General features: G+C 41.1%; 9 protein-coding genes, 1 long non-coding RNA gene and 4 other non-coding genes across 27 annotated transcripts in view; 9 read left to right on the forward strand and 5 right to left on the reverse strand.

Moving 5' to 3' along the window:
* Positions 1 to 28876: 28876 nt before the first annotated feature.
* Positions 28877 to 39192, reverse strand: znf346 (zinc finger protein 346). Its single transcript, XM_030747253.1, has 7 exons — positions 39102 to 39192; positions 36992 to 37095; positions 35759 to 35854; positions 34706 to 34853; positions 34381 to 34611; positions 34172 to 34271; positions 28877 to 30644 (listed from the first exon to the last, which is right to left on the reverse strand). Exons 1-7 carry the CDS (start codon positions 39157 to 39159, stop codon positions 30440 to 30442), a joined length of 942 nt encoding a protein of 313 aa, XP_030603113.1. The 5' UTR covers positions 39160 to 39192; the 3' UTR covers positions 28877 to 30439.
* A 16683-nt stretch (positions 39193 to 55875) lies between these two features.
* On the forward strand, positions 55876 to 55948 carry trnav-aac (transfer RNA valine (anticodon AAC)). Its single transcript has one exon. It is a non-coding gene; the product is annotated as a tRNA-Val (tRNA).
* Positions 55949 to 61030: 5082 nt separating this feature from the next.
* LOC115792392 (uncharacterized) lies at positions 61031 to 65191 on the forward strand. Its single transcript, XM_030746909.1, has 8 exons — positions 61031 to 61100; positions 61559 to 62250; positions 62363 to 62434; positions 62535 to 62597; positions 62847 to 62879; positions 63365 to 63442; positions 63523 to 63591; positions 63877 to 65191. The coding sequence occupies exons 2-8, from the start codon at positions 61563 to 61565 to the stop codon at positions 64596 to 64598; spliced, it is 1725 nt and encodes a 574-aa protein (XP_030602769.1). The 5' UTR covers positions 61031 to 61100; positions 61559 to 61562; the 3' UTR covers positions 64599 to 65191.
* Positions 65192 to 65828: 637 nt separating this feature from the next.
* Positions 65829 to 65901, reverse strand: trnav-cac (transfer RNA valine (anticodon CAC)). The gene has a single exon. It is a non-coding gene; the product is annotated as a tRNA-Val (tRNA).
* Positions 65902 to 68859: 2958 nt separating this feature from the next.
* ncf1 (neutrophil cytosolic factor 1) lies at positions 68860 to 81412 on the forward strand. Its single transcript, XM_030746379.1, has 11 exons — positions 68860 to 68961; positions 69165 to 69245; positions 69364 to 69439; positions 72726 to 72894; positions 72978 to 73036; positions 74191 to 74313; positions 76922 to 77029; positions 77126 to 77243; positions 77903 to 78001; positions 78667 to 78842; positions 80102 to 81412. The coding sequence occupies exons 1-11, from the start codon at positions 68890 to 68892 to the stop codon at positions 80263 to 80265; spliced, it is 1245 nt and encodes a 414-aa protein (XP_030602239.1). The 5' UTR covers positions 68860 to 68889; the 3' UTR covers positions 80266 to 81412.
* Positions 81413 to 81760: 348 nt separating this feature from the next.
* trnaw-cca (transfer RNA tryptophan (anticodon CCA)) lies at positions 81761 to 81832 on the reverse strand. The gene has a single exon. It is a non-coding gene; the product is annotated as a tRNA-Trp (tRNA).
* Positions 81833 to 82224: 392 nt separating this feature from the next.
* On the forward strand, positions 82225 to 82296 carry trnae-cuc (transfer RNA glutamic acid (anticodon CUC)). The gene has a single exon. It is a non-coding gene; the product is annotated as a tRNA-Glu (tRNA).
* A 2170-nt stretch (positions 82297 to 84466) lies between these two features.
* st6gal1 (ST6 beta-galactosamide alpha-2,6-sialyltranferase 1) lies at positions 84467 to 111725 on the forward strand. Of its 2 annotated transcripts, XM_030746183.1 has the most exons (10): positions 84467 to 84698; positions 85212 to 85296; positions 94847 to 95053; positions 95372 to 95734; positions 100040 to 100304; positions 101475 to 101572; positions 103169 to 103270; positions 105541 to 105715; positions 107738 to 108021; positions 109155 to 111725. In XM_030746183.1, exons 2-9 carry the CDS (start codon positions 85285 to 85287, stop codon positions 108001 to 108003), a joined length of 1488 nt encoding a protein of 495 aa, XP_030602043.1. In that variant the 5' UTR covers positions 84467 to 84698; positions 85212 to 85284; the 3' UTR covers positions 108004 to 108021; positions 109155 to 111725. The 2 variants fall into 2 exon arrangements, with proteins under 2 accessions (XP_030602043.1, XP_030602042.1); XM_030746182.1 differs by having other exon boundaries at positions 107738 to 111725.
* A 7486-nt stretch (positions 111726 to 119211) lies between these two features.
* LOC115792557 (uncharacterized) lies at positions 119212 to 122477 on the reverse strand. The gene is made up of 5 exons (XM_030747141.1): positions 121932 to 122477; positions 121026 to 121240; positions 120161 to 120278; positions 119858 to 120017; positions 119212 to 119493 (listed from the first exon to the last, which is right to left on the reverse strand). Exons 1-5 carry the CDS (start codon positions 122412 to 122414, stop codon positions 119480 to 119482), a joined length of 990 nt encoding a protein of 329 aa, XP_030603001.1. The 5' UTR covers positions 122415 to 122477; the 3' UTR covers positions 119212 to 119479.
* A 259-nt stretch (positions 122478 to 122736) lies between these two features.
* On the forward strand, positions 122737 to 144786 carry uimc1 (ubiquitin interaction motif containing 1). Of its 8 annotated transcripts, XM_030745651.1 has the most exons (24): positions 122737 to 122820; positions 123100 to 123211; positions 124633 to 124745; positions 124892 to 124976; positions 125285 to 125403; positions 126634 to 126790; positions 126882 to 127039; positions 127130 to 127750; positions 128367 to 128409; positions 128506 to 128609; positions 128855 to 128970; positions 129898 to 130138; positions 133429 to 133533; positions 133791 to 133846; positions 134007 to 134191; positions 134345 to 134409; positions 135044 to 135140; positions 135223 to 135522; positions 138562 to 138637; positions 138717 to 138819; positions 139866 to 139908; positions 140056 to 140104; positions 144133 to 144166; positions 144366 to 144519. In XM_030745651.1, the coding sequence occupies exons 2-24, from the start codon at positions 123136 to 123138 to the stop codon at positions 144375 to 144377; spliced, it is 2958 nt and encodes a 985-aa protein (XP_030601511.1). In that variant the 5' UTR covers positions 122737 to 122820; positions 123100 to 123135; the 3' UTR covers positions 144378 to 144519. The 8 variants fall into 8 exon arrangements, with proteins under 8 accessions (XP_030601511.1, XP_030601504.1, XP_030601507.1 ...); XM_030745644.1 differs by lacking the exon at positions 144133 to 144166 and having other exon boundaries at positions 144366 to 144786; XM_030745647.1 differs by lacking the exon at positions 139866 to 139908 and having other exon boundaries at positions 144366 to 144786.
* A 6605-nt stretch (positions 144787 to 151391) lies between these two features.
* On the forward strand, positions 151392 to 177735 carry LOC115792293 (hexokinase-2-like). Of its 2 annotated transcripts, XM_030746759.1 has the most exons (12): positions 151392 to 151436; positions 151593 to 151638; positions 161424 to 161540; positions 169369 to 169531; positions 170789 to 170937; positions 171018 to 171137; positions 171806 to 171901; positions 172984 to 173083; positions 174190 to 174373; positions 174592 to 174747; positions 174828 to 175061; positions 176443 to 177735. In XM_030746759.1, the coding sequence occupies exons 3-12, from the start codon at positions 161424 to 161426 to the stop codon at positions 176642 to 176644; spliced, it is 1521 nt and encodes a 506-aa protein (XP_030602619.1). In that variant the 5' UTR covers positions 151392 to 151436; positions 151593 to 151638; the 3' UTR covers positions 176645 to 177735. The 2 variants fall into 2 exon arrangements, with proteins under 2 accessions (XP_030602619.1, XP_030602620.1); XM_030746760.1 differs by lacking the exons at positions 151392 to 151436; positions 151593 to 151638 and adding an exon at positions 161062 to 161204.
* A 9742-nt stretch (positions 177736 to 187477) lies between these two features.
* On the forward strand, positions 187478 to 239203 carry LOC115792498 (AT-rich interactive domain-containing protein 5B). Of its 3 annotated transcripts, none has more exons than XM_030747055.1 (12): positions 187478 to 187600; positions 208353 to 208505; positions 214814 to 214921; positions 221877 to 222081; positions 223712 to 223945; positions 226071 to 226177; positions 227274 to 227421; positions 228292 to 228344; positions 232046 to 232143; positions 232700 to 232880; positions 233937 to 234134; positions 234340 to 239203. In XM_030747055.1, the coding sequence occupies exons 1-12, from the start codon at positions 187580 to 187582 to the stop codon at positions 235483 to 235485; spliced, it is 2652 nt and encodes an 883-aa protein (XP_030602915.1). In that variant the 5' UTR covers positions 187478 to 187579; the 3' UTR covers positions 235486 to 239203. The 3 variants fall into 3 exon arrangements, with proteins under 3 accessions (XP_030602915.1, XP_030602917.1, XP_030602916.1); XM_030747057.1 differs by having other exon boundaries at positions 232700 to 232850; XM_030747056.1 differs by having other exon boundaries at positions 221877 to 222054.
* An 18589-nt stretch (positions 239204 to 257792) lies between these two features.
* dbn1 (drebrin 1) overlaps positions 257793 to 288358 on the forward strand; it is a 164254-nt gene continuing 133688 nt past the window's right edge. For 2 of the 3 annotated variants that reach the window (XM_030745720.1, XM_030745721.1), the window contains exon 1: positions 257793 to 258002. In XM_030745720.1, the coding sequence (XP_030601580.1) occupies positions 257920 to 258002 (83 nt within the window). In that variant the 5' untranslated portion in view covers positions 257793 to 257919. The remainder of the gene's footprint in view (positions 258003 to 288358) is intronic. The other variant, XM_030745722.1, reaches the window with a different exon arrangement.
* LOC115791593 (uncharacterized) lies at positions 262865 to 266268 on the reverse strand. The gene is made up of 3 exons (XR_004020965.1): positions 266063 to 266268; positions 265562 to 265663; positions 262865 to 263414 (listed from the first exon to the last, which is right to left on the reverse strand). It is a non-coding gene; the product is annotated as an uncharacterized LOC115791593 (long non-coding RNA).

Raw genomic sequence — 288358 nt, forward strand, 5'->3', positions numbered from 1 at the left:
CCTTAACACTCTCGATGCGATCCTGTCTTGGATTCAGTTCAGTTCAATTTCATTTATATAGCGCCAAATCATAACGATCAGTCGCCTCAAGGTGCTTTGTATTGTGGGTAAAGACCCTACAATAATACAGAGAAAACCCAACAGTCAAAACGACCCCCTATGAGCAGCACTTGGTGACAGTGGGAAGGAAAAACTCCCTTTTAACAGGAAGAAACCTCCAGCAGAACCAGGATCGGGGGGGCAGTCATCTGCTGGGACCGGTTGGGGGTGAGAGGATGGAGACAGGACAAAAGACACACTTTGGAAGAGAACAAGTATAGATTAAAGTCTGAGCTGAAATGATGACAAACTCATTCTGTCAGCTAAAGGGAGTTAATCCTTGACCTTTAACCTCTATTGTAGCATAGTCATATGCCTTCATATGCTTCATAGGTCTGCTGACAAACATTTCTATGTCTGGAGATGTAAGCATTTGGAATAACACAAAAAAAAAATCTCAACTATAACTGTGAAGAGGGCAAACACAAGACAAAACGAATTTTCTCACATTATTTCAAGAAGAAATCAGAGCCAATAAAACATGCCAATCAAAGGTGTGGGTGGTCCTATAACCACCAATAGGAAGTGACGAGCAGCTGCCGACAATGTTCAATTAAAGCAGTTAAGTCAAGCCACGGGGCTCAAAGTGAACAATGAACAAAAAGAAATCCCTCACAGATCCCCATAATGTTTTGGTTCTGTCATGCAACTACTTTCCCCCAACAGCCTTTGGATCAGGATATGGCCAAGTCAAGCAGCAAAGCCATGCCACTGTGCTCAGTGACTTAAGTCTAAGCCCCATTCAGAGACTCTCAGGCTGTGGTCATAATAGTGAGGGTTTCACAGTCGTGTGTTGGAGGCTTCCTCTTTCTTTGCATCTGTGTAATGGCAGAGTTGAAGGGGGGCCAGTATGCTCATTTCCAGCTTCATATTTTCATTCATGGGCTCCACTAGGGTGGCTATTAGTCATATACCGTTCCTTGGTGCAGTCCCTCAGTTCATCCTCCAAGGCCACACTCTCTTTAGGTCAACTTTCTTCTGATTGGCTGCCCCTTGTAAACAGAAGGTCTAAAAAGCAGGGGGGTGGGGTTTATGTTAATATAAGCTGACTTAATTTTATATTTTATATATATATATATATATATATATATATATATATATATATGGGTGGTTGGGTTAATTAGTGAATCTAAATTCACTGATGTGAATGTGAACATGAATGGTTGTCTGTCTCTCTGTGTTAGCCCTTTGATGGACTCGCAACCTGTGACAGCCATGACTTCCATGACTGATGTCATGGAAGTCATGGCTGTGTTACTGATGTCCCACTCGCAGTCTCTATTGCACAGACTTGCAAATGGCGTCACCACGTCTGAAATATTTTGGCTTCCTTTTTACAGTAGGGGGAAGTTGTCCTTCTTTATATACAGTCTATACAAGCAACACTCGGACAACTATTAACTGTTGTACAGACATCGACACCTCCGCTGCGTTAGCTGCTGCAACTAAATAAAAACTTTTAATATTTATGTGTTCTTCCCATTTTCTCTTCGGTTCGATCCAGACTGAAACACATCTGCAGAAATTTCATTTAATTTTGATTTCATGGGTTTTTTTATTGTATTGCCTCTTAAATCAATCTGGATATCTGAAAAACTATTTAGGCCAGCCATCTGAAAAAAAAAAGCCTTAGATATAAGCACAGCAGACCTCTGTAGCCTCGGTGGCTACATACAGTGCTAGTCATATAATAGCTTTAATTCTAATTTGAATTCCTGCAGAAGGAATTCTGGGGGGAAAAAAACCCCACTGTGGCTTCTTTTATGAAGCAATTTTTATTAAAATCTCTTACTCACGAACCACTATAGAAATATGACTCGTGCCACTGAACTCTTTAATTTTAGATTTTACTTTGACTGCCTTAGATAAAAACTAATATGGTATAACTCCAGTTTTCTCAGTGTGGTGTAATATCTTCACAATGAATTTAACGTGTCTAGAGTTGAGTAACGGATCGTTCTGGTTTTTATTAAAGACGTTGGGATCGTCCAAGACTGTATAAACACTGTGACGCGTGATGCCAAGAGACCATCAGTTTCTTCCTGATGACCATGAAACAGTGTAGATGCTGTGGCTCGTAGTGAAACTTGAGGCTGACATCCTGCTGTGAATAATGTGCTAATTACATTTGGGCTCTAGTTGTTGCAGTAATCAAATCTATCCGGTGCTGTGGGCCGAGAGGCTGAAACCTGATCTGAAATACAAAATATGCACTCGGACTGTTTTTTCATTCTGTTTCCAGATTCTGGGGCGCTGCACCAAATGCCCAAAAAAGTGTGTTTGTGCAAGAATACTAAACATGCGTACCCGTTATTGTGAGCGTGGGGGGACTTGAGCACCAGCTGTGTTTAGTTAATTTTTTTGTGTTTTTGGTTGATTAGTACAGAGTTTTATTCTACTCTATTGTGAAAGCTACTACTGTACTGTACTCTGTTAGCCATGAATCGGGTGGCCAGCACTATACCAATGCTGAGAGGTGGACTAAAACTTTGTTCTTATGATCGGTTCACACGTGTGGTTTTACTCATTTATTGCAATAGTTTTAATAATTTCCTACCAAAACCTTTAGTCTCTTAGGATTTTGTGGTGACTTTGAATCGTCCCTGTTGTCCTTAATTCATTGGCAGCTGTAGACAGTGACAGGTTACCCTGTGCTTTCCCCTTCATAGTCATGTGATAAGAGGCAGACTTGTCTGTCAGAGAGGTGTGCAGTGACAGTTCAATAAGGAACAATAATTTGGAAGAATTAAACACGATTTATGGTGATACAGAAATTAATTAATCTATTTGGTGATTAGACTCCGATGACCCACCATGGCAGAACAAAATCTCAGCGGTGATAGGATTTAGAACTGGAGGCCCCCAGAGTTGGTGACACTGGTGGTGGTGAAGATGGAGATGGAGGCTTGGATGAATTATGAGCAGCCAGGGTGAAGCAGCAATTTAAAGCACACAATTTGGAGGCTGATTGGCTCACTGAAGGTGAGGAAGAGAACAATTGGACGAGGGTAATGATGTCAGTAATGACTTTGGCAGTGTGGAAAGTGGAAGTGATGTAACAAACAGGGAAGCAGGCAGATGAGTGAGTATTTCCTTATTGAACTTGCACATAAGCTTCACTTTTCCTCTTTGTACTGCATTATTATCCAGATCTTGGGACCCTGAGTGAAGAGTGGGGAACAGCAGTATGGAGCAAAGTCAGAAAAACAAAGAAGAAGAGTATAACTGAGTAAAGTTGGTTAGAGACAAGTAGACCAGAGCAGAAAAACTAAGAAGTCATTGGAGTAAAGAATAAATCATCTATGGAGGTCTTCTCATGCCTTCCACCTGTTCCTCGTGCACAGACCCACTTCCTGATCCGGATGTGGGAACGTGAGAATATGGATGACTCTGCAAGGAAAAACAAGGGTTTTTTTAAATGTGTGGAGTCTCTCTTATTATTCTCCGGATGGGTTTTGTGGTGGAATGCAGCAGAGCTGAAATTATGAAAAGACTTGCTATGTCTCTGATATCCCAGAACAAAGGGCGCGCTCACTTTTTGTGTTTTTGTTGGCCTGTATTTTCTCATGTGTTTTGCTGTCAGATGCAGCTTTTATGCTTCCTGCTTAGTGGCATGCAAACTCAACCTCTGTTGTCTTGAATCAGCTCTCATACAGCAGCAGATCTCACTGTCCCATTGACCACCTCATTCAGTTTTTAACAGCAAAAATACAAATAGTCTGTTTCTGAGGAACAATAGGTCAACAACACAAAGATCAGTTTCTAAGTGATCACTAACCACGGCACTACTGTGCCAAGGTATTTTTTATGCATTTTTATCTAATATTAAGACTTGTTGTTTCCAGTCCACCAAAGTAAAGATTGTATCAGTTATTTGGTCCTATCGCCTGAAAGGACCCATGTAACCATTTCCAAATTTACCAGTATAGGCATTAAAGACAGGACAGTTTAATCAAGAGGAAGAAGTCCATGCTAAAAGTGGTGAAAATGGATCCAGTCAAAGAGACTGAAGTTCAGCTCTCATCCGTGACCATTTTAAGTTTCATTTTCAGTAGCTGTTTGCTTTTCTGTTCATCCACTCTTGGTTAGCTTTAAGGCGCAACTAAGAAAAGATCATTGTTTTGGTTTAAGTACCAGCTTTTACGGTGCTTAGCAGGTTATCTGGAGTGTCAGGGTGTCAATTTCGACTGATTTACATACACTTGCAAGACCATTAGATGTGTAATGTGTAACCTTAAAACACAACTATAGACTGTGATTACATCTTGCATAAAGGACCTATAGGGTCATTTTCTGGGGACAGTTGATGATTGGGGCTAATTCAACATCCATCCATCCATCCGCGGGGACAGCAGCCTTAGCAAAGAAGCCCAGACTTCCCTCTCTCCAGCCACCTCATTCGAGGGGACCCCAAGGCATTCCCAGACCAGCTGATATAATCCCTCCAGCGTGTCCTGGGTCTGCCCCGGGGTCTCCTCCCAGTAGGACATGCCCGGAACACCTCACCCAATAGGCACCCAGGAGGCATCCTAGTCAGATGCCCGAACCACCTCAACTGGCTCCTTTTGATGTGGAGGAGCAGCAGCTCTACTCTGAGCCCCTCCCGAATGGCTGCACCCCTCACCCTATCTGTAAGGGAGAGGCCAGCCACCCTTCGGAGGAAGCTCATTTCTGCCGCTTGTATTCGTGATCTTGTTCTTTTGGTCACTACCCAAAGCTCATGACCATAGTTGAGGGTAGGGACGTAGATGGACGCTTTCATGCTCAGCTCCCTCTTTACCACAACAGACCGGTGCAACATCCGCATCACTGCAGACGCAGTCCCAATCCGTTGTCAATCTCCCGTTACCTTCTCCCATTACTCGTGAACAAGACCCTGAGATACTTGAAATCCTCCACCTGGGGTAGCAACTTGTCCCTGAGCTGGGGTGGGCACTCCACCCTTTTCTGGCTGAGGACCATGGCCTCAGACTTAGAGGTGCCAATTCTCATGCCAGCTGTTTCACACTCAAGTGTCTTCTCCAAGTCCACAAAACACATGCAGCCTGGATGGGCAAACTCCCAGGCACACTCAAATATCCTTGAGAGGACGAAGAGCTGGTGTCATGGTCCTGGGCTGCGCCCAGTGTTTTTGTGTTTGAGGTTTGTCAAGTTCTCGCGTCTTAGTCTTGGTGTCCACTTCCTGTTTTATTTTGGTAAAGTCTTGTTTCTTGTGTAGTGTATTTAGTTTTGCTTCCCTTTGTCTCGTCAGGGTCACTGTGTTCAGCTGTGTTACCTGCTGTTTCCACTTTCCCTTGTTATCCCCTGGTGTATTTAAGTCCTGTGTTTTCTCTGCTTGTGGTCGCGTCTTTGTTTTTGTTATGTTGGAGTGTTCGTGCGTTTGCCTGGCTGGTTTTTGACTTTTGCTCTTCATCTGGCTCCCACGAGGATTTTTGTATTCTGGTTTTTGTTTTACAATAAACATCTTTAAGTTATATTAGTTTCCGGAGTCCTGCATATGGATCCATCTCCGCCTCTCACACTGCCCGACATGACAGCTGGTCCTGTGTTCTGTGGCCAGGATGAAAACTGCATTGTTCTTCTTGAATCCGAGGTTCAGCTTACAAATGAACCCTGGCATAGACCTTACTGGGGAGGCTGAGGAGTGTGATAGCTGAAGCACACCCTCTGGTCTCCCTTCTTAAAGATGGGGACCACCACCCCGGTCTGCCAATCCAGTGGCACCGCCCTAGATCTCCACGCAATGTTGCAGAGGCATGTCAACCAAGACAGCCCTACAACATCCAGAGCCACACCTGAATTTTTTTTTTTTTTTTTTTTTTTTTTGCATTTTCAGCCACAGCAGCTTTCATTGATAGTAGAGGGAGACAGGAACAAACTGGTGACAGGCCGCCCGCACCGCAACATGGCATATACCGTATTTTCCGGACTATAAGTCACAATTTTTTTCATAGTTTGGTCGGGGGTGTGACTTATACCCCGGAGCGACTTACATGTGAAATTATTAACACATTAACCAAAATACTCCAGCCACTTGACATCTGTCAAGGTGGCGATTCAGGGAAGACAGCTAATTGAACAATTATGCAATAATTGTTGAATATATAATAATAATTATATATAACAATTACTTATGTGTAGGAAGACTTCTATAGTGAGTGAAATGTCATCATAGCTGCAGTTGCATGCAAAAATACCAGTATTACAGTATTACAGTTATATAAATTGTATTTTTACAAGAAAGTTTATACGTAAAGACTGATAGCACAGGGCCTTCAGACAAAGAGGGATATGTAATGAGGGCGCTCCAGACAGAGAGTGGAGGGATTGCTGTTAACATTTTCTTTACTGGTATTGGGGACTGTGAAGGGTTGAAGGTGATGATGGTGGTGGTAGGAGGACCAGATTATGCAGAAAACCACTTCCAGAGGAAGTGTGTTTTAATGCTGACAGGGTTCCTGTGGAGGCTGTTATGCTAATCTGCCCCCCCTTATTAAATGCTGCAGAATGTCTGCTGTGGAAGAGGGGAAATGCACTATGAAAACCTATAGCTCTGAGCCGCAGAGGGAGAGAGAGAGGATACAGAGCACTGGAAGCACACAGGAAGCAAACACAGCGTGTTTTTATCCCTCCATGCTTCTGCACTCTTACCCACTGTGACCCATCAAAGGGGGGAGTTACATCTTGTTTTCAGAGTGGATTGCATCCGCCTCCATAACACCCACACCACTTCCACCCACTCACACATACACACACACACATACTTAACCACCACACCAGATTTTACAGCTGGATGAAGAGTGTCAATGGGTGCAGTGAGAGAGTGGCCAGACAATGGACACCGCGTCCAGGCCAGCACGCCAACCCAGGATTTCCTGGCTTAAACCACAAAAAAAATCAGACTTTTCCGGCTGCAGAAAAAAAAAGAATGAAACTCTTGTATGTACCAGAAAAACGAGCATGTTGGGTAATCCCCCCAATCCAGAGAAGTGGAGTTGGTATCTGCGTGGGGGTTTAAATGCACAGTTAGGGGGCAGATATCAGGTGGCTTGTTTTTGACTGTCACTGCGAGTTACTGGAACGATTTGTCTGCCCCAGCGCTGGCCAGTGAGGGCAGTCTAACACAACAGGGCTTAAAAAAAGCAAACAGAGCTGAAATGACCGGCGACTTCAAACTGAAGCGCCACCCCAACATCAAACGCTCCGAGTCTGACCCGATCCTCCCTTTCACTGTCGCATGAGCCTGCATGGAAGCTGTCAAGCCTCGTTAACGGAAGGACACCCACCGCCAGTCTGTCTGCCGTCTCAGCCATCTGACTGTCTGCTGGTCTGTGCAGCTTTCTGTCTGACATCTCAAACCTCCATCTGACTGCCTGTTACCGGCTTTCTCTGCACACATGCCTTCAGTTTCAGAAGGGCAAATGTAGGGGAGAGCGGATGAGGGGAAGAGACCAAGTGCAGATTATCAGTTTGTTCCACAACAGATTAGAAATGGCTGGAAGCTGTTTAGTTTAGAACTCAGCACTTAAAATCTTAAAACCATGTTAAGACATCTGTATGACTGGGTTAGGCACACAAAAAAATTTGCTATGAGGTCATTTGCATTCGCTTCATTGCACTAGTAAGATTACAAGCTTATTTTGAGCATTTGATCAAGACTTAAGCTGTGCAGACTCTTTGCCGATTAAGCCCCAGATGGGCCACCCCCCACTAATTTCACAATCCGGTCAGTCTGTAAGATTAGTTGATGTTTGACTTGCACATTGAGGATGACGTGATTGTAAGATTCAACTTCTTTCACGGCTGCTGCCAAAAAGACACGTTACAGCACAATCTGATGCCCGCATCTTCAGGCATTTCCAACTGCATACTCTCCTCTGATGAAACATATACTCGCCGCTGCAGTCACCTTTGTTTTCCCGTAAACCCACTTCAAGTCTTGCGAGCTCCTGATAAGCATGACATTGGGATTCCCTCATCCTTCCGGCCATCTCATTCTCTTTCTCCATCCCCTTATCCTTTACTTCCTCCTTGTCCTTGCAGGGAAAGATAAGCCTCTTACTGAGAGGGTTTAGAGAATTTGAGTCACCCACAAACTGTTTACAACAAACTTATTTTCTCTGAAGTTAGAAAGCTTCTTTTGGTTCCATAAACAGGGCTGATTTCCCCGTTTCTGTGTGTAAACTATGAAATCCAAAGTTCTCTTCCACAAAACCTGACATTTTTTTTTTTATTCTGTTGCAGAGAAAGAAAGGAATGAGTAAGAACTGCTGAACCACATGACAGCTGACCAGCAGAGCAGCTTCTTCCTCCCAGAGTATAAATCCAGGCTTACAGGTGGCTCAGTCTCACTCCAGGGAGGTGAAAACTCTCCTCTGAGAATAAGGAGGCAGACAGGGGAGGTTTTTGTGCTGAAGGGAAACGAGAGAAGCCGCCGATTACCAGCACCAAAGGCAAAAAGATCCCTTCACTCCTAAAACCCTCAAACAAGGCTCTGAAGTCTACCATGCTCTTTTATCCCTCCTGATTTGAAACACAAAAGCTCCTCATGAGTGTGACTCGGAGGGAGAGCTGGAGATGTGGAGTATACTGTGGAAAAAAAAAGCGTAATCTCTCTCTTAATTTCTCAAAGTACAGTTAAGTGTTCTTTTTTCCTGCCTTCATGGAGACTCAGTGTTGAGGGATAGCAGGAACTTTCATGTTAAAGATGGACGCAGGAATGCAAGATGACTTGCTTGTTATTCTGGGATGTGAAAATGTTCAGATTCAGTTTAATTGTTGAGTCCGCACGTGATCAAACTCAATCCAGGGGTGAAAGTAGTAGCAACCGTGAGTGTGAAGCACAGCTGTGTAAAAGCAGCTGGTTAAACGGAGAACGAACTTTTTCTCCTTTTTGTGGTTTAATTTTAAGTCTTTAATTCAAAATAAGCTGTTAAAACAAGCATAACACATTTCAACATCAAGGAATACAGCTGAGCTAATGATTAATTTCCAACTATATTAAGTGAGACATTAATGTTGAATAAAACTATCCAGTTATGATGCTGAACTTTAATTTTAGGTGTTTGCTCATCACAGGAGCACTTCCACCCTTCGTTGGTCTGTGTAGTAGACTGGTGGGAAAATAAACAAGATTTTGAAGTTTAAGCTTATGTATATTGATTCATTCATCAACTAAACTTAAATTAATATTTATCATGTTAAATACTGAAATGTGATTAAAATGCGATTAATTTCGATTAATTAATTACAAAGCTTGTAATTAGTTAGATTAATTTTTTAATCGAGTCCCACCCCTAATATATATATATATAAACTTTACTGTTGCCTACCTGTATAAGGCAGAAATTACAAACACTTGACAGTGTGGAATATATTTTTTCAATTGTTAAGGAACTAAGATGTTTGCACACACTGTACACTAACACAACTGATGACCACCTCCACACATTCTGCCTCTGTCCACCAATACAAAACGTCTGGAAAGAAATAATCACCAAACATTCTCAAACCTCCATCCTCTTGGCATCCACTCGTGTAGCGTAAATGAAACCTCTGATCATAAGCAGTGTTTTCGAGCTGTGCTGTGTTGTTGAAATTGAGCGGAATAACATGAAACACAATTAGTTAATCTCTCGTTGCTTTTAATTGGGATATTTTGCATCACAGACAGACATTAACCTGTTAACTCGCTGCACCAAAATCACCTGAAAAAGCTACGTGACACCGTGTGGTTATTATTGGCTCTGGAAAACCCATGTCGTAGCCCGTTAACTGGCCATGTCCTGTCAGTGGGACGTATGTAGTGGGTTTTATATGGCAGGCTAGACCCTCCCACTTTGATTGACGCCTCATTTGGCCTATCATGTTAAGAAATGGGTTTTCCAGAGCCAATTATAACCAGAGGGGGTCACGTAGCTTTTTCAGGTGATTTTGGTACGGCCAGTTACATGATTGGCCGAATGAGGTGTCAATCAAAATGGGAGGGTCTAGCCTGCAATATAAAAAGCACTACATAACATGGCCAGTAAACAGGCTAAAGGTATGGGTGAATGTTTTGAAGGCTGGCCATTGACGAAAGCCTAGCTCCGAGGGGAGAGAAGCTAGAGAACTGAGGCTCCAGCATAGCACAAACAGTTCAGAAACTATTTGAAATGACAAAAAAAAAGCAATTTATTAACTGATTAATTCATGTTTTAGACTGCTTATTGCTAGCGGATCTATTCTGACCCAAAGTGCAGCTGTGACTGGTTCTGAATGAGGCTTTACAGCAGACAGCCGCTCCCCCTCTTCTGGGTACTGCGTACCGGCACAGAATCTTTTAGCGGTACACAGTGGTACCAGCTTAGTTTCACCCCCGACTAAATCTGACTGGTTTTCATTCCCTGAACTTTCTGTTTCTGTTTGATGTTGTGTATTGCTGATTTCATTTCCATATCATTCTACTGTGACTTTGTTTCCTTGTTACATTACTGAGTCTCTGGTTTCTGTTTAGTTCTTTGTCTTTTCTGGTGTTTTGATTCATGCTTTAGTCGTCGTTTTCCCCTCTGCCCCATCTTTCTGTGTTTCCCTATGTGAGTTCATTCGTGTTTCAGGACTTTGTTATATTTTGGACCTGGAGATCAGGGAAGGGAAGGTTTACAGGATGGTAGTGAGACCTGCTATGACGTAAGGTTTGGAGAAAGTGGCACTAGCAAAAAGAGAGGAGGCCAAGCTGGAGATTTTTATTGCGAATGACAGACAGGATTAGAAATGAGTCCATCAGAGGGACAGCTCAGGTTGAGAGTGGATCTATTGGACAAAGGATGTTGAATATGGAGCTGAAATATGGATATGGAGTAGGCAGGAGGAAAAGTGGAAGACCACAGAGAAGATTCATGGATGTAGTGAAAGAGGACATGCAGAGGTCCCAGGTTTTACACAGCTGGACAAGTTCCAGCCTCCAGGTCTGAAAAGTGAGGCTGGCGCCCGAAACATATTTTCTGTCAACTACTAACTATTAATGGGTTAACGAGCATAAAGTCACAGTTTTCAGTGTCACAGCATCATGAAGGTGGCTCTTATTTTACCTGGCTAGTTCACCATGGTAACTTATGCTGAAGACATAACATCATATCCAACCATCTCTAATATGGGACATGGGGGGAAGGGGGGGGGGGGGGGGGGGGGGGGGGGGGGGGGCTCTGCCTCTCTAAAGGTTTTCACTGTCATTTGAGGATAATCAGCCAGGAAAACAGATGCTGATCATTAAAAATGACATGAGCTCTATTTAACTGTATTACAAATGACCCTTCTTTAAAGAGGAGTGTCTCTTTCAAGTTTAATCTGTAAAAACAAAAACAATGTCCTGAATTGTGGAAATGCGTAAGGAAAATATAATTAACTTATTACTTCATTTAAGTAAAGTGCCTGAGACTCCTTACCTAACTGTTACAGAAAAGCCATCTTAAAGTATTTCTAGTTTTTATGTACAAATATCTGCATGCTGTAGGAAAACATCCTTTGGTTCTTCTGGTGAATGCATGTCTCTCTTCATGCACTCACTCACAGGAGTGGACATATACTTTCGCATATTTATCCTCTGAGCCTCGCTGGTCATATTAACTGCCGTTCAGCCTCGCCTGGGATCTGCTTCACATTGAGAAGATCAAAGCGCGCAGTCGGGGGGAGAGCTGTAAGGCAGTAATATGTTTCCACAGGGGAGTCCTCTCTCTGGGAAAGTGCAATAGGTTAGAATATCAATGAGACGTGCCTGAGAGCGTAACCGCTCACCTGTTGTCTGCCTGTGGCTTTGGCACCGTTTCTCTGCGGTCAGGAGGCCGCCTCAGCTTCCTCTTGACTTTGTCTGTCCCGTGCTTCCCGGCAAACATTTTTGACACTGAATAAATCCTGAAAACGGGCAGCAGCACTGAAGGACTGAACTCAGCAAGTGGAGCAAAGTCTAGCAAAGACAGATCATGTTATTAATGTCCACGGGCAGGAAACAGAAGCTGATAATTAAAAACCTGCCAAACTATACATAATGAATAGTGTATAGACAGGCTTCAGTTAATTAACAATTTACTCAAAAATTAACAATAATACACACTGTGAATAAAGGCAATTACAGTTAAAAGCTAATATTTTTGAACACGCTTTTGACATTATTTGACATGATTACTACAAATAAAAGCCATAGACTGTATAAAAAAGATGGATAAGTCACCGTGGCTTATTCCCATGGGTTATACTTTGCATTTTGAAGCCTTAATATGAGCGTTTTGGTTGTTGCCAAGTACTTGTGGCCCAAAAGTGGCAATAAATAGACCAGAGGATGGCGTGCTAAGATATCCACTAATGCTAACTAGCTTTGGTTAGCAGGAGGCATCCATAAATTGCACAGTTGTACACACATATCTGCTAATTACTGCTGAGTAACTAAAGGTTTATAAGTAGAATTTTACCCACTAAACATGAAATACAAGCTTTGTGAACCACACGCCAATTTTATTTATTATTTGTCAGATATTTCCATTAAAAGTCCTTCAAAACTCACCAAAAGCACAAATGTGATCAAAAGGTTCGGTTTAGCTTCAGGTTCAGGTTCACCTGCTGCCTTTGTCAGCACACCTGTCAATCAATGTGGCCACATCCCTAACCTCTAAATTTTAACAAAATCCAAATCAGTGAGTTATTATATGATGTAGAGTTGCTATGACAGTTTCCTCCTTCACCATAATGGGCCAAAACATGTTTAAATGTGTTTAGGAAAAAAAAATCACTTATTTAACCAAACATATGCAATTCAAATCAAGAGATGTTTACTTTTAAAACCCGCCAAAACAGTATCACCTAGAAACCCTTCAGTGACACACAGGTTCTATTCTGCAGGCTAAAACTTTCAAACACACAATTTTGCATTTGATTTCAGAATTTACACCTCTCATCTCGTGTACATATTTATCAGATAACTTCAATTTTGGCTCTAAAAAGCTCTCAGTCTAAGTCACAAACCTCAACATCTGGTAAAATGTAGCAGTCACAGCGTGTCAGTGTTAATCATCAACCATCCCGCGGTGGACAGAAGTTAGTAAAACTCTTCTCTCTCTGCTACAAACAGTCCTCACAAATCTGAGACAGGAAACAGAAAACGGAAACATTCAGTTGATCCAGCTGTTTTCACCCTAGCTCCCCTTCCTCCTCTATCTACATCTGTCTTACCCCCCCCCCCCCCCCCCCCCCCCCCCCCCACATATCAAGTGTCCGGGGGGAGAAGAGGGTGAAGAGGAGGAGGCGGCGCAGGGGGTTGGGGTTCAAACAGGTGTCTGCTGACAGCCCCAGCAGCCTGTTGGATGCAGGTTTTACCTCGTGCTCCCAGCTGCTCTCTCATGCACACACCAGTACCACCACCATTTGTCCATCTGTCAGAAGAATTAGATCTAATCCACAGGAATTTTCAGATGTCATGAACGGAGAGAGAGGGTGTGTGTGTGTGTGTGTGTGTGTGTGTGTATGTGTGTGTGAGCGCAAATATGTGTATGGACAAAAAAGCGTGTCCCCGTAATATTAATCCCTGATATTTAAGGAATATTTGAGGAAAGGAGGAAAAGCTTCTCTCTCGCTCCCTCTGTATGTTTGTATGTGTGTGTTTTTTTTTTTTTTAAGCCTGTCATGTCTGGTAGATCTTGCAAGCAGAACTCTGATCTGAATGCGTTGTTGTGCCAAACATATTTGCTATTTCAAGATGAGCTCTATAGGTTCTCAATAGGCTCTTCTTGTTGATGTTTTAACCCTTTATTTTATTTATCTGAGTTATTTTTCCACATACTATGTAACAGCCAGAGCTGACAGGCTGAAGAAGAGGAAAATAAAGAGAAGAAAAAGGGAGAGAGAAAGGGAGCAAAAAAAAAGGGGAAAGAGCACAAGTCTATTAATCAGATACTTCATCACTTTAACATATAAAAAAATACTATCAATACTTGCAAAAATAAATTGGTGTGTGAAAAACAAAACTAACAAAGCATGTTACGCACACCAACAATTTTGTTGAGTTGTGATTGAGTGGGTGTTTGTGTCTGTGTCATGTTTGTGTCTGTGTCATGGAACGTACTTACCAATGAGGGCAAAACGCTGCAGCTCCACCCATCAGAAGCCAGAGGCAGGTACGGAAAGCCCCCGGAACCCCAGGCCACCAGCAGCCCACCAAGAGCCAGGAAGACCCCCGGCCACTCAGTCCAAAGACAACCGCACACCTACCCCAGCAGACGGGAGAGGGTGGTCTCAGACGGAGCCCCCCCAGTCGAGGAGCGAGGGCTCCAGGGAACCCAAGGCGATGAGAAGCCAGCCCCCCCCCAGCGGCCAGCCCCCTGCACCGGCTGGCGGCAGGGCCCCCGGGCCCACGGCACCCAAGGACCGCCCGACCCTCCACAGAGCCCCCCCCCACGCCGAAGAAGCCAACGCAGCCCCGCACCGCACCCCCAAGGGGGGCAGGCCAGCACCCACGCCAGAACACCCAGCCCCACCCAGGAACCCCGAGGCACCCCCATCCCAGGGGGGTAGGGGGGAGGAGGCAACCAGCAAGGAGCGGCCAGGAGGCAAGGCACAAGGCCCAGACCCAGGTCCAGCCATACATACAAACACACCCAGACACCCGTGTACACATTTATACACAGATACTCATACATGCCCATACATACTTACCCACACACAGATATGCCATACATACACATTCACTCACCCACCCATACTCACGGAGACGGTGACAAATACACAAAGACACACATTCATCCATAGCTACCCACCCTCTGAAGGCGGGGCAAGTGGAAACCACCCCAGGGCCAACAGCGACCCCAGGACGCCACCAGCCCAGTCCCCAAGGACCCACCCGACCCCTACCCCGGGCGAGACGCAAGAAATCGGGGTGTAAGATGACCCATCCACCCCTCCTCCTCCCCAACTTGTAGGTCTATGTGTTAATGTTTGTGAGTGAATGAGGTGTATAGGGTGCAGTTAAAATTGAGGGGACCGTTATGCCACAAGCGCCAACTGTTGGTCGTCAGTGCTTGCCCACACTGCCCCCCCAAAACCCTCCATGTCTAAAGTGCAAATAAAATTTGGGGACAGACAGTGACGAGGATCCGAGTGGGGCCACCTCAGCGGCCCACCTCATCAACCTCTGAGTAACATGCCTGCCCCAAAGGTCCTATGTGTATCAGGTTGTAAGTGTGTATGTGTTGTGAGTTATAATGACTAAAGTGCAATTAAAACGGAGAGGCAAGTGTGTGTGTTTGAGAGAGAGAGAGAGTGTGTGTGTGTGTTTTCGGAGGGGGGGGGGGCTATCACTGGCTATCACTTGGTGAAATCAGTGGCAAAGAGGGTGTTGTAGCAGAAACCTTCTTATGATTGCTTTGGTCGCTAGCACATTGCCTCAGTTACCTGTAGTTTGCATGGAAGACACCAACTTGTCTGCAAATACTCACCAACTAGCAGCTGAGCGGTAGTAAAACCTGAAAAAGTGCAATGCAAACTGGAAACAGGGAGCATTTGCCTTCAAAATAAAAGCTGTCACTGAACCATCCGTAGGCCTGCGTGAACGAGGCTTTAGGAATTGATTTCCCAGCAACAACCATCAGCCTAAAGCAACCACTGGCCAACTAGTTGGAGAATGCACATTTTTCCCCTTGTGACCGGTGGCTGGCAGGAGGTTACTGACCAGTCTTTGGGCCTGTGTGACTGGGACCTTATTCACCTGACCCTATATTGTCACCATGATGACAGACAAGTTTATGTCACATGGTTCACAGTCACATGTCTACAAAACTTCCATAGTCAGTATAGAGTCAGCGTGGGTAATTTGGATGAACTGGCCCTTTAAATAGAGCAGAAGAAGAGATAACACTGTGTATTCAAGAGTAAACATAATTTCTATGAAGCCTAAAGTCTAACGCCACAATAATAAAACCCCTACTAAAACTACGTTTCCTCAGATACTAATGGTAAGAGAGGTTCCACATCCATGAGTGCAATAATGATACCATAATCACTACTGCAGACTCTGACTTTGAGCTTCAGAGGGGAAACTGGACAACCTATAAAAATGACAAGTAAATTTCTGACTTTAGCAAATGGAGGTGCTACAATCCAATCCACTGCTACACCAGATACACCATGGACACAAATCTCCCCATGGAAAGACTTTTAACTGTTTTTTAAGTGACATGTACAGAATATGGGTCACATAAAGCTTTATAACACGGTTCCAGAAATCAGCAGCTTCGTTTTTGGCATGCTGAAGAAACGAACTCACGCTGGGATCACACTGAGGGCAGAACAACTGCAGCTAAGCACTAAGCTGGCAACAGGAGTAACAGCAGCAGCACTGATGCCAACATTATCTATTAATATTAACTTTTAAAATGAAAACAATAATTAAATGAACATACAGCCCTTTCTCAGCAGCCAAAACCCCTCTTCTTCTTCACATGTGCCCTTCCTACTTCATTTTGGCTCATGAAACACGTGGTACAAGTACAGCTGCTCTGTCACAGCCTGAGCATGAGAAGGCTCTGCTCACTGCATGTGCAGCTGTTTTTATTTTGCTCACTTTGGGGCTGACACAGTGTTGGATTTTACTGCACATTCATGGCCTTACATAGAATTAACAATAACTGTATTATTGGTATATACATATAGAAAATATTTACTTGTGTGTGTTTTGGTAAATTAATTACACTCATACACAAAACTTAAATTTGTGTGGCAGACACATTGCTACTTTCCCACCGCCGAGGAGCCGGTGCTCGTGCCAGTGCTGGTTTCAATGAACCGGCGAAACGCTTAAGAACGGGCCCGCGTTCCCACCGCGTTTCTGTGAACTGCTCCTTTCTGGACACGGAAACCGAAGCGCACAAACGTGGGAGAACACGCTCTCCTTTCTGTGCTGCAAACACGTTTTACGATCCAAACCAAACTACTGCAGCATCTGTGTGCAGCACAGAGGGAAACACAGACAGCGATTAGAGCAAGACGACAAGTTCGCACTTTGTGTCCTTTGATCTGTGATGTGAACTGATACCAAGCAGCAAGTTCAGCCTTAGAGCCCAACCTAATTCACAGCCGTGAAAATCGCTTCGCTTTTCTCATGTAATACACATGTAATATGGTAGAAAACTTGATGTTGAGACGGCAGAGTCACGCCCTTCTGCCGCTTTCGTCACGCGTTCTTGGTTCCAGACCAGCTAGCTTGCGGGGCCGGACTTGAACCTGTTTTTCGGCCGAGCACCGAGTGCTTCTGCAGTGGAAAAACTGTTGAACGGTTCAAATTAAGGCACCGGTTCCGGAACCCTGTTGGTGGAAAAGATGCTATTGTAGTCAGAGCCGGCCCAAGCCTTGAAGGGGCCTTAAGCAAAATTTGATTTGGGAGCCCCCCCCTCATTCTACTTCATTGTCCCCTGAGCCTAACCGTTGGAAAGTTGAAGTTGAATATTAATTTTTTGGGATGCATCGCTGTTTCAGTCTCAGCCCATTGAAAAACAATGTATTTCAATATGATATACATTGTAAATCTATGTCCATGACATAGTTGAATGCATTCCATATCTGATCTCGAGGGCATAGACTTTTTAGGAAATATGTGATTTAAGGTGTTTGACATGCTTTTGGACATGTTGGACATGCTCTTTTCATCCAAAAGATGTATATTTTTGCATAACTGTGCAAATGCACCTAATTACAGACTAGTAAATAATTTGTAATATATAAATAATAATTGCCGAGCATCAATAGAATAATATCAAACACAAGTGGTCAACAATTGGGCCCAGTACTGTAAATATTATTACGCTGCTGTACCACAAAATGGCACGGTGGCACTCCAAGAGCACAAATGGGACATAAAAGTGAGGTCCACTAGTCTATCCATGCAACCTGACCACAGTGTGAAAACAACAAAACGCTGTCACCACAGGAACAGTGACTGAAGCAGGATAAACCACCACAGCTCACAAATGCAGTTATGTCTGAACATGCATGAATAAAACCAAGATATGCAAAGCTATCACGTCCCATCCACTGAACCCTGTAAATACTGAAGAACTCTGACGTATAAGAGTCATGATTCTGCAGTGTGGCAGGCAGGATAAGGACCCAAACACAGGACTCAGGAGAAAAAAGCGTGAACTCAGAAATACACAACTTTATCGCTGGATGCACATCAGGTACAAGGAAACCAGAAAGCTCCCCTGGAGCTAACAGGTCAACAACTAGGAATACTCAGGGACACTCTGAACCAGGAAACACACCTGAGTGAGACGTGACAAAGAACAGGACACAGACGACACACACACGAGGTGATCAGGGAGAGAGGACACACCAGGGAGCACAGCAGAACAAGACAAGGGGAGTAAAACTGAATAGGATACAAAGTAAAACAGGAAGTAGACATGGAAACAAATACTGCCTTGAGGACACGGGGAAGCAGACACACTGAGGGACTACAACACCTACACTAGAGCACAAGATCATAACTAGACACAAGCGGAGGACTTAAATATAGCACAAGGATCAGGGACCAGGACTAAAATCCACTTAACAGGAGAACAAACCAGAAACAATGAAACACCAAACAGAGCTGAGAACACAGGAAGGCTGAGAACTGAAACAGGACTAAATAGAAAGTGAACAACAGCCAAGAACAGAACTCAGAAAACTAAGAAGCCTGAGGACAGAAACAATGAAACCAACCAGGCATTAGCAGAATAAGACAAAAATTCAAAACTGCAACAACACAATAAACTAGGAATCAAACATTAACACTATAAACTGGAAAATGAATGCCCTAAAATTATAAACGCTGGGTCATAAACCCACGACCACGATGATAAGATCCAAGCAAAACGTATCTTAAGTAGCAACACACTGAGGACGCTGACACAGGCTGACAGAGACAGCGACATGATAAATACTTAGCCGGCTAGCGATAGCTAAGTACGTTTGGAGCTGGTTACAAACTAAACTATTGTAACTGCTCATGGAAACATACCTTTGTCTTTTTTCTTCCTCTAGTATTCTCATTTCCCTCCTTTCTGTCACATTTCTGTTTCGTAGCTTCATCCACAAATGACCGAAACCGACGGACCATCAGGTCACCTGGAGCACTGCTGATGCGCATGCGTGCCCAAACTACCTGACATGTGAATTCTCGCTGACACACGCAGTCAGTCAGCAAGTGGCCTACTCATTAAATTAGTGTTGTTACAAATATACAACCACCTCTTCATTGTACAAATGTGAAAAGGTGGTTTCTTCTTTCTTTAGGACACTGGGATGTTAAAAAAAGAACAGTTTCATCACAAATGTAGGAGATCTTGGGGGCCCCCTGGTGGTCAGGGGCCCTATGCAGCCGCATGTGTCGCCTATGCCTCGGGCCGGCTCTGATTGTGTGATTATTCATGAGGTCATCGTGTTTATTCTTAATATAATAATAATATAATAATACTTTCTATAATATTTATTGTCAATGGCATATTTCACACCTTGCTTCTCTTCACTTTTTTAGTCATAAAATAATGAAAACTGTCCACTGGTGTTACACCAGCAGCTGTCTGAGTTGTCTGTGAGTGGCCCAAACACTCAGTTAGTGCAGGTTTAAATCTGGACAATAAACAGTTTGAAAATCAAAAAAAAAAAAATATGATTATTATGGATTAAAAAATAACTATAGTTTGGCTCCTTCACACAAAGAGAGATGGAAACACACACCTCGACATGGCTGATGAGACCAAGTGTTGAAATCACTACTGAGCAGACAAAACTTCGCACACTACACCTGCGCCCTACTTCTTCTTCTGCTAGCCCAAGCTGCAGATGTGGGTGCTTCTTACCTGTCAGTAACAGAGTGGCTCACTGACTGATGGCTGAAGGGAAATATGCTTTGTGCATGCTGGGGAATGAACTGATGACACCCTGAGCCACCCACCTGCTTTGATTGGCTGTTTCCTTTCTGCAGTCAGCACCAACAATAGTGCAGCAATAGAGGCGGAAAAACTGTCAAAATTAAACCTTTTGCCAATTTTAGATAAAATAACGCTTTATTTGTGGAATGATAAATTAAAAAATGACTCATTCTGGCTTTTCTGGCATTTCCAGGGTGGCAGATAGAGTTGTACACTCTTAGATAATAACGGTGGTCAAACAGCTGCAAACACCAACAGCACTTCAGGATGGTGAGAGCACCTGGAGTTAGTCGATGCTCAGTTTCACTCCAGGGTACCAAAACACGCTGCAACTCATCTACTTAACTAAAAGGCAAAAATTAACTATGTACACCTGCTTTAAGACAAAAAAACTTCTTTTTTTTGGAAAAATATGAACAATTATCTGTCAAACTTATTAGAGAATAGTAATGTTTAGTTTGTGTGTAAAACACTAGCATTCTCCTAAGATATGCTGATTGTTTGGTTGAGAATTTGAATGAATGAAGAAACAATTATGGATGGCTGGGTGTGTGTGTGCATCACTTACCTGGGGAGCACCTGGCACCAGGATGCACTATGGGAAGAAGGCAAGCCGGTGGAGGCAGTGTGATGCTCTGGGCAATGTTCTGCTGGGAAACTTTGGGTCCTGCCATCCATGTGGATGTGACATTCACAGGCATCACCTACCTAAGCACTGTTGCAGACCATGTACATCCTTTCATGGGAACGTTATTCCCTGATGACTGTGATAGTTTGAGGAGCACAACAATGAGTCTGAGGTGTTGACTTGGCCTCTAAATTCCCAGATCTCAGTCCAGTCACACATTTGTGGGATGTGCTGGACAAACAAGTCTGATCCATGGAGGCCCACCTCACAGCTTACAGGACTTAAAAGGACCTGTTGGTAACATCGTGGTGCAGATACCACAGCACACCTTCAGGGCTCTAGTGGAGTCCGTGCCTCTATGGGTCAGGGGTATTTGGCAGCAAGAGGGGGACCAACACACTATTACACAGGTGGTCATAATGTGAGACCTGATTGGTGTTTATAGCACTCTTCTTACTACAAACCTTATTCACCCACTGACAAACACATTCATACAAGCACTTTTTTCTGTGCCTGAGCACTTTACCTAACATTCACATACAGATTCACACTCTAATAGATGCATCGGAGGTTCTGTATTTTGCCCAAGAGTACTTTGGCATGCAGACCGGGCGAGGCAGGGATCAAACCACCCGTGATCTTCTGGCCCGCTCTACCTCCTGAGCCACAGCTGCACGGCTGAGATAATTTAATCAGTTTCCTTAATGGATATCAAGACTGGGCTGAAAGCCTCGTGATTGGATTGATTAGGAAGTTAAATAACAACAAAATTATTCTGCAGAGTTAATGATTTTATAGCCTCAGCAGTAATAGAGCAAAAGTGCAATCGATCATCTTATTTAATAAGAATTCATCACCCTAATGTAATCCCTTTATTTGCAGTGCAGCTCCTGCACCTGTGCCTCAATAAGAGGAGGATTTAGGTTTTCTTTTTTTTTGTTCTTTGAGACACTGTGATCCATTCGGCCTGCGGACGGCTCCATTCCAAGAATCCCCTGAAAGCTGTTACAGACTGCAGGCCTCTGCAAAGCATCACAGTCTGCCTTATTCTGTCTCTTTGTGTCGGACACTTTTTGGTCTTTTTATGCTTCTTTACAACATTTTCTCCATTTCTCCCCGAGAGCTTTAGTGACAAATTGTTTAAAATAAGAAAAATCTATTTCACAGCAGCACATTGCAAACAACAGAGAACGTCCAAAATACGTACAGCAGTTAAATATCATGTTTCTGTCAAAGAGGATGAAATTTACAACGTGGAAGACATACACAACAAACTGACTTTTGAGTTTAATGCAGGAAATAATGAAAAATAAATAATAATAAAACCAAAGCTTTTTTTTTTATTATGGCGTCTGGTGTGTGAATAAAATCCTTATTAAACATGCCGAGCAGCTCCTGCTTCACAATGTCAGGGGGGGGGGGGAGGTCTGTTTTAAATATCTAGAGTTACATCAGGATTTTGGAGGTTTATACTCTTCCTTCCTGAGTGTGTAGTTCTGTGTGATTAAATAAAACAGAGTCAGACACTGATGTTTTCTTTTATATCTGAGATGTAAATCAGAAACCCCGTTCCTGCAAACAGAGGAGGCAAAGATCCGACAGCATAAAACCTTCAGCAACTTTGCTGGATTGATTTTTCCTTTGATCCTTTCAGCGCGCGGCTTACACAGTTCAGGAAATGGAACAAGACACCAGATTAAAACAGAAAAAAAAAAGCCACGTACTGCACTGCACTCCCTCTTTCTGACCCGGAGCTACAGTCACAGTCTGTCAGAGCTATACGCTGCTTCTCGTGTGGCTCGTTCTGGAGAAATTATCTGCAAAAACGTCACTTTATAACTGCACCAATGTGCAGAAAGTCCACAAAGAGAAACATTAAAAATCACAAGAATGGAAGTAAACTGGCATTTTCACGTAACACCTGCGTACATTATTTATGCACCTTTCAAAACTGTGGCTAAACAATTAATCTGTTCAGTGATGTCACATTCACTTGTTTAGAGCCGTGTCATGGTTTGGGTTAAAGGAGTAATTACATCATTAAGGTTAGGGACCTTCGCTGTAATCAGAGAGTAAAAACAGATCTTTTTATACTCATAGGAAATGTACCTGCCACCTATCACAGCAGACGGGCATCATCACAGACGTCAGTGCATAAGTGACTTAAAATCTGCATTCCTTCCAAAAGCCAGCAGGGGTCGCTTTACTGCCTAGTTTCCTTTAAAATAAGATGATAAGATAGTGTTTATTTGTCACATGCACAGTTATACACAGTACAATGCACAGTGAAATGTATTTTGTACCTGCAACCATATATACACACACATATAAATAAGAAGAATAAAAATTAAAAAAAGTAATTCACACTATACACTATATACTATACACTATACACACTTTTACATGGAATTATAGAATATTATAATATTTACATTGTGCAATGATAGTCCAGTTAGGGCTCAGAGTTGAGCAGACGGATGGCTTGTGGGTAAAAACTCTTCTTCAACCTTTCAGTCTTAGTCCTCAGGCAGCGGTAACGCCGGCCTGATGGGAGCAGGGAGAAGAGAGAGTGTCCGGGGTGGCTGGGCTGTTTTAGGATCTTCATGGCCCTCAGCCTGCACTGCTTGGTGTAAATGTCCTGCAGGTTGGGGAGGGTGGTTCTGATGGTCCGTTCAGCTGAACGAACCACCCTTTTTAGGGCCATGAAGTCCTGCTTGGTGCAGTTTCCCATCCAGGTGGTGATGCTCCCACGCATGATGCTCTCGATGGTGCAGGTGTAAAAGTTCCTGAGCACCTTGAGTGGGAGCTTGAAGTCTCTCAGCCGCCTGAGGAGGTAGAGACGCTGTCTGGCCTTCTTCACAGTGATGTTTATGTGATGAGTCCAGGACAGGTCCTGTGAGATGGTCACTCCCAGGTATTTGAAAGTGTCCACTCTTTCCACCTCAGCACCACTGATGACAAGTGGATGGTAGTCCCTCTGCTGCTTCCTGCTGAAGTCCACGATCAGTTCCTTCGTTTTGCTGACGTTGAGCAGGAGGTGGTTCTCCTGGCACCAGTTCTCCAGGCGGGAGACCTCTCTCCTGTAGGCTGTCTCCTCATTGTGAGAGATTAGTCCCACAACAGCAGTGTCGTCAGCAAACTTGATGATGACGTTGGACTCTGACGTGGCCTCGCAGTCATGGGTGTACAGTGAGTACAGCAGAGGGCTGAGCACACAACCTTGGGGGGATCCGGTGTTGAGGGTGAGGGAGGATGAGGTGAGGTGACCCACTCGTACCACCTGTGGTCTGGTGGTCAGGAAGCTGTGAACCCACCTGCACAGAGATGGGCCCAGGCCCAGGTCCAGCAGCTTAGAGACCAGCCTGGAGGGAACTATGGTGTTGAATGCTGAGCTGTAATCTACAAACAGCACTCTCACATAGTTCCCCTTACCAGTGTCTATGTGTGAAAGGGTCTTGTGGAGGAGGAAGGATATGGCGTCATCTGTGGATCTGTCTGGCCGGTATGCAAACTGTAGTGGGTCGAGGGTGGTGGGCAGTGAGGAGGTGATGAATGTCTTGATGAGTCTCTCAAAACACTTCATCACCACTGAGGTGAGCGCTATGGGCCTGAAGTCATTGGGGCTGCTGGGGTGTGGTTTCTTTGGGACAGGGACTATGATGGACTTTTTAAAGCAGGTGGGAATCACACACAGTTTCAGTGAGAGGTTGAATATCAGTGTAAACACAGGTGCCAGCTGGTCAGCGCAAAATGCTTTGCTGCTGTGGAACGGGACCAAAGGGAACACTATGCAGTGCAATTTTAAATTTAACTTGCTACCTTTTTATAAGGTTTTGAGCCTATGAATAATGTGGGATAATAAAGACGGAGCTGAGAGGAACTGCTGATGCAGCAGGTTTTAAAATATCACTAACAAGCTAAGCTAACTTGTAGGTGTAAGTAAATAACTTCCAGGTAAATATTTTGGTACGATGAATAAAGAACTTGCAGAAATCCAGCTGAAAATGTTTTGAATGATCCTCCAGGGTCAGTTTTCTGTACCGCATTATTAACATGGTTAACGGGACCGAATAATCAGGCTGCTTCTGTATTATTGCACTCAGCCAAAAGTATGAAATTATTGTATATCTTGGGACTCTAAGGATTAGTGATCATATAAAATTATCAAACAATCGTGATAATTATTGAATACTTCCAGCTTGGTGCTGTATTGTGCTCTGATTACATGATTCACCTCTGATACTCCATAACTGCAGGGATCAGAAAAATCAACACACAGGGAATTTGTGTTGTCTCGTGACTGAACAGAAGACAGTTTCATGACCCAATGAGGACTCTATCTGAAGCGTACTGACGCTGAACTGCTAATCCAATGCATCTGTTTGTCCCTGAAGCAGAAGCAACATCTGGATGCAACATTTGCTGCATTCAGAATGCACATCAGCAGACAGACACGCAGACAGTGAGAAATTTAGAGCTCAGAGAAAAGCTGAATTGCCTCTCAAACGCACTCTGGCAACCAGAGCGTTTTTAGGGCGCGTAGACAAATTTAACTGACAATAAAATACAATTTATTCAGCATCGTCCGTTAGTGGATACTGTATAAAGATACAGTTGCCATATACAAATCAGACTGGGAGCGTTTTAAACTGACATTCCCCTTTTAATTGAATTACAATGACAGTGAAAGCCATTCAGCCTGCAGAGGACCAAGACAAATCATCTTGTCTGGCAGCTCTTAGACATTATCCCGACGTCACCCTGTGTGCTCCACATACTGTACGCGAGACACCCACACATACTGTACAAACAGCTGCAGTGCTGAGCTGAGAACGTCTTTCTGAGCGTCGCATTTATGCTGGTGCACAAAAAGGGAGATGTTATACCGGCGTTCCAGATCCAGGAAACCCTCCGATCTGAGGCATAAACAAAAAAGATTGGAGGCGATTGGAGGGAAGAAATTCACAGTGATGGACAGTCGTCCACTGAAAAACACTCATGGCAGGTTCTGGTCTTCTTTGTGTTTTTTCCACTGGGTTAAAGTGTGAAAAATCAGGATTTAGCAACATTTAATTCCTAATATGAAAGTTTGTTTGGTAATTTTTGTCAAACTATGTGCAAATTCACAGTGTGCGTGAAATATTTAGAATTTAATATACTGCAATAAAATCCACAGATGAACTTGAATGTGGGAAAAATTTGTAGTGCATTAAGGGAAATATCAGTGTTTAAATTTTAATTTTCCAAGATTTTCCTGAAAATTTTTTTTTTTTAATAGACAAACATCCATCATCAAGGGTTTCTGTATGTCCCGGGACCAAAGGACCCTCATTCTGACCCAGCACTAACAAAGAGCCAGTGCGCCACCGTGTGGATAAAACTATAATCTTGCATGAAGCTCATGAAGGTTGTTGAGACCCAGTTTCCACAACTGAGGTTTGAACATTTGATAAACTTTCTCTTCTCTGCTTGAAGTGTTTGTTTGGCTGTTTCACTTTGGTCTGCAGCCTGATAATTGTCTCAGTTTTATTCTCGTTTTTCAGCATAAACTTCCACCCATGTGTGACAGCTCCTGAAACAATCTACTGTCATCCACTGAGAGGTCAAACTCTTCTGGCTCACAGTTACTGTGCAGATCAATCAAGTTCCTTCACATCAAGCTGGGAAACCATTTCTGCCATCACTCCCTGCTGTCAGCTGTCACTCAGTCTGGTGATCTTAACTTTTGGAAACGTCGATGATAAGGCTCATGCAGAGGAGTTTTCATCTTTCCTGAGTAGTTTTTAATTCTGTTTTTATTTCTGTGGGGCTACACTCGCTCTTGTATATTATCACTTCACAACAGCAGCCCTCAGATTTAGTGAAACCTTTTGAAAAAACATTGTTCTCTTGAAAAGTTCATTTAAATGAGGAGTTTTGCAAAATCAAAGCAGCAGTTAGCAATCTTTTTTTAATGTTTCTACACCAACGTGCATTTTCCTAGTTCAGCTGAACGGCTGCCTCCACCTCCCGCTGCATGAACGTAAATAAACGACTGGCAGTGAGGTGTGACCCCTCGCTCGTTTCTTTCCTTTCTGCATGGATTTGCTCAGAGATTAAAGGGCAGCGGGCGTCCCGCCTTCATTTCAGCTTTTCCTAACACTGACAGAAAAGCACAAAGAACATCTGACATCCAGCACAGCAGAGACATTCGCTGGATAGAAAAGAAATAAAATTACTGACAGAAAAATTCTTTGAGGGACCCCGAAACCGTCAGAGTCCAGGACAGAAAGCACAGAACTCAGTGAATCATGAGGAACACGGAGGTGCTGCCAGTCGTGAACCTCTTATTCAATTCAATTAAATTTATATAGCACCAAATCACAACAGTGGCCTCAAGGCACTTTATACTGCAGGTAAAGACCCTACAATAAGGGTCAACAAGACTTAAAGGATCAGATTTGAATCAGCCAAAAGAGACAAAGGAAACCCAAAAAAACTGTGAAGCAAGGTTTTCTGGCTACATAAAAATAACAGACTAATCTTTACTGAGTGATGGAAAGCTATGCATGGAGAAAGGCAGGAGATGCTCATCATCCAGTCCATTCCAGCTCCTCACTTAAACATGAAGGATGGCACGTCAGCCTCCTGAAAGCGGCTCGCTCGTCCACATCGAACAGACGATGGTGCCAGAAGGCCTTCAAAGGTGACAAGACAAATTAAATGTTTCCTGGCTGTAAATATACAAGCACCTCCGTTCTCACTGGCTTCATCAGACCCAAGACAAAGTCCCCATGAAACTGCCAGCCTGCTAAAAACGGGACTGAAGATTGAGATCAACCCCCCCCCCCCCCCCCCAACAAACCTCACCTAAAACATGTTAATGGAATCATATTATCCCAATGACTGCAGGCTTACTTGTGCTAAGTTTTCAAAGTAGAATGAGAGGAAGATCCTCAGCTCTCAGGCACCTCTGCTATGAACCAGCTCCTAGTCTGGTTCAGGAGGAACCCCCTCTGCACTCCTTTATGGCAGCTTATACTTGAGGCTGGTTCAGGTATGACCCAGAGCCATCACCCAGTTACGATAGGCTCGAGCTGTCAGAGGACTTCCCCTGATAGACTGATCATTTCTTCACTCTTTGTCACCCCCGTGTGTTTACATGCCACTGCTGCATGTCATTAACTTTAACGTATCCTGTCCTGTAGTTTCATTTTCCCCCCTCGTCCCCAAGCTGGTCACAGCAGACGGCTGCTCCTCCCTGATCCTGGATCTGTTGGAGATCACATCCCAGGGTTCATCTGATGGCTGGGGTTCTCTAATATTATGGTGTCTTTACCTTATAATATAAAGCACTTCAACATTACTGCTGTTGTGACCTGGTGCTCTCTAACTGCAAATGAACTGAGTTCCTGGAAAAGAAGATAGCAGCTGTTTAGTTATGTTAGTGGATTAAAGGCTACTACAGTCTTCGTCAGTGGGTCCCGGCTCACGGCTGAGCAGATCCTGCCACCTGCTGGTTCCTGATGGGAAATTTCAACCCTGTTGTAAAAAGATCTTAGGATCTGGATGGACAGCAACCTAAATTTTTAAAGAAATTTCAGGTTCTCTCAAAATTTGCACTTAAACTCAAACTGAGAAACTAACTTGAAATTTTGGCAGTTTTTTTTTTCCCCAGTGGCAGAAATGAGCTTCCACACACTTCCTGTAATAAAAATACACCTTAATACTGCGTTCATGAGAAGGAAGCTCGACTCTGAGCTTCGAAGCGACTTTTATTTCTTACATTTGTTTCTTGTTTTATTCTGATCTCCTCCACTTTGTACCATGGAATTTGTAAATAGCGGCATAAATAAAGTTATTATTCATCTGTTAACTTACTCGGTGCGGGCGCATTAAAACATCGCCCCACTTTTTCTTATTGCTGTGTATTTACCTCAAGTAGCAAAATCAAGCTTCCCTTTAATGTTCCTGCTTCAGATATAAATATTCAAAATTCAGTGAAAGGTTAACTGTGACCAAGAGTTAATCTCCTCTCCTCTCACAAACTAGGCTGCACGTCACACCTCTGCCGCCGGTTTGTCTCCATAGCCGACCGGTTCGGTCTGCTCGCCTCGCTCTCTCTGCTGCTTTGGGATTATTGATTATTAAACCACATGAGACTCATGAACATGTGAGCTAAAATTCCTCCAAATGCATTTAAAGAGTTAAAGAAAAAAAAAAAAAAACAAGCTCTTAAAACATTTCTCTACTTTATGCACACTCGGCAGCATTCTCCCCCTCAGCGATACATAACTCATATCAAAAGCAAATATTAATCACAAAACACCAAACACACAAATGATGAGGGTCAAAACAAAAAAACCCACGTGTGTGTGTGGGTTTTTTTTTTTTTTTTTTTTTTTATACATGATGTACTGTACAGTATGCATGAGCCCTCTTGGTATAAATTACAACCAAACAAAATCTTTTTTTTTCCTTTAGTCAGAAAGCTGAAGACATTCACTAATAAAATATTCAACCAATTGTCTTTTATGAGGAATAAAATGTTACTGTTATTTTTATATTGACATCACTTCCTAATCTGACATCACTCTTCTCTTCTTTGTGGTAAATATTGTGATCTCTGCTACTGGCAGCAGTTACAGAGCTCAGAAAGCATCTATCAGTCTCTACAGAGTTTATACATATGGGAGAGTAATTAATAACCTTTCACTCTTTAACAAAAGGAGAATTCAACTCAACAGTGAAAAAAAAAATTAAATGTTTATGCTTCTTGTTTCAAATGTGAGCATGGTGTTCATACTTTTCATGACATCTGATCATTTTTTTTGGCCAAACTCAAGAAAGATGAGATGTTAAAAATATATCCACCTCTACAGTGCAGTGGTGATCGTTGACAAATTAGGATACCTTTTAAAATACTGAAAGGACCTAATTTAGGCTCACCTACGCCTTTGTTCCTCTACCCGCAGACACTACAGAAATATCTCGTCTTTTTACAGTAAGAACTGCAGCTACAGAGACAAGGGGAGTAATAAAACTCGGGGCCACTTTAACAGTAACATCAGCTTTGTCCAGGACATTAAAAAGATAATATAGTTAACTGACCATTTGTGACTGTGGGATTGACAAAGAGCAGAAAAACACCTAAAAAAAAAAGAAGAGCTTTAAGTAACATCAGCCACAAAGAAAAGACAATTTTTTAAATGAATTATAATCGAGACAAACCTGCAGGAGGCTGAGAAAACAGGACGTCTCAATAAACGCATTCACTGGAGACGCCAACCGACTTCACTCATTTAAACTGAAGGAACGAGGTGGGAAGCGTGATGCTGCTTTGTAGAGTTCACTCTGGTACGAGGTGTTAATACTGGTTAGATGTTAGTGGGGGGGTAAATGATGACAGACTGCCACCCAAGATTTGGACAAAATTTCAATGCTGACTGTCTCCTGTTAGTGTTTGACGTTTGTACACTAAGCCTGGACGCTGGACTACGCCACCTTTATCACATACTGAAGGGTTAAACACCTGTGAAAAGCTGCTTTTTTTCCTCATTAAAAGAAAAATAAATAAGATTAAAAAAAAAAAACTCACATTCTTTAACCGTTTCAGCCAGAAACTCAAAATGTTGGGTCCAAAGCTACATTACTCTGTTCCAGGGAAACACCTACTCAGAGGAGACTGACAGGAGCTGCAGGTTCATGAGGGTTGATGGTTTGTTAATATGTTAAAGGGGCTGGTTGTTGTGTTTCATTCCAAGTCCTGACTGAAATTTCTGCAGTCCATCCCAGTCCAGCCTCAAGTGTACTGGTACTCCTCTGTGTACTCCGTGTCCTCTGGAGCATACTGGTTATTTCCGGCTGCGTAGTCGTCGTCTCTGGTGCTGAACTGCTCCTCCCCAGGGGCGTACTGGTCATCAGTGGCAGCGTACTGGTTGTCGCCCCCGTACGATTGTTCTGTTGGATGTTTGTTCTCTGTGGTCTTCAGGCCCGATTTCTTCACTCTTAGAAAAAAAGAAAATTATTTTTTGGACAGTTCTCTCAGAGGATGTGATGTCACTTTGAGGCAGTCTCAAAAATATGTGGAACAACCCGTAATGTGGGCTACACTTGTTCATGTGGGTCCTATGATGGCAGGATGTGCTGTACAGCAGCTTTTACACAGGATACAAGGCTATATGAGCATTTGTGTCATTCTGCATGCAAGCAAATCTGCATGGAAGAGCACTAAAAGGGCTTCTTTCCACACTGCACTTAAGTGCAGGACAGTTAAAGTGGACCTTCTTGAGCATTAAAGTCTAAAAACATCAGTCCTGGATTTATATATTTCGCAGGTGCGTGAAGATTCCCTCTCGTCAGCTTTAGGGGAGGCCTATAGCTCGGGGTCTGGTGGCCACCTAGGCTGAGGCTGACTACTCACTTCAGTAACAAGCTCCTCCCCTTCCTCATTTACATTTTTACGCTCCGACAGCTGATCGTGTTTCCACCTTCCAGGTCAAAAACACATTGAGCCTGACGGTATTCCTTATTGTGGGCTCCATTTTAATTTAAATTGAACTTTCACTGTGATCGCTGATGTCGGACTGTCCAGTGCCAAAGACTTTCCGATAGGCCACCGGTGATTGGTTCAAGCGGAAAACGCGCATCACCTTACAAAGCACGCTACTACGCTAGAGCACGTGGCCAAAGCTTTCAATATGTTATTAAAAATCCGTATTTTATCATTTTTAACTTGAGGTAATTCAAAAACTTTGCATTATACAAAACATTAAACCGCTCTGATCCTCCTGTCATCCTGGTGACACGCCTTTGAAACGGCTGACCGTCGCAGCACCGGCCACTTCTGGATCTCAGCGTTGTGCCACAGAGAAGGCAGAAGGCAAAATACATGAAGAACGTCTTTGTGGTGAATAAACAACAATAAAACTGTCCACTGTTTTGTATTTATTTTATACAGAGAGAGAAGTTAATGGAACCCTGTTAGCCTACGGAGCCTATCTATTTACAAAGATACTGCTGCACAAGAACTAACACCTGATGGTGATGGAGTTTTTTTTTTTTTGAGGCAACTACCGAGATCCTTCAAGGAGATACTCTTACACCATTTTTATTTATAGTTGCACTAGACTGCGTAAGAGCAACGTATGTGTGCATGCTGAGAGCTTCAGTGTTACTTGGAAGGACCACAAAGGCAACAAAGAGCTGTTTGGTAAACGTAGCAACATAACACCTGTACTACAGGAAGGGCAGCTGAAGTTCAAAGGGCACTTGTGGAGGAGGAGGAGGAAGATGGAAATAGAAAGTCAAGCACGTCTTTAGGAGCCAAAGCAAGGAGTAAGAAAGAGGGGAGCCCAGCATTTACATATGTGGACCAGCTGCCTACAGGCTCTGGACCGTCCTCTGAGGAACTGAAAACCATCATGGGTTACTGTGAAGAATGGGGGGGAACTGGTTTGTGGTGTCCAGGTGTGCCCAAGCTGAAATTAAAAGATTCTTTTTTTTTTCACTTTATTTTAAGTTAATTCCTGGGGTGAGTTTGCTTTTTTTCAGTTTAGTTTTTATTAGTGTTAGCTTTATCCAACCATTCATTTCCCCAACTTCTTATCCAAGATCAAGTAGGGACTGCAGCCTGTCCCAGCTATTATTAGGCAGGAGGCAGGATACGCCCTGGACGGGTCATTAGTCTGTAGCAGGTCTTACACGGGCAAGCAGGCAACCAGTCACAGCTCAGAGCCAGGGGGTTCGAGCCACACACCTCCTAGCTGTGATGCAGCAGTGCTGACCACCACACTGTTAAATTATTAAAAAACAAAAACTAATATATGAATTAGTATCTGTCAGGGGCAAGATCTGAGAAGTTCAAAATAGATACAACATGAACACAACACTTTCTGAAGGCAGTAAATAAATTAAAGGTGCCGTATCCTACCACTTTAAGACACCTTAGTCTCACATGCACTCTGAATGGATATTTGAAGTTTAAAATACTACACTTATTGTTGGTTTGTAATATGTTTCTATATCCCTGGTTTGAAGCTCAGTTTCTAACAGTCTGTTACTGAGTCTGTAACTTTAAATGGAACTGGAACGGCTGCTGCTTTCAGGTGTGTGAGTGACAGTGAGCTGTAGCCAATAGGAAGAGCTCATACTGTGAGACTACAGGTCCAAATGAGGCGCTTCATGGCTTCTAACTTTCTCGCTGAGCAGTGACTTTATTTTTAAATGCAGCCAAATGCTCAGCACAGTCTTTGTGAATGTAGCATCTGTCCAACAGCACAGTTACAAAAAATCCAAATCTCAGCACAGTAAAGTGACCTAGTTAGCATTATCGGCATTAGTGATTTTTCCCAGTAGTTTGTGGTCCATTTTAAAATCAACATTTCATTCTCGTTCTGGGAGCAGGAGAGAAGCAAACATGTAAACAGGCAACAGAAAAGCAGCGGAGTTTAACTGCACTGAAGTAGGGCTGGGCAACAGATCGAGTTTTTAAGAAATATTCATATATTTTCATACATGATATAAGATGAGACAATATTGTTTATATCGATGCAGTCTATGTCGTGTTACAATCATACTTGCTGATGTACCAGTTCACCTTTCTCTTCTGCCAGTTTGTCTCTTCACACCGCCCCGCCTCTCTCCCTCACCGCTTCACCCGTAAATCACGGAGGAAGCGACACCATGGCAGTGTTGCCAACTTAGAGACTCTGTCGCTTGATTTAGCGGCTTTTCAGACCCCGCTGGTGACTTTTCCCCCCCAAAAAGCGACTAGCGAGAAATTTAGCAGCGAGAAATTTTTCCGGTGACGTCTGCAACTTTTGGAAACCTGAAATCCTCCACTGTCGCTCTGTTTGTGTACATACAGCCTTCATACTGCGTCCATTCGTACGCTTTGGCATCGCCCGGACCCCGAAGAGTACCTGGCTGCAGGCAAGAGGACACCACCATCCTGCAACTCCATCGCAGAAGTTGTTTCGTACATAATTCACATGACCTTAGTAGCAGAAGTGGGTCTTTTTCGTGTGCTTGTGATGCAACCGGCGTAGATGCTGCACTGAGCGGGGGGGGTCCAGTTGCTGTGATACGTCTGCGCATATGTATATGCGCAGACGTATATACATATGCGCATATGTATATGCGCAGACGTATATACATATGCGCATATACATATGCGCAGACGTATATACATATGCGCATATACATATGCGCAGACGTATCACAGCAACTGCGCATATGTATATGGATTTACTCAGCTGGCTAGAACCCTGCTGACTGAAGGATGGAAGTTTGTTCATTCGGTCTGTTTCCTTCACACACAGTTCTTCCTCTTTAAGACCTTTTAAAAATCAGCTGTCTGTCGACACAATCGCCACCAAGTTATGTTCTGTTTCTGGAGGATCTTTGTGTACAAAACACTGACCCAACATGGGGCCATTTACAATTAACATGAACACAACGCTGGGCTAAATGATGACAAAGTGGTGGTTTATTTCCTTTCTAAAACAGTAAAAGAGGTGCATGTTGCACTTACTGATTCTTATGCTTGGCTCCACTGATATGAGACTGGTACTGCTCCACAGAGTTCAGTTCAATGTTGCAGATGGTGCATGGGTAGCCATTTAGTGTGGAAGCTATAGATCCATAAAAAGAATCATTTTAAATTAAACTGGCTCTTAGTGCATAATGACATAACTTTTTTTACAAACATAACTGCATGAAATCATGTTTCTGTAGACGGACCTGGTGCTGTGGAGGGCCCATACGTCTCCATCAGTTTAAGCTTGGTCATCTGTTTTCTATGCTTCTTGCCCACGTAGTGCTGCTGGGCCATGAGCGGGTTGTTGAAGGAGGCCTGGCATATGGAGCAGAAACGGTCTGGGTTGTTGTTGTTGTTGCCTGTCACTGGAGCACCGCTTGAATCATCTGCAGGTTTTTTCTTCAGCTGAGGGGTTGGCGCTGTTTGGGAGTTTACTGAGGAAAAGGACACAAAATAAGAACTGTTATATAAAAATATGATGATTAAAAAAACTGCATGCAGGAGATAAAGGCACAAAAAGATAAATACCTAGGGCTTGAGGTCCAACTGTCTTCAACCTCAGGTTCTTGGCATGAACTTTGCCCTGATAGTGAGACTCAGCCACTACTGGAGCAGAGAAGGTCATGTTACATACATGACACACCTTCAACCGGTCTGTGTCTCCATTGTTACAGTCCTGCACAGGAACATAAATAATTTATTGCTAAGTGAGACATAGTTTGCCCTCTTAGCAAAGGATAAACTGCATGTTATCATTCTATTCTTTGTATTTCTGAATGCAGCATGCAGGGAGAGCATGAAAGTCTCAACCTTCAGCAGTTTCTCAACATTGTAACTGCACTAATCTCAGACAGGATTCCACACAATGAAATTCACACAGCTTTTTAGCAAATGTTTGCATAATGTGTTTCCATTCCCCAAAATGAAGCAACAGTCCTCCTGCTTATTCTTTATAACAATGCACAAAATATATGATTTAAATCTAAACGGACTCTGAAGCGTTCACCTATCCATCCATCGGCCCCTTATCCACAATCGGGTTGTGGGGGCAGCAGTCTCAGTAGAGACGCCCTGACCTCCCTCTACCCACTCATCGAGAGACATAATCTCATGCATGTATGTTCTCCAGGGCCTCCTCCCCCTAGGACATGCCTGAAACATGTCACCTAGGAGGCGTTCAGAGGGCATCCTAATCTAGTCCTAGGCATCTGATGGTGAATCAAGCAATAAGGAAATAATTCTCAGGCTGTTTCTCAACTGCTGGTGAGCATTTCAGGAAAAACTATTTGGAATGCGCTGAATTCATCTGAAAGATTTCTGATGATTTTTGAACATCTGACTTCCCCATCTGGCTGATGTGAGCAGGTTTTCTATGAACTGAGGACAAGGCAGAGCTGACTGGAACATTCAATGATACACAAACGTCCTGCTGAAAATGTGCAAGACACACTGGGAGAACCAACTGCTCAAGATCAAAGATCTCTCTGGAAGTACTTTGTTTCAAATGTATGGTTGGCGAGGTAACAGTGAGTCATAAAAAGCTTTCTTGCTGCTGGTTTAGGTTCAGCACTTTTTACTCACGCTGTCAGACGTTAAGGGCTTCAGCTTTTTGAGGGCTGGCTCTTGTTCGTTTTGGATGGAAAGATAGCGCCGCACTTTGTTGGCATGTTTCTTGCTCTGAAAGGACAAGCACAAGTGCTTATTCTTAAGTGGACACAAACACTCAGCGCACATTTCCAAAAAAAAAAAAAGCTTTTTTATTCTGATGACTAACACCATCAGGATTAAAGCACAGTATTTATGGCTCCACACTTTAATATATTGATATTTCAGGTAAAACGTTAGATCAACTGGATTAAATATGATAATATCACTGTTGTATTTATGGTTGGACATCTATCTACTGCCAATTTACTACACAATAAATGCCAAATACAGCAACAACACACATTTTCAGATACAAGTATACGCTACTTTCCTATTGGTTCGTATTTTTATAAAGAGACACATTTGTGTTTTTTCATTAAACACAATATTTTCAATCATAAACATACAAAAGTAACAATTTGGGCATCAGCAATGAGAGCCTGCAATCATATCTGAACATATAAACAGGGCTTTCAAATTGTTTTGGAGTAGCAGGGGGGGCATGCCAATGTAGCAGGCGCCTTATGACCGAGACAGAAGCCGAGACGGCAGCAGACGATATGAATAGTCACATGGCAGTCGTGAACCAATCAAATGGCTCAGATTGAAAGAACGTAAATATTGCCACGTGCGTCCTCATGGTGCTGGAAATGGAGACGGCGGACGGCGCAAAGAAATTTTTTTTAGGAAAATTAAAAAGTAGCCGGCGCAGAGCAGTGGAAAACGCGCCTGCTGCCAGCATAATTTGAAAGCCCTGATAAATCAAACAATGTCCAGCCACTTTGCTTAAACTAAATACTAATATTTAAAATGCTGTTTACATTTGCAGGTTAAAATAAGTTTGTCTCCTCTTCATCATCCACTTAAAAACAAATGCATCACAGCCAACATCTGATCAGCAGTGTGGCCAGAGGTCCACTTACTCTCAGCTGCATAAACATCTGTTCTAGCCTTTTTTGCTATATTTGTGATTTCCTGGACAGCCTAATGATGATGTGCGTTCACAGCAATAATGAACTATTAATGTAATGCCAAGTACACTCAATAATAAACACCTTACTGTTGATAATTGTGCACTTTTTGTCTCACCACTGAAAATTGTAGCACCATCTAATGAAAGTTAAGTCCCCTGACACCAACACAGCAGCAGGCTGTGTGCTCACTGACCTGATAATGAGTCAACTTCTGAGATTCAGAAATTAGGACAGCACTGCAGACTTTACACTGGGAGTCAGAAAACAGGTCACCATGCTCCTTTATCATCTTATTTACTGCAAAGGAGGGAAAAAGAGAGAGAGAGACTTCAAATCAGGTTACATCAGCTGGGAAAATGCAATTATAACTCAACGTGAAGAAACTATTTGCGGCAACAGTTCAAATATCTGCTCAAGCTACGCCTTTCACTTACCAATGATGTGAGAGCTCAAAAGCACTATTCTGTTTTTTAGTTTAAAGAGTGATGGGAAGAAAAAAAAAATTTTCTTGATTAGCCATATCCTGCCTTTTTGCCTGCGCAAACATCTGTGAGTAACAAGAAACAAGACACAGAAGCATGTTTTTTTTTTTTAGGCCTAACTCTGAGGCTTAGTCATAATTATTGGCTCATACCAAGCATGTCGTTTATTCACATGTCAAATGTTTTAAAAACAAAAAACAGGTGGTGTATTATCCAGCGATGGCAGAGGATTTGGTTGGTTACAGCTCTGTAGGAGGACTGCATGTCATGATGTCTTTATACATGTAGGAACACAGTGTATTTTAAGCATTTACAGTTTTAATGTGTCACATTACAGGGTTCAGAATCCTGTTAAAGTTGTAACATTTTTGTCTGTTATGCATACACTCCTTACAGCTTTAAACGTGACAGGAGCTCAACAGAAGATGCTGCAATGCTCATATGGAATTTACAAGATGCTATTTCATTTACAGATGTAAATGAATATGGTCTTAAATGTATTGTTCTTTTTACTTAGAGTTATGCATAGCCAAACTGGAGGAAGTTTTTAGGAATTACAATGTTTTACTATGTACCCCAGTCTTTTTCAAGGGACCAAACGTAAATAGACATCTGAATCTGTGGTTGGACCGCAGTCACTGCTTCCATTTAGCCTGCAAAAAGAAAGCTAGCACGGATATAAGAAGTCGCAAACCAATTGTTTGCTGTATTCTGAGGAAATAAAATATACACCTGTGAACTTGGCAACAAAAAAAGCCTGGATGTCTATAGAAACATGTTGGATGATCGTGGGATCCTTCCCACGTTAGAGGAAAAACCCCTCAAAGCACACAGACTGTGTATACAGAAAAAACTTCAGAACATAAAAAAGAAGGTTCAACTCCAGCTGCAGCAGAATGGCCAGATAAGAATTTCACAAAAAAAGAGAAAATGCCAGAACAGCTCCGGAGCAGCATTCTTTGGACCAAATAAAACCAGGACTGACCTGCACAAGAAATAATGGAGGCTGGAAAGACTTATGATCTAAAGCATACAAAATAGTTCTAAGACACTCACGGTCCAAATATTACCTAACAGTATGATAACCAGGTAGTGAATATCAACTAAATGAACTGCAAAACAACAGCATGTTAAACATCCAGACTGGATGGGAAAAGCACCACGAATCTGTTATTAACCACAGTCCAGAATGATCTCTCTCCATCGTAATTTCAGCAGAAACTTTAGCCGGTATCTCTGTCACAAACATTATACTCCTGCTGAATTGGACTTAAACCAAAGTCTACATACTAGACAGACCAACTGCGAAATTAGTCAATTAATCATCAATCAATTAGTCATACGTACGTTTTAACAACAATACTTTAAGATAATTCATACCAAGTGTGGCAATGATGTTGTAAAAGGTTGAAATAGTAGCATGTGTCTTGCTTTGCTCAGCTAAAAACACAAGCAAGACTAGCAGAACATCACAGAAGTGCCACCCGGATACCCTGAGAGACGCATTTCAGCTGATGCCAAGCTAAAGCTGCCTCCCTCTGTTTGTGCTGGGAAGCATTCAGGCGAAATTATTCACAGTCACTAAGAAGCAACATCGGATGCAGACGTGCTCTCGGCGACCTTGGAACCGAAACGGCTGCAGCTAGCATAGCATATTTTAGCAACCCCCCGCACTTATTACCGAAGTACCGGCTAACGTTAGCTTTGCGAAGCTAACAGGAGCGCCGGTATCTTAAGCTGTATCTGCACTGGTCATTACACGGTGGAATAGCGACGTGCTCTTACAAAACAAACGTAAATTATTAGAGAAACAGGACATACTCTCCGCTGGTCCCGAAGGTAAGTAAGGAAAATCGTCGGTCTGCATCGCGACGGCCATAGTCTACTCACAGTCCTAATACGCATGCGCAACTCCCAGGTAGCGGAGAAGCTGGAAAAATTAAGACTTCCCACTCTGGTCTGCTCGTTAACGCGCGGCCGGTGTTGTGCCAAACAGTGATCGTCTGCCAGAAAGTGATTTTTGATGTTTCTATGTGCTTTTATGTGTAATGTATATGCTCATATTGGTGAATAGAGTGTAGTCAATAGGATTTATGAAGGGCTTAGATATAAAATGAAGAAATGACCTGTTATTCAAGTATGTTTATGACTCTGCATTATTGCACTTACGTATAATAAATCCAGTCCTTTTTGGTCACTGAAAATATTTTTATAGAGTGTAATGTCATATTTGTTCTGATTTCTGCTGCCGTCTTGGCCACATATCTCTTTAAAAATCTGGCCAATCGCAGTTTTTACCCTGATAAATAAAGAATATATAAAAGTCTCTGCCAAAAACTGATTGCAGCTTCTACCTTGTGACAGAAATGTTGTTTGTTACTCAAAATGACTTGATATCATTCACGAGAGATATGTTTGACATGTTTTTCACAGATTATAGATCAGCAAGTCATTTACAACAGTTTAAATATGGGCAATCATTTTCTGGCAATCACTTTCTGGCAGACGATCACTTTTTGGCACAACACCGGCACAGGCAGTTTCGGTGCATTTGATCCTGCGGGTATAAGATGGGTCTGTTTTAGGGTTTAATATTTTCCCCGAAAATGACATGAATCAAATCCCGGGAAATGACGAGCCATTTCCCGGGAATCCCGGGAAAAAGTTTCTTTATTTTTTTATTTTAATTAGGCCTTCTGTAGCCTGTGTCGGCCTTAACCTATTGTGATATTGTAGAGGTAGCTTTCCAGCTATGTCCTGTTATGCCCAGTAGGGGGTAACGTCGGCTTGATTAACACAATAAAACCTACATCTCGACATTCGAGTGCTCGAGCTATGCGGTGTTGTATCGTTCCTCAACACTCCCTTAACAAATATAATTCGAATATTCCTCCATTGTACATGGAATTATACCAAGCTATTTTACAACTGCTGGTGCAAAACAATACGGTTCATCTCCACAGCATTGATAAAGGCTCAGCCACGCTGTCGTGGCGACATCTGTTGCGCTATATCTCCACCAGTGGAACGCTGTAATAGTCATTGAAAAGTTAACTACCGTACTACACTATAATATGGCATAACACAGGGCCTTGAGTAATGCACTACGACTTGGTCATTGCCATTCTGGCAACAGCAAATTTATAACACCGTGTCTGAGGGTTAATGTAGGTTCGCTGTGAATCGTCTATTGAAAAACTGGCCAATCCTTATAGCCTAAAAAATATACATTTTACTCAACTCCATTTTAAAAGTGAAATATGTTAAAGCAATCATTTCATGATAATTTCTTCACACATTAGGCCCGTATCCTAATTCATGATTGTTAGTAAGCGGCTGCAAACGAGGAAAAGAAACACTCGAAGTTACACAGATATGTCTTTATTGTTCAGGGCAGGCATATTTTATAGGCTATATAATGCAATATAACAATATATAATAATATAAAATTATATAATACAAAATACCTTAGGGTAAACACATTGCCTACGATTTCAACAAATTAAAGAGGAAAAAAGTACAACTGTGTAATACCTCTATTAAAACGCTTGAGATGAAGGCTGAAGCCAGTCTTAAACGGAGGCTGAACGTGCCTGAAATGAAGAGTAATGCTTTTCGCATTAAACGAACCCTTCTCTCAATATTTCCTTAAATTTAACATTCTGAAGCTTTCTTTTCTTTCTGAAAGTCAAATCGACGCGCGCGACTTTTTTCCCGGTTTCCCGTCTAACGTTTCCCGGGAAACGGGAAATGGTTCTGAGAATCCCGGATCCCGGGATTAAACCCTAGTCTGTTTTCGTCTTGCAGTGCTTTTTAATAACTACGATGCATTTTAACCACCCAAAAACTTCTGTTCAGTTAAGCTTGCCATTCATGCGTTTTTGACGGGTAACTAGGGTTGCCACCTTTCACAAACGAGCCACGGCTTCTCAGGACCATGACCAACATGGCCCAAGTCGCCTGATTCACATTTTCTGTTGTGTTTTGTAAATCAAGAAAGCAATTAGTCTTACATAAAATTAAATATTTTTTTTAGCAATTTAGACATTGTGAAAGATTATTGCATATAAAGTGCTGTTAAATAAGGCTACATAACATGCAAATATAGAACAAAGTGCAATGAAACACAGCTTGCGCACGTTATTGCACAGTTAACCTAGTAAATGATATACTGTATGATCTACCACATGACAGTAGCACTAGCACCTAACTTGATCTGTTTGTGTAGAGTGTGCACTAATGAACTAAATAGGTTGAGAACTTAATGTAACTCTTAAAGCTGCAGTATGTAACTTTTATAAAATTAAATTTGCTTTTTACATATTTGTTAAAATTGTCACCATGTCGTGACATGGTGACAATTTGGTGGGTCATGATTTTGCCAAAGTCTCAAGAATCACCACGATTCTTTTGGCATGATTTGTTCTTTCAATGGCCATATATATGTATACTAATACTATTACAATTAATGATCATTCAGACTCAACATCCTAAACAATCAATCAAATCACAATAGTCTGCTAAAGCACAATAGGAAACTGAGTCAATAACATAATGTTCTGTACCATATCAGTCTCCGGAGATGACTGTGGTATGAAGAACTGCGACACTGATGCCTGGCCTTTATGACCTATAATGTTTCTTATGTAATTTACGTAGCAACCATTAACAAAAACTTTGAAATTCAGATCCCAGCTAGAGAAATGAAGAAAAACAACAAATTCATGCCTTCAGCAGTCAAAACCCTGCAGAATACAAGCTCCGGGAGCGATCACGACTACACCGCGCCGATGGAGACAGCTACAACTAATAAACGTGAGAGAGGTCGGCACTCCGACTGGCACTCCTGAGAAAAGAACACACATGGAAAAAAGAACAAAAGGTACGTCCCAGGAAGAAATGAACACTGAGGCTATAACCTCGCTAGGACAGAAAGCAGATGACCGCATGGAAGAAGTGGGCATTCAAATGAAGCAACACAGTGCTATGTTAGCGGCTATCGCTAAGTCAGTGCAGGTCAACTCAGAGGAGCTTAAAGACTGCAATAAAAAAAATAACAGACATGGAGAAACAAGCAGATACCCTCACCAAAGAAAATATGCTTCTGAAAGAAAGAGTCCTAAATAGTGAAAGATACAAAAGACGGTGGTGCCTACACATAAAAGGAAAAAAGGAAAAACCTACTGAGAACATCCGAGCAGAAGTTGTGGAGCTCCTGTGCAAAATTGCACCTGACTTAGCAACAAAGATGAATGTGATGAGGTCCACAGAGTTGGTCATAAAATGCAAGGCAGAAACCGACAAATCATCGTTCTGTTTGTGAGACAAGCATTGAGAGATGACATGTGGAGGAGAACTAAAACTTCTCCAGTGTGCAAAGAAGAAGGAATTCGCTTCTCTGAAGATTTGACCCCAGATGACTGGAAAGCGAGACAAGCACTGTGGCCAAGAATCGAAAAAGCGAGAAAAGAAGGCAGAGCGGCAGGCTTCAGGGGCCCTTATGGCTTCATCGAAGGCAGACACATTATGGAGAACCCTCCTAGCTGGGGACTGAGATGCAGCATAAATAGAAAGGATGTGGACAGTTCTGTTACGGGGGCCTCTACCTCAAGACTTTTTCCCACTATCCTAATCTTCTTTAACGAGTTCATGTGTTCTATTTTGCAGTTAAAAACTAATCTTTCTTTTATTTCTTTTAACACAAGGGGACTTAAAGACTCACTTAAAAGAAAAACTGCTTTTCTGTTTTGTAAAGGACAACAAGCTCATTGCACCTTTTTACAAGAAACCCATTCTGATGCATCTGACGTGAAGTTTTGGTCACAACAATGGGGAGACAAAATTCTTTTTAGTCGTGGTACAAATCGTTCAGCTGGAGTTGCCATCTGTTTTTACAGATGATGATGATAAAGTAACTATAAACACATTACAGTCTAAACTTGACAAGATATACATGAATAGGGCAAAAGGTGCCTACATAAGGTCCAGAGCCAGGTGGATCGAAGAAGGTGAAAAGTGAACAGTGCTTTCGAAAAACGTAGACAAGAATATATGCAATTAATAGTCTTATGATTGATGGAGTAGAATGTTCAGAGCCGAAACGAATAACAGATAATAATACTTTTTTTTTTTTATTTCATTTATGGGCGCCTTTCAGGCCACTCAAGGTCGCCTTACAGGTAAAAAACAATCAAAGAGAAAACAGCAAAAGAGAAAGCACAATTACACAATAAACAAAAATTGAAAAAAAAAAAAAAAAAAAAGCAAAAACAGATTAGTTAAGACCAAGGTAAAATCCTAGGTGCCGTTTACACGAGACCATTTTCACTTTGAAACGGTGTCTTTTTGATGCGTTTTCGTCCTTCTGTTTACACGACAATGGAGTGAAAACGATGTGTTTCGGAAACGGGGTCCAGAGTGGAGCGTTTCAGAAACGCACAGGCTTGCGTTCTCGTGTAAACACTTGAAACCGGGGTGATTTGAAAATGCTCGACTCGCACATGCGCACTATGGTTGCGACGGCCACAGTTTTTCGCGCACGTGCAAATTGATAAACAGTACTCGCGGATTCACGAGTGCTTCTTATGCTTTTCTTGTGTTTTTACCGTTTTGTAATTCAGCGTTGTGTGCAGCAGCGATCCAACCTCATCGTCAGTCCACACAAAACCTCTCACATTGGCTGTTTTGTAAGTAAAGAACAATTTGCCGCACTACCTACTGTGTCACTCCACGCATGTGCGTCTTGCATAAACAAACTTTGCAAAGAGAAAACCACCGCCAAGGGGGGGGGATACAGGGGAAGACATGCGGGTAAATTGTCGACAGGCCAGGATTCGACCTGCACCGCCCGCACCGCAACACGGCATGTGTATGTGGTTGCCGGCCAAAACGCCAAAACGCGTTCACCCCGGTAGCACAAAAGTGGAAAAGATCAAGTATTTAATTTCTACAGCAAACTTTACAAATCGTCACATACAGAACAAAAGACTTAAGTCTTTTTTGACAAAGTAAGGAATCTGATTCCTATTATTGATGAAAATTTGTGATGAAAAGCTAAGAATCTCTGAATTTGTGTAATAAATAAGATGGCGTCTGATCGTGCCCCTGGGCCAGATGGATTAACAGCTAATTTCTATAAACATTTCTGGGAGGATTTAAAGCTCTTGTTGTTTCAGGCTATAGAAGAATGTGTCCCCAGGAAGGAACTTATGGAAACAATGAAACAAGGTATAATTAAATTAATCCCAAAACCTGGAAAAGATAAGAAAAATTTAAACAACTTAAGACCTATTACACTTTTGAATACAGATTACAAGATCCTCACAACAGTTTTGGCAACAAGATTAAAAACTGGTTTACCTGATCTAATTAGTCAAACACAATCGGGCTTTCTACACTGTTAGCCCCACTAACTTGAGTTTACTTAAAAAATTTGAGGAAACTGGTTGCCTTAAAAAAAATTAAGTAATGTAAACTAAAAACTTGAGTGACTTTAACTTAAATGCTAAAGTATAACTCACTAAATGTCAAGTTGATTTAACTTAAAATCTTATGCTGTATCAACTGTTATGTATGACCATTTAACATATTATTTTAAGTTCATTACAATGAACATCAAGTCGATTTTACTTAAAAACTTAAGTTCCCTGCATTCATTTTTTTTATGTAAGCCCTGCCAAGTTGAGTTTACTTACAAAATTTGAGGAAACTGGTTGCCTTAAAAAAAATTAAGTAATGTAAACTGAAAACTTACGTGAATTTAACTTAAAGTTAACTTAAATGCTTAACTTAATTATCTGGGATTCCAACTGCATTAGCAAATAAGAAAATTCCAAAATTACATTCTTTTTCTATTTTATTTCTTTAAAGGTTTTAACTTCAAACACGTTAAGGCCCCTGCCTTGTGGGCGTGATCAACTTAAAAGTGACCAATCATGTGAGGGCTTGTGAATCCTTTGGGCTCCTCCTCGGATGGTCAAAAGTCTGTTTCTTCACTCGCGTAGAAATTTGTTCCTCGCGTAGAATTTTATTCTGCGTGCAGAGTCACCTGCGGGCTTGTGAAACTGCTGCAGCGCACACACAGCAGACAGTGTCGCCTGTGCACTGGCTTCTTTTTTTAGCGTGGCTACAAAGCTCTACGCACGCGGAAATTCATTGAGTGAATGTGAATGCATTCCTGCGCCCGTGAAATAAAATTATTTGCGCGGATTGTGTTTTTGCTCGCGCCTGACTTTTGACCTAAATATAATTCCATACAGCTCCCCCCAGTCCCCACAGCCAGCGCCTCAGCTTTGCTCTCTTCAGTGGCTTCACTTTCTTTAACCCCCTTGGTCACTTCAGCCTCAGTCCCCTCATCTTTGGTCCCAGAGCCCCCGGTCCTGCTCCCTCTGTAGTTTTGGTCCCCTTTGTTTCCCCGCAGTTAGCCCCCGCAGTCAGCTTCCCTCTCACTCTAAGGGTCTCACTCTAAGGTGCCGTTTACACGAAGCCGTTTTCACTGGAAACGGTGTCGTTTTGATGCGTTTCAGCCTTTCGTTTACACGATGGCGTTTCAGAAACGATCCGCGTTTACACGATGACATGTGAAACGCTGGAAACGATGTAGTTCCCATGCCAGGCCACAAGTTGGCGTTGGTTTTCTCTTTGCAAAGTTTGTTTATGCAAGACACGCATGCGTGGAGTGACACAGTAGGTAGTGCGGCAAATTGTTCATTACTTAAAAAACGGCCAATGTGAGAGGTTTTGTGTGGACTGATGATGAGGTTGGATCGCTGCTGCACACAACGCTGAATTACAGAACGGTAAAAACACAAGAAAAGCATAAGAAGCACTCGTGAATCCGCGAGTACTGTTTATCAATTTGCGCGTGCGCGAAAAACTGTGGCCGTCGCAACCATAGTGCGCATGTGCGAGTCGAGCGTTTTCAAATCACCCCAGTTTCAAGTGTTTACACAAGAACGCAAGCCGGTGTGTTTCTGAAACGCTCCACTCTGGACCCCGTTTCCGAAACACATCTTTTTCACCGTAAACGACACCGTTGTCGTGTAAACACAAGGCCGAAACGCATCAAAACGACGCCGTTTCAAAATGAAAACGGTCTCGTGTAAACGGCACCAAAGAGTCCCATTCATCCCAAGGGTCCAGCTCAGTCTGAACCACGTCTGAGGCCCAAGGGCAAGGGCTTAACTTTGGGTCCAACATTGGAGGGGTTAAGCTCTCTGCCTATTTATTTATTTATTAAATCATTTACTTTTCTAAAAGGATTCAGGAGATTTTGGGTTAATTAGAAATGTTTTAAAAATATATTGTAATGCTTTTACTATGTATTTATTTAACTTTCTTTGTATTTCAACAATTAAGAAAAGGTTTACATTTTTCACATTTCTTCCAACAGTAACAAATATCTTTCATGAACCTGTTTTATTTTACTACTAATTTTGCAGCCCCTCATTCCACTTTTAAAGAAACTGTTTTAATTTGGCCAGCCAAATATAATAAATACAATATTTTACAGCAGTCTGTTCTCCACTGAGCATGTGAGAGTTTAATGCAATCTTTACTATCAAACACGTTCTGTAGAGAAAAAGGTTTGAACTTGATGTGTTTAAAATTTAACGAGTCTCATCTTGGACCTTTCTGGGACTCTCATCTTCAGTCCTGTTATCAGTACTAATATTAGTTATTACTAACTAAATACATAAAATGTTATGTGTGTATTCACTTGAGTAAAACTATATACTTGTTTAATGAGTTTAGTTTATTACATATTACAGATATTGTACTGTGCTCAAATAACCACTTTTAGCAGGTGTAACGGAGCTAAAATACCTGAACCGGTATTCATAGTGTGTCTGTTATACACAGCAGCATAGTTATTAAATCATCAGCTAACGATACACATTGATTTACCTCATTTGGATTTTTTACAAGGGGGTGTCGTCGACCAACAACGAAAAATTGTTGGTTGTCCGCTTTTTGGGACTCTTCATTTTTTTCGAACTACACCCCCTCCACAAGCAACCGGTGAACACCGCTGCTTGGTAGAGAAAGACGGTTGGGCAATACCAAGTTTATGTGGGGAGAGGGGGGGTTACATTACCAAATGATTAAACATGCTAGTATTTTACCCAAAATTGATAATGAATAAAGAAAAATAACATGTTATTCATGTAAGATGTTTTTTGTAAATCCAAATGATGTGACTTATTGGGGGGGTTATAGTGATTAGATCAGATTATTGGGGGGGGTCACAACCCCCCTATCCCCCCCGCAAATTACGCGCATGCCCAAGGGTCACGCTCGGTCGGAGCGTCTGTCTCAGTCCGATTCTCTCTCTCTCTCAGTCTCGCTGCCGCCGCTTGGAGCACAATTGCTCCATCATGTCTCCTTGTCACCGCCGCCGCTGGGAGCGCGGTCGGCCTTCAGTCTCGTCTCCTCGTCGCCGCCACCGCTGGGAGTACGGTCGGCCTTTAGTCTCAACTCCTGGTCGCTGCTGCCGCTGGAGTTGCAGTTGGCCTCCTGCCTAGTCGCTGCCGCCGCTGGAGCTGTGGTCAACCTCCAGATCAGTCTCGTCGCTGCCGCTGGTACTGCCGTCGGCCCCCCGACTGGTTTGGACTCTGCCTTTTGTCCCCTTGGCCTGGGTGGCCCCCCGAACTGTTGAACTGTTTCCCCTGCCATTTGCTATTTTTGTTTCTGTCTTAGCCCCTTAGCTCCTGTTCTGTTCCTCATTTCGACCCTCTGTTTTGGACTTGGAGCTCCCAGCCCTGTGCCATCGCTTTTGGTTTTGTTCTGTTGCTTTTGTTTCTCGTCCCCGTGTTTTGTTCCTGTTTTTGGACTGTTTTACAGCCTAGTGCCGTTGCTTTTTGTTCTGGCCTTGTGTTTTTTGTTTTTTGTTCCTTGCCTTGGCCCCCAGGACTGCTTCCTTATTCCCCGTGTTTTTGTTTTTTCTTTTTGGACTGTTCTTTTTTTTGGCTATTTTTTTTTTTCCTGTTTTGTTTTGTTCCTGGGCTTTCTCCTGTGTTGCTCCCTGCCTGGTTTTGTTTTGTTAAATTCAGCCTGTGAGTCCTGCAATTTGGGGTCTCCCTGCTCCTGCCGCACAGCACAATATGACAATAACATTGCCATATTAAAAAAAGAATAAAAATAAAGTCAACAGAAAGCCTGGTTAAACAGAAAAGTTTTCAAATGTTTTTTAAAAGTTGCCACAGAGTCAGCTAAATGGAGATGGAGTGGTAAACAGTTCCAGAGCTTTGGTGCCACTGCCTGAAAAGCTCTTCCCCCCTAGTCCTTAGTCTTGTATGTGGGACAACTAAAAGATTTCAATTTTGTTGTGTGAGAGACTGTTGACTCCTGTAAAATTGATCCAGGCATTTAAAAACAATTTTTTAAAAAAATAATACAAAAAAGATCGGATTTATATCGGTATCGGCAGATATCCAAATGTAAAATATTGGTATCGGTCATAAAAAAGTGGTATCATGCCATCCCTACTGTTAACCTGTTTGTACTAGGATCTGTCAGTACTGTAGTGGCGGAAACAAGCTTCCATAGGCAGGACATTTTTCAGTAAAAGAGAGAAAGACAACCAGTTTTAGGAATGCAGAAAGCATTTTAATCAGTTTTTCTAATGACTGTGGATAACTGGATTCTGTCTGAGCTCCTCGGGTTTTGGTACAGCCCAGCCACCAAAGAGACAGACACCCACTCGCTCTCATATCCTCACATAAGACCAATTTAGAAGCGCCAGTTAAACTTAATTAGCATATGTTACATTCATGAGTTCACAATAACTTGAACATGTGCCATGAAACAGAATGTTCACTGCTGAAATCAAATATAAAACAAATTTGTAGCATAACCAAAGGAAATAAACTATAATGAATCTCTGAAATGACATTTTAGAAGCTCAAACTTCTATAAGAATGAAACTGAAGGAGGTTCAGTACTTAGATGTAATAAACAGCATCCATAAATAAAATAATCAAATGTAAGGACAATGCCAGGACAACATGTTTAAGAAATATTAATTAAAAAAAGTTACAGGTGAGACTCAGAGTATTTACAGCCTTAAAAACTATACAAGAACCAACCACAACAAGAACCAACCACAACAGTTTCAGCATGTAACATGTCTATGAATGAAACACATTTATAACCAAAAGGACATTAAGGCCAGCATCTGAGAGCAGTCATTTCTGATTTTCTGCTGCCCACCTCTTTTTTTCAGTCTCATAAAAAGAAGACTCACGAGTCCTCCAATTCTTCTGATACAGGAAAAATAATTTAGCAGTACAACAGATATATCTCATCCCATTAAAATATAAGATTCTATCTGATATTTTTGACAAAATTGACTTGTCATATTCTTATTTGTTGACCGCTAATCAACAATATGTAATTTTTTTTTTCAATTTTATACAACCTTGGCCATTTTAGTCACAAAACAAAAAGCTTCTATCTGCAAAATCAAGCTTTAATTTGATATTATAAGTTTCTGTTATTTAATATCTCAAAACTGGTCAAAATGCATATAGAAGTTTATAATTCTAAGGGGACGAGTTCCCGGCCACACCAGTAAATCCAGTATGAATATGGGGACTGTCTGGACCTTGTTTTAATGGCAAAACTCTTTCCCCCCCTTGACTCTTGACTTGATAAAAGGTGACTTGACTCTGCTCTGCAGCTTCAAGTTCTCTGCTAAAAAAAAAAAATAGGTGTCACAGAAAATTCAGCAAATACCATTCGAGGATTGGTGAGACCATCTTCTGCATAAGTCTGGTGAACCTTTGTGGAGCAGTAGAAATATTTCACCTTTCCAGACTGATAAATGAAGCGAATGGAAGAACCATCACCAAGGTAGTGCAAGCAAGACAACCCCTCATCCTCTTTTTCACTGGTTGCTGAAGTTGTTGCTGCTGTGTCTCCATGACCTCCTTCACCATTTGTTCTATTTCTTCCTTAGTTAGAGGAGGCGTCTGGGGCTTAATGCTGGGTGGATTTACTGGAGTAGATGGGAGGGTCACCACTGGAACATGTACAGTCTCATTGTCTTCTGTAAGGTGATGCCACAGTTTCTGGGTTTCCTGGAGTTTCTCTGGACTGGTGTTCAGGGATGAACTGGTGTTAATCTTCTTGGCCAGGTGCTTCACATAGCGGGAGATGTGACGTAAAAGGCTATTGGGATGCAGCCTGTACACATGCAGCATATTCAGCAACCACATGCACAAGGAAGTCCTTCTGCCCATGGTGCTTTATAAACAAGCTATCAATGGCATCTCTCATGGGCTGCGTCCACCGAGAATGGTCCAGGACATACAGCAGACCTCCTGCTTTGATGGGACCTGTACGTGCAGCTCGTGGAGAGACGCTAAGGGGCAGTGGTGACTGTGCTGTTTGTTGTTTTGTTTGCTTGTTTTTTTGTTTTTTTTAACACTCCCTCTTCTTAAGATGTTTGAATGACAGCACAACCACCAATGCCCCTTAGTGTCTCTCCAAGAGCTGCACGTACTATGGCAGGCCATTTTAACATAAAATCCGATTCACCACACTTACATTCCAGATATCTGAAATTGATTTATGACTAGACGTATTAGTAAATTAAGATATCTAATTACATTCTGACTAGTCAAAATACTTATCTGAGATATCTGTAATTACATTCTGACTAGTCGAAATGACGCCAGATTTACCATTGAGTTGAATGGAGGCTTCAATTCAAGATATCTTCAATGAATTACTGACTATCTGAAACACCTATTTCAGATATCTACAACTGAATTATGACTGGTCATAAAGTGAATTCGAGATATCTTGTTTTTTATTCTGACTAGTCATAATTCTACTTAAAGATATCTGAATTGACACCCTAATTTAAGATATCTTAAATGTATTTTCAGATAGGCGATAAATAGTTTTGACTAGTGCAAATTAAATTCTAGATATCTTGAAAGCAAATAATGACTAGGCAAAACTAAATTAGAGATATCTAGAACTGTAATTTTGACTAGTCAAAAAGCCTTTTAAGATTTCTCCAAATGAATTACAGATATCTTGAATTAGACGGCTTTTCTATTTAAGATATCTTAAATTAACATTCTGACTAATCAGAATGACGTTTGAGATTCTTGAATTACGGAGCATTTTGGCCAAATGTTTATAAGGCAGTTTGTTAAAACTGCCATATAAACTTACTTATCTCACTTACACACACTGAGAAAGGTTTGGACTGCAGTAATTGGAGCCAGGCTGTCACCCCATCGCCCTGAACTGGGACAAGCAAAAGTCCCTGAAGGTTCCTGCAGTAGAGCAGTAGGCTCACTCCTCTGAGCCGTCTTGCTTCTTCGTCTGAGGAGGAGAGGAAGGAACAGCTTGCTCAGGTAAGCTTGACCATTGTACTTTGAAACATCCTCGCTTAAACAAACAAAAAAAAAACAGGAAACCAGCAACTGTGGCATCATCTTACAGAGGACAGTGAAACTGCACATGTTCCAGTGGTGACCCTCCCATCTGCTCCAGTAAATCCAGCCAGCATTAAGCCCCAGGAGCCTCCTCTAACTAATACAGCAAATGGTGAAGGAGATCACAAGGGAACAGCAGCAACAACTTAAGCAACCAGTGAAAAAGAGGATGAGGAGTTGTCTTGCTTGTAGCCAGTTGAAGTCGCGCTACCTTGGTGATGGTTCCTCCATTCACTTCTTTTATCAGAAGAAGAGGTGAAATATTTCTACTGCTCCACAAAGGTTCACCAGACTTATGCAGCAGAAGGTCTCAGCGATCTTCAAATGCCACTGCAAAGCTTTGTTCTGCAGAGAGGAGGCAGATAACAGAGGAGCAGGGAAAGAAAAATTAGAACACACTTCAAATTACATAAAAATGCTTGTTGTTCTTACAGAGCTGGCCTGGATCTGTGGGATCTGTGGGTATTCTTGGCAGTGGCGCAGTGGGTAGGCGCTTGCCTTGCAGCCGGAAGGTTGCAGGTTCAAGCCTCTGTCCCTGTGCTGTGGTGTGCCCTTGGGCAAGACACTTAAACCACATTGCCTAACAGTAGTGCCGGTCTCCGGCTGCATGACTGCAAATGCTCGTCTCTGGATGAGTGATGTGGAACCATCATTTCATTGTGTTCCTTGTGCGCGCAATGACAATGAGTTGAATCTAACATCCAATCATCATCCAATTCTTCATCTTCTACAACTTCTAATGAAAAAGAGCAATTATGACTGTTCAGTAAAAACTTCCTCTTCACAAAAATGAGCCAGACTTGCATCAGAGAGGTCAAAATGTCTTTGTTGGTAACGGTTATGAATAATTTCGTCCAGGAGGTGGCGCTATTGACATGCTGTCAGTCAAACGGCAAACTGTTCAGTCACGTGACAGTTATGGCCACACAGTAGTGTGATTTCTATGGTTATCACGTTCGCCTCGACACCGGGCGGACACAGGTCGGCTGGTTGAATATCACACACAAATCATTTAACGATGCACAGCACGCGATGGTGCATTTAATCACAGCAACTTCCACCTGAATACAACTCCAAACCTGACATCAACTCTGAACACACCAGTAATTTACTGCAGCTTTAAAAACACTGCTGCGTTTGTGTCAAACTCCGCGTTTCGGCAACAACTCACAGCAATTATATTTTAATACAACAGAGCTCACAGTGATGTTGTTCTCATTTGTCTGCTTTCCTTTGTTGCACACTAAGAAATAGAGGGACGAGAATGGACCTAAAAAGGTAAGAAGGCTTTGTCGCTCCAGCTGTACCCTAGTGGAGTACAACATTGTACCTCTAAATCTAGGAACAATTTTGCACCTTATTGTCTGTACCTTTAGAAGAACATTTCTGTACCTCTGGTGACAAATAAGTGCCTTTATGTACAGGTACAATACTGTACCCATTACAAAGGTACAAATTATGTACCCAATGAGGTACAGCTGGAGCGACATGGCTAATGGTACCTTTGAGAGACAAAAACAAACCCTTAGATTCACAAAAATATTCTTTATTTATCAAAATGTATAATTTAACATCAGTTCATTCAGTTTAAAACAAGAAGTGAACAGAAGACAGAAGAATGTAATGTTGAAAACAAAATATATACTGAAGGCTGTTATAAAGGCTTCACTTAGGCTCGTGCAGTGACATAACATCTACTCTACTTTCACCAGACTGGGCCCGGCACTGGTCATCACCGTCTTCCACTTATTATCCACCAGTTGAATGGTTGGATAGGGTGTAGCAGCATCTTTCTATATAAATTAAGAAAAAAATAAAAAATAAATAAATAACCAAGCAGCAAAAGACATTTTTCCAATTAATTTATGTAAAATAATTTAAAAACCTTAGTGTTAAGTTACAAGTTTAAAATATTAAGTAATACAACTTTAAATATGTTAAATGGTGATCAAAATATCAATATAGTAAAAATAATTCCTTACTCGAGTCATTTTTCTTTCCTCTTCACTTATTTGAACAAGATCTTACTACAGTTCAGATGCCTACCTTTCCCAAAGTGATGTAGTGTTCAATCTTTTCTCTGAAGATGGATGGCAGGAGGATGAGTCCAGCCCTTAAGTCGATTCCTCAAATGCAAAAAAAGAAAAAAAAATCATACAGAGCGTAACTACAGCAGATCTACTTTCACATTTATTAGCAAGATGATTGTGACTACCTGGTAGATCTTCAGCCAGGGCATCTTTTCTTGCGTCATAGTGCTGTTTTGCCAGCACAGACTTTCCCTGTGCAAGCTTAAGTACATTTGGCAAGACACCAGCAAAGCCGTCTTGACAGATGGCAGATGTTGAAGGGTGAATTCTGTCAACCTCATCAATACACTGTAGAATACACAAACACGTTGTCAATTATTATTGTTAAAGGCAGCTAGTAATTCAAATCTAACCAAAATAACAAAAGCTAGAAATGCAGCTTCTAGTTCAAGTAAATTTCGCTGAGTTTTTTTTTTTAGGATAGATGGTGTAGCTGAGCTGAAGGGAGCTTTAAAGGAGACCCCACAGCTAATACTGTACAAGCCCCAAACAAAGTAGTTAAACAAAAAAAGATGGAATTACTTAGCTCTTGTGATAGTACTTCACTAAAATACTAATATTCTGAAATTGCAGAGAAGTTGGGTAACGCCCTGTGCACACAACATGCTAGGTACTGTTAGTCTGAAATTTTAAATGAATGGAGACTGAGTTAGACCATGAACATGAATAGGTCAGATTACTTACCACTGAATCTTCTTGCCTCGTCTTCATTCATTTTTATTCCAGCTTTAGATATTTTTTGAATAAGTTCTTCGGTGGACAGGCTGCATAAAACCGGAGAGTCCGCCATTTTACATTTCTGGCGCCTTTTTTGTCGTCTGGGAGGAAACACCCCACCCAACACTGACTTCTACTGGTACACTTTTGTACCATTTGCTCTGACCAGTGATTTTGTACCTCTGATGGTCCACAGTAAATCACCCCAAGGGTCCATCTCTGTACTTAGAGGGAACTTTCCTGATAAAAGTACCTTTTGGGTACAAAAATTTACCTTTATTTTTTTGTGTGTGCACTGACATGAAACTGGAAAACAAATGCCATTAAACTAATGCCAGCCTTTATTTTCAAGCCATTTTCAGACATCAAAGCACACAAATCTCCTTTTTTATTTATCAGGTACTGCAAAATAAAATCACCAGTCTGCAAGTTTTAAAGTTAGAACCGAAAATACATAAAATAAAATAAATGTTAACAGCTCAGAACAACAGGTCACGGTCTTCTCAAGAGCTTGATAAAAAGGTGACAAGCAGAGTAAAAGCAGCCACTGGACACAGGTGGAGGCTTAGGACACCAGCTGTCAGACACCTACAGTGCAGTCTTTGAGATGCCTTCCCAGGCACCTTTCTGCAGGTGATATCAACAGGCCACACACACAGGCTCATGTGATGACGCACATGATTAATAGTGGGTCAATGACCACCTCCAAGGGGGACAACCCCCACTAGGCTTTAAATAACTGGGACTCTCCACCTTTTGGTTTTAGCAGCTCTTGGATGAGAGGTGACGTCTCCAAAAACATGTAAAGTCCAGTCGCCTTCTTGCAAGAACAAATCGAGTTCCTGCCTGTTAGTACGTGATTAACGGGTGTGATGAAATGTAATAAATGTTCGTTCGCCTTTTGAAAACATGAAGTCCGCACCACCAGAGGAAGCTTCGACAATGTGGAAACAGCGCTCCCAGAAACCGGTGTTCGCGTCGCGTTTCCCCATCAGATACTGTTTCCCCACCGTCTCCTCTCCGCTCCGCGCCGCCCAAGCGCCGCCCACGCGGCAAAAAGCGGTATCTGATGGCTGTCATTCGCTTATCAGTTACCGTTCCCCCAGTTTATTATAGGGGGAACGGTATCTGATGGCTGACATAAAGCCATGACCCAATGACCGCCATCAGATACCGCTTTATGGCGCATGGGCGGCGCTTGGGCGGCGCGGATATGGTAGGGAAACAGTATCTGATGGGGAAACGCGACTCGACAGAACACCTGGTCGTGGCCGGTTTCTGGGAGGGTGCAGGTCGGGGCTGTAGGCAGTATTATCACAGACGTGTCTTTATGTGGTTTCCGTAGTGTAGTGGTTATCACGTTCGCCTAACACGCGAAAGGTCCCCGGTTCGAAACCGGGCGGAAACATTTCTTGCTCTTCGAAAAGAATATTTTTCTTTTCTCTTTTGCATAACTAATGAATGATGATATAGCAAATTTAAAAGTTATTTATAAGCTAATATGAAGGGAACGGAAGGATGGGAAGGGAAGAGAAGGAACCCATGACATCCGGGCTAAAGTACTTTAGGCCCCGTTTACACGAGAACAATCCGGTGGAAATGGTGTCGTTTTCAGTTAGTTTTCGAAAAGTAACGCGTTCGGACGGAAATATTTTTAAACGATCGCCGCAGAGACGCTGAAAGCCTAATGTGAGGAAATTATTTTTCTAGTCGGCATTTTCTGTATTTAACAGCCTAAAAATGTGTCCGCATACACCTCAGAAAGTATATATACGCTTCTGGCTCGCTACAGCGCTCCGTGTTCATTTATTAACGGTAAGAAGGGCTGTTTGAAATAAGAGTAAATCTACAGGATGAATATGCAGGTCCAGTATCACAAGTGTTCGTTGTGAATGTATTTACTGGTGGAGTCAGTAAACTAGCGTCCATCGCTTGGTTAAGATGATCAGAGTTTATCAGCTGTGGTGAAATGACATGCTAAATATGAACGAACATGGTGTTTTATTTATTCATGTGTGTTATTGACAAGTTGTACTGTTCAATAAGCTCAGTGGGTTTCTGACAATGTTATGTCAGTGCCAACACTCAAGCCGCTGTGACGCAGACGCTATAGTGTAGTATAATTAAACAGTGTATTAATGGCTCGTAGTGAGATGACACGCTAAATTATGAATGAACCTGCTGCTATTTTTAATTCATGTGTACAGTGTTTGTGTTGTAATGGCAAGGATTCAGTGCGCGATATCTCACGTTAGTGAGACATCAAGACAGACTGTCTTGATGTCTCACTAACGTGAACGAGGCTCACTAATACATGAATAAGCATGACAGACATATGTTGAGAATCTGCCAGCAATAGACCCTTTTACTGTTTGTAAACAGTGATGACGTAGATGCGCGCACATTTTGGAAACGGAAATACGGCGGAGTTCAATAGCGTTTCAATCTAGGAGAAGGGATTATCAATGAAAGATCGTGAAAATTACCTGCAAAAAGTAATTTTGACCACTGGCAGCCGACTCTTTAAAACACTTCTTCTGTCTCCTCACCTTGCTCCTGGAGCTTGCTGTCTAAACCCAACCACAATGTGCAGCAATATTTTTAATAGATTTCTTTTGATTTGTTCTTTTTGAGTCAATTTATCAAAGGTGATGTGATTATGACCTGAAATCTCTGTATTTGTGTCAAAATTATATTTTTAAAATAAAATTATGTTTATTTATTACTTTACTTTCTATGCCAAGATGCCCAAGAAAGTTGTATTCTACTCAGCTAAAATCTGTGTAGTGTTCTGCAAGGGGCCCCTGAGATACCTCCTCCAGGACCCGTCAGATGAAGCTAGGCGGATTAAAAATGAACATAAACTGCAGAACAAATCTGCACCAATGAGGGAGGACCTGGTACATCAGAATGCTCTGACTGTGGTCCGTCACAGAGGAGGGGATGCCTCCGCCATGAGCGAGGTTCAGGGAGAGTGCATCCTGCAGTTTGGAAAATATAAAGGAAAATCTTTCAGGTGGCTTCTGGAAAATGATGTTGGGTACACCATGTATCTGATCAAAACTCTCCAGAAGGAAGAGGCTGCAGGGATCGCCATGGCTGAAAGGCATAGCAAGGATTGCCTGCAGTCATTTGTACAGTATGCCCTCAGTTTTACGGAGATAAAGTCTCTTCAGCGTGAGTGCTGCACCAGAAGTCTCCTCTGAAGATGATCAGCTTGTTGGCTTTGGCTCACGATCTAAGAGCATGTGCAAGGAAATTTGGGATGGCAGAGGTGATCCTATGCAGCCTTTATCGTGGAAAAGAGCTGCATTCAAGGAACACGGATATATAAGCTGCAGCAGTACTTGCACAAAAAGCATCGGTCTGCCTTTTAATAATGTTTTTATGTGAAATGAAGTTAAGTATTTATTTAATTCTTGCCTGAATCACAGGAATGGATGATGATATAAGCCCAGTTTCCCGTACAGGGATTATGTTTAATCCTGGACTAAATACTTTTTCCTGTTGTGGTCTTCATTGACTTTTTCCTTTTAGTCTAGGACCATGCTTAATCCATGACTGGGAAACCGGCTGAAAGAGTTGGAGGAGGCAATGCTGAGTGTCTCACCTGAAAAACTTGAAGCAAAGAGCTGTAAGTAAACCATCATCACCTTAACTAAAGGTCAGAACTGATCGTGGCTATTTTCTGTCTGATATATGTGCCAGCAGCAGCAGCAGAAGCACCCACACTGCCTTCAGGAGCAAAGACAGGTTTTTAATGAAAGGTTTTAGAACTGGAGTACAATTCTTTTACATGATGACTTGCTCTCCAAAACTGAACCTTAACTGTTATATTTTGTTGTTCTTGTGTTTGTGTGTTCTGGCCACATTCCTCTAATAGTTTAGTTGTATGTTGGCATTATATTAACTGCCGTAAAGACTATGAACTGATACCTGCCATCATGAATTGACACCAACCACAAGGGGTGAGTATGCATTTTTGTTCTTTACGGATGTTGTATTAAAAGCGATTAAGTAGCACTCGGTACCAACACCTGAATGAATGGTTGTTCATTGACTCATGTTGCTCCTATTGCTTCAACAAGTAGAGGTTAGAAGAATAAATTTGTTTAGTTTCTGTTGCGATTAGATATTTTACATTTGCTTAACAATGAGAAAAAGGAGAAGTAAGAGTATGAATGTTTGAGTTCCTACTAACACCAACACTCACATACATTGTAAATTATATTATAATCAATAAGCTCTGTGGAAACCTCAGTGCCGGCGACCCATTTCTCCCGGTGGAAACCCTCCTGCTGAGAGGTGCCTCTCACAGGGATTCATAGAGGTACAGCTGCCCCCCCCCCCTCCTTGATGTGAGTTAGTTGGACCTTTCCAACATATCTGTAAACAAAAAAACAATTGATTTCAAATGCCTGGATACATTTTACATAAGTCAACAGTCAACTGTTTACCACTCCGGCTCCATTTAGCTGACTCTGTGGAGTCTTAAGAAAAACAGCTGAAAACCTTTTTGTTTAACCAGACTTCCTGTTGACTTTATTTTTATTCCTTTTCTTTTAATATGGTTTTGTTAATATGTTTTTAGCATGGTGTTTTGTCTGGATTTTTTTTTTTTTGATATTGTGTTTTAATTATTGTACAGTGCTTTGTGACTTTTTGTCTGTGAAAAGCACTAAATAAATAAACTTTACTTACAACAATGGCTCTATCACCTGAATCCTTTTGCTCCTATCTGAGAAGGTGATCCATTGGCTTATGGTATGTTGCAAATTTCAGTAGGGCTGCAACTATCGCTTAATTTAGTAATCGAGTATTCTATCAATTATACCATCAATTACCCGAGTAACTGGATAAGAAATACTTTTTTCACATTAACAGTTCATCTGCATATTTTAACTTCCGTACTGCAGTTTTTCCCTGTGTGAAACAAACAGGGTGGATGGAGCAGCTACAAAGTTCTCTTTTCTTCACTTACTGATCAGGTGGTTGATGAAGGACCTCCAGCTGTTTCCCAGTAAAGGTTTAATGGAGGTTACAGGGAGAAAACTTTCTTCCGCTCCATCTGAGCTCACCGGCTCCGCCTCTTTGCGCTTGTGCAGACTGACTGCAGGTAAATCAGCTGACTGCTGCTGTTGCGTCATCAGTGTTTATGTTGAAAAACTGGGGGCTGTGTGAGCGTAATCTTGTAATGCTTTATATTCACAAGCATTCTCCTAAATATGTTTCTACTGCAGGTCTACATTTAGTCACTAATCAGGGATTAAAGTATCAAAAGTATTTTGACGGGGAAGGGGTCCTTCCGGTACCGGACGCGGCGCTCGCTAGCAGTATGTCCGGGAGCTGAAGTAGAGAAAGAAATAACAGCTGATTCTCAGCACAGCGAGCACAACACACGCACACGCAGAGAGCGGTGGAGGCGGAAAAACATGTCAGCGATGATCCACTCAGTGTCAAAGGGAATCCGTGGCAGTGACGGAGGAACTGAGGGGGTTATTTCCTGATCCCCACTCCATTCCGGTATCGATATCCGATCCAGTATAGACCGGGATCGGACCGATACTGAATATCGGCTCGGCGCAGCTCTAGTGTTAAGCGAACGAGATAACCACTACACTACAGAAACGCCCCATCTATGAGTTGTTGTGGCCGCAGCCAGGGGAGCTGTGTCCACATTTTCAAAGCTTCCTTTAACTGAATTTTAACAAAGCTCAAAACTTCTATCGTGCAAGTGTACTTTATGTTTAAAAAAAGCAAATTAGAGTTTATTACATTTTATAATGCCCATTTATGCCTGATTAAAAAAAAAAAAAAAAAAAAGGTTTGCCTGCTTTGATGTTGGAAAATTGCTTGAAAATAAAGGCTGGCTGTTTCGTTTCAGTTCAACAAGGAAAGCGTGCAAAAGAGAACAACTTCATTTAGAGTTCTTGTGTCTTAAAATATAATTGCTGTGAGAGTGGTTGAAAGACGGGGCTTGACACACCGGGACGGCTGGTGTCAAACGCGAGAGTGCTGGCAGCGGTACACGAGATTACTGATAAAATTACTGGGACTAGTGGGATGCGAATGACCTGGGAGAACAGAACAAGGACATGTACGTTAGCACAGCGACTGCCGAAGCTGTCCACCGTTACCGTCTGCTGGGTACATAGAGCCATCGTGCCGCCACTTCGCATGTAGCTTGAAAAGATGTGATACGGTGAAGTGGGGCATGACGGGAAAAGGTGAAGGACTGTTCTATCTTTTATTTATTTAAAAAAAATTTAAAAAAAAAATATGTTTCCGCCCGGTTTCGAACCGGGGACCTTTCGCGCGGGAGCCGAAAATAGTTAAGCTTAACCTTCTTAACTTTTCCCATTCGTTCTCTATGGTAGTTCTTATCACTACGGATGTAATATATTTTTGGCCACAAGCGTGTTTTGGGGGGCGCTGTTTCCCCCTTTTCGATAAAAGTAAGGACATTTATTTTTTCTTTGTTTCACTGAGAGCGTCGCGGTGATCGTGCCATCCCCCGAAACTATAATTGTTGTCAACAAAGAAATTTTGACCTCTCTAACGTAAGTCTGGCTCATATTTTGAAGAGGAAAACATTTATTTCCCCCCTAATACGACCGATCTTTCACATATAACTTTTTCATTGACAGGCTTCTTATCAACTTACTTTAGCTAATGTTAGCGCATTAAAGTGTCCATCAGTTCATTGTAAATATGTTGCTGCTGTCTGATGGAGGCCAGATTGGTGTATAAATATTGTACTATATTAGATTAATCTGACACGAAACCAGAAGATAGGACAGTGGGTAATATTAACCATGATATAAGTGGGATAACCCCAGCCTAGACATTGTAATTTATTTCCATCCATGTCAGCTACTGCCAGCCACCTGTTAGGTAAGCACAGGTATGCCAGAGATGAGACTGCTGAAGAAATCAAGTGACTTATACCAGGACTGAAGAACTCTTAATGCCACTGTAACAAACCATAAACACTAATCAACTCTTTGTGTACAAATAGTAGGATGAAGGTGAAAGTGATCTTCCCAGGAAAAGTCAAAGTGTGCTTCAGGAAAGGACCAACTGGTTATCTAAGACAAGATCCCTCAGATGAAGCCAAGAGAATTAAAGACAACCCTGATCTCCAGGTCAAGTTGGCCCCACAGAGCGAAGACAGCATTAAGGAAAATGCTCGCTCTGTTGTGTTCATGAGAGGGGGAGATGTGGCTGACAGACAGGAAGTGCTGGGAGAGTATGTGCTTCAGTTTGGAAAGTACAAGGGCAAGACTTTCAGGTGGCTGCTCGAGAACGATGTCGGCTATGTGATATACTTGATGAAGAAGGTTGAGCAGGAGGAGCTAGCTGGGCAATTTAAACCCGAGGGTCCCAAGAAGGACAGCCTCCTCTCACTTATTGAATATTGTAGAAGCTTCCAGGAAATAGAGGACCTCCTGAAGTATCTAGCTGAGAGGCCAGTGGAAGCTCCTGTAAGCAATGAAGATGACAACTTAGTAGGATTTGGGATTCATGCTAACAAGTCCTGGAGGGATGTTTGGGACAGCAGGGCAGATGGATACGCTGCATTCATCCTCCGGAGGCGGTGTGTACCAGGCAGCAAAATGTATCGGCTACAGCAGTACCTGACTCATAAAGAGAGGCAGGACCAGCACCTTACTCCATCCAGCCTTGCAGAATCTGCATCCAGATATCCAGGTTTGCTGATATTGCCTTTTGTGTATATTAAACCACATTAAAATGTGTAACTCTGGGAAGACACACAATGACATGTTACATGATTGGTTTTGTGGGTTTTTTCTTTTCACAGAAATGGAGGATGATGAAGATTTGGAGAGAATGATGCTTTCCATATCCCCCTCCAAACTTCAAGGCCAGCTTAGTAAGAAAACAACCCTGACATACAGTAGGTACACACACACACACACACAAACACCCACACACACACACGCTGTTCATTCATAATTGTTCTTTTTCATTAGAAGTTGTGGAAGATGAAGAAATGGAGAGGAGGATGATGATGCCCACAGATCCAGGCCATCTGAGTGAGAGCAGCAAACATACACACTCACACATACAGACACACACTTCTCCCCTCTGTCAGGACACATTCAATTCATCAATACATCATTAAATTTCCTTATCATGTTTTTGTACAGTCTGATGTGGCCTGTTCCAATGCCATATTCATTTTCATCTATATTCTGTATATCTATTGTTTTATCTCTCCCACTCTCTTGGTTTAAGTAATAAATGTTGAAAAGGTTAAACATGTATTTTTACTTTGCCTTCAGGTTCAGAAGTTGTCGGAGTCCAGTTGGTCAAAGGTGTTTTTCACGCTGAATATTAATGATGATTCTGACATGAGTCAGGATCCGCCGTTCTGTAGCGGTTTAGTAGTTTGTTTATTTGGCCACGTTCAGGCTTGTTCTAATGCATGTGTTCAACTGTTTTCATATCACTGGAGGCATTTAGGGTAAGTACAGAGTTTTTTTTCTTGCATGTTTTTGTGGCTTTGCTTTAAGGGTTTGGTTTGTAAATGATTTAGAAGTTTGCTGTAGTTGCAGGAAGCAGAAGTACATCAACAATACATATTAAAAATACATTTAAAGGAGGATAACATGTCACATTTGATGCACAAAGCTGCTGATTACTTCAATTAACCTGTTTCTCATAACATACCAAACCCTTAAAGTTATTTTTGGTGTGAAATTTGAAGTGTGTTCTATTTATGCATGTTTATAAATACTTTCTAAAACTAAGGGACAATATTACCGGGGAATCAAATGATTGACTAATTTTTCTGCTTCAGGGAAGCGCAGACCAACAGCAACTCTCTCTAAACCAGACCAGCTTCATCAGGGTAGCATCCCTGCATCTCCACAGCCTGGTTGGTATATACACGCAAGATAGATTCACTCCACTCTAAGAACCCACCTGTTTCTGATTACTGTCATCCCTTTTCACCAGTTTCCTCTGCTCCAGTGAGGGCTCCACTCGCAGTGCCGCCAGAGTTACTGTCTTTGGACTTAACTACATGTAAGACTTTGAGATTAGTGCACAAAACTGTTTCTGTTTGATGTAAAAAAAAAAAAAAAAAAAAATATATATATATATATATATATATATATATATATATATATATATATATATATATATATATATATATATATATATATATATATATATATATATATATATATATATATATATATATATATATATGTTTAGTCAAAAACAAATTGAATGTGTTTCATCTGTGCAGTTCAAATATCAAACGTTTCATGTAAAATTATTTGAATGTTATCTATGAACTTTGTCCAGCAAAAATCCACCCAGAGACAGCGTCTGCTCCACCCACAGCTCCACCTGCAGCCTCTGCTGGGTGTCCTTCGGCTCCACTGGAAGAAAAGCCTGCCATTCCACAACTCCCCACATACGAGCAGGACGTGAGCCGATGGAGCTGCTCTCACCAGCAGAGGATCTGGATGAAAACAGAGATGGAGGCTTTGGGACTGTGGCCGGGCTCTCGACCAGTGAGACATTTAATGAACATGATTTCCTTGTGGCGTTATCCACCTCAGCCTGAGCTCATCGATGCTGTCTGTGAGCTGCCATCCCCGAAATACTTTCATCTCCATCCATTTTTCATTTGGAAACCTGAACACGCTATTATGGAAAGAGTCCGGAACAACTACCCTCTGCCATGTCTGTACGGGTGTAGAACTCCACATGTGGTCTCATCAGGTGTTGGACGGCCCCGTGTCATTATTGGCACAGTTGGCCAGTACTACATATTAGCATCTCGGCTCACCTGTAAAGCCTGCAAAAAGTACTGGTTTGCAGATAAACCTCAGTGGTTGGGCATGCTGCCGAGCCGGTTCCAGAACATTTTGCCAGCTTTTCTGACACACAAGAAGGCCATATGTAAAACTGTGTTGGATGAGCTGCGGCGCACCGGAAAGTCATTGTCCTTACTTTTTCCTAATTTATGGATATTGCTTATCACATCTATGTGTAAAAGTACTGAACCTGCTTCAGTTTAATTCTTATAGAAGTTTGATGTTTAAATTGTCATTTGAGGGATTCATTATAGTTTATTTATTATTAGTTATGCTGTAAATTTGTTTTATATTTTATTTCATCAGTCATCAGTCTGCTTCGTGGCATTTCTTATTGTGGATTTATAAATGTAAACATATAGCGCATGGTCCCTATTTCAAACATCATCGTGCTTTGGTGCTTATAAGCTCATAGGTGAGGATCTGGGAGCGAGCGGGTGTCTGTCTCACCCCGTCATAGCTCGGGTGTACCTCAACCCAGGGTGCTCTGATAGCTTGTCACTGTAATGAAGTGTGATGTTTGACAAAACCAGGAGATGGAGTTAAGTATTTCAAAAGGAATGCAACACTTCTCTCTCATCAGCATCTCGGGGAGTGTTATTTCAAAGGAAGTTAAAAATTGTCACACAATGATGCAGTCTTTATTTGTTTATTTGTTGTTTATTTGTGGTTTACTGTTCACTGTTCATATTTGTGTACCAATGGCCTCTTATACCATAAAAAACAAAACTGTTTGTCTTTCAACCCTGAGAAGGATAAGTGGAAGACAATGGATGGATGTCTTTCTTTTAATTAAAACACGATTTAACTGAAAAAAGGCCTGCCTGTCTGTTACTTCACACAAAAACTAACATATTTTTCCTCTTCATTTGTGTCCTTTATGAAAGAGGTTTATCTTAGAAAACAAAGGTAAATTCTTTTATTAGACTACATTAAACTTTATTACTGATGGGTACTGATTTATAATACATTAAACTAGTACATTTAAAGAAAAACGACTTCAAATGAAATAATATCTTCATTTCCACATAAAATAAATTATTGGGGAAGTAGTTTCAGGGACTTGCTCCAATTCTTCTCCTATTTAAGACTTGTCACTGTTCTACAGGTATATGCGGCTGGCCTTCGCGTGTGAGGCGAACGTGATAACCACTACACTACGGAAACTGGATTTAATCAGCGCCATCGTCACTTGGGACACCCAGACCTCGTATTATGATAGTTTTCGTTATTACTCGTTCAATATATGTTTGATCACAAGCGTGTTTGTAGGGGGGCTGTTTCCTCCTGCGAGATAAAATTGAATCTAATACTTGGACAATAGGCTGATGTGCTTCTTTTGGGAAACACTTCGTCCTGTCCTATAATATATTACCTATTGTAGTATTGCCTAGTGTAGTATGAAGAAAATGGAAAAAATATTAAAAAGAAATATGTTTCCGCCCGGTTTCGAACCGGGGACCTTTCGCGTGTGAGGCGAACGTGATAACCACTACACTACGGAAACTTCTATGACACACAGTATTCACGTAACAGAAAAATATGTGTTAACAACAGCTTCTACCAGACGCAGCGCTGACCCTGAGCAGAAATACGATGTGAGGATGTAATCAAACTGTTTATCAGAAGGAAAGCGTGATTCTTAGGACACTCAAGCCTAATATTAGTTGTCATTATGTTAGCTTATAGCTTATAAACAACAGCTTATAAACGGCTGTTGTTCATAATCTTGACAGATTGACATCTTGACATATTGATCAAAATATTTGCTTTGATTACCACTAAAATATCACAGGCACAACAAATACTTTCAAGTGCTCTTGGGGGCCCCCTGCTGGCGCGTTGGGGCCCGATGCGGCTGCTTAGTCTGCTTATGTCTCACTGTAAAGACACACAGGGACAGTTTTGACTTTCCTGCACTACAAAGCAGGACTTCATCTTATCCAGGCAACTTCAGGGTTAACTTCCTCGATAAACATCAGTATTGTATATAGATTCATATACACAACTTCATTCCTGGATTTCTTCAACCTGCTGGCTTATAAAATATAATTTTAAAACAGTCTAATTGTTCTAGCATAACTATATGATCCTAAAACAGAGCAGCTGAAAAAACTGCATTTTAAACACAAATTTAATGAAATACTTGAATATAATCCACCAAATTCTCCTGTGTCTTAATGATATTGCTATTAGCTCACACAGTCTGCATTTTTACTTACTTCAAATAGGCTAAACTTTATTAATATAGCAAAAAAATGCTTAAAGCGAGCACTTTTAATGCAACGTTACTCTACAGTGCTTTTCCTCTCTCTCACACCCACTGCTTTCAGCCTGCATTATGTGATTAACCTCTTTATATTTTTCTCACAGCATAGATTCATTTTCCACTGAAAAATGAGTCACTCTGCTGCTAGTACAGTTATCAATAACTGTGATCGGTTAGATCAACCCAGGGAATGCAACACAAACCGCGGGTTAATTTAACCAACTTTGTGTGACCGCTTATCCTGATTGCCAGTGTTTCGGGTAAGTGAATTCAGATAAGAGAAAGACACCCTGGGTCCACAGAACATGATTCATACTACACACATAAGATGTTATCACTGCCTAATCTGAGCTACAAGTAACAGTAACATGACTGAGGGTGTGTCACATGGAGCAAATGATCTAATTTATCCAGATTTATCTCATAGTCACTTGTTACTATTAAATAAAAATCTCAGCACTGGTAACTCACATAAACAGAAATCTGAGTGGACAGAGGAAGTTCACCCATGTGGCTTTGTTTGTGTTTCTTTCTTGTTAGTTCCCCATGTCCTGTTGCAAGAGTTTTTGGATATCACAAGTTCAGCTGAAAGCCCCTGTGAAAGCCCACACGAGTGACACAACAAAAAGCAGCTAGAGGAATAAAAACGCTGCTTAGTTTGTGTTTCCCCTTCTGAGTGGTTGTGAAACTCTATGGAGGGAAACTCTGAACTTCCAGCAATTCGTCACATAAAAATTGGAGTGTGACTCCCTTGCCTTTTACAGTAATTCATCCAGGGTCACACTGTCTGAAAATGAAATCATGAAGTTTGTCATCACTGTGATTCATTCACATTTTTCAGTTTTTGTATCGAGGAATGTTCAGCCCAAATATGGCTGACAGCTGCACACCTGATACCAGATGTGTTCTGACTTGTGGACCACATCCATCCCAGAGAACAAAGTCAAAGTAACCGTCTGGGCCAGAACATCATACAAAGACAGAAATATTTACATCTGTGAAAGCTTTCATTTCCATCAGTTTTCTTCAGCTTCAAAACCTCTAATTTTATTTTGCATACAAAGAATACCTCAAGCAGTTTATTCCAGCAAAAATGATCGTGCCAAATATCAGATTTACCAAGTGGGGCAAATTAGTGTTAAACCACAACCACAAAACTGCACAATGATCATTGCTGCCTCCCCTGGGATGTGGGTGGGCATGGTTGTTGCCACACACATACTTTACAAAATAACATAGCAGGATTGTGTGTGTGTGTGTGTGTGTGTGTGTGTGTGTGTGTGTGTGTGTGAATATGTATCTGTTCTCTGCCCTATTATTTCTTCTGTTTTCTCCCCTCTACCTTTTTTTTCTCTTCTTCTTTCTCTTTTTTTCCAGCCTGTCAGACCGGGCAGTCATATTGTGGACAGTAATAGAAATGAATGAATACATAAATCTTATGGTCCTGGGCCGGTGGCCCAGTGTTTTTTCTTTTGTTTTTGGTCTGTGGTTCATTTCTAGTTATGTTTGGTGTCAAGTCTCCGTCTCTGTGCCCTTGTCCCGCTTCCTGTTTTATTTTGGTAAGTCTTGTTTCTTGTGTAGTGTATTTGGTTTGGCTTCCCCTTGTCTGGTCAGTGTCGTGTTCAGCTGTGTTACCTGCTGTTTCCACTTTCCCTCGTTATCCCGTGATGTATTTTAGTCCTGTGTTTTCTCTGCTTGTTGTTGTGTTGTTGATGTTGCGGTGTCTGTGTGTTTCTGTCTTCCTTGTGTTCAGCACTTTGTCTGACTCCCAGAAGGATTTTGTTTCTTATCTCTCCCAATAAACACTTTTTAATTTATGTCAGTATTCGGAGTCCTGCATCTGGGTCCATCTCTGCAAACATTAACAAGAGGAGCCTATAGAGAACTTCTAGAGCTCTTCATGTAAAAGCAGATATGTTTGGCACAACAGTACACTCAGGTCATTCTGACTGTGAAATCTGCCAGACACGACAGGCTAAAAAAAAAAGAAGCATCATTATTATTATTATTATTATTATTATTATTATTACAATCAAGAAGTGAAAACAGCAGCATTTCCTTCTTTCTTTTTCTCTCTGTTGAAGTTCTCTGACTTCCAAAGGCATAAAGAGGAACTAAGCTCTTGTGGTGAGACACACACACACACACACACACACACACAGTATAAAAGCCTTGTGTCTATTGGTTTTAGCTCACTTGGACGCCATTAGTGTTCTGCATCTCAGCATGGAGGATATCTACGTCAGGCATGTGGAGCTGCTGGGCTACGAGAAACGCTTCTTCCCGAGTCAGCACTACGTAAGGCTGAACCTTCTTATTCTGCTGTCATAAAATTCAGATAACGTCCTCTTAAAACTTAAGAGTGTAACAGCATTTTTGAATATTTTTAACATTAACCGACAGCCCAGAGTCAAAGTTCAGTTCTGAGAGTTGAGAGTCTTAAAATGGGTGTCTGAAAATAGCCCCTCTGTTTGTGCTCTAACGTGTTCAAATATGTGCAGGTGTACATGCTGATGGTGAAATGGAGTGACCTCTCCGAGAAGCTGATCTACAGGACGTATCCTGAAATCTACACTTTCCACGTAAGTCCCTCTGCAAATACAACTCGGCCAACGTTTGCAGACAAGTGTGTTTGGTTTTATTTAAGGACAAAATAAAGTCAAGTTTTGCATCTCAGTTCATATTTTGTTTTCATCACAGAAATCTTTGAAGGACATGTTTCCCATCGAGTCGGGTCAAATAGAAACCAGAGACAGGATCATCCCCTCGCTGCCAGGTAAGAAAGAGGTAGTTAAACAGTTTGTAAGTAAATGAATTAAAGAGTGCAGCGGTCAAAATGAATATCATAGCGAGTATTAGAAATCAAACCACAGAGAAGTATTAAATGTGTTGTCTTTTCAGTGTGAAACCCCTTTGCACTGGTGTAATATTGTTTCAGGAAGCACCTGTGATTATCAAACACATGGAGCTGAACACACTTCTCCTTTTCCCCCCAAATGCAACACAGCTGAGATCAGCCAGTGTCAAAATGCGTCTCTTGAGCAGTACTTCAAGTGAAATTTACAGACAGGAGAAAAGAGATGCTGCAAAAAAGAAGAAGTGGAAAATCTGATTAATTAGAAGTCCAGTTGCCTTTTTTCAAGCTCCAGAGACTACCATGACGTGGATGACTGAGAATCTACGCGGACATATCTGATTAATTCTCCAAAGAAAATACGACAGTAAAAGTCACAGTACAGTGTTGGACTGGTAACAACATACTATGATTTTTATTGCTCTTAGTGTGAAAAAAAAAAGAAGAACTTCACTCTTCTCCTGAACATGACAGTAACTGTGGCCTAAGCCACAACATCTGGGCTAAAAAAAAAAGTGCCTCAACTTTGAGTTCTTCTCATATCAACTTGAGTGTGGAGCATTTTTAATACAGTTATCTGAAACAGAATATGTCTTGTGCTGTTAATTGTACTGACAGTCCCAGGAAATCTAATATTACTCTGCTACTTAGCCGGCATCTGTGTGATGCACTCACACAGTCTGTTTTGCCAGTAAAGCTAGTATCCTCTCATTGACTTCTGGCTTGGTATTAGCCTAATGCTAATACCGAGGCTTTTGTAGCACTGCCTAAATGTATCAGTCAGTATTATGATCTAGAAGTGTAAAACTGATGGTCACCACCCAAGCAGTGTGGACACATCATACCGGAGGCAAAATGAAGGTATTTGTATTTATTCATTTGAGTAGTATAAGTATTAACTACAGCTGATTTGTTACCTTCAAACTGTATGACAGCAATGACCCAGCTAAAGCCTGAGGATTTTTTTTTTTTTTTTTAAATTTCATAATGAACGAGTGAATGATTTAAAACACAACCTGCAGCAGAGCCTTGCTGCCAAAGTTTCCCGGTGGCCACTTACAGTATTATGGTTGGATTTCACTCTATTCTGAATTTGAATTACATTAAGGGATCAGGTTTCCAGAAAAAAAGGGATAAAGAAAGATGACTGAGTCTTTTCCAGGGACAGATTTTTCAGCTGTTCCAGATGTGCATAAAGACTAATATCATCTGTAGTCTCAGCAGTCTCTGTTTGTGTTGTACTTTGGAGTTTGATTCATCTATTCTTTATAATGTTTGTGAGTTTACTTTAAATCTGGCCAGTAGCTGTTGGGATAACGGCATCAGTCAGCCCAAAAAAGCTGCGAGGAACTCTGACTGAATTTCACATGCCGTCTTCGTTGTTCACTGGTGGAGCCAAAGTGAAACAACAGTGACTGAGAGATGGGCAGACTTTGGACATTCAGAGATTTTAGGGCATTTCCCATTGACTTGTAGAAGTGCTGATCCTTTAATTTTAATTTAAAAAGAGAAACGTGCACATCCTCGTTTATACCACTGATTTCGGTCCCTGTCAAATAAAAACAGAACTACGAGCTTACACTGTCCCCTTGTGAAACTTTAATTACAAAACACGTGTTGCAATATGGAGCGCATGAAGCAAAAAGGAAACCTCAGTCCTGATGCAACGGCTGCACGAACACAGCTGCAAGAAAAAGTCTGAGGACCCTTCAGAAGATGTTTCTGCATAAATATGACCTAAAATGGTATCACACTTCCAAACAATTTTTAAAATAGATGAAGAAAACCCTTTACTTTCCTGTGCAAAACTCTTGAGCCACCCTTTGTGTTTTCACTCCTGTTTGTCTGTCTGTCTGTTAGCAATATACCTCAAAAACCTTTGAACCAAAATTGATGAAACTGCGTGGCAATATTCCTTAGGTGCCCAAGAACATCCGTAAATCCATCCATTTTCTTCTTCTTATGTTTGTGATCTAGTAATTTATGATGGAGTATGACAATATTGGGTGGTATCTATTGCAGCATAATATCGGCACATAGAAAATTTGGGGTGGGCGAGCTATGTGCTCTCCTGAATGCCCTTCCAGACTTTCTTTTAATGTTTAAAGTGGTCTCGAGCAGTAAGTAGATCTCCGGGTCTTTAAGGATCTTTTAAAGTTTTTCTTTGGATATTGGCTGCTTTTTCACTCAATTTTAGTCCAGTTCATTCAAGCATAAAAAAATGCTCCTGGGATGAACCAGTTTTGAAACTACACATAACAGACAAACTCTTTTTAGGCATTTTATTACTAGCAGCCTGTCATTAAAAAAAAAAAAAAAAAAAAAAATTTTTTCCTGTTTATTTAGTTGAATCTATGAAAAATGCCAAAGATAACACAGTTTGATGAACATAAACTTGTATTTTTGCAGCAACAAGGTGATTCCAAAAGAGCTATTAGCCAAAAACCTGGCATATCTCAACATGGTGTGAAGTGTTGTGTACAGGAAACTGGAAAAGTGAAGGACAGGCCCATCTGTCTATTTTCTTCCACTTACCTATAACTGGAGCCTATCCCAGCTGTCATGGGGCGAAAGGCGGGGTACACCTTGGACAGGTCGCTATGCACACATGGAGAGAACTCCACACAGAAAGGCCCCAGCCAGCTGGTGGACTCAAAGCCAGGACCTTCTTGCTGTGAGCTAGAACACTGATCTACAACAGATGTGCAGTATCTAAAATTCATGTCCCTAAGAGACTGAAGAAAATTCAGCAAAGACTTGCCACAGGACCTGAGAGATGAAACTGGACCTTCAGTTGATCCATCTACTGTTCGCGTGGGATGGCACTCTAGTTTTCTGCATGGATGGATCCAAAATGAGTTACTGAGCCCATAAATATTACATCAAGAAATTATTCACTGAGCTCAGGGCTGAGGACTTTTTTCCCATAAGCGGTTATAACACTGGAGGTCTTTTTGCAGCTATAGGTATTGCGTTTTTTATACTGACTATGGATCATCCAGTCAACAGTCAAAGAGTAGTCACCATCAGTTATTGCAGGTACATAAGTGTCATCAGCGTAGTACTGATACTGAAAAGTTGGCAACACAAAAGAGGCTCTAAAATGGATCCCTGAGTGATGGTGCAACAGTTTTCTGTTGTTATACAAAACATTACACTTCTCAAAAATGTTAAAACAAAAGACACAGACTTGTGTTTCTGTCCTCAGCTCCCCGGTGGTTGTGGGACAGCGAGAAGTCAAGAGAAACCAGGAAGAGCACCCTGGCTGAGTACTGCCAAACACTCATCAACCTGCCGCCTCACATCTCCCGCTGCAAACACCTCTCCAGTTTCTTAAAGGTCCGACCAGAGGATGAAAACCCACCAGCTCCAAACACGTTAGTCTTTCACACGTGCCTCTCTTTCCATTACAGCTGAATTAAATGTAAAACAAATGTGAAAATGATCATTTTCTCCTCAGGCTGAAGAGAGCTGAGACATTTGTGGTGTCCAGAGATCAAGCAAGAGGTGTCGCTTCTGGTAAGAGTCATTTTAACTTACAGCCTCCAGGGATCCTGTTCTTCATGTGTTTACATCCTATAATTCACTACATTCAGAAGTAGGAGTTTATATTTGGTGTGATGGCCTCCACATCCTTCTAAAGGCAGGTAGAACAGCAGCAAGACAGAGCAAACATTGGTGACAACAGATGTGTCATGGATTAAATCAGAGACAGCCTGAAAGGAAGGAGCTGAGGAGGAGGTGGGTTGCAAAGCGGCTTGAAGAGGATGAGGCAAACACATATTTCCTGATCCCTCCTCAGTTTTTTCCTTTTTATCCCAGTTAAAATTTCTAAAGAAATTAAAGGTGCTTCTTGTAAAATTCAACAAAATGTATTAGTTTTTAAAATGCTAGTCTGAGCTCCTTTATCTACCAAAATAAGTCAGCTAAGTATGATAGTAACACAAATTCTGTACAGGTGCTGAGTTAATGCTGGCTTGAATAATGCTGGTATGAATTCTGTTCTGCTCACTGACTTCATTCACTTCGCCACCTAGTGGTTCAAAGTGGCATTATGTAAGAGAACAGTCTTCATTTGATATCTGCAACATAACACACAGAAGTCTTGACTGTACGGCAATTTTAGTTTTAAATTGTCATTGAACAAAGCATTTGTATAAAAAATATTTTTAAAGATTTAGGGCAGGTCTGCATAATAAAATCTGTGTGTAAAATAATACTGACTTACTAACAATTGTTTGGAAATTAAAATTAATACTTATAACAATAATTAATCGAATTAATATTGAAAAATATTGTATAAATTTCCCTGGCATGTTAACTTCCACAGGACTTGACTTTAACCACCAGAAACCAATCTAGAGTGGGGTTTATTTTAGCCACGTGATTAGTGGGCACAGAAACTGGAAGATGTTCCCTTCCAAATGAAGTCTCAAACATGAATTATGGCATTAGAAGATTTCCACTTGGTTGTTCTAAAACTGCCAAAAAAAACCAAAAGAGGGTTGAATGGTGATCTAACAATTAACCCTAAGTGGGCCGCAGATGACCCTCTGGGTGCTATGAGGTTAATTCCAGCTACTTTAAAAGTTAAACCATCAGGACCTAAATCATCCAGATGTTGCAGGTGTTTTTAATGAGACTAAAAGAGGCTCTTGTGTTTGACCTCTCAGAGATTTCCGCCCCCATCATCTTGGACACCTACAGAGTGATCGCAGACTTCGAAAAGACATCCAAACACGAGATCACTCTGCACACTGATGACCTGGTGGAAATCGTGGAGAAAAATGAGAACGGTGAGAAAATAACTGAATCGTTTAGGGTTTGGTTACTGTTTTGATTTGGTGTTTTTTGCAGTTTTTCCTCCTTCAGCATTTCTTAATTTCTACCCTTCCAAGTGTCTTCCGAGTGTTCCTCATTCATGCCTCTGTTTTACCCACTTCCTGTTTTATTTGACTTTTCACTCACTTTCACTGTGTGTTTCGGGGGTTTTATGCCCTGTCTTTGTCTTTTCCTTCTTGTTGTCATGGTCCTGAGTTTCTTTTGTGTAGCTTTCTTTTGTTATATTTTTCAGGTTGTGTTTCTTATAGTTTAGTTTCTCAGTTTGTTGTTTGAGTGTGCTGTTTTCCTCGTTGTTTGTTTGTGTAATGTTCCGTTTGTCAAGTTTTCTGTGTTTAGTCTGCGTGTGTTATGTTGGTCACTTCCTGTTTTATTTTGTAGTCTCATGCTCCTTGTGTTCAGTTTACTTCCCCTGTGTTATTAGGTTCATTTGTTTCACCTGTTGTTCCCAGTTGTTTCCACTCTCCCTGATTTCCTCGTGTGTATTTAAGTCCTTAGTTTTCTTCTGTACTTTGTTCGAGTCCTCGTCTTGTCTGTGGCAACAGCTGTGTGATTTGGTCCATGTTTTCGAGTCTTTTGTTTGTTTGTTTGTTTGTTTGTTTTGTGTGTGTGTGTGTGTGTGTGTGTTGTGGGCGTTGTGGGCGTTGTGGGCTCCCCATCTGCCTATTTTGTGTTTGAACCTTTTTCTAAATAAATCTGCACGCCGAATCAGCTCTCGCCTGCGTCCTGTTTAGAGGTCCTTCCTGCCTCGCCTGCACCAGCTGTGACACTTGTTACATTAGTTGCACTCTTATTTGAGCCTTGTGTATTTATAGTCTTTGTTCCCTTGTTAACGTTCACCTTCCTGTATTCCTCTTCGGTTTTCAGTGCCACATCACTCAGTAATTCTCAGCTGAGGGATTTTATTCTGTAAGTCTGGATCTTACAGCCTTCATCTTTTCCTGCATTTTTTCTGTAAGCCAGACTGTTGCTTTTCTTTTTCTTGTTCAGCTCTCATCGGCCTAAAATTAGCACTTGTTTTTTTTTTTTTGTTTGTTAGTTAGTCCCTTCTCTTGAGTGTTTAATTATATTTTATACACATACAAGCCGGTTGTTATACATGTTTTGAGTTCTAGCCTACAGAAATATTGTTTGCTTTCTTCTGGTCAGCATTATGGAAGCTTGCAAATGGCACCACCCAGTTCTTGTGAACAGCAGTGACATCATTTCCTGGGCGTGCTGTGTCTGTAGCAAATGACCATATAAAGAAGTCACTGTGCAGGGCTGATTATCTCACTGCAAAATTAGAGAAAAGCTTTTGACTCTCAGGGATTACTCATCCGTATGCTGACCTCATGATTTATTAATATCAGCAAAAAGAACATAAACAATAAAATAGGTCTACTTCTACAAAAACTTAAAACAGCATAGTACAGAGTTTATAACAAATGTATAGATTTCCTGTAAGATATTAAATTATAATGTTCATTTAGGAGAAATGAAAGGACACAGATACACGAGCTGTTTGTTTGTTTTTTACTCTTCAGTGATGATAAATTAATTCTCCGAGAACAGGAAGTTGGTGTCACAGTGTGAAACACTGTTAGTCAAGTTTTATGGTGACAGAGATGATGCTGATTAGTCTGAAAAAAAGGAGCTGGGGGATGGAGGAGGGGTTGCAAAGCAGCTTGCAGAGGCAGAAGTAATGGCAGACAAAGAAAATCAAATGTGAGCTGCTTTTATTTTACTCAAGAGACTCTGAAATTGTTTTGTGTGCTGGCACTTCTTCCTGGTTTCAAGCGAGTTAAACAAAATTGTGATGTTAACTGTTTTCAACTGAAGCTGTTCACAGGACTTTAATATTGATCAGTGTTGACTTAATCATAAGTATTTAAATAAAGTAAAGAAAAAAAATTACTAAATTAATGATTTAACCAAACTGTCCCAAAGACATTCTCTCCTCAACCCCTCTTTGCAGTGATATGTTTTAAGTTATGCTGAATTGACATTAAACTGGCTCTTTATGTAAATGTTTTTCATGCCAAACTTTTTATTGTCCTCAAAGTAAGAAAATGAAGAAATGAAACGAACTGGTAGTCATAGTACTTAAACAGCAATTACAGATCAGTAGGAAAGTTCCTTTTCTTCATTATACATGCATACATTTACTTTTCAATGTAGTACTTTTACTTTCAGCAGCATATTTCTACAGCAGTTATATTAGTACTTCAGCAAGGCATCTAAATACTACCTTTACCACTTTACTTCAACTCTTTCATCCTTAAACGTTTCTAAATAATTTTAAAGTTACGTCACTTTGGCCCAGAATGACCAGTATTTACCACACACCGTGTTGAAAAGGTCTGAAAAGGGAAGCTGGTGTGGAAGTGCCTTAAATGTGCATTTTTTCTAATGGCCAGCAGGGGGCAACTAATGAACTGTGTATAGAAGTCTACAAAAAAATGACCCCAGTCCTCACTTCATCTATGACCTCAGTAAACACTTAGCTGAATACTTTATGGTCTCCTTGACTAGTTTCAAGCCTTACTGAGTGAAACACATTATTCCTGCCATTGTTGTGTTCAGGTTGGTGGTTCTGTCAGTGTGAATCAAAGCGAGGCTGGATTCCTGCGTCCTACCTGGAACCTCTGGATGGACCGGATGAGGTTGAGGATGCTGACCCCAACTATGAAGGCAAAGAGTGATGTTTTTAATTTACAGATGTGAGTAATGTGTGCATCCTTTCTTTAAGATATTTGTGTTTATATAAAGCGCTGTGTGTTCTCGCAGGAGAGGAGTACATCACCATTCAGGCCTACAAGGCAGAGCAGGAGGATGAGATTTCTCTGGTGGTCGGTGAAACTGTTGAAGTCATTCACAAACTTCTGGATGGCTGGTGGGTTGTCAGGTGTGTCCATCACTTCAGTGAATGTTCAATACATTTAACAGAGACTTCTTGATGTGCTCATTTCCAGCTCCATATTTTTAGTCTTCAGCTCTAAGTAAAGCAGCTTTGCATAAGTCACAGTTCACAGTAATCCTTCTTTCTCTCTTCCTGGGCCTTGGTGCAGCCCCTCAGTTTATCATCTGTCTGAAATAAACTGCTATAGAGCCTCCTTCTTGAAGCCTACTTCTGATTGGCTGCCCCTCCTAAAAGGACAGCTTAAAGCCACAGCTATGTGCCTGACATGACCACATTACGGATATAAAAGAATAGAGAAAGCTTCCTGAAGCTGACCTCATCATTTGAAATTTTGGTCATTTTTAATATGAACTAGCTGTGGGGTTTTTTTTAATACCAGCTTTGGGGGTATTCATGTTGGCTTTACTTATTTTTAAGCTGACTTTAGTTTTTTTTAAATTTTTTTATGTATTACTTTTCTAATGTGAGGAGCTGAACTCACAAACCATGTTATTTATGTGTAATTATAATATTTCTCTAAATATTATAATGCTGTAGTGGTGTAAAGTAAGAAAAAACTGGGATTAAATCTTGCTCCACACTGAGGCCACATTTCTAAAGTTCATTAAAGCTTTTTCATCTTCTTAAACTGGTATTTTGTACAGGAAAGGAGATGAGAATGGATACTTCCCCTCCATGTTCCTGTCAAAGGCCGGAAAGAGACAGAGCTCAAACCTGGGTCAGCAGAAACCGCCACCTCGCAGGTCTGTTCATACTTGACTTTGAAGCATGTAATTGAGCTGGTTTCTGTGTGCCGGGTATCCATTTGCTTCTCTGTTCTCACTGGTGTTTTATTCTGAAATGTCAGATTAAAGGGAAGTGAGCTGTGTGAAACCTCAGGTCATAATTTCATTTCTCTTTCTCACTTTACAAACCCTTTATGATGCTCTTAAATTTAGAAATTCCTGGAATGTCTCTTGCCTTTGTGAGGCAAGAGAAGTTTTGTGTGTTTACAGTTTACAAGATGCACAGATTCCTGTCACTGATGGGCTTTGGTCACCCCCAGATGCCCATAATGAGCAGAATGAAAACTCTGCCAATAAGTTTCCAAAGGGGATTAAAGGATTCAGTGTTGGATTAAGGTTGGATAAAGTGCTAAAATAAGGGATGAATTAATCCAGGGGTTCTTGAACATTTTGAGGCCAGGGACCACTTACTGGTCAACAGATTTTCCAAGGATCCCAGATTTGACACTTTACTAACATTTTTCTAACCAAGAGTTTCTGTTGACCCAAAGCTAACAGGAGGAATTAAGCACTGAGACTATCACCTCGACTTTTTGGATTTAGATTGAAGCTCTTCCAAAAATTTTGCAAACCCACCATCTCTACTTACCAGAACCCCTCTGCGTGTCCTTTATCTCCCTCAGGTCCACCATCAGAAATGCCAAGAGCATCCATAACAAGTCTCGCCAGCGACTCAGCCAGGACACCTACCGCCGGAACAGCCGCCGGTACCTCCAGCAGAAAGGCAACCGCCTCAGCGAACCGAGGAAGAACTCCATGAACGCAGAAAAGTCACCACTGAAGGAGAGGAAGAACCAGGGTAATGACCACATCTCTACCAGGGTCTTAGAAAGTCTTAAAAGCAATTAGTTGAATCAAAAATAAAGATTGTTTTGGAATAAAAACATTTTACATTTGTCTTTTCAAAAATGCTAAGACATCATAAGTCTTTTTTTCACTGCAATTTAAAATCAAATTAAAAATAAAAATGAACATCTTTTTTTCTTCAGTTTTTTTAAATACATAATTTACCAGTGCCCTCATTGGGGGGATGCTCAAAACAAATGTGCTGCCTGAAAGTGAAAGCTTTTGTGACATGGCTGAAACTAATGTGGGGCAATGGAAATCAATGAGGTGAAAAAGTATAAAAATGTTCCCAGACCCTGAAATTTTCCACACATTATGTGCTTTCCTTACAGGACAATCTCCACTAGCCCCCTTTGCTGTTAAGGCAGGAGCTCCCTGAATGCATCACCTTCAGGCAGTCCGTGTATAAAAATAGACTAAAGCCAAACTGAGAGAGTTATTCCACTTCCTGGTAATCCCCATGTGCAGAAATATGCCAGATTCCAGAAGCCCAGATAAATGATTATGTCAGGAAGGGCATCAGGCATAAAATCAGAATGAATACAGATCAAAAGTAGATCAAATGATTCCATACTGGATCGGTTAAGACCCCGAAGGGGGCAGATGATCCACTGTGGTGACCACTAATGGGAGAAGAAGAATAAATTCAAACATGTACAGCGTTCTTTGTCAGAACCAGTTTGAATGTTGGACCATTAAAGTAAACATTAGAACTTTCTGGTCCCTTCAAAGACCTGTTTGGGGGTTAGGTTAGGAGGCTTGTTTTAGGGTTGAATTACATTCAGCATAAAGGTTTGGTATTTAGTTGTGGTGGTTAAAACTTGGGTCAGGTGGCTTTAATATGCATTAATCTGAATTAATGATCTCACAAAGATAGCCATTCAAACCTGCCCCTCCCCCTGCACAGAGTTTGACTTCAGATTTACCACTTCATTTACTCAGAGCTCCAGAAACACACCTGCCAAGCTCCAAGTGGATCAGGTGAACTGTTCTTGAGATACAAAGATTTCTCACTTTTATTGGGCATCTCAACCAAACCACGAAAACCAAACAACTGGTGACCTCACATCCTCAGTTTTGGTTGTTGTGAACTTTTTTTTGACTGCAGTTCCTTAAAACGTTTTAAATCTAACTTTGCTTTGGGTTTATGAACCTTGGTTTACGCTCTCCACCATGGTCTGAACAGCTCGTGTTGTCATTTCTGACCCACAGATAATATTCCCGAGATGTCCGACTCCAGCTCAGAGAGCGAGCTGAAGAAGGAGGTTCCAGTCATCCCTCCTCGACCCAGCCCGGAGCTCATCCTGGAACGCTGCACCGACAACACCCGCAAGAAAGTCAGCATTCACAAGTCACATTCCAGCTCCTCAAGCTAGTGCAAAAAAAGTCACAGCGAAGCAGTCCTTAGAGAGCCTTTTTCTTTTATTCTTTGATTTGATGGATTTTTTTGATCTTTGCAGGGGTCAAAGGTGGTCAGTTTTTGAAGATGTTAATGTTTCAGCCTTTAAAATATACTATAAGGTGCAGATATAAGGTGCTAGACATGTTCTGTAGTTTTCTGATTGTCACCAAATGCATGAAAAGACCAAAACCAACACATGTGTCAGCAATGCTTTATCCAATGCTTTGTGAAGACCTAACTTATTCAGGGTTACAAACTTCTCCTCACCTTATTTCATTTTAAGAGGAAACAGGTGCATTTGTTGGGAACTATTTTCAGTGGTGTAGTAATGCATATTTATTTACTGATCTCTTGGGGATTTCTAGCAGCTGGATGGTCAAAATGAATGGAATGATGGAAAACTTACCCAGAGAGGTGTTTTTAGTTTAGGCAGCAGTACATTTTGCTTTGACCTTTATTTTTTAAAGGGTTCTATTCTGTTCATTTCCAGCAACATATTTTATATCTTTGGCCTCTCAGTTTTGCATAATTCAAGGTCCAAAATAGTCCTTATTTGTCTTATACTGGGCTTGGGTGCAGCTCCCAAGTTCCTCTGTCTGAGTCAAGCTGTTTTAGCTCCTTCCCCTTTAAGCCAGTGTTTTTCTGATTGGCTGTCTCTAACAGGTCTGAATAACAGGTGAGTAGGACTACATTGGGGATATCTTCTGTCTGTGACATCATACAGATCCAAGAGTAGAAAAACTGTTTAGAGCAGCGTGAAGCCTGCTCATCCCCACATACTTGTTTAAAGGAGGTCTATTATGGTTCTCCAAAATAAATAAATATTTTGATGCCATGAGTTAGTCATATCAAGAAAAACAGCTTGTTGATTGTGATCCACCTATGCTATAAATGTTTGGATTTGGAAATTCAGTGAGAAAGACAGAACCATCTCTCTGCAGGGCATATTTTTAATATTTGACCAGGGGAAAAAAAGGGACCTTAAGGGCAATTTTTTGTTTTTGTTAACTTATGGTAATTATCATATCCATGAAAGAAAGCTGTCACAGCAAAACTCCACATTTAATGTTTCCTTCCTTTATTTGCTTCCTGTCCTTTTTAGACTGTCTGCGCTAAATGAATTTGACTGTCATATTTCTTTTTTGTAAATTGTTTAAATAAAGTTCAAAAAGACACTTCTCAATGGGCTTGTTTTTGCTTTACAAGAAAAGTTTAAATCATTTTAAGGCTTCTATTTATGTCCCAATACATACTAACAGTTAGTCATTAACTTTAATTTATGCAAACATTTTCCTGTTTTGTACATATTTTGTAATTGAGCCAGTTTGTCTTCTGTAGTGGTTTTTTTTTTTTTTGAGTTATAGACAAAAGCGTTCCTGCCATATTTAGGTATTTGGATCATTATTAATTATCTGACGGTTAATTGGTTCAGAAAAGGTCGAATCTAATAGGATAAAAATACATAAATTTGACCCCGACGTGATTTGAACACGCAACCTTCTGATCTGGAGTCAGACGCGCTACCGTTGCGCCACGAGGTCCTGTGCGCGGTGGTCTAACGCGCACGTATATGAATGCAGTTCCTCTCAAGAGCACGATTTTTCTGATTTTTGTATAATTTTATTACATCTCTACCATCATTTGTAACGTTACAAAAGAAAAAACGATATAAAGCCTGGATGACCGAGGCTTAATGGTGTGCTGGGTTGGCCAGCAGACTACGGCTGACCAACATAAAAGGAGAGACTCTAAAACAGCTTATCGAAAGATAGAAAAAGGTAGTTTTGCTACTGCCGACATAACAGACAATGAAGTAACATTGTCCGTTATAAACAAAGCGAAGCGGACTTCTGTTGTTCATACGCGCCTAACCGCTGTGAAGAGTTGCGTGAGCTTACCGATATGTAAGTTGTAAACACACGCTCAAACCGGCTCCCTGGTGGTCTAGTGGTTAGGATTCGGCGCTCTCACCGCCGCGGCCCGGGTTCGATTCCCGGTCAGGGAACTAGGATTTTTATTTTTTTCTCAACAAAAATACATGAGGGGGTTTAAATATATAAAATGAAATGTATTCATTTGTCATTATTTACATTTCAGCATGTATTGAACAAGTGATGAAGGAATGACATAAGAGCGCAGAGATGCTGTCGCTGTTTCTCATGTGCATCTTAATCTCCCCTTCTTTCCTGCAGAGAGACTGCGTGTTCTGGCTGCTGCAGAGAAGAACGACAAGTTATTCAGACTGAATAAGGCGAGAAGAGGAAGTCAGGTGATTAAACTCTCCCTTCAAAATAAAATTGCAGTTTTACATTACAAATATGGCCAAGAAGCCCCAACAAAACCACATCCTTGTGGAAACTATATCACCTACAGGTTCCTGGACTCAAAACACCAAGACCCCAGAGAAGAAGGCTCAGCAGCGGCTTCACTTCCTCCGTGTCCATCCAAGAAGTTGCTGCGGGCCTTCTATCGCTCCTTGCCTGGGCGTGTGGTACGTAAGCTCCACAGAGCAGGAAGGCAGCGCAGAGGGTAGTCCAAAGATCATCGGCTGCCCTCTGTCCTCCCTGGAGGACATATCCAGAGCCCCCAACACATCCTCCCCATTAGGGGAGAGTGGGGTGAGTTGTGCCAGTTTTTACTTAAAGTTACTTTAAAGCAAGACCATGATAGTAATGCTTCCAACTAAAATATATATATATATATATATTTCAGAATGTGGTGCATCCCTGGGAACAATCACTTTGGATCTGAAATATGGTATTTAAGAAATACAGCTTTCTGAAAAAAAGTGGTCTTGTGGCACAACTTGCCCCCGGTGCGGGGTAAGTTGTGCATTTGGAGATAATGCATTGGGGTAAATTGTGCCATTGATTATTCAAGTAAAACAGAATATTTTGATCTCAGAAACTGTAATGATTTATAAAAGCTAGACAAATACAATACAAAATGACTCATTTAAGGTTTATTTAAAGTTATTTTACAACATCAAAGGCTACTTTTCTACAAGCCTATTGCACCACATGAGCACATCAAAGGTCAGTTTTCTTAAACAAGGTCTAGCGCTTTATGAACACACCAGAACAAAGTTGAGTTCAAAATGAAAAAATGAAGAAAAAAATCAGCATCCATCACCTGCGCATCCATCCATTGTACTGTTGTAGTAGGTTTTCATTGAGTAATAGTAATAGTTTTGTCTAAAAGTTGAAAGCTGTGTGTGATGGCAGGGTGAGCATAACACCATTGTCTTTAGGAGTTGTCACCGCCTTCAGTGAGATGTGAGATTCGTGGTTGTCCAAAATGAGCAGAACTGGGTAATTGGTGGAGCAGTTGGTTGAACCCCTGCCTGTCTTCCTCTTATAATTCTGTGGCATTATGATCTATTTCTATTTTTGGTCTAAAATGAAGAATGTCACATAGTTTTAGTGATTAAAAAAATAATAAAACTGTGTACAATTACAATAAATAATAGTGAAGGTGAGTTGTGCCACTGGCACAACTTAACCCAGGCCCTCTGGCACAAATCACCCCAACCCGAACTTTTTGGAAAAAATGCATCATCCAGCATTTTTTAGCTAACATAATGCTAGCTGTATAGACTTATAGCGTAGCATACCAAAGCAGTAAAACATTTGTAGAATGTTTTCGAACTTGTCTATAACTGTTCAGACACAACAATCAAAACACCTTGATCATAGAAATTTTACTTTGTAGGGCAAAAAACATTTTTTTTTAAGTTAAATGTGCTTACTTTTCATGCAATGGGGCTCTCATCTTTACAGGATGAGTAAAATGGCTGACTCTTTAAAAATGTGTGGTCACATGACAAATTTCTTTTATGGTTCCCTAGAAACAGGGGGTGGCACAACTTCCCCACTGGCACAAATCACCCCACTTTCCCCTACTTGTTTAACCTGTTACCTTATTACAGCAGTTTCGTCCCCTTGACCATACGGACTGTAAACACAAGCTCGGTGTGTTTATATGTGTTTATATATATATATATATATATATATATATATATATATATATATATATATATATATATATATATATATAAAGCATTTTGTCTTTTACGTGTATTTATTTAGTTATATTTTAATTTTGAAAATCTCACCGGAAACGCGTCTGTTGTGTCGCTGCTAGCTTGTGGCGGTGCAGCAGCAGCGGCCTGTGCGGAGCTTCAGACAGAAAGACAGCGGGACGGAGAGCAAGAGAGGCGGACTCAACGCTCCGGGCTCTATTCCTCCAGATGCTAGCGGACACCGGCAGCGGCCTCGGACCGGACGGACGGACAGCGGGACCGCGACTTACCGGGAACATGGCGGCGGGAACAACAACCTGATCGGAGCCGTAGCCTCAAAAAATCAGAGGAAGGAGGGCTGGAAACGAGGAGCATCACCTCTGCAGGTCAGCGAAATGCACCTCAGATTTCTATCTTTCGATTATGTTTATATGCTGATAATTTATCTAATTACTATTTTATCTAATTACTTTAATTTATTGCTGGTAATCAGTAATAATCATATGCACTGTATAAACTGTGCAACACCATTCTTTAAAGGTATTATTTCTTATTTTAAGCATTTCTGTATTGTCACTGGCATGACAATACAGAAGGCAACACAGCAGACATTAAAAGGGCCCATCAAAACCTTTCAGCCCACAGAGCAATAATGCAGTAAAAGCCCATCAGTGATAAAGAGCAAAGACAATGGTATGAAGGGAAATGAGGGAAACTTAGCAGGCAGCTGCCTAAAAGTTCAGGTTTATGCTGGGTTTGTTTACAAAAAACTAAATGTGGACAAATTAACTTCTGCTAAAATAACAGCTTTATAGCAACAGATAGTGCACACGAGAGGTGAAGAAGAGGTGGAGTGGATGGAGATGAGACCCTGTATTTTTCTGTATATGTTTCCATAGAGGCAATGAGGTGAGAGCTGAAGGCTGCATCCTGTTTCAAACTATCAACACGACCAACGCACCAAGACACACCATGGCCTACAAGGTAACATCCTCACCTTTTACGTTTCTGGTGATCAGTAGTTTTGCTCTGAATCCTCCACACCAGCGAGGGAAGTAAAAACCTTCATCTCTCAGCCTGTACTTGAAAACTCTCTGCTCAGAAATGTGCTTTGTGATGAAGCTGTTGGGATGACACATCTTCAGCAGTAGTAGTAGCAGCAGCTGCTGTGGACGTCAAAGCTTCAGTCGCACAGGTACAGCTGCACTGGCCCTCCAATAGAAACATGAGTATCAGTGGCAAAAATCATGAAGGTGCAGCAGGAGCTGTTACAGTAAACAGGAAGCCACACAACAGTGTTTGTTAACACTGCATAACCGTGTCTGCATCTGTCATCCAAATGTGTTCCATGGAAAATCAATCAAACCAGACAAAAGTTCCCACCTGACCCGCTCACAGTCAGCTGTATTGTTTTGTATAATAAATCCATCCATCCATTTTCTTTTGCTTATCCGGGGCCGGGTCGCGGGGGCAGCAGCCTAAGCAGAACAGCCAAGACCTCCCTCTCCTCAGCCACCTCCTCCAGCACGTCCGGAGGGACCCAAAGGCGTTCCCAGGTCAGCTGAGAGTTATAATCTCTCCAGGGTGTCCTAGGTCTGCCCCAGGGCCTCCTCTGGCGGGACATGCCCCAGGGTCTCACCCAAGAGCTGCCTAGCAGCCATCCTAGTCAGATGCCCGAACTACCTCAATTGGCTCCTATTGATGTCTAAACTATAGCATATTTAATGAAGGCATGCAGAATCCTACCTTCAGACTATTTTGATGCTTTTCAGTTGTGTTTAATCTGTGATCCAGGCACTTGCAAAGTACTTTTGCAGTACTTACAAAAGGGCCAAATTTCACCCCAACCCGTGTTCTTCCAGGTACTGTGACCTGGATCAAATTCTTAGTTTGATCATTCAGTGTAAAACCAGTGAGTGCTGCTTTGTGATGATTTAAGAAGATCTGATGCTGGCAGCTCTCCAGTGATCCGAGGCATAAATGTCTCGCTGCAGCCGACCAATCAGCCGCTGTGTGGTGTGATGCTGTAATGTACTCAGCCATAAAACTCCCACAGTAGACAGATTAAAACACACACACACACACACGCCTGGCTTTTTAGTCATGGGTAGTTTATGGCTTTATAATTCCTTGCATAACAGACACACACACACACACACACACCTCTACTCTCTGCGTGAGTACCAGCTTGATATTTTGACCTTGTGAAGAAGCCATTTTGTGTGATTCTTGACTTTCTGACACTTTTAAAGGACAGGTTGAGCTGCAGGTTTAGACCAAAGTGAATCTCTTTTCAGAGATGCAAGCGTGTGAGAGTGTGTGTGTGTGTGTGTGTTATTTAGCTTGACGTCTTTAAGCAGATGCCTGGTGACAACATCTGTCTGCAGTCTGCAGCACTAAACTGATGCAGCTGCTGCCTCCATTCTTTAATTCATTCATTCATTCCATCATGTTGGAAGTCAGTAAGCTGGCATTTTGTAGGTACGTCACACTTACAAAGATCTGATAATGATTCGCAACCAACAAACAATAAAAGCGATGGACGTAGCCTCAGTGATGTGAAGTCCTGTTAAACCTCGAGCTAAGCTCCTCTTTTTCTGACTCAGATACTGAAGAAATGAACTTTTTGTTTAATACGACCTAAAACTAGCAAATGAGAGCATGAAATCATCGGGAAAGTGTTTACAGAGGTGCGAGGGCTGTTTTATCATTGACTCCTAAATCTTTTTACAGCCCCTTGTTAGTCTTTAGAAAAAAAATGCAGGTTTATGGTTTCAGTTTTACGATCCAGGTTAAGGTGCATAATGCACTCTCTGTGTGTGTGTGTGTGTGTGTGTGTGTGTGTGTAGCTATGTGGACAAGAGCAAACAGAGAGAAGGTGTTTGAGCCTGCTGGTTTTATTTTAAATGAATGTCACCTCTAATATCAGCATCTCAGCTTTTTGGATCACCGGGCGTGTGCGTTTGTTTGTGAGAGCCACAAAAACCAAACTGGGCAAGTCAGTAGAACTAAAGCCTGAACAGACAGATGTTACGACTTAAAACTGATAGTTTTTCAGTTGTTGTCTCGTTTTGAGGTGATGATGGAAACTCCACGCACATTTATTTAATGGCCAGGTCACACTATAGGACGGCAATGTTCTCATGACCAAAAACAATCAGTGTTGCCTGGTGATTAGGACTGCTTGATTATGGAAAAAAATCAATATTGAAATCATGATTATTTTACATGATTAATCACCGACTTTGTAAACACTGCATTTATTGCACTTAAAGAACAGTGAATACCTTGAAATCTAGTGCAATTCTACAATCCTCGAATTGACCAATAAATGTCCTGGTTCAGTTAGAGCTGGTGTTTAAACAGTCGTCCTCATCATGAACCAGGACATTTATTGGTCAATTCGAGGATTAAACACCTGTTGTGAATTTTGCCGTTAAGCTCCTCGTTAGAGAACAGCAACTTGTGCAAAAAGTTCTGAAACATTTAACAGTTGGACATGTGCATTCAAAAGCTTAGAGAAGGTCACATTGAGGAGCATTATAGCCCAAAGCAGAAAACAGAAAACATGCTCAGCTTCAGACTATATCAGAATTATTTAGGCCGACACAGCAAATAGTGGCAGCAAATACTGGTTATACTGGTAACGCTGTAGTGTTTGTGTTGCGGATGGTGCAGATATCACTGTCCAGCAAATTTGTGTTAATTACTTTGCTGTTGTTTCCCAGTGTTTTACATGCAGTGCAGCCGACTTTTTTCCCTGTGTCCTCGCTCTTTGTGGTCATATTTCTCCCTGTAGTTTTTTCCACTTGTTCATTCCCTCATGTCCATTCTGATAGTTTAGGCAATTTGCTGGCATTGTGAGTCCTTATATTGATACTATGATTATTATTCCTTATCTTGAGATGCTGATAGTTATTCTCTCACTGATAAATTAAAAAACTGTGCCATATAAATAGCCGGAAATGCACAACAGGAACCAATGGTGCTGAACAGGCCAATCACAATCATTGCAGGCTGCGTTGCCCTGACGCGTAGTTACATTTCTCAGAAGGTGCAGGTCTTTGAAGGTGGGCCTTATTCTACTTTGCCAACAGCCCGGGGTTGTATGGTGTCTGTGTTTATATATAATATGCAACTCAATTGAACTGGCAGACAAGGTCAAGTTAAGCACGTGTTCCTCATCCATTGCTTATATGTTGGGCATATGCATGTTCATTGCACTGTAGCAAATCTGAGAAATAAAGCCCCAGTTCACTGTTGCCAACTCCTCAGCAAGGAAAGTAGCTATTGGCTGTCCTAAAAGTCGCTATATGATGTCATCACCTAATTTGCATAATTGGTTATTTGCATGTAGTTGCAATCAAGGCTGTAGGAGAGAGGAATAACATCTTTGGAGAGATAAAAAGTGAAGAAAAAAACACCCTGAATATGTTTAGAACTACTAATGCTGGGGAATATGGACCAAAATTATATCTCGATATTTTTTACCTGAATGGTGATATACAAAATATATCTTGATATTTTTTTCTTCCCAAAGGTATAAACAAAAAGGCACCTCTGAGTCAAAGCTACATGTCCCAAATGTCACACAGACACTTTTATTAACATTCAGCTGTAGATGTACATGAGAAATTGCTCAAAAATAAACCACTGGCATATTTAAATAATAATGCTCCTCAAATAAATGAATGCTTTTTTTCTCCATAACAAAAGACTCACAGCTGTGCTATTAAAATGTAAACAGAAAAGATACAGAGCAAAAACAGCTAAAGGCTGACTGATTCTTTAAAAAGCCAGTCTGCAGTGAAGTAGACTTCACCACAGTGCTTCCTGCTGTGTAAGATAATAAACATGTAAACAGACTGAATGAACAAACTTCCATTCTTCAGTCAGCAGGATTTGTGAATCCATAGACATATATGCTGACGTATCATAGCAACGGCCCCACCCGCTCAATGCGGAGTCGTATCCACCGGCTGCATCACTAGGACACGAACAAACCCACTTTCGCTAGGGTAGTCTTGGGGGTCCGGGCGATGCCAAAGCATCTGAACGGATGCAGTATGAAGGCTGTATGTACACAAAACATGGCGATAGCGGAGGATTTCAGGTTAACAAAAAACTCTCCAAAAGTCACCGATGTCACCGGGAAAACTCATTAAATTTGTTGCTAGTCACTTTTTGGAAAAAAACTCGCCAGGGGGGTCTGAAAAGCCGCTAAATCTAGCGACAAAGTCGCCAAGTTGGCAACACTGCCCCAATTGCCAAAGTGAGACTGTTTTTGTTTATTGTATTTTTGGAGTAATTGATTCCACTGTTACCACTAATTATTCAAATTAATTTGTAAAGACTAATACTTTGTTCTTTTTTTCCCACTAAAGCTGATTAAAATTTGACTTAAACATTTTTGTTGACTAAAACTGGACTAAAACTAAGAATCATTTTCATCCAAAAGACTAAGACTAAAACTAAAATGTTTGCCAAAAACGGCAATGGTCTATTAGATAAATATGATTCAAACCACTGCAGTGCAGTACCTTTAATACCTATAGTATGCTCTAATCTCTGTAATAAAATGTTATGGTCAACAGTATCAAAGCTGCACTGAGGTCCAACAGGACAAGAACAGAGATGAGTCCACTGTCAGAGGCTGTAAGATCATTTGTAACCTTCACTAATGCTGTTTCTGTACTGTGATGAATTCTGAAACCTGACTGAAACTCTTCAAATAAACCGTTCCTCTGCAGATGATCAGTTAGCTGTTTTACAACTACTCTTTCAAGAATCTTTGAGAGAAAAGGAAGGTTGGAGATTGGCCTATAATTAGCTAAGACAGCTGGGTCAAGTGATGGCTTTTTAAGCAGAGGTTTAATTACAGCCACCTTGAAGGTCTGTGGTACATAGCCAACTAATAAAGACTGATTGATCATTTTTAAGATTGAAGAATCAATAATTGGAAAGACTTCTTTGAACAGTCTAGTAGGAATGGGATCTAATAACCATGTTGCTGGTTTGGAGGAAGTAACTATTGAAGTTATCTCTGAAAGATCAACTGGAGCGAAAGAGTCTAAACAAATACCAGCAGTGCTGAAAGCAGCCGAACATGAAGATAAATCTTGGAGATGGTTATGAATAATTTTTTTTTCCTAATGTCTAAAATTTTATTCCTGAAGTCACTACTAGTTAAAGTGAAAGGAATACTTGGCTCTACAGAGCTCTGACTCTTTGTCAGCCTGGCTACAGTGCTGAAAACAAACCTGGAGTTGTTCTTATTTTCTTCAATTAATGATGAATAAGTAAGATGTCCTAGCTTTACGGAGGGCTTTTTTATAGAGCAACAAACTCTTTTTCCAGGCTAAATGAGCATCTTCTAATTTAGTGAGACGCCATTCCTTCTCCAGCTTTCGGGTTATCTGCTTTAAGCTGTGCGTTTGTGAATTATACCACGGAGTCAGGCACTTCTGATTTGAAGCTTTCCTTTTCAGAGGAGCCACAGTATCCAAAGTCGTACATAGTGAGGATATAAAACTATTGACGAGATAATCGACCTCACTGGGAGCAGAGTTTAGGTAGCTGCTCTGCACTGTGTTGGCGCTGAAGAGCATAATAATGAAGGAATTAGATCCTTTAAACTTAGTTACAGCACTTTCAGAAAGACTTCTACTGTAATAAAACTTATTCCCCACTGCTGTGTAATCCATTAAAGTAAATGTAAATGTTACTAAGAAATGATCAGACAGGAGGGGGCTTTCAAGGAATACTGTTAAGTCTTCAGTTTCTATGCCATATGTTAGGACAAGATCCAGAGTATGATTAAAGTGGTGGGTGGGCTCCTTTGCATTTTGAGAGAAGCCAATTGAATCTAATAATAGATTAAATGCAGTGTTATTTTTATGTTGTTATTATTTTATCTGAACTGAGCACTAAATCAGATAAAAAGTCTGAGAAATCTGTCATGGTCCTGGGCCGGTGGCCCAGTGTTTTGTGTTCTTTTGGTTCTGTTTAAGCTATATCTCTGATTATGTTTATTAGTTCTCTTTATAGGTCCTCAGTTTGTTATTTCTAGTTCCTTGTGTTTCCCTGTGTCAAGTCTGCGTCCTTGTTCCCCCGTCTGACTTCCTGTTTTATTTTGATAGTTGTCCAGTCAATGTCTGTTGCGTTCAGTTTTGCTTCCCCTGGTCTCGTCAAATTAATTAGTGTCACTTGTGTTCCCAGCTGTTTTCTCTTCCCTCATTATCCTCTTGTGTATTTAAGTCCTGTGTTTTCTATGCCTTTTGTTCTTGCTGCTCCCTCTGCTGTGTGTCACTCTACCTGTTACCATTTTGTTCTGGCACCTGGCCAGCCCTGTTAGCTCTATTCACGGTTTCATTTATCAATAAACCACCTTACCATACATTTGCCTGTGTGTCCTGTGTTTTGGGGCTCTGCTTCCGTCTGCCACACAGCACATCATGACAAAATCAGACAGAAACTCTGAGTAAAGACCAGGTGGATGATAGATAATAACAAATAAAACAGGTCAAGGTACCACTGTATTTTCATACGCAATATAAGATGAGACAATATTGTTTATATAGCTATATGTTGCGTTACAATCATATTTGTAGCTCCACCAGTTCACCTTTCTTTTCTCCCAGTTTGTCTCTGCACAACTTCGCACTGCCCCGCTTCTCTCCGCTTAACCTGTAAATCATGCAGGAAGCGACCGCATGGCAGTGTTCCAAACTTAGTGACTTTGTCGCTAGATTTAGTGGTTTTTCAGACCCCGCTGGTGACTTTTTTCCCAAAAGCGACTAGCGACAAATTTAGCAACTTTTTCTGGTGAGGTCAGAGAGTTTTGGAAACCTGAAATCCTCAGCTGTCGCCATGTTTTGTGTACATACAGCCTTCATACTGCATCTGTTTGTATGCTTTGGCATTGCCCGGACCCCCAAGAGTCCCTGGCTGCAGTTAAGAGGGCCCAGCCATACGCAGCAGAAGTTGGTTTGTACCACAAGTCACGTGACCTTAATAGTGGAAGTGGGTCTTTTTGTGTGCTTGCAGACGCTGCATTGAGAGGGTGGGCCCATTGCTGTGATATGTCAGCGCATATACCTTTGGATTTACTGAGATGGCTAAAATCCTGCAGATAGAATTTTGTTCATTCGGTCTGTCACAGTGCTGGATGTACAGGAGTGCACACAGGAAGAAGCACTTTCCAGTAAGGTAGACTTCACCAGACTGGCTTTTTAAAAAATAAGTCAGCCTTTTGGTATTTTGGTTTTGTATCTTTTCTATTTATATATGTATATTCCTATTTAATAGCACAGCTGTGAGTCTTTTTATAGAGGAAAAAAAGCATTAATTTATTTGAGGAGCATTATTATTTAAATATGCCAATAGTTGATTTTTGAGTAAGTTCTCATGTACATCTACAGCTGAATGTTAATAAAAATGTCTGTGTGACAATTGACTCTGAAGGGCCTTTTTGTTTATACCTTTTGGGAAGAAAACGTATCAAGATATATATCATATATCGCCATTCAGCTAAAAAATATAGAGATATTACTTTTGGTCCATATCGCCCAGCACTAAAAAGTACCATTACTGCTAAAGGAAGCTGAGGAGTCACTAAACATGTGACACACAGAGCAGGAAAGTGCAGGAGGGACAGAAGCCATGCTGCTAGTGAGTCGGCTAAGAGCTAAGCTACTAGCTGCGCTAAGCTAGTGAATTTCTAAAAACAAACAAAATGAATAATGTAAATACAGGTGATTCAGCAAAGAGTATGCTCTAGATAAAGCAGGTGAAGATTACACTGAAATATGTCGTTGTCCAGATAAATCAAGCTAAACAGATATAACAGCTAACAGACAGCAAAACACCACTGTGCTCTGAAACAGGAACAGGAAGTGATACAATACCGCAGTGAGAGCCAAGAGGAGAAGAGGCCAGAGCACTGAACAACAACCCCCGAGGAAGAGGGCCAACAGCCACACCAGAACATCCGGCAATGCCCTGGAACCCTGAAGCATCCACACCCTCGGGGGGCAGTAGTGACCAGTAGGGAGGTGTAGCTGACGCCCCCACCCCCCCACCCCCAATGTCTAAGGTGCAAATAAAATTGAGGGGCAAACAAGAGTGAAAAGATGAGTGGGGCCACATCAGCACATCTTCAACCTCCCCCCCCAAGGTCCTGGATGTATGATTTATTGTGAATCATAATGACTATAATGTAATTAAAAAGGAGAAGCACCGCACGTGGCCTCTCTAGCCCCTTTTCCACTGCCGGGGTTCCGATGCCGGTGTCGGTGCCCGTGCTGTTCCCAAAAGAACCGGCGCTTGCGAACCGTTCCTTTACAAATTAGTGTGGGCGGGTCCTCATCTGGACACGGAAGCCAAAGTTCGCAGCACAAGAAAGGAGAACACGCTCCCCTTTCTTGTGCAAGTTCAGCCTTAGAGCCCAACCTAATTTACAGCCGTGAAAATCGCTTCGCTTTTCTCATGTAATACACATGTAATATGGTAGAAAACTTGATGTTCAGATGGCAGAGTCACGCCCTTCTGCTGCTTTCGTCACGTGTTCTTGGTTCCAGACCAGCTAGCTTGCGGGGCCCGAGTTGAACCCGTTTTTCGGCCGAGCACCGAGTGCTTTCATGGTGGAGAAACTGCTGAACGGTTCAAATAGTGGCACCAGCACCGGAACCCCGTCGGTGGAAAAGCGGCTTGTGAGACCCTACATGTGTGAGTGATGCGTAGTCTGTGTGTGTGTGTGTGTGTGTGTCTGTGTGTGTGTTTGTACACACACCAAATCTTCCTCATCTGGGAGACACAATACTGTCAGAACTGTTTTTGCTTGCTCTTATTGTAATAAAGCTTTACAAGACAGAATAAAGGCTATTTTATTTTATGCCTTAGTTTAGGTTGCTTGTATATGTTATTTTGACATTGCTGTTCTTGTAATTATTTATGTATTTTTGCATTTAAGTTCTTTTAAAATATGATTTCAATATGTCATGTAAATACAATGAAAGGGTTTAGTTTTTTCTGACAAATGTATACTAAAAACTGCAATTGCAATTTTTAAATGGAAACAAAGAGCAGTTCATTTTAAGAGACGTGTGTTTTTTTCCTTTGCAGTATTTATTATTGCTCATTTAAAAGACACACTTATTTATCCAATTAATTAATCGATGGAATAATTGATAGAATGCTTGATTAACAAAATAAACAATAGCTGCAGCTCGATGGATGGATGAAGGATGAAAAAATTAAGTTGGTCTCTGAAACGTCACTGTGTGTAGGTTCTTGTGGCTCCCACATTTTTATCATGTGCCTGTGCCTCTATGCTTCCTTACCTAACCTTGTCTTTTATGGGAGGATAGAAGATGCTGCTGACCCACTAGTTCAAACAAAATACACTCAATTCAGATGAGAGCTGCAGACAAGTCCACAGCAGCTCTGATATTTAATACAAACCTTTTTATTCTCTGATACTGTCCCTGTATCTACTGCTGGCCTGAATGGCTGCAATCATGCCTTTGCTTTGCAGATACCCGGGGCAGCGATGGACAGAGTCAGCCTGCTGTGGCGTCTGAGGCGTCGGGCCCGTCGTGGAGCACTCTGCATAGTCTTCTTCTGCATCTCCATGGCTCTGCTCTACGCCATCTGTGCTGAAAACAGCGTGCCCGTCACCGACGCCATCTTTGGTGTCCGGGCACGAACCCGGGCTCAGCCTCATGCACACAATGTCATCAAGGTGTAGTAACTATAATCAGACCCAAAAACACAAGTGCAGTAATGTATGAAATGAATTAATTAGGGTGTTTTAATTTAACTATGTTTCATTAGGTAGTTTAAATATTTATATATACACCACAGAGGTATTGATTAATTTAAACTAGCTTATTGATCCTGCTGTAACCAGGTTTCTCTAAGGCAGAATAAATCTGTGTATTGATCAATTATTAAATCATTTACTAACAGGGACTTAGAAGAGAGACCTAATGTTTAATAATCCACATTTAACTGTTTGAAGTAAAAGGTCTAATGTTTATTATCCCACTGATTCCCACAGGTGCTGCGAGGTGGAGCCAAGCCCATGTACACAGACCCTCAGAAGCTCCCGGGTGTCGTCCCAGGTGACCCTCATCGTCCAATCCCTGTCCTCTCCTCTTCAAACCACAGTCACGAAGCCAGGGACTTGCCTACAAAGCGGAAAGAGCACGAGTCCTCCAGGTTTTTCACTCGGTTGCTGCCACGCCCCTTCACGCGAGCACTGGAGACCCTATTTGGAGGCCGGCGGAAGGGCGAGCTGAGTGGCAGAGGCAGCAACGCTGAGTTCTTCGGGCCTCACGGGCTTTTGGGAGAGGTGTGGAATGATGAGATGTCCAGCAGCATGCTGGGAAGCAGGCTGAGGAAGGTGGTGCAGAACTACCAGGTCAGTCATTACGAGGTCATAGAAAAAAAAATTACATTTCTGCTGTAAATGGATGCCAGCAATTTACTTACATAGAAGTTCAGTTCCCCAGATTGTTTAAAGTGTATAAGCTACAAATGTCGAGAATTAGATTTTTTTTTTCAGTTTATAATAGTTTAGCACCATGTGCAAAGTAAGGACCATGTACGGGCAGTTACAGCTCTTTGAACACTTTATTTCACCACCAAAGAAATTTCATCGCAGTAAGAAAAAAAAAAACCAGACTATATGCCGATAAAGTTTAATTTGCTAACATATATTACATTTTTAATCTCAAAATCTAGAAATTTACTTAAATTGAGTACGTGGTGATACCCCATAGTATATCTGACTTCTATATTTATTTTTTATTTTCATTCATTGTGGGAGGAGATCCCCATCAGTGATGGCTCTTGTTTAATCGGTATAAAATATAGATTTCTGTTATTTTCCCTGCCAGCTGCAAACTTAAAACTATTTTATCTTTCTATGAGCCTTTATGTATGGTCATAAAACAAGTGTGTATATATATATATATATATATATATATATACACACACACACACACATATATATATATACTGCTCAAAAAAGTTAAAGGAGCACTTTGAAAACACATCATATCTGAATGAGAAAAAATCATGCTGATAGCTATACTATGGATGGACGGATGGTGTCCTGGGGGATCTTCGCCCACATCTATGCCAGGGCATCACTGAGCCCCTGGACTCTCTGAGGTGCAACCTCGTCAGTTGGATGGAAATAATAATATACTAATAATGTCCCAGAGATGTTCTATTGGATTTAGGTCAGGACAGTGTGGGGGACAGTCAATGGTATGAATTCCTTCATCCTCCAGGAATTGCTTGCATACTCTCACCACATGAGGCCTGGCATTGTCGAGCACCAGGAGGAACCCAGGACCCACTGTACCAGCGCAGGATCTGGCAGTGGGTTCAAGGCAGGGGCGGAGCTTCTGGGGGGGCTGGGAGGGTGGCACACTCCCGGCCCGGGCCTAGAGGGGGCCCAGATGAGAGAGAGGATAGGATTTCAGGTAGCCAGGCCTCTGACACGTCTGAGGAGTGCTGGAGAAGGTGGGCCCGCTCCTGAGTGTATCCAGATAAGCACGGTATACGGCCAGAGGAATAGCCTATTTTATATCACCCATCATTCATGTTTTACACGGGGGTTTTAAAGGTTGCCACAGTCAGGACTGAGTCATATTGCTAAAAACTTTACAAGACCGACTGACTTTAGCGATGGCAGTAGGTGTAAAATATTGAATAAAATGTTGTGCTGCATGACTGGCTTTATTTTCACTCTTAAATTTAACTTTATGACATGCAATTTTTCGAGTGGATTGCCTGTATTTTCTCCAAGTGTATTGCGGGTAAAACTCGTCACCAACCGTCCACCAATGTCATCATCAGTCACTTGGCAACAGATTGTAAACTAAGTGGAGCATTTTTACGGCCTAAGCTAACACTAACCACCGTTGCTGGCATGTGTATGTTGTAAAATGATTATGATAAACTTTACTATTTGGGTATAAAGGGCCCGGTCATTTGCCCCGCCCCCGGCCCGGCTCTGATTTGTTCCGCTAGTGGTTCAAGGATTTTGTCCCGATGTAAGGGTGCCATTGCCTAGCCTGTAGAGATCTGTGTGTCCCTCCATGGATGTTCCTCTCCAGACCATCACTGACCCACCATCAAACTGGTCATGATGAACAATGTTACAGGCAGCATAAGGTTCTCCATGGCTTCTCTAGACCCTTTCATGTCTGTCACATTTGCTTAGGATCATCCTGACCTGCTCTCATCTCTCAGCAAACCTTCTGGCATTGACATATATTGATGTGCCATCCTGGAGGAGTTGGACTACCTATTCAACCTCTGTAGGGTCCAGGTACTGCCTCATGCAACCAGCAGTGACACTGACCCTAACCAAATGCAAAACTAGTGAAAAAACAGTCAGAAAAGATGAGGAGGGAAACATGTCAGTGTCCACCACCTATAAAACCATTCCTGTTTTGGGGGTTGTCTCATAGTTGCCCCTCTAGTGCACCTGTTGTTAATTTCATTAACACCAAAGCAGCTGAAACTGATTAACAACCCCCTCTGCTCCTACTTAACTGACCAGATCAATATCCCAGAATTTTAACTGACTCGATGCTTTACTCTGATTAAAAAGCATTCCTTTAATTTTTATTTTGAGCAGTGTGCTTGTAAAACACAGATAACATTTACATGCAGGCTAAGTTCAGTTTTACATTTAATCTTTACTTTGTCTCAGATATCACTGGGCCTGCAGCTGAAAGAATAAACACTAAAACTGTCTCGCACTCATCTAAAGAACATCAATTTAATGGAACATGCAGCTGCAAATGCAGTCTGATCCTCCCATATTTGAATAATATATCTGTGATAATGATAAGTGTGTTATTTTACAGTCTACATTTATATGTGTTTTTCTGGTCAAAGTGCATAACGTGTTCATTATGTTTGTTTTTTATATTTTTCAAATGTTACAGCTGACAGTCTAGCCACAAACTCCACCTCTTTGACGTCAGCGTGCGTGTAGCTAGACTGATAAAACCTGTATCTCTTTATCAAGATGATGACCACATTCATGTGACTGGCAACATTATCCTGGCTGTGTTGGACTTCCTTTGTAAACCATTAGCCAGAAGCTCACACACCAAAACGTAATCTTTTATTATACAGATTTTCAATATGGGTTAAGTCACTTAAAGGCCCACACAGCATGATCTGTTTATTTTCATTCACCTTCGTTTCACTTATATTTTTCACCCCACAGTTTAATAACTAATTGCCTTACACTTAAAAATGATTCCTAGACTGTCTACAGCTTATTTATTTGACACTGGTATCAGAAAATAGCCCAAGCTAAGGTATCTGAGTCCCGTCAGACCTGGAAACAGTTGGATCTGTGCACATTTGTCCCACTCTGCTGACTGTATTCAAAACCTGTTGTGAGTTTTAACAATTTTGTATCTGCAAACCACCTGATGTTTGTCAGTGAACCATGGGGCGTGTGCAAATCCTGTTTGGTTTCCTTGTTATGCTCCTGGTAGAAAGTTTCTCCATAAAAACAGTGGAGGTCCTTTTGGAGTGTGTGTGTGTGTGTGTGTGTGTGTGTGTGTGTGTGTGTGTGTGTGTGTGTGTGTGTGTGTGTGTGTGTGTGTGTGTGTGTGTGTGTGTGCGCGCGTTAGGGCTGCAACTAAGTATTATTTTGGTAGTCATATTGATCACATGACAGTTTGGACCCAGAAATGGAATTCTACATCACCACTTAACAACCGGGTTAAAATAATGACCCATAAAAACACAAGGTTGAAACTAATCAAATGTATTTTTAACATTAATGTGACCATCACAATAAATATCTAATAAATATTCCATACAATATGCATATTAAAGTGAGTGCAATTTTTATTTTTAAATGAGAATATAATGTGCAAATAAGTAAATAAAAATGGCCTCTGTCCAAAAGTTCAAATAAGGCTTCAAATTAAATCACAAAATTTTTCCATGCAAAACAGCTTAAAAGTTTACAGACAATTCAGTTAATGAAGGTTTACTATTCAGAATGAACGCTAATATCAATGCAATAAAAAAAAAAAAAAAAATATATATATATATATATATAGTAGCCAATGTAGCTGCTCCTGTTGTCCTTCACTCGTTAGCTAACATCACTGAAACGGCGGTGCTTAGCAAACATCATCCATGAGAGCTTGTTTCCGACAGGTAAACTAACAGAAACATTACTGTACAAACATTAACAGGTTATCAGCGACGCACTAACGTACCCATCCAGAGCTGATGTAACAGCTCCAGGGTGCCGGCGTTTTAAACGCTCAGCACTGCAGCGATGCTGCCGTGCAAGGAAAGCTCTGCTCTGCACCGTCTGCATTCAGCTTTATTTTAGTTTCTGTCAAATGCTCCCACACCTTTGACAGGTGTCATATCTTCCTGTAGTGTATAGCAATTACAAAATCACACAACAAGCGGAAGAAAATAGAGGGATGGGTTTAAAAATACGCTTCAACGTTAAAATGCCATGTTGACTAATTTTTGTAGTCGATTACGTCAATGAATTGTTGCAGCCCTTGTGTGTGTGTGTGTGTGTGTGTGTGTGTGTGTGTGTGTGTGTGTGTGTGTGTGTGTGTGTGTGTGTGTGCGTTTATCTGAACTCTGAACTCAAGACTGTTCCTTCATTCACTCTGATCCTCCTGTCTTTCTGTTTTCTTGTGTTTCTTTTCAGGCGATGAACAAATATGGAGTCAAGCTGTCGGGCCCCGGCGGCATCTCTAGCACGCCAAAGCTGAGCGGTTCTGAGCTTCTCTGCCAACTGAAGGACAAAGTAGAGGTCACATCTCTGACCCCTGACCTTCAGCCTTTTTCTTTGCTGCCTTGGGCCACCCAGCTGCCTCCAAAGCAGCTGACCTCTGACCTTGGGCCCTACAAGAGCTGCGCTGTGGTGTCATCGGCAGGGTCGCTGCGCTACTCTGGACTGGGCAAAGAGATAGGTGATATATTTTAATCCAGATGTTTGAATAATTTGTATCCCAGCATGTATATCATGCTTTTTATTACCAATGTCTGAATGGACTCTTTGTGCTGTGTTTCTAGATTGGATTTACCCAAATAGTTAATCTGCTCATGTCTGCACAAGTCGACATGTGCCTTTAGACTTGGAGAAGGTATTTGGGTGTCCTGTGGGGGGGTTGCTTCTCTTGGTTTCCTCCGTGTCTGAGGCTGTGGTCCTTAGCCAGAAAAGGGTGGTGTGTTGCTGCCTCAGCTGGAGGAATTCAAGTATCTCAGGGTCTTGTTCACAAGTGAGGAAAAGAGGGAGCATGAGAGTGACTGACAGCTTTGTGCGGCCTCTGCAGTGATGAAGAGCTGAGCGTGAAAGCTGTTAATCAACTGGTCAATCACGTATAGCCACAAGCTCTAGGTAGCGATTCAAGTGAGATCATGGATACAAGTGGTGGAAATGAGCTTCCCCTGAAGGATGTCCTGAAGCTCAGTCTTAGCGGTAGGATGAGGAGCTCAGAGTAGAGCTGCTACTGCTCTGCACTGAAAGGAGCCGGTTGAGGTGGTTCAGGCATCTAGGCAGGATGCCTTCTGAATGCCTTCAAGCAGTGGTGTTTCACATGAGTTTAAGTGGGAGGAGGCCCCAGCGCAGACTCACAAGAGAGATAACATACCTCAGCTGGCTTGGGACATCTCGGTGACCCCCCCCTCCGAAGAGCCGGAGGAGGCAGGAAGAGGAATGTCTGGGTATTGGCACTTAAACTGCTGCCCCTGCGACCTGGGCAGAAAATGAGTGAACAGATGGACTGTCTCACCATGACTAAACCCCCCACCACTCTGGCATATAATAAGACCGTTGTTTATTGTTGTACTGGAGTCACCTTTGTTTTCCCTGCTGTTTATTTCAGTAATCACAGAGGAGGCACAAAGAAAGTATGAAACAAGCTGAAAAGAAGCAAATTTAACAGTTTAAGTGAGCAGCGAGACTTTGGACTCCTTTAAATCCATCCTCTGTTTCTCCTGCACTCAGCTCTTTTTTACTATCCTTTAACATAACCTGCTGAAGTTAGAGCTTGTGTGTGTTCCTGTTTTTGGCTGATGGTAACCGCATATGTCACTTTAGCGCATCACAAAGTTTCACTTATTCTATTTTTAAACTGCAGACTCTCATGACGCTGTGCTGCGCTTCAACGCTGCGCCCACCACCGGATATGAGAACGATGTCGGGTCCAAAACCACCATTCGCCTCATCAACTCACAGGTAAACACAAAAATAGCAACCAAGTGGCAACAACTCAGCTGTCAGACCAACTTGAATGTATTTATACCAAACGCAAAGTACTTTGAAAACAAAGAGACACAACATTAAAAATGAGGAAAAAAATGATGATAATGTTAAACACAGCAGTCCAAAGATCATCTGAGCTTTGATTTTTAATCTGTGGCCAATTTTATTTTCTTCTCTATTAACTTAATTAAATTAATTATCTACTGATTGGCTGCCCTTTACAAGCAAAAGGTGCTTCTGCCTTAGAGCATCTCCCTCAATGACATCATACAGATCCGAGAGGAGAGAAACTGTATGAAATGAGGCATTTAGTCTGACTTTCGGCTCACATTATTAGACACTTTGGCCATGTTTAATATGAACATGCACTAATGGAACAGGACATATATGACAGAAATAGGTCTGCTACATGTTTAAATTTTAACCTAAATATGTCAAATAGACATATTAGTATAGAATGCGCACAGTATTCACTTTGTCCTCACGTTGTTTAGTATCTGTGTAAGCTTTTAGCTCTCCACCAGAGTTTGGAGTAATGATGTGTGGGCACAGCTTTGAGTTTGTAAAGACGCTGCAGGCGATGGTCGTTTTTCAGATGGACCGTGGGTGTTTTAGTGGAGAGCGCAGCAGAGAAGAGCTGACTGTGGGTGTTTTTAGATGTTTTTACAGTGAGAACAACTCACTACAAGAATACTTCTTGAGGTTGAATCATTGCCACTCATCATCATCATCATCATCGTCATCATGACAAACCAAAGTCAAGCCTCCAATTAGTGAATGTGCATTTATAGTAGAACCAGAGAATTCTGCATCTGTTTTCACAGCTTGTCACCTTTAAAGATTTTGATGAGTTTTAAAAGTCAACAAAGACTTCTCCTTTTTTATTTTTCTTCCCTTCTGGATGTTAAATTTTTAAACTTTGTCTAAACTGTGAGAATATAGCAAATAACACAACTTCGCTGTTACTATGGTTTCATCTGAATAAACTTGGGAAAATCAGAAAAGTCTCAAATAAATGTTTTCTCGATCCTTGAACCTTCACCCACTGGCTCTCGCAAAAGCGACTCACGATCTTGCAAAAGTACATCTTATTTTTCTCTCCAGTGCCTCGTGTGGGGCTCTGTAGTTAAAGTCCATTCAGGCATTGGCACAAAAAAATAATAATCTACATGAAAAAGGCTTCAGAGTAAACCAACGTCAGAAAGGTAAAATCAGTTAACGAGCATTTTCCTATAAAAAAGGTCAACTTTGAGCATCATTTAAGCTGCATGTAGGCAGAGGAAAGTTTCATGACTTTTTACAGCGGTGTCTAAATGTGTTTAACAAGGAGGTTTTTGTGTCACCTGCCGAGAAGCAGGGAGACACTTGTCTTTCTGTCTGTCCATCACTTTCAGTCTCTCCGTAACATATTGACCTCAAACTTGGAGGATCGATATTTATCGAAGAGTACACAAGAACCATAACACTACCTCCTCTTATACTGGAGTTATTGCCCTTTGTTTACTTTTTCAGCTTTCCGTCACACTTTCAGTCTGTCACTTTAAGCGTCTCATCTTACCTGCCTTACAGGTGATGGCGTCTGATGACCACCGCTTCCTGTCCAGTTCTCTGTACAGTTCAGGTGTTCTGGTGGCCTGGGACCCCGCCCCCTTCTCTGCTGATCTCTCACAGGTGACGTTCACAAAGCTCTCCCAAAAGTCCATTCACAGCAGAAAGTTCAGTTGAGCTGCTTCTTTGTTCCTTTCTGTCCTCATTCAGATTCTTCTTTGTAACAAAATTTTATTTTAGATTTTTGTCACGAGACACATTTTCATCACGAATGTGTCCGTTTTTTGTTTGTACAGATACCCGTGCATATTCTCATATTAATCATCACTGTAAAGATCAGTTTATGGCTTCTTTGGACATTTGTAGATTTTAGCCTGCAGACTTGCACACACTTACACAGTTGGGGTGTGCTTAAATATGCAGTTGTGATGGTGCTGGATTGGCAAGAACACCTCCAGCACCACCACACTGAGCACTGAAGCTCACTGTGTGGTGCACACAGTTGATACCTGCTAGTTAATTAGGTCTCTGTATGTATAAGTAACATCCTGTCATCGTCCTGGGTTAGTTTGCCCAGTGGTTTGAGTTATTTTTGGACTTTCAAGCTTTGTTTTTCTAAATATTCTCTCAGTTATTGGTTTAATGTTTATATTTGCTTTATGGGTTTCTAGTGTCTTAGGTTTGGGGCCTAGTTCTCTTTGGCTGCCAAGTTTGATTCCTCCCTCAGTGTTCCTTCCTCCTGTGTCAAGTCTCCTGCATTTAGTGTCTGTGTTCTGGACTGGTAGTGTTTAGGTTGTTCCTTGTCCGTTGCCTTCAGTTTTGCTTCCTTTGTCTTGTCTCCTGTCATTTTAGTTGACCTGACTCCCCCCCCCATGGGCAATTTAGAACCACCAATTAACTCCAGTAAGTGCATGTCTTTGGACTGTGTGAGGAAACCAGAGTACCCGGAGAAAACCCACGCAGACACGGGGAGAACATGCAAACTCCACACTGAAAGGCCCGAGCCGAGGTGGATTCAAACCCAGGACCTTCTTGCTATGAACAGTAGTGCTAATCACCACATTTTAGAACATGTCACATTCAAATGACGTCTGTTAATAGAATTAACTGCAGGTTTTTGGATTTTTCACCCTGGCTTCATTCGGAGTCTGAAGTTTGACATGATGATGTTCCCCTCTTGGATGCTTGTGGACTTGTGGATGTGTCCTCAGTAAATCCAGTCACCGATATGAATTCTCTGTTCTCTCTGGCACCGATTTCAGCACAGCTACTAGTTTTTCTCTGCGTCAGAGCTGGAAAGAACTGCTGATTCTCTCGTGCATAATTCATGCGTTTATCTTGAGAGCAGACGATAAGTCTTTGTAGAACAATTACAGAGGATCTGTTCTGCTCTATATTTTTATTCTTGGATTCCACTAGAGTAACTTTGCATGATTCACAGAGCACAAAAAACATAATTCATATTGTGCTGGCCCTTTATGCAGCTCCTCAGTCCATCAGTTCTTAATGCATTTTGTCTGTTTTTCCCAGCAAATTGAGGCTCTGAGCTTTTCTTCCTTCTGTACTGGAATTTGCATAAAGGAACATGTTACATTTAGGCCTCAGTTCAGCAATGGTAGAGAGAGATTTTCACATGAAGGCCATGTACAGAAAAGAGGAAGGATGAGGAGGCGCACACCCCGAACAGCAGGGGTACCCTAACCCTTCTTCTCTCCAAACCCTCCGCTCCACTATATTAGCCATGCTTCCTTTTTATTTGGTAGGAAAGACACAATCCCAGTCTGATTCCCAGGGTTTTGAGTTCTGGTTTATTTTAGTTGCTCTCTGATTGCTTTAGGGTTTTTTTTTTTTTTTGTGCATTCAGTATTTCTGTAATGCTTGCGTTTCCCTGTTTTCAGTTATGGTTGCTCACTTGCTGGTGGTGTTCAAACTCCAGCCTGTCATAGTTCATGTCCTCCCAGCAGAAAGCTTTTTCTATGACAACATCCTCTCCCTGATATCTCCCGGCACTGTGAGCACGACCCACGTACACTGCTTAGGTTACCCTCTGGAGAACCACCTCTCTCCTGCGTTTAGAGGCCAAAACCTTCTTGTTGGTCTTAGCTTGTTGATGAAGAACATGACAGGAAGGAAGTGTATAGATAAACTGATCCAGAGGGTCCCCTTTGACATGTTAGCATACTCAGCCAGGTATTTAAAAGAATGTAAAAAGGGCAACATAACAGTTAAAGATCAGTAAACCAGAGCCTCACTGTAACAGCACGAGTCTGTTACTTTGGGTTGAATTAGTGCTGACAGTGATTTTATTTTGATGTGTCTGTCAGCAGTAGGAAAAATAGGAGCTATCAGAGGTGTCAGTTAAAACTTACCGCTATACGTTTTCTCCTCCACAGTGGTTCAACAAGACTGATTACCCCATCTTCACTCAGTACCAGAGATACAGGAGGCTTCATCCTCTGCAGCCCTTCTACATCCTGCATCCTCGCTTTGAGTGGCAGGTCTGGCAGCGAATACAAGACAACATGGCCGAGCCCATCCAGAAGAACCCGCCCTCCTCCGGCATGCTCGGTATGTGGGGGGAAAAAAAAATATATATGTGTGTGTGTGTGTGTGTGTGTGTGTGTGTGTGTGTGTGTGTGTGTGTGTGTGTGTGTGTGTGTGCAAAATACTCTCCATGATCCTCTTCTGACAAAAAGCCAAACAATGTCTTTGTGGTTTCCCTAAAAATGTATTAAACAACTCGCAAAATTAAAAACTCAAAGGTCATAAACCAATTTGAAGTGCTGGTGTGCTTTTGAATACCATCCATCCATTTTCTTCCACTTATCTGGGCCGGGTCGCGGGGGCAGCAGCCAAAGCAGAGAAGCCCAAACCTCCCTCTCCCCAGCCACCTCCTCCAGCTCATCCGGGGAACACCGAAGCGTTCCCAGGCCAGCCGAGATATGTCTCCAGCGTGTCCTGGATCTGCCCCAAGGCCTCCTCTGGCAGGACATGCTGGGAGCACCTCTCCCAGGAGGCATCCTAATCAGGTGCCCAAACCACCTCAACTGTCTCCTTTTGATGTGGAGGAGCAGCGGCTCTACTTTGGGCCCCAGTATACCCACATCTAGGTTGCTTCGCATGCCAGTGGTGACGTCCAGTGATGGCAGTGTGACACTGAAGCTTCAAATCCTGACCTTATTATTCTATAGAGCCGCTGCTTCAGAGCTTGATTTGGGGCAAAAGAAAAAAAAATGCACAAGACATGTGACGTCCAATGCAGCAACTGCTTCATTCCACAAATGAGTCACCTGACTGGTTCGCAGTCCAATCAGATGATTTACCTGTTGTGAAGCAATAAAAGAAATAGGCTCGATCCAAAAACAGCTGAAAAAATAATGTGCCACTGTAAATCTTTGAGTGTTCCCTATCCCACAAAGTCACCCCCTGCCATATTAACACATGCACACGCAATGTGTGCCATGTTTTCCCAGCACTCTCTCCTCAATAACACAATAAACACATTCATCATCATCATCTGTATTTGTAGATAGAACATGATATCATGATGTTCGGTCATAATGCCACAATGCCTCTAAGAATGCAAACAAACAAAACAAAAGGTTTTTTTCTACAAACATAAAGTAGCTCATTAACGTGTGTGTGTGTGTGTGTGTGTGTGTGTGTGTGTGTGTGCAGGTGCACACGTGCATAATTAAGTCTCCTGTCCATCAACTATTTGGCTACGTTGACTGCAGTCTTGCACTTCTCCAGAAGAGGTCGCTGTAACTAAAGCTTGGAGTAATTAAGTTATTTTTGAAACAGTTGGCTCAAGTTCTCAGTTTATTTCCTGAGTTTGGTTTCTCTGTGCCTGATCTGGAACCTTGGTTTTCATTTTTCTCTCTTACTTTTGACACCTTCTGTTCATGGCGCAAGTTTCATAAATACAGGATTTGATTTTGTAACTGCAGCTCTGGCTGCTTTGGTTTCTGATATTACGTCCTCAGTTCATTATAACTTCAAATCATCTCTGCCAGGACCGTGAGACAGGAAGTAAATCTGTCATACCATTTTTATATGATTTTTATATGTCATGAAAATGTCTAGCAGGCTGAGCAGGTCTGTTAGTTTGGGTTATGCAGCCACCTTCGTCTCATTCAGACAATTTAAAGTTAGTGAGCATGTGAGAAGCTTTGTTTGGGGACGTGAAGATGTTGGCAAACAAAGTGCGTAGGCAGCCATGCTGCACAGTTCATTACTCAACTAAAACCAAAGCTGTGGGCTGGATGAAAACACATAAAAGTTTTATGTTTCTAGTTGTTGCTCCACAGTCTGTACGGACGTGAAGCGAGCAAAGAGGAACACGAATCAGTCGTAAATAGGGCGGGGCAGATTAACGGCAGTTTTCCAGTAAAAGTCATCTTTCTTTTTGATGTTCAAAATAAATATTTTATTGGATTAACTGTTTTCACTCTGTTGGGAATATTTGAGTTTTTGTATGAGTTATTGTGCAGCGATCAGCCTTCCGGTGCCCCTGGGGTTATAAGAGAAGGCACCAAATTGTCTGAACACCTCTGCAAAGTGTACTCATCCCCTCTGCTTTCTGCCCAGGCACCGTCCTGATGATGTCGCTGTGCGAGGTGGTGCATGTCTACGAGTTCCTGCCATCACGGAGGAAGACAGAGCTCTGCCATTATTACCAGCGTTTCTATGATGCCGCCTGCACGCTGGGTGCCTACCACCCGCTGATGTACGAGAAGAACCTGGTCAAACGCATGAACCAGGACTCCAACCACAACATCTACATCCATGGACGCGTCAAGCTGCCCGGCTTCAGCAAGCTGAACTGCTCCCGGACTGCTGGAGGAGACCACTGACTTGAAAAATCAACACACAATGGAAATTAGAACCCTGCATGAAGAAGAGCAGACGCATGAAAACCTCATACTCACTGCCAAATCAACAGGAGCGCTCTCATAAATATTTCATGCTGTTAACACACACTGGAGTCCAATCAGCTCATACACATGCCTGCTGTACACACACAAGTATCCGTCAAGTTTCAAAGTCTAAATCATGATGATTGGATGCTTCTTTAAATCAGTCTCCCTAGCTTTGATTCACATGTTGACCTTAAAGGATAATTCTGGTGGTTTATTGTGGCTCTTTGGTTTATGCTAACTCTCCACCTCCATTATAAAGAATCAGGGAAACAAAGAGGTTGGCATTATGGGATAAAGAAACAAACAAAAAACCCATTCAGTGATCTGAAAATGGTCAGGCTCAAGGACCAAACTGAAAATGAGTGAAGCAGCAGCCAGTGCTCAAAGAAAAACTTTGAATGATGTTCAGGAAGCTCAAAAACTATTGCTGAAGACCACTTTAACAAATTACAAGAAAGTCTAACTGCTTGGAAGCAAAATATAAAGAAACGAGGAGTGACTCAAGACTTTTGCACAGGACTGTATAACCTTTTATTCTGAAAATCTGGCATTTACAAATTCCATTTAGTTAGAGTATGCTGCTCAGTTTTCACAATAAGAGGTGGAAAGAGTAGAGTTAGTGACTCATGGAGCCTCAGTAGGCACATTCATGGTAAAGAGGATGAAATAAACCATCAAAAATGCCCTCAGGTCTAAAAGCAGAGAGAAACATATTCTAACGTCACTACCAGTACAGCTACCTAATGTCTAACCTTTAGATGTTTAATGTGGCATGGATTATTGTTATTATTGAGATTGTTACAGCCCTATTTTGAGGGTTCAGACACCATTTCTTCTGTGGGATACTGAAGATAATAGAGCAGAGAGTAGTCAGACGTTTATTAAAATAGATCATAAATATCCTTAATCATGAGCTGTTCCAGCTTCGGCTTCTCTGCTTGTTGGAAGATGTCTTTTTCCCTTCTGATGAAACGGCTTATATTTTTCTTTTGCTTCCAGTCACACGCTGTTCCCGCCTGACCGAATCCATCGCCAGCGTCGCACCTCTGGCTCAGGCAGCAGGACACAGCCACCCTCTCATCACGAATGTCTGTATGATCACATCCATGATGCTTACATACCTCACCAAACCTGTTTCTTGAAGAAAATACTGCCTGCAGATGAGTTTACTTTTAACCTAACCCAAAAAAGCCACTTCAATCAAACTCCTACATTTTATACCCACATTGTGAAGCGTGTTATTTTCAGTAATCTTTTTATAATCCTCACATAGTGTAAATATTACAAAAGTCTTACCCAGGAGGACGGTCTTTACTGTGATTCTGTAAAGTTGATGAGTTTTAATTCTACATTTCTATGAACATTTGATTTTTCATATTCAAACACGGTATTCAGTTTATCCAAAGATGCTAAGCTAAACTAATAACTAGTTTTACATACTTTACTGATATTTTATCTGCTTTTTATTTTATCTGTCTAAACTGACGATACTTATGCCTTACATTAAGAAACCAGAACTCCTTTAATACCATTTAAAGTCTGTGAAGGAGCCTTTGGGTATTGTTAGGAACTTAATTTTCAAGCTAAACTTGATCGGTTAGTTATTATGCAGATAGAGCTGCCAGATTTAGTAAAAAAAAAAATTAAAATAAAACTCTCACAGTGACTGAACCAACAATATTTCTTTCTTACATTCAAAAGCACGTTTTGTTAGCGGTATTAGGACAAATCAAAAGTGCTAGTGTCACTGACTAAATTTGGTCGTTCAGTCAGTGTCAGTTTCTTGTAATGTAGAGCCAATGTACGACTGTTACACAGTCATTAGTTACAGTGGTTTTAAAAAAGCAGCTTTTGGTAGCACAAATCAGAAGTCCTATATTGGTGATCCAGTCCTGGATTTCCTTACTATGGACAGGTTTTTGAGGAAAATTAAAAAGGTTGTGGTAGCTTCTCTAGGCTATAACAACCATCAGGTGTTGCAGGAAGATGTTGTTTTCTAGCTAGATTTGACTGGTGATAGGTTTGTGATTTGAGACCTCTCTCTTTTGTCAACATGCCGTAAAGTCTGACTTCCAAATAAGGCTCCAAATGTCTGAAGCCCCGTTTACACACCGTTTCAAAATGAAAGCGGTGTCGTTTTGATGCGTTACAGCCTTCCGTTTACACAAGAACGGAGTGAACCGAGTGGAGTGTTTCAGAAACGCGCCGGTCTGCGTTTCCATGTAAACAGTTGAATACGGCCTGTTTTGGAAATTGGTGACTCGCACATGCGCACTACGGTTGCGACACCACAGTTGCGACACCACAGTTTTCCGCGGATGTGCAAATTCATGAACAATACTCACAATGGCGGATTCACGAGTGCTTCTTGTGCTTTTCTTGTGTTTTTGCCGTTTTGTAATTCAGCGTTGTGTGCAGCAGCAATTCAACCTCATTGTCAGTCCACACAAAAACTCTCAAATTGGCCATTGTGTAAATATTGAACAATTTGCCGTGCTCCCTACTGTGTCCCTCCACGCATGCGCGTCATGCGTAAACAAGCTTTGCAAAAAAAAACCCCAAAAAAACAAAAAAAAAACGCCAACTTGTGGCCTGGCATGGGAACTACATCATTTTCACCGTTTCCGTAAACGGAGATCATTTCTGAAACGCCACCGTGTAAACGGAAGGCTGAAGTGCATCAAAAAGACATTGTTTCCAGTGGAAACGGTGTCGTGTAAACGGAGCCTGAAACAGGCTAAGCTAGTCTGATTACTGGCTCTAGTTTCACAAAGCAGTTTCCACCCAAAAAAACAACCACTAAGCACAACTAAGCCTAAACTGACAGGACTTCCACTAACAGGCAGCTAGCAGGTAGTGCTATAATAGGTTTCCAATACTGCCAAAAATGTTATTTTCCAGTTAAACCTGACTGTTTGTTTGTAAACTATGGGCAGGCTTCTCATTTGAGGAAAAAAGCCCCAAAAAAAAGTCTTACGGGTTATTGTTGTCACCCCATCAGAGAGGGCAACTTTGTGCATGTGATAACTCAAGAACAGTGTGACCTAGGATCTTCAAATTCATACCATAGATGCATCTACTAAAAATCTCAGTGACCCAGACCTCAAGATCACAGGTCAAATTTTCTGAAAATGTTTTGAACGCGATAACTTGAGAACAGTATGACCTAGGATGTTGAAATTGAGGCCAAATATGCATCTACTAAACATCTCGACCAAGTTAGTTCTTAACATAATAATGTCAATTACAGAACGTGATTTTACCATTTCTTATTCCTGGTTCTTACTTAGCCATTTGCTTTCACTGAGAATCATATGCACCCCATTAAGATCTACTGAGACCTGGTAATTGTGTGCTGTAAAACTTGTACTTCCAGACAATTCATGCCACCTAAAGATTCTGTTGCCAGGAGGTTGAGGGGTAGCATTGGCAAACGACAGTATTTTGTAGCATTATCAGAAATGTTATTTTCCAGTTAAACCTGACTGTTCTAAACTATGGGCAAGTTTCTCGTTTGACAGCATTTTGAATCATCATTTATCATTTTTTTTAATATGCAGGATAATCTGATAGGCTTCAGTAGAAGTCTCTCAGTATTTAAATAGACTAGCTAATTCATTTACTTTATATAAAGTAGTATTTTCAATAATAAAAAACAAAACAAAACAAAAAGAAACCACCCGTTAATGTGACTATTGACCATTGATTTCTGTTTATTCTAATCTTTGTGGAGGAGGAAAATATTTTTGTTAAATGATTTGAAATTAAGATGGTAAATCCAGTTTTTCTGATTAGTTTTAAGGCAAGCACAGAGGCTTATAAAGTAAATAAAAATGCAGCTGAGTAGCCCATTAGCTCAGCTAACCTTTGAAATATAAACATGGAGCAAATTAGCTTACCTCTGGAATGATAATCTTTTTTTTCTTTTACTGCTCAAATTTACAATTTCTTTTTCCATCTGAAAAATGCTTAACATGTGTATGGCTGCAGCATTATCAGTGCTATCACAGTAAAGATCGGCCTGGAGGGGATTCTGACTTTTATTCTTCTAATACTGTTGCATGTGTACGTGCATTTTCTCTTAAGTAGCAACAAGGAGAAAACAACAAATCTGATAAATGCAGAAAATATCACTAATGCAGCTCTTCAATTCAGGGTTCTAGCCAGAACCCCTCGCTAGTGCTTGCTAGTGCTAATGGCCGTGCCGCTGGCTAACTGTGACAATAGTGATCCGCGACGGTACATCAGCAAGGCACAGCGCCAGGCAATCAGGCACTAGCTAGAACCCTGCATTTCTCACCACTAATCGCAATCCACTCTAAAACTTTGTGTTGTTAGCATGTAAACAGACACAGTGATCCTGAATTAGTGTGTCTGAAATACTTGATTTTTCATGCTTTCTGTGAGGATAAACACACTGATGTGGTGTCTTAAGCTGGATAACCAACAGCTAAAAGCAACACAGGAGGTACACTGAAGGTAAATGTTGACAGAACAGAGAAATGCAGCGTTATTTACCTTACATTGACTAAAAGGGACCTATTATGCTTATTTTATATGTTTATTCTGAAACTCTCAGAGTAGCTTTGCATGAGTCAGAGTCTTTATGCAGTCCCCCTCCCTAACAGCTTTCTCTTCTGATTGGTCACCTGAGGTGCAGGTGTTCAAACATTAAAACATCCAGAAGTTAAAAGGTAACTTAATATATATGCCAGAAAATAAAGAAAAGCTTGAAATATATGACTAGCTGGGCTAGTTAGCATTTAGCAGGACTAGATTATCTGGTTCTCCAATATAATCAGATGTAGCTCAATTTTTATGTGGTGTATCAATTCCTACGATGTTGGAGAACTGAACATGCAAAAGTGGGTAAATCAGCTGTAGCAAAAATTTATCTCACCAGCTAGCTGTAATTAGCCACAATGCAAATGCTATAGTTTGATTTTTAGATGGTGTTATTTTTATTTTTGCACATCAAATACAAATTTCTCTGCTGTAAAGAAGTGTAGTAATGTGTAGTAAATGCTTTTTTTAAAATATGATATATGCTAACAGTTCATTTCATCTCGAATCAGAATGAATCAGAGCTGGAGTGAAGTCCTCAAGAACCAAAATGGCTCCATTGTTGCTTTGTGATCAATTCAGTTTCATGTTTACCAAGATTTTATAGTTTATTCAGGAGGCAAACACTTGAATAACTGATGTCATTGCAATTCACAGCAAAAGCTATGAGAACATTTTCTCCCTATGCAGTCGTAGTCTGGTCTCTGATTAGTGTATATTTGTGTGAAGCCTTCTGCTGTTTTATTATTTCAGCTTTCAGATGCACTTTTTCCTCTGCTTTGCCTTCATCCTCTTTGGTTTCTGAGAGGACTGGTTAAATGTGTTTAGTTTTCTTTATGTTTTCTGTGCTGTTGGATTCTTGTAACCGAATGTGAGAACAAAAATTCAGAGACCTGGCCTAGAAGCATGCAGCTAGCTTTTCTTTAAGAGGACTTGATTTATTTAATCTTTTTTGGTGATATTTTTAAATTCTGAGCACCACCATATGTTCCTGTTTGAACTAAAATGTTGTTTAACTGTGAAAAAATAAATACCTGATATACTGATTGTTTATTCCTAAATGATCCATGAGTCCAGTTGCTGGCTAACACGTTGCAGAGTCGAGAATGAAATTTGTTTGATTCCTGTTCCACAGGGCTTCATACTCACATTGCTGTATGCTGCTGCCCTCTGGGTTCCTTTTCTAAACTCTTATTTTAACTTTAGTTAACTATAATAGTCTCTGCTTCACAGACACTGCTGGTGTGCTTAAACTCTTTTCTATGGTAGCATCCGTATGGATGTAATACCCTCTGACAGCAAATCTGATAAATATGAGCGGCAACGTGTTCAGAACATAAAACAGCGGGTGTCCCACGGTGTCACTGGTGTTGTTAAATATGGTACTGAAGGAGCAGCGCTTACCTGATTCGTAGTGGTTAGTATCCCCGCCTGTCATGCACGCGGGAGCCAAGAATTGTTCAGCTAAACGGTCTAAAAGTCTTTTTGCAACTGCGGGGGGGGGGGTGATATTGTCTGCAGGTTTAGGATACTCCACATTTGCTTCATTTCATCGACCAAGACGATACCTCCATGTTTTCTTCCTGTACCCAACTGGGCTTGTCATAGTTGACTATTTATGAATGTTATTTAAAGGGAGACAAAGAGCCACTGGAAGCATGGAAATCAGCCCCATTTGCATTAATAGTGAGAATTATGAATAAAAGGAAACTTGTTAAATCAGTAAATAATCCATTGGTGGAGAATTCAATTAAGATTTGGAGGGATATAAATCGGTATTTCAGCAAAAACTTCACAATTTCTTATTTGACACAATTACAAACAATGAGGATTTTACCCCTGGCCTTAAAAGTGTTGTGTTCCAAAGATGATTTGCTTCAGGTATAAGAGTGAGAGGGGATTTACTTGTAGATGGTGTGGTTATGTTGTTTTGATGAGTCAAACAAACAGATTTTTTTTGCATACCTACAAATTAGACATTATATTCATTTGTATCAAAACAACACAAGATGTGGTTCAATCGGGTCAAATGGAAAAAGTTTTTGGTTGAATTTAAGTTTAAAAAGGGTTCATTGGACATTGTTACAAACATATTCAGGAATATAATAAATAACAGCTTGAAACGCTTGTCAAGAAGTGGGAAAGGGGTTTTAAAATAGAGTATAATGAGCAGTCATGGAAAGAATGCATTCAATCAACTCACTCGCTCTTCCTTAGTAATAAAGAAATGTAGTTTTGGATACTTCATAGACAGCAGAGGACTCCTTATCTTCTGAATAAAATGGATCCTAACAGATCTTCATTTTGCCTCAAGTGTAAATCAACCGCTGGTACTTACATGCATTTGTTTTGGGAGTGTCCAAAAGTATCAAAATTCTGGGGGTGTATAGCAAAGGAAGTGGGTACAATTTTGAAGTGTAAGATTTGTAAAGATTCAGGGCACTTTCCACTGGGTTTGTCACCTATAAACAGAATTATGGATAAAAACAGACCATTGTTGTTAAGTAAATTGCTTTTTATATATGTACTTCTAAATTGGATTAATGAGCGTCCTACTATAATAACCCAGTGATACAAATAATTTTTTAAGATATTGCCATTAGCGAGGCTTAGTGCAAAATTAAAGAACAGTGATGATGGTTTTATGAACCTGTGGCGACCTCTAGTGGAATACCTGCCCCGTGATCTTCAAGGATACTATTCAGAAAGCAGGTGATGGGATAGTGTGGCAAAGGCCTGGAAGAGCTGCTTCTGTTTCTTTATTTTCTTTTTATTGTAATCTCAGATTGCTGTATGTTTGTGTTTTAAAATGGAAAAAAACATTAATAAAGTATGTTTAAAAAAATAAAACATCAGGTTCGGTTATTATTTCGCTCATCACTCCAGCACAGCTGCCAGACTCTAATCTTTAACCAGCTAACCATCAGATAAATGCATGTGTGTGACCCTTAGGATACAGCAGCATGTTTATTCGGTAGGTTTACTGTTATTTCAAATAACGTATAAATAATATTTCTTACCTTTGATAAATGAACATGAAGCGCTGAGATCTGTGAACGATTTCTTCTCTGAAAGTTTAAAAGTACCGCATTTCAAACGCGCAATAGTGCCACAAGGGTCATAGTGGCCAAAAATATATTACATCCGTAGTGGTTTAGCACTACCATAGAGAATGAATGGGAAACGATTTAGAGCCGGACAGCGGCACAGATGTTGGCAGACGGAGAAACGCAGTGCAGTTTAAGCTACCCCTTCCACGCAGTACGCTGCAATGTCCTGAAATTAGCATTAAATTTCATTCAGTTTACTTTCAAAACGATACTTTTGTTTTTCAGTGTTGATTGCAGCGAATACAGACTATTAAAAAGTAGCTTTCAGAACCACGTAAGAGCTTGCTTTGAGAGAGGAAGCGTAAGATATGGCAACTGGCTCCGCCTCCTCGTCCTCCTCCTCTCGAGGGTGGTGATACAATTTATGTCGCAGATAACTACTTTGGCACGACATTGTAAATAACATTTTGTGCGTAATAAGTTCAGCGAAAAAAAAACAAAAAACACTAGACACCGAAGAAAACTTAGATGACCCAGCTTTCCACCAGCATTTAAACGCACCATGTACGCACGAATCTGGGAGCTCTCCGGAAGCTGAAATGTGTCTCAAAAAACTTTGTGCACTCCTAACCTGATTTGTGTAACTGTGATTAAATATCTCAAACAAATGTGTTATTTCATTCTGTGATTAGTTTTCTTATATTCAGTGTAACAGTAAGATGCCAACAAGCAAGAAATATGTTAAATTTTGGGATGGAGTATGATTCAGTCCCACCACACACCTTTCTTGGGGGAGTCAACCCGCTCCACTTTCTCATCTTCAACACAGCTCATAAGAGTTTTCTTTCTTTTTCTTTTTTTTTTTAAACACACTCCCTCTGACCATCTGCACTTCTTGGCCACTTCTCAAGGTCACCTCACTGCCAGCAGCAGCACAGCTGATAAGAGTTTTGAGCACAGAGTTTTTCGGGCTCTGTTTCTACTGTTCTCTGTTATTCTCACCAGGTTTTACACTGCGATCTGACTTAAATCAACAATAAATTCACAAATTTTGACACATTTATATGGAGGCCTACAAGGGACATGGGAGAAAGAAAACATGGGAGAAAAAAATAAAGCACGTTTGCAAGATCCCGCAACAGCTTTTAATTTAAGGCCACGTGCTTTCGTGTTCATCTTGATATGGGAGCGTCTGTCAGGACGTTGAAAGGATGGCTGACTGTCTCACCCTCACGCCCTCAGGCCTGACTCCAGGGTGGGGTCAACCCAACTGGATTCATACATCTACCTTTCAGTGATGAATAAATTCAGCTTTGTATTTATTTATAATTATGTCTAGCATGTATTAAAAAAAACATAAGAAACTCAGATTCATAAAAGCTTTATTGCTTGCTACTTGTATAAAAAGGCAGAAATTTGTATTAAATTCAGGTACATGAAAATGACATGACAAGCTGCATTAAAACACATACCGTATTTTTCGGGCTATAAGTCGCTCCGGAGTATAAGTCGCACCAGCCAAAAAATACATAATAAAGAAGAAAAAAACATATATAAGTCGCACTGGACTATAAGTCACATGGGGGATTAATTTGATAGAATCCGAGACCCAGAGCAAAAATTCCATCTTGAAAGGCAATTTAAAATAATAATGGATTAAAGAACAGGGCGAACACAGTTACGCCTACGTTATGCTAACGTAACACATTCAGCTACATGACGCACAACGAACTGAGTACGTGTCTGGTATGTTAACGTAACATTAACAGTTATTCAGATAACCATAGCGTAAAGAACATGCTTCATCCTCGGTGTCACTTCTAAAAAAAACTCCACACACTCCGTACGTAGACGAAGCGCCGCTTCCTCTTCTGTGTCGCTTTCGTCAGACTCGTTTTCAGTTGCAGTTCCAATTATTCCGGCCTTTCTGAATCCCGACAGGATGGTTTCAGTTGTCGCTGAAGTCCATGCTTTGTTGATCCATCCAATGACTTCCAGGAAAGTTGGGTGGTGCATTCTCCCGGTTGCCGTGAAGCTGTGCTCTCCATCCATCATCCACTGCTCCCACAGGTTACGCAAGACTGCCTTAAAGCTCCGGTTCACGGAGATGTCAAGTGGCTGGAGTATTCTGGTTAATGTGTTAATAATTTCACATATAAGTCGCTCCGGAGTATAAGTCGCACCCCCGGCCAAACTATGGAAAAAAGTGTGACTTATAGTCCGGAAAATACGGTAATTACACGTTTATATCTGTATTAATGTGTATAATTTATGTATCTGTTGTCTTATTCTATGCACTTTGTTGTCACAGGAAATGTATTAAGTGAATCTCTACAAAACCAATAAAATGAAAAAGCAAAGCATGCAAAGCAGTTTTTCTTTGTCCCTCCACGCAGCATGTTGATGCTTGCTCAGAAAAAGGTGAGTAACAGTGATAAAACCCCACCCACAGACCGTCTCACTATGACTAAAGGTTACAACACTAACAGACTTCATCTCGTTTGTTTAAATGGGTCTTGAACAGTAGTTCTCCAGGTTTTCTGAAAGTCTTACACATTTTTTCTTTGGACATTGGCTGCTTTTTCACTAATTTTCAGAGGAATCAAAATGACCCCCTATGAGCAGCACTTGGTGACAGTGGGGAGGGAAAACTCCCTTTAACAGGAAGAAACCTGCAGCAGAACGAGGCTCAGGGAGGGGCAGTCATCTGCTGTGACTTGTTCGGGGTGAGGTGAGGGGGACAGGACAAAAGACAGACTGTGGAAGTGAGCCAGAGATTAATATGTCACAGATATGTTGGGGATCTCATCAAAATTGATGGAATTATGAATGCAGAAAAGTTTTGATCAAAAATGCGATACCATCTGTCTGCCGGAGTCTGATTGCCAATGATCCCAAACACACTGCCAATGCAGTAAAAGCATACTGGATAGAAAAACACACAGTGGAGCACTACCAGTCATGGATTGGCCTCCCCAGAGCCTGGACCTCAACATTACTGAAGCAGTGTCCTTTTATTTGTTTTTAAATGTCTTCATGGCCTCACTCCACCATGTCTCTCTGACCTGCTCCACCTGTACGCCCCCTCACGTTCACTCAGGTCAGCTGATCTGTCACTGCTGCTGCCCCCGAACTGTGGAATGATCCCCTTTGTACATCAGGCAGGCAAACTCACTCTCTGCTTTTAAATCCTCTCAGCACATTTCTTCTCTTTGCCTTTTAACTCAGTCTGACTTTTAACTCTTTTTGTTGTTTTTAAATGTATTTAAATGTACTTTAAACCTGTGTACAGCACTTTGACCAATGGCATTGAATTTTATAAATAAAGCTGAGCTGAGTTGAGTTTGGGACAGAGAGACAAAGAACAGAACAAAAGCCAACATCCAAAGAAGAACTTTGAATGTCCTTCAAGAAGCCTGGAGAGCTGTTCCTGAAGACTGCTTAAAGAAATGACAGAGAGCTTCCTCAGAGAGTTCAGACTGTGCTGATGAATAAAGGTGGTCACACCAAATATTGACTTGCAGGCTCATTAGAATTGTAAACCTGTGTTTTTGACTTATATGCTGTATTTCCATATATGCTTTCATATGTTTCAATAAACTGCTGCACCTTTTTTCTATTTTCCAAGTAAAATATAAATAATGAAGACTGGCTGCAGTCTTTTGCACACTACTGTATGTGTTTGGATTCTTAAAAATAAGGAAAAGGTTAGATGTTTCCAGAACTTAAAATGTAGAGGGTTGTCTCGCTGCAGGCAGTCTTCAGGCTCCATTTAATACGGCTGTGGGTTTTTTCTCTTAAAGACAGAGAGCTGGAGAGAAAGAATAACAGAGCAAAAACTGTTAGGCTAACCTGTCTCAGTTTGGATGGGAAAATGCTTCAGAAAAGCTGAAGCCAGTACTCAAGTACCATAAACTGCAGTTCTTCTAGTGGCCACTAGAAGCTGGTTCTAACAGTGAGTCAGTCTCCACAGACTCCCGAGTTAAAATGTCCAACTTTACAGCAGAAATAAACATGTTTACAGCCTGGCTACTGATGATTTTCTCCTTAATAATAACTGCGTGGGGGCATTTCTTCTTTAAGGTTTGTATCAGAGAGCAAACCAGGAACAGGTTAGCCTTTTTTCAACAAGCCTGAAAAAAAACCAATGAGAATTTGAATGATTGATTTATTACCTGCGAAATCTAGACCGAGTGGAGAGTCCGGCCACAAACTTTCGATCACGCCTTGAGCTTCCTTGAAATTATCAAAGTAGAATTTCGGCGTGATCGTCACGTCGCCGGGCTCGCAGAATTTGAGGTTCTGCCTCAGTTGATCAGATCCAAACTTCAGCACCTGAAAACGAAAACAGAATATAAAAAAACAGTCATATGGGAGCGTGTTTATGTGTGTGTACTTACACCTTTAGTACTTCATTCACGTGTTTGTACAGCTGGAATTTGTAGCAATCCTGAGGATGAAGATCTGAGTGAAGGTACCTCTCCATTCTCCACATGCAGGGCGATTGCGACATGATCCCAAACATAATACTCGGGATACTCAAACGGCCCACAAGCATGCATCCATTTTTTCTCAGGTTCTTCGATCAACTCATACCTGAGAGGGAGACCAAAGAGAGCCTTAATCAGCCCACAGAGGACACCGAGAACAGAAACAAGCACTGATGTCCTGGATGTTTGATCTATTTCCTGGTAATTCACTGGAGAAAACTTCAAAAATTACATTCTGGGTAAACTTTGGAGGTTCACATCACCCTGTGTGACACGTGGCTGCCCAGAACGAGTTCTGGCATATAGACGAAGGACCTCCTTTAACCTGCATTTGATATTTTTTCTCACCTTCTCTGAGTCATCAGGGATATTTAAACCTTTGTGAATGTGGCTTATGGCTGTGAAACGGCTCCTTGCTAAGACAGCATGCCCCATTTACTCATTTTACTCATTTTACTAAACTGAGGAACATCGGGCTGCTCAGGCCGGCGGGTTCAGTGCATTGTCCCGATGTGCTGGCTCAGACTGAGATCAGGTTAAATTGTTTTTCAGCCCTGAAAGTTTTATTTTTCCATCTTTGATATTTATGATGTTATGAGGGCTCAAAAATGCAGAAAAATAAAACTATAAAATATAAATATAAATAAAATTTTGCCTTCTTCAACAAAGTGCTGGAAAGGTTCCTCAGAGATTTTGGTCCATACTTCCTCCCCATTCTGATGTGCTGTCTGAACTTCACCTAAGTGCATTTAGTTGCTGCCATGTGATTGGCTGAAGAAATACTTGAACAGGTGTACCTAATAAAGTGGCTTGTGGGTGTATATTTCAGTAAAGTCCATGAACTGTTTCTTACCAGTGTGTTCCACACATGGCCTCGGGCCTCCAGATGAAGATGTTCTGGTCTCGTCTGTAAGCACAGACGGCGTTCAGGTCATCATCAGGCAGCTCAGGATAATCTGAGAAGAGCTCGTTATTATCCGGGCTGTGGACCAGCACAGCATACACCACTTCCTGTTTGTACAGGCACGTCTTGAACACCCGCAAGACGGGTGGGGCACCAGAGCAAAACTGTGGAAAATAAACAGATTTTAGTGGAAAACTCACACCAGCTACAGTGGTGTGAAAAATGCCTGAGCCACCCCTCGTTTCTTTATATTTTGCTAAGAAAATGGGATGACTGTCAGATACTGCTCATCTGCTGTAGATCATTTTTTAGCCTGACACTTTATCTTCTCTTCTCCATTTCTCCAGTTTCTTCAGTTTTTTTCAGAAAACACTGCACATCACATATGTCAAGTTTTCAGCTCTTTGGAAATCACCCTGTTGGTGCAAAAATACAAGTTTATGCTGTCAAACTTTTCTTTGGCATTTTCATAGATTTGGCTAAAGAATAAGGAACAAATGATGGGTTTTTCCTGACAGGCTGCTGGTAACAAAGTGCCTAAAATACATTTTTTTAATTAGTTCCTCTTAAATTTGTCTGTTATGTGTACACACGGCTTCATCCGTTGTACAAGGACTGGACTGAGAATGAGTGAAAAAACAGCCAATGTCCAATGAAAAAAATGACAGCAAAGTTACACACTGAGTGCACACTGACACACGTTAATAAAGACGTGGTTAAGTTTTGGGTCATATGGCTCGTTGGAGGTGATGGATGGAGCGAACAGTTAAAAAATCTAATTCATTTATTCACTGCACTTTTGAATGAGTCAGTGAGCATTAAACAGCATTAAAGCCTCTGTAAATGAGTTTGTACCTGCTCCCTGTAGGCCTTCAGCACCTCCTCCAGCGCGAAGGTGAAGCGGTATGAGCCATACCTGGACTTCTCACTGAAGGCTGGAGAGGTGGCAAACTCCTCCAGGAAGTTCTGCTGCATCCGAACCTGCTTCTTGGTCCGGGATGGGAAGGTCTGCTCCAGGAGCCTCGTCTCTGCAGACTGCACCTCCGCAGGTCCCACAGCCAGGCTCCACCACACCAGGGGTGGCTCCTCGGAGCCTCCGTGTGGATCCTTGAAGCCTCCATCCTCATGGATCCAACACAGTGAACCGCGGTCAGTGTCATGTTGCAGGTGGGACACGTGAAACTCCGGGCGGGGGTATGGAGGGATGCTGTCTTTGAAAAGGTACCTTTTCCTTTTCTTGTCCAAAATTCGAGCCTCCCGTTTCAGCTTCTTCAGCTTTAAGTGCTTACCCTTCACAAAATATTCCTTATATCCCCTGCTGTTCTTTTTCGTCTCCATGCTTACAGTAGATGGAGGAGGATGTAGACCAGAAAGTCACTATAAAGTCCCGAGAGCCGGATATCGGTCCAGACCACACCCAGCAACTTTTGAGCTGCTTACTAAGAAATGAAAGTTATTTTTTAAAGGATTCAGGGAAAGTTAAGAGTGTATCAAATATTTCCTCTTGCAGATATACAGCTGTTAAACTACTTTTAATTAAAACATATTACATAAAATATTATACAAAACTTTCTTTTTAAATTTATTAATCGTCTTATATCGACTTTAACAAGAATTCTTAGGTCAGGTGATATTACGCTTTCACCGGCAGTCCGTGAAGGCATCGCAGGCGGCGTGACGTCTTCGTCACGTGACGAGGTGGCCGGAAACAAACATGGCGCGGTGAAAGTGAAGCGAAGTGCAGGTGAGTGTTTGTGAGCTTTGTCCGCGCCCGTAGCCATCGCTCCTGGGGCCGCCGCGCCGCGGGCGGAGCGGGCGGCCGGCGGGTGCTCCGACCTCCCGCTCCACCAGCCACAAAACTCACGACACCAACTTTTACGGGCAGTTTTCCGTGTCTCGTGTGCTCGACCTGTTTCCATATCAACCGCTTTCCTCGCGTCGTGAGTTAATGTTACTTCCTGTCTGTGATAAACATATTTCACGCGCCTCTGATTGTATTTATTTATTTTTATTTTAACACGAGTCTAGGGGAGTCTATTCAGGTCCGACCGCTGGACAGATGAGAGGAAGAAGAGGACGAGGAGGACACCCACCACAACCACCACCACCATCATCATCATCATCAGGTGAAGCAGGTAGTAGGCGTGGCCTGTGATTAAAGCCGCGTGAGGGAATAATTAGTGATTCTATGGGCGGTTTGAAGAGTCAGAGCTGTGTTCTGGGTGAACTGGCCCTTTAAATACTCTACTGTCTGATTAAGAAACAATAACAATCTTACATTAATTATTAGTTGATATCAGCGTAAACCTTAGCACACTTTTGTGTGTGTGCATGGCTGCTGTGCAAAAGCCTTGAGCCGCCCCTCATTTCTTTGAGTCGTTTGACTTTCCTGTAATTTTTAAAGTGGAAAAATGCCAGAGATAAAAAAATGGTACGTTTGCACCAACAAGGTGATTCCCAAAGAGCTGTTACCTGAAAACCTAATATCCTCAGCATGGTGTGCAGTGTGTCCTTAAAAAATTGTGAGGAAACTGGACAGGTGGAGGACAGAGGAAGATGTGTCAGGCCTAAAAAACATCTGCAGCAGATGAGCCGTATCTGAAAGTCATGTCTTTAAAACACAGTGGAGGCTCTGTCATGGATTGGGGCTGCATTTCAGCCGGTGGCGTTGGAGATCTGGTCAAAATTGATGGAATTTGAGAAAAAATGGAACAAAGAAAAAACAGCAGATTTTTCACCACCATGCAATACCAACTGGAAAGCATCTGATTGGATACAGCTTCATTTTTCAGCATGATGACGATCCCAAATACACTGTCAATGCAACACTGTCAGTCATGGTCTGGGCTCTCCACAGCCTGGAGAACTGTTCCTGAAGACCGCCTAAAAAAAAAAAAAAAAATCACACGAAAGCTGCCAAAGAGAGTTCGGGCTGTGCTGCAGAGTAAAGGTGGTCATCGACCTTCAGGCTCATTAGAATTAATAAATCTTTGCATTGGTTTTCTGTTTTCCTCACAAAATATAAATAAAGGAGGGGTGACTCAAGACTTTTGCACAGGACTGTATAAGTAATCCTAATTGGATAATGAATTCTAACATTACTGACTTTGGTGATATTTTTAATTTAAACTTTTATACCAATAACAGCATATTAATAAAGTACTAATTCGAGCTCTGGAGTCGCACATGTGGACCTCATGAAGCCGGTTCCTGTTAATGAGGAGATTCTGTTTCTGAAGCTGAAAAATGAAGATACGGGGCAGCTCCCTCCATTATTACATGTTTATGGAGGCAGGGGTCTAAAAGTTAGCAAAAATAATCTGTAGCTCTCTGAATTTTCAGCTGGTGGGGTTTAGCGTTTAGGATTTTCTGACTTCCTGTGGGCCTCCCTGTTTGTGAACGTTTCCTTCAGCGTTAACCGAAGAACTGCAGAAGATTCAGGACGCTCGCAGCAGGAATAGATGAATGTATCAGGAGTCTTCGAATGACTTTCTGAAAGATCTGGAGTTGGACTGTGTGTGCAACATCAGTGTTTCTGTGTCTCTGTTGGTTGCAGTCACTCAGGAAAAGAGGAGGATGGCGCTGAGGAAACAAAAGATTATCGACATCCCCTCTGAGAGCCAGCAGATGGAGGAAGACTCGCAGGAGGACGAAGCTGCAGACGACCAGGTGAGGAAGTGGAATAATGCGTGAAATGTGCCTCTGTCGCTTTCCTGTAATCAGGATAAATAAAATCTAAATGATAATTTGGTTTGTTGGCCGTAGTCAGATGTGAGAAACAACAGCATCAAAACTTTTGTCTGACGTCTCTGCAGGACGAGCTGTCATCGTCGCTTCTCGCCACATCGTCGGCGAGAGGGAAACGCCACAAGGAGGGGGAGGACAAATCCAAACCTAAAGGTGCAGAAGCACAGAGGCAGTGTCAGGGTGAACCAAGAAGATCAGAAACTGTTACAAGAAAAAAAAAAAAAAATGATCGCACTCTGAATCCAATAAGGTGATGCAGTCTGTCTGGAATAACAGCCACACACAGAGTTACTGAAGTCACCGCTTCCAGACTTTTCAGGTCATGAACTTTGAAAAAAGAGCAGTGTTTTGGTGAAGTTCAAGTCTAAAATGTAAAAGCCACACGTGTGCTGAATAAACATCTGCCTTATTCCAGCGGGAGAAGCAGGATTTTGGTGTTTAAGCCCTGTCTGTGTTTGCAGAGATGACCGAGGAGGAGATGATGGATTTGGCTCTGCGTCTGAGCGAACAGGAAGCCAGCGTCACGGCGCTCAGACGGCAGCAGGAGGAAGAGGCCGTGATGAAGGCCATCGAAGAGAGCGTGAGTACAGAGCTGTCACAATGTTTGAAATGTGTCGTCTAAAGATTCTCGGTGCTTTCTGAGCTGTTACTTCACAGCTGTGATCATTGTTTGATTTAAGGTGACCCGTTCTGCTCATTTCCTGCTCCACGTTTTTATCCCTGGGCTCGACCAGAGTAGCTTTGCATGATTCACAGTTAATAATCATTCTTATTTATCTCATGCTGGGCCTTGGTGCAGCTCCTCAGATTATCTAAGGCAAGCTGTCTGAACTCCTGCCCTTCTCTTTGGCTGCCTCGAACAACAGGTTTGAACAGCAGGTGGGAGGGGCTTCTGTGCTTGATGTGACCATATCAGGTATGACATACAGATACAGATCCAAGAGTAGGGAAAAATGGAGCATTTAAAGCAGTCTGGAGTCATGCTTCTTTAGTCACATCAGTCATATTTCAGTCCAATACAGTTTAGGGCAGCGAGTAACAGTTACTTCTAATGCTGTGCAGAGTCGACGGTCTCCCTGTAATTTGGAAACTAATTGATCCATTTTTGGATCTGTAGCCCAATCCATCTGAAATAAGCATTGAAACAGGCATCATCCAAACACAGCTCTCTTTCTAGTGGGGCTTATCTCAGACACCCAGACTCTTCAGAGGTTTTTTCATGGGAGAGCTGCTGCCGTGGCCAGGATGTGATTTTTAAAACAGGTGAGAAGTTTAAAATGGGAAGTGCTGTGAAAATAAGGTCACGGGCACTTCAGCAGACAGAGCCTTAATTGTACATACACTGATGTCATTATTTGAAGCTTTGGCCATGTTTAATATGAGCACCGCCCTTTGGCACAGGAGATGTGTGACAGGAAATAAGGAAATGGGTCCATTTTAAACATGGTCACAGTTTCCCAGCTCCTGACCTTTCAGGAGGAGCCAGGGTGGCTTGTTTCAGATGGAGGATGAACTGAGCGCCTGCACCAGTAACCACTTTAAGGTAAATAAAGATTATTTTGGATTGGAACTCATGCAAAGCTTCTCTGGCAGCACCAAAAAATAAGAATAGACAAGAGTAACAAGTCCCCTGATGACAAACTGAAACTCAAATTTGGACCAAAAGCTACAAAACAGCACAGATTATTTATTAAAATCAAAACGGAGCAGAACGATTATCTCCGTGCAAACAAACCCCCAAAGAAAAGAAATAAGAACAAACAGGACAAATGAGTTCAGAGAAAACGCATCTGTGGTTTTCTTCTCACAGATGGTTGGCCAGACACAACCGTGCTGGACCTCCCAGAGTCCGTCTCAGCCCGCCCATGCTCCCCTCAGGCTCTTCTCCCGTCGGAAACTTGCATACTCGAACGGGAAGAAGAACCCCGACGTTGATCGTGGAGCCTCAGAGGACAGCTGCACACCAGGTAATGCCAGCCTGCGTCCGCACTAACTGAAGTCAGATTCTGACGACGCAGCAGAGAAAATAAAAATCTAACGTGCTGTTTTGTGTTCCAGCAGGAACTGGAGATGATGATAACAGGAATGTAAAGAAGAAAAGGAAAGCAGGAAGTCCTCTGCCAGAGATGCCAGACTTGTCCCAGACTCAGAACGTCTACTCTCAGCCGTCACCCTGCAGCTCCGAGTCACCATTGGCACTTCCAGGCTCTCCACAGGTTCGTCTCTAAATTTCTCCTCTTCCGCAGCTGCAGCTTGTCATCATCAGTGATCCATCTGGAATATGTGTTTTTGACTTTATCTCCCAGAGCTCTGACTCGACCCAGATTGAGGACTCTCAGCTCCGTCGGTCCCCCGTCTTCCCCCCCTCGGGCTGCAGGGCAGAGGTCCGCATCGACCGGCTGAGCCAGGACCTGCTGGACACCTGCAGAAGCGCGGGGTTCGTGTTGTGCACTCAGGATAGTTTGAACTCTACTCAAAAATCCACTCGACCCAGGAGCCCGACATTTCCTGAAAGTAACCTCGCATCGCGTCCTAAAAGCCCCGTCTTATCAGGCGTCGATCCCAACGACAGCGACGAGATTGAGCCAAGTCCCGAGTGTGTTAAAAGTCCCGCATTTGGCAGGGAAACGCCACACGAACAGACTGTCTGCAAACCCCGAGACTCTGCCTGCAGCCAAGGCCATGAAAACTCAGGATTCACGTTTTCTTCTCAGGAGAGTTTAACTCCCTCTGTGAGGGCCGCTTCCCCTGTATTCCCAAGAAGCCCCAGCATTCCTGCCTCAGAACGGTTGGCATTCCCCAAAAGTCCAGACAGGGGACAGACCAAGCCAAGTCACACCTGTTCTGTGAGCCCCGTGTTCGGACTGCAGAAAAAGTCTGAGAGTCCTCCAGCTGCAGAGCACCGAGATCCGTCAGGCAACAGGATGGTGAGTTCAGGAGTCGGCGTTTTCAGCATTCAGGGGAAAGCACAGTGATTTTATGAACCTTAAACTGTGACTTTAGGAGAAAGTCGTTCACAGTTTAAACAAAGTTTTGGACATTTCTACGATGAAGTGTGCCAGAGTGTCAGGGCTCATTCGCTCTGAGGACAGTCAGAAACGCAGGAAATGTGGCTTCTCTGAACGTGACATGACAAGTATGGTGGGAAGAAGGAATAGTGTGTAGTGAGCCTCAATGATTTTCACTGGTGTACTCAATTACTTTGGTCAGTATTGGCATTATTATTTGACGCGATTACTCAGAAAAATTGTGGATTTATTGAACCTTGAAGTAAGAAGGAACTTGTCTGTGTCAGTTTAAACTGAGTGGAATTTTATTGAATATCTTATTTAAGTGATCATTCATCTCTGATCTCGGCTGTTAGAGAGAGTATCAAACTGCTGAACTTTATTCAGTATATTTTGTAGATTCAGGTATCAGAAACATGGTTTTGCCATTTATATCTTTAAATTCTGTATCTGGTGTTGAAATGAGGAATTTTTAATATGATTTTTAAAACGTGTTTTCCTTTTATTTCTCTGCTCTTGCTGCTTTTGAATGCAGGACGGCCGAAGTCGAGTGGATGAGTTTAAAGCCTCTGAGTCAGGTACAAACACCCCTCACTCTGCTTTCTGTGGACTTCGGGTTCAGTTCTCTCTGGTTTGTACTGACGGTGTTTTTATTCTGATTTTACACGATGCAGAGGAGCCGCGCAGATGGTCCAAATCCCCTAACCGAGCCGAGACGGAGCCGACCAGCGACATGATGCTAGTCTGGACTGATGAAGACGAGGACGACGATGTCACGGTACAGAGGACTTCAGAATATCTTACTCCACAGTTAGTTATTATTGTTGATTTTCCTTAAGATATCCTACCAACAAGGACATAGTCCCCACCAAATGCTCAGCTAGCTCCTCCACACAGACTGCAGATAGAGGTGGTGGGTGTGTCCCTGCCTTATCCTGGTGTGTAGCTCTGTCACATTGTCTTTTAAAATGCCTGGTTTTTGCCAGGTCACCTTTTCCACCTTTCTTCCTCTGTGCGTTGCAGCCGACCGGCTCTCCCAGTCCCGTCTTCCCAGAGGAGACCTCGATTCATCACGCAGAGAGCCCGGCAGCCTCCCTGAACCACGTGGCTCCTTCGGGGACGACCGGACCAAAGTGCAGGTACAAAATCACATGTCTCATGAATCAGGCTCAAGTGGTTAGTCTCATAAAAACCAAAAGGGGATAATAATAATTATTTAAATTTTTCTTATTATTCACAGTTTACCTGCTTCTTTCTTTTTCAAACCTTTTTATTCTTGTTTTAACAGCCAGTGTTATTTCACCCCAAGATTTTTTCTTTTTTTTGGGGGGGGGGGGGGGGGCCCACTGACACTTCTCAATGTCCCAAATATCAGTCTGCAGTTCTGGGGTCAGCACATCCAGGCCCCCAGCGTCACCTGCACCAGCCCACATTGCACCTGGTCTTTTATTCCTTCAGGCTGTAGCTCCTGTATGATGAGAGCTGCTCAGCCAGTTGAGGTGGTTCAAGTATCTGTACAGGATGCCTCCCTTTGGAGGTTATCCAGGCAGGCCCAAGTGGGAAGAGATCCAGAATAATGGAGATATTATAAATCTTTTATGACCTGTAAACACCCAGAGAAACACCCAGGAGGAACTGAGAGGTGTTGAATACCTGCTTAGCCTGCTGCCACTGCATGGCTTTGGATAAGCAGAAGATGGATGGATGGTCACTCCTGATGAAACTCCTGGAAAAGGTGTTCTTCCTCTGTTGTTTCTTCAGTTGGAAATCCTCCTCCTTTTCTTTTACAGCAGTGCATCATCGACATCCTTCTCTACACCTCAAAGAAAAAGTGTTCCCTCAGTTTTGTGCACACATGCGCACAGATTTCTGTGTGCAAATGTCCGACGGTTTCGCGTAACGTGCTTGTGCTTAGTGTTCAGGGTAAGAACATTTCTGCTCACGCACGAGTGATTGAGACCCAAAATCCTGCCGCTGAATGAAATTGGGGCCGTCAAACGTCTGTAACGTCAGAGCCGGATATAAACCAGTTTCCAGCTGATGAGCATCTCTCACTCTCTCTCCAGCCTAAATCCTCAGAGGTGTGTGAAGGATCAGAGCAGCTCCTACAAACACACTTCATCTGAAACTTCTCCTAAATCCAGCGGAGGAGAGCACCCTTCCACCACAGAGCAGGAACTGCAGCCTGCCGGATCTGACAGCTGGACGGGCCCCCAGTCTGGAGAGCCTGCAGGCTCCACTACAGTCCACTACTACTGGGGGGTTCCCTTCTGCCCTCGAGGCCTGGACCCAGACACGTACACACAGGTAATTGTGTTAGAAATGAGAAGCATTCATTCAGAGCAGAGTTAGAGTCTTTTACACCTTACTTTAAAGGACAAAACTTGGAGTTTAATATTTTCTTTTTGTTATTCTTTGAAATCTTTGAGTTAACAAAGAAAAAATTGACAGTCTTTTGCTGCAAAGGTCACATGAATGAAAAATAAACCCGGCGTCAATAATTCCGTATTTTGTAATAAGACTGCAAAAAAAGCTTTTCTGCCATATTTAAGGTTTTTATTCAAATATTACTGCACACAAAATGCTTCTATTTTTCAGAAAGAAAAAGGGTGGATGTTAAGAGCTTAACGGGTTACTCATTAGAGCATTGTGGTGGTTTTTACTGAGCCAGTAAAGGTGTTCTTTGGTGCTTTTCTTTGCTTTATTCATGTATGAAATTCTGCACAGTTTCAAAAATAATCAGTTAATCATTCAGTAATAAAAGTTAAGGTGGGGAAAAGGGTAGTTTTGTTTCTAGTTGGGACACAAATTTAGGTTTTAGGTAATTTCCAACTAGAAGTATTCTGTGTTTCCTTATTTTGTGTCACATATACACTAAAACATGGCCAAAGTTTTAAAAACAAAATTAAGTCCCAGTATGAACAAAAAACTCAGACTGCTCTAAACCACTAAACACAGTTTCAGTGGGTTTTTTGTTGTTGTTGTTTTTGCTTTTTGTGGATCTGAAAGTCAAAGATCAGGGAAAGAAGCCCCACCCACCTGCCGTTGACAAGGGTCAACCAATCAGAAGAGAGCTTGCATGAAGGGGGAGGAGCTAAAGCAGCTTTGTTTCAGACAAGATGAACTGAGGGTCTGCAGAAGGCACAGTATGAGATAAAGGAGGATGATTTTGAGCTGTGAATCACACAGAGAGTGAAAAAAATATGAAGCTGTAAATCAGCAAAACACCCCAAATAATAACAATGAGTTCTCAGGTATTCTGTAAAATTCATCTTCCACAAATCCATCAAATTCCTCATCTTCAGTGTCTGAGTTGAACAGTTTGGTGTTTCAGCATCAAGCATGCCGGGTTCCCTCTCGTCATTATCCGAGTCAGTTTTGTTTTGGTTGCGTCACACAGCAACCATTTAATTGTTAATAAAGGGGCGACTTTTGTTGGCAATCTCTCGCCATCTCCTTCAACATCTCAACAGACGCTACAATATATTCTTTATTAATGAGGGTAAGAACAAGTCATTTCTTCATTTTATATATAAGCCCTTCATAAATCCTGTGCACATGTCTGTTTACCGATATAAGCAAAGAAAAAACATTTTAAAAAAAAGAAAAGAAATCCCTTTTTGACTCAACACCGGAACCTGAAAACTCTGCTGCGTACATACATACAGCGCTCGTACTGCTTGTACGCTGTGGCATCACCCCGGACCTCTCTTTGGCACAGAGGGGGACGGCACACACACCCCCCGGCCTCGATTCGTCCTTAAGCAACTTTTGAGACAGTCGACAGCGAGTTTTGTTACACAAAAGTTGGCAACAGTGCCGATCGCCAGATTACACACTAAAGGAATTTAAATTATAAGAGTGTTGCTGCTTAAGCCTTTAGGTTTCTGCGTGTTCGTTTATCGAACAGGAATGACACCAAACAGGAATACGGAGTCCAATTATTAAGTTTAATAAAGCCATTTCAAACAGTTTTACAGATTAATCTGGTTCAGAATTGTCGAAGTTGCCTAATGTAGCCAGTCGGTGCAGCTTCACACAAGTCTGACACTGCTCTCGATCTTAGTTCAACTTTTATACACAGACTTAGACACAGTTACACGGTTATTGAAATATGCACGTATAGCATGCTTATCAGTTCCTTCTTCTGTGCCCTTCACTGTCGCCTGTTAACGGCCTCATCTGGGTCCTGTAGACACAAAACATCAGACCGAAACACACATTCTTTTCCAGTAACTGATCGGCATGTGATTTTGTTGTTTCTCTACTCTGCAGTCTTATTTCTGTCTGCTGTGCAGTGTTATTTCAGCACCTTCACCTTGTTGTGAAGATTAATGCTGCGATATGCTGCTTGATGCTATATTTCATTTTAAATTTGTTATATTTATGGTATGTCTGCTGTGCAGTATATTTACACCCCTTCCTTCAGCATAAATATCCAGGCCAGCACAGATGAAAACAGGCCAAATCCATCACAGTTTTCTGCGGTTTACTGCGTACGGTTTCCATTTTTGGAACAATGATTCCACTTCTTGTTGAATTTATCTCCGGCGGCTTTGGCTGCTTTCCACACCTGCTGCACTGCACTCACAGCTTGTTCCTGTCTAATATCGTCAGTAGAGTCATTTTGTGAATCAATGATGACTATTTTACAGAATTCAATGAGGCTTTGAACCGATCCACCAGACCAGAGGCCATATCGCTGCAGACCACGCAAGGGTGCAGCGGTGTGGATGCCTCGGGCATCGGCGGTCAGACGCTCAAATTACACAGACTGACCGACATTTTCTATTTGAAAAGCGTACGCCGGGTGTGTGCCCCCCCCCCGTCGTACGCTTTGTACGCTCTGGAAAATGTCGATATTTGTGAAGCGTCCCTTACCAAAGTCGCACTAAAACATTTTGAAAGATTTTTGAGCGCAGTGTACCACATCAAATTGGTTCAAGGTCAGTAAGCGCCACAAGAATTCATACATAAGGTGCACCGGCTTATAAGGCGCGCTGCCGATTTTTGAGAAAACGTAAGGATTTTAAGTGCGCCTTATAGTCCGAAAAATACGGTAAATAAAATTCAGACTATGTTGAAACGGCAGCATCTCTGTATTATTTTCCATTTTAAGAAGATGATGAAACAGTTTGATGTTTTTGCATGTTTCTAAGCTCTTGGAAGAGCTTAAAATATCCATCCATCCACTCTCTTCCACTTATCCTGGTCAGGGTCGCAGGGGGGCTGGAGTCTATCCCAGCTGTCATAGGGCAAGAGGCAGGGTACACCCTGTACGGGTCGCCATCCTGTCACAGGGCTAACACAGAGAGACAGACAACCATTCACACTCACTTTCACACCTATTGGCAATTTAGAATTATCAGGTAGCCTAACCCCAGTAACTGCATGTCTTTGGACTGTGGGAGGAAACCCACACAGAAAGGCCCGGGCCAAGGTGGATTCAAACCCAGACCTCCTAGCTGTGAGAGAACAGTGCTGACCACCACGCCGCTGTGCTTAAAATAAAAATAGATAAAAATAATAACAGATCAGGACGAGTCAAACAGCATAAATGTGTGTTTGCATTCATACTGACGTCTTCATGCTCTCAGGTGATCGTGGCTCAGATGGAGGTGTACGAGAAGAGTCTGAAACGGGCTCAGAGGTGTCTGCTGAGGAAGGCTGAGTGGGGGGAGGCCGTCCTGCCGCAAACAGAGGTGTGAATGTTGCTTCACCTGCTCTGTGCTGATTATTAATCTGATCTGAAACTTTAACAAAAGGACAGAAATGTCTGCAGTTCCCAGAATGTGCTTACAGATGTCAGAGTGAACTCTTCATGAAGTTATAAAGCTGAGTTACAGTGGAAACATTAAATAAATGTGTTCAAACATTTAACAAACACGATGTCAACATTAAAATGTGCTCAGTAAAATGAAGCTTTTATTCCTGTGTAATGTGTTGGGCTTCTTTTTAGAAATCCTCGTCACACGAGTCGCCCGCTGAATCACCTCAGCATCACGGTCCTCGAAGGTGAGCCTTTAGTTCTCCACTGTGACGCTGCACATGCTTCTGTGAGTCTCAGTTTCTGTTAAACTGAGGGAAGGTCAGACGGCCGTGTGTTGTGAGGTCTGTACGGAGAGCTCTCGCTGCTCTGATGGGGACCGTTTCACTCGTTTAAACTCATTTTCAGGCGAGGCCTCAGACTGAGAAGCAAATCCCAGAGCGAAGCAGCTGATGCTCCTACAGCAGAAGAGGAGGAGGAGGAAGGGAAGATGGACGAAGAGGAACAAAGAAAGATGGAAAACAAAGAGGAGGAAGAGAAGGATAAGGGAGACAAAGAACAGATGGATGCCGAGGAGTGTCAGGTTTGCCCAGGTAAGCATTTTATTATTTAAAGCTCCCACCTGTTATCACACATCAGGCTGCTGATTTTGAGCACTTTTTTTTTTACACTAAATGGGAGGAAAGAACCTTCTCCTTAAATAAAATGAGTTTAAAACTCTGCTTTTCTACCTTATCTCGTGACAGAAACACCACCGAGTGACAATGACAACTCGCAGGATCTGATGCTGGTCTCTGAGGCTGAAGCACGGGTGAGTTTGTTTCAAAACCGCAGGCGAGCTTCCTGGTGCAAGTCGGAGAAATCTGGCTGAATCTGAATTTGTGCTGCCAATCACAACATTAAAAAAAAAAAAGATTTCAGGATATTAATATATTATAAATAAGACAGTTTGCTCTGAAACATCCTCATAAAAAAGCCGAGTCAGAGACCTTCAATAAATCAGCATCAGTTCTGCGTGGGAGCGAGGAGGATGATCACGCTGTTTGAACTTTTGTTAAATTAAATGGGTGAATAAATGTCGAGGGTTTCTCATCAGGTACTTGGGTCAGCACAGTGGATAGCACTGTTACTTCACAGTGAGAAGGTCCTGGGTTCAAATCCACAGGTCAGGTCCCTTTCTGTGAGGAGTTGGCATGTTCTTTCCGGGTACTCCAGCTTCACAGCCCAGAGACGTGTCTGTTAGGCTACCTGGTGATTTTATTTTTTTTTTAAGGGTTCATTTAGCTGTAAGATTGAATCTTGCAGTTTACACTCTGGATGTAGCAGTTAATTGATTAAAAGTTAGAAAATACTCTAGTAAAGGTTTTTCCATAATAACACAGCGGCAGCGCAGCCAATATTATACTAAAGTGCAGAAAGTCAACAAATAAATTGTTGCTCCACAGCCTGAAGCTAAAAGTCCAGAGTTTCCGGAGTTACAGATGATTCTTCACAAGGATCCGCCAGCCAGGAATGAGTCACAGGTGGAGGAGGAGGCTGAAGGTAATCAGACAGGAAAAAAAAAACCTTCAGTTTCACCATCCAGGTCATGTGTTAAAAAGCTGAAGCTGTCATTTATTTTCAGGTGCAACAGGGGAAAAGATGGAGGGCGACGTTCCCATCAGCAGCAGCGACTGTGGCGGAGAGGAGGTGAAGGAGGACAGCAGGGGTCCAGGTGTGAAGGAGATAAAGGGCCGAGGTCCTCAAAGGGCAGCGTCTCCTGAGGAGGAACCGGCCATCATCCCCCGCAGCCCTGAAACCACAGTCGACTGCCCAATCTGCCAGGCGTCCTTCCCTGCGAGCAAGATCGAAATGCATGCGGCGTACTGTGACGGGGAGGTGGCCGTCGTGGATGAGAGGAGGCCCGAGGTTGACTGCATCCAAGGTGAAAGAAACTTTTTATTTACTCAGCATTTTCACAGAGGCAGGAAGTGCTTTACAAAAGGAGAAGTCAAAACAATGCAGAGCGAAAAGGAAAAAGGCAAAACGAAGGCAAAAAATCAACAAACATCTGTCAGTAAATCAAACTGAACTGTGATGTGAGTTCAGGACTGCTTTACATTCATAGGTGGGTAATTATAGTTTTAAGGAAAGGCTATCTAGCTGTCATACTGTGCCTGTATGCGTATACATATGTACGTAAAGATAATATATATAATTTTTTAAAATTCCTCTTACAACGGCCAAAATATTAAACACCACCTTTAACAAAATGGAGATGGAGCAATACTGGAAGAGCATATGGGAAAAGGATGAGTCACACAAAACCAATGCTCAGTGGCTAGTGGGTCTAAGAGCAGACCACAGCAACCTCCCTGAACAGGATTTAGCAACGATCAGACACGTGGCAGACGTCCAGGAAAGCGTCTCACACCTACTGGCTAAAGAAGCTAACTGCACTCCATGAGCGCCTGGCAGCACAAATGAACCAGCTGCTAGAGGCTAAGACACACCCAGAATGGCTGACTGGACAGTCCTGATCCCCAAGGACCCACAGAAGGGACCGGTCCCATCCAACTACCGGCCAGTAACCTGCCTCAGTACAACATGGAAGCTCCTGTCGGGCATCATCCTAGCGGATAGGCTGAGCAGCCACATGGCTCAATACAAGAGTGGGGCCCGGAAAGGAATTGGCAGAGATACCAGGGGAGCGAGACACCAGCTACTGGTAGATAGAGCAGTAACTCGAGACTGTAAGACCAGGCTGACCGACCTGTGCACTGCCTGGATAGACTACAACAGGGGTGTCAAACGCAATCACAGGACGGGCCAAAACTGAAGACATGTCTGAGTCCCGGGTCGAACAGGATTAAAAAAATATATATTTTAATCAGCAATGTGAATTTGAATGGCCAGAATACAGCAACTTTTCCCTCAACACATTAAATAAAATATAACATTATATTTTTCTTCAAAAATAACATCAGGGAAAATGAAAATATTTTAAGCTGAAGAAAAATTGCACATTTTTTCAGGTAATAACTGATGTGAATTTCTGCACTTCAGAGTGGGGAAAAATGCTGCGTAAACTGCGCAGCATGTCCCGTTTCTCAGCAAAAAGCGCAGCTGCAAACACAGTGGTAGTGACCTAGTTTGATTTTTATTTATTTATTTTTTGTGGTGTGTGTGTGTTTTTTTGGGGGGGCGATCACACGCGGAATCATGCGGCCCGTCCCTAAAGCTGCAGGGACGAATTAAGATGCTTCGTTATGTCGAAGAGAGGCTGATTCACACTTCCACCTTCCATCCCAGCCCTGCTGAGTCTTTCACTTTACTTTCCATGAACTGACAGATTTCCTCCGGCAGCTCAGCGCACCTGTGTGATAAGGCACGTCACCAAATTCAGAAACTATTTCCTCCAGAAAAAAATGAAACTGCTGGTGATTTAAACCTTTGTCTGTTATAAAGTTCGCTGCACTGTCAGCTCACCTGTGCAGGTCTCCCTCTGCATCTTCTCCCGCATCCACTCTACCCCACACATCGCAGGCTGGAAAAAGAGACACAGTTTACCTCCGATGTCAGCGATCGGGTCCTCTGCCGCCCACCTGTTTGGAAAATCCCTGTTTTCCACTTTTCATTTGGCCATTTTTGGGGGTTACGTTAGCTTAAATGTCACTGTAAGAAGTGTTGACTGGTGTTTTATCCACTGATCAATGTGTCGTTGGCAATGCAGAAAACGGGTTAGTGCACAGGTCTTGGCCTGCACAGGAGCTGTTGCAGTGCATTGTGGGATTGTAGTATAAGTAGTGGGAGCGCTATTTATCCGTGGGCCATTAATAGCTATATGAAATTATCTTGCGGGCCATTTATAATTCTATCATGGGCCGGATTTGGCCCGCCAGCCTTGAGTCTGACACGTGGATTACAAGAAAGCCTATGACTCGATGCCGCACACATGGATCCTGGAATGCCAAGAACTGTACAAGATCAACAGGACCCTAAGAGCCTTCATCAAGAGCTCAATGGGAATGTGGAGAAGCCTACTTCAAGCCAACTGCACAAGTTACCATCAAGTGTGAGATTTACCAAGGAGGTACTCAGTCCCCACTGCTGTTCTGCATAGGCCTGAATCCCCTCAGCCAGATCATTGACAAGACTGCCTACGGATACCTCCAAGTACCTGCAGAGAGTGAGGCAAGTCCTGAAGAGTCAGCTGAATGGAAAGATCCAGGCTATCAACACCAATGCCCTGGCAATGAACAGATACCCTGCTGGGACAATAAACTGGCCAAAGGAGTTTATTGTCTATTCTATCTTATCTTCTATTCTATCAAGATAAGATAGAATAGAAGAACTTTATTGTCATTATACATACAACGAAATTAATCATCATACATACAACGGAGTTCGTTCAGAACAACCATCCAAGAGTAGGACAGACAAGACTAACATAGGGGTGATGGGTTTCTGGTAGAAAGCTCCTTACCAAGCATGGAGGGTTTCACCCCAAATCCAGCACCCTGAGACTGTACGCTAAGCGGAAGGAAGGTGGCCGAGGACTAGTGAGTGTCAGAGCCACTGTCCTAGATGAAACAATGAAGATCAATGAATACATCAGGAAGATGGCCACAAAGGATCATGTGCTTAGTGAGTACCTCAGGCAGCAGAAACCCAAGAAAGAAGAGGAGGAAGAACAGGAACCATCATGGAAGGACAGGCCTCTGCACGGCATGTACCACCGGCAGATATAAGAAGTGGCCGACATAGAGAAATCCTACCAATGGCTGGACAAGGCTGGACTGACAGACAGCACAGAGGCAACCAACCGGACATTGTAGTGGTGGACAAAAAGAGGAAGAAACTGCCACTCTCAGGCCAGACTGGGTCTTACAACACTAATCACTTTAATTTTCCATCCAGTGAGGGGAAAATATGACATTGTGAAAGGTGGCGGTTTCAAACGGAACTTTTCTCTCCTCATTAGTGTCACTGAAGCCTCGAAGGAAGCGAACGCGGAGAGCGAACGCTGAAGAGACAAACGACCACTCCAACATTGGCAGGTAAGTGGGTCTGAGGCGTCGCCTTTAACCATGAGCGCTCAGTGTTTTCTGACTCACTGCGTTTTCTTAACTAAAACAGGAACCAAGAGAAGTGTTACATCTGTCAGAAAGACGTCCCTCTGAAAGACTACAGCCGGCACACTGAGCTCTGCATCCAGCGTCAGGAATCGAAGACTGCAGCTGTAAGCCTGCCGCACTCTGCAATAACACACCTGGCAGCATATAACCAACAGCAGAGCAGAATAATGTGAAGTGATTTTTACCTCACACTTCATAGAAAGAGCAGCGATGTTATTGTCTTGATCATATCTGGCTCGACTCAGCGTTATTCATTTCAGTGTTTGTTCAGTCAGCTGATAAAATAAAAGCTCAGATAATGACCAAATTCATTCAGCATCCACTTACCAGACTTACTTTGCATTGTGGGCCACATGCAGCCCAGTTTGAGCTTAAGTGGGCCGGACCAGTGAAACCATCATTTAATGGTTTCACCGTCTTTTAGTGTAAGGAAATTTGACTACACATTTAATCCCTGGGATGGTATAATGTAAAAAGAATAAGTATATATAAACCTGTCAGCTCGACTCTTCGGAGAAATGTGTAAAATTACTGAAAAAGTTCTGGTAGCTCCAGAGTGTACTGGTTTCCCCATTCGCCTAACACATCAAGTATCGCCGGTTTGATCCCAGGAGGAGACACGGATCCCTCTGGGGTTTCGTCCGGAAGGGAATCTGATGTAAAAACCAACCAGAGCAAATCTGTGTTGACCCCCTGTGAATGAGGGAGCAGCCAAAAGCAGCTTTAGCTCATTACTCAGATTACCCGAGTAATGAGCTAAAGCAATTATAAAACACAAAGGCTTTGTTAATTCACAGAATTATTTAAACACAAAACAAAACACAACAGAAATTTGGACAGTAAGTATAGTAAGAAAAAACAGGAAGTTGAAGTGATTTAACTGTTTATCTGGTGCTTAATTGCTTTGGTGTAGGATGAATGGCCATGGGGAGATTTTTATCAGTAGGAAAAGCAGTAAAACTGATGAAAATACAAAGTTCTTCATGTTTTCTAAAGCTATCTGCTGGGCCGGATTGGACCCTTTGCCCTTCACAAAATAATGACAAGTGTGAAAAGTGACAGTTTTTTTTCTCTTTTTAATATATTATCTATTTCTAAACTTACTGCTTTGGGCTGCATCTTCTTCTTTTTTTTTTAAAAATAAAAACAGATCAGACAGAGTAGGAGAGACCGACAGGGACGTTACAGGCAAGGTGAAGTATCGAGCTTCAAATAAAGTAGGACAAAAAGAAAAGCCTCGTGGAAAGCTGCGAAGTGACAAACTGCAGACTGCTGGAAGTAAAAGAAAGTAAATGTACTGTAAAGAAAAATAAGGTGTTTTTGTTTTTCTGACGTTTCAGAGGGGAAATCTGCTGCTGGCACTGGATCAGACAGAGAGCAGGGACTCAGGTACGTCATCACTGTTTATACTGAAGCTTAGCTCATCCAAGGAGCTTCTTCAGATTCACTTTATCTTCTCCTTCAAACACAACAATCTGAGTGAAACACCACATTATGTGTTCTTTCTTGCACTTACTTTAAAACTGTAGCAGTTCTTTCCCAGGAGAGAAGAAGAAAGAAAATACGCTGAATTCACTGTAGTTCACACATGAAGGAAAGCTTTTCCAGAGTTTCTTCTGAGCAGTGATGATGAAACCTTCACATTTATCTTTCCTGGCGCTTCAGTTTTGAGTCAGTCTGTAAGCAAAAGCAACAGAACATGTAGTTTATTTCCTCTTTAAGGCCCTGTGAGTGGGACTGATTTAATGTTTTAAATGTGTGGAAACCAGCAGGCAACAACTGCCATGTCATTGCATACTGTGATTACTGTTGCAGACCCGTTGGTCTGTCTGCTGTCTGTAATACTTGGCATTGGCCAAAATAATAAAAATAATAGAAACAAAGAAAAAGCAAATAAAATAGAGTAAACACAGATTAAATGCGACTTCTCCACCTCCAGTGTTGACTTTGTCATTGTTTAGCTGTGGGCTGCGGGTTTTCACTCTGACCACCAGAGGGCGCCCATCACCTTAGTATTTCACTTCACTATCAGCACGTCAAAGATAACACAAGTGAAATGTAAACTATATCATTTTATTTGTTTATTTTTTTTTTTTTTTTTTTAACAGGGGCAATGCACATAAAAATTTTAGCAGATACAGGTAAAAAAAAAAAAAAAAACAGGCCTCCACCCAGTGGCTGCCGAGGTGGGGGGGTGGGCTTTTCCAATGAGTTCTTTAAGAAACACTGAACCCCTCCGACAGCTCCAGCTTTAATGACTTCAGCAGTGGATTTTCTCTAGAGAAAGTTGCTGCTTTAGGCAGAAGAGTTTTCAGTGCAGTGTTACTCAGATTAAACTTACTGTGCTGCACGTGGCAGATGCGGAACTGAGCATGTCACAATAACGTGTTTAAGTTCATGTTTAAACTTTTTGTTTTATTGTGCAGCCAAACTGCAGTGTGAACTTTGCGTGTTCAGGCAGGGGGGCCATGGTCGTGATGATCCGTCCATGGAGACGGGCATGACTTTCTCCAGTTATGTTATCGGTGGCTCGGTGCCCCTGCTGCTGCACTCTGCAGACCATAATGTTCACATGAAATAAAACCTCAGCCGCCCACCGGAGTCTGTGCATCAGTCTGAGACGCTGGCTGAAAGAGTCACTATTAGACTTGTGCAGTGACCTTCATGGAGATTGTAGTGTTTTGGTGTCTGATTTAAAGTTTTGTTTGTGTTCTTAGTGGAATTTGTTTTTCAGAGAGAAATCAGCTCTGGCCTTGTCCTTGTTGTAATTTGGTCTAATTACCTTAAAGAAAAGAAAACAAGAGGAGGGACTCCACATGGAGATCAGGTTTCTTACATAGGACTTGGTGGTTCAAGCCCTGAAGTTTCAGCACTCTAATGATGTCACCACCGGACGGCGCAAACACACATCATCAGTTGTGATCCACAGAATCATCAGGTGCTTCGGCCTTTTAACACAGTACACCCTCCACTGAGGCAGGTCCACCCCAGGTTGATCAGTCCCAGGTGTGTGCCAGATTGTTGGCTACTCTGTGGTCACTTGGAGGCCCAAACAGGGTCCTTCCACTTCAACCAGTGACTGCTTCTTTCTGCCATACTTGCCAGTTCTTTCACTGCCTTCCTTTAGGCCTGTCCTCTAATCCCGACTTCCCACAGGAGCATTATGGTAGAGCTTGCGATGAAGCCTCTGCACCCCACCTCAACTGGGTGGGGTCCAGCCTCTTGATGCCGCATCAGCTTCCAGGTCAGCGTAGCGCAACCTTTTTCATTCAGATGCCTCCTCCACGGCATCCTCCCACAGGACCATTAGTTCAGTGAGGAAAGTGCTCTGCAGGACTTTGACCAGAGGACCAAGTCTGGCTGGAAGTTGGTTGCTGCTAGCTCAGATGGGGAAAAAGAGCCTCTGATCCATGTCTACACACATTTCCCAGTCCCTGGTGCCGTGCAGTGGGCTTGGTTGCAGAGGCGATGTTTTCCCGCCTGTTTCTCCCCTTCCTGGGCAAAAGATGTAAACCACATTTGGTCTGGGTGCTAAAGGGCATGGTGTTAGTGGTTACTCTTGAGTTTCTCAAGCTCACTGGCCAGGCACCTTAAGACCGGATTGTGCGGCCAGGTATATTTGCCTTGTGTTAGGCTGGTCTTGTATCCTACCAGGATATGCTTAAGCCTTCCTGGTGCTGAACATAATGGGCAGGCAGGGTATTAAATAAAAAGCTAAACACACGGTTTGTAAAAGTGATCCATGTGAGGCCAAAGCTCAGTCTTCAGAATGCGACGGAGTCAAACTACAATGTGTTCATTAAACTTAATCACACTTCACTGTTCTCTTAGCTTTAGTATTTCCTGCCCAGCTCTAAGCTGCTTGTGACGTTTTCACAGCAGGGCTGTGCCCCACTTCTCACCAAACCTGTTCTCAGATGTGATGATAGATGAAGCTAAACAAAAAACCCAAACTTGTCTTGCATGGCGTCAGTGTGTTCACAGGTTTCCTCCCACCATCAAAAACATGTGGGGTTAAAGCCACGGCTGTGCTTAAATTTCACACTCATTTGGATGACATGATGAAGATCATATGTGGAGAAACTGGTAGTTCTAGCATAAAGCCTGTTGTAGTCAACGTGAATGCTGTTAAGCATCACTGTTTTTTGATCTTTAAATCCTTCTGCATACTTTGTGCTACAGAAACCGTTCTGGTATCAAAATGTTTGGCTTTTTCTGGAGAATTATGCTATCACTTTGCTTTTTGTACATTTTTTAAAATATTTAGGTTTAGTTTTCATACAATGAAATGAATGGAGAAAGTTTGAAATCGACTTCAAATTTGAGCTGTTTTACTTTTCTTTTCTTTTTTTCCTCTTTCAGCTCCTTTTACTCCAGTAACACAAAAACACCCTCCATTTAATTTGTGGATTCAAGCTGAGCTTGTTTCCGGCCTGTTTCTTTCTTACTGCATTTATTTCAGTACTTCTTCATTTTGATGTACTTCAGCTCCATGTTTTGCTGTTTCCCTTTTTTTTTTTTTTTTTTTTTAAATATTAAACGGAAATTTCAGCAAATCAAGTTCAGTTTAGGTATTTTCTTGAGAATTTCAGCTGTTTTACTGTTGAAATGTTTTTGTCTTTCAACTGGTTCAGCAAATTATGTTTTAGTTATTTTAATAATTTCTAGGCATTGCTTGTCAAATCTTCCAGCATTCACATTGCATTTTTGCTAGGAAATGCTTTTTTTCTAGTTCGTCGTCGTAGTAGTAGTAGTAGTAGTAGTAGTAGTAGTAGTAGTAGTGTTGTTCTTGAGACTCAGATGTAATTATAGATAGGGCTAAAAAAAACTTTCTGTAATATTTGAACTGACATGGGGCAGGTTTTAGCCACGAAATAAACAAGCACATTTTCTTATGTTTCAAATGATGCATCACATGTAAATTTTTAACCAGACGGTTCTTCTGTTATAAATGTTTCTGTTTTGGGTGAGCATTTGATAAAAAAAGGTGGAAACACGTGGTCGGGACAGTTCAGTCCAGATTTTTCCATCATATAACCACATAGAGAAACTTCTGGTCCTGCTTTTTGATTTCATGGGTCATAGTTTAGATCAGGGATCCTCAAATCCAGGCCTCGAGGTCCGGTGTCCTGCAGGTTTTAGATGTGTCCCTGATCCAACACACCTGATTCAAATGGCTGAATTACCTCCTCAGCATGCTGCTAATGACTTCTATTTTTGACTGAGGTGTGTTGGATTAGGGACACATCTAAAACCTGCAGGACACCGGACCTCGAGGCCTGGATTTGAGGATCTCTGGTTTAGACGTTCACCCTCCCGTCTTCATCATCCTGAAGACGCTGGGTTACTCTCAGCACATCAGCAGCAGAATCGCGATTCATAAACTCACATTTTACAAGCATGCTCTGTTTTCACAGATGCTGGCCCATCTGGATCCAAACTCCTGCCTGGGTAAGGCACCTTGGAAACACTTTGTGGTTTTATGTGCAGTACTTGGAGACTCTTCCATTGAAGCCCGACTGAAAAGAACCCTGAAATCTTCCTTTTGTCCCGGCTGCTTCTGATTTTACAGACAAACTGGCTTGTTAAAAGTTTTAGACACTTGAAACTTAAATGCTGGTTTCATGTTTCTGTTTCTGTTCACTTTCAGAGATGTCATTGATCTGCGGGATGATGATGATGATGATGAGGAGGAGGAGGTTTCAGCATTCAGGGTCAGTAACTCTCCCATCAGGTCCTTCACTTCGATCTCAGAAGCCACCGACTGCCTTATCGACTTCAAAAAACAGCAGCGAGCCAAGAGGCCGTGCCAAAGACGCCGATGAGGACGTCCTCCCGAAGGGCGGCGGTACTGACTGAAAATCCTGGAAATCAGAGCCTTAACTCAAACTCGCGTCTGGATGAATGATATTTACTCAGATTAACAAGCAGAAATCGAACTCTCGAGCATTTAAAGTCTCTCTTGGTGCCACTAACGCTGAAGGTGTCTGTCTACCTCTTCATAAATTGGAAGATTTCCTTTGTTACTGTAGCTTTGCTGTAGACCAACTGATATTAAACCTTTGATTTTCTGTCTTTGCATCTCTGAAGTTCACTTATCCTGTGATCCACTGGAAAAAAAAAAAAAATTTGTCTCATATGTGAGCCCGCTGTTTTTGTATTACTTTAACAGAATGCCGTCAATGCTTATGTGTAGAAGTTGGGTGCAGTGCGATGCTGCCTGTGTGCATAAAGCTCCATTTAAAGGTGATGTGTGGAAGTAGTTCAGTCAGTCTGGAAAATTTCCAGGTCCAGAAACGGATTCCAGCTCTGTCGTCTGAGACCGAAGCCAGCGCCACAGTACCAAAACCTGACGTTCTTCTAATGGCCACTTGAGGTTGGCTCCAAAAGTGAGTCAGTCCCCAAGATAAAATATCCAGCCTGGTGTGTCTGTGTAGGTTCTCAGTATTCCACTTCATAGAAGTCTCTGGAGCTTAAAAGAAGGCGACTGGACTTCTTTAAGTTTCTTGAGGATGATTCACTTCTCATCCTAATGGACAGGATTAGAAATGGTGATGTCAGAGGGACAGCTCAGGTCGAGTGGTTTGGAGACAAAGTTAAAGAGGCAAGGCTGAGGAGGGAGAGTGGGTATAACAGACAAAGGATGTTGAAGATGGAGCTGCCAAGCAGGAGATAAAGAGGAAGACCACAGAGAAGATACATGGATGTAGTGAAGGAGGACATGCAGAGGGCTGGTGTGACAGAGGAGGATGCTGGGGATAGGGTCAGATGGAGGCAGATGATCTGTGCGTGGCTGGGCTGAAGACTTGAGTGTATGATATGTCATGTTTTACCACCATTTCAATGAAATGTCAGTACAGGAGCTCAGAGATTCCCCGATTACACAAGGAGAAGACTGCAGCAAGGTCGGCGTGCCCTCAAGCCAGTATAAACGGTGACAGGATGTTGTGACATTACAGTTGGAGCAAGTCCACCAATGAAGTGGCCGTAAACCAGGTATCACTGCTGCTGTCAGCCTGCACCAGGTTTACAAGAAAACAGCTGCCAAGATGGTGATAAACCAAACACAGAGCTTTGAGTTTAACGTCACAGCTGTGAGCAGCTGGAAACTGTGTTTCTTCAGCTTTAAACTGAGCAGCAGGTTTGATGAAGGTGTCTTACTGACGTTTTTACCCTTGAAGGTTTGGACCTGTTTCTTTCTGCTACTTTTACAGTCTGAGTGCATCTATTACCCCGATGAGAGTGAAATGCACCATCAAGTCCACCTTCCTGTGATTTAGCAAATTTGTTGGGGAGGCTTGCTTCACAGGTGAACTCATAACTGTGGCTGGTGTGTACACCAACTTGCCCAACACACTTTATCACTGGCTCCGACCACAGTGCCGTTGGACAGTTTCCTCCCTGCGTGAAAGCTGGATGTAGCCTCACGATGTCACCCACTGGTTTCTGGATTTTGAAGCCTCAGCGTTTTGGCTGTTCACCTGTTGTTTTTGGAGCCATACTAGCTAATGCATGCAGACTTGGCTGACAGCAAGCACCACTACCTGCTGATTAATGCTAAGTGGCAGACCGGATGAATGTTAGAATTTCCAGTCTGTGAAATTAACCATATTTTTCAGATAATTGAATTAAAAATGCCCCAAAGGCTCCCAACAGCACAAACACAGTCCAGAGGTCCAGGTCAGGGACTCCAGCTAACTGAGATGAGGCCACACCCCCTCATTTTAAAGATGGTCAGCGTCCAAATAAATGAGTTGTAAAAGATTCACTGTGCATACAGTTGTTATTAAGGGGGAAATTAGCCATAGAGACCAAAACTCTTTCTCGTATCGGTCTGTAAACATGCTTATCTCCAGCTTCCTCCGACAGTCTAGCGAAGTTCATGCCACACCGTCCAGTTTTCCCAGCACGTATTCACACAGCAGCACTTTATGTCCTCCATCATTTGACCTTGAGAGGATCTGTGCTCCTTCAGGAGGCCTCAGACGAGCTGTTGTCAGGTTTGGTTGCATCAAACGGCCGGCCTGAGGTTTGACTTTCCTCTGCAACATCTTCTGCCTGTTTTGTAACACTCATTGTCTCAATGCTGAGTTGCATCAGTGGGGCAAAAGTTTAGAAGTAGCAAAACTGGAACTTAAATCAGGTTTAGATGAAGAAATTAACTTCTTAGAATAATGTGCAGTAAAAGAAAAAATAACTTGAAACTGGAAGATGGCGACAGTAAACTTTTAGTGAACAGAGCTACACAAAAATGATTAAAACACATCAATGACTGTGTGTTCAGCTGTTATGCATATGCGCCACATACCTGCTGCTCAAAACAGGACAGCTCAGCATCTCTGATTAGACAATGGATGGACTAAAAGTATGTATCACAGAAAACAGGGTGACTCCTCAGTCAGGCTATTTTATCCTCTTGTTGCATTTTCTGTTAAGGACGTGACCTTCAGATACTGTTCATCAGCTGTTTGTTTTTTAGGCCTGACACGTCTTCTTTTGTCCTCCACTTTTCCAGTTTCCTCAAATATTTTAAGAACACGCTGCATACAGTACCATGCTGATGTGCCAACTCTTCAGCTAATGTCTCAGGGAATCTCTTTGTTGGTGCAAAAATACTGTTTTATATTATTTTATGGTTCTTTGCTTAGTTGTCATATGGAGAAACATTTGTTCATCCCTTGAGTTGGGTACAAACTGAAAATGGTGAGGTAACGCTTCAGAGAACTACTGCTCAAGGCCACTTTAAAAATTCTTGGAAGACAAACCTAAAGAAATGAGTGGTGGTTACTGTAAAATATGAGTGATAGTCACGAGGAGGAGTGACAGTCCAAACACAAACATCTGGCCTAACCCTGTCCTCAGGCTGTTTATGATGAAAAATGAGCCCAAACTGAACCAAAACTAAAGACACTTCTGTGAATTTTTAGTTTAGTTTAATTTGTTTTGTATGTACCCATCATCGTTTCAGGGTTCATTTAATTTTTATAGTTTTAATAACCTAAATTTAGTTTTTAACTTTTTTTTTTATAAACTGCTAACTTTCTGATCACATCTGTCATCTGACTGTGGTTAAATTCACAGAAATGATGATGATTCATCTAAATTAAATGTAGCTGCAACTCATTCACTGAAGTTCATCTGTACTGGAAAAGCTGTTGAGAAATAAAGAAAAAAAAATGCGAGGAATTCAGCTGACACTCCCACTGAAAGGTAACTGCAGGCTGAATTTCATAATCTCAGACTATCTTTATCATAGCTTTAGAGTTCAGGGAGGACCAATGATCTTTAAGAAGCCCCAAAACTGAAGACGAAACTGGAGAATTATGTAGAAAATGACAGCAAAGGGTCTTTTCACTCTGAAAATATAATATTAGTGTTTAATGGTGATCTTACTCCAGCCCTCCCGCTCATTACAGAATCCAATTAAAGGTTTTACGGATGACTTTTAAATCACTGCATGGCTCCAGTTGTTATCTCCAAACTTTTGACTTCTGTACCCAGAGGCCTCAGATCACAATCAGCTGTTTTATTATTCCTCTCATTTTACCTCTTCCTTTTCTCTCATTTATGTACATTTATGTCATAGTCTATGATGCAGATGGGACTCAGCATAAAAGTAAATGGTTTTTATTTACATTGGGCAAAGGAATTGCAACAGCTGAGGGAATTCCAGTTAGCTATAACACCAGCTGTTCCCAGCTCAATGATCAGGCGGTGCCTGGAGAGCTTCCTTCCTCTTAAATAGCACACAGAAAATCAAGTGACTTCATTAATCCCAGGTGTGTAGACTGCAGGGCGGGAGCAGAGGTGGGACTCGGCCCTAGGGCCGCTTTTCCACCGTCGGGGTTCCGGTGCCAGTATTTGAACCGGGCCTGAGTTGAACCGAGTGCATTCTGGAAAAACCGCTGGATGGTTCAAATACTGGCACCAGAACACCGTCGGTGGAAAAGCGACCGTAGTTAACTTTAAGAGAGAATGAGTGAGTCAGTACAGGAGGACTGGAGGACTAGGACAGATCAAGCACACCCTGTTTCAGTGAATAACAACATGACATCTTACACTGTGAATAAAGCAGTGTGTGAAAAACTAAGTACACCTCACAGCCAAGTGCTGCTAATCAAATGCACTTCATTAAGAACTCTGCATAAACAAATGCCTGCAAACCTCAATGAAAGGAAGCAATGTTGTGAAGAAGAGTTGGCCAGAATTCCTCAACAACAATGTAGTAGACTGATAAGGTCATCCAGGATGGTTTGGGGTTTATTTTCTGTTTGTTAAGCCACATAGCACTGACCTGTGGACCATTCAAGCATAAAAAAGGCCCCTAACTCCAGGGATGAATCAGTGTTGTGTCCACACACAAACAAAGCAAAGAAATTATTTTAAATTCTCTCTTTAGGCACTTTGTTACCAGCAGCCTGTCACAAAAACACATCCTTTGTTCCCATTTCTTTAGTTGAATCTATGAAAAAACGGCAAAGATATCACAGTTTGATGGGAATGAAGTATTTTGCACCAACAAGGTGATTCCCAAAGAGCTATTAGCTGAAGCTCTCGCTGTGGTGTGGAGTGTGTCCTTAAAATATTTGAGGAAACTGATCATAAGAAGGACAAAAGAAGATGTGTCAGGCAGGGAACAGGGAGAAAAGGCTGGGGGTGCGTCAAATTACACAAGAACTGGACTGAAAATCAGTGTCAGCAGGTCTGAAGGAGTGATGGATCTACATTTGCCTCAACATTATTGAAGCAGGGTCATCATCAGAAAACAGAACAGAACTCAGCCAACATCCTGAATGTCCTTCAGGAAGCCTGGAGAACTGTTCCTGTAGACTGCTTAAAGAAATGACAGAAAGCTGCCTCAGAGAGTTCAGCCTGTGCTGAAGCATAAAGGTGGTCACGCCAAATATTGACTTTCAAGAACATAGTCATAAAGTTTGTGATATGGGACATTAGCATATGTTAAAATAGTACTTTAATAACGCTGAGGGGAGAAAATTTTTTTGACACATATTTAACAGAAGGCTTAAAATGAAACTCTAATGGCTGTTTTTAAGTAAGTGCTAAGACAATGCATCATGCATCTGTCCCCAAACTTATCTGCGCATCATAACTTTGTCCTGTCAACTGTAAACTTTTTGGCATTAATAAAACAAATGATAAATTCAGACCAGACTTTCACAGCCTTCATCTTTTACTGTTTTTTTGCTGGGTCCAAGTTTGAAAAACCCCACAGAGAGACGTGGAGTACTCACAGTTTCTTCTTACTATGTTTCTTCTTACTCAGACATGGCCCCCACAAAAAAAAATAGAAATGCTGCTGAATTCATTGACCTTTCACTCCTGTGATGCCTTTAGCTATTGTGTAATGTCTTTGCCCCCCAAACAGAATATCCAATACAGAAGGGAAACGTTGGATAAAGATCCCTCCATCAGCATGGTCTTAAGATATTAAATATGCTGCATCTTTAATAAGTTCTTATTTAGAAATGCCTACATAATAATAATGCACCTCTACTGCTCTTGTCTCGTGCTTCATTGTACTAAAGTCTGTGCCTTGTACTGTCTATAATTTATCTTCTTCTTCTTCTTCACCTGGTGTTTCCTCAGGTTTATATTTTTATGGCCAACCCTTTCAGTTTCTTCTGAATGTCCATATTTTTGACAGTTGTAGCTCAGACAGAAAAATTTCTGTACAGTAGATACACTTAAAACACAACCCAGCTCTCAGAAGTGTAAGTCATTTAAGCAGCTGAAAAGAATCAGGTGTAAGACCTGAGTCTGGTAGAAACAGTGACAACATCGTGGTGTAAAGGCATTTAGCTGCCTTCAAACTTACAGTTTTGATTAGACAGTCAAATAAATGCCAATATATTCAGCTGATAAGGAGACTTGTTGCACTTCAAATGGTCTGTAAAGTCTGGAATTGGGTTGTTAGTTGGAAATGGCAGGTGGGTCCAGACTTTTGCACAATGTGGTGTCTCGGCAGAGATATTTAATGAGAAAAGTTTAGATTAATTATTTAAAGTGATGCAGAATACTTGAGATTCTCACTCATGTCTCTACATAAATATATTTCAACCACAAACAAACTCACAAAAGGTGCAAATTGTTACATAAAAATTCAGCAGAATACAGAAAATTCACCCACAATCAAATTTCACTTGTATTTGTATTTAATTTTGTGCAGTTCAAAGTGCTTCACAGATCACTGAGAAGCTGATAAAAAAATACAATAACTAAACAAATAATGTGCAGTAATAATGAACAAGATAAAATCTCAAAGACATAAAATCTGATTTAAAAATAGCACAATAAGAGTACATCAAATGAAGCTGGGAACAATTAGAAAACAAATGAGATGATAATTAAATAAAAATGTGTAAACAATGCTGGAATTAAATAATTTAATGAAATAGTCATGCTGGATTAAAATGCTTCAATTAAAAAGTCTAAAAAGTGTGAAGCTAAAGTCAGACCTCCGGCTGCTCTCAGGGCTCAAGGTTTACTCTGAGATGTTTAACTTTGAAATAAATCCGAGTGTCACTCCACTGTAATCTGTAAACTGATCCATGTGACTCCGATTAATTTTAAGTCACCAATAATTAATGATCTGGGTGTGTGGCGGGTGAATTAACTCCCGGAGATCCGCTGCGCTCATCCAGCTGCCTTTCACCTTCACCTGTGACACTGCGCCTCGATTCTCTGGAGAACCTCCTCTCAGGTGCAGGTTTTTCTTTTTCTTTTTTCAGATTGGTACCACCGCACGTAAACCTGAACCGGAGCCACCGGGAGGGCGTTATGTTGTGACATGAAGTGGGTGTAAACGTTTCCCAAAATGACCTCTCTCACACTTTCTCGCTGCGTCTCATTCATTCAGGAAGTTCACGGCTGTGAGTTTGAGGCGCGCGGCGCAGGACGCAAAGGTGAGTTTGTTTTACTTCACTGTATATGATTTTTACGCAGACGCAGAGGACGAACTGTTTCAGACCCGTTTAGCAGGCATATTATGAGGATGAAGATGCTTTCAGAAGTGTCACGATCAGTGTGGATGTGTGGTTGATAATTTCACTGCCCATCCTCACTGCTTCTTTTATTCAGGGACCTCCGGCCACCTGGTAAAGGACCCCCGAGCCTCTGCTTTTACACGTGCCAAGTTTAAAAGAAAAAAAAAAAAAAAAAAAAAAAAAAAGATGAAACTTGAGCTCTCTGACAGTTTTTGTAGACCTCGGGATCTTTTGTTTCGTCATAACTAGTCTGGCTTGTTTCATGTTACCTTCAGGCACATTCAGAGACGAGATGTTATTTTACTTATTTGTTGCATTTCATGTGTCAAATTTATCTGCCCTTTCAGGGTCACTTTTCGTGATGATGTAGTTATTTCATAATAAAAGACCTGAGTTCAGATAAAACAGAAAACCTTGAGACACTGATGAGACTCACCTGGGAAAAAAATGGGGTGTGGCTGAAATATTTACATGAGGTGGAAAAACAGTTCCAGGTTTACCTGGATGCACTTAACCCTCCACGTGCACTTTAAGTCTTTAACTCATCAGCAGGCTCGCTCCACCCCAAACCTCAACAAAACCCTAAACCACAGCTTCTCAGAGGTCACAGATGTCACAACTTCAGTAATCCCTGCTCTAGTGTAACTCTCTGCTCTGGTGGGACTTAAAACGATTACAGGTAGCTATAAACCATAAACCATCAGCCAATCACACAGCAGCAGCTCAGTGCATTTAGACATAGATGTTGGAAGATGCTCAAGAATGAGGAAGATGGGCGGTTTGAGTATTTCAGAAGCCAATGATCTGTTGGGATTTTCCCACACAGCCATCTCTATGGTTTACAGAGAACATCTGCAAAAGAGAAAATGTCCAGTGAGCGGCAGTTCTCTGGGAGAAAATGTCTTGTTGATGTCTGAGGTCAGAGGAGAATGGCCAGAGTGCTTCAAGCTGATAGGAAAGCAACAGTAACTCAAACAACCACTCATTGCAACCAAGGTATACAGAAGAGCATCTCTGAATCCAACAGGTTGAACCATGAAGCAGATGGGCCACAGCAGCAGAAGACCACACTGGGTGCCACTCCTGTCAGCTAAGAACAGGAAACTGAGGCTACGATTCACATGGACTCACTAAAACTGGACAGCAGAAGACTAGAAAAGTATGACCACAGTGGACCCATCCTCTGATGGCTGCTTCCAGCAGGATAACATGCCATGTCACAAAACTCAAATCATCTCAAACTGGTTTCTAGAACATGAGTTCACTGCACTCAGTCCAACAGAGCACCTTTGGGATGTAGTCAAACAGGAGATCGACATCATGAATGCAGCTGACAAATCTGCAGCAGCTGTGTGATGCTATCATGTCAACATGGACCAAAACTTTGAGGAATGTTTCCAGCAACTTGGTAAATCTGTGCCATGAAGAATTAAAGCAATTCTGAAGGCAAATGGGGGTCCAGCTCAGTACTAACAAGGTATACCTAATAAAGTGGAAGATGAGTGTATAAAAAGCTGAATATAATACAATAAAGTGGTTCTATAAAACCAAATAGCTCAAATTAATGTTAATCTCTTACTAAATGCACTCAGTCTGAATTAACTGAGGGATTTTTAAACTCAAAACTAAAACTGTCGACTTTCCTGCATTTAAAACAATAATTTTATTATCATGAATTAGAGTAAAATAAATCCTCTTTTGGGAGATATATGAAAGTTTACTGTAAGCACCACCGCATCGCCATGAAAATGAGCAAAAACTGCACAAAACAATAACCCGGTCATGATTTCTGTGAGCGTTGCTTGCATCATCATAAATCATCAAAAAAAGGGGAAAACTGCTGTGATTGAGTGGTTTCATGTGCTTTCTTTCTTGGATTTCCTGCTTTAATTCAGGTCAGGTTGCATTTATTATTAGAGTCCTTCAGTCAATCAGATGACTCAAAGTTGAAGAAGCTCTTCAGGTTCCTTTAAACATCTGTGCTGACATGTTCAGGTTACGGCTGCCAGCTGTTTTCAAGCCTCAGGTGTGCTTTGTTGACACTTCAGGTAGTAAAACGGAACCTTGACGCGGACGTGTATAATAACAGGTCATATGCAAACATATGACCTGTTATTATACACGTCCGCTTTAGATCAGCTGGAGGCTGTGAAGAAATTCTTGTTCCTCTTTTGTGTGTCAGTTGCTGCACCTTCCTTTTTTCTGGGTTTTTAAATGTGCATCTAACAGCATTTAGAGTCACGTGATCTTTGCTTAAAAAGCCTGTGTGGTCATTTTTTTAGTAGCATTTACTTTCATTTCCCTTCATAGAAAAATTAACAAATTGTGGATCTTTTCATGAGTTTCATACACTGAAGACACATTGGCACAGATGTTTCATTAAAGGGAACCCGCTTATTTTTATAGCTATATTTTCTACGACAGCAGCTTTATATGTTTTCTGCAAAAGCTTTTGTGTTTCAGTGGGTCAAACAGACAAAAATTGGATGTCCCTGTTATTGTTAACTGCATCAATAAACCTCATCGTTCCACCAATGTGGTTACGTCTCTGACAACCCTAACCCTAATGCTTTAATTTCATTGTCTGCTGATTCCCAAGACTTGGAAGACCAATTTTAAAAAATTCTGACATCAGAGGTTTAGGGTCATCACTGATGAAGATGATTTAGACCTCAGAGGGTTAATATAAAGACCAAAAGGAAAAACAAAAAAACGTTTTTGTTTCTGTCTTCTGCTGGAAGAACTTAAGTGGTTTCTGGCAGTTGCTGTGAAATCGATGGCTAACATCTAGAGGCTGGTCAGTGACCGCTGGTAACCTCCGGCCACTAGGAAAGGATGTGTATTCCCCAACAGGTTGGTGAGTGGTTGCTTGTTCATGCTAGCTGAAATTGGTCATGAAGAGGTGCTGCACTGAAAACCTTGTTGCGATTACTTTGGTCAGTAAGTAGCAGGTTGCCGTGGTCGGCCATAGTTTGCATAGAAGAAGCTGACCCCTCTCACCAACTGGTTTAAAACTAAAGATAAAAAAAACAAAAAAACAATGGCTTCCCAAAGGTGCTGGCTGAGTTGTTCCACTATAATGTCATTTAGCATAAAACACATTTTAATTTGATGGAGTTTGTTCAGCTTTGCATTTATTGGACATAAACTAAACCATCTGGCAAACTAAAATGCTGACCTGAGGATTAGATGGTATACCAAAGCAAGGATCTTCATGGATGAATATCTGAACCTTGATGATCGTCCATCCAATAATTCTGAAGACATTTGAATCTAATCTAAAGTTAATAAACCAGTAAAAAAAAAAAAAAAATTGCTGGTAGCACAGGTGGAAATGTCCAGATTGCCAAAGTCAGCCAGAAAAAGTGTTTCAGAACCATAAATGTTTATACCAATTTTCATGCCAATCCATTGATTAGGTGTTGAAATATTTTACTGCATAGTTTACATTGCAAGTCAAAGGATCATGAAATCTGTAAAGCACCTGGAGAGGTGTTTCAGTTTAGGCAAAATGACCAATACTCCAATCAGCTACAACAATACAGGCAGATTAATGCTTCTAGCCCAGCCCTGCAGGTTCAGCCATAATTCATCTGCCAAAATCAATTTAAGAGTTTGAAGGTAATACTGATTAAGGGAATCCATATGCAGCAAATTAAATATATGAACATCATACTGAGCTTCAATTACTGTTTGAAAACATCTATGAAATAAGCTACTTCAGCTCGTTATTACTGCCAATGCCAAATTATTAGTGTTCTATAATTTTATTAAAAGTATTATTGCCTGTGTACGTGGATTTCCAGAAGGGAAAAAAGTAAAGTCAGAGTAGGTAAGTTAAGGTTCAAATACAGTTCTTTATTGTACATATGTTTACATTTTAGGGGTATTATTTCTGGTGATTAACTCAGTTATTTGCACAGTGAGACAAAGTTGTGAAAGAGTCTCTTTTATGAGCCAGAAAATGAAACCTTTGAGACTTTAGAGATTCACATCGAAATGCTTCCGTTTTTCTGGTGTCCCATTTTAGCCTTTTAGCAGTAAATGCTACAAAACAGAGACATTTACCTCAGGAAGTTCATAACAGGCCAGTTTGGGTTTTTTCCTTCCTGAGGTATGGAGAAGAAAAGCTGTGGCCCAGCCATCAAGGCGTTGATATAGCTGTGGTTTGGGAGGATCATTACACATCTACTCAGGTGTTACTGGCAGTCGGTTTGGTTGGGCACCGCTCAGATGAGCGCAGGATGCCTGATGCTGTTATCTGTGGTGTTGACTCCTGGGAAAATTAGTATCCTGTAGCCACTAGCGGAACAAATCAGAGCCGGGCCGGGGGCGAGGCAAATGACCGGGCCCTTTATACCCAAATAATAAACATCATTTTACAACATACACATGCCCAGAACAGTGGGAATGTGTATGTTATGAAGTGCCACTCATCTTAGCTTAGTCCGTAAAAATGCTCCACTTAAGGCCTTTAAGGCCGTTTCACACCGGATGCGTTGCGTAAAAACGACATGAAATTCCGAATCTTTCGGATGTGAACCTGTCGTGTAACCTACATACACACCGGACCCGCTGTGTTTTTGCGAATAAATCGCCCTCATAAAACGCACTGTGAAAGAAAGGAAGTCGACATCAAGCGATGGTGTAATGAGGCCCTGATGTTTCTAAACAAGAGAAGGAAGAAACAGATTCTGGGTTCCTCCAACTCATAAGAAAGCAGCAGCAGGGGGAGTTGGAATGCAGGAGTTGAAGCTGCATCACGGACGCTTTCGCGCATATTTCAGGATGTCAGTGGGACAGTTTGAGCTCTTGTTGGCAGAGTTGGGATCACATGTGAGGAGGCAGAGGATAATATCAGAGAGCCGACTGACCCGGAGCAGCGTGTAGCTGTGTGTCTGAGAGAAAATATTATGATTTTATTGTTCCCACATCCAGTGGCGCAAAAAGGGGCTATGCACTATATGCAATGCATAGGGGCGCCGCACAAGAGGGGGGCGCCAAAACGATGTGGGAAAATATTTCTCTAGTTGCATTTTCTGTATTTAACAGCTGTGCATATGACATGATCAATAACAGAGGCGCTGCGCTGATTAGGCGCCCCTGCGCTCCTTCACCTCCCCTCCTCCTGTCCCATTTAAAGACAGTCGGTAAATTATGTCATAGAAGTCGTGTATTTTATAAGTCCATGAATAAGTGATCTGCACACATGAACACAGTAAACGTTGAGAGGATGCGGATGGTGCGTTTTGTGTGTGTGTGTGTGTGTGTGTGTGTGTGTGTGTGTGTGTGTGTGTGTGTGTGTGTGTGTGTGTGTGTGTGTGTGTGTGTGTAGTGTTCTAGCTAGCGGTTGATCGCAAGGCGCCGCGCCAGGCTGAGACGCTTCACTTTCGGAGCTCTGCTGTCTCTGCATTTAGCAAACAGGATTTATTTAAATCAGTAAAATGAATTTGAATGGCCAGAATACAGCAGCTTTTTTCCTCAACACATTAAATAGAATATAAAATTATATTATTCTTTAAAAATCACATTAGGAAAAATGAATAAATTTCAAACTGATGAAAAGTTGGAAATTTTTCAGGTAAAAACTGTAATGTGAATTTCTGCACTTCACAGTCGGAAAAACGCTGCATAAACTGCGCAGTGTGTCCAGTTTATCAGCAAATAGCGCAGCTGCAAACACAGCGGTGGAGACAAGTTATCACGCGGTCCAGTCCCCAAAGTTGCAGGGACGCATTATGATGCTTCATGAGAAAAGCCGACTCTCAGCCACCTTTCATCCCGGAGCCCTGCTGAGGCTTTTCCTTCACTTTCTGTGAACTGACAGATTTCCTCAGGCAGCTCATCGCACCTGTGTAATAAGGCGCGCCACCAAATTCAGAAAGTAATTACTCCAGAAAAGACTGAAACTGCCTCTTACAAAGTTCCCTGTCTGTGTTTCGGTGTTTATGACGCGTTCTGTCTTCAGGACTTTACTGCGCAGCGTTTCCTGCTGTGTGACGCAGTGATGCACTGTCAGCTCACCTGTGCAGGTCTCCTCTTCATCTTTTCCGTATCTGTCCCACCAATCCGCTCTTTCCCCGCAGCTCAAGTGAGGAAAAGAGACAGATGGTTTACCTCCGATGTCAGCGTTCAGGTCTTTTGCCTCCCACCTGTTTGGAAAATCCCTGTTTTCCACTTTTCGTTTGGTCATTTTTTGGGGAGTCAGGCAGCTTAAATGTCACTGTAAAAAGTGCTGATCGATGTTTTATCCGCTGATCACTGATCAATCGGCAATGGGGAAAACGGGTTAGCGCACAGTTCTTGGCCTGCCGGCAGCTGTTGCAGTGCGTGGAATTTGTAGTATAAGTGGTGGGAGCACATTTTCCCACGGCCTATTAATAATAACTATATGAAATCATCTTGCTGGCCGTATAAAATTAGATCGTGGGCCGGAAGTAGCCCGCAGACCTTGAGTCTGACACATGTGACAGAGAAAAACTGCAGTACGGAAGTTAAAATGTGCAGATGAATTGTTAGTACGAAAAATTATTTCTTATCCGATTACTTGATTAATTGATGGAATAATCGATACAATACTCGATTCTGAAAATAATCGATAGCTGTGTTCAGAAAGCCATAGTCAAACATTAGTTTTCAGCACCAGTGGAGCTGTGAAAGGCCTTCAAGAAAAATGACATGAACCTCGAGAAATGTAACTACAGGTTCACAAAGACTGTGATTACGCTTTAGATGTGCTTTCTGGTTACATGTGTAGGCCCCTTCACTCAATTAACAAGCAGGAGCAGCTTTTAGCGGTTAGTATTAGCTTGCTAATTAGCATTACCACCCTCGCTCCTGGGGGGGCGCCTAAAAATGTGTCCGCATACACCTCAGAAAGTATATAGCTGCGCCCCTGCCCACATCACTGTATATTCAGTACATCGGTGCGCGTTTTGAGCTATGACCTCACATGTTGCTAAATGCAGCAGCTCTGATTGGTCAGACCTGTTTGTTCAGAAAAATCGAACTTGATCCGAAAAAATAAATGCTGCAAATTCGTCCGGTGAAATGACGAGGTTGGTGTGAACGGCTGCATTAAGAACAATGTTTTTAACGCACGAAACATTCGCACGGAATTTATGCGTCCGGTCCTTTACACACCGGACGCACAAACAGGACTGACCAATCAGAGCGCTGCATTTAGCAACATGCGAGTTCATAGCTCAAAACGCGCACCGATGTACTGAATATACAGTGACGTGGGAACAGTAAACTCATACTATTTTCTCTCAGACACACAGCTACACGCTGTTCTGAGTCAGTCGGCTTTCTGAAATTATCCTCTGCCTCCTCACATGTGATCCCAACTCTGCCATCAACAACTGCCCACTGACATCCTGAAGTATGCGCGAAAGCATCCGTGATGCAGCTTCAACTCCTGGATCAAACCATGAAACTCTCCCTGCTGCTGCTTTCTTATGAGTTGGAGGAACCCAGAATCTGTTTCTTCCTTCTCTTGTTTAGAAACATCAGGGCCTCATTACATCATCGCTTGATGTCGACTTCCTTTCTTTCACAGTGCGTTTTATGAGGGAGATTTATTAGCAAAAACGCAGCGCGTCCGGTGTGTATATAGGTTACACGACAGGTTCACATCCGAAAGGTTCGGAATTTCATGTCGTTTTTACGCAACGCATCCGGTGTGAAACGGCCTTTAGAGTGAAAATAAAGCCAGTCATGCAGTCCAACATCTTATTCAATATTTTACACCTACTACATCACTAAAGTCAGTCGGTCTTGTAAAGTTTTGAGCAACCATGACTCAGTCCTGACTGTGGCAACCTTTAAAACCCCCGTGTAAAACATGAATGATGGGTGATGTATAGTGGGTTGTATGCTGTGCACATTGAGCCATGCATATTGCGATATAATCAAGACAGGGCCCTCCCTCTCCACCTCGCCTCGGACGTGACAGAGGCCTGGCTACCTGAAATCTTATTCTCCTCTCCTCTCTCCCATCCGGGCCCCTGCTAGCCCCGGGCCGGGGTCGTGCCGCCCTCCCAGCCCCTCCAGAAGCTCCGCCCCTGCCTGTAGCTGCCACTCAAAATCTTTGATATACAGCTTTTAAAAAGCTCATAAGGGAAACAGGAAGTTTGTTGTGATTGGCACATGTTTGCTTCTGTGCCGTTACTGAGATTAAAGGCCCTTTCACACCGGACGCGTAAATTCCGTGCGAATGTTTCGTGCGTTAAAAATATTTTTCGGACTCTCCTGTTCTTAATGCAGCCGTTCACACCGACCGCGTCATTTCACAGGACGAATTTGCGGCATTTATTTTTTCGGATCAAGTTCGATTTTTCTGACTTTCGCAAGCGAACAAACAGGACTGACCAATCAGAGGGCTGCATTTAGCAGCATGTGAGGTCATAGCTCAAAACGCGCACCGATGTACTGAATATACAGTGATGTGGGAACAATAAAATCATAATATTTTACCTCAGACACACAGCTACACGCTGCTCCGGGTCAGTCGGCTCTGATATTATCCTCTGCCTCCTCACATGTGATCCCAACTCTGCCAACAAGAGCTCAAACTGTCCCACTGACATCCTGAAGTATGCGCGAAAGCATCCGTGATGCAGCTTCAACTCCGGGATCAAACCATGAAACTCTCCCTGCTGCTGCTTTCTTATGAGTTGGAGGAACCCATAAACTCTTTTTCTTCCTTCTCTTGTTTAGAAAAATCACAACCTGATTACATCATCGTTTGATGTCGGCTTCCTTTCTTTCACAGTGCGTTTTATGAGGGCAACTTAGTCGCAAAAACGCAGCGCGTCCGGTGTGTATATAGGTTACACGACAGGTTCGCATCCGAAAGATTCGGAATTTCATGTCGTTTTTACGCAACGCATCCGGTGTGAAACGGCCTTTAGAGTGAAAATAAAGCCAGTCATGCAGTCCAACATCTTATTCAATATTTTACACCTACTACATCACTAAAGTCAGTCGGTCTTGTAAAGTTTTGAGCAACCATGACTCAGTCCTGACTGTGGCAACCTTTAAAACCCCCGTGTAAAACATGAATGATGGGTGATGTATAGTGGGTTGTATACTGTGCACACTGAGCCATGCATATTGCGATATAATCAAGACAGGGCCCTCCTTCTCCACCTCGCCTCGGACGTGACAGAGGCCTGGCTACCTGAAATCTTATTCTCCTCTCCTCTCTCCCATCCGGGCCCCTGCTAGCCCCGGGCCGGGGTCGTGCCGCCCTCCCAGCCCCTCCAGAAGCTCCGCCCCTGCCTGTAGCTGCCACTCAAAATCTTTGATATACAGCTTTTAAAAAGCTCATAAGGGAAACAGGAAGTTTGTTGTGATTGGCACATGTTTGCTTCTGTGCCGTTACTGAGATGAAGAGTTGCTAGTTGTAGTTTTTACAGCGTGGACTTTTTCTCTTTACACCGGCTTCCCATTTGTCATATATTTGACTTTAAAATTGGACGGTAGGTTTCAAAAAGAGTTGAAGAGCTGAAAAATATCATGCTCCTTTTGAACCTTCTACGTCTCTGAGGGGGTTCAGGCTGTACCTACTCGAGCAAACCCGGAAGACATCGCATTATTTTTATTTTTCTTCTCTTATTTGAATCTTTTCATGTTCTCTTTGTCCTGATAATTTAACCCAATCAGCTTCATTCGTGACCCTTTAACCCTTTTTTGTCCAGATGAGCAGCACTGAAGCAAAAGGCGAGAGTAACATTCAGAATCCCAGGAAAGCCAGAATGAGCGGCGACACCGCGACCCTGCACCTGGATGGCATCCCTCCAGACGTGCTCAGTAAGGTATGTGTCACCTGAGAAGAAAATGTGATTTTTTTTTGTTGTTGTTTTTCTTGTATATGAGCTACAGACAGTATTAGATAAACACCACAGGACATCCTGATATATGTTTACAGTGTTCACTGTTTTATTTTTGTATGGTGTCATGCTAATTAACAATTAACTAATTAACAATGAACTAATTAACAAGCATTAAAATGTTTCTGTGCAGATACAATACCAATGAAACCTGCTGTCTCGGTTATTAACAACAGTTATAACATATCTTTAAAATAAATATTACCATGAAACTTTCTGCATGGTTTCCTCAGTCTTATATCCTCCGTGGGTTTAGGTTTTTACTGCACTGATCAAAGGGGCAAAAATCTAAATTTTCTGAGCTTTTCAAGGTTACAGAATAAAAAAGAATGATCTGAATTTAAACACATGCAGTATTAAGTATTTTATTGGATAAAGCTTGAAACCTGCCAAAGTTTATATGGGAGTTCATCTGTTAGTGATACTAGAGGAAAATTCAGAGGATAAATGAAGTCACATTTTTGGTGAAAAATGATGTCTTTCCCATGGACAGAGGTGCATGGCTCAGTTAAGCTGAGCATCAGCCTTCTGGGCTGAAAAATTACACCAACGCTCTCAGCATCGCTGGAGGCTAGCTACAAAGGCCCCCAGCACTCAGACAGCCTGGTCTCTGTGGACAGTTTCTCCTGTCATAACTGTGGAGTTTCTCTCTGAACTTCTTCATCAAATAATTACCTCCACCAAGGAGGCCACATTGTTGGTAGGGTTTGCATGCGTTCATGTCAATCTGTCTGTAAACAACTGCTCAAAAAGTCTCGAATGAATTCTAATAAAACTATGTGGGGTCAAATTAACAATCCATTAAAATTTGCCTTACATCTGCCAAGATCTTAATGATTTTCAAAATATGCACAAAAACAGGGCTGATGTGTTAAAACCTTCAGAAATCACAAGAAAACCAACATTCCCATCTGTCTGTGTGGCTAACAGTAATACAATAATATTCACACAAAGACACAAAACAGTCATTCCATGGACACAAACACAGTGGGATTATATTATAAGCACAGATTACAAAGAACAGTCATAATAAAAATACAGTAAGTAGCTGGTAGAAGTCACGCAGACTGGAGCTGCAGTGTATCAGTCGTATAGTCATGTCACCATTATGGTTTGATGACCCTGACACAGAGATCAGGAATAAACACTCAGCCTGCTGCTGGGAGGATCCACAGGTTGAGAAATCACTTCATTTTTTTTTGTCTGATTCATGCAGGGGCAGCCAGTCAGAGTTTCACAGAGACTCCAGTCATGACTTTATTTCCTTTATTTTCCAAGCAAAGATTTGTAGATTTCAGCTGCAAGTTCACCAAGGAGAAGTCACAGCCCAAACTCCTTATTTTCAGAAAACCTCCTACTCATTTGTGTTTGTGACAAGCAGCACCATCGCATTGATTTTAGTGAAATTCAGGGAGGGATTTGTCTCTGAAGGCTTCCATGATCATCACAAAAGACCGTCAACAAGCTCAAAGGTTTGAGTCCATGTTCAGATGCTGGCAGCTCTCAGATGACTGTTTTTATACCTGATCCCTGACAACAATAAGCAAAACAAACCAAACATGACTAAACTAATATTAAAACCCATTTTTTCCCAGATTTGTGAGTGTGTGTGTTCGGTAAAACACCATTGAAACCTTTGAGATTAAAATACTGTGTGTTACAGATGCAGTAAAAGGAGGATGGAAATAATCAGTGAGTAAAGTTTAAGTTCACCCTCTGAAATATCCTTAACGGAAGAAAAATCAAAGTGCTCACCAGATAAGTTGCAAACAATTATCATTCTCTTCATTACTCACTTAGAATTGCATAAGATTTAATAATTTTTTCCTTATAAAGTCTTTTGAATTGATTTATTGTAGAACATTTTTTTTAGTTCATCATCCAAACTGTTCCATAATTTTACTCCATGAACAGAAATGCACATTTGTTTTAAAGTAGTACGCACGGATGTTACTCATAAAATCATACTTCCTCCTGTTGTTTCTATCACTTGAGTTTAAAACAAAGAACTTTTGTAAATTAATTGGCAATAGCCTCTTTCTGGCTTTAAACATAACTAATAGCATCTTTAAATTGGCCAAGTCTCTTAATTTTAAAATATTTGATTGAATAAACAATTTATTAGTATGTTCTATAGCATTCACATTAAAAACATTAATTTAAAAAACATCACATTTAACAGCACAAACTCTGCTATAAAGAAATGTAGACTTTATGTCAGAGAATAAAAAATAGCATAAATTCACCCACACGAGTCACAGCAGCCTGTGATCCAGCCCTGCATAGGATGGATGGATGGATGGATGGATGGAGTCTGAGTGACACAGCAGTATGACCACTGAGTGGTTCAGGAGGTCTGTGGTGGGAGCTGGAAGTAGGCTGTAACCATAACGGTAGTTGTGTTTTCTTTGCTGCTGTTTTATTGGCTGAACATTATTATTATTTTTTGTTTGTTTGTTTTTGATTGGCTGACTCACACAGCACCTTATGGTATGGTGTTCCTCTAACAACCTCACCCTCAAACACAGAGAAGACCAAAGAGCTCATTGTAGACTACAGGAAACACAGACGCACTCCTGTCCAGATCAGCGGAGCTGAGGTACAGCGTGTCTCTAGCTTCAAGTTTTTGGCTGTTCACATCTCTGAGGATCTTTTTTGAACTTTCAACTCTTGTCTGGTCAAAAAGGCACAGCGGTGCCTTTACTTCTTGAGGAAACTCAAGGACCATCTATCCCCTCACATACTTACAAACTTTTACCGCTGCACAATTGAGAGTGTTCTGACTAACTGTGTGACAGTGTGTTATGGAAGCTCCACTGTGGAAAGAAGGCCCTGCAAAAGGTGGTCAAGACCACTCAGCGCATCATAGGCACACCTGTCATCAGTAACCTTCGCTACCAACACTGTTTGCAGAGAGCACGCAGCATCATCAGGGACTCTCCTCACACAAGCCACACACTATATAACAGGGATCCTCAAATCCAGGCCTCGAGGTCCAGTGTCCTGCAGGTTTTAGATGTGTCCCTGATCCAACACACATGAATCAAATGGCTGAATTACCTCCTCAGTATGCAGTCAAGTTCTCCAGAGTCCTGCTAATGACTTCTATATTTGACTCAGGTGTGCTGAAGCAGAGACACATCTAAAAATTGCAGGACACCGGCCCTCGAGGCCTGGACTTGAGTAGCCCTGCTATATAACCTCCTGTCCTATATATATCTATCTATATATCTATATATATATATATATATATAGATATATATATAGATAGCTAGATATATATATATATATATATATATATATATATATATATATATATATATATATATATATATATATATAGCCTCTCGCCCTATGACAGCTGGGATAGACTCCAGCCCCCCCGCGACCCTGAACAGGATAAGCGGAAGCGAATGGATGGATGGATATATATATATATTTACTTATTTTTTTTGCATTTTTGGCCACAGCAGCTTTTGTTAGCAGTGGAGAGAGACCACATACTTTTTTTAACTTTTGCACTCTAATTGCACAGTTTTCATATTTGCAGAGTGCTACTATTGGCACTTCTGGTAGATGTTAACTGCATTTAAGCTACAGTGTAAGCAGGAAAAGCCGATGCTTGCAATTCCTTCTGTGTTAAGATAATTTTCTAATATAGTTAATGCTCATAAAAATTGGTGATGTAGCCCTTGTATAAGCCTTCAAACTGTATAGAAAGCAAAAACATGGTCTCAGCTCCAGCTCAGGTCAGCTTATTAAATGCCATCAATTTTCAAGAAAAGCCCGGAGTTACTTTTTGATGATTAGCAAAAATTTCAGAATTAGGTCATTTGTTTTCAAAATAAAAGCCTTCTGCTAGTTAGGAGCTTGCATGATGCTGAATTTTCAAAATAAAAGCGATATGATATAACATTTACAGTAGAAGTATCAGCTGCTATCTGCTTTCAGTTTTTTTTTTTTAGCCAACCTATTTACCTCCAACTTTTTAGCAGCAAGCCACAGATCAAGGCCGGCACCAGGGACTGTTGTCAACTACAAGTTGTCCAGAAACTGTGTTGTCTACTTATTATCATATTTTATTCTTTCTCAACACTTATCATCCCCCACAGCATTTGTTGTAGAGACACTGTTTTTGCACCAGATTGACCGACTCAGCATTTAGAGGTACCTTTTTCTGGCATGTGTTTTACAGTTTTATGTAATTAGATTTTTTTTTTTTTTAAGTTCTCTAAATCTTTTGCTATTCAGGTAAATGGCTGTTCTACAGTAGACCAATTAACCAGAGTGGAAGAAGCAGAAAATTTCTCCCAAAAGTTTCTGTTTCTAACTTGTTGCAGAGACCCAAATTTTCACTCTACACTCATCATTTTAGAACTGAATTGTAGGAAAATTCACCTTCTTTCAAACAGCGTCGTTCTCAAAGCCAGCTGATGCACCCTTTTTTGAGCCGTTGGCATTCAAGTGAGAGGAGTGGCCTCTAACTGCCTCATAGAGACCCATTATATTTATCATTATGTGATAAAGGATTTCTGGAGAACAAAGTAAAATAAACTCTTTGGGGCTCTGATTGGTTGTAATTTTAGAACCACTTTTAAAGCAGGTTTACTGAAACTGAGGCTGTGACTCATTGTTTGGGAATATATTAATGCACAGAATGAATTTACAAAGAATGACACCAAACAGGTTTAACACAGGGATCCCCTGCCACACACACACACACACACACACACACACACACACTTTTATCAAATGTCTGTTTTTCCAGACTTGAAACACACACCCTGCTCACATCAGGATTCAAATATCACAGTTTCAGGATACAAGGACACTTTATCTGATGAACAACAAATGGCACAAAGACTCTGACAGCCTCCTAATGGTGGACCGGTATCAGTTTTTAAAAAATGTCAGATTAGCAGGACAATTTGTCATGTTTGCTGCTGTAGTAGGCAAGGCAGAGGACCTCAAAACTGGACTCACGAGACACAACTGAGTCAAAAATTAAACATTTATTTCTGAACTCAGGTGATACAAAATACTGGATGGGAGTCCAACACAAACTAAACTCAAAACACTCAACTCACAGGCACACAGCAGGAGAGCAAACAGCTACGCAACAAGAAATGCAAAGACTAAATACACAAAGGCATAATGAGGGGAGTGGAAACAGGTGAGGGGCACAGCTGAACACAATTGCACAGGGGAAACTAAACACAAAATACAAGGAACACGAGACTGTCAAAATAAAACAGGAAGTGACCAACCATAACACACAGACTTAACACATGGAAACCTGACACAGACGAATCTAAACATGACCAAAACAGAAACCTAAAAACACACAGGGAAACACAAGGATGTCAAACTAAACACAAGACATGACACCGGAGGGAAAACACCTAAACACAGACCATGGGAACACATGAGGGAAACAGGAGCTAACACAGATCACTAAACAGAAAACAATGATAAACTAGGATCCTAATTCATAACTAAACAACACAACTCAAAGAACATAAGGCGCACAGGATCATGACAGAGTTTCAAAATAAAAGCTGTAAATTTTAAAATAAGAGTCCCTATTTAATGTTAAAAGATAACAATGATGCTGAGAAATACGTCATATTTTCAATATGAATGTTTTCAGTTCTAAGAATTTTTTACAGGCTGTTTCAAGGTGTCACAATTTCAACAGATGGTGTTAAGCAGTAACTCAATCCCTGCGCAATTTCTCCAGAAATTGCATAGTTTAGTTTCTTTCTTTTTTTAAAGTTTTGTGAAATCAGCTTCAAACTGTGCCAATTTTTAAGTTTTGCAAGAGAAAAAATAAGGCAGATCCTGTTACAGTGTAACAGGTTAGTGAAAAAATAGCCATCCAATAACTGTAAGTTAATCAGAAATATTTAAACTGTGAAAGATTTTTAAATTTGTCAGATTTTTTTTTTTTAAATGAAGGAACTGAGTTGCCTAAATATTTTTTTAATTTTGTTAACTTTTTATAGGCATCAGCTCCATCAGAAACAACAAAATAAACAAGCTTTTCTAAATCTCACTTGGACAAACAGTTTCTGTTTTTAGCCGTTTTCGAGATGCCCAAATGATGATTCATTTCTTCTCTTTTGCAGCTGAAATGTAAATCTTTATGTAGTTTATAATGTCCTACTCTAAAAACTGTTCATTGTGTCACAGTGTGTATATTTGGTTGAAGGGGTGTGTGAGTGCAGCTAATCCTTCATTATTTCATTTTCCCGTCCATGTCACAATGACCTCCTCCTGTTTGCATGCCCGCCTGGTGCTGATAGCTGCCTTTAAAAGATAAAAACTAATTCCAGCTTTTAATCAGTCAGAGGACAAATGTGAGCACAGTATGATTACTGACAGCTTAATAGAAAGCAGTGAGAGGGCAGGAAATCAGAATAATTGATCAGAAATAATAAAGATTGTTTTGCAGGCTCACCTGCAGCCTTGTGCCCTTCATAGAGATATATCAAAGGTATCTGCATAAGCATTTAAAAATTGTCTTGTAGTTTCAAACAGTTTTACAAAGAAGTGTTTTAAAGTCTTGACTTAAGAAAAAAAAATCCCACTTGAGTAACGATTTGTGGTTGTGGTGAAGTGAGAGCTGACTGTGACGGCGAAACTGCTGATTTTCTGTTCGATCTACATTCCTGCCGTCACCTACAAGCTGCAGGTAGTGGCTGAAAGAACGAGATCGTGGATACGAGTGGCCGAAATGAGCTTCCCCTGAAGGGTTTCCAGGCTCAGCCAGAGAGATGGATGAGGAGCTCAGTCATTCAGGAGCAGCTCAGAGTAGAGCCCCTACTCCACAACATCAAAAGGAGCCAACTAGGACAGTTCAGCATCTGACTAGGATGCCTCCTGGACGCCTCCTTGGTGAGGTGTTTTAGGCACGTTCAACTGGGAGGAAATCCCGGGGCAGACCCAGACATGCTGGAGAGATTATGTCTCTTGGCTGGTTTAGGAACACCTCACTGTCTCCCAAAAGAGCTGGAGGTGGCCGGGGAGAGGGAGGTCTGGGCATCCCTGCTTAGACTGCTGCCCCCATGACCCGGATAAGCGGCAGAAAAAATGGATGAACAGATTTTTGTACTGATGTCTTGTGTTACTCATCCTCTGTATTGCCAGTTAACAGTCATTTTCTCTTCCACTTTCTATGCAGAGTGCCCTGCCCAACTGGCAGTGGCCCTTTTTTATATTTAATCGGACTTACTGGTTAAAAATATCTGAACTGATTTGTTTTAGAATTAAATTACATTTTAAGTATATAAAAGTGCTCATTATATGCAGAGTTTTCAACAATTCAGTTTAATTCTATTTTATTTTTATAGCATCAAATCACAACAAACAGTCGCCTCAGGGTGCTTTATAAGCATGAATGTTGGTTGTGTTGACAACACATTGTTATATTGCCACATATATTTCATTGATTTTAATATGATTTTGAAGTGTGTAGTATCCATTCATTTTTTCATTTTTTTTTTTTTTAAGCCTAGTTATTATTTCAGTGCACTTAAATTTTTTTTAGCTTGGTATTAAAAAATGCTGCAGTAGTCTTGTTCTGCAAAGTTTGGGGAAACGCTGCCATCTTGTGGTTAAACAATATAATTGCTTCACTGTTTTGGTTTCCCTCAAAGTCATGTTTTCTCCATGTGGACGGTATTAACACCCATTAACGCCCTCATGTCTGAATCTTCAGGCTGTTCATGTGACGCACTGCCTTCCTCTGCAGGTGGAGAAGTACCTGGAGCCTTTCCAACTCTCTCTGGAGATGCTGCAGGAGGTTTCTGCTCGACTCAGGAAGGATCTGATCCGAGGTTTAGGGAAACATTCACATCACAAGGCACCCGTCAAGATGCTGCCCACCTTCGTCAGGGCCACGCCTGATGGGACAGGTAAAGACATTTTCAGATGAATGTCAAACTTTGAAACTTTCTTTTAAAAAATGAAGCTATGCAACCTATAAAGAATTATGTGATTTACCCTCCAATAGTCCTTATTAGTTAGCCTGTTTGTTATCATCTATAATATTTTTCCTCACATTTATAAAGTTTTTTTCATTAACTTTCACACATAGTCATATCACATGATGTGTGGAGCAGCTCAGTGCAGTCCAGATGTGGCCTAATAATTAAGCTGTGTGGCACTTGTTGATTTTTTTCTCTTAAAAATAAGACTGTGTGCTCATTTATGACTTTAAACTCACTTCAGGATTTAACTTCAGGATTTAACAGGGAGTCAATGAAGAGAAACCAATATGGGAGAAAGATGAGCTTTTATAGTTGCTGTTACCACTCCCTCTGATGTTTCAGATCAAATGAAGACTTTTTAAGGAACTATTAGAACTGCCTGATATCAGTGAGTTACAGTGCTCCAGCCTAGAAGTAATAAATGCATGAACTGTTTTTTCAGCATCACTCTGAGATGGGATGTTTCTAATTTTAGTGATACTGTGCAGATAAAAGAAAGCAGTCCTACATATTTGTGTTACGTGTGCACCGAAGGACGAATGACTCAGAAATTCCTCACAGTGCTGCTGGAGACACGCATTAGGGTTGGGTTTTTATATCAATACAGAGATTAATGATTCAAAGTCCATTTGAAAAATATCATCTTCTTGTTTATGCTGTGTATGTGGCTACAGCAGAACTGGTGGTGTGGCTGAGCCCAAACGGCTGTGAGAGGGAAACTGTTCATAAGTCTCAGAGTTTAAAATGACTTGTAGTGAGGTCAGTCAGCTGGTGGCTGGATGTGAACAGGCTCTGATAATATTTCCAGTCTGTATCTGCACTGCAGCCATGATAAAAAGTCTCCGAGCTGCATTCACTGGTTTCTGTGCACACGGAGCAGTCACTTCATGGACTGCTGTGGCGTCTCAGGCATTGTTGTTGGCTGTTGTCTGAAGCCTGAAAGAAGTGCACAAACTCAGGGCTTTATTTATTTATGGTATTCTCCTGAATTAATGCCCAACCTAAAAGTCAAAGATGAGACACTAAATCACAACTCTTTGCAGTAACTTAAATTGTCAAAGACATATGCAGGAAACTAAAAGAATTGTAGCATAAGTGCATTATACATGCTGTAATAACCATTTAATTGATGACTTTCTGAAACTAAATCTTCATCGTGTGATCGGTTGCTCCTCCTGGCAGAGAAAGGCGACTTCTTGGCGTTGGATCTGGGAGGAACAAACTTCCGAGTGCTTCATGTCCGTGTGGAGGAAGAGGAGCAGAGAGTCCTAAAGATGAACAGTCAGATCTGTGCCATCCCGAAGGAAATCATGTTGGGAACCGGAGAACAGGTGACACAAATACACTCAAACTAAAAACAAAGGAAATGTAAAGTGCAAGTCCCAAAATTAACATGCGTCTGTTTGTGCAGCTATTTGACCACATCGCCACCTGTCTCGGAGAGTTCCTCGAGTCTCAGAAGCTGAAGGGGCAAACTCTTCCTCTGGGCTTCACCTTCTCCTTCCCCTGTGAACAGCTAGGAATTGACAAGGTCTCTATGGCGCTCTCTCTCTCTCTCTCTCTTTCTCTCTTTCTCACACACACACACACACACACACACACACACACACACACACACAGACATGCACACACACAAACACACTAAATACACAACAGCCAGCTGAGTGTTTTGACTGTTTGATGGGAAGGCAGCAACGTTTTAAACGCGGTTTAGGGGAGCTTTTAGAAGGAAACAAAATGACAGACACCCACAAAGAGACAAACATTGACAGAAAATGACCACTGAGGGACAAAGAGTGATCACAAAGACACAGAAAATGACCACAGAGCACAGAAGACATCCACAAAGAAACAAATAGTGACTACAAGGAGACAGAGACAAATATATAACTAAAGAGACACAGAAACCAACCCCACAGAGACAGAAAGCTAAAACACGGATGTAAGAAGTCAAAACTACCCCACCCCCAAAAAAACATCACTAAGAGAGACCCCAGACTCTTCCCCTGGGTTTCCTCACCTCATCCTAGAAAGAACTCAGCAGTTCCTGAAAGCAGACCTTTCTGTGTTCAGTGTCTGAGGTGAAGTCAATATCCATATATCCATATCACTAAACTTGAAGATGAAAGCTGAGTAAGATCGGTTAGAATTCTTACTGATGTCGCCGATAACTTCTGCAAATTGTGTTTTTCTGCACAGAGCATCCTGATCCGCTGGACCAAAGGCTTCAACTGCTCCGGCGTGGAGGGGAAAGATGTGGTGAAGTTACTGAAAGAGGCCATTCACAGGAGAGGGGTCAGTCCAAAACACTCCCAGAAATCACATTCATGCATTTTTCCTCTGGCCTGTGGAGCTGTTTATCTGTCTGCATTATTTTGGTGTGAAATGCAAAGACATTTTTCCAGCAGCAAGCTGCAACTCAGTAATCCACTATACAGAGAGCGGAACGGTCTTAAGCAGGTCTCCCTGTTCTGGCTGAATTTGTTTTGGCTCACTCAGGCAATAACTACAGCTCGTATACCAGCTATGAGTGAAGTAAAGATGGTTCTCTCAGAGTTACACAGCTCCTATTTAACATCCTTTGTAGTGAATATACAGTTAGGTTTTGGACAATAACACATTTTTTCTAATGTTTTGCCTCTGTACATCTACCACAGGGTATTTTAAATCAAACAAGATGTGACTGAAGTGCAGACTTTCAGTTTTAATTCAAGGGGTTTAACAGGAATTTTACATTAACTGTTTATACACAGTCCCCCATTTTTAGAGGGCAAACTAACATAAGTTTAAATATAAGGATTGTTTTAATTTCTAGTCAATATCTGCCTGAAGTCTTGAACCCATGGACTCCTAATTGCTGCCTTGATATGCTCTGCTGGGCCTTTTCTGCAGCTGCCTTCTATTCCTGCTTGTTTGTGGATCTCTCTGCATTCAGTATTTAATACCTGAAAAGCTGCTCTACTGGGTTGAGATCAGGCGACTGAAGAATATCCCATTTCTTTGTCTTATTAGGCATGAGACAAAACTATTCAATTCAGTTTTATTTATTTAGCACCAAATCACAACAAACAGTCGCCTCAAGGTGCAAAACTACAAAAAAATTTGGGCCATTGTCTAAAAAGATATGGGCCTAATTGAATGAGAAGAAAATCAGTAGTATCAAGTGCTGACCTGCTGACAAAATATTTTATGTCAAATTTTAGGCTTCATATTTGAATGCGTTTAGTCCAGCGATTCTTTCCATTTCATCTCTCTGTGAATGCTGCAGATTAAAAGCGTTGCGGCACTTTCTTTATTTCTTTGTGTAGGCAGGTTATTTGGCATACAGATTATGAATAGGAGAGATATAAATGCACGTCTGTCTGTCTTCTCTGCAGGACTATGATATCGGCTCAGTTGCCATGGTGAATGACACAGTGGGAACAATGATGAGCTGCGGCTACAGGGACCAGAACTGTGAGATCGGCATGATCGTTGGTAACCATAGTTTCAATAAGTAAAGAGCTCCAGGATGTCCTCAGATAAACCTCACATCTGTCTGACTGAGCTGTGTTTTCCTGCATCCCCCAAACACATTGACAAGATGATGAGTAGCCAGTTTGTTCACAGATCATAGATTTAATATTGGATGGCTACTAACATTCACAGCAAAGACATAAAAGCAGATATATGTAAACACAAAACAGCCACAAAGAGAAGCAAAACAACCACAGAAGAAAAATGATCCCTAAAGAGACACAGGCCAATCACAAAAAGGCAGGAACTACACAAACATGAAACTCAACCAAAACAATACAAACAGACAAAAATGACCAAAATCTGTGTCATTTGCTTGGACTTATTTTTGCATTAAAGTCTTACTTTTTATGAAAGATGGACACAGCCTCTGGTTTTTAAAAATGGAAGTTCACTCTTCTTAATCACCAGCAGGGGGTGAATCCCCTGGTTTCACAAAGAAGACTTATTAAGTAGAAGTCTATGAGAAAATGGCCCTTTGCCTCCTTTACTCTGGGACCTCAGAAAACTTTTTGCTCTCAATCACTATTTCAAGTCTCACTGAAGACAACATGATGCTTATTTTCTAAGTTATCCCAGACGAGCCCCCAAATGTACTTGAACAACAGAAAATGATGTCACAGTACTTACATCCATGTTTTATACAGTTACAGGAACTGTTGTCTGGGCTAGATGCAGCCTGAGTGTCACAACACACCTGACATCTGGCCCACTAAGGTGGACATGTGGTTCGGCTGAGACAGCTACACTCACCCTGAGGCAACGCTGTCAGTCAGGGCCTGATGTGGCCCACAAAAAAACTGTAGATGTGGGCCAGACATTCATTGCTGTCTCTATAGCACCTATATTTTATTTTTATAATTTATTTATTTTATGTTAAATAACCAATTTCTTTGGCAACTCTGAGATACAAAACACAAGTCATTGACAAGTGAATAGTGTACTTAAAGAATCTCAAATTTACTCCCTTTTTTGCTCAGATTTTGGTCTCTGCCACCACCCGAGGGATATACTGACTCTTTTAACCTGCCAAACTGTTTAATCTAAGCAGTGTTGTCCCTCTGCAGGTACAGGAACCAATGCCTGCTACATGGAGGAGATGAAGCACGTGAAGCGTGTGGAGGGCGAGGACGGAAGGATGTGCATCAACACAGAGTGGGGCGGCTTTGGAGACGATGGCTCCTTGAATGACATTGTGACGGAGTTTGACGTGGAGGTGGACAAGACATCTATCAACCCCGGCATCCACATGTACGTATCACAGTCATTCAGAATCATAGCAGGTCCCCCTGAAAATATACCTGAGATTTCATAGAACCAGCTTCAGATAAATCTTTGATGAAACTTCTACTCAAAAAAAAAAAAAATAACTCCACACCAATTAATTATCTGGCCACCAGAGAGTAGCAGAAAGTAGCTGATGAATGTTCTGGAGAGTTTCTTTCCTGATTATGGGTGTTCTCCTGTAGCTTTGAGAAGATGATCAGCGGCATGTATTTGGGAGAAATTGTTCGGCTGGTGTTAGTGAAGATGACCAAGGACCAGCTGCTGTTTAAAGGACAGATGTCAGAAGCGTTGAGGACCCCAGAACAATTTGAGACAAAGTTAATCTCCGAGATTGAAGAGTGAGTCTTTTGCTTTTTCCTTGTTTCATATGGTCTTTCTTAGTCTTCATTATTTGACTACTTTCTTGTTTGCTCCTTAGGCCTTACAGTGGTTTGGATAACACCAAGAAGATTCTGACTACATTGGGTCTTGATTGGGAGCCGGTCGACGCCTGCGTGGTGCGTCTGGTCTGCGACACTATCTCCTCACGCTCCGCCCGTCTCTGTGCCGCTGCCCTGGCAACCCTTACCAACCGCATTCGTACCAACCGCAAACTGGACCATCTGAAGACCACTGTCGGGGTGGACGGGACAGTGTACAGAAAGCACCCCACGTAAGAGGCACTTTGTGATCAGACCAAAGATGTTTCCACACTTAACCAAATTTCATTTAGTTTACTGATCATATCTGCTATCCAGTAAGTTCACCAATTTAAGTAACCAGGCTTTTTTTAAATTAAGAAATCACAATATATAACATATTTAATACTTTTATAGTAACAGAACGGTACACCAATTTACACCAGTACACCAGTGGAAGAAGTAAAATTGATTGATACCAAACACAAGATTAGAACTTATATTTGCTTAATGCTACCCTTTTGATGCTATTAGTCACTATCCTAGATGCTAGTCACTAGCGCAGCAACACTAGCCACATCCTGGTGGTTAAACGGGCATCCACACAGGAAGTGATGTGGCACCAGAGACCATAGAAAGCAGGGTTGAGGTCAGGACTTTGGGAAGTGCCATTCCAGAAACTTAATGTCAGCCTGCTTTATCCATTCCAAAACCAGTCTGATGTGTGTTTGGGATCATTATCGTGTTGGAACACCCAACTGTGTCCAAGTTCCACCACATCCACTCTGAGCAATGTACCAATACATCTGGGGAGCAAAACAGCCCCAGAGCATGATGATGCCACTACCAGTTGGTACAGTGTGCTTTGAAAGCCTCACCTTTACTCCTCCATACATTTGTTTGACTCTTCTTCCAGACCTTGGCGAAGTGATGATACGTCTTATTAACTTGTATTTACGTACACTTGTTTGAACTGATGATCTTGGTTTCTGTAGTTGTTTAGAAATGAATGGTGGCCCTGAAAGGTCAAACACACTGCAACTTAAGAAAACACCAGCAAATAGAAAAATGCTGAAAAAGCACACAAAAGACAACGGAAATAGAAAAACACAGTGGAAGCTAAATGAAATACAACCTTCCCAGCTTGTGTAAATCTACAGTTCTCCTTCTTAGAGCTTCACTGAGTTCCTTGGACTTTCCCATAGTTCTGAGTATTGGTTAATCCAATGAGTGCTGTCAAACAAAGCCTTTCTGGCAAAGCGAAACTACCAGTTGTAGTCAATTATGATCACTAATCAGAAATTAATAGGCTTTGGCACTGTCAAATTAAAAGACACTGTAAAACCTTCAGCACCACTTATTTAAGTGAGTATACAGTATGTATATATTTGAGCCTGTGTGGATCAGAGGAAATCCCAAATAAATTCAAATTTGTACGCCCAAATTCTTGTTTTTTTAAAGTCCTTAAAGATGTATGCTGTACAATCATTTCACTCTGGAAAAAGAACAGTTCAGAGAGCTCATTAAAAACACAAAATTGCCATGAAATTCATGGCCATGAAGAGTGGATGGAAACTACTTTTACTGTAATCCCAGGTCATTAAACACCTCCCTCTCTCGCCTTCCTTTCTCCAGTTTCAGCATTGAACTCCAGAAGGCGGTGTGCCTCCTCGCCCCCCAGTGTGACATCACCTTTCTCGTCTCGGAGGACGGCAGCGGGAAGGGCGCTGCCATGGTAACGGCTGTGGCACAGAGGCTGACTCGTCAGTCCCGGCTGTTAGAGGAGAGTGACGGTGAGGACGATGACGAGGAGGAGGAGGAGGAGGAGGATCAATAACGTATTTTTGACCATTGATGCAATATTCAATGCAACTGCACCTGTGCATATAATGTAAACAGAGGTGGAGGAAATCCTGTGATATTTTATTGTATTGAGTTTCTTTTTTTTAAGCAGAAAATGTATTAATCTGAGTAAAGTGCAGAAAGTAATATAAAGTAATAAACTGATATATTGAGGTTTCAAAAAGAGAAAATTTTAACACATTTATAGTTCACTGTGTAAAATTTGATTTCCATCAGGGATTCTATAAAAACTTATTTATTTATTAATAAGGGTTTAAGGGGGCTCTGGGGTGGCAATACTCCCTGAAAATGAGTTGCCCCTGCCCCCAAAATAGTGTTGTTATATCACTGCAGCAATGGGTGGAAATTACAGGGGAGGGGGTGGGACAAAGGGGCCCAGATCCCCTTTTTCTAGCTAAAAACAGTGTTTTTGGCCTCTGTGCATCACTGTACGTATAACTAAATGGTGTTACATAATAATAAGCACTGAAAGCTCCTGTGCTAATTATATAACAGTATAATTTAAAGTTATAAAAGGTGGATAGTGGCAGCAGAGGCACATTCACAGGCCCAAGTGCTGCATCTGTGTGTAGATGATGTTGATCATGAGACCGTTTTCTCAGTATTCAGAGATGATGTAGAGCAGACTAAAGGGCAGAAATGGGAACAGTTCAAAACTTTTTAATCGGCACATCCAGCGGTAAACAGCAGAAAGGAGACTGGAATAAATAATTTGGCTTATTTATTTTCCTAAAATGTGAATAAATCTAAAATGTGAATAAATCTAAAATGTACGATGAGATCTTCTCTGAGAATGATTGTTTGTTTCTGTGGTGAGTGCACTGTGCTTCCAACGGTCTGAATAATTATCTGGTACCGTCAGCTGTCAAAGGTAAAAGATGTGATGCAGAAAAGAAGAAGAGGAAGATGTTTAGTAAAATGTATTTTTAAGGTGCCGAAAATCCTCCTTCTGTTTTTGTTTTTTGTTTTTGTTTTTTAAAATGGGGAATAAAGGGTTAATGTACGGCAAACTACAGAAGAAGAGCTGCAGTGTGCTGTAATAAATAAAACTGTTAAATTGTCCAATCAGAATAGAGCCTGTGTGTTTTCATTATTGATGCTGTTGTGTTAACAACCTGCTGCTGCTACTGCAGAGGGAGTTGTGTCCGTAGTGATGACGAGTAAAAAGATTCAGGTAATGAACAAGGGCCGTGTCTGTGCTCTTACCCGTCAAATAACGTGGCTGCTGTGTGGTTAATAACAGGCTGTCCAAGAAGTGATCAGTGCAAACTGTCAAAATCAGGAACATCCTGTCACAGTAACACTGGAACACAGGTGCTGTCAAACGGTCCAAAATCAAAGTCTTTTGACCTCAATGGAGTAACACTGTGACCTGAAGGAAAGGCGTCCAGGAGCGTTTTCCATGGTGCGCTGTCACAGACTCCTTAATAAAGTGATGATGGATGTAGTGAAACTGTGCTGAAGATGGACTACAAAAATATTATCTCGGATTATTTGCTGCATGACTTTATTGTGTGGTTTGAATAATATTTTTACTGAAGTTTTCTTAAGTTTACATAAATATACAAAGACTAAAAATTAAATGCAAATCACACAACTTACGGGAACCAAGATTAAAGGAACAGAATCAGTCACAAAAATCACTCAAGGAAAGTGTATTTAAAACACATTCTGGTGTTTGGGAAACTCCAAGTTTCCACGTGTTTTTAAATTATGAACTCTCTGATTATATAAGTTTCTCCACTGTAGCACAAACATGTTCTCCGTGATAAAGATGTCATCCTCCTGACCTGCAGGAGTCCAAATCATTTATCGCTGACTGCTTTAAGTTAACAGTAAAGCTATTTGGAGATGCCCACAATGCTTTTTTGCTTTGTAGGGTACCTGCATACCAACAGTATCAGAGTCTGAACAACAGTATTCCCCCAGTTTTGACCAGTCCCATATGCAGTGCAACAAAGTCGCCTTTTCCAGTGTGATGTGTCTGGGATGCAGTACATGAGTCAACCCTCATTTCTTTTTATTTTGGGAGGAAAATGAGAAATAGGTGCAGTGATTTATAATCATCCTAAAGACTGAAATACAGTAACAGACAATTCACTTTCATTTACACAACGCCAAATCACAACAGTCGCCTCAAGGTGCTCTACATTGTAAGGTAAAGACATACAATAATTACAGAGAAACGCAAACTAAATAATGGAGAACCTAAAAATCACTTTGATCAGTTTAAGGTAGCTATAAAAACTCAAATATAAAGAAATACTGGAAAAAACATGACTGGTTAGAAAACTGCTGAGCTCCTCAGTGAGCTTCAGTGTAAAGGAGGATTGTTTAAGGCTCATCTTTTCAAAGGTGGGGATCCAGATTTATTAAGAATTAAACACAAGACAAACAGCTGAGTGAAAATTAGGCTCTCTAAACTGAATATTTTGTGTTTCCTGAGGATGTCACAGTGGTGATACTGTTGCAGAATTTTAAGGCCTTATTTTTAAAGTAACCTGATTGTTTTAATGTGGTTTCACTCACCTGAGTCCTCTGCTAATGGAGGTAATGAAGGAGGCACTGAAGCACCTTTTTTAGGACTCAACTTCAGGGTCACTTCACTCAGAGAAGCCATCGCCCACAGCGCCCTTGCTGGCCTGTAGCTCAGTATGTGTCTTATAGAGAGTGGAGGGGAAACACTGAATAAAAGTTGATTTTGTGTGGATCTGCCATGAACTCAAAGCCTCACATGTGCAGGCCGAGCTCTGCAGTCCAGGCCTGCCACCACATGAATTTCAGGCTGCAGCCTCATGGTAGGGTCCGATGCACCACGTGCTTTCACCCCCTGCTGGACGCAGCTGGTAACTACAACAGCATGTAGCTGCAAATCCCCACCTGAGAGGCAGGACATGAGGACATCATGTGAACATCCTCACGTCCTGCTGAGACCCCTTTTTTTTTTTAACAAACACGGATGAAATATTTTAGTGACGATGACTCAGATTCAGGCTGTTTAATTTCATGTGCTTTGATTTTAAAAGTTTGGGTTTTATGGCTATGACAAAGCTCATGTTTGTTGAAGAATTGAACTGAAAATTCTTCTGCTGGTTTATGAAACACTGGATGATTTCGGGCCTGTTCTGAGAGTCTGTTGGTGATCTAATCAGAGCTCAAACTCAACTAAAGGAGAAGCAGAGTTTACACTTTAACCCCTTATCTGGAAAAAAACAAACAAAAGAACAAAACTTGCAACAGCTCCACCACCTTCAGGCCAAACTGAACAACACTGGGATCCAAGGGCCAAACAGGGATGCAGCTAAAGTAAAGGGGACCTGGGGGATGCACTAAATGGCGATGTCCTCCTCAGTGTGGTGCCCGCTTGGGGACAGACTTGTAATATATTTGAAAACTCCCACTCTTTGGACTCCCTGCTTCACTAACTCGAGTTAGTGAAGAATGAATGAGCACTATGTAGCTGTAAATAATGTCGGGCAAATATTTTTCTTCTGGAAGATTTTCATCCTATCATTTACAAAACAGATTGAGACAACAAATTTAGTTAAAAAAAAAATCTGATTTTAAAGATTTAAATTGTTGTAAAATACCTTTCTGTGAATATACGAGACGTCACAGCAGTCGTTTTACAGAGTCCTCCATTTTGATCTGAGGCTTCAGCCACCACAGCCGGCTGCTTCTTCTACACAGAAGTCTCTTCTGGGCTTTAACTTCTCCTCTACTGTCGAGTTATTGCTGGGAAACTGCTGAGGGAGCGTGACCTGTGATGAACCCTTAACCGGCCAATCAGCATGCAGTACCAGAATGCAGGTGTTGTCTGGGCAGAATCAGCTTCAGTGTAAAATCTGAAGGACTCTGGTGTGCCTGTTTTCTGATTCCTGCTTTTATTTTAGCGACGTTCCCCATTAGTGTCTGACATGTTGCATTTTGAAGCCTTAACATCAGCCTGCTAATTAGTGCTAAATAACATCTAAGCAAAAGCGTAGAATTCCACTAAAGGTCCAGTTCAGGGGCTCCAGTTAGCTGAGGTGAAGCCTAGCAGGCAGCTAGCAGCTGCAGCCGCCTGTGTCAGCATGACTGTTAAAGTTACAGTGTGTAAAATTTCCACCTCTAAATGTCAGTAGATTGCAGATTGGAATCAGCTGAGTTGTTTTTTCTTAAGACTTTGACCGGATCCACCTCAGAGTGTTTTCCCATCTGTGGAAGGCTGGAAGTTTACTGTTTACATTGCCTATAAACCTACAAACACAGGTATGATGCTTCGTGTCTTCAGTCTGACAGTACAGACACAAATTTGAATGCCCCTTTATTGCAGATGAATGCCTATGACTTCAATTCTCTTTCCGCCCTCGGGGTACTACATATGTGGCCGGTCTATAGCCTCATATGTTAAACAGGATTAGTCAGAAAGGAGTTTCCTTTAAAGCCATTGTATTCAAATATGGTGGGGGAACATGGAGGCTTCCACAAACTGGTGCCTGCTCCTGTGTATTTTTAATTGATTAATTATAACTTTATGATAATGCTTCAGTTTGTTGGAAGACATAATTACACATTCATTATGTGTATTTATGAGTACAAAATCCTTTTTTCTATTGAACAATAGAATAGACTGTACCTGTAATCAGCGAAGTCAAACCCTCCTACCCAAATTAATGGTATCCAAATGAATGAGTTGTAAAAATATAATAAAATAATAATGAATAAAAAAATCCTCCTCCTGTATGTTATTTTGATGGAGGAAATCAGCTACAGAGACCAAAGCTGTGTTTTGTATCAGGCTGTAAACATGTTTATTTCTGCTGTGAAGTTTTAACATGTGGGTCTCCGCTGAAGCCTCCAGTGGCCGTTAGAGGAACTGCAGGTTTTTGGATTTCCGGTTTTCAGCCCTGCTGGTTGCGGCTCGAAACCGAACAGATGAGATTTCCAGTATGAATGTGACGTTCATTCACTGTCTCCTTCTTGCTTACTTCCTGTTTTATTCTGGTAATCACTCGCCTCACGTGTCTCTTGGGTTTGCGTCCTCTCTTTGTGGTTTTGATCCTCTGCCCCATCCTCATTAGTTACACCTGTGTTTGTTTCCTAATTAGGGCTCTGTGCATTTATATTCCAGCTCTCCCCTTTGCTCCTCATCTGTTTCTGAGCTGTTCAATGTTTTATTTTCTCCTTTAAGGGTTTGTCTGGTTCATTCAATCATTTTTCTGAAGAAACCTGCTGTGAAGATTATTTTGTTTCATTAAAGTTCACCTGTGTGCATTAAAAATGGTTCTTGCTCATCTGTTTATCATGCTTGTTATTCTTCCTCAGATGTAAAACCTTTGCCTTGCTGTTGAAGGATGCTCAATAATCCTGCCTTGGCTCTATTTTTAGACGTGGAAATGTGTACGCTGTGTACTCAGAAGTGAGTTGGTCGCCATATTTAAACCCTGCAAAGTATTTTTACCTGCTGAAAAGGAGACGGAGAGCTTCAAATATCAACTGATGGCTCAGAAAAGCAAATCCAAAGAAGACACTACAAACCTTTAGTTAAATTAGTGACAGCTGCAGCCAAAAGTTTCCTTCAACTTTCACCTCCAGAAAAAGGAAGCTCAGCATTTAAATGTGTGTGTGTGTGTGAAGAAAATTGAAGGTTTTGTATCTTAAAGTCATTAATTCAATGGCACTTTTGTTTAATTTCTCCTGGAAGCACAGTCTTGAATTTGAGTCCACATTTTAAACAAATCTCTCTCAAAACAAGACAGCACAGACACACAAAGGAAGCAACATAACAGACATGACAAACATGACAGGATGACACACAATCCACAAAAAAATCTAGTGAAACAATCAAGTGAATTTGTTACACAACTGAATAAGATTTGTTTAAAGATATACTCTTATAAAAAAAAAACACAGCTTAGCTCAGTAAAGTAAATCACAGTCAGTTGGAAAGACAGAAAAAAAATTACACAAAAGTAGAGGCTCGGACCGCCAAGGCCTCCACCCCCGATCACTGCCCAGTCCACAGAGCACTGAACTGCTAGATTTTCCTCAGGTGGTTCGTTGTTGTGATTTGGCGCTGAACAGATGAATCGACCTGAATTGTGTTTGAGGGGTTTTCTTTGAATAGATCTGAGCTTGTTTGAAGTTCCGGTTTTGATTTCATTTTCAGTCTTTGGAGTTTTTGAGTTTCTGTCGCCGTTTAGTGTCTGTGTAGTTCTGGATTCTTGTCGTGATTTCTTCCTCCTGCAGTGAGCTTGATCCTTTGACTGAGTGGATTATTCCTGCCTGCCTGTGTTCGTGTCTCTGTGATTAGTCGTTACTTTTTCGGGCTGTTTCCCGTCTTACTTTGATAGTCAGCTGTCTCTGGTGTCTTGCTTTGAGTTTTGTGATGATCTTGATTGTCCTCACCTTTGTCGCCTTCCCTCAGCTTCGCTGATTACAGGTTTATGTAGTCCCGCCTTTCCCTTGTCTGTTACCACACCTCTGTGTAACCTCTCTGCTTTTTGGATTCAGTTGGATTTTCCTAAATAAAGGCTTGTTTGTCAGTTCCTTCAGCCTGCCTTTGGGTTGACTCTCTGCATAGTGTCATAAATAACATAAAGCTCCTGAATTTTTACTGCTCTACCATTAAATTAAAGAAGATGTCCTGTTGAACAAAGTTAAATGAAAATATTGCATTAATCCAGCCTCCACTCTTTCATAGATAAAGTGACTAACAGCATTAACTGGAGGAAGAACGTCCTTTCTATTACATTCTACATCACAAAGAAATGAAAGAAAACATTCTGTAATAAACATCTCCAAAACACATCAGGATTTCTAAATGCTGATGACAAATGTGCTTTTTGCAAGTCTGAGCAGGAAAGTTTGACTCATTTGTTTTACGGTCGCACATCCTGCATAACTTTCTGGAATTTGTAAAGCTCGACAGATGATCCCAACCCTCCATAATGAAACTACTCCATCTACCTAATTGGACCATATATTTGATATATCTGTGCACAGCGCTAGAATCTGATCGTATAGTGGGAGGATGTCGTTTAAACAGGCTGCATGTGTGCTTAAAGCCTCCTGTAGTGAAAAAGCTGTTGAATTTTGCAGTCAGATTATCTGTGAAGAGATTTTAAAAAGTCTCTCCAAATGGAGAGCAGAGCTGGCACTGACTTTACTAAAGCCTCTAATCGATGTGCTTTGTGGTAACTTCAAGCACTTTGATGCAGTTGTAGTCAGGGAGTTAGTAAATGACCTCAGTCGTACCTCTGAGCCTTTGTGGTGTTGTTGACTGTCTGAAAAACGGTCACCGTGATCAAGACTGATGACTTCTGATGAGTTACCCACACACTCCAGGCTTACGCTTATTGACCTGAGTTACAGTGCTGTGGAAAAGTCTTGAGCCACCCCTCATTTCTTTATATTTAGCTAGGAAAATGGGATATAGGTGCAGTGATTTATTGAAAGGCCAAACATTCATGGAAATATGGTATATTGAGTAAAAACCTGTTTTCCTTCCTTAAGAACGGCTTCTTGACATCCACTGAGACCATTTCTGATGAGGGAGCAGATGGATGAGCTGAAGGTCCAGATGCTCAGGTCCTGTGTCAGGTCTTTGCTGGATTTTTTTTTCCTGTTTTTTTGTTAAGGACATGCTCTCAGATACTGTCCAGCTGCTGTAGATCATTTTTTAGGCCTTGCAGCTCTTCATTTGTCCTCCACTTGTCCGATTTCCTCAAATCCTTGAAGGACACACTGCACACCATGCTGAGAGGTGCCAAGTTTTCAGCTAACAGCTCTTTGAGAATCACCTTGTTGGTGCAGAAACATTGTTTCGTATCTGTCAAACTGTGTTATCTTTGGCATTTATCAGAGATTCAACTAAAGAAAGTGAAAAAAATTATGTGTTTTTGTAACAGGCTGTGAGCAACAAAGTGCCTAAAGATACACTTTAAAATTTGTTCTTTGCTAAATTCGTCCCTTGAGTTAGGAGCCTTTTTTTTAATGCTTGAATGACTCAGAGGTCATGTACAAAGACTGAAAATGAGAGAAAGAAAAAAAAACAGCCAATGTCCAAAGCAAAACTTTGAGAGACTCTTAGAAAGCCTGTTGCTTAAGACCACTTAAAAAATAAAAAATTTTGAATAAAGTCTGGCTACTTGGAAGCAAAATATTTTTTTTTAAATGAGAGTTGGTTCAAGACTTTTGCACAAACCTGTAGTGTGGATTCATTTTGTCATTTCAGGTAAACCACACCTCCAAAAAAAACTCCGTCCTAGGGGTTGGTAACCTTTATGATCAAAAGAGACATTTTTGAACAATTTATGACCAAAACAAAAAAATCTGTAATGAGTCTTTTTCCACCTGTGAGTATTCTGCAGAGGGGGTATCCGTGGTTACTTTAACGTTGTATTTTCATTACAATAATGCATGTTTTGGTTGGGTTTATAAAATTATAGAACTACAATAATGAAGGTGTAGTAGGCCTAAGCATGCTCGTAGTGATGTTTCTCTTCCACTTCAGAAGACATAAATAAAGCAGATTGTCCGTTCCAATCCCGTCTTTTAATTTCTGATTGATCCTGATTATTGCTTTGAGTCTCTTTCTAACAAATAAATGTAAATCAATAGGAAGAATGTACATGGAAATGTTTGCCTGAAGAAATGTGTTGCAGAGTTAAACCCACTTCTGCTTGTTTCATTCATCTGGAACTACTGTAGCTCATATCGAGTTAAGTTTGGTGGAGACTAAAGCCTAGTTTATGGGCACCACAGTGGTTGTGTCACATGCTGACAGTGATCTCACCGCAGCTCTAGCAGCATTTGCTTGAGTGTGCTGGACTCGCTGTGGTCTTCTCCTGAAAGATGGGTGTCGCCGCTCCACATTAGGATCAGTATTTGAGGAGAAGAAGTTGAAACGTGAAGCAAAGCGACTGCAGGGTTTTCTTCACGAGGGCTCACTTTTTGATCACTGTGTGATCTGGGAGTCTCAATGCTCCTGTACAACAAAATATTCCTTCAAGAACAGAAATAAAAGCAAATAAAACTTTTCTTTCTTGCTGCTTTTATTTCCGGCCTTCTGAGTGGGACCCAACTGTGCGAGGACCCCTAGGTTCCTTGCCCCACATGCCCATTGGGTAATCCAGTTTGGGTGGCAGCTCACCTTCACACACAATGCTGCAAGGGCCCAACTGTTGCTCCATCAGCTTTAATTATAGTTTTCTACTTTCTAATTAGGTTTGACATTAACTTACCTTTGAGTTTGCTTGTTATTTTGTCAGTTTTGTCCAGAGTGGGTTTGATTGTTTCAATTTAGGTGCTACTGTCTGAAAAGACTTTAAGTTGAGTTTTTCATTAGTTTCAGTCTTTTAATTATTATAATACAGAGTAGGAATGCAACATACGGCCCTTTCAAGTGGGCTGGACCAGTGAACCTGCCCTTTGTCAGTGTTAAAGAAGTTTAACTGCATGCTTACTCCCTGAGATCTGTCAATATAAGAAAAAGTAATGCTTTTTTTTTTTTTTTTTTTTTTTTGCACATGATGAAGAAATGTTGCTGTAGTGAATGAAAGAACTCGTTCAGCACAACTCTGGGGCTTAAGTTACAGAGAATTTTCTGGTAGCTCATTGCCCAGATTGTCCTGTAATTAGAAGCAGAAAAAGGTTTTGTTAATTCACATGTACTCTGTGATTATTCACCACTCTGCATTTAATTATTAAGTATTATTATTAATCTCTGCTTTTCCACAACATGTCTTTTATCCTGTCTCCCTCCCTTCACCCCCAGCCGGTCACAGCAGATGACTGCCCTTCCCTGAGCCTGGTTCTGCCTGAGGTTTCTTCCTGTTAAAAGGGAGTTTGTCCTTCCGACTGTTGTCAAGTGCTTGCTAATAGTGGGTCGTCTGATTGTTGGACTTTCTCTGTATTATTGTAGGGTCTTTACTTTACAATATAAAGCGCCTTGAGGTAACTGCTGTTGTGATGTAGTGCAATATAAATAAAATTGAATTTTATTGAATTTACTTGCATTTTTTTTTGGCCCATTGTAAAAATTCAGCAGTGAAAAAAACAGAAAACTTTCTGTCATTTACTTGTTCATCTATTACTTAATAACTCTGGTGTAGTATGAATGGCCATGGGGGGGAGATCTTTATCAGTAACAACAGATAAAAGGCCAAAGTGGATGCCCTCCTTCACATTTTCCAAAGCAGGCTTATGGGCCTGGTTGAAATCTTTGCTGGGCTGATTCTGGACCCAGAACCTTATGTTTGACATCCCTGATTTATCAGGGGCAAGTTTTTAATCTGACCAAACAGACAAAGACTAAATACATCTCCTGATTATTTCTATTTTAGTCTACTTTTATAAGTAAATAATGTTGTTTAAGGTAATTTTCATACTTTTCTAAAGTGTAGTTTCTACTTTTATTTCAGTTAACTTTTTCTTTTTCGTCACGTATAGTTTTAGTTTATTAATAGTTAACTTCAATAACCTTATGTGGTTATATGCACATCCTTCCGTGTAAATATTTTTTTTTTTTTTTTAAATCTGTTAAATGTGCTGCTGTGGATAAATAGTTTTAAATAAAGTAAAATAAAACAGTAAAAAAAAAATGTAAGTGTTTTTCGTGGATTTAAACTCCTGCTGTATGTAAACCCCGCCCTCGTGTTCCGTGTCGGTCGGAAATACGTCACGTTTGTGAAGCTAAAGATGCTCCAACTCCCCTTTGAGTGTGACTTTAACATCAAGTTGTACTCTGTGGCAAACTTTGGCCACACCTAGATCCTGTTCCATTTCCAAAAAAAAAAAAAAAAAAAAAAAAGCTTTATTTTTTTATTTTTTTTTTTTCTTCTTCTGGTGCGTTTGTTTGTGTGTCGGCGAGTCCCGGCGGTGTAACCGGAGAGGGGCCTCACAGAGAGGGGAATGCAGGACTGCAATGGAGCACAATGCAATACAGGTAAAGCCGATATAATTTCCAAATAGTGGCCGTTTATGTCGCTGGTGGCCGGACGTTTTTTGACCTGTTGACGTGTAGAATATTTTAGGCGAGCGTCGCTGCGGACTGAAGCCTGAATTTGGCGTTTTATTTCATTTACTTTGGCCATGTCGTATTGAGTGTTTTCCCATATCAACCAAACCCAGGCACGGAGAGTTGCTCTGACTGCAATTACAACTTTATTCAGCCAGGCTCAACTTTTTTCTGGCTGCAAATAAATCGGTGATATTTGTGTTTTTGGTGGGGGAAACAATGGGCTGTGACACCGAGCTGTCGCCTCGTTTCCTATCCTGCCCAGCCGTTAAATTCCAGTTTAATATTTCTGATATTTTCTCCGTGTTAATGATTAATTTCTTTGTGTGTCGTGTCGACAGTTTCTTCCTCTGGCTACCAACCCCCACCCACACTAACAAGAAGCACATTAGCTCAAAATAAAATAAAATTCTTGCCCTGAAAATATCAGGAAACTTTTACCCTCCTTTTTTTTTTTTTTTTTTTTTTCCAGCCCAAAGAAAAACCAGCCGAGCTACCATCGATATGTTCTCCATTTTTATGAGAATTAATTCCCACCCCGACGTGATATTAAAGCTTAGAAATATTTTTCAGGACTAGGTGGAGCAGTGTTGGTTATAATAGGAAGCATATTGATATTATTATCAAATCCTCCCCGACATTTTGTCTCCGCTGTAATTGGCACAGTTTTAAGGAGGAATCTTATTATTGTGTGTTTGCGTGAAGGGGGAAATGAAATGTGGTTATTTTTTTTGCACTTGAAATAGCCTTTAAAAAATCCCAGGAAACATCCAGAGGACACCCAGCGAGGGCAGCGTGGGCTTTACCCGAAATAAAGTCATTTATTTGGACTGAAATCCTCCATGTGTGGCGCTGGGTGGATGGAGGGGGGGTATTTAATATTCCAGTGGTGCTTGTATATTTTTATAATGTCTCTGTTTAAATATTAATTTACTGCAATACTGAGAGTTTTCCCCCAGTGCTGAACTTGTGAGCTTTTGAATAACAGGATATACCCAAGGTCAATACTGTACGCTTTATTTAGTTAATTTATTTATATATTTTTGTAAAGCAGGAGACATTTTTTAAAATTTATCTTCCTTCCTGAACTGAAAACAGTGTTGAAAAAAAAAAAATCTCACTGCATTATTGTCAGAAATATCACGAGAACTGACGCAGGCATGGTGCAGATTAAGGGTTTCCATCTTAAATTCCTCTGTGTGTGTGTGTGTGTTCACATTTTAGACAGAGGGCTGCCTCTCACAGCTCAGATTATATTATGTGGCTTTTATTTTCCTGCCTGCCGCTAGGCTGGAGCAATGCTTCAGCCGGCCCTCCCCCAGGGCCAAAAAAAAAAAAAAAAAAAAAAAAAAAAAAAGAAAAGGCAAAAAGACTGGAGCTCTGTGATACTCATACGACAGGGCTACACTGGATAATGGTATGTTTATGACACAGAAAGCTCACTTCATGCTGGTATTTATCATATATTCTCACTGTAATTAAGTTAAATATATGTATGCAACTAATTCTGGGGCTGAAACTGGTTCTGCAGGACTAAATACTGACTTAGTTTGAGTCTTTTTCCTGCTTGTAATGAGAGGGTAAATTGATCAGAAAAAGAATCAGAAACAAATTTAAAGGTGATTTTTATGTTTGAATTTTCTTGAATGAGTTCTTATACTCAAATGCCTCTAAATAGCTGAATCAAGGTCATTGATTGGTTAGTTAATGAACACACAAATAATTGGCAAACATTTCTGTAAAAAACAAGTTTACTTTTTTGTGTGTTCCCATTACTTGATTTTCCTGTAAAAGGTTTGTGTCCTGCATGGTTTTCATCAGATGTGCGCTACATAAAAGTTTATAGGTGTGATATTAACAGATTAGTTTATGCAAAGAAAATAATCAGCATTGGTATTGATATCGATTGATATCAGATTGAAAAATTCAGTCTCCAGCTTGTTAAATGTGAGCTGAATAATGAATATATCTTACTTTGCTTAAATTAAACTGTGACTTGAATATTCAGTTGATTAATAAATTAGTAGAAAAATAATAAAACACCAAATTCAAGGTAATTTTTTTTTTTTTTTGTTAGATTTTTCTAAAATGTGATCTAAAACATAATTGTTTCAGTTCATATGTGTATAAAAACTTAGATTAAGAAATTGGCACCAGTTTTCATGAATGATTCAGCTCTCTGTAAAAAAAAAAAACATTGAAAAAAAATTGAAAAATATTTATTTCCTGCTTGTTTTGGTGAGCTAAGTCACTTTCATATTTGTTGTCTTCCCTCTACTCAGATTTCCATTCAAAAGTTATAGTTCCATGGGTTCTTTGATTAGTAGAGCCTCAAACATTTTGATTAACAATTAATCAAAATATAACTAACCTAAATTTTAGGTTTTTAGCTCATCTGATGTGAGTTTTTTTCCTTGGTTTTCTTGCTCCTATGTATATAAAAAGTTAGACATTTGAGATGAATTTATTTAGATTATGGAGGAAAAATAATGAGCATTGGTATTTATTGATTTGTTAGTGTGTGACTTAGAGAAAAACTAATTTTCAGTTTCCAGCTTATTAAATATAAGCTGAAGAGAAAATATCGATCTTTATTGGATTTATGTTTTTCCTGCTTTTATACTTATACATTTCTTAAACTTAAATAGTTAATTTAGTCGACTGACTAAATTAACTAGACTAGAGTCATAGATTAGTAGCAGAAGATGAATGGGAAACACATTTTATGATTTTTATGCTTGAATTTAATAAAATATTTACTTAAAAATATGATCTTCATGGTCATAGGCCTGTAAATATTTTGATAAACAGTACGATTGTCAAATTTGAGGTAAATGGTACATTTATGTTACTTTGCTGGGCTCCTGTTACTTAGTCAAATATTTGGTTTTCATCTCACTGGACAGGAGCTTCAGAAAAAGTTATAGGTTCAGGTTTAATTGATTTAATTTAGTTTACAAGCAGATACTGGTATTGATTTGCCAGTCTATGATTGAGAAAGAAAATTCCAAACTATCAGTTTTCAGGTTGTTAGCTTTGAACTGAATGGTAAGTTGTATTTTTGTGATACTCCTGTACTTACACACATCTAAATATCCAAAGTTAAACTGTTAATAGTAAATTAATGAATTAATTGATCATCAGAAGCAAATTTGATGGGGATTTGCTGCTTGAGTTTGGTCAATTATTTACTTAAGAAGCAATCTTCTTGCTGAAACACCTATAAATATCTGTATTTGGGTTATGAAATGATTAGTAAATGAACATAAAATAAATCGGCCACAATTTTGATTAAACAAAATGATCAGCTATAATAAGATTATACATTTTTATTTGTTGTTACCCTTTAGTAAGACTGACTGAGCAATTGATCAAGTTTTAGTCTCCAGTTTTTTTAAATGTGAGCTAAACAATGATAGGCTGGAGCCTGTCCCAGCTGTCATAGAGTGAGAGGCAGATTTTGAAACAGTTAATCAAAATATGACCAACAAATCCCTTAAATTTTGGTTTTTAGCTTTTCTGATCTGAGCTAAATTGAATATTTTTCTACATTTTTTTTCCCCTTTGGTTTTCCTGCTCATGTGCATAAAAAGTCAGAAGTTTGAAATTAATTGATTTAGATTATGAGCCAAAACTCAACTACATTACTGTTGTTAAGCTTTGCCAATGTTTAGCCTCCAGTGCACCAAATGTGAACTGATTTATGGCTATGTCTTAGCTTGCTGTACTTTTGTTTTTCCTGCCTGTACCTGCACATATCTGCAATTCAAGGGATTAACTTAGTAGTCGAAGGATTAGTTGCTGGGCTTGTTTTTCTGCCTCCTGATTTAAATGCTAAATTTCTTACTTCCTTGTGTTGTTCTTACTTTTCCTGTTCATATATCTAAAATCTTTGAGCTTTGTGGATGAATGCAGTATGTACAGAAGATAAATCAGTAATGTTTCTGATGAGTTATTTTGTAGCCCCTAACCAAGAATCACCCAAATTATTTGCCTTCACTTTGCGTGTTACTCTGCTTTAATAATTCTACTTGCTTTTCTTGCTGATGTACCAACAAATGATTAATTGATTAGTCAGAGGAATATAATAATGGGAGATTAGTTTGCATTAGTAATTGATTCATCATTTCTTGAGGAAAAAATCCCAAATTCTTCAGCACATACTTGTCCAAATATAATTTGGACAAGTATATATAATTTTTTTTTTTTTTAATTATATTTTATTGACATTCAGCATCCAGAAAATCAATATACATCTGTTTCCAACCATATTACCATGTATCTGTCTGAATGTCCCGTTTTTTGGGGAAAGTAAAGACAGATATATAATTTTAATGTAACAAATTTAAAAAAAAATGCCAAAAGATGTGGCACTCCAATGATTCCTCGAGTAACTCAAATAATTTGATTATAAAAATTCCTCGACATAAATTTGTTGTTTTGATGCTTTGTTTAAACTGCAGCGCGCAGATGTCTCCGTGTAGGTGGAGCCTTTCACCTGCATTAGCAGCATTAAAGTTCTCCATCGCAGCGACAGATTTGCATCATTTGGAAAAATCGACCCTTTAACACCGAGTGGATCATCGCGGACACGTTTTTCTACACCTTTCTACACCCTGCTCTTGCTAGCAGGTGCCACCATTAGTACTAGCGATCACACTAGTGATCATGGGAACCCCCCCAGTCACCCATTCAGTACCAAGGGGCTCTGTCAAAATATTTTTTATGCATTAATCCCTGATTAGCAACTAAAAACAGACCTGCAATAGGAATCAATTTAGGAGGATGTGTGAGTACAAAGTATTATAACATCATGCTCATGCAGCCCCCAGTTTTTCAACAAAAACACTGATAACACAACAGCAGCAGTTGCTTTGCGTACAATCTGTCTGCACATGCACGGCAACCGCAAAGAGGTGGAGCTGTTATTGAAACGGTGAGCTCAGGTGGAGAGAAAGGAAACATTTTTCTAGCGTCCAAAGTAGCAGCATTTGTTCCAGTAACCACCATTAAAATATGAAACCTTTACTTGAAACAGCTGAAGGAGCCCTTCATCAACCACCTGATCAGCAAGTGTCAACATAAAGAAAAGAGAACTTCGTTGCTGCTCCATCCATCGCTGTTTGTTTTACACAGTGAAAAACTGCAGTGAAAAGTTAAAATATGCAGATGAATTGTTAATGAGAAAAGTATTTATTTCTTATCCAATTAATCGATGGAATAATCAATAGAATACTCAATTACTAAAATAATTGATAGTTGCAGCCCTAGTTCCCAGTGATGTTAATCTGTCTTTTTCCAAACTATAACCACCATATTCTTTTACTATTTGCCTAATATTTCTGTAATATGTCTGTAGCACTAAATGCATATCAGCCTTCTTGTTCCTATTTAGAACTGTTTGTCTTGTAGTATAAAACTTTAATCAATTATTAGCCAGTAATTTGTCAGTACTAGTCAATATGCTTCTTATTAACCACAGCTGTGGTTAAGCCTTAAATTACCCCATTAGGGGTTTTATTGCTGGAAATTACTTAATTTTGTGATATTAAAAGAATATTTCCTGTAATTTTATCATATTCTTACTTAAATATAGTATACTATGATATTCCTTAATCCCTCTTACTGTGCTTTTTAAGGGCTTAAACTTGTGTTTCTAAAGTGTATGTTTAATATTAGAATTATTAAAGCCAGCCTTAACACCCTTATAGAAATGTATTGTTTATTGTAACATTATAATGATATGATTTTAGGTGACTTCCTGATATATTTAATCTATTACTGTAATATTCCAGCCTATTGTTAGTTGTTTTCTTCTTCTTTTTTTTTTTGGTTAGGTTTTTTGTTTTTGTTTTTTTAACCCGTTAACTGGCCGCATACCCAAATTAAATCAGCTGCTTTTCCTGAACTCTTTGGAGTACATGCAAAAGCTTGGTCTCTTTGTGAAGATGACAAGCTATATTTTAGAAATGCTGTAACTGTAATGAGTATGTAGCTATTAAGTTTGAAACACAGAAAAATTAGACAATTTTTGCCTCGCCTAGATTTTTCCTGTTTTCATGTAACTACACACTGAGTGTAGAAGGTATGGATTGGAAAATATAAAGAAGCTGTAGAATGAAGTCTTTTTACCGTGTATTTCAAATTTTATCAAGATAACACAAAAACCTACTGTTTTGTAAAGGTTTTTGTGTGTTGATGTCCAGACGTGGTCTCACATGTGGAGAGACCAAGAGGCACATGTAAGCCAGCCTTTGATATACAGACTTCAAATGGCTGTAACTCCTCAATGCTTCAACATTGGGGTTGCCCTAATTTGTAAAAGAAGGAAAATGCTTGGCCTTCATTTATAAAAACCCCAGTCTATTTTCAGTGATTCCACCCCAAATAAACTGCATATTGATCAACAGTAACAGTGAATGTAAACACTACATATGCACATAAAAAAAAACCACAATCCTCCCAGTTTTCCTGATATACAACCTAAAACCTCCTCGCAAACAATTACCCCCACCCCAAACACAAAGGAACCCAAAGCCCACCACAAAGCAAGTGTCATCAATATCAATAAACATTGCTCTTAGCTATTGTGTAACTGCCGTGAAAGCCCATCGAGACATACATATTTACATCTAAACGGCATATAATACGAGCACGAGCTGGGAATAAAAACTTAGACTTACTGTGAACAGGGCTTTCAAATTATGCCGGCGGCAGGCGCATTTTCCACCTACTCCATCACTCTGCGCCGTCTACTTTGTAATTTTCCTAAAAGAAATTTTTATGCCGTCCGCCATCTCCATTTCCAGTGCCATGTGGACGAACATAGCAATATTTACGTTCTTTCAATCTGAGCCATTTGATTGGTTCATGACTGCCATGTGACTATTCATATCGTCTGCTGCCGTCATAGCTTCGGTCTCGGTCATAAGGCGCCTACTGCTTTGGCATGCCCCTCTGCTACTCCAAAACAATTTGAAAGCCCTGTGTGAAACGCCTTCCGAGTAACAGCTGTTCGTTCGTGTTCATTCCGTACCGATAAACCGCTGCAACAAAGTCCTCTAATAAATAATAATCCACTGCCGTGAGTCACTTTGTCACTTCATTGCAGAAAAATAGCTTGGTTTGAGATATTTATACAGTCCGTTAGCGAGACTGACGTTTCACCTACTCACCTACTGTGAACACTCTCGAGTCACTAAGGCGCACAGAGTCTTCCTTCCGGCTTGACTTTGCGCATGTAATACGCACTCATTGTGCAGCAACTTTGTGGGTCCATGTGAAAACACACCCCAAGGTGCCATATACCCACATGTCAGGAATTTTATTGGCTACACATCTGTGGTTTTAGAATTTGGGTCAGAGCTGACCAATCAGAACGATTGGAGAGTATTTGGGGCATGTCCAGAAAAGTCATATGATGCTGTCTGGTTATTATTGGCTCTGGAAACCCATTTCATAACATGATTGGTCAAATGAGGTGTCAATCTATTTCGGAGGGTCTACTCTGTCATATAAAAGCATCATCAGAGTGGACTGCAGCATTACTGTGACAGTATGAGTCTTCGAAGTCGGAAAGCACCACAAACGTCCCGCGGGCGGGATACTGCCAGTTAACAGGATCTTTAGCATACGTTTGTCATATTTATAGCTGTATGCTATATTTAGCTATTGGAACGAATCACTTATCATCAGTTAGTTAGTGGACGTGGCCATTAGGACTAGCAAGTGGTCATCCATTCGGTACTGGTGGACGCCCTGTACCCTGTCTGATACCTCCGGCCTGTGAATTTTTTCTGGCTAGAACCCATCCCTCCATCCATTTTCTTCCGCTTATCTGGAGGCCAGCCACCCTTCAGAGGAAGCTCTTTTCTGCTGCTTGTATCCGCATCTCGTTCTTTCAGTCACTACCCAAAGCTCGTGACCATAGGTGAGGGTAGGGACTTAAATTGACCGGTAAATCGACAGCTTTGCTTTCACGCTTAGCTCCCTCGTCACCACGACAGGCCGATGCAGTGTCCGCATCACTGCAGACACTAACCCCAATCCGTCTGTCAATCTCCTGCTCCCATCTCCAATCATTTGTGAACAAGTACCCGAGATACTTAAACTACCCCACTTGGGGCAGTAATTGGTCCCTGAACTGGAGTGGGCACTCCAAATTTAAGCCTCTTTTCCACCAACAGGGTTCCGGAGCTGGTGCCTTTTTTTTGAACCAGTACTCGGCCGAAAAACGGGTTCATCTCCGGCCCTGCAAACTAGCTGGTCTCGAACCAAGAACACGTGACGAAAGCGGCAGAAGGTCGTGACTCTGCCATCTCAACATCAAGTTTTCTACCATATTACATGTGTATTACATAAGAAAAGCAAAGCGATTTTCACGGCTGTGAATTAGGTTGGGCTGTACGGCTGAACTTGCTGCTTTGTATCAGTTCATATCACAGATAAATATAAAACTTTGCATAAACGTTATCTAGCGCACTGAGTGCGCCAGCATCTCTATGGCATATACAAATATACTAATCCCATGATCGTATATATTTGTACATTTGAGAGTTCAGTTGAACACCAACTGGAATGTCATAGTATAGAATATCTGATTAGAATGTCTTATTGCAATATAACATATCACAGCATCTTACTATAATGATCAGTGTATGTATGTTTGTACAGTATATTCTTTGTCTCCTGCATGTGGTGTTTCCTAGTATTGAATAATTCTGTTAATTTTTTTCCTTGTAATTGACATTTTTATAAAATTGAATTAAGAAGTAGCATTGAGTCATTAAAAGTGCTTTTATGTTGATAAATAAGCCCAAAATATTCCTATAGTGTCCCAATAAGAATTATTTAGGATTTTAGGAAACTTCCTGCTATCCTTACCTTAATATAGTACTATAATATTCTTTAATCCCCCCCCCCCTTTTAAAGGCTTAAGGAACATGTTTACAACTTATTTGTTAGCTTTTTTCTGTCTTATATGACTACAGTTTAAGAATGTGTATATATTTATAGCAGCTGTAAGACTTCATATTAAGTCAGTAGTGAATTATAATGTGCTGTATTACTGATTGATGTTATGTTCCTTAATCAACCTCTTTAAAACTAAAACTTTTATGTTATCTTTATTTGGACCTTTGGGGTCATTTTCATTGTAATTTAATGTAATTTTTTCTTTTATGAGTACATCTGTTGATAGCAGTTTTGAGGCTTGGTGTTGAATGTGTAGTGCATTATAATGTTTCCATGTTACACTGAAGTGACGTTTTGTTCCTTTATCACCAATTTTAAAACTAAAACATTCCTGTTAGATCTTCATTTGGACTCTACAATCATATTTCTGGGACTGCTGAATATCTGATGGTTTGTTCTGTTTTGTTTTTTCCCCTCTAGTGTTTTAATAATTGTCCTCTGGGGCCATGCTGTTGCTGTAACTGTGCTGTATTTGTCTGCAGTGATCTTAAATGTGTTTTATTCTCATGCTGAAATGTTTCCACGGAGACGCTGTTTTATTTAATCTCCTGCGGTTCTGTAATTTCAGTTCCTATAGCTGAGTTTTTCTGACATTCAGCAGCAGTGACCTTGTCCGGTCTTTAGCTGCAGCAGAATAAAAATGCTAATACGAGTATAATTCTTTAGAGGCTCACAGAGTGTCTGATTCATATTTTTGGTGTTTTCAGGGCGTCTGCTGTGCTCCACAATGACAGTTAAATGTTGGTGTTGCTATCTGACTCCCATGTGTAGCTGATATGTATATCTTCTGCCCTATCTTGCTAAAAATTGATCCTGGGCCTGCTGCAGCAGTGGGTGGGGGAGGGCTGCCGGTGGTGGGGTAATGGGGGGGAGGGCATCCTGGGTGAGATGGGGGTTGTGGATAATCAACACAAGAGTGAGAATTTGAGAATATTGAGGAGGAAGGAGTAGGTGAAACGTCAGAGCAGCTACAGGCCGAACAGGAACGACTGGTTGTTGTTGAGGAGCAGATTTCCCCTCTGTGCTGTTTCTGCTGCAGAAAGAGCAGAAAATTAACTCATTTTTATTTTGTGGATCTTCGATCATGACTAAATGGAGAGCAGCTGCGTAGCCCGCCACACCCCGAGCTTATACACTGAGCTCTCTTTATTTTTATGTGGATAACAAGCTGGGTTAACATGACCTCTGCCTGATTTATTTCAATTCACTCAATGTGGAAAAAACTCCAAACCACCCAGCTCTTTGTGGTTTCCTTAAAATATCAGACCTGCAACAGTAGGTGGATTAGCTCAGTAACAGAAAATAAGTCATAAGTATTTGAGTATTACTGAAAAATTCTCTTTTCCTTATCTTCTGCTACTTAAGTTTTTTTAATTATACTTTGTGTGTTGTGTATTTTTTTAAATTTTTCCCTTTTTCTATCTATATAATGTTACAAAAACACACTTTTATGAGGCTTACAGCTAGTATAAGTCCAGTATTATTAATCACCTGAATAACAGAAAATATGTCTTAAATATTTGAGTGTTAGTGAGAGTTTGGTGTCTCTGGCTTTTGCGCCATTAAAATCTACTTAAAAAAATCTTTTTAAAGTACTTTTAGAACCTATACATATATTTATATAACTCTAATATCTATTTAGTTGTCTCTAATGATGATCTGTTAGTGAATGATAGGAAATATAGTGCTTTGATCATAATAAATCAGCCTAAAATATTTCTAAATGGTTCTGTAATGCTCATTCCAAAGATTAGCTGACTTCCTGATATCCTTACCTTAATTTGTTACCATAATATTCCTTTATCCATCTTATTAGACTCTTTTTTTGTTTTTTAATAAGGGCTTATAAGTAGGTTTGTAGCTCATCTATAGTTGCATGTTATATTATAAATTGTCTATAATCTGTGACTCATACTGTCTTTGTGGTGTTACTGGTCTGTCATTCTGATGTTTTTAGTGTTTTTCCTCTTTTGTCTTTATATAATACTAAAAATACACATTGTGAGCAGCTGTGACTCAACTAAAATGTATAGTGTATTATAATATGTTAATGACTGACAGATGGTGACTGGGTCACAAATGTTTGTACATTATTGAGAATTTGCTGCTTTTCTTTGACGTCTGTAACAGTAGACATCACTTAAATTTTTGGGGGGAGGTATTTCACAAATAATATGACTCAGTTGATCATCATGAATGATCCTTAGATAATTCAACATTGAAAGTAATTGTTAGAAAAAGAAATTGTACCACAGTATAATTATGTTAATAGAATTTGTGTAACATTAGAAAATATTTATTAATATTATGCTAGTTACAGCTTGCTGCTCCCATGTTTGGTGTTACTGTAGAAGAAAAACTTATATCAAACTAGCCAACTGCCAGTACTGCTCCGATTGGAGTTTGCTAGTGGTGATGTTAGCAAGCTAACTGTAACTTAGCTAATCTGCATGAATAGCTTAGCTTATAATAAATCTGTGTTAGTAGACAAGCTAGTGTTGGCTATCATTATCCAGAAAACGGACAGAAAAGGGTCAGATTTTTATCATGAAAACTAAACAATTGCTCCATGAACTGATCGTAGTTTTCTTGTGATGATAGTCAGAGGCTACGCTCACACTGCAGCCTGAAGTGACCCAATTCCGATTTTTTTGTGAAATCCGATTTTTTTTTTTTTTGCGTGGTCGTTCACATTTCCAAATATGTGCGACTTGGATGTGATCTGTGTGTGAACAGCAGACGAACCTGAAAGTGTCCTGCATGTGCAGTAGAGGACGCGATAACGTCACATGTAGCGAGCGTGCTCAATGTTTGCGGAAGTTACACGTTTTCCTTCTTGCGTCTGTGTAACGGGACGCAGAATAGTGACGTTTGTTGAGTATCAATGACGTGCAGGTCCGATAAATGCGACCTGGCCGTACACACTCAGGTCTCATTTGAAAAGATCGGATACGTATTGGATTTAGGACCACATATCCAAGTGGCCTGGGTCGCATTTGAAAAAAATCCGATCTGCAGGGCTTTCAAATTGTTTTGGAGTAGCAGGGGGGCATGCCAAAGTAGCAGGCACCTTATGACCAAGACCTTTGCTGTCCTCCAGGGGCGTCTTTTCCCATCTGTTTTGCTTTTATGAGTACTATCCCCTAAATTTTACTACTTTTTAAAGACTTTCTTTCAGTACTCCCATAAATATATCAAAGTTACTATAAATGAACAACTTCTACTATGAAAGGAAGAAATGCCACGGCCGATGTGTTCACAAACATTACTTATATGCAATGCATCTCAACAATGTTATGGTTTAATTTTAAACAGAGGTGGCAAAAGTACTGACATTCTGTACCTCAGTAGAAGTACAAGTACTTGTGTGGAAAAAATACTTTTTAAAAAGTAAATACAACCTATGAAAAATATAAAAGGACCATAGATTTGGGTTTTCTACTTACCTAGCATAACCCTAAATTATCAGTAACCTTAGTAAGTTAATGACAGTTAATGACATTTTAGAAATGTCTAATAGTGACCACTCTGACATTCACAAATCTCTAGTATCTATCAGTGCATACAGTGTTTGACACTATACACAAACTATAACTGGGTAAAAAATTAATTTCTCAGAAGGAAAATGTTATAAAATAAGTGAATATTTACCTGTGGAGTGCAGTAATGTAAATTAACATAGGCTATAACTGTAAATTAGTGACTTTCCAACCTTATTATTGTCACCTGGTCAGTTATAAATAGATGATGACAACTATGAACAACTGTTATTCCAGCATCATTGTCATCACACTGTTGAGTTTCATCAGTATTTTAATGCTGATCCAACATTTATTTAGTACTGAGATTTCAGTCTCGACCATAATGATGATTCAGATAAAAAGGCAACAGTATTTCAGTGTCATCCTGATATCTGGGGAAGGCTTGTACCAGGTAAAGATTTGGTATTTTAACCTGGGAAAAAATACACACATTATCAGTCTATGTATGTATATGTAATATATAGTGTGGAGGCATATACGTGGATCAATAACATAATTGTTGCAGCTGTAGAGAATATTTTTGGGTTTCTGATTAAATAGGAAATGTTAATGGCTATTTTAATACTGGATGTTGAAAATTTGTTGTTAAAACAACTGGAGATTATTTAATATCTGATCAAATGAAATAATTGACAGCCTTGTTTCTGGGTTTGTGTTAGGGAGAAATATTTTCTGAATATTTCAGATCGTTTGCAGCTTTCATGCTCGAGCTGTGGGTCTGCATATGAGGTTTCATTCAAAGCTGTTGTAGTTTTTTCTTTTTCTTCCTGGCCTGTAGCTCTGAGCAGGAGATCAGAGCGGTGGAGGCTGTATGATGGATTCAGTATCAGTAAACAGCAGCATTTGTCTTGTTTTTTTTTTTTGTTTTTTTAAATGGCTGCAGTATTTTCCATGTAGTGCTATAAAATCTAGATCAGCATGTCTGCTGCTTCTACATAAAACAGCATGTGTGCATTTTCCTTTAATTTTATCATCCTGCTGTTTTAAAGATTTACATCTTCAGAAACCAGTAGAGCTGAGAAGCACACAAACACTTTGAAAGTGTTGAGAAACAGACACATACGTTGTTGGATTTGTTTGTTTGTTTGTTTGTTTTTATGGGATTTGCTGACGGCTACAACAATATAGAAGTAATCTTTAAATGCGCTCATGCTTTCATGAACCCTCCAGTCCTTTGTGATCTTTTTGATGCTGTTTTTGAAGCCTTATCTGAAGGGAAATGTGCTCAAACTAGAGCTGAAATGACTTGTCAGCTTATAGAGAAGATGACAGAAAGTAAATCCCCCAAACCGTTAAATTCGAGCTTGTTTCTTATAGCTCACTCGGGAAAATATCCCAGCATTGGAGAATACTAAGGTGAAACATATACAATAAATCACAATTAATGCAGGAAATGGAAATTCATACCAAGTTGCATGTTTTTTCTTTTTTTTTTTTTTTTTTTAGGTAAAAACTCCCAGAAATTGTTGTGGATTTGCTGCTTGCCCATTTTTGCCCATTTCTGCTCAGATCTCTACTTTCAAAGACACCAGTTAGGGGTACAAAATCACTCTTGTGCAATTTTATAAGATATTGTAGAGCTAACGGGATCCATTTGGAGGTAAGAAGAAGTCTCTAAAGGTAACAGGCGCTAATGAGCTGGTGCTAAAATGAATTAACAGAAGCTGTTGAGTGCTAACATGGCTCTGCCTAATATACACAGACTTGGAGTTTGAGTAGGAATGCAGTCTTAAAGCAAACTGTCACCATTTAAGATTGACAGATCTTTTACCGTCTGCTTCATCGCCTTCTGCAGGTTGATATACTTGTTTATTATGTACCTGCTGTCTGTCCTGTAGAAGCCATGACACATTAGAGACACCCATTGCTGCTGTTTGTCACCTGTTTTTATAGGACGGTATGTTGGATATGTGACTGGTGCACTTTTGTGTTCCCAGAGGACTGGGTGAAAGAGGACAGAAATGTCTGTTTTGATGTCATTCGTCCACGTAGGGGAAAATATGTGGCCATCAAAGAATGTAAAATCATATTCTGCAATGGTGACGCAGAAATCTCTGTATGGCTGTCGGTCTTTTCTTCACCTGGCTTTATCCTGTCTGTTTCAGATGTGGTGGGCATATTTTTCAGGGCCAAAAGTAGCGCGTTCTGAGATCGCATAAAACACACACAAACATAGACACAAGCATGTTTGAGTCACTCATTGACATTAATGTGTTCCCAATGTCTCTAAACCCTTGAGTTTAACCATTAAATCGAAGTTCCGACCCCACCCCCTAACCACACCGAAATGTAGGTCTACTTTAAACCCTGAAATCAGCTGCTAACCCTCACAAAGGTCTTTTATCAGGTGTAAGAAAACAAACAAAAACAAACTTTGGCCTAAACCTCAAACTATTTTTTTATGCAGATAGCTGGAGATGCGCTAATTTACCTTATTTGTCTTTGGTTTCCTGTGACGGGTGACCAGAATCATTCACACAATCAAGAAAGCTATTCCACATCCTGCTAATCCCACTTCCTGGTAATCCGACTTTACAGAAACAGCTGCAGTTTAGCTAATGGCGCTCATGAGATGGTACTAAATAAACATGGAGCTAAATTGCTAAAATGATCATTTCCACCTGCTTCTGCACAAAAAGTCCAAATTTTTATTTTAGTTTTTGCAAATCCAGCATTGATAATGTGTCTGAATGGAAATAAAACAACACTTACATATTTTAGTTATTGGCACAGAGAAGCTGATTTATTTATTTATTAATTTTTTGCCTTAGCTGTCTGCTAACACGTGCTGATGGTCAATTAAGGATTTACCACAGCGATGGTTCCTGCGACTTAAAGATAACTAGCTTTTATGAGTGTAGCTGAAGCTCCTGTGTGTGGAAGAAGCCGATGTTTGTGGTGGTTGAAAGTTGCAGAAATTCTGCCCGTCTGCTCGCTTCACGCCTCAAATCAAAATGGCAGATACTGGGAAGCAGCTTGTGCTGTGACACCATGTATACTGACTCACTATAATAAAAGTCCATGAAAAAAAAAAATACAAGAATTGAGTTGTTTTATCAAAAATACAAAGATTTCCAGAAGAAAAAAGTCACTGAAACCAAGAAATTTAATTTGATGTGTTTAGGGGACATCTGCAAATTGCTGCTTCACGCTGAGTTTTTTTGTTACCCAAACTTTTTTTTTTTTTTTGCTTTATGACCTTTAATAAAATAAATCAATATATTTATTAAATATATTTATTAAACAACTTACACATCAACAGGATATTTGTTATGGCCCAGTATCAGGCAGTTAATCTATCTGACTGTTATTTTCTAAAGATTACTTTATCAATGGAGAGAGTAATACTTGAGTTGGATGGTTATTTATACAACAAAAGCCCACTTCTGCAAAACCACACACTCTGATTTTAATAAAAGTAACGTGACCTAAAGTCCAAAACCTGAACTGAAACTTTGATCAGATGTATGTGAGCTGGAGTCTTTCCTTTCTTACTGGGTAAAAAGTTCTTCAGTCTGAAGCAACTTGAAGCCAAAAGGCAGGATGGAAATTTTTTTAATGGTTTGATATGAATATTTATGTTTTGAATTGAGTCGAAGATGTTGGTGGAAGTTTCCTTAACCTGTGAGAATTAACACATAATCTGCTGACTGAAGCTGTGTCTCAGGATCCAAAATGGCAGCACAGTGTCCTCCTGACAGGCACAGATTATAATTGAAATCACATACTTGCAGAAAGGGAGTGTATTATCTCCTAATATGTCACTTTTGGGGCTGGGATCAAGTGGAGCTGCCTCCCTCAGTTTCACCGACGTGTTTGGGTTTTGTAGTTTCAGCTCTGGGCGTCACACCTCCTCACACCAAAAAATAAATAAATAAATAAATAAAAATGGTGAAATCAAAGCTGCGGGATTATCCGCCTGGCAGCGGGGACAGTGTTGGCTTTCAGACGTCTGAACCCACTCAAGGTGTGCTCGATTTATTGTTTCTCTGCCGTGTAAACACCCACAAACGGTGAGCACCAGCTGCTTGTGAGGTAAGACGAATCAAGTGCTCCTCAATCCGCCGCGAGTGTAAACACACAGGGAGCTTCATGTAAACTGAGCTGAAGATTAAATAAAGAAGAGCTTTTCTGAATGGTGAAAGGGAACCTGCTTATGTTTAATGCTTATTAACAGCTTATCAAGCTGCTAATGCTGTGATTATTTTAAATTACAGAAGAGTGAAATTCTGCATTCATTTAGACCATATTATCTATATTTAATCACACTAAAGATTCGTCTGCGTTTTTTCTTTGTTAGGATTCATCTGAATGTTGTAGGTAGATTTGCATGGATGATTTATCACAGTGAGATGGATGGTTGGCAAGAAAAATTAGGAGACATGATGTTCTGGAGGAAATGTCACAGACTGATCTGGATCTGGAGACTTGATGTGGAGGGAGTTTTCAGCCGAGTTATGTTGTCTAAATTAGAAACATCCTGTCTCGGACAGGAAAAATAGTCCATGCATTTGTTATTTCCAGCCTGGACTATTGTAATTCCTTATCAGGCTGCTCTGAAAACTTCCAGCTGATTCAAAACGCTGCAGCGAGAGCACCGTGACTGGAGGCGTCATGTTCTCAGGTTTTCCATCTTTCTGTTTAGACGTTAACAATGGTCGATGTTCATATTAAACATAGCTATAGTTTCAAATAATGAGGTCAGTGTGTATGAGTAATCCCCATGAACCAAAAACACACACTGCGAACTTTGTTTTGTTAAACTTTTATAAAGATTAGGGGATTTCTCTAACGTGGTCATTGCAGGCCTGTGATAGACTGGCAACCTGTCCGAGGTGAACTCCGCCTTTCGCTCTGTGATGACTGATTGGCTTCAGCCCTCCCACAGCCCTGATCTGGATCAGAGTTTAAGAAAATAAAAGGATGGAGGCTTTTCCCTCAGTGTTGCTTGTTTTACCCATGAAACATTGGTGTTCTGCTAAGACATGTTGATTGGTCAGTTAAAGGGGACATCCTCCCTCGTGGCGCCCCTTTGCGAACGATAGCTAGGTGTTAAATGTGTAGTTAAAGCCCAGCAGAAACTTCCATGTGCTGGTTTTGGTGGTTGAAAGTCTCTGAAATCCTCCGCAATCACATTTTGCTCATTTCATGCCTCCAATCAGTATTTCAGATGCTGTAAAGCAGCTCGTGGTGTTGTGACGTCATGTATACTCACAGAACAACATTTTAGAAACCTTTAAACCCTTAACAAAAAACCTACCTATCTGTTGTCTGGGAACCTATCAAAAACATTTCCAGAATAAAAATGTTTACCCCCACAAAATTTACATTTTTGATTTTATAGCTGCAAGCCTGAGATGACCATATTAGGGATAACCTGTCTCTGTGACATCATATAGAGCCAAGAATGGGGGGTTAAAAAAAACTGCAGGAAACTGAGTGCTTGCAGCTTCCATTCATTCTGGATGATTTTGCAAAACCAGTGGATTGTGTCCAGTGATTGGGTGTTTGTAAGTGTTTAAAGGACTCCCTGCCCACCTACAATTGGTAGCCAAAGGGAGGAAGGGTGCTAAAACAGCTCGTTTTAGACAGAGCATAAATTGAAGGGTTGCACCAAGGACCAGTGTAAAGAAAGATTATTTCCAACGGTGACTCATGCAGAGCTGTTCTAGTACGGTCCAAGAATAAAAATATGGAGCTGGAAATGAGCACACCTACTTTAGGTGAGGATGCCATAAACCTGACTTAAAATATGAGTTATTGAGTTCAGAGATATTGGCTCCTGTAAATAGGTTCTCCAATCAGATTCAGATCTTTTGATTACCTTGGCCACATGGTGGAAGCCGTTAGCAGGAAACAGTTTGGAGTCTCGTAACAGCCTCTACATTACAGATGCTGAATGATTAACAGATTTTATGGTGGCTTTCTGGTAAATGTGGCCTTCATGCTGCTGCAGGGAGGTGAAAGGGAAAGTAGAACGGCAGGAAGATGTTGATCAATGCATCCTCTAGGTGTGTGTGCGACAACAAATTTCAGATCATGTCATTTTAAATCCACTTTCTTTCTCTGAAGGGTTCATTTTGAACCTTTCCTGTACCCAGAGAAGTTTAATATGTTAACTGTGTCAGTCTCCTGAGTGCTGTTTCCACATGTGGATAGACGGTGCAGCTTTGTCAGAGGTGTTGACACCAGAGGTGGATTCTGCAGAATTTATGGCTCAAACACACCCTTGAAAATATGGGGAGGACACGGTGACCTCTGTGTAGGCATTTACATTGAATTTGACTTCATTGCTGAGGTATTTAATTCAGGGTGATGTGAAGCCATTTGGGCAAGTTTAATATAAAGTCAGTGAATTATTTCAGCTTCATCTATTGACTTCAAAGAGCAATGAAGTTTGTAATTTATGGGTCTGAATTTAAAGTTGTTTTTTTTTTTTTTTTGTTGTTTTAAAAAGGAATTAAGTCTGAAAATTGTGCACATCATCTCGTGTATAAACATGGGAACAACAACAGTCGTGTAGATTTTGAATGTAGAGAGCAGCAGTGTTGCATTATGGGTGGTTTGTAGCCTTGATGATGTTTGTCTCAGTCGGCACCCAAAGTGTGTGTTTAACCCAGTTCAACCTGCAGGAGTTCCTCCACGCTCGTGATGTTTTCCTGCCAGGAGTTGCATCACTGACGATGAGCTCTTTAAAAGGCCTGCCAGAAAAATGTGCACGGTTACGTAGTTTTTTTTTTCTTTTTTTCTTTTTTAATGGTTTGATCAGCTCTTTGTGCTCAGGTCAGTTTATTTTTTTGAGCCAGAAAAGAGGGTGGAGCACTGAGTTACGTTTTGCGTTACTTTGTGGTCCCACGGTACGAGAAAATTGCTTTAGATTGGGACAAACCAGAGAACAGCAAAAACATAAACTCTGCAACTTGAACTTAAAACTGTCAAGTTAACACACTGATGTGTGAATACGTGAATGCCAATATCATCTCTCCCTTTCACAGTCACATGCTGCAGTCAGGAGTTAGAATATGACTGTATTAGAACATTATTTTGACGCAGAAGGGTCAAGATGAGCCTGCTGACTAAACGTAGGTAAAAGGAGACCGTTATCTTGAGCAGCTACCCATCCCATATGGTGACATGAGCCTTGAAAGTTTAGCCAGAATGCACTTTTTTGAAGTTTTCTCCAATGAATTATCGGAAAACAGGTCCTTAAAACATTTAAAAAATATTGGACTTAAGTGTGATGATACAGGAAGTCTTACTGGGATATAGACAATAGAAGAAGAAGAAGAAGAAGAAGAAGAAACAGCCTTTATTGTCCCACAGAGGGGAAATTTGGGTGTAACAGCAGCCGCAGTTATTATAAATATAAGTAAAAATATAATAATTCACACTAAGAAAAGAATATAAATATATATAAAATCAACAAACAATATTAACCTTAAAAAGAAATAGAAATTAGATGAGCTAAAGCTTTTTGTGGGGAAAAATTCAGGTTAAAATGTCCAGTTAAATCTCTGTGGGATTTACATTCTGTTATGTCTCTCACTTGGAAATACAAAAATATGCACTTTACATCCATGTTAAACTGATTACTGAGGTTAAATCAGACGTTTTGGGGATTTTTTTTTTTTCCCATTTTGCTTGAAGGAAAAAAAAAAAAAACTTTTTTCCTTTCTGTCATTGACTGCAATAGCTCTAATATTAATCTGAAAAAAAATTCAAATTATTTTTGTTTCTCTTTCTCCCCTGGACATCAAACTAATATGACTTCTGGCATATTTTTTATGTCGTAGAGATTCATAGCTTACCTCCACTTTGTTGTCGTAACTTTAAATTTCCATGTTTTGCATGGCCTGCTTTTTAAATTGATTTTAAAATGATTAATCTTTAACTTTCTTTTTTCAGTCTTGTGTAAATGTTATTTTTGTTTACCAAGGTGTGTTACAAAAGTTGTATTGATAAACGCTATTCAAATAAAATCTTATTAACTCAGCAGTAGATGGTATTGTTCTCAATGATCATCTTTCTCTTGGAAATACAAAAATATTGATTAGTTTACATTCATTTTAAACAGAAAATGTATTTGCTCGTACTTCCACCTGCAGAACGGATCTGTGGGCTGACTGAAAATGGCATTAACGCTGTCTCTGTTTTCTGTCTCTCAGTGGTTGGGTGCTCCCTCCTGCCAGCGAGGCAGCTATGCCTTCTACAAGTCGGTTAGCAGCAGAGCCCAGCCCGACGGGCCCGTCCAGGTGTGGAAACTCGGCGAATTTTACTTCATCCGCTGTGGGCCACAGGATCCTGTGTGCGTTGCTGAGGTGAGATACCTGCTCGCTTTGAAGCATCACCTGACTCCTGCAGGTGACCTCACTGTTACAGAGATTTCGTGTGTCATAAGCTCACTGCTTTGGGTTTCTGACCTGAAGCTTTACTGTGTCCCGAGGAGCTGCGAGAGGGTGAATGTTGAGAAGCATTTATGAGGGGCAGCAGGGCAGAAGAAAGCTGTCCTGAAGGGGGAGGAGCTAAAACAGCTGGTTTCAGACAGGATAAACTGAGGTCCGTACAGTTGAATAAGGATTATTTTCTATTGGTGTCTAAAAGTAAAAACGAGTTGCACATGAGGAGAACAGATTCACTTCAAAGGCATCCAACAACTGGGAGTAATCGTTGATGTAACACTGAGGCACACCATGTGTTGACTGGAACAACCAGTCTTTACAATTGAAAGTGTGCTAAGATTGTTAGCATAGCTTTTTAAACCCCATTTTGGGGCAAAGACAGCAAATGTTTGAAATGTTTTTGTTGGATTTGACCAGCGATTCTGTACGTGTGGTTTTTATGATCAAGTGACCTCTGCAGCTGAAGTTGCAGCTCTGTGCTGTTCATTCAGACAGGGCTTCACATAACTGTCTGGATTCAATACAAGAAGGTTGGCACACCTGCCAGTCAGTGTGGCCCTGCCCCTAATAATGCAAACTTTAAACCTTAATAGAAGAATTATGAGAACTTCATCCCCAGCGCCGTTATTATGAAACTATCCAAAACACTGCTGCGCTGTAAACATGTTTATACCTTAACATGGGGGTCTGTGGGGACTCCAGTTAATGTTGGCTTTGTGACGATTACTGCTGCAGAGTGTGAATATTTATCTAGACAAATCTGTGCTCACCTCCATAAATCTGAAGTCAAGGACTTTCTCTCTGAGCTCAGAGCTACAGTGGAAACTGAGGGAAATATAATGCTCAAAAATTTTAAAGGAAGACTTTGCAAACACATCAGATCTGAATAAGAAAAAAAAAAACATGCTGGATATCTATGCTGATATGGACTGGTTAATGTGTGAGGAATGAAAGGATGCCACAAGCACTCATGCCCCACCTCCCACCCTCCATCACCTTACTCACACATGCACCCACTAAACCCGCTAAATTTTATTGCACTAATGTGCACTATTGCACTCTCTGTATATGGACTGCTCATTCTGTCAACACTGTAAATCATCTCATTTGCACCGCTGTTCAAATTGTATAACCACTCATAATCTGCAACTGTACATACTGTAATTTTATCATCAGCCTGTATAAACAGTCATAACCTGTACATATATTTGTGTAGACACTATTATATAACCCGTGTACATACTGTATCATATGCTCTTTTTTTTGTCACTGCTCAAGCACTTCTGGTTAGATGCAATCTGCATTTCGTTGCGCTGTACTTGTGACACATGCAATGACAATAAATTTAATCTAATTTAAAAATTCTAATCGTTTAATAAAAATGAAAATAATCAACCTACAGAGGGCTTAATTCAAAGACACCGTGAAATCAGAGTGAAAAAATTATGCTGCAGCGTGTTCTGTTTTGCCAAAATTTCATTGCAGCATGAGACGATGGATGGTGGCCTGTGGGATCGCCTTCCAGATATGGACCAGGGCATCACTGAGCTCCTGGACAGTCTGAGGGTGCAACCTGGCAGTGTCAGATTGACTGAATCATAAAGGCCCAGAGGTGTTCTATTGGATTTAGGTCAGGCGAGTGTGGGGGGCCAGTCAGTGGTATCAATTCCTTCATCTTCCAGGAATTGCCTGCATACTCTCATGACATGAGCATTGTCGTGCACCAGGAGGAACCCAGGACTTATTGTCAGACCCTACACTGGGGCAGTGAGTCCTAAGGATTTCATTCTGATACCTGATGGCAGTCAGGGTGCTGTGTGCTAGCATGTAGAAGTCTACACGTCTCTCCATGGATATGCCTCTCCAGCCCACCAAACCCATCATGCTGAACAATGTTACATGCAGCAATACATTCTCCACAGCTTCTTCAGACCCTTTCACATTTGTCACATGTGCTCAGGGTGAACCTGCTGTCATCTGTGAAAAGCACAGGGTGCCAGTGGTGGACCCACCAGTTCTAGTATTCTATGGCAAATACCACGGTGCCAGGCAGTGAGCACAGGGCCCACTAGAGAATGTCGGGCCCTCAGTCCACCCTCGTGAAGTCTGTTTCTGATTGTTTGGTCAGAGATATTTACACCAGTGGCTGCTGGAGTTTATTTTGTAGCTCTGACAGAGCTTATCCTGTTCCTCCTCGCACAAAGGAGCAGATACTGGTCCCGATGATGGGTTAAAGACCTTCTACTGCCCTGTCCAGCTCTTCTTGAGTAACTGCCTGTCTCCTGGAATTTCCTCCAAGCTCTTGAGACTGTGCTGGGAGACACAGCAAACCTTCTGGCAGTGGCACATATTGTTGTGCCATCCTGGAGGAGTTGGACTACCTGTGCAACCTCTGTAGGGTCCATGTATCACCTTATGCTACCAGTAGTGACACTGACCCTAGCCAAAAGTCAGGAGGAGGAAAGGGGGTGGGGGGGTCTCCACTTGTAAAACCATTCTTTTTTTTTTTCTTTTTTTTGGGGGGGGGGGGGGGTCTCATTGTTGCCCTTCTAGTGCACCTGCTAATTTTATAAACACCAAAGCAGCTGAAACTGATTAACAACCCCCTCGGATACTTACCTGGCCATATCAGTATCCCAGAAGTCTAACTGACTTGATGCTATACTCTGATTTAGAAAGTGTTCCTTTAATTTTTAGGGGGTGCTGTATCTTCCTGATATTCCCTTTTGCTCTCACTCGTTTTGTCTTTTTAACACTTGAGGATAAAATCAAGATTAAAGCTGCTTAAAGAGCTTTAATCTTGGTCATCGGTGCAGCAGGCACTGAGAGATCCTGACTTTTAGCTCGCTGTGGCTCAGTTAAAACCTCTGGGATGCCACACTTTTTATAATGCAGTTGGATAGCATTGCTGCACAGACGGACGCACAGATTTCTCGTAAACTTCACTGTGCTTTGAAAGCTTTGAAGACTGTTCTGCTGAGTAGCGCTGACCATGAAACGTCTGACGCTGCAGATCGAACCTTAAATGGGTCGCCATCCTTCTCTTCTTCCTGCCTGCCTACATGAGCAATAGAAGACTAATATCATGTTTTACTGAGTCCCACAGCAAGGCTAAATTTAGTCGATTTAGGTCGTGCGCTGAGACGGCGAGGACTCTTGTAATGAGATTACACTGTATTTAGGATGGTGATATTGATGGATGGTAATGAAGGATGTGAAGTGAATGTTTTTGGGTTATTGTTTCTAAAAGGCTTTTTAAATAGTGAGGCTAAGACTGCATCAGTCAAACATCAATATAGCTCAGGCAGGAGGCCGTTAATCTGCCAGGAAATACAACTCTGAAACAAGCCATTTTTAACTCCTCCCCCTTTGAGCCTGCTTGCTTATCATTGGCAGCCCCCTGTAAACGGCGGAGGAGCATAGATTTGATCAACTTTAACTGGATTTCCTCTAATTTTTGTGACAATATCTGTTTCGTTCAGAGGATAAATGCTGCTGTCTTAGTGGGATTCTGACTTTTCCTCTTGTGCCACCATGAGCCATAAAATCTGCTTCTTACTTTTCTTCCCGATTTTCATCTTGAAAAAAAATCTTTCACATTCTTAAGGCAAAGTAAAGTTATATAATGGTTAACTTAATTAATGTTGCTAAGCTTCCGCATAGAGAGTTAAGGAGAACTGCTTTAACCGAAAAGTTTTCCAGCTTCTGCACACCCTCGGGTTTCCACCCAGCCAATCGATGCCTTGAAGGAAAGTACGTCAACTTTTCCGGGCTGTCTTTTTTTTGGTCCTCCTGACTTTTCATGGTAATATCTGATTTTCTGTCTGCTAGCGTGGTGAACCTTAGTTAATCTTCAGTGCTTTTTTGCCTCTGTATTTGGTCTCCACCAGCTTTTAATAGAAGCGTTAAAGAAGAGCCTCACTTTTACTGCGAGATGTGGCAAAGAAAAGTATCAGAAACGGTCTGTTAAAGTGATGATTGCTTGTTTATAAAAGTATTATAGGAGTAAAACATGTAATTTCAACAAGGCTCAGTCTTAAAATACATTGATTTTGATGTTCTAAATGGTGCAGGAGTCCTTACAGTTTGCTTTGTTTTACTGTTAATGCTGTGTAATAGTCAGACCTGTTGAAATGGGGGCGGCTTCTCAAGAGGTACGAACACAGACATGCTTGGGGGTGGGGGTGTCACAGGTAGGCAGGCTGCAGGGTTGATGGATCCAAGAAGTAGCTCATCTAAACGTAATGAAGTCATTTGTAATATGTCAAGAACTTTTGGTTTCTTTTTCTTGGATAAGGCTGTGCATGCTCCCTCTGAGTGTAAAACTGTCTCCTTAGAGCTTTGTGTCAAAGTTCCAGCAGGATTTGACTTCATGTAATAACATTAAATGGTCTCAATTTCTGACTGTCTGCTATACCAAAGAGCAGATTTTAATAATTACACTTGTTTGAATAGACTGTATAATCTAGTAGTCCCCTACCCAGATGTTAGCTGTGGTTGAGTTTGTGACTGAAAGTGAAACAGGTGTGTGTGCTTAGTCCGACTCCCCCTACGTGACTCAGTGAAGCCGAACAGAAACCCTCCTTGAAGATTGGCTAAGAATCACGTCTGACGTCCAAACCTGCACAGTATGGACCATTTCAGCTCCGTGTACACTCATGTAATGTTGTCTTTAACTCCAGACCTGGCCGAGTCTGTCGTCTGCGCCAGGACAAAGAGTTCGTGCGGGCTTATTCTTCATGTGTGCAGTCGTGGCATTAAAAAAGGCACAAGCTCTGCTGTGCTCTTTCGTAATAACTGATAAACTTGATGGTGGATAGGCTGCAAGAAATGCTGGTGAGTGTTTTCATAATTAAGGCTTCAGCATGATGAGTGTGATGCAGCTTGAGGGAAATTAGTTCCTTTTAAGTTGAGGCTTCCTTTGGTGCACCAAATGTGACAAGTGTGGAGGCCTTTCTGTAAATGTTGGAAAAACATGGATGTAAATGCAATCCGTCACTTAAATCAATGAAGATAAGATAAGATAAGATAAAACTTTAATGATCCCACGACGGGGAAATTTGTGCATTACAGCAGCTCAATACAGAGAAAAAATGAAAAGGATGAGTAAGAACAAATAACTAAACTAAAAACTAAAATTCAATAGAATAAAATAAAATAGCAAAAAACTATACACATATACATAAGCACTATATACATAAATATATATATCAGTGTCAATACCCACATTTACATATACACACATATACACACACGTCAAACACTATATAAAGATATCAAAATATTATATACATTTGTAGCCGGTAAGGTACACAGCATACACGGTATGCATTATATGGGTGAGTGTAATAAATAAAATGTATCTGACTGTATGGATAAAGTGATGGCAGTGTAGGTAAAGTGTCCAAGTGACTCAAGACATTATGATGTGTTATACAGTCTAACTACTGTTGGGATGAATGACCTGCGAAAGCGCTCCTTCCTGCAGCGAGGATGTTTCAGTCTCTGACTGAAGGAGCTGCTCAGCTCACCCACGGTCTCATGAAGAGGGTGATGGGGGTTGTTCATGATGGATGTCAGCTTTGCTAACATCCTCCTCTCACCCACCACCATCACAGACTCCAGAGGACATCCCAACACAGAGCTAGACCTCCGCACCAGTTTGTCGATCCTGCTCCTGTCCCTTTCGGTGCATCCACCCCCCCAGCAGGCCACTGCGTAGAAAAGGGCAGATGCTACCACTGAGTCATAAAAAGTCTTTAACAGAGTCCTGCAGACACCAAAGGACCTCAGTCTCCTCAGCAGGTGGAGTCGACTCTGGCCCTTCTTATACAGGACGTCTGTGTTTGTACTCCAGTCCAGCTTGTTATTGAGATGAACACCCAGGTATTTGTAGGAGACCACTGTCTCAATGTCCTTTCCCTGGATGTTCACCAGTGCTGTAGGGGGTGGCTTCCTCCTGAAGTCTATGATCATCTCCTTCGTCTTGCTGGCGTTGATTTGGAGTGCGTTGTTCTCACACCAGCCGACAAAGTCACTGATGACCCCCCTGTATTCCTGGTCGTTCCCATCTGATACGCATCCGATGATGGCCGTATCATCTGAGAACTTCTGTAGGTGGCAATGGTCTGAATTGTACCTGAAATCTGAGGTGTACAGACTGAACAGGAAGGGTGAGAGGACAGTGCCGAAAAACTAAAGGATGGCCTGCTCTTCTTGTGCTTCAGGTGACCTTACTGTGGGAGGACCAGACCCGACACCACCTGCTGGCCAGTGCCAGACTCTACTTCCTACCCGAGGACACGCCGAAGGGCCGGACCAGGGAGCACGGCGAGGTGAGTCATCTGCCAATCAGTTTAATTTAAATAAAGTGCAGGTATATCCACAGCCTTAAATCGCTTTTGCTGTTTGAGGTCGTGACAGCCTTTTTCTTCTTCTGTGCTTTTCTGTGATTTATGGATTTAAACTTGCAGTGTTTCTCGTCTACCAACTCCAGCTTTTTGTTTCTCGTTTGTTTTTGGTCTGGACCAACCAGATTTTAGCTGCTAACCTGATCAACCTTCGCTCGTTCTGTATTAGTCGTTTATCTCGGTGTCTGGTTCCCACCAGCCTCCGATGGATTTAACTTTTCAGCATTTTTGGTCTCCACCACCTTCTGATAGGAGACTCCAAGATATTTTAAAAACTCTGCAACTTTATAGTGATGCTGTTGATGCTTGTAAGCAAACCTGCCTCTGCTCATTTTCTCTGGGATTTAATAACAGCTGGCTGCTGGAAATCTCTACCTTGTTACCTGTTAACCTGAAGAGTTATACTGCTTTTTGGGTCATCCCATATAAATTAAAGATCCCATCTGACCCGCTTGAAGTAGAAAGGGGTGGCACTTGTTTTTTTTGTTTTTTCCAGCACTTTTGAGTCCTGATACCTTCATAAAGATAGGAGCTCCACATGAAACTTAACAGGACTTAAAAACAAATAAAAGCTCTGTTTAAAAACTGCAACCAAATCAAATTTTCTCCCTCTCCAGTGTCACAATCTGAAGCCAAAATCTGTTTTTGTTCACCCACCTTTGAGGATCAGCATCATGGGATCTAGTTTCAATAAACTGCTGCAGTTTCATGTCTGTGAACATTAACGAGCACTGGTACAGTGGATATTTGATATGTTTTCTGATTATTCACTGGAGAAGGCTTCAAAAAGTGCACTCTGGTAAACATTTTAAATCCTATCGCTATAGGATAGGTGGCTGCTCAGAACAAAATGAAGGTCTGCTTTTACCTACATTTTGACACCAGGCTCATCTTCGAGCTGTAATTACAGCTGGGTCAAATAATTTTCTGATATATCCATCCATCCCTGTCCTGGAGAAGCTTTCCTTGAAAGTGCACAGATATTCTGAATACTAAATCGCTGGAAAACATTAATTAAAAACTCACCTTTATGTACCGTTGTGTATGTTGGGGTAAATTTTTCCATGGCTTCATTTAATATTCTAGTTATTGACTAATTTTTGTCTTTAGTCTCCTCCAGCTTCTAATGGAGAGAACACAGCAGTAGAGCCATTACTGCTGAGAAAAAGCAGTAAAGTCCTGCAGAGTGAACGTCCCCCTCATATAATCTGGGAAATGCTTTAAACATCCATTAATAACCTTGTCACAGGAACACTGTCTTCATTCTTTCTTTTTTAATCTAAACAGGTTGACCTTCAGACGGCGTCTCCTCATACTGATAAAACCATCTCGATGTAACGTTCTTCTTCGCTCCTGCTAAAATAAAGGAGCATTCAGGAGCAAACATTAATGTTATTTTCCATCTGCTCGCAGCCCTCTGTGGCCCGATATTATTTCATGATCAGCTTAATTAATGCTCTCGTGTCTGTCTGAAGGCAGGAGCGGTGGTTATATACAAGTGCTGGGTTAAAAAAAATGAACAGATGTCAGAGGAGAAAGAAAGAGAGACGATCAGATGTGTTTTTGATTAACACAGTTCACATGCAGGCTGCAGCTCAGCCTCCACATTATAAAACGAAACCTCTGGGAATGAGGCTAATGCATTATCCAAATGTAAATCCTGTGACTTGTCTGCAACCAAATTTTCCACATTTTAAGCTGAGATATTCCACCGTAGACACAGATGATGATGCAGAAAACTGCTTCTTTATGGCTCTAGCTGCTTTTAAAATGAGTTGTTTTTTTGTTTTTTTTAACTTAAGTTTCATTAAAAAGTTGAATCTTTAAAGATCAGTTAGACCTGTTAAGTTGTCAGGAAAATGTATAATTGTAATAAGAGGGGCAGAAACGTGATGATTAGTTAAGGTGGGAGATGTGCTAGTTGGGTATGTGGAGTCTTTTGATTTTTAATCCAGTCTGGAGTGCATGTGAGTAATTTCTACCTCCTTCCCAGTAATAATTACACCTGAAATGACATTTGCATTCAAATACCTGTCATTTGAATCCTGTCTGCCTTTATTTGTTTACAGTGGCATTAGAAGTTAATAGAATTAACTGCTAGCATCGCTCCTATCTGTAATGGATCCACGGACATACAGAGAACAATCATTGGACTGCTGTAATATCTGCTGTATTACCCTCTCTTTTCTGTCACTTCTAAGTTGTTTTAGAAACTTAGAACTTTAAAATTCAACAGAAATCAAGTTTAGTTGTCCCATTTTGTTGTAAAAAGTAAAATGTATACTTTTTTTTTTTTTTTAATTGTTTGAAAGGAAAAAAGGGACTTTTCCGCTTTTAACATTTTTAAACTCCCGGGAAAATAAAATTTCAGAAATCAAGTCTGGACGTTGTTCCAAGTTGTCCTTTCTCACATGTAGTTCACATCAGGAAATCTGAGTCAGTGCTGGAAATACTCTGTTGGGTTTAGATGAAGGTGCTGCTTTTGCCTGTGCTCACTCTGGAGCTCCCATTGGTAAAAGCTTTTTAATATTTGTGTGCTTACATGGAGCTTCACCAGCTACTGCAGAGAGAAGTTCCCAACTTGCACGGGCGCTTTCAGACTGCAGGAACCTTTTCATAGTTCCCAAGAGGAAACAGGCGTTGAGACCAGTCAGTGACCGCATGGAAAACACTGTTGGTGGGTGCTTGTTGGAGGTTGCCAGCTGTTGTGAGATGAAATCAGTCACAAAGGGAAATGGTTCTGTGCTAAAAACCTGCTTGGAATTGCTTTGGTCCCTGCCAGATTGCTCTGGTCACCTGTAGTTTGCATGCAAGATGCCAATTTATCTGCAAACACTTTTCTGAAAGCCCTTGCCAACCATAACCTGACACAAACCATAAATCAAAAGTTTACTTTCAAAGTAAATGTTGTGCCTTTTGAAATGTCTTGGTGGCAGCAGTAAGGCAGAACGTTCTGCCTCCAGTTTACGTCGCACTTTCACTTTTCACTACGGCTCAGCGAGTAGTTGACAAGGACTTGCAGAAGTTGGCATCTTCCATGCAGACTACAGGTGACCACAGCAATCAGCTAGCATGAAAAAGTTTTTCAGTGCAGCACTGAATATCTCATTACAACCAGTTTCATCCAGCAACCACTCAACAACTGGCTGGAGAATAACTCTTTTCCATAGCATCCATGTGGTTCCTACCCAGTCTCTAGGCTTCTGTGACTGAAACTTTATTCTAACACCTGGGAGAACAGCCACACTGATCATTTTATTGGAGCTTAATGCTCAACGGTTCCTGTGTGTATGTTTTTTTGGAACACAGATGGAGTAGTTTGGAGCCGTGAATAGTGGTATGACTGCAAAGAGACAAAATTCCTTGAAGGTTTGTGATTCTTCGGGACTCCTTGGGCTGGTTGCCGGGCAGACAGCATGTTGTTAGTGGTATTAAAAGACCACAGCAGCAGACAAAGGTGACAGAATGATGCTTACATGCTGTTTCATGTGCTAATTAGCTTTGGAGCCTGTTAGCTGACGTTAGCAGAGCACTTTTATCTGCTGATTGTATGCTCGGAGTTCTCATTGAACCAGCTGAGGTACAAGACGGGACGTGTTGTAAGTTAGATAAGGAAATAGGAACTGTAACATGGCTCCTTAAATTCCTGCCTCTTAGTTTCTCCTTTCCCTCACAGGGTAAGATTTGCAGAGCAGATGTTGAAGCTGCAGCGTTTCTTTTTCAGTTGATGATTTTGGTTATTCATGACTCCTGCAGAGCTCCTCCTTTGCGGTGTTAATGAGCTCACACCTGGCTGCAGAAGGAGCAGGAATGTGAGCAGCTCTCACCTGGCTGCAGCCCAGGAGGAGGGGAGATGGGTGGTGTTTTTTTTTTTTTTAAAGAGGGGGTTGGGCTCTTTTGTGAGTGCCTGAAGGACACAACAAGATCACAGCTGACAAACTGGAATGGGAGGAGGCCTCTGCAGCGACCCCTCCGCTGCAGACTGGGTGATCGGTGACTCAGATGTTTGTTGGCTTCTTCTATTCAATGAAAAGGGGAGACTTCACATGTAAATGAGCTGCAGTTGGCCTCATTTGCATAAAGTCCAGCACGTCTGCAGAGCAAACTAGTTTTTTTTACTGCTGCCAGATCAGCAGAAACATCCCATTTGTTTGTGTCCTCCTTGATTTGAGGTTAAAATAGCATCACAGGTCTGCTTTTAATTAAGCTTCTGTGTTATATTCAAACCCAGAGGGAAACGGGGAGGTATTTTCTTTAATTTGCTGCTCTCATTACAGTGTTTGTGCTGGCTGTGTTGTGATACCTGATGGCTGTTTATTTCTGATGCTGCTGCAGATTTTTATACTTGCATTTGTTTTATTTCTTTTTTCCTGTTTCTTTTTTTATAATTTGATTCATCTGACTGATTTCATTTTTGTTTTCTTTTTTCAGGTGCAGCATGGTTAAGTTTAGGAAAATGTTGATGTTAAAATTGACTTTCACAGCTCATCCAAGCATTTACTAGTTCCTCTGTTTTATTTTGAAAGCCACTGCCAGCCCTTCCTGTGTCTCATCCCAGATAAGACTGTGACTCTGCGGTCTGTGAGCAGTTTTACCTGCAGGTTGAAATTTTTAAATGAAATAAAAATGTTACACACCACTGCACCTGTGGTATAAACTGTTAGTACATGAAAGTACGGTCCGGCCCCATTTTAATTTCAGTTGGTATCTCTTCAAAACTGTACATAGGTGTTTTGGTGCATCTCTTTTCATATTTTTCTGATAGCTTTAGTTAATTCTGTAAGGTTTAAAAACTTAACCCAATAAATGCCCTTGTAAGCTTTTTTTTTTTTTTTTTTTTTTTTTTTTTTTCATATAGGAAATTATCAACTAGTTTGTCCTGGAAGTTAAAATGTATTTAGGGCAAAAACCAAATTAGAGCAGACACGGGGACAAGATATGAGGACAGGTTGGGTTGCTTTTTAACCAAGTTTCAAGATTATATGCAAAGACTGTTAAAGTGTATATTTAATGGAAAGGATGGGAAGCTCTTTTCTCCTCAGCAGACAAATGGCCATCATTTTAATCTGTCCCAAGAGTTCTTCTGAAAATAATGATTGTAGTCCGGTCTAGAGTTTATTAACTAAGCTAACTGGGAATGAGAGTTTCATAACTTTTGGTTTGTTGGTATACAGATTGTACAGCCTGAGTGTTGTATCGGCGGTGAGAAACCAGCTGTGAAATCGATGTTTCTGTTTTGTTTTTTTTTGTTTTTTTCTCTTTAACTGCAGTAGTGCATTTTTCTTCATCTCCTCCTCATCCTCCCTCTCCATGTGACCGTGCATCATCTGCCTCCATCTCACCCTATCCTTGCATCCTCCTCTTGGCACAACAGCTCTCTGCATGTCCTCCTTCACTGCATCTATGAATCTTTCTCTCGCTGCCTGTAAACATGCGTGCCCCTCCCCCGGGCTTCAGCCAGCAGTAGTACGTTTCTACTGGAACCCTGCTATGTTGCTCCTATGCTGTTAACCCTGGCTTTGACCGATCCGGTATGGAAATCTTACTGATGATCTAAATGTTTGATTTGGTACAGGTCCTCTAATGTCCACTTGAGGTTCTAACAGCAACTTTAAAATGTCCTAATTTACAGCAGAAGTGAATGTGTTCACAGCCTGATACAAAAACAGATTTTTACCCCTTCATAACAACTATACAGGGGTGAATTTTATACAACTGGAGTAGTGCATTTAAAAAAGGCTTAAAGTTGGTATTTTGTGTGTATGGCAGATAGTTGCCATCTAGGCACATAAAGATGTCTAAGTCAGCTTTTCACTAAAGGTGACACAGTAGATCAAATGAAACATTATGGATGTTTATGATCACTGACGGCACCATCAGAGTCAAGCAAAGTGCGACCAACAAATGCAGCAATCCTTCACAATCCTTTACCCGAGTGCTTTACGTTAAATAGACTCAAAAAAAAACATTAAATCCAGCAGAAGGGAGAACCTGTGTATTATTCACAGAAGCATAAAGGCATCAGACTTCTGCCGGTCATAATAAACTTCCTCTTTCATTTTCAGGTGTTGCGTCACTTTGTTGCATATCATCACGTGTCTCTGAGCAGCAACAGTAAATGCCAAGACAAACATGAAAAGCTGACCTGTCACAGAACCAGGGGAGCTGTGGTTAAAAATCCAGCAGTTTGTTAGCACTCATGTCCATTAAAGCTCCTTTGATAGTTTGACACAAAGACGAGAGAGAAAACTGGATCTCAGCTGGATAGAAAGGCGAGGTGATGCCGCCTGTCAGGTATTAATATGAAAAATCTTATGAAGTTGTAGTGGAAGGCAGACATTCAAGGATGCACTCTGTGTTAAATCACCGCCTCAAACAAACATTAAATCCTCTTTTTTTTTTTTTTTTTTTTAATGGAGAGAAGCATTTTGAAGGGTTTCTCCTTTTTTAGTTCAAATTGGTTGTCTTACGTGAAACTCAGCTTTAAAGTTTTGCTTAAACTGACTCAGTCTTATCTCTCTCTCTGCAGGGCCTTTTTTTATGTTCTCATGTAAATGTTAACTCCAGAGACAAACCAGTTGAGGCATTTCCTTCTATTTGCCCATGTTCAGCTCACTGTTTGCCTGCATGTTTGAATACAAATGGGCAGGTGACAGACAGGTGCTGTAGAGCAATGTTTAAAGCAGTGGTATAATCAAACTGAGGTTGGGGGGGTGGGGGTATTTTACTGACGTTCGGCTTGAATTTCTTGTTTAATCTAGGTTGAAGGCATTCAAAGTACATGAACTCAGTGTCAGCTTGTTGAGTGTTAAATGGTTGATTAAGGAAAGTTTAAAGTCCATAAGTACTTTAGCATTGAATCTTCTTTGTGTCTGATCAGGATGAAGTTCTGGCAGTGTCCAGGAAGATGGTGGTGCGGGTGGAGGACCTGGTGCAATGGTCGTGTGCACAGCCAGCAGGTTGGAGCAGCATCCCAAAGACGGTGCCCTGCGGGACCAATGGCCTCCTCAAACCTCCACAGAGCAGTGACGGCAGCAACGGCACGACGGACAAAAGCGGTGAGCCGCTCAGAGACAAAACTGATAGTAAGAAACACCAGAAACTGTCAGTCTAGCTGCAGATCTGTACTAGAGTCAGTTTGTCAGTGTTCAAATGGTGCCAGGCACACTCCTGTACACGTTTCAGCCTCCCCATTTAAGCTGCTTTTAATCTCAAAGATTAGTGTGCCCTGACGCAGCTAAAGCAGCAGTAAAAGAACAGAAGTAATTATTGAAATCATTGTTTAACTGATGGATTCAGTGTCGTGGTTTTTAGCTTCATATTAACTGAAAAGGCGAACAGAATGGAGGAAGTGTTTAAATATAAACTGAAATGTAAATAAAATTTGGCCATCACTATATAAGAAACAGGGATGTATATGGAGAAACGCTGCATGAAACTATAAATCGGCCCTGAATAATTGTTTTTTATACACGTCTAAACATTTTATCCTGATTCCAAGAAACCTGAATGTGTTTCTTTGTCTTTGAGCTCAAAGTAATCTCTTTACTTTCTTTGGTCTTTCTTGTGGATCATCTTCCTTTTTACTTCCTGTATCCAAAGGTGTTTCTCAGGGCTCCACACTAGGACCACTGCTCTTTTCCATGTACATAAATAATATCATATACTGCAATCCATTTTTATTCAGACACAGTGATCTTTAGGTCTTCAGTATTACAAACCTTTGATTTCCTGCAGTCACTCTTTGATATTTAACCAAATTTAACTCAGTTTAACTTGGTGTTAAATGCTGAAAAATCGGGGTTGAAATTGAAATGATCAAAACTAATAAATATTCAAGCATTATTGTAGACCAGCATTTGTTTTTAAATGTGCATTAGAACGCTTGACTTTTTTAAAAAGAATAAATCTTGTTCTTCTCTCCAGGTGAGGAAACACTTGATGAAGAAACCTGTCTAAAGACATTTAATATCATTGTGCTTTACATCTTATTAGTGGCTGTGGAAGATATCTATATATATATATCTATATCTATCTATATATATCTATATATAGATATATATATATATCTATATGTAGATATATATATCTATATATAGATATATGTATATATATATATATGTGCTGTCTTAGTTTTCATGGAATAATTTACAGGGGGAGGTGAAACTGTCAGAGCTGGATACTGTGGGGGGAGTTCAGGTTCAGTGAAATGACTTTGAATCCGTTCCCATTCTGTCCTTTTATCTTTTACTGTTTATTGTTCATGCCTGTGTCTGCTGCCCACTTGGTCAGGTCAGGTCATTGAAAAGGAGATTTTTAATCTTTGTCCTGGAGTCCTGAGAAAGGACGCTGTTTGCATGCTTATGAATGCTGCTGACTACCTGCACACACAAACAACAGCAGCAGAAAAACTCAGTTTAATCTTCTTTGTAATTTCAGTGGTGGAAAAGCTGCACTGTAACATGATTGTGGTTTCCCAAACAAATCAGATGTGCTTAAGGATAACTGCTACAGGAGAACATCAAATTAAATGTCTCAAACGTGCCGCCTTGTGTTTGCAAACACCACAGGCGCCTGCGTGAGCAGTAATCAGTAACCAGGATACTCGTGTTTGTCATGTATACAGAGATGCTCAGAGCTGGGAGACACATCTTATGTGATTAAAGTAAAATTTGGGGACCCACTGCAATGACCCCATGTGTCTCCTCTTCTCAGATGGCCCGGTGGAGCATCATCAGAGTGTGAAAGTGATCAGCTACCCGCAGTACTGCCGCTTCCGCTCGCTGCAGCGCCGCATCCAGGACAGAGCAAGGGGACCCACGCTGCAGGACCCCCACCTGCTGGCTCTGGGCGGCATCAAGGTTATGCCCAACACCCGAGTTATGTATTGCAGGGACACCTTCAACCACCCCACGCTGGAGAGCAGCGCCAGCTTCTCCTGGCAGTTCAGTGAGTGTCAAATGTTCATGATAAAATCTGCTGCCACAGTTTGTGGTCTGCAGATTAAAACCAAGAGAAAACGGGCCTTTGGCTGAAATTTCAGAATTGTTTGAATTTTCCTGCTGCTGAAATGAACCTTACAAAGTTTGGACCTTTCACTGAGAGATGAAACAATTTTTGTGTGTATAATTAAACTTGCACACTTTGTCTTTAAAAGCCCTTTGACATGAAAACATCACTTCCTTCCGCAGTAGAGCTTCCTGTTTGCCTGCAAAACACTGCCACCTGCTGGAAACTTGAGACTCCTGAGCTCTGTTTTTGCAGTGCCCTGCAGGCAGACAAAGTAGTGATAACAGGCCATAACAAGCTGTTTTTAGGTGATATGAAGGTTAGATAAACTGGCACACCATCAAATGTGGTTGGATTTAAACCCATAGAGTTATATAGGTTTGAGTCTTTGTAAGCACTGCAGATTTACTATATATATATATTTTTTTAATGTCAGATTTAGGCAGCTGTAAATAGTTTCTGCTTTAGAAGAAGAAAAACACAATTTTAGGACATATTAACAAAACACAAGTGTTTCACGTCACTCCCTGGACCTCCAGTTCACATCCCAGTGTGCTTCTGAAAGTTGGCCAAAAGGAAGCTTTTGGCTTTATAAGATAAGATAAAACTTTAATGATCCCACGACGGGGAAATTTGCGCATTACAGCAGCTCAGTATAGAGAAAAATGAAAAGGATGAGTAAAAAACAAATGAACTAGAATAGAATAGAAAAAACTATACACACATACATAAGCACTATATACATAAAATATATATATATCAATGTCAATACACACATTTACATATACACACATATACACACACATCAAAACACTATATACAGGGAAACCCTTTTTTCTATTGTGTTTGTACTCCTGAGGGGTGCACTGTGAAGCAGGATTAGGGGTTTAGAGGGGTAACTTCAGGTGGAACCTGTTGAAGAGTTGAAGCCGTTTAGATCTTCATTGGGAGTGACCGGGATAGACAGGATTTAGCAGTGAGTACATCAGAGGCACAGTTCAGGCTCAGATGGTTTGGGCATGTGCAGAGGAGGGACAGTGGAGCATGCATGATGGTGATGTCATTCCTGCTTCTGTTACCTGCTGAAGATAAGGCTGTGGCTGCTGGGCTGGGGTCGGCTGATGCTCAGCTATAGCATTGCTCTGGGTTCTTTGCTAGCTTTGCATCAGCATCCATCCGCTGCTCCACCGCCGCCGTCCTTCCTGAGCATGAACTGACATCAGCTGATTGTTTATCTTCTTTCTTTCTCTCCATTTTGTAGATCTTTTTAACCTTTTTAATGCAAGTAATGACATAACTGCAGTGTAATTACTGAGTTTAGTAATGTTAGACTGCTGTGTTACAGAAAAGTCTCATTACGATCACGCCTGTTTGGTTCGGTGCTCTCAGACCGTTAAACATCACCGGAGCTGCAGCTGAAAGAATTAAACCAGCGCGTCAACTGAAAGCGTTACACTGTGATTATAGGCAGGAGCTCCGGATCCAGTTCACATGTGATCCTGAAAAGTCTGTTAACCTACACAATCTGGCATTTTCCTGCTCACGCTGCTGCTCGGTGCTGGTTTTGGTGTGTTTTGTGTTTGAGCTCTCGTGTGCGCTCGTCTGCTGTCAGTTGCTCAGTCAGTCCTGTGTTTGTAGTTGTGTTAATAAACCCAGAACCACCTTCATGTGGAGCTTAGCCTGATTTCTGATGTTAGACTAACCAGATAACCTGAGTATGCTGAACCTGCTTTGTTTTCCCCCTCGGTGCTTTTTCTTGTGTGTTTTGCACTCTGCTTTAAGTCGGGCATTTATCCCAAAACAGCGCCATCCTCTGAACCTTTTAGACCACCACAGCCTTGTTTGAAGATTCCCATTTTTCCATTTTTACTCCGGGTGGAAGTTTGCTGTCACCCTTTAAAAGAGAGTGGCTCAAAGCTTTCTGATTTTTAAGCCTTCGTATGTAAATTCCTCCCAAAACTCAGCTCAAGCAAACACCGTGTGGATCCCGGAGGCCTCCTGAGATATCTTTATCGGCCTTTCTTCTTTAAATGTTTACACATTTTTGTTTTCGTTTTCTCTGCAGGGTGTCCATCTCTCAGTCTTCGAGGACGACCTCGTAAGAGGAGAGGCCGCGACAGCAAAGACTCGCCAAACTCCAGCCAATCAGAGTCCTGGATCGAGAGGATGAAGGTTTGTATGATCAGCTCATCTCTGTGGCTGAATCTTTTTAAAGCTCTGTGGTCAGAGTTTAACCTACAGGCTGCTCTTCCCCTTCCTGCTCATGTTTGTCATAAAAGGACATTTGTGATCATAAAATGGATCCAAGCAACAGGAAATGCACTGATATTTATTTATTCATTCAAAGTAACACAATCTTACTGTTTACTGTAAGTGTACCAGCCCCCCCTCCCCCCAAAAAGAGAACCCTGATGCTTCAGTCTGAATTAACACTCTGTTTTAGATGGTTAGGATCCCTCCTGAACTACAAACTCGGCTGTTTCACGTGCAAATTTGCCTGAAAGTTTCATCATTTACTGAAAGTGAAATTAAATTATTTCAGGAACTAGATTTCCTACCGCAGAGCTGTGAGATTAGAATCAAAACACAAACGTTTCACATATTTGGACACAAATTGGCCGCATTGTTACATAAACGCCTGCGTCAGAGACGTGCACTGCAGTGTATTAGACACTTAGAGTTATTAGACACATCTAGATGCTTGTGAGGCAGGTCTAAGCGTGCTGTAGGGTTTTGTGTCAACCACGCATTGTTTCAGTGTACATGTGCACCAAAAGCTTTGTCGGTACTTTGTATGAATTCATGTTCCCGTGTAGAGGCAGGTTTTTTCTAACTCTAGTTTGTTTATTTAACACGGGCAGAGCATGTTAATGAGCATCAAATATAAAAGTAGAAAATGTAGACAGGCCAGATTTTATGTCCATGAAGCTGTGAAATAATAAACCTGATTGTTTATGATGCAGTCATAAAACAAACACATGCAAAATAAAATTGCTGAGCTGGTGGGTTTAAAAACATGACATTTGTGAGCACTCCTTAATTATAATCCATAACTATTCCAGCATTGTTTTCCCTTCACTGACAGTTTGGCTGAATGTGTATAACTTATGAAGGCTCTCTCATGGTGGCCATGCTGCCACACATACCGTCAGTCCTGAATCTAGATTATGTGAGAAGTGCAGAAAAGCCTCCAGTGTGTGAAAATTAGTTAAGAAGTTCAGTTTCCGGCCACCAAAATCAACTCGCAGTGTGCTGGTGATGTTCTCAGGAGAACGTCATGGGCAGCGTGGAGGTCGGCTGTGACGGCGGCTGGCTTCCCCACCCTGAAGAGCAGCTCTTCCTGGATCAGCTGTTCGCCTTCATGGACCGCCAAGGCTCGCCCATCCACAAAGTCCCCAACCTGGGCTTCAAGAAGAGTGAGTGCTGATCACTCTTCTTCTTTGGCACTTTTTCTTCTTTCTTTTTTCGTGTCCTGTAGTTTTGTTTTGTTTTTCTCAGTCCTTTTTTCTTCATCCTTCCTTCCTGCCCTTTCCTTTTGTCTTTCTTTTCTGCTTTCTTTCCCTGCTTCCTACATCCCATCCTGTCTTCCTTTTCTTTCTCCCCTTTCCCTCTTTCTTCTTTCCTTCCCTCCATCCGTTTTTCCTTCCCTTTCCCTTTCCTTTGGTCTTTCCCTCGTCCCCTTTTTATTCATTCTTTCTTCCTACTTATCCATTCCCTTCTTTCATCTCTCCTCCCATTTTTCATTTTTTCCCTATTTCTTTATTTCCTTCTTCCATCCAAACTACTTTTTTTCTTCTCTCATTCCTCATTTCCTTTTTTCTTTCTTTGTTCCTGCCTTTCTTCCTCTCAGGGTTGAATCTAACCTGGCTGCACTGACATTTGAGAAATGATGAAAGGTCACCAGTTTGATTCTTCGGTTAAATCTTGACATTTTTTAACTTTTTTTTTTTTTTTTTTTTCCTGGCACTGAAAATATTTTCAAAGAGGCAGCAGAGATTAGACAGACCTCTGAAAATCTTGTTTACTGGATGTTAAATAAAGTTTTGTGTAGTTGAATGATGGTTTATATGGGTTCAGGTACTTTGAGGTAAGTGTGTCATTAATGAGCTTCATCAGGAGGTCTTGTTTTATCTGTGAGGGAGATTGTGATGATGTGAAATGCTCTGCTTCGTTTTTTATTCAGTTTGTTTGTTTAGGAACATCCTTCCTGTTTCGTGTTCTCACCACCTGGTTTGAATTTTTGTCTCCTTTGCATGTCTGATGTTTCGCCGCTGCTTCGTCCTCAGTCGACCTCTTCCTCATGTACTCTGTGGTCAAACGGCTCGGCGGCTACAAGAAGGTGAGTCGCTTCACGTTACAGTCTGTCCTCCTGCTGAAGGTGCTGTTAAACTACGAGGAGCAGCTGATTAGGTCAGCATAAAGACAAGATGCTGTTTCTGCTCAGAAACCAGCAAATTCCCCAAACTGTTAAAATGTTAGATTAAAAGCTCTATATTTGTATTTTTTGACTCCACTGGAGAAGCTTTGCATGATTCGATTTGTTTTTAAATCCTTATTTAGCTCATAATGTCTTGAATGTGCGGTCGATTCACCTACTTCTGGAAGCCTGCCGAGGGGCAGCATCCAGTGTTTGTGTACTGCAGAGCCTGTGACAGCTGGATTTTTTTAAAGAAAAAAAAGTATAAAAGATGTTGGAAATGGAGTGAAAGCCGTTACTTTCACACATTTTAGCTCATAGTGAGGAAAAATACATCAATGAAATCTAAGAAAAGAAAAGACTGAGTTTAGGTTTAGAATAAACCAAACCTGCCGAAGAGCAGCGAGCAGGATCGGGTCTGACTCTGCTGAAAATGAGATTACAGCTCATTTTAGTTTTTTTGAGGAATGTCTTCCAGCGTTGATGTATTATAACTCACTTTATTTCATCAACTCTTTCAACTGAAACTCCCTAACTCCAAATACTTTTTTTTTTTTTTTTAGTTTTAGGTTTCATATTTGCTGAATTGTGTGTACCAGCCTGGGGACTCCAAATAGAAACTAGGCCTCGATTATACACTGGAGACCCGACAGCCAAGCATTGCCTACCTGGGGCGCTGGCACAGTTGGTGCATTGTAATGTAAATTTTTCACAGATGACCTTCACATGGACCATTGCGCTGACCGTCTGATGAAACTCTTTGTCACCTTAGTTGGCACCTGAAACAAGGCATTTTTCATGAGTTCAGTGTTTTTGTGACTGCGGCCTGGACAAAATAATAAATAAATAAAACTAAGAATTGTTTGTTTCTAGGGATGAAATCAGCATCGCTGTAAATGTTTAAAAAAACCCATCACAGTCAACATTTAAAGGTATCTTTTGTAATTACCCTCTGCAGACTTCAACAGAAACATTTCCCACCAGGGGGCAGCACACAGGTTTGCAGAGATTTAATTTTGGCTCCGTGTTCATTCATCCAACATCCAACTCAGGCTGCTGTTTTAAATAGAGATGTCTTGTTAATGACTTACCTGGTTGGTAAAATTTAACACATTTCATTGTACAAAGTAGTATTACATATAAGCAGGGCTGCAACGATTCCCCGAGTAACATGAGTAAAAAATCATCGAAGCAATTTGTTGCTTCGATGCTTCATTTAAACTCTGCAGCGGTCAAGTGTCTCCGTGTAAGTGGAGTGTCTCACCCATATTAGCACCGTTGCAGTTCTCCGTCAATGTCATCTTCTTCCTGTGGGTTTAATAGCAGTTGGCAAACCAGCTTAGAGCTGTGGTACCGCCACCTACTGGACTGGAGTGTGGATGAGGCGTTAGGGGAAAAAAAACCCCTCCGTGGCTGCGACAGATTCCCTTTGGCACTAAGTGGATCATCGCTGACATGTTTTTCCACACCTCCACCGCTCTCTGCTCTGTTTGTGTGTTGTGCTGGCTTGCTGAGAATTTCAGCTGTTACTGTTTTTTTTACTTCAGCTCCCAGAACAGATCGCTATAACCATAGACATATTGCTATCAAGCACCGCTATTAGCACTAGCGATGCAGCAGCAGGCAACTGTTTTACGTGCAGTCTGTCTGTGCATGCACAAAGGGGCGGAGCCGTTATAGAGATGGTGAGCTCAGGTGGAGCAAAAGTAAATGTTTTTCTAGCGTCCAAAACAGCAGCTTTTTTTTTTTTTTTTTTTTTTCCCTGTAACTTCATCAACCACCTGATCAGCAAGTGAAGAAAAGAGAACTTTGTAGCTGCTCCGTCCACCGCTGTTTGTTTCGCACAGAGAAAAACTGCAGTACGGACGTTAAAATATGCAGGTGAAGTGTTAATACCTTTTGGATATTAAGTCACATCAGTTGTTTGTTCACATTTTGTTTTATTATTTTTTTTATAATTTTAGGTACATTTTAGGTAAATTTTGGAAGGTTAAATGATTTTGAGACAAAGCACCGTCAGATACTGTAGTTGAACTTGAACTTTGACCTGTAACCAGATCTTTTTTGTTTGACTTCTCAGCAGTTTATATGGAAATCAGTGCGTGGCTAAAGCAGCTTCACTGTGAAAGAAATGGGCGGGACAGTTTTAACTCAACAAAAGGCTTGTTCAGTTGTTCATTTCACCCTCTGAACAATGCTGTGTGTCACACCCCTAATTGCACACACTATAACGTAATCATTTCAGCTGTGACACACACACACACACACACACACACACACACACACACACACACACACACCATGTGGCAGTGAGAGATCCATAAAAACATGCAGTTCAAATGAACTCCAGCTTATTTCAGATGCTTAAATAGCCTAAAATCTGTTTGTCTTCATTTGTCTCTGTGAAGAAGAATTTGCAGCCTTGAGACTGGTCACATTGACCCCACACTGCTGAATTCTTGTTTGTTTACATTCTTGTTAAAACAGATGAACTAGCCTCTGATAATTATCACAAAGGAAACAGCATTTTTATTCCAAATGACATTTTCATTTTTTTTTTTTTTTTAAAAGTCTTAAAATATTCCCTCCCCCCAAAATTCCTTCAGGTATTTGTAGATGAAACCACTGCCAATAATATGAAATTTATAAATCAGTTGTCCTTCTTTCTAATCATGTATTTATTGCCTCCATCGAGGAGCTTATGTGTTTGGTAGCGTTTGTGTATATGTGTCATTCTGTCTGTAAACACAATAGCTCAAAAGGTTTTGAATTAATGCTGATAAAACTTTGTAAGGGTGCAGAGTGGAGTCTTATTAACAATGCATTAAAATCTGGCTTACATCAGCCGAGGTCTTCAAGTGGACTTCATGATTGAATGGTGGAAAATGAACAAAAAGCCTTATAACTTAAACTATGATTCTTACAAGTGTCTGCATTGTCAACGTATAGAAAGTACCGTATAGAGATTTTAAATATTACATTTGACCCAGACCCCTCCTTCAGGGTCAATAGATTAATCTGAAGGTCAAAGTGTAATTACCTGAGTTAAAACACTACAGGGACACTGAACTGATTTTTAAAAAAGCTCAAAGTCCTCACCAGACTCTGAGCTATCAAATGTTACTGACCTTTGACTTCTGAAAAATCGTTTCCAGAGTCTTTACAGTAGTCTCAAGAGTTGAAGGCTCACGGACTTCTTTTCAGGTTCTTGACGACATTAAAAAGGCGTCTTCAATTCTAACAGCTGATGGAGAGTCCCAGGTATTTAACTTCTAGTGGGAGTTGGTACCTCGGAGTTGGCCAGTGATGACAGGTTGAGTCTGACACTGTCAGGACCACCTGTGAGTTTCATACCTGGGACTCTCCTGTTAGAATTGAACACACCTTTGGATGAGATGTGAAACATCTTCAAGAACCTGAAAAGAAGTATAGGTGCGTTCAGATTGAGCTCTTCAGGCTATCATGACCTGGGCGACTGAGAACCTAATGCATGCAGTCAACACAATCAGCTGACACATCAAAAAGTCTTGGATATTTTTTTTTTTCCATGAGGGTTATTTCTCAAAATCACTGAGGGCCTCAGAGGGTTGAATCTGATCGTTCTGCTTGTGTTTGTGTGGCAGGTGACGACAGACCGTCTGTGGAAAGTGGTTTATAATGAGCTGGGTGGATGCCCCGGCAGCACCAGCGCTGCGACCTGCACCAGGAGACACTACGAGAGGTGATCCAGACGTGAAAAACAACCAGATTCATCTTTGTTTACTGTTTGTCTGATTATTTACAGTCAAAACGTGAGTGAAGGGAGGTAATGAGAGTCTGTAACCAGAACTGAGGACAGAAGGAAAACCAGGCTGCGGTATTTTGTGAGCTTCTTATTTCCGTCAAGCATATAGTCAGCTTTGGAGATTTGGATGAATTGGCCATTAGAATAGCCAAGAGAGCAGGATGTTCAGAGGAAACATCACTTCTGTGAAGCCTCAAGTCTCACAGCACAGCAGCCCTCCTGCAAGTAATGAATTGCGAGAGTCCTGGTTTCCATGTTTAGAAAGGTCACATACTTTATAGTAAATATCTGTCCTCACAGTAATTACACCACATTCCCAACTCTCAAATAGCCTGACAGATGTAATGGAGCTCACACTGACTGACATGTCCCTGAGCTCCTGATGGGCAGTCTACCACTGACCCTCACAAATACTGAAAACTTAACCCTTGACTAAAAGGGTCCATATGTCAAAATTCATGTAGTAAACCTTGTTTTTCTCTGTGTGTCTCAGGCTGATGCTTCCTTATGAAGAGCACCTCAGAGCAGGAGGAGCTGAATTCAAAGTCCCAGAAACCCCCCTGGCAACGAAACCCAGAGGGATCAGAGGGAGGAAACCACTTCCCAGAGGCAAAAAGCCAGGGCCCAAACCCAAGGAGAAGAAGGTGACATCACCTGCTGCTCTTTCTCCTACCGTACGTGAAGACGTGAACACACTGAGTGTCTGAAAGCTTTGGAAAGGTTTTGAGCTGCTTCTGCATTGACTTCCTGTTTCAGACCTGGAAACTACAACCCTGTGTTGGTGTTTGACTAACACTGCAGTTTACTGAACACTCTGAGGGCTGAGTCATCATCAGTGACTGACCCTCAGGGACCGATGATGCTCAATGCAGAGACGGATGATCAGGGGGTCCTATTATAGATGCTAGAAGTCCATTTGAAGTCTGCTCAGAGGTTCTCATGTAGTTGGAGTCATTTGGCATTTATATATATCGAAGGCGAACTCAACAGGGGAACACTAGCATTACCTCCTACTGTGCCACTTCCTCCCTCCAGCTTCTTTGTGGCCTCTACAAGTCTCTCTTAAATATTTCATTTCTGCCGACACACACGTCCATCCTCTTCCAAAGTCTGGGCTATCAGTGGTCCCTTTATGATGATGTGTACTCGCAGGCAAGTCACAGAAAGAAAAAAAAAAAAAAATGGCGCTCACAGATGTAATTTAAGTTACTTGAACACAAGCAGTCCTTAGCCTGCTCGCGGGCACGGATACTGTGAGAACAGTTGTGGAAGAACATCATTATTGGCACACATCAGAAAACCCCAGAAAGTCCTTTTTCTCAGGAACACAGGGTTACGGTCACCACTTAAACCTCAGGGGGCATCCACACAGGAAGAGATTTACTTGTCGCACATAGCTTTGTTGGTCAGTAGTGGACGTTCCAGGCTGTGGTTGCCTTGGTAGCATGCTAATATATTTTCCACATTATCATTTGTCAATAAACGGTATCCTGCGCTCTCACCGGCGGTCACCTCATAGTTCAGAAAAGTATATCTTGGGACCCGCCAGGTTTGCATCACTGTGTCTTGTTGAACGTTGTTGGTTTCTGCAGTCTCTGGTTGCCACGTGGCTGTGAGTCACTTCCTGTCCCCCCCCTCCATTTCTTTAATAATAAGCTGCTTGGTAACATCTAAAGGATGTAATCTTTGTGACGGCACAGCTCATCTCTGCCGTTCTTGTCTCCAAGCAGATGGTAAACCCAAACGGCCCCATGGTGGTGAAGAGAGGTCGAGGACGGCCGCCAGGCACACGCAACAAGGCCACACTGCTTGCTCAGGCCAAGCTCCTGGCACTGCAGCAGGCGAAGGCCAAAGGAGTAGTGGCAGACATGCAGCAGCAGCTTCCAGGTGCAGGCAGAGGAGGACCACCTGCCAGCAGCACACACCGGGTAACAACCATGAAACTTAGATATACTTTAGATGTGTGGGTGTTTTGTGTATTCATTTTGTTATTTTCCCTATGTACAGCACTTTGGTAAACTTTGTTGTTTTTTTAATGTGCTTTCTAAATAAATAGGATTGGATGTCTGTAGACCTTAAAGAGGATTTTATTTTGACTGCATGTGATTTGGTTTCCTTGTGTTCTTCCTGCAGCCCATCCAGCCGGCCATCCTCCCCATCAGCATGCCTCTCACTCCGGACCTCACCTCTTTGACCACCCCCTTCCTCTCCTTCCAGTCAAAACTGAAGGAGCTGAAGCCAGACCAAGGGGAGTCCGTGGCTCCCGCTCCCGGTGTGCTCCTCTCTCCGCTGCCTCGCCACTTTGTTGGAGGCTCTTTGGGTGGCTTCAGCCCCATCAAAGGTGTGTGTCCTCTGGATGTGTTAAGGAGCCGGCTGAGCCTACAGAGGGGCCCGGAGAGCCCGGCCTTAACCCCTCAAGACCCGAGCCAGCACCATCCAACCATCTACACGCTCCAGCCCAAGGGTGGAAGCCCAGACACCCCTCACCCGAGCGGGGAGCAGCTCCAGCTCCAGCCGCAGCCCCACCCTCTCCAGCAGCACCACACCCACTGCTCAGGGTGTAACATGGACGAAGGGGGGCAGAGAGGAGGCAGCCGGGATGCTAGGACCCGGCCCCCCCTGCCCCCTCTCCGAGTTCTGCCCTTGAACCTGGACTGCAGCGTTCAGGTGTGCCAGCTGATGAGGACTCGTTGCTTGGACCCGTCTCAGCTGCAGACTTTCACCCTCCGCCTTTCTGAGGCCCTCTCTCAGGATCTCAGCACTAAGCCCGCCCCTCCCCCTGAGCAGGCCCTGCCCCTCAACCTCAGCAAACGCTTCACGGCAAAGAGACCCACCACGGAAGGACTGGAGCCGAGCCGGGCCACTGTCAACGGGAACACGGACCAGCTGCCTCCCAAGAGACCGAAAACCGGCTTCATGGAGCAGGTCGAGGAGATGCGCTCCAGCTCCGCAGGAAGTGCAACAGGAGCAGCAGCAGGAGGAGAAGGACAGGATGTGGAGATGAAGAGCCAGGACGAACCTGCAGATCTGAGCTCCCCCAGCAGGATCAGGGCCTTCCTGCTCGGGCTGCCCCCCTTCCAGGTGAAACTGGAGGAGGATCTGAATGGCGTGCGGTTTGGGAAATTGGTTCCTAAAAGCAACACCGGAGAAGGAGTGCAGAAAGACATGAAGAAGGAAGAAGAGGAGGGGGTGGCGGTGGAAAAGACGGAGGTGGAGCAGAGAGACCACGCCCACTGCTCTGACCACGGCACTGCAAATGCTGACACTCAGTGTTTTTAACCCCCTCCACACAGCGGCACGTTCTGATTTGTTGGAAGATGCTTGATCCTGAATTAACAGGAGCGGGGAGCTTTGCTTTCTCCATCTTTACCAACATCTGATTTTTAAATTTTTTTTTCTCCCTGTTAGTTTTTTCCACTCACGTCGTTGTCAAACTTTTCAGAGGAGCGACGGCTCATGACAATCACATCTTTGTTTCTCTTTACGGTAAAGATCCAGAAACAGAGGAGAGAGACTGACTCTAACAAACACTGCCATAACCCTCCATAACACTACAATCAACTCCACTCTTCCACACAACTTAAAGTTAGAATCAGTATCCATCTATGGGTGATGCTATGCATCAAGACTTCATTAACTAGCATTAGAGTTTACTGTAGTTTGTAGCTTCATTTTTAAATTGTTCTCTACTTCTGTAGAGAGAGTTATTTTCTGATAAAGTATTTAGATGTTATTTGGAGCGAAAGAAAAAAGCAGCTTCTCTGTCTTCACGCTATAGCTCGTTAAGTGAAGCATTTATAGTCCTGCTCGTTAGCTCAAATGATGTAAACTTTTACACACACGTGCCTTAAACGACGCGCGAACTGCTTCATCGCCGGCTTCAAACACATTCACGTAAAGAGATACCTTGATGTTGGACCTGTTTAACTTCCCTTCACTCCCTTGTAGGGCTGTTTCGACACCTGAGAAAAACTTGATGTTTAAATGTCTTTCAGAGCTCTTTAAGCTCCATAACAAGAGTTCAGACCCTCCTCCTCCTCCTCATTAGTTTGCATTATAAAGCCCTCAGCAACCACATGATGGCACCTTTGTCACTACCAGCTCATACACAAACTTGTAGCCCAAGCATTCAGACTACCTCAGGTTATTTTATAGTTTCACGCATGCATTTGGGTTGGAGGCCAGTCCATAAACGCACATAGACACCGAGCATGTGGTGTTAAACGAGGCTCATCAAATATGAAAAGCCCAAAACCAACAACATGACACTTCTTCTCCCAGCTTCCTACAAACTGGATTTGTTAGGGACTACTTTCAGTGGCAGATTCATCCATATCTAGGGGTATTTGGGCCAGCATGACTGGCTCACTAGTGTGTTTAATCAACAACTGCACTTGTTATCAGATACTTCCAATGAGGTGAAAACGGAACTTCCAGCTATTGGCCTCTAAAAATCAAAAATCTTCATTTAAATTTCTGATTTTTAGTTCAAGGTCATTTCTTAGTGACCTCTGGACCATTTTTAAGCACAGCTGGTATTTTTATCTGCTTAGAAATCTCATGGCATGTCCCTCAGAGGTGGGCACCAGATCTCATTCAGCGTGTTATAACAGCCATCTGCGGAGTGGTTCGGGAGGTGAGCGTCCACAGGAAATTCAGGTTGAACCAGAAGCTGATGATGAGCAGTCAGTGGCTCCATAACGAGATCTAAAAATTGCTTCTGTGCTGGAAGCTCTGGACATCCCAGTGAAGAGGATCTTGAATGTTATATCGAACAAATTCAAATCAGGTTTCCAGTCCTTATATGGCCCCATACCTGCCGCTTTCCAGTCACCTCATATTCTTGGTTTTCTGTGGCTTCATAATAAGACAAAATACAGAATCTGATCAGACACGTTTGCATGTGCTGCAGTTAATAAGTGCTCGAGTTGTCTCCATTCAGACCTCACTGTGGTCTCAGTTAAAAGCAGCTTTCTCCTTCATGGGGGCTGGGCTCACTAGCAGTGAATGTACCAGACTATTCTACATCGGTGCAATATGACAGTCATGGACTTTGTGTTCAGCAGTTAGCAGGTTGTCCTCATTTGCACCTCGAGTCCTGGTTTTAGTTTTTCTCTATGAGTAGATCAGCTTTAGGAAAAAGTTTGTGGTTTAAAAACTATGCCGTTACAATGAGACGCCAAGTGAGATCGGGAATCCAACCCGCACCATTCACTTCACCAAAGAACATAAAACCGATCCACTTCTCATTATCTGCTTAAAGTGCCAACGTAAAGCACCAGCCACCTAAAAAACAAACAAACTGGGGGTTAAAAAAACCGTCAAGGTATCCCTTTAAAATTTGCCTTTTCTTATTTGCGCTCTGCCACAGACGTTGGCTCAGATTCAGATTTGCACACCTACTGTACACACTTGCTTTTCCATATTTTTTTTTCCTATTCAAGTAGTCTAATCAACTACGACACCGAAATTAAGTGGTGCTGTTTGCTTAGTTTTGTTGCCATATTATTGTTGTTGTTGTTTTTGTAAAGTTGCAAATTCTTATTGTCACCATCATGAGTCACGAGGAATGTTCCTCATGGTTGATCTGTTTGTCCTGAGAATTTTAAGAAAGTATATTTTAATTCAAAGAAACCATGGCTTGTTAAGAAAATATTTGCAGGTGTTTTTCTCCTGATTTATTCAACTGTTGGCTTCATGTGAGGCAAATTGTTTGTGAATGAATGCACGAGTAGAGATATATACACTCAGTAGGTCGTAGCTGGGCAGATGCACCAAAGTACTCGACCAGACTTCTTTGTAACTTCTGTCAGTTCATTTTAGGATTTCAGGATTTTCTCCTTCACTCGTGGGGAAAATGAGCAGTAACAAGGAGAAAATGGTAAATACCGGTAATACTACAAAGTCATATTCCACTTCATGCAGTAACAACAGTAAGAACAGGGTAACTACTGTACATAAACGCTCTGCTTCTTCCTGTCAGAAAATCTTTATTTATTGTAGGTGAGGTGCTTCTGAGTGTGCATCTCGGTGTACTTCAGAGGGAACGGGTTTGTACAACCACACAAGCAAGGCCCAAGAAAAAAGCTCCAAACTCCAGTAAACAGTTTAACTTTTACCTGACAACATTTCCAAAAAATAGCATGTGCTGTCAGTTTTATAGTCCTGCAGAGGCAGTGTGTATTTTCAGGCTTCACTCAATTTTACACAAGAAAAGTGACAGAAGTGGTTGTGTGAAATTTTTAAATAGTGAGTTTTCCATCTCCAAATGCCTGCTTTTATCCTTTTAGGATCTGGTAAACTGTACCACTTATAGTGGCGCACAATGTAGGACTTTATCAGGGGAACCCGTTCTGCTAATTTCCAGCTCCATATTTTTATTCTTGGACTCTACCAGAGCAGCTTTGCTTTTCTTAAACTGATCCTTCAGTTCATCCGCGGTCTGAAACGAGCTGTTTTAGCTCCTGTCTCTTTGCAGTACACCTCCCTAAAAGCCTGCTTTCCTCTGATTGACCACCTTCTGGAAGCCTCCTGAGGGGCAGCACCCAGTAAAGCTTGCACTAGAAATTGATTCTTGGTTCCTTTTTGGGGAAAATTCGGTTGAGGCGTCTTTCACAAGACTTTGATACAGGAGCACGTGGCTTGAGTCCAGAGTGTCATTTTATTTTTTCCAGTCCATGTTTGGTTAGATTTTGGGGTAAGAACATGGTTTGATTTAAAATGGCCTGTAGTCTTTGCCCAATGATTTGCAAAATTGTTTTCAAAGGTTTGACCGGAATGTCACAAGTGGGGTTCCTGTCTGCCCTAAAGCAACCCTCCTCTATCACTCTTTTTGACACTGATGGGACCGTGGTTTACAAAATGAACATAATTTTCTGTTAAATAGAGCTCAAAACTAGCAATAGAGACCATAAACTCACCAGTAAAGCGTTTACTGAGGCTATAAATCAAGTGAAAAGTAGGTTCAGTTTCTCATTAATTGATAGGAGGTACCCCCCCCCCCCCCCCCCTGCTGTTCATTAACTAGAGTGCAGGTTTAAAGCGCTTTGCTTTTCAGATCCAAAACCTTCGTCCATCTTGTATCTAAACTAAGGATCATTTTCATTGTCATTAAATGGTTTTAGTCTAATTGAACTTTTTTTTTTTTGTGACTCACAGTCCAAGTATAATAAAAATAAGAAATCCAGCAGATTTGCTTAGTTGAGTTAAAAATGTTTTTGTGGAGATAAACGAGCAGCCCTTGATGTGGTGAACGTTGTTCAGATACTTTTAGCTTAAATGTGCGTTTACTCCAATCCTGTAACGTCATTCTTCACAGAATCCATTCTGTCACTCTCCGTTATTTCATCCTGACCTTCACGTGCAGCCATTTTGAACCAGCACGTCTTCCTCTGTCGTATAACCTTGTTCGCTTTGAGCCCACCTCAGCCTCTCACTGGGTGCCTCCCAGTCAAACCATAGCTCCACTGGACCAGTTTTCTCTTTAATCTCTTTAGTCTATTTTTTTCATGCATTTATTGTATGTAAATGATAACACGCCACTAAGTGTGTTGTTTAAAGGTGAGGTTAGGTGAAGGGAGGTCTTCTAGTTTAGACTTGGAGAATCAGGTGAAACCAGTATGGGAGTTGAATAGTTTTTTGTTGTTGTTGTTATTTAAACTTAGTTTGTAAACGTTTCTTTAGGTATAATTTCATTTTTCTCCCTTTTGATCTTAAATTTTCAGATGTTTACATTTTGTAATGCATGTTCAGCATATTCAGTGTTTTGCACACTACTCCAGCATCAGACTCAAATGGCACTGCTCATTTATGGAAAGTTCTTCAAATTAAGTGCCTGATACTTTGGATTGGAGTTGATACTTGCAGGCCAATGAGATAATTAGCCTTCTCAACATTGACTTGAACAGTGGCTCCTGTGGTCGGGTGACGTTTCTTTGAACTGTTGGGTGAAACGAGGTGAAGTCACGGAATTAACGAGGCGACAGCAGGACGCTCACTCAGCTCCGTCTGTCGGAGCAAACTGGACCTAATGAGGACGCCAAGTAGCCAGAAGAAAAATGATCCCTTTTTCTTTTTCTTTTTCTTTTTTTTTTTTAAAGAACAAGGTGCTACATGTCACATTTTAACATCTGAAGTGCTGCATTAATGTGAGTTTAAAGGGGGGGGGGGGGGGGCTTCTCTGGATTCTGAGTCACTATCAAAATTTCCAGGCATCAAAAAAACTGAACTATGAAATGCCAAGTCCTCCCAAAAATTATTTTAATTAATGAATTATGGTGATTAAACTATTAATTATTTGGCTTAAAAAGTACTAAGTGGTTAAAATTTTATTTTATTTTTTTTTAAACTGAATAAGAATCAGCTGATTTATTTTTTTTTTTGATAAAGTGAATTCTGCAGTGGATTTGTTCTGTTTCTCATTTCCTGATGCGCGTTCCTGTTCTTTGGTAAATGTTCATAAAGTTTAAACCTCAACAAGTTTCAGATGTTTGTAATTACATGTAATTCCTGTGAGCCAAAAGCTCAGGCTGCTCCCAAACTCCTGGCTCTGTATGACATCATAGAGGGGGGATATCCCTAATATGGTCATCTTTGGTCTGACCTCAGATCAGAGATGAAACTTTTCCAGACGTTAAAAATGCTGCTTGTGGCACCTTTACAAACTCTTGGATGTTACTCGCTGACGAATGTCTCACTCACATCTGCCTGTGATCTCATTTTTAAATCACACTTGACATTTTCTTTTGTTGTTTTTGTGCCTTTTTTTTTTTTAACCCCTTCCTGGAAATGAACCCCGGATCAGCAGATGTGTTCTTTTCTCTACAAACCGAGTTGAACTCTTGGCTTCAGAGTTGGGCTGAAGGGAACAAACGCTTCCCCGAGGCTTCGATTTGATCAGAAGTGGGATTTTGTTTTGTTTTTTTAAAATCTCTTTCAATTGATTGTGTTGAGCAGAACTTCCTTTTTTGTTTTTGTTTCTGTAAACGGCTAGCAGTGTCAGGTACCATTCCATTTTAACACTGTATATTTATAATAAAATAATCTGTTAATAATTCATTTGCAATGTTTCCTCCTGTATTCAGGATATATGAAGAACTGATCCTGATGCTCTGTCTACACCAGGATGGTTAAAAAGATGCTGGTATGGATTTAGATTCTGACTGAAAAATCATGATGTGAGAAATGAGAGATGTGACTTTAATTGGTAAAGAAGAAAAAAGTACTGTTCAGAAGTCATAACATTTGAACAACTGGAAAAGAAAACCTGAAGTTTTATAGAATTTAGATGGGAATGGAATAAATGTATCAGGATAAAATGACTTCTAAATGTTTTATGGGCAAATTAAAAAGAATCTGTATAAAAGATCGACAGTAGACTCAGCGTTAGCATTTTTAGCCAGCTCTATGTTGGTTTTATGGAGCCAGAAGTGACCATATTTGGAGGAGTGGGTGGAGCTAACCATTCACGCCAAACACCGGAACTAAGGCTTATAGTAGTTAAGGTAAGGTAACCATTGGTTGAGGGTGGTTGCTGGATGAAATTGGTCACAGTGAGGATGCTGCATTAAAAAGTCTTGTGAATCCTTTGGCTGCCAGCAGACTGCCCATAGTTTGCCTGAAAGTTGCCAACTTCTCTGCAAACACTTGCTTGAATCAAATCAAGTGGTTTGCTAGTGTTTGCAGCCAAGCTGGTGTTTGCCATGCAAACTACGAGCGAACGACCTGCTGGTGACCAAACCATTGCTAACAGATCAAAGTATGTCAAAAGTCTGTGATGTCCTTATTTTCAAAGGACTTTGAAAAGTTATAATTTAAAAAAAAAAAGATGGAGGTTTTCATACACAACATTTATAATTTTTTTTACATTTATTTTGAGAGAAAAGTAACCTTAAGTTGTCTTAAATGAAGCTGAATTTGCATCTTTCATGAGAAGACATAATAAGGAATGAATTAATAAACCAAAGCTTCAGTAAAAATGGTAATTTGACAGACTAGTTGTCCTTTCCTACTTGACAGTACAAACATGTAATTTTGCCAAATCCCAAATAAAAAGAATTGACTGTTTAGGAAAGCGGTGTACCTCGTCATGTGATGTTTTTTTTTTTTACAAAAATCCATTTTAATTAAGCAAAATCAGATTATTAAATTTAATATCAAAAGTATAGAAATAAGGTAAGAATACATGGTATGATTATTAAAATTTCTGTTAAAAATGTGATTTTGAAATTAAAAAAGAAATCTAAGGTGTCAGCATACATTTGATTTTTTTTTTCTCGAGAGCTTAAATTGAATCATATTCTTTCATTTTAAAGTTAAAATGCACATAAAACAGATATTTCACTAAGATAAAGCTAAACAACAGTAACAAACTCCACAGCGGTTTTTCTAAACTTCCTGTGATTCTTTAAACTGACCACTAGATGGAGCCAGAGATCTGTAGAGTTGAACCCTGTATAGGAGTTTTTGGTTTGGAGTAGAAACAACAGCCACATTTCTACTCTGATCTTTTTGCTCTTTCGGTTTCTCTATCCTGGTTTGTTGTCACATACAAATGTAATTTTTTATTTTTTACTTTTTTTTAAATTAATGATTAAATGAAACATTTTTAATATCCACTTACTGGTTTTGAGTCTAAACTTAAATACTTGCTCTCAAATTTTCTAGTTTGTTATCAGGTCCAGCTTTATGTTGCCTAATCTAAGACAAGTCCCCGTGTTGTGAGCGATTAGAGAGTTCCCACAACATGAGTGATACAAGAACATATACACGCTTCTGCTGGACTTTTAAACTCGACATGTTTCCAAAAACATCCTGAGAGCAAACATTCACACTGAAGAGGAAATGAACACATTCCTGAGTCGGCTACAAGACCATTGTTATCGTGTGTGTGTGTGTGTGTGTTTAGGGTTATCTGTGACTGAAGACATGCAGGAGACAGACAACATCCACACTCTTATTCATACCTATGGGCAATTTAGAGTTTCCAATTAACCTAAACCCAGTAAGTGCATGTCTTTGGACTGTGGGAGGAAACTCACGCAGACACGGGGAGCACATACAAACTGAAGGGGGAGGGGCCTGAGCCAAGGTGGAATTGAACCCAGGCCTTCCAGATGGTATTCCAACTGTGAGGCAGCAGTGCTAACCACTGCACCACCGTGCTAAAATGAAACATAAATCTACTGTGGAAACTAAAAAAAAATAAAACAGTGGATTAAGCCCTGTTCATGTGTTTTTTCAGGTATAGGATCTGTTTGATTTTAGCTAAAGTGAATCACAGTCATCTATTATTTATCTTCTTTGTGGTTAATTGTATTAAAACCTCAGCCAGTCAAACCAGCACAACAGTCTGTGCTTCAGTGTTTTCAATTCTGTGTTTTTTTTTTATTCATATTAAACAGCAGATGTGTGTTTGTGCTTCACATCCATAGTCTATGCTTGCTAGCCAAACTAGTGAGCATTAGCAGATAACTCAGCACTCCACCCTCTCAGCCAAACATCAAATACACAAACACTGAGACTCCAAAGTGAGTCTATGGGGACTGACTCACTTTTTCTATTGTATTTATTACTCTAAGCCCAAGTTTGATCTGCACAGAGACCTGAGAAACTACATTTCGTTCACACCGTCTCAAAGTCTGAATGACAGTAAAGCTGAGTCTGAGTCTGGAGCCAGCATCAAATAAACATCTATTAATCTTTCATACAGACGGGGTTCTTGCCTCCCTGGCCTAAGAATTCCTCTCTGAAGGTTGTCTTTTAAAAAAAAATATATATATGAATGCTATAACCATGAAGTTAGCTGCTGTTATCTTCAGCCATGTAACACATATGAAATTAGTTATAGAGAAGTTTGATTAAAGAACCAGAGAACTTGATGTAGTTTCACCTGTTTAGCTGATTAAGGTAGGCTAGTCAGCTCATATCACTTGCTCTACGCTTCACCCCCTCCAAGAAGTTTGTGCAACTCATTTGGTGAAGTAAATTCTAGTATTTCATTAGTAGTGCTAATTAGGAGGTACAGCTTGCTAACCAAGCTAGCTAAGTTTTTGCCACCCTCTTGTCCAAATATGGTCACTTCCAGTTCCCCAAGCCAGGTGGTGATCGCCTTTAAAAGGGTACTCCACGTGCCAATGTGTGACTTCAAGGTGAGTATATCTTTTCACTTTGATTTTTTTAATATATCCAGTTTATGGTTTTACCATAAATATGAGTAGATTTTGTTTTCCATGTGTTTTTCTCTTCACTCTTCTTGGAAAGAACTGGGTAACGTTTTCCAGCATTGACGTGTAGACGTGTTCAGATTTAAACACTCCAGCAGTTTTAGTTTGAATGATGAGATGAGTTTTACTCATCCGGCTTAAAGCTTTCAGAGTAAAGATGCTAAGTGAGAAATAAGTTTCTGTCAGGTATCTAAAAGCAGCTGAAATTTTAGATTTTTTTTAATAAACATTTCAGCCTCTGAGACTTTATGTGAGCACAGACTTTGTGTATTTCATTGTTTGGTGTCCTTCAGTCCAACGCTGGCCCTCCTTTCTGCTCTGGATTACAGCGCTCACCGTGGGGCTCAGTCTCACTGGTTTGGTATGCGAGTTGTGTTTTTCCTGCAGACTTTTAACCCCTTGAGACTCATAAATATTTCTTTCTGAAGTCTCCCTTCTTTGTCTGACTGTGTTCAACTGTAAAAATAAAACCCAGACAGGAGAAAGAAATTTAATAATCCCAATGAAAACACAGCAGCAAAAATGGAAAGGTCCGGCACGAAAAATGTTTAGAATAAGGATGGGAACAGTCAGGGCATAAAATATCTACTGATCAATTTTCATTTTTTTTTTTACAAAAGAATTATGATGTTTTATTGATTGGGACTGATCAGGGGTTCATTTTGTCCATCAGGACTGCCAGAAACCAAAATAGAGGATGTCTCAAAGAGACTCGACGTGGACTGAAACATGTAAAAATGGATCTAATAGCATCTAATGTATGCTTTAGGGTGTGGCTAACTTTTGATTGACCACCTTATGAATGCACAGTATTGGTTTCTCAGATCAACTCCTGTTGTGTCTCGGGGGGGGGGGGGGGGTAATGTTAAATGTTTCAAATTGAAACTGAATTTCTGCTATTACTGCGACCCACCTGCAGTACCTTTGCGGCCCAAAGGTACTGCAGTGACCAAGCTCCTCCCCTTATCTCTAAGTCTGTGCACACATACACAGGTGTTTTTTTAAAAACGTGACTCTTCCGCTGTCCCTTTGGAAATGATCTCCATCCACCTGGAAACGTGAGCATGCCGGAGCAACAGGTGGCAATATGACCCTAACCATAAAGAAATGCTGGCCAATCAGAAGCAAACAATAAGTGCGCACAGTCTGACATTAAAAAAACGTAATAAAGGCACACACCTTTAATGTTTTCAGAGTTTTACCCTCAAAGGAGTTTTCCAAAGCTCCTAAAACATTGTTTACATGTGGACGAAAGGCAGAAGGAAAAAAAAAGCTCCTTTACCAAAATACGGGTGGACTGGACCTCAGGAGGAGCCCGGACACCCTTCACAGGATGTTCATTTCTGCCACGTGCACCCGTGATCTCGTTCTTGCGGCCACAGCTTTCTAAGATGTTCCACCAGTGCATCTGTGGACCTCCTGCTCCCCACTCCCCTCATGAATCAGGCCTCATGGGGCAGCAACTCCCTCCCATCTTGGAGATGGGACAGCACCCATTTCTGGTCTCATTCTTGGAGGTTCTCATACCTGTAGACCACCTCAGTGTGATCTGACGGACATCACTTGATGAAGTCAACAAAACATCATCATCCTCATCAGTTCCACCTTTTAACTGGATTTTTCTGGTCATATGAGTGTGTTGTTCATAAATGACAGCAGACAAAATATTATTCAATGCCTCCCGATGTGAGATCTTTCAGGTTTTTGTTTCCTTTAAAATCTTCTTTTCTCTGAAGGTGCTCTCACGCTTGATGATGGCCATAAAAGCAGTTGCTGGTTTAAAGACCACAGACATCAGAGATTTAAAGCTCGTTGGTCACAGCGTTTAGAGCTGACCTTCAGTTTGTTTCACCCCCACAGAGTTTTTTTATTGCTCTAATCTGTTTCAATATCCCGACGCCCACGCCTCCTCTCTTGGACGGAAACACTTGGAGCAAAAAAAAAAAAAAATCTTCAGAATTTTTCTGTGTGCTGTGATAAACATCTTTCATTTTAAAGGATCTCCAAACACACTGAATTATAGGAGGATGAAGCATTTTGCTTTCCTTGCCTTCATCTCCAGATGAGAGCTGAGCTAAATGCTAAAAAAAAGCTGAATTTGGATTTGTGGAGCTTCTCTTTGATCTCATCAGGAAATAAAGGAGGCGTGACTGGTGATGGACAAAAGGGGAGAAGCTCCATCTCACACAAAGACTGCAGATGGGAAGTGGACCTTTTGCTTTTCTTTTGTCTTCCATCTGTCCACGTGTCTGCCTCCTCCTCCAGAGGTATCCCAGCATAGATGCTGATCAATAGATCAATCAATACCCTGCTGTCACAGATGAACTAATTTATAACAAAGGAGCAGTGAAACCTTTTTTTTTCAGTTTTTACTACAAATAAACCACAATAAAAGCACCATTCCCTCCCATTTATCTACTGAAAACTACAAAATAAGAGCACATAAAATAAAAAATAAAAAAAAGAATAACACCAGAGTTCAATTTTGAAGATAAATATTTAATGCAGTTTTTCCTGTGTGCAGCTGAATATCAACAGATTTCTTGTTTTTCCCTATTCCAGATAATATTTCCTTTCATTGGGAACTACAGGGAATGTCAGACTGATGTTTAAATGAAGGAAAACAAACTGCACAAAACAAAAGATAAAAGATTCTTTCTCGGTTTCACAAAAACAGAATTTCACAAGTCAAACAGTGGTGCAAAATGGCATAAATTACTATATTTAAACAAAATAAAATGGGAAAAAATACTTCCAGCTGAACCTTAAACTGAGCCTCAGATTTGGTGTTTTTTTTTGTTTGTTTGTTTGACTTTCTGAGTAAAATAGAAGTTACTGTTTAATCCCAATCATCTGATGACGATGCAGATAATTTTCTTGGTGTAACTATTAGTTCAGTCTTTAAAATGTCTGACTGAAAAATGTACTTCAAGCTGTCCAAAAAACACAGTTTATTGTCAGGACAGCAGCAGATTTCTGACATCACCCGTTGGTTTCTGCAGTTTTGAAGCCTCGGTGTTAGGATTTTGGCCCATGTCATGTTAGTTTTTTTGGACACAGAAGTGACCAATAATGCGTACGTAATGATGGCTTGCTTGGTTACCATGCTGCATCCATAAACTGTACACAGAGTACTGAAAAGGGGCTTTTTTTGGGCCCTGGTCTTGGTTCAAGCGTGGACGGTTCCAACTGGGAGGTGGAGCCTTGAGGGCAGCTAGCAGCTACAACCGCCTGTGAATCAAAGAGGCCACGCCCCCATCTTTAATTCTTGTTAAAGTTGAAATAATTTGGTTAGAAACAAAATTATCCCCTCTGCTGTTGGCTCTACTTTGTGGGCTGAGCACAAACACAACAACTTCCAATAAAACATGTCGTCTTCAGTGCTGTTTGTCGGGAATAACAGCAGCTGAATTTCACAAAAGCTGGCAGAAATAAAAGAAGCCAACAGCTTTTAGTACAGATACCAATAACTTGAACTCCAAGTGCCCGAATAAGCTAACAGAACTCCAAAAATTAAAGCGTGATTTGGCTTAAGTCAGTTTTACTATAAAATACTATAAAAGTGAACTGAGATATTTTCATTTGATTTGTTTAATGTTGGGTTTTTCTGTTATAATTCAAAACTTAGAATAAAAATGAAATATTTCTGGGTTTAGGTTAATTGGTCACTCTAAATTGCCCATAAGTGTGAATGTGAGTGTGGAGGAGTGTCTGTCTCTCTGTGTTGGCCCTGCAACAGGCTGGCGACCTGTACAGCCCCCCCATGACCCTGAACCAGATAAGTGGAAGAGAATGGATGATGGATGGATGGATGATGGATGGATGGATGAATGGATGGATGGATGGATGGATGAATGGATGATGGATGGATGATGGATGGATGGATGGATGGATGGATGGATGGATGATGGATGGATGATGGATGGATGGATGGATGGATGATGGATGGATGATGGATGGATGAATGGATGATGGATGGATGGATGGATGGATGAATGGATGATGGATGGATGGATGGATGGATGGATGGATGGATGGATGATGGATGGATGGATGATGGATGGATGAATGGATGATGGATGGATGGATGATGGATGGATGAATGGATGATGGATGGATGGATGATGGATGGATGATGGATGGATGGATGGATGGATGATGGATGGATGGATGGATGGATGGATGGATGATGGATGGATGGATGGATGAATGGATGATGGATGGATGGATGGATGATGGATGATGGATGATGGATGGATGGATGGATGGATGATGGATGGATGAATGGATGAATGGATGATGGATGGATGAATGATGGATGAATGGATGATGGATGAATGGATGAATGGATGATGGATGGATGGATGGATGGATGGATGGATGGATGATGGATGGATGGATGAATGGATGATGGATGGATGAATGGATGATGGATGGATGAATGGATGATGGATGGATGAATGGATGGATGGATGGATGGATGGATGAATGGATGGATGATGATGGATGGATGGATGGATGGATGGATGATGGATGGATGGATGGATGGATGGATGGATGATGGACGGATATTTCAACACGAACATTTAAAAGTTTTAAAAAGTGAGACAAGCAAACTCACTCTGAAAACTAACTGAAACTGACCCGAGCTGAACAGAATATCAAAATAAAAACAAATACAAACTAAAGGAAAAATACAAAACTCTGTTTGCACTGATTAGAATCAGAGTTTTACTGAAACATGATTGAGCATTGATCTGTAATCTTTCCTCTGACTGGTTCCTCCTGATGCCGACAGCCTGACTGACTCGCAGCTCAGTCGAATCTCCTCTAAACGAGATCCAGTCCTGCAGAGCCGGCTGACACTAAACTGCCGTTTCCTAATGGAGCCTCTGGGTGAACAAATGAGCCTGTCAGAGCTGAACAGTGGAGATTACGCCAACTCTTCTCCCAGCTTCAGGAAGGCATAAATAGCACTCAGAGAAATCAGCACATTTTAATCCACCGAGCGGCCGAGGAACTGGGTCAGAGTCTCTGCTGAAGATGAGACATCACAATCAGTGGAAAAGATTTCCAACAAGGATTCAAATGAAGTACTAATATAGTGGCCTAGAGAGCTCAGTGCACTGTAAATGTCGCTAACAGTAAGCAATTGCCATGTGCTTGACACCACAAAATTAGCGTGAGACTGGGGGTGGAGTTACTCACTGATGATAAACTAATGCTTCCTCTTTCAGCTCTGTTTTTGGTCACCACCACCACTGATGACAGACCGCCGTTAACTCCACACAAAGCCTCTTCACATCATGAATTTTAATCAGTGGTAGTTTCATATGTGTTGAGCCTCCACGGTGCCGAGGAAAAGTGAAATGCTAATGAACACGTGGCTCGTGCTCCACAGAAAATATTTTTTTCAAGTACCCAGAAGATAATATAAAATATTCAGAGGAGCAGTGGGAGCTGTCAGGTAGTTTGCTAAAACAGTCACATTTATTTAGATAGAGCTGCAACATTTACGATTCAAAGTGGACATTAGAGAAACTGCATATTTTTGAAAAATAATTTGCGTACCCTGAAAATACCAAAATTGACTGAGTTATTTAACTGTAATCAAAATGTATTTAAAGACTGAAAACATTTGAATTTTAAGTTGATTAAAGATATAATTTTCAGTTGTTTTTCCTGGCTGTAAAATGTGCACTCAGAGAACCCATCCTCTGCAAAATCCAATGCCCTTTCTTTCTTTTTTTTAAAGTTATGGTTCCATCCATCCATTTTCTTTCTGCCTCAAATTTAAAACACTTTGAATCCCCCTTTTTCCACCTCTGCACCAGCTTTCATGAAATTTGGCTCAGTAGTTTTTTTTTGCCTAATCTTGCTGCACCTCCGCCTCGGTGCAGGAAGCTCAAAATTGCTTGTTTATCAGAAACTGGCTGTACCCACTCCTACAAACTGACTCCAGCACACAGCGTTTCAGTCATCTGACAGCCTGGGGAGAGAAATATTGGCAATAATTTATGATGCCACGATGCTTTTATACTGTGAGGACTGCAGATATATGCACAGTGTTCTGCTAGTGTGATGGCTTTTGAAAGGTGTTGCAGACTTTTTCCAGTTTTGGTCTATGTTTAAAGTCTGAGCAGCAGTGCTTCTCTGATTATTTATTTCTTGGGAAGAACTTTAACTTAGGGGAGGTAAATACTGGTAAAAATGGGAGCTAAAGAGTTGCTTTGCATGCAAGTAAACACAACAGAGAAATGGTGAATTAGTGAGTGCAGCAGAGTTCAGAGCGCTGAATGGTGGAGCTTCAGTGGCTTCACCTTGTACGTAATCGCTGTCTGTGCCAATTAAGGCGCCCACCAGCATCCCCGCCCCTCCTCCATTATCCTCTGGCCTCTGAGAGCTGAGGGAAGGTATGTGGGCTCAGCGCCAGCCGCTGGGCCTACATGGGAGACAAACACCGAGGCCGCCTGGTTACCACAGCAACGGCCACCGCCACAAGCCGGGGAAAACCTCCTAAATGTCAACTTTTCCAGGAAACGGGGAGAAAAGAACCTCATTTTGAATCCATTGCTTACAGGGTCTCCAAGAACCCTTTAAAGAGGGCTTCGAGAGACATTCTTGGACCATTCATCAGAGTTTTGTTTTATTCCAGGAATTATTTCAAGTTTCAGACCGGATGTACCACGCTGAGAAACCACTCGTGTCACTGCGCAGCACACTCTTTTTTTTGAAACTTGAGAGCTGACTTTTATTTTCTTATTTATATTTAATTTTATTTCATCTGTTTTATTATTCCTTGTTTTTGCATATGCTGCTTTTGTTCTCATTGTTGGCTTTTAACTGGGATCTGAGTGCACATTTCATTTCACCTCGTGATGGAATGACAATAAAAACTCAGATATACACTCTTTTATTCTGTGCCATCGTCCCCTGTGAGTGCAGATATTTAATCTCAGATCCGTGTGGTAGCAGATGATAATGTTTCCTGATAACCAGAATATTTAAGTGCTCTGCGTCTGAGCTGCTTTACATATTTACTTTGTCAGAAAGCATTTATCTTTCAATAGATTGACATCCAACCTCAGCAGCTGGCAGTTATTTCAGTCAAAACATCGACATGTCAAGAACCCAGATGTGCTTTTCATAAAGCAGGCACAGTGAGCAAAATGCTTTGTAGTTAAACTACTGCAGTGCTCCTGCACTATATTATTTTTGTTGTAGTTACAATCCACAGGTGTTCCCTTAGCGTAAAGGTAAGGAGTCGTTTTAACACATCAGAGCAACAAAATTTAGTTAGACTACACACTTTTGTCTGGTTTTCATTTCAAGGTTAACACTTAGTTTTAGGGTTAAAGGTAGAATTGGGTAAACTTTTGGGCAAGTTTGGCACTTGGGGGGTAGATGCGGTAACATAGGAGTTAAATACCAGAGCACTTTTTCCTGAAATGCTGAAAACACCAGCAGCATAATGAGGTTCAGAGCATTTTTATAAACTCTGCACTCACCACATTCTCCATGTACAAGCTGCAAACAAAGAAAAGTTAATACTGCAGTAGTCTGAGTATTCCTGCCTGTACCAGAAGAAATCTCCAAACAGCCATGGCACAGATATGAAAACAAATGCTTGGATGCATATTTTTGGGTCTACCAGTTTACCAGTGGCAGCTAGTTTCAAGGACCTGCAGCAAATTTTTCTCTGGATTTTCTGTTGCAACCAATCAGTGTGCAGGTGAGTTCCTGACATCTTCAGCTATCAAAAAATACTTTTGTGTGCAGACCTCCCTTGAAACAGACCCAGGAATGCAATGATGTCGCTAAATGTCCTCACAAAAATAGCTAAACAAACATACCTGTGTGTGCATGTTCGCCCCTCCCTCTACACACAGAGTGGAGCAGACACTCTAACAGAGAACATCTTTTGGCCAAAATATGAGAACTATTCATCCAAATGACCTGAGATTCAGCACTGAGCTTAATGAGGTCCCCAAAAGCACACCTGCCAAATCTGAAGAGGATCGGATGAATGACTGTGCATGTATCTGCTCATCTGTTTGCTTGAAGGACATCATGAAGATCTGCTATCAGTGCTGGAGAGTCTCTCTGTAACAGATCCAGGAGCTACATGCTAACAAGCAGCAGCCAGAAATACTCGGAGAAGCGCCCCTCAGCTCAGAGTCAAGATGCTGCAGGGAGACGGAAACGAGAGGACAAATTCCTGCTTTCAGACGCAGCCCAAGGTGCGTTTTAATGTGAGCAGGGAAGAAACTCATGATCTCAGTTAGTTTTTGCTCATAAATTGAATGTTTAGACCTCATCAAGAATCCAAAACTCTTCCTGTCAGAGTTGGAGAGCTATCTTCAGCCACAAGAGGAGCAAGAAGTTTTGCAGCAGATGGTTTGACTCCCACAGAGTCCCAAACTCTGCATCATGAAGTCAGTCGGGGATTACACAAAGTGACACAAGACAGTGAGACCGCAAGACGCTGAACAACCTACGTACATAAGCAATTACCTAAGAACAGGTGCTACTTAAAAAATGCAAAGGCCAAATATGTTTGTCTTCACTGCACCGTAGCATTCCTTAACAAAAAAAATATTTTAAACTTCTAAACAGATTTAATTGTAGTGTTTTCACTTCAGGGCTTTGATTGGTCACAAGTACACAGCGCTCCATAAACTGGATAAAGAATATTGAACATGGAGCTCCTAGGCAGGAGGAAAAGAAGAAGACCTCAGAGGAGGTTCATAGATGTGATGGAGGAGGACATACAGAGGATTGGTGTGACAGAGGAGGATGCTGGGATAGAGTGAGATGGAGGCAGATGTAGTGACTCCTAAAAGGAGCAGCCAGAAGAAAAACACACTTCAAAGGCAAAAAAAAAAAAGAGTATTATAATTCATAATAATGGGCAGCACACAAGAAACAGAATAAACTCTTTTAAAAAGATTTGGCCATCTTCAGTGAGCTGTAAAATTATAGAGGACGTATTCTGCTCACTTCCAGCTTCCTGTTTTTGTACTTCTTCTCCAAACTGCCTCCAAACCTTCTTTGTTTCAATACTACAAAACACCAGGCGTGAGACCTCGCCTGTGGTCCTAGAAACCGTCTGAGTCAGGGATCAGTCAGAGGAGGTGGTGCCATCATGTCCTGCTGGTCATTACTCACAAACCAGTGCCAGAGGTCAGGCCAGCTGTCATGGCCACAGTGATGTTACAGCTTTGGGAAAAGGGGGTGGGGGGGCTTCAGTTCCTGTTACCTTCCTTTTATCTGATGTGCGTGCAGCCCTGCCAATTGGTGCTTTTCACAAGAGGCTTTTTATTAAGAAAAAATGGGACTGATGTGCTTCCAGACTGCTTTACTAATGCACCAACCGGAGGATGGAGACTGTTTCTGAAGTGGTTGATGCAACCATTACAGGCCTAAAAAAAGGTTTTTAATCTACAGACTGTCAAAGAAGGTGCGCTGAATGCATACAAAACAGGAACATATCCACCGTGACGTCACCCTTTGGTTACTGCACTCACATTTTGAAGTCTCAGTTCCTCCATCTTGAGTTATTTATTTATTTAGTTTTGGAACTGGAAGCAACCATATTTGGACAAGAGGGTGGAACTTACCAGCTAATGCAAGCAAGCTTGGTTATCCATAAACCGCTCAGATGCATCACTGACTTTGAATCCTGCTAATAATCTGCACTAAATGACAAACTAATAAAATCCTAGAATTTCATTCACCCATAACTGGAGCACAGACTTCTTGGGCGCACACAGATCAGCCATACAGGTGCTGGACATAAAATTTGAATATCATGAAAAAATTGATTTATTTCAATAATTCCATTCAAAAAGTGAAACTTGTATATCATATCCATTCATTACACACAGACTGATATATTTCAAATGTTTGTTTCTTTTAATTTTGATGATAACTGACAACTAATGAAAACCCCAAATTCAGTATCTCAGAAAATTAGAATATTGTGAAAAGGTTCAATATTGAAGACACCTGGTGCCACACTTTAATCAGCTAATTAACTCCAAACACCTTCAAAGGCCTTTAAATGGTCTCTCAGTCTAGTTCTGTAGGCTACACAATCATGGGGAAGACTGCTGACTTGACAGTTGTCCAAAAGATGACCTTTGACACCTCGCACAAGGAGGGCAAGACACAAAAGGTCATTGCTAAAGAGGCTGGCTGTTCACAGAGCTCTGTGTCCAAGCACATTAATAGAGAGGCGAAGGGAAGGAAAAGATGTGGTAGAAAAAAGTGTACAACAACGGGGATAACTGCACCCTGGAGAGGATTGTGAAACAAAAGCCATTCAAAAAGTGGGAGATTCACAAAGAGTGGAACTGCAGCTGGAGTCAGAGCTTCAAGAACCACCAATCACAGACGTATGCAGACATGGTTTCAGCTGTCGCAGTCCTCGTGTCGAGCCGCTCTTGAACAAGAGACGGCGTCAGAAGCGTCTCGCCTGGACTAAAGACAGAAAGGACTGGACTGCTGCTGAGTGCTCCAAAGTGATGTTCTCTGATCAAAGTCAATGTTGCATTTCCTTTGGAAATCAAGGTCCCAGAGTCTGGAGGAAGAGAGGAGAGGCACAGAGTCCACGTTGGCTGAAGTCCAGTGTAAAGTTTCCACAGTCAGTGATGGTTTGGGGTGCCATGTCATCTGCTGGTGTCGGTCCACCGTGTTTTGTGAGGTCCAAGGTCAACGCAGCCGTCTACCAGGAAGTTTTAGAGCACTTCATGCTTCCTGCTGCTGACCAACTTTATGGAGATGCAGATTTCATCTTCCAACAGGACTTGGCACCTGCACACAGTGCCAAAGCTACCAGTACCTGCTTTAAGGACCAAGGTATCCCTGTTCTTCATTGGAGCAAACTCTCCTGACCTTTAACCCCATAGAAAATCTATGAGCTATTGTGAAGAGGAAGATGTGATGTTTGCTTGGTGAGTTATTGGTTTGAATTTGTATCTTCCCTTTTTCTAAAGTGTATGTGTCGTGTTTTAAGGATTTTATTGTTTTATTATTAGTTTTAAGTTGACAGGCAGCTTTATAGATGATGTCTCCCCGTAATATAGCACCCCTCGGTGACAGAACGAGGTACGTTTGCCTTGTTGTAAGTGGTTTGAGTTTGTTGTTATAGTTTGTAAGTTTACTTTTTGATAATGTATTGTAAATAAATTGATTCTGTTTTTAAGTTTTCACAGTGCATAATGAAGTTTGGAAATAAAGAGTTGAAGCACCCGTCGAGACCTCCGTTTATTGACCCAGTGTTACTGATTCCTAGTGTCTTGTGTTTTGCAGTTTTGAATTTTTGTTTTTTTCTGGTATTTCCTGGTTGGTTTCATCGTTTCTATCCTCAGGCTTCTTAGTTTAGTTTTCTGAGTTCTGTTCTTGGCTCTTGTTCTCTTTCTGTTTAATCCTGTTGCAGTTCTCTGTGTTCTGACAAACCCGGTTTGGTGTTTTATTGTTTCTGGTTTGTTCTCCTGTTAAGTGGATTCAGTCCTGGTCTCTGTTCCTTGTGCTATATTTAAGTCCTCCTCTTGTGTCTAGTTATGATCTTGTTGCTCTAGTGTAGGTGTTGTAGTCCCTCAGTGTGTCTGCTTCCCTGTGTTGTATCAAGGCAGTATTTGTTTCCATGTCTACTTCCTGTTTTACTTTGTATCCTATTCAGTTTTACTCCCCTTGTCTTGTTCTGCTGTGCTCCCTGGTGTGTCCTCTCTCCCTGATCACCTCGTGTGTGTGTCGTCTGTGTCCTGTTCTTTGTCACGTCTCACTCAGGTGTGTTTCCTGGTTCTGAGTGTCCCTGAGTATTCCTAGTTGTTGCCCTGTTAGCTCCAGGGGAGCTTTCTGGTTTCCTTGTACCTGATGTGCATCCAGAAACAAAGTTGTGTATTTCTGAGTTCACGCTTTTTTCTCCTGGGTCCTGTGTTTGGGTCCTTCTCCTGCCTGCCACACTGCAGAATCATGACTCTTATACGTCAGAGTTCTTCAGTATTTACAAGGTTCAGTGGATGGGACGTGTTAACTTTGCATATTTTGGTTTTATTCATGCATGTTCAGACAGAACTGTATTTGTGAGCTGTGGTGGTTTAATCCGACTGGTTTACTCACTGTTCCTGTGGTGGCAGCCTTTTGTTTTCTTCACACTGTGGTCAGGTTGCATGGATAAACTAGTGGACCTCACTTTTATGCCCCATTTGTGCTCTTGGGGTACTGCCACCCTTGCCATTTTGTGGTATAGCAGTGTAATAACATATTTACAGCACTTCTTGTAGCACTGGGCCCAATTGCTGACAACTTGTGTTTGATATTATTCCATTGATTCTGAGCAATTCTGTATGTTGAATAATTATTTATAGAATTACAAATGGCTTTTTTACTACTCTGCAATTATGTGCATTTGTGCAGTTATGCAAAAATATACATATTTTGGATAAAAACAGTCCAACATGTCCAAGAGCAGATCAAACACCGTAAATCACATATTTCCTAAAAAGCCTATAGATTGGATTATAGCCTGTAGATTGGATATGGCATGCATTGATACTTATCCCGCCCTCCTCAGTGTCATAGACATAGTTTTACAATGTGTATCATATTGAAATACATTGTTTTTCAATGGGCTGTGACTGAAACAGTGATGCATCCCAAAAAATTGTCAACTTCAACCTTGCAGCATTAATAATGGTTAGGCTCAGGGAACAATGAAGTGTTGTGAGGAGCCCCCCCCCCCCCAAATCAAATATTACCTAGGGCCCCTTCAAGGCTTGGGCCGGCTCTGCCCTCATATATGCTGTATGTGTTGTAACTTCTGCTGCCTGCTTGGCCAGGTCTCTCTTGAAAAAGAGATTTTATTATTAATGAGACTTCTAACTCGAGATAACGAGGGGCAGCCAATCAGAAAGAAGTTGACTTTAAAAGGGGGGGAGCTAAAACAGCTCTCATACAGTGGATGAGATGAGGGGCTGCACTGCTGTTGTGATTTTAATTTATCACAAGTTTTTATTTTATTTGGCTTGAAATGTTTATTTTATTCTTTATTTTAGTTATTCTCTTTTAATTAGCTTCTTTTTTATCATGTATGATTATTTATTTTTTTAAATAACGTTTTTTCTTATTGGCTGTGTTTAATCTCATCTTAAACAGTAAAAACAGTAAGTAAGGAAAGCGTAATCATTAATCACTATGACACATACATTCCCAGAAATCTTGCTCCTTACAGACAAATTTAAACCATCATCCTTTATCGTTTCTGCGCAGCTGCAGGAGTTTACGCGTCGGCACTAGGACCCATCGACCCGTTGAGCGTGTGATTTCCCGGCGCTAGGACCCCTTGGACACCGTCCTCCTCTCTTTGTCTCCACCAGTCAGCGCCTCCTCCTCCTCCTCCTCCTCCCGCTGCTGCTCGTCCTCCCTGTAGTCTCATTCCGAGTCTCTCTCCATCAGCAGCGGTCTGGATGCTTGCAGGGACGGAAACATGGCTGTGAATCTCAGCAACAACCGACTGGCCCTGCTGACCGCCTACCAGGACGTCATTGACGAGACCACGGACACCGACTGGTGAGTTCTGCATTCCTCCTCCTTTTCCTCTTCTCATCCCCTTCACCTCCTCTCGCTCCTCTCGGGGTTTTGTTGTTCGGGTTGTTGCGCGCTGAGGATGCGCAGGGCAGCACTGGGGCGCAGCGTGCACCGTCATCCCCACCACCACCACCTTCATCGTCATCGTTACTACAGCTAGTGTGAAGTGGGGAAACAGGGGAGGAAAAATCCGATTGTTTCGGGTTGGGTTTGAACTGTGTGCAGATTCACCGCCTGTCAGGAGTTTAATTCTCGGCGCAGCTTTCTGTGATTAAGCGCCTTAAGAGGCTGCGGGCTGGATGAAGCTGTGCGGTGAAAGTGAGAGTTTGTAGCAGAGAGCAGCAGGGTTTTTGAGTCTGAACTGCACTCAGTGGGGAAATGTTCGCTGCTGTGCGGCACTATGCGCTCACTGGACGGGTAAAACGAGCTGCGGAGCGCTTTGTTTGCCCTCAGTTTCCTCTTCCCCTCGCTGCTCCGCCGAGGCCGGCTCCACTTGCAGGCAGCTGGAAACAATTTCAGGCTTTTGTGCAAAGGGATGCGGCGGTGTGTGTGTGTGTGTGTGTGTGTGCTAGAAAGACAGGCCTGGTCCAGAGATACTGATGAGCCCCTGCATCCTAAACCAGGAGGAAGAGGGGCGAGGCCGGTGGGTGGGATGGAGGGAGGAGGGGAAAGAAGGGGTGGAGGCTTCCATCTTCCCCCTTTGTGGCATTTCTGCATTGGGAAATGGTGCAAGAGGTTCAATAAAAAAGTTAGTGAAAAATTATTAATTTAATCTGTTCAACAATGGGGTGGCCCAGAGGTGCAACAAAACAAAAACACAACTTTTTGGAAACATAACACAGAAACCAAAAACACAACTGTGAAACTGAAAACATGACAGTCTGGACCAAAGACAACACAAGGACACCATGGAAACCACGATGATATTCCAGAAAAACAAAAACCAAAACCAGCCACATTTCAAAAAATCCAACAGCATTTAGGAAAACCAAACCAAGCACTGGTGGGGTTTTTGGAACATCTCAGAAAACACTGTGACTTCTGAAAAACACCATATTCCAGGCAGGTCCAGCTATAAAAGTTTTCTCAACTTTGAGATGAGCAGTTGCAGTGTTACTGTTGACTGACACATGACTGGGTTGATGAGCAAATTTCTTTCTGTGTGAACTGGAGCGTGATTGATTTATTGGTGATCTTATCTATTTGTCAGTCTACCGTATCGGCATTTACTACATCCGATAAATGGAAATTGAAATGTAAAGAGATGGATAAAAACACCCTTCAGCCATGTTGTGAATGTTGCATAGTTTGTCCACAAGAGCGCACTCTGCAACTCCCCTGTTAGCAACACATTTGGAATACCATAAATGCGACAACTAGCTGATGCGAGCAGTTAGGTAGCGCGTAAACGAGTAAATACTGCGCATACCAAATGTTTGGTAGTCTGTTCATGTTTTGTGTGTCTAAAGGAAAAAAATATCAGCTTTTAAATCACCAAATATCAGTCAATATTGGTATTGGTCTAAAAAATACTGGGTGAGCTCTAGTGTGAAAAGCAAAATAGTGAAACCAAAAACACAGAGTCAAAAAAGAAAAACACGACAACAATCAAGAAAACCTGTTTTCGGGTTTGTTGATGCACGTCTGGGCCACCGTACAGCAAATCGCTTACTGAAAACTATAAATAAAGCTACTTTTGGCTGCATTCACAACGATTGATTTGGCAGATTTTTCATCGGACACCTTTCCTGACACAAACCCACAAGGACTGTCTCCTCGCAGGATCAAACCAGCAACCTTTTGCTTGTTAGGCAGATGTGTATAACACTACACTATAGAGCCATGTTGCTAAATGAATTATCATCACATTCTTAAAATAATGACCTGAGTCATTTTTTTAATAAAAGTTTTGTTTTTGCCTAAATCATCATGTTTTTAATGTTTGGTTTGGTTTTTTTTGTCTGTTCTGAAAAACCTGCAAAAAATGACTTAGGCCATTATTTTAAGAGGGTTACGATATTCAAGTTGAAAATCTTCACTGATGCCTTTTGTGTAGTTGTGTAATTTGTGTATAATGCAGCTGTGTGCAATTCGTTGAGAAGAACGGTGAATGGAAACTAAAATCATCGAAATCACACCAGAAATCATGTGTTTCCAGAAATGTTTCTGGCCATTTTTTGAGTGGGTTTAAGAGAGTATGTATTATGAGAAAAAAGTCATGCTTTAATCTTATTTTATAGGACCAGTTTTATACCCATAAAGAGGGAGAAAAGCCCAGCGTTCACTACTTTAGCAATGATATGAGTTGTTCCTTCGAAACACTCCTACAGATCAACCATTGGAGACCCAATGATTGCACTGACATGTTAAAGTAAATGTTGCATGGACTTTGGTGCTGGAGCACTGAAAGTGCTTTTAAGTTTAAAGGTTATTTTTCTGCAGCCGAGCAGGAAGTCCTGAAGGCTGGATTTCCCCGGCAGCCCTTCCAGAACAGTAATGTTTTAGGTGAATCCCAGAGAAAAAAAGAGGAATTTTAAAAACCTTGGCCTGGTTTTGGTGCCGGCATGTTCTTCCTGTTCTCCTCTGTTTGTGTTTGACAGAGAACAAAAAGGGGAAGGAGCTGATTTATTTAGTTTCAGAAGCTGCAGCATGCTGAGGGGTTAGTTAGCTTAGAGGAGGTAATATTTGACTTGGAGCAGGACTGCAGGTTTAATGTTAAACTCCAACCTGCTGTCCTTGAACGCGATAAGCCAGCGGTCATATCTCCACCTGTTTCCCTGATTGAAAAAAAAACCAAAACACTGCCGTCCTTGGTTAAAGTGGAGCCATTAAAGGACCAGTGAAAGTTGTTTGGACACACGCACTGTTTAGTGTTCGTCTGAGTCTGAGGTGTGAACCTGAGCCGCCTGCTGCAGGTCACGAGGCCAGGTGAGGTCACAGTGGCTTTAAGTGGTTCTGATTTCTCTGTGGTTTGGGTCAGATGTTCTGCATGTACTCTCAGTCTAGAAGGTTTTCTTTGCTGAGCATGTGTGACAGCATCATCACTCAGTCTGTCCACTAGGGGGTGTTCAGATGAATATTAATATATTTTTGATATATTACATGATGAATACAAGACATGTTTTAGTGTTACTACAAATTTGAGCAGATAAGGGGTGACACAGTACAGCAGTTCATTGCCCACCTAGTGCAGAAATGCTTATATTAATAACTGAAATATGATTTAAACCCACGTATTAAACAATGTGGTGGTCCTCCTTTGGTGGGAGTGGCTATGAGGGCTCAGTGCTTATGCAGTCATTAAACAGAAGCTGTTCAATGCAACAGTTGGCTGCTTTTGGTATGAGAAAATAATAATAGTTGCAGGTACGACTGGGCAATATGCTAACCTCAACCAACAACCTCCCCAGGGTTAGGGGTAGAGCTAGGGTTGGTGCAGTGGTTAGCACTGTCACTTCACAGGAAGTTGGAGTGAATAGTTGTCTGTCTCTCTGTGTGAGCCCTGCGACAGGCTGTCCATGGTGCACCCTGCCTCTCCCATCTCCACCAGTCTATCCTTCCAACCCTGAATTTGATAAGTAGAAAATGGATGGGTGTCACATTTCATTAGAAATCCATGTTTTCCTTTTGGACTGACAGTTTTTCCAAACAGGTAAAAAAAAAAAAGCTGATATAACTTAGGAATGGCTGTTGACCTAACCCCTACCTCTCTACGGGCCACCTGTGACCTGGTACATGTCACCTGACCTGACAGAAGACAAAACTTTGCCAACCATCCACCATCAGTCCAATATGGAAGCTTGTTTCTGCCATGAAGGCGGCGACTCGGGAGGTCGCCTATCAATTGGACAGTTGGTGGACTGATTCCCTGCCAGTGTCCTGTGCGTGAATGTGCTTGTATGAATGTGTGTGACTGGGTGAATGAGGCTTGCAGTTAAAAAGCACTTTGAGTGCTCAGAGTAGAAAAGCACTGTATAAGCACCAGTCCTTTTACGACTGAAGAAAACATTTTTTGCCATCACTGAGTTAAAATTTCAGGTTGTTATCTCAAAATTTTTACTCAAAATTTCAAATTTTTTGGGACTTTTGAATTGTTTTCACCACATTTTGAGTTAATAAGTTAGAATTTTAACCTATGGACAACAATTTATTTTTTTTTTTCAGTGGCAGAAACAAGCTTCCACAGTCAAACAATCAGCTCAATTTCTTAGTGAAAAAACAAACAAGCCAAAGGGCGCTTTCTACCCTCTGAATGAACACGTGTGGGTGACCCTAGGATGAGCTACAGGATAGCCTGGATTTTTCATGTTCGCTAAGTAGAAAAGCTTAATTACATCTGTTTGGGCAGTTTTTTTTTTTTGAGAAGGAGCACTTTCTGGATTCAAATGGTTTTATAGGCTGAATCATCAACGAACTGCAAGGCGCTCTCTTTTCAAACAAAATTTAAAGTGGTCATAGCTAATTTCAAAGCTCTCCACACTTCAGGGATTTGACCACATGTTGTATGTTGTGTACCAAGTGTGGAGACTGACAGTGAAGTTAGCTGTTTAAAGAGTTAATCAATTAATTTAAAAGGCTCCCGCACCAAAATTTTAGAGGTTGATTTAACAAATAAAAGCAGACCAGGGCTAACATGGGTAAGAGTAAGAGTAAACATGTGCTGAGCGCTGAATATTTTTATAGTTCTTGGATTTTGGATGTTTAAGAGTCTCCACAGATATTGAAGTTTGTTCTAAAACGTGAGCATCAGAAACAATAAAGGAGACTCTGTTTGGCTGCTTTTGGTTTATTAACAACAGATTTTGTCAGCAATAGAAAGACAAACATCCAGGACAAATTTCCATTACTGTTCCAGGAGATGTTTGTTAATCACAGCCTGACACCGCACTCTCTGAGGGTGCAGAAACATCGCTGTTAACCACTTGTTTAGGTGTTGATGGAGGCAAGAAATGATGCTTTTTCCACCCTCGAATCTCTCGGGGCTTCACCAAACTATAAAAGTGTAAATTACTTGTTTGTGTCAGCCGACCTGCCTGTGTGAGTGCGAACTGTCAAACTGAAAGGTTAATGTTTCCTTTAATGGCGTTCGGATTTAGTGGGATGATCCGGTGGGGCTGGGAGAGGATGCAGAGGGCCTCAGGCCTGCCCCTGTTTTTCACACTTGATGGGATTTAAACAAAGGCAGAAACCTCCAAACATGCTGACCCCAAACAACACGGGGCACCCCCCAAACACCCTCCATCGCCACCGCCCTCTGGCCTACTCTCCTCTCTGAGAGAGTGGATGACATATTTTAAAGCTGGAAGTGAAGTCTGATGGTCAGAGATCTCGGGAGCCTCCCCTCATCTCTGGCGTTTCAGGCAAACAGGTCCAATTATGACGTGCTTCTTTGACCTGGTGGGAAAAAAATCTACCAATCAGAGCTTTGCTGACAGAATGAATACATTAGTTTAACTCACAGCACGTTTTTATACCCCAATTTGAGCCAGCACGCTGGACTCAAGCATGACATTCAACCACTAAAACCCACTTTTCTGACATATTAATCAAATAATAATGTGCTTTACTATTTTTTCAAATTTTTTTAAAACAGTAAATTTGAAAATTTATTTATATTTTAGCATTAAATGTAAAATTTTGATTAAAGAGCTTGTCCATACTAGTGGATTAACCATTACAGAAATTAAAAAATATATATATTTGTGTTAATTTAGCTCAACTGTAGCATAAACCTTACACTGAATGTTGGTCTAATAAATTTGTTAATCATTGTAAGTTGAATGGTATAATGAAATATGTATGGCCAAACACATCTAATCTGAAATCGAAATAAATACAATAAAGTAATCACTTTAATTTAAGTCTATACTTAATTTGAATAATAATATAACATAAAATAGTGTAAAATCACAGCTAACGAACAGCTGAACTGGACATGAGTCAGAAGTCAAATGAACAGTTGCTGAAAAATAAAGCAATTAATTCTCATCTCTCCAGGAAAAAAGTGCGAAACCATTTGCAATTTTTCATATGTGAGAATTTGTATCTGTCTTTGTAGGTTAGTCTTATATTTTTGGACTTTGGTTGTTTTGTCAACAACAAATACACAATCAGGGAGCTATTGAGCAGGCTAATCAGTCAGTTGATTTTGTGGTCTCAACTGGATAAAGCTCCTCCTTCGTCTTCTTTCTCTTGTGAATATTTGGTTTATGTCGTCCTGTCAGCGGCAGGACTCAGTCGGAAAGCTGTCGAGTTTTGCTCATTAATTACACGCCACCCTCACATCACGTTCGTCCCCTGTGAGCAGGTCTTATCTTGGCCCCGCTCGCTCGAATATCCACAGAGCCGCCATGCTCTCGAACTTTAAGCTTCCCCCCGTTCTCTCCATCGCCCGCAGTAAGTCTAGTCTGTCACGGGCGGCTCGGCCTTCGACATGCCATCAGAGCGTCTGAGAACAGCGAGCTGAAGTGATAACAAGCAGGAAGAATCCAGATGACGGATGAGCCGGCAGCATCCTCGCTTATTCAGTCAGAGAGAAGCATGAAGCTCCGTCCGTGCTGATAACAGGACAGCCGGCCTGACGAGGCCTCTGTTAGACTTCATGAACCCCTGAGCGTCTCAGACAAGACAAAGGAAACAGCTACCAAATGATTTTGGATTTAATGGCTGTGCTATGGTAAATGGATTTACGCAGAGCAGCAAACGCAGTTGTTCCCGAGCACAAAGAGATAAGGAGCGAATGCTGTGATGAGCACTATTTGAGTATAAAATTCCCAAAAATCAAATTTTAGTTTTCCACTTTGGTCCAGACTGAAATATCTCTGAAATTTTATACTCACATCCACAGCTCCTTCAGGATTGACCCTAATGACTTTGGTGACCCCCTACGTTCCATGTGGTGCCATTATTTGTGGTTTTTGCCTGAATAAATTGAGCATCGTCACTGTGAGCGTGCTAGAAAGCTAATTAAAGCCTCAGAGAGTGCTGGCGCGGTGGAACAACACTCACTAATCACTATTCAGTACCATGGGCAAAACTGGAGCAACATTAGGGCATAAAGTTTTTGATTTATATTCAAAGATAAATGTAAGAAGGCTTTAACGTGAGGAGGTAGTGCACCCATGTTCAAAAGGCACTGAAGTGCACCTTAAAGACAGGAAAATTTAATACTTGATTATTTTTTTTTTTCATCCTTTCCCAACAGTCCTGGCATCTAAAAGGCACTACACTGCAAGTAAAAAGAAAAGCAGTGATAAACAGTGTATAGACATTCTTTACACCATTATTAACACCTATAGTTTCTTTGTAATGTCCACACTTATTGCAAGAAGTGCCACATTTGGGTAAAAATACTACCAATAACTCAAAATTAGAGAAATAATGGTGTGCGTGTCACTTGGATGGAAGAGAGAGAGAAATAATAAAATTATACTTGAGTAATGTATAAGTTAAATAATACCATTTAATATATCATTGCTACTATACCTGTATATTTTGCTTGAAGCACAGTATATATTTTTAATATGAAACAGTGATTATACCTGATACAGCCACATTTTGCTGGATTCAGCAGCAGAGGATGGATGGATGGATGGATGGATGGATGGATGGATTCAGCACAGTCTGGGACACACCTGACAAAACTGTTAAAGTATAAGAATGCATTCATCACAGATCCTGAAATTTCTGCCTGTTGTCCTTTTGTGTTTGCAGGGCTGTATTTCCTCAGTACATCAACATATTCACATTCTGTCTCTTCAGATATGTAGAGGAACCCCCCTGCCCACTGTCACACCCCATTTAGGATGAATCAGAGCTTCCATTATGAAATTACAGGAGTTCACTGTAGCATGTCCCATCCAGGAACACTTGATGACACGATACCTGTCATCAGCTAATGCTAGCTAGCTTGGTTAGCAAACCTCATAAACTGTACAGGACACCTGCTAATTAGTGTGAATTAGTTTACTAATAAAATACTAAATTTGATGAACTTTACAAAAGAATACATTTTATTAGTTAAATAATTAAAAGATACAAACATGGTCCAGAGGTTTAGGTCAGGGGCTCCAGTTAGCTGAGGCCTAGCAGGTAGCCAGCTAGCTTTTAAGTGACTAAACTTTAACAAAATCCAAATGGATGATGTTATGAAGGTGGAAATTAATCTTGTTTTATTTCCTTAAGTGCTTTGTCTCTTTATAGTTTTCTGTCAGTTAATGCAAGGTTAGCCTTTAAAGCTAACTCTGGTGTACAGTGTGTTGACTCAATAGTACTTGAAAAAATGTACGTAGTAAGCCCTGTCAGCCATTAGTTTGTGGACTGCCATTTGTGGCCTTAAATATGCTTTAATTATAATGTATTTGGACAAGAAGCTGGAAGTATTGAATTATCGGAAAACACTTGGTTTGTCAAACTAGTTTGGTATAGATATCATAGATCATTGTAATATTAAAAAGCTAATTAAAAAAGGCTTAAAAGTAATGGGACTTATCAGAAAAAGAAAAGGCCAGCTGTACAATGTAAATGATTACCACCTTAATACCCACCACACTAATAATGCATCTTTTTTTTTTTGTATTTTTGGCCACAGCGGCTTTTATTGGCAGTAGAGAGAGACAGGAAATGGGGGAAAGATGCAGGGGAAGACACGCGGGCAAATTGGTGACAGGCCAGGACTCGAACCTGCACCGCCCGCACCTCAATGTGGCATATGTATGTGCTTGCTGGCTTCCCCACTAAGCCACCCGGGCGCCCCATAATGCATCTTAAAATCATGCATGCATAAATTGGCTATAGAGACCAATAATTTTTTTTTGTATTAGGCTGTAAACCTGTTTAAGAAAACTTGTTTCTGCCACTGAAAACACATTTTTTTGCTGTCTGTAACATAACATTTTTTGTTACTATCTCTAAATTTTGACAAAATAACTCAAATTTTCAAGATAATTAGTAGGTTGAAAATTTGAGATAAATACTTGAAATTTTGAGCTAAAATTTAAAATCTAAAAACTCAAAATTTTGACTATTGCAGGCAGAGGCCTGGGATTTTTTTTTTTTTTTTATTTATTGGAAACAAGTTTCCAAACATGTTTATTTCTGCTGTAATGTGAAATTTTAACATGGGAGCCTAAAGTGAACATTGGAAGAACTGCAGCTTTTGGCACTTTTTGGCCTGGCAGTTAACGGTTGTGGAAACATGGAACTCGTTCAAATTTATCTGCCCTCAGAAAACTTTCTAAAGTGCAAATTGTTCTTCATGCATCTGAATCACTGTGACTTTTAAGGTGCACTCATTTCTAGGAGGCTTTGCTGACCTGTCTCAAACTAACAAATATGACTGAATTTGTAAGACTGATGAGCTCAAACAGATGGTGCAAGTGGCGCTCTGCCAAATATCAAGCGAATTACATCATTTTTAAAGCATGATGGCTTTTAAACCGATAAGACTAGGTTGCTCACTGCCTCGGAGCAATGCAGGCAGAAGTGATCGACAGCTCTTGATGTATGATGGATGAACATTAGGATGAGATTCCCTTTCCAGCCTGTTTATCATTAATTCATCCACTCCCTGAAGCTAAAATAAAGCAATGTTGCCTCTTGAACCATGAATGTCAGACTGCTAAGGTGACAATGTGAGAAGGGCAGCGGACGAATCTGCGTTATCCAATATCAAACGATCCACAGACCACATTCATTGGCTGCGGATTGGCCGCAGGCTCCTGTCATATGACCCTTTGACCCCCTCCAGCTGTTCGAGGAAGCCATTACCTGACGAGTCACCTCAGACAAAAGAAGAAAATGGTGGTGAGAGGAGCAGAGCAGCAGGGTCGGCACGCTCGAGTCATGTTTCATTAACTGTTGGTCTCAGATAGAGGATATTTCTTGAACTGCTGACACACTTTTCTCTTGTTCTCACATTTAATATTTACTTCTAATATTTTTTTAATGTAGTTCGTTTATTTAGGAAGCTTTATGTTCATACCGTGGTCTGGATACAAGGTCAACCAAACAACACATCACAGCAGAGCTGGTTGAGGTCAAAGGAGAAAAAAAAAAAAACACTGCTGGAAATAAACAGCCTGAGGCCATGTAGTTTAACATTTCAGGCTTGTGGTGTTCTTACTTATGACCTGTTTCAGACACGTGAGAAATCAAAGGAGAAACCTGAATAAATGAGTGGAGTAGCACACCAAAAGGCGAGACTATCTTATGCTTTATTAAACATCGCCAAAACTGAACCCACCTGCACACAATCTGGGAGATTCTGGGGCAGTAATAAAAGTCACGGCTCCAACAAACATAATGCAAAACATCATATGTGAGTGGTTAAAAGCTCAGGCTTCAGACTGCTTTAAACACTCAGTTTTCTATAGGTTTTTTTTTAAGCACTGCGTGTTGCCCCTCAATAGGCTTCCAGAAGTTGGCCAATAAAGAGAAAGTGGGCTTTTTAAGAGGCCTTAAGGGGACAGGAGCTAAAACAGCTTGTTCCAGACAGAGGATGAACTGAGGCCAACACAGAGGCCCAGTGTTGGATAAATGAGGATTATTTACCTGAGAATCATCTTCAAGAATCAAAATACCAATCTTTAAATGAGCGCTCCAAAACGCTGTGAGACATTTGTAAACTTGGTTACAGTCTCACACATACACAGGCGGTCTTAATCAGAAAATCAGAAAAATGCAAATTTTTGGAAATCAAACCCACAATAACTTATTTATTAATAAGATTATTTTTTAAAGTGGACCTTTTGCTCATCTCCAGCTCTATATTTTCATTCTTGGACTCTACTAGAGTAGTATCACCATTGACACGTCTGATCAAACGTACTTTGAATTACCGTGATTACGCAACTGTTTGTTCTGTTGGAAAAATTCAAATGGTTTCTGAAAGATGAGAAATTGCACTTCACTCCCAACATAGTGCTATTATGGTAATTGTTGCCCATTGTTGCGAATGGCGGTACTTCTGAAGTTCATGGGCCTGTGGTAAATAAAGACTTAATACAAAAGCAGCCCTGATCAAAACTAGTTTTTGCCATATTTGTTTGTCTCTTCAGAGCTGTCAAATGCCAGTGTTTATAATTATCATAAGCCAGTACAGGAGAGCTCCCACTGTCAGCAATCTAAACTATTCATTTGGCTCATATTTTTCCTTTTATCAGGTATAAAGAATTGAAAAGAATCATGAGAAAAGAAAAGTTTTAACAATCATCTGGAACCGATAATTGAAGAAGTCCATTGACAGCTTACTTCACTGAGGCTGTGTGGATCCAAGAGTAGAAAAAACTGTCTGAAACTAAGTGTTTAGAGCACTCGCACTGTGAAGGTCATCATGGGTTTAACATCTAGCTGCTCAGAGATGGTACTTTTTGCCTTCTGTGTGTGTTATTCAGAGAGGAAGGTCGTGAACAGTCTGACAGGATGTCAGCGATGTTTCTAAGAGGAAGAGTAACCATGAAAGCTGCGTGTCTAGGAGGTAAATTGGGCTTTTTCTGGAAATGACTATCCAAACATGGAATTAAACAAGATGACAGTAATAATCAAACTGTGCAGGAAATGGCTGGTTTCTGGTCTTAAATATGTCCAAAGTAGTTGTTACCTCCCTGTCCTCTCCCAAAAACAGACCACATCATTAATGGATCAACTGACTGAACACCCATAGATGTAGACATTTGACCTTTGACCTCCTGAAAGTGACTCCTCTTTCTTTTTGTCTCCTCCTCATCTGCTCTGCTCTGTTTTCCATAGCAGGCATTCAGCTATAAAGCCAGCGAGAGTATTAATGTGTCTTGAGAGCAGTTAGTAGACATGTAGTGTTTTCACCATGATCTCACCGCCTGCACTCTCTCAGATTGATATAGAACAGGGTCAGTGGTACAACATGCAAAAACACAGGCTTTCACTTTCATCACGGCTGCTTTATAAAACACAGGTCAACATTATCCTTCAGCGCTCACTTGCAGCTTCCTCACTTACAGGAGCAAAAATATACAGAGCCAGAAAAAGCCTGGTTAAAGGCCAGAAATGTGTTTTTTCATTTAATATATAAATATATAGCATGTGTGCGTCTGTGTGTTTAGAAACCTCTGGATGTATTTCAGCAGTACCTATGACATATTAGCAATATTAAGGTATTGTTTAAGATTTATGATTTTATCCAAGTGGCAGGCTAATTAATACATATTTTGTATATTATCTTTTCTTCAGGTTTTTATTGAAGAGAATTAAACAGACCTGAACAGTTCTGAGTGTTAAAGTTACTAGTTAAAAGTAACAGATAAATAAGAAAGCACAAGATTAAAGGGCAAAAAGAATGCATAAATAATTAAAATAAATAAGCAATAGTCAAAAAGTGAAAAAAGGTTTAAATACCTAGCTAAAGAATAGAATGGAATAGAAAGCCTTTATTGTCACTGTGATTACGATAAATGAGACTGGGAGTTTCACTCTAGCTTGGTGCAACAAGGTAAAAGCTACATAATGTTAAAACTGTGAAATAAAGGTGAGAAGAACCTGCTAAACTGTTTTAAGTTTGTAGAAGGAGTTGAAAGTATTATCTGACAGTATGGATAAACAGTTAAATTACACTGTCAGCTAAAACTAATGGATAATCCATTAAATAAATAGCTCGCCAGAAATGTGAACTTGTAAATTATTAAAGTAACACCTGCAGTTGAATATTTATCTACAAGTCTGGATAAACTGTAGAAATGTTTTGCTAACAAGCACGACTGTTAGCGTAACAATGGTTAAAATAGTTGAAATTTCTAGCTAAAATATTAATTGCTAGGAGTTGATATTTTAGCTAGTTTGGATAAACTAGTGAGATTTTAGCTAGCAAGCTCAGTTATTAGCTAAACATAATAGAAAATCTGTTATTATAACTTTAAAATTACAAATTAAAAATGAAAAAAATATTAGCTAAAAATATTCTTGGCAGCTGACTACTAGCTAAAAATGTAGATAAACAGCTGTTAGCAACCAAGCACAGGTATTTAGATAATATAATGGCTAAAACATTTGAAACAGCCAGCTAAATATATTAATTAAAAAGGGGAACTGTTAGATAAAAGGATTATTAGCAGTTAGAATATTTAGTTAAAGGTGTCACTAAACTGTTGAAATGTTTAACTAACAAGCACAACTCTTAGCATAAGAGCATGGTTGAAACAGTTTAAACAACTAGTTAAATTATGAATAAAAAGTTAGAAATTATTTGCTAAAAATGTGGATTAAAAATTGAAAAATATTGCTGGTATGGTTAGCTTACAAGCACAAGTGTTAGCATAAAGTAATAGCTTAAAGAGCTGAAACGACTAGGTGAAATGACTAGCTAGCATGCAGTTGTAATCGAGGCTGTAGGAAAGATGAAGAACATCATTGGAGAGAAAAGAAGTGAAGAAAAAACACCCTAAATATGTTTAGAACTACAAATGAACTACAAAATAACTTCATGACTAGGCCCACATTGCATAAATCAATTTTGTCCTGTATTATTTAATGTTAGAATATCAAATTTAACGCTAGCTCTAGCACTATATTCAACCCTCCTCCTCGATCTTTCTAGCCTCTGTGTTGAGTAAGGGGGGGCTCAGTAAATCTGCCGGCTGCATCACGAGGACACACGACACACGCAGAAGACCCACTTCTGCTATGACGGTCACGTTACCTCCAGTATGGAGGTGAGGTATGGCTGCACTCTCTGCAGCCAGGTACTCTTGGAGTGCGGGTGATGGCACAGCATACGAAGGGACGCAGTATGAAGGCTGTATGTACACAAAACATGGTGACAGCGGAGGATTTCAGGTTTCCGGCCTATCTCCAAAACTCTCCAAAAGTCTCCAGAAAAAGGTGCTAAATTTGTTGCTAGTGGCTTTTTGGGACGAAAAAGTTGCTGGGGGAGGGGGTCTGAAAAGTCACTAAATCTAGCGACAAAGTCACTAAGTTGGCAACAGTGACTGAGTTCACATTTAAGATCATAGGTGATGTTCATGAAGGGCTTCTTGAGACCATGACATCAGATGAAAAAGGTTGGGAATAACTGATTCTGTCGTTTAATGATGTCGTTGTTTTTTGTTGTTTGCTCTTCTTCCTTCCTCTCCTCCTCTGCCTCTCTCACCTCTTATTCCTCCCCCTCCTCTAGCAGTTGACATTTATATTTAGGAACTTAGCTGATGCTGTGAAGTCGAGTGAGATTTGATGGCTGCTTCACCAGAATCAGCTTAAATAAATCATGTTAGTGACGTTAGAGGCAGCCAGCAGTGAGGGAGAGGGAGGCAATGCTGAAACTGGAAGGTAGGAATGCAGCCTCGAGATATGAGAAGAAAGTGGGAAAAAAAACATACAAAAGAGACCTGAGTCTTTAAATAGACTTAGTTTAATGAAGAAATCAATTATTTTCAATGGATGTGCTTTCATGGGTGAATCATTTACATGGGGTTAATTATGTAAATTTTAAAGAGTGGGCTGTAGCAAGGCCTCTTGACAATGTCCAGAATAGAGGAAGCTGGTAGCGCTGTTAGTTTTATGTAAGCCTGGTGTGCTCGAGTGTAAGCTGCTCTATAAAGGAAGGATGATGTGCAGAGTGTTGCGTAACAGGAGCCCATGCAGAGGTGTAGCTACACCTCTAAAGTGTATACCCACCTCTGTGCAGGGAGATTTACGTTATACCTACCTCAGAGGTCAGCCATATTACTGTCTGTCGTGTTATCTGTGACGTGTACTTCAAGGAAGCACCTTCCCCCCAGGTGACATAAGTACCCTGTTAAAACTGCACCAGGGTACACACTTCCCAGCATCCTTCCACCAATGCACTTTTCCATTATGCCAACAAAAATAAACCTCCATCTAAAGTTAAGAACGATGACTGGTAAAAGCTTGATGGAGCTGACTCTTCTGAAGGAGACGGCACAAAAAGCAGGCCACACCTCCAGAATTAGGTAAGAGCTGTGTTAATAAGTGGTTGATACTTTCTACATTCATAAACCAGTAGTACTATATAAAGTAATATATACACTATAGTACTATATAAAGATACTCCATTAAAAAATCAAAGTTGTGCTCTGAAAATATCTGTAAAATCTACTGCTGTTTTTTTTGTATGTAAAATCAGAATTTATGGGTTAGGAAGTCGAGCTGTCAGTAAAAGAGATTTCTGAGTTATTGTAAAGTGTATATATATATATAAAATATGAAAATCAGTTCAAGTACTTGTTAGTACCCAGTTAAGAGTTGGTATTTCATTTGTCCTTCTAGGAAAATGTTTAGCTTAAAGGGGGGATAAAAAGTAGACAGTGTTAGCTAACAAGCAGAATAGTTTTGTAATATAATGGCCAAACAGCTAAAATCAGCTGGTTTTTTGTATGTAAAATCAGAATTTTACATACAAACAGCTGTAATGTAAAGAATAGCTATTAAATAGAGTAGTAGACCAAATAGTGGCTGAAAGTTTGAAATTGCATACAAAAATTACTAAAACATATGGTAACCTTAATGATAAAATAGTTGACTGAAAACAACTCATTAGTTTAAAATTAGTTCAAATTAATACATTTAATCATGAGATGATGTTTTGATGAGGTGTAGTTTGTACTACTTATCGGAAACATCCTCAGTATCCTTCTTGGTAACAGGAAGTTATTTTGGGATCGACCAAGCCCTGATCTAAATAAGTGGTCAATGTTTTTTAAAACAGCTCGTTAAAAAAACACACACACACACACACACACACAAAATATCCACACAAATAAACCTCTATTCATATTTAAAATAAAAATATGACATGTCTACAGTAACGGCCGAAAACATAGTGACGAACATAATAAATGGGTGTTTAAAAACCTAGCTAAAGTTAGGCCTAAAATGAGGGAACTTATGAGCAAAAACTATGACTAGCAGTTTAAATGTTGAGCTAAAAGTGACAGCAAACAGCTGGTAGCCAACAGTATGGATAATCAATCAACATTGTGTTTCAGCAAGAGCTCAATGCAGAGTGCTGACAGATCATGTTATAGATGCTGAAACCAAGAAACATTCAACCACATCACAGTTTAAACTGAACAATTTTAGCTGTTTCCTGTTTTCGCTGTTTGGATTAAATTGACCAATTTCCTCAATTTACGGCTTTTGCTTGGGAATTTCCTGATTACATTTTTTAAATATTTTGAGAATTGTCCGTGAATATTCAAAGCTTTGATTTGAGAGGGAAGATGGCTATACTACAATAACATGATGATAGTCCATGGATAACCTAATATTAGACTTTGTTAGTAGTCTGGTTACAGCTGCAATGGATGATTAATGTTTATTTATAATTAAAAATATTGGATTAATTGTAATTTCATGGGCTGTTTGGGATTTTTTTGCAGTGCATCCTAAAAACCTTGCAGAGCTTTCCAGTACTCATTTGTACATGGATTACAATACCAACGGTAAAAGCTTTGAAGCATTTGTAAGCAGGTAAGTTGTAGCAGTGCCACAATGGGGTCATGACCTTCAGTAAACATCTCAGAAGAAATATGAGATTTCAGGTCGGATGGCGGCAGAGTCAGGCAGAGGTCAGTGTCACAATGAGTAATGAAGAGGGTGACGTTATGTTGTGGTCCAGAAGATAAAATAAGCAAATCAAAAGCAGACAGACTTCAGGGTTTATGGCGATAATCTCACGCTGAAGATGTTTCCAACGGCAGATGTGGAGATGGAGATGATGGAGTAAAAAAAAAAATTATTAGCATTTCTGCAGATTAGAATTAATGTGTATGTAATGTAATGTAATGTGGGCTGGATTGAAGGACAGATTTCACCACTTTTATGGGGGGAAAAAAGCCAAAATGATGTGCATGGCATGATGATAATAGAAGGAAGTAGATTGCTTCTCCTAGTTTGGGTGAACTGACCCTTTAAATGTGGAAGCCAGGAAGGAAGAAGGTGGCGGGTAAAAATGGATCTGAAAAAGCAAACAAAAACTCAAGGTCTATTTGCAGTGTTTGCTTTTCCTGGACCTTTCAACCTCCATCTCATGATGAAGTATAGCTGGATTGAGGTTTTGTATGAATACATATATTAAAAGACACAAAAAAAGATGCTAAAATGATCAGTATCATAGGCTAAATGATGACCTATTGATTTATATTGAGTGAAGAAATGTGTTATATTCATATTCTTGGACTGGAGATTGGGCTAAATGTAATTATTAAAGCTTGTTATTTATTCATTTAACAGACTGTTGCTATGTGCTGACTGAAAGCAAACAGGCCTCCGGCTGATCTGGGATGCAGAATAAATTGATTAGGGTATTTGGTCTGGTGCTGAAGGCTGTGTTTGACCCCAGGCATTTGCTATGCTAACAAATAAAGGAGGTTTTCTGTTCTTAATGTACATTTTGGAGTGTTGTACTAATGCTTGAGAGTGCTTCACCTGTAGTTTTTTTAATTTTTTTATCTGGTGGTAGTCATGGATGGTCTCCACTCAGATTAAACTTGATGTCAGTGGTGAATGGATTTGGGTGTTTTCAAAGGGCTGTACCTCAGAGGAGATAAGATGAGATCTACAGGTGTGTGTGTGTGTTGTGCCCTGTCAGTGTTAAATTCCCCCTGGTACCTCCCTGCTGATCTGCTCTCTTCACTGACTGATATTTCTGGTATAAGTTTAGCCTTTTTTGCCAGATCGACAGAGCTTATAGAGAATATAAAAGATAGATTTGACCACCATGGACCAAGGATTTGTTGCCTGGAGTCTGACATCAAACTATTTGATTCTTTCTTTCTTTCTTTCTTTTTTTTTTTTTTTTGCATGAATAGTCTAAAAGATGAAAGTGTCCACCATGATGTCACTCTACTATCACGACTACTGACAGCATCAGAACAAAAAAAGCTAAAAAAAAAAAAGCAGACTAAGGTGTAATTTTTTAAAAATCCTATAGCTTTGTTTCATTATTATAGTTTCTTTTTTTAATGTAATGTTTAATTTGAAAGTTTAAATTAAATTACATAATTAAAAAGTGTAATCTTATTACTTTTAACATAGCCCTAACTCTGGGAATCACTGCCCTCGAGGGTCTTTTAGCACAACTGAATGCTGGCCATTAATGTTACTGAAACTTAAACATAAACCATCTGTCACGCCGCTTCCTGATTGGAAGGTCCCCACATTAACAGCTTGTCAGTCATGAGTTAGCCACGTCTTAAAGTATACCATGTTTTATCATCTATTTTACACCAAAATGGAACCATAGTTTACAGAATGAACATCATGCTGCTTTGAAAGAGACTTGACACCAGTAATTAAGACCTTAAACTCATCAGAAAATCGTTTACCCAGGTAATAAAACAAGTGAAAAGTTGGGTCTTTTCTTCTTTTAGGACTCATGAAGTTGTATAAATGATCAATGCTACCCACATTCACATCAACAGGGTTCCTCCTGCACCTGGAAAAAAGAGGTTTTGGCCTCCCCTCAAAGGAGAATCCCCATGATTGTAATACAAATCTATAAACGTTTTAAGAGGGTTTTATTTGCTCAAGCATAACATTCATTTTAGTTTATTAATTTGTCTTAAATATAGGGACAAAAATAATGTGTTTTCACCCCATAAAGGCCGACCGTGAGCAAGGAAACACTGTATCAATACCACAAAAATGGTTGGCCACGGATTCCTCTCCGCAGAGGGGTTCATTAGAGAACATTATTGGCTGAAATAAGCAGCACAGATTAAACTCTACACTCTAGAACAAAATGTTAAGCTCAAAAATGTAGATACACTGATGTTCATGAACACTGAACTGGTGCATGCTGCGAAGTTTTCCATTTCATTCACTACCCTAAGGCAACTAGCTGTCAGAAGGGGCACAATCAACCATTAATATTAAAACCAAAGATACTCAGTTATGAATGCCCTTTATTGCTACTAGGGCTGGAGCTGCTATTAATTTAATAATACCTAAGAAGGCTACAAAATAGAAATTGCTATTTCCCTGAGCCCAGTGTGGTGTCCCCAGCTTGTTTCTTTGGTACCACAATATATTCATTTCACGGTCATATAAAGCGAAGAAAAGCAGCAAGTCCTTATATCTGAGAAACTAGTATGAGCAATTGTTAAGCTTTTTGTGCAAGGGCTATAAAGGAGACCTTAGTGGTAACCAGCTGATTCTTGAATAATTAGTTTTCCTTTGTGTGAATATGAATATGGAGCAGGGGAAATAAAAAGAACATGATTTTAAACCACAAGTCAGCATAGGTGTCTACATCTACAACAGCCTGCTGAGCCAAAAGCCAGGGCTTTGTTAAATGAGCAGTGCTGAGTCCACTTTAGAAAAACATTGAGTGAAATGAAATTCTAGGCGAGTGTCAGGCTGTCGTCTGGAAGGTTTTGAGTTCAACGAGGGAGTGCCGTGTACAAGAGAGAGCCTGCAGATTGAAACCTCAGAGCTTCTCTGAAATATTTTCCTCTGTGAATCATTTGGACTTTGTCCTCACAGTTTGGTAGCAGAAGGCAAAGAAGAAGGAGAGGGAGATTAAATTGGTCAGAGAAGAGAAGTCAGCACTTATTTTTAGCTTTGCTTTCACACATTGAAATTCCAACCAAACTTAGAGTTCAGCTGGTTTGTGCAGTTAGAAAGCAGCCAGATAAGATGTGACAGACATTCTTTGTTAAATTGTGCAGATACATCGATATCCCTCATAGATTTGAACATATCACTGGTCTGCTGGTCAGTTTCTAACTCAGATTGTAGCAGCTAATCGATGAAGATGTGGAAATCCTGCTGAAACCAGAACCTGGTTTTAAATTAAATGCAGTAAAGGTATGTGCAAACATTTCCTCACAAACATCTGAAAAATAGGCCCTCCTGGAATAAATTAAGTCTAAGAATGTGGTGTAGTTTCAATAATTTAATGCTGCCTGTCACTGGATTGTTTGGACAGTTTCAGTATTTGACAGCTTTTATCTCTTAGTTACCGCTCGATGGGTCACTGGCGGCCTATCACCTGTACTCTTTTTTAGAAGATAATATCTTTATGGAAAGAATTTTTAGGCTAGAGGGTATCAAGTTCAGGATCTTTGCTTTTGGCAGATGATGTTTTCTTGTTGGCTTCATTGAGCAATGACTTCCAGAGGTCACGGCTAAGATAAGAAGTAGAACTTCCAAGTCTGAGGCCGTGTTTCACAGCTGGAAAAGGGTGAAGTGCCCCCTCCAGGTTAGGGAGGAGTTGCTGCCTCAAGTGGAGGAGTTCAGGTATCTCTGGGTCTTGAGGGAGAGTGGATGTAGCATGAGCCAGTGATAAGGATGCTGTACCGGCCTGTTGTGGTGAAGAGAAAGCAGGAAAGTTGTTCATGTACCGGTCCATCTACTTTCCTACCTTCACTTGTCACAAGCTGTGGTTAGTGACTGAAAGAGTAAGATCAAGGGCACAAGCTTCAGAAATTAGCTTCCTCTGAAGGGTCCAAAAGGAGCCAGTCTGCTGCCCTTACGACCTGGATAAGCAGTAGAAGATGAATGGATGGACTGATAGATAATCTGTAGTTTGATGGGTATACACATGGTGGATAGCTGTCTGTAAATATGCAGATTTTATTTTTAGTTTACAGCTAATCTTTGAGGGAGCCCAACATCAGCATTCAGTTGTCTCCAGGCTGTTTATCTTCTCTCAGGCAGGTTTTCAGTTTGAGCATTCACCATTAAATACTAGAACTGTCCATTTCCTCTGGTCTGTACATGTATTTGCTGCTCTGAGCCTAATTCCTGTCGTCATCTCAGAGCTGGAAATGTCACTTATCTTTTGGTGCTGAGTGAAAAAATAAATCACAACTCGAGTCTGATTAGACGAACAGCCTGTTCAAGTTAATCGAGACATCTGCCAAATGTAGTACGATACACGAGATCACTCACACAGACTTGCACACATATGGCAGTAAAATACTGTGGTAGTAAAATGAGGCAGAAAGGAGTCTAAACTTCTACAGCAAAATGAAACCGCTGTAATTATTTTTGCTCCTGTCTGTCCAGGTGTTTGTAGCTGGGTCACTCTTTTTATCGTGTGTCTTTCATGTAGTCTGGAGTGATAGAAAGCTGTGATTACTAGAGTTTTTAGGTGGTTTAAGTAATTCTTGATTGCATCAGGCTCTCTCAGCCTTGAGTGAGGCATCATAATATGAGCTTCGCTGTTTGACAGACTCAAGGCTGTCGGTGGATAAAAGCTTGAAACAAGCTGGAAAAGAATAAAACATGGTTGTGTGTGCTCAAAAGGTTGCTCTTTCTCAGTTTTTTATTTGCCAATCTTTTATCTTTGTACCACCAGATGTGCAGCGGTGTCCTCAGTCTTCACTGACACTGCTGTACTTTCACATGAACCCTAATAATTCAGTTATAATGGGATGAAAGCACTAATGAGTCTAAGATAAAGCCCATGAAAATGCCAAACTTTAATTATGTTAATGTACTTATTATAAGCCAGACAGAGACCTCATGTTAAGGACAGTTTTAGTTTTTTAGACACTTTAATCCACTGAATGGTAATTACTTTAAACCACTTTATTCCTTTCCTGTTATCTATCTAATACAGTAAAAAAAAAACTGCAATTTGGGTCTTTAGTCCCATTTAGTCTTACATTGTCTGTATTGTGACTGCACTGGAGGTATTAATACACCTTGAACATTTGCATGGACCATCCAATGTTACGAATTGTAGGCACTCTGTTGGCTGAAGTTTGGTCCATTTTTGGTGTCCTCTTCCTCCATATGATGGCATTTGTTTCTGCCTATCAGTGGCCCCCAGCATGAACTTTTTTTGGGAACAAGTCTTAATTTTTCCTGTGCAAATGTGTTTATATCAGACTAACCATAGTTCTGTAGCTAGCCACCAGGTAGCACATAGTTACACGTCAACTAGCCCAGCTTCACCAAACCTCCATATATCATATTTAGTTTTCTGTCTTCATCTATGTCCAAAGTTATAGCAGAGCTGTACACTTCAGTTTTTAGTCAGAACATGGTGTAACATCCTTAGATACTCACTAGCTAACTTCCTGCTAATTTCTAACTTGGCTAACCCTCATAAATCCTGGATGTTAAGCTTCATTGTAAGAACAGCCACACTGTTCCTTTTTTTGAAGCTGAAAGGACTGGTTTTAACTCTGTGGTTCCTTGGTGCTTGATTGATTTTGGAAACTGAAGGCATGTTCGGACTTGGAAATGACTTATGTTAGACTTAAGCAGATCAGTATCTATGGTAAAAACCGCTCTACTTCTTAACTGATTTTGACCACAGCAAACACTTTCCAGATGGTTTATGGTCTAAAATGCTAATTTCAAGTCTTAATTGAGACGGCATGATGTTCATTTTCTAAATTGTGGTCCCATTAGGGTCAAAAAGGATGATAAAACGGGGGCTAATTCACAGCGTGGCTATCTTATGATTGAAACTGCTGAAGTTGAGACTTCAAAGCAGAACTTTAAAAATCAGTGGATGAAGTCAGTGTAGCTGTGTTCATCTTTGTGGTGGAGATAAGATTTGGCAGACAAATGTTTTGAGATTATCAGTCTTCTGTATTCAAACAAACTTTGGACAGTCTGCAGAACTTACAAAAACAGATCTTTTTATAATAATGTGAAAACAGTTATGTTTAAGATAGCCCATTTTATCTTTGGAAATTCCCAGAATTACCAATGAAGAATATTCTTATTTGTTCTTATCCAATATTCAGTCTAGAATTGAGAACTTGAGTACATAAGTACTGAACACTTATGAGACGAATGCGCCATATAAGTTCATAAAGCTATCTTTTCTCAAAAAATATTGTGAAATGACCAACAAAATGTCCTTAAAAATGGTGTGTTATGGTATAAAAAAGTATTTTTGGGGGGGAAAGGGGGGGGGCGGTATAGAAGCTAAATTGTTGGCCAGTCACTTCTGGTTCTCATTACAAAGATTGTTGTTAATAAAAACTCACTGCAGCTCCTTGTGTTTGTGTTAAACATGGTTGTGTCGAGCTCTATGTGCCCTAATGCCTCTTTGTCCTTTGTTATATTGAATGAAAAGCCATCAGACCTGAAGCCACCGCGACTGCCAGTCGGACCTCTGACTGCATTCTGATTGGAAGTCAATGCAGCTCAGTCTCCATTCCCACTTACAGGAACCATTCTTCAACTTAGGGCCTGATGTAATGGCTTTTTAAGCCAGTTAACCTTTGCATGAAGCGGACTTTGATTGTTACTGTGTTCAGGGTCCTTCATCTCCGAATTGTGGCTGTCATCCTCATCAAACAGCATATACAGGTCAAAGGTCACAACTCAAAATAAGATTATCCTGTTATCATTAGATTGTTCTGTTTGTGAGAGCAGTGTGTCTCAATCTCAGTGGAGTGGCTGTAATTTTAGGTTTTCTGAAGCTACCTCCACCGCCTCCTCATCACTCAGCAGATCTTTTTTTATGTCCACACCCCTGCTTTACTTCAGCCTTTTATTCAGAGCTGTCGGAAGGAGGGATCCATATTTTTGGAAACTTTTTGTTGTTACTCTGTGTCTCTATTCCTGCCAACAACAACAACAAAAAGAGGAGCTCTCCTCATCTTCCTCTGTTCGTGAAACTGCAGACGCAGAAACACACAGTTCATCTCTTTCTCTGTGCAAACGATGGATGGATGGATGGATGGATGGATGGATGGATGGATGGATGCCAGCGTTTGTGCTCTGTGGATGTCTGAGTCACACCGACACTGCCTGGGACAGTAGAGGACTGAGAGAGACAGAAACGTCACTGTTATCTCTCTGTGTTTGTTTTTCTGTGTCAGAGCTCATGAGTGCCTTCGATGACAGCAGGGTTGCTGCGCAGCGTTTGCTGGCAGCTGGACAGACGCTGTGGTCAGTGTGTCTGGACCTTCACCTCGAGGACAAACCACAAACTTGCCACAGCTTGGCTCCACAAACCTAAGCTCGTATGTGGGTGGATATATGCAGAGTTCTCTCAAGTGAAGGACACATGAGAACAAACCTAAGTGTTACGTCTGATTTATAACTGACCAGTGGAAATAAAGAGAAGCCCTATGAGAACTAGACTGACCAGAACTAATGAAGTGAGAGCATATCTATTAACAAGCAGCTGAAACCAGTGTTAATTTTGACAGCAAATTTTGATTTAGTTTTAGTCTTTTGACGAAAATGTAATTTCGTATTTGTCATAATTTAGTCATCTGAATAGTTTTAGTTTTAGTCGAATTATCGTAAGAATATAGTCGACTAAATCTACAGTCGACTCAGTCGACTAAAATATAAAGGGTGTAGAATGTAAATGCTTTTTCTTCAGTTCCCTTGAATTAGTCTATATACAAACTTACACAAAATTAAACATTTATTCAAAGTTATGGAATATTATTAATAATATTAACATTAGTGTTTCACCTGCTTCCCACACACCTGATCATTAACACCACCTTACTGAAATAATCCGAGTGTTTTACAGCAGGATGCTCTGAAAGGTACAGGGCAGTGTTCAGGACTAAGATTAGGAAAGGCTAATCCACCGCCGTGTGGAGATTTTCTCTAAACACAAACGCTAAAGTGGGAAAAACACTTTACCCTGCATGACATTAAAATGCTGACCTTTGCATGGAGATCTGGGTGACCGGTTTGCAGATGTTGTTTAAGATTTGTCGTGTTTTTACCCGAGATAGTCGCCCCACATGGTTTACACATCGTTTTGTTTGTCACAACGTCAAAGGACAAATGTGTCCATACATCGGCTCTTCTCTTTCTCCCTGCTGACATTGTTTACATAACTTAGTTCTATCGGAAGTAACGACCAATCACAGGATAGTTTGGTCTTCCCGGGTTTAGAGCAAATTTGCACAACTGTGCCTTTGACTGGATGTTTTCCTAACTTGTCCCTGCCTTTCACAAAATTAAATCAGTTCTGATTGGATGTCGTCCCCACCAAGCATTTTCGTCCCGTTTTCATTTGTTGACCAAAGTGTCAATTAACTTCGTTATCGTTTTTATCCTTTTAGGTAGTTTTTATTTAGTTATCGTCTCGTTTTCATCATGAAAAAAAGGGTCGTTGACAAAAACTATGACGAAAATAGTTCATCAAGGAAATTAACACTGGCTGAAATGGACACCCAACAAATGCCATATAAAGTCATGAAAACTCATTCCTAAGATAATAGTTATGTGTTTCAGAGCAGTGGTTCCCAAAATTGTGAGCTGTGGGATGTTAATTTACTACGTACACAACAAAGGCTAAGAATCTGACTCCACCCCAGGCCACTCAGGCTAACCTAGTGTGTTGTTTAGGGATTAAAATCATTCACTGTAATTGGATGTCTAGAGTAGATTATTTAAGACATATTTCTATCAGTAACCTATGTGTTTTGTTTCTTTTTGGCAAATTAATTAGACTCAAAATATGAGTAAAAGGAAGTGAAGGCAGTCTGTGTCCATAACTGTAAAAAATAACTTTTTTTTTATGATATTTCAGATAGCATATGAGTTCTTAACATTAGATTTTATCTCTGAAAATCATGATTATTTTCAGTACTATACAGCGACTCTCCACAGGCTGAAATCTGTCCACTGTGTTCATCTGAGATGGGAGTTATTGAGATGACAAACATTTGTGACTGACAGAGCTTCAGTTTTTCCCCAATCAGAGCACATACTAGTGTCCAGAGGAAGCCACAAGGCAATCAGCATAAATCTTTTTTTGCAATACAAATAACAGTGCATGTTTTAGGTGTTGTTAACTGACCTGGTCTGGCACTTCAGCATTTAGCGGCATCTTTTTTTATTCTGTCTCTGTGTCACCTTTCCTTTGACCAGTAGACATTAGACTTGTCTACCCTGCACACCCTACAGGGAGGTAGGGAGACCATCGGTCTTTGTGGTGATGCTGTGGGAAGAGTATAGGTGAGCGTGACCAACTCAGAACTGATGCGTGGATTCTGGGAGGTTCGTCAAATGTATAGCAGGCCAAAACCCCACCCTCAGACCACCGGTTCTCCTGATAGCCAGTGCACCACATATACACACTGATTTCACCTAAAAATAAAACGCTTTGGCCAAAAAGAAAACCCCAGTCTGCTCACACATTGACAGATGGCGTGAATTATAATAGCATCTTTTGAAACAGATATCTGGAACTGAACCAGCAGGCAGGAAGACTGTTTGTTGGACTGTATGAAAGTGTCTGATAAGCTGATGGAGGCAAGGTAAATGCTGGTGGAGGGGCAACAATGCCATTCAAGGTCCAATCAAAGTGGCCATACCACTAACTGCACATAACTTTAATACTATATTCTGAAAATATTCTGTGCAGTTGTCTTAAGCAGGGAAAATAGCTCAAACTCTTTTTTTTTTTATTTTTTATAGCAGACTGTAAATACAGTGGCTTGCAAAAGTATTCATACCCCTTGAACTTTTCCATATTTTGTCACATTACAACTAGGGATGCACCAATCCGATATTCAGTATCGGTATCGGTCCGATACTGGCCTAAATTACTGGATCAGATATCGGAAAGAAATTTAAAAAATGTAATCCGATACATTAAATAATGTTTCGCTCACATTAGCTGCATTACAGGGCTCAGTCGTCTTCTTCTTGTGGGTTTGCGGTTGACCAAACCACCTACTGGAATGGAGTGGGGGATCAGGAGTTAGAAAACAACCCTTCAGATCCTCCGTCGCTGCGACGGATTCCCTTTGACACTGAGCGATCATCGCTGACGTGTTTTTCCACCTCCACCGCTCTCTGCCTTGTTTGTGTGTTGTGCTCGCAGCTGAGAATCAGCTGTTATTTTTTTCTCTACTTCAGCTCCCGGACATACTGCTAGCGAGCGCAGCTATTAGCACTAGTGACCGTCCGGTACCGGAAGGACCCCTTCCCCGTCAAAATATTTTTGATACTTTAATCCCTGATTTGTGACTAAATATAGACCTGCAGTAGAAACGTATTTAGGAGAATGCTTGTAAATATAAAGCATTACAAGATTGCGCTCACGCAGCCCCCAGTTTTTCACGTGAACACTGATGACGCAACAGCAGCAGTCAGCTGATTTACCTGCAGTCTGTCTGCACAAGCGGAAAGAGGCAGAGCCGGTGAGCTCAGATGGAGCAGAAAGAAATGTTTTTCTAGTGTCCAAAAGAAGCCTTTTCGTCCCTGTAACCTCCATTAAACTTTTACTGGGAAACAGCTGGAGGTCTTTCATCAACCACCTGATCAGTAAGTGAAGAAAAGAGAACTTTGTAGCTGCTCCATCCACCCCGTTTGTTTCACACAGGGAAAAACTGCAGTACAGAAGTTAAATTATGCAGATGAACTGTTGATATGAAAAAAAGTATTTCTTATCCAGTTACTTGGGTAATCAATATAAATAGAATACACAATTGCTAAAATAATCGATAGTTGCAGCCCTAATGAAATTTGCAAAATGCCATAAGCATCACCTTCTCACACAGAAGCAACAGGATTCAGGTGCTAGTTATTGTTGTAAGTAAGTAAAGTTTATTTATATAGCATTTTTCACAGACAGAAAAGTGTTGTACAATAATTAAAACACAATATCACCCCCCCACCCCCAGAAAACACTATGTTAAAAACATAATAACATTACCATATTAAAAGAAAAAGAATAAAAATAAAGTCAGAAACCAGAAAGCCTGGTTAAACAGAAAAGTTTTCAACTATTTTTTAAATGACGCCACAGAGTCAGCTAAATGGAGCTGGAGTGGTAAATAGTTCCAGAGCTTTGGTGCCACTGCCTAAAAAGCTCTGCCCGACCTGGTCCTTAGTCTTGTATGTGGGACTTTGATTTTGTTGTGTGAGAGACTGTTGACTTCTTCTTTTTGTTTCTTTTTTTTAAATGTTTTTAAATGCCTGGATCAATTTTAAATATCGGATTTATATCCGATATTTAAAAAAAAAACTGAAAAGTGCAGTGTGCAAAAGTTTTCAGCCTCTTTTCTCTGAGTGCAACCAATTGCGTTCAGAAGTTGCCTGATGACTGCTAATGACTGAAAAGAGTCCACCTGTGTGTAATCTAATCTCAGTACAAATACAGCTGCTCTGTGATGGCCTCAGAGGTTGGTTAAGAGAATACTGGGGAGTAAACAGCATCATGAAGTCCAAAGAACACAGCAGACAGGTCAGGAATGAGGTTGTGGAGAAGTTTAAAGCAGGCTTAGGCTATAAAAAGATTTCCCAAGCTTTGAACATCTCACGGAGCTCTGTTCAATCCATTATCCAGAAATGGAAAGAGTACGGCACAACTGTAAACCTACCAAGACAAGGCCGTCCACCTAAACTTACAGGCTGAACAAGGAGAGCACTGATCAGAGATGTAGCAAAGAGGCCCATGGTGACTCTGGACCAAATGCAGAGATCCACAGCTCAGGTGGGGGAATCTGTCCACAGGACAACTATTAGTCGTGCACTGCACAAATGTGGTCTTTATGGAAGAGTGGCAAGAAGAAAGCCATTGTTAAAAGAAAACCATAAAAAGTCCCGTTTGCAGTTTGCCAGAAGCTGTTGGAGACACAGCAAACATGTGGAACAAGGTGCTTTGGTCAGATGAGGCCAAAATTGAACTTTTTGGCCAAAATGCAAAACGCTATGTGTGGCAGAGAATTAACACTGCACATCACCCTGAACACCCCATCCCCACTGTCAAATATGGTGGTGGCAGCATCATGCTCTGGGGCTGCTTCTCTTCAGCAAGGACAGGGAAGTTGGTCAGAGTTGATGGGAAGATGGATGGAGCCAAATACAGGACAATCTTGGAAGAAAACCTGTTGGAGTCTGCAAAAGACTTGAGACTAGGGCGGAGGTTCACCTTCCAGCAGGACAATGACCCTAAACATAAAGCCAAGGCTACAATGGAACAGTTTCACATATTCATGTGTTAGAACGGCCCAGTCAAAGTCCAGACCTAAACCCAATCGAGAATTTGTGGCAAGATCTGAAAACTGCTGTTCACGAAAGCTCTCCATCTAATCTGACTGAGCTTGAGCTGTTTTGCAAAGAAGAATGGGCAAAAATTTCAGTCACTAGATGTGCAAAGCTGGTGGAGACATACCCTAAAAGACCTGCAGCTGTAACTGCAGCAAAAGGTGGTTCCACAAAGTATTGACTCAGGGGGGCTCTTATTTGTAAAAAATGTTTTGAATCATGTATAATTTTCTTTACACTTCACAATTGTATACCACTTTGTGTTGGTCTTTCACATTAAATTCCAGTGAAATATATTTATGTTTGTGGTTGTAATGTGACAAAATATGGAAAAGTTCAAGGGGTATGAATACTTTTGCAAGCCACTGTACATTTATTCGTGCTGTAAAGTCGGTCATTTCAACATGGAGGCTGTGAGACTGACTTGTTTTGGATGCTTCTGCTTTGGCTTCATTTTTAACTCCAGATGTTGCCACTTGAGCAGAACAGTAAACACATTTTTTTTTTTTTTTCCCTCACAGGTCTGTGGAAACACAGCTTTAGTGAACCTAGAGCCTTTCTGATAATGTTTGAAAGCTGATAAAATGAGAGGAAATGCAGTTTTTTAGTTCTTAAAAGTAAAAAAGAAAGAAGTATGGCATCAGTTTGTGCAGGTCTGGAGCTGAAACTATGCCGCACAGCGTTCAGAGCTGTTTCAGCAGCACTTTAGTCAAAATTGGACTGTCATAAATATTTTACTATATGGCTCAAATGGAAAGCCAAAAGGCAGACAGAAAAAGCTTCAGTTACAACAGAGATGACATTAAGTCTGAAACGGTATGAAAAGGAGGTGGAGTGGAGGTGGGTTCCAAAGCGGCTTACAGAGCCAACATTGACTGTAGGCATCCTGAAGGACACCTTACATGAGATTTACCAACTGGATGAGTGGAAGTGTATCAGCTGATATGCTGGGGTTTCTGGTTGAGCTTTTTTAGTGTTTTCTTTGATTTATTTTATACTTTATAACAGCTCAGATTCAACGTGTGAGTGCCTGAGCCCTTACATGAAGAGTGATTATCGGTGATTATTATTGTTGGTGACTAACCTGAGCCTCAGTTTGGTAAAACATACCTGCAGGTCAGCTGTAGCGAGCCTTATAAATGCTCAAAAACAATATTGGCGAACCAGATTTATCATCCTGCAGCTGCACTAAACACATGAGATGCTTAACCAGGTATTTAGGTCTGAGAAATAAGAAGCATTAACCACAATAAACAGCAGGGCTTTAACTGTAAACTGACACGATGATGATGTACCAAACCGGAAACTGCCTTTAACAGATAAATTTGTTGAGAATTTTTTTTTAGACCTCTTGATTGATGAAGTCATTGTTTTAAAAGCATGTCGGTGTGTGAAGCAGCTCCTGC

The sequence above is a fragment of the Archocentrus centrarchus genome, chromosome 14 (genome assembly GCF_007364275.1).
Source record: "Archocentrus centrarchus isolate MPI-CPG fArcCen1 chromosome 14, fArcCen1, whole genome shotgun sequence".
NCBI classification, from domain to species: Eukaryota; Metazoa; Chordata; class Actinopteri; order Cichliformes; family Cichlidae; genus Archocentrus; species Archocentrus centrarchus.

What these genes read in the sequence shown, in the direction of transcription:
- znf346 (XM_030747253.1), bottom strand. Translation starts at nt 39,159, where the DNA reads ATGGCCGTCGCGATGCAGACCGACGATTTTCCTTACTTACCTTCGGGA. An exon ending in AGTTGGACCTCAAGCCCTAG is followed by an intron (nt 34,612 to 34,705) that starts GTATTTATCTTT and finishes CCTTTTCCTCAG; the next exon opens with TAAACTCCCAAACAGCGCCA. An exon ending in GGAGCCAAGCATAAGAATCA is followed by an intron (nt 30,645 to 34,171) that starts GTAAGTGCAACA and finishes TTTTTTTCTAAG; the next exon opens with AGTGAAGAAATCGGGCCTGA.
- LOC115792392 (XM_030746909.1), top strand. Translation starts at nt 61,563, where the DNA reads ATGAAGGTGAAAGTGATCTTCCCAGGAAAAGTCAAAGTGTGCTTCAGG. An exon ending in ATCTGCATCCAGATATCCAG is followed by an intron (nt 62,251 to 62,362) that starts GTTTGCTGATAT and finishes TTCTTTTCACAG; the next exon opens with AAATGGAGGATGATGAAGAT. An exon ending in CCCTGCATCTCCACAGCCTG is followed by an intron (nt 63,443 to 63,522) that starts GTTGGTATATAC and finishes CCTTTTCACCAG; the next exon opens with TTTCCTCTGCTCCAGTGAGG.
- ncf1 (XM_030746379.1), top strand. Translation starts at nt 68,890, where the DNA reads ATGGAGGATATCTACGTCAGGCATGTGGAGCTGCTGGGCTACGAGAAA. An exon ending in CGTGGAGAAAAATGAGAACG is followed by an intron (nt 74,314 to 76,921) that starts GTGAGAAAATAA and finishes TGTTGTGTTCAG; the next exon opens with GTTGGTGGTTCTGTCAGTGT. An exon ending in GAAGGAGAGGAAGAACCAGG is followed by an intron (nt 78,843 to 80,101) that starts GTAATGACCACA and finishes TCTGACCCACAG; the next exon opens with ATAATATTCCCGAGATGTCC.
- st6gal1 (XM_030746182.1), top strand. An exon ending in TTCGCCTCATCAACTCACAG is followed by an intron (nt 101,573 to 103,168) that starts GTAAACACAAAA and finishes CCTGCCTTACAG; the next exon opens with GTGATGGCGTCTGATGACCA. An exon ending in TCTCTGCTGATCTCTCACAG is followed by an intron (nt 103,271 to 105,540) that starts GTGACGTTCACA and finishes TCTCCTCCACAG; the next exon opens with TGGTTCAACAAGACTGATTA.
- LOC115792557 (XM_030747141.1), bottom strand. Translation starts at nt 122,414, where the DNA reads ATGGAGACGAAAAAGAACAGCAGGGGATATAAGGAATATTTTGTGAAG. An exon ending in TGAAGGCCTACAGGGAGCAG is followed by an intron (nt 121,241 to 121,931) that starts GTACAAACTCAT and finishes TATTTTCCACAG; the next exon opens with TTTTGCTCTGGTGCCCCACC. An exon ending in TGCATGTGGAGAATGGAGAG is followed by an intron (nt 120,018 to 120,160) that starts GTACCTTCACTC and finishes TTTCGTTTTCAG; the next exon opens with GTGCTGAAGTTTGGATCTGA.
- uimc1 (XM_030745644.1), top strand. Translation starts at nt 123,136, where the DNA reads ATGAGAGGAAGAAGAGGACGAGGAGGACACCCACCACAACCACCACCA. An exon ending in ATCCGTCAGGCAACAGGATG is followed by an intron (nt 127,751 to 128,366) that starts GTGAGTTCAGGA and finishes TTTTGAATGCAG; the next exon opens with GACGGCCGAAGTCGAGTGGA. An exon ending in CGAGGTTGACTGCATCCAAG is followed by an intron (nt 135,523 to 138,561) that starts GTGAAAGAAACT and finishes TCTCCTCATTAG; the next exon opens with TGTCACTGAAGCCTCGAAGG.
- LOC115792293 (XM_030746759.1), top strand. Translation starts at nt 161,424, where the DNA reads ATGAGCAGCACTGAAGCAAAAGGCGAGAGTAACATTCAGAATCCCAGG. An exon ending in TGAGATCGGCATGATCGTTG is followed by an intron (nt 173,084 to 174,189) that starts GTAACCATAGTT and finishes GTCCCTCTGCAG; the next exon opens with GTACAGGAACCAATGCCTGC. An exon ending in GTGTACAGAAAGCACCCCAC is followed by an intron (nt 175,062 to 176,442) that starts GTAAGAGGCACT and finishes TCCTTTCTCCAG; the next exon opens with TTTCAGCATTGAACTCCAGA.
- LOC115792498 (XM_030747055.1), top strand. Translation starts at nt 187,580, where the DNA reads ATGGAGCACAATGCAATACAG. An exon ending in GGACCAGGGAGCACGGCGAG is followed by an intron (nt 214,922 to 221,876) that starts GTGAGTCATCTG and finishes GTGTCTGATCAG; the next exon opens with GATGAAGTTCTGGCAGTGTC. An exon ending in ACCAGGAGACACTACGAGAG is followed by an intron (nt 232,144 to 232,699) that starts GTGATCCAGACG and finishes TGTGTGTCTCAG; the next exon opens with GCTGATGCTTCCTTATGAAG.